The 285097-nt window shown below is 43.1% G+C and overlaps 12 protein-coding genes and 57 non-coding genes across 69 annotated transcripts; 39 read left to right on the plus strand and 30 right to left on the minus strand.

The window, feature by feature from the left end:
* Positions 1-469: 469 nt before the first annotated feature.
* On the minus strand, positions 470-14173 carry LOC108646251. Its single transcript, XM_031898261.1, has 10 exons — positions 14131-14173; positions 12372-12806; positions 10452-10811; positions 6633-6992; positions 6162-6263; positions 5430-5457; positions 4246-4292; positions 3754-3791; positions 1623-1688; positions 470-1529 (listed from the first exon to the last, which is right to left on the minus strand). The coding sequence occupies exons 1-10, from the start codon at positions 14171-14173 to the stop codon at positions 1419-1421; spliced, it is 1590 nt and encodes a 529-aa protein (XP_031754121.1). The 3' UTR covers positions 470-1418.
* An 11135-nt stretch (positions 14174-25308) lies between these two features.
* On the minus strand, positions 25309-37120 carry LOC116409843. Its single transcript, XM_031899548.1, has 6 exons — positions 36679-37120; positions 31918-32286; positions 28734-29093; positions 26745-26846; positions 26440-26468; positions 25309-25435 (listed from the first exon to the last, which is right to left on the minus strand). The coding sequence occupies exons 2-6, from the start codon at positions 32273-32275 to the stop codon at positions 25427-25429; spliced, it is 858 nt and encodes a 285-aa protein (XP_031755408.1). The 5' UTR covers positions 32276-32286; positions 36679-37120; the 3' UTR covers positions 25309-25426.
* An 8354-nt stretch (positions 37121-45474) lies between these two features.
* On the minus strand, positions 45475-59618 carry LOC116409842. Its single transcript, XM_031899546.1, has 7 exons — positions 59552-59618; positions 58337-58714; positions 54966-55313; positions 53742-54101; positions 51336-51437; positions 49302-49383; positions 45475-45824 (listed from the first exon to the last, which is right to left on the minus strand). Exons 1-6 carry the CDS (start codon positions 59592-59594, stop codon positions 49346-49348), a joined length of 1269 nt encoding a protein of 422 aa, XP_031755406.1. The 5' UTR covers positions 59595-59618; the 3' UTR covers positions 45475-45824; positions 49302-49345.
* An 8410-nt stretch (positions 59619-68028) lies between these two features.
* LOC101734657 (extracellular calcium-sensing receptor) lies at positions 68029-76191 on the plus strand. The gene is made up of 6 exons (XM_031898262.1): positions 68029-68187; positions 68628-68919; positions 71457-72287; positions 73855-74082; positions 74500-74659; positions 74746-76191. Exons 1-6 carry the CDS (start codon positions 68051-68053, stop codon positions 75696-75698), a joined length of 2601 nt encoding a protein of 866 aa, XP_031754122.1. The 5' UTR covers positions 68029-68050; the 3' UTR covers positions 75699-76191.
* Positions 76192-78983: 2792 nt separating this feature from the next.
* On the plus strand, positions 78984-84199 carry LOC108646199 (extracellular calcium-sensing receptor). Its single transcript, XM_031898263.1, has 7 exons — positions 78984-79036; positions 79480-79771; positions 80548-80763; positions 80797-81378; positions 82045-82251; positions 82877-83000; positions 83087-84199. Exons 1-7 carry the CDS (start codon positions 78984-78986, stop codon positions 84037-84039), a joined length of 2427 nt encoding a protein of 808 aa, XP_031754123.1. The 3' UTR covers positions 84040-84199.
* Positions 84200-89976: 5777 nt separating this feature from the next.
* LOC116409573 (extracellular calcium-sensing receptor-like) lies at positions 89977-100386 on the plus strand. The gene is made up of 6 exons (XM_031898264.1): positions 89977-90095; positions 92225-92516; positions 93089-93919; positions 98449-98676; positions 99199-99322; positions 99476-100386. The coding sequence occupies exons 1-6, from the start codon at positions 89977-89979 to the stop codon at positions 100384-100386; spliced, it is 2505 nt and encodes an 834-aa protein (XP_031754124.1).
* Positions 100387-101500: 1114 nt separating this feature from the next.
* On the minus strand, positions 101501-101572 carry trnap-cgg. The gene has a single exon. It is a non-coding gene; the product is annotated as a tRNA-Pro (tRNA).
* Positions 101573-102889: 1317 nt separating this feature from the next.
* LOC100491800 (extracellular calcium-sensing receptor) lies at positions 102890-165973 on the plus strand. The gene is made up of 6 exons (XM_031898265.1): positions 102890-102933; positions 156440-156731; positions 160638-161468; positions 162772-162999; positions 163556-163679; positions 165048-165973. Exons 1-6 carry the CDS (start codon positions 102890-102892, stop codon positions 165971-165973), a joined length of 2445 nt encoding a protein of 814 aa, XP_031754125.1.
* On the minus strand, positions 104515-104588 carry trnat-agu. Its single transcript has one exon. It is a non-coding gene; the product is annotated as a tRNA-Thr (tRNA).
* On the minus strand, positions 105000-105081 carry trnas-gcu. The gene has a single exon. It is a non-coding gene; the product is annotated as a tRNA-Ser (tRNA).
* Positions 107679-107760, plus strand: trnas-gcu. The gene has a single exon. It is a non-coding gene; the product is annotated as a tRNA-Ser (tRNA).
* Positions 108367-108438, plus strand: trnap-cgg. The gene has a single exon. It is a non-coding gene; the product is annotated as a tRNA-Pro (tRNA).
* On the plus strand, positions 109075-109148 carry trnat-cgu. Its single transcript has one exon. It is a non-coding gene; the product is annotated as a tRNA-Thr (tRNA).
* On the minus strand, positions 109957-110030 carry trnat-agu. The gene has a single exon. It is a non-coding gene; the product is annotated as a tRNA-Thr (tRNA).
* Positions 110239-110321, plus strand: trnal-uaa. The gene has a single exon. It is a non-coding gene; the product is annotated as a tRNA-Leu (tRNA).
* trnap-cgg lies at positions 112335-112406 on the plus strand. The gene has a single exon. It is a non-coding gene; the product is annotated as a tRNA-Pro (tRNA).
* Positions 112889-112962, plus strand: trnat-cgu. The gene has a single exon. It is a non-coding gene; the product is annotated as a tRNA-Thr (tRNA).
* trnat-agu lies at positions 113871-113944 on the minus strand. The gene has a single exon. It is a non-coding gene; the product is annotated as a tRNA-Thr (tRNA).
* Positions 114609-114690, plus strand: trnas-gcu. Its single transcript has one exon. It is a non-coding gene; the product is annotated as a tRNA-Ser (tRNA).
* On the plus strand, positions 115602-115674 carry trnak-uuu. Its single transcript has one exon. It is a non-coding gene; the product is annotated as a tRNA-Lys (tRNA).
* Positions 116052-116123, plus strand: trnah-gug. Its single transcript has one exon. It is a non-coding gene; the product is annotated as a tRNA-His (tRNA).
* Positions 116366-116438, plus strand: trnar-ccu. The gene has a single exon. It is a non-coding gene; the product is annotated as a tRNA-Arg (tRNA).
* Positions 117292-117373, minus strand: trnas-gcu. The gene has a single exon. It is a non-coding gene; the product is annotated as a tRNA-Ser (tRNA).
* trnal-uaa lies at positions 119532-119614 on the plus strand. Its single transcript has one exon. It is a non-coding gene; the product is annotated as a tRNA-Leu (tRNA).
* trnas-gcu lies at positions 120120-120201 on the plus strand. The gene has a single exon. It is a non-coding gene; the product is annotated as a tRNA-Ser (tRNA).
* On the plus strand, positions 120989-121060 carry trnap-cgg. Its single transcript has one exon. It is a non-coding gene; the product is annotated as a tRNA-Pro (tRNA).
* trnas-uga lies at positions 121392-121473 on the minus strand. The gene has a single exon. It is a non-coding gene; the product is annotated as a tRNA-Ser (tRNA).
* On the plus strand, positions 121581-121654 carry trnat-cgu. The gene has a single exon. It is a non-coding gene; the product is annotated as a tRNA-Thr (tRNA).
* trnas-gcu lies at positions 123159-123240 on the minus strand. Its single transcript has one exon. It is a non-coding gene; the product is annotated as a tRNA-Ser (tRNA).
* Positions 123731-123812, minus strand: trnas-gcu. The gene has a single exon. It is a non-coding gene; the product is annotated as a tRNA-Ser (tRNA).
* trnat-ugu lies at positions 124225-124298 on the minus strand. Its single transcript has one exon. It is a non-coding gene; the product is annotated as a tRNA-Thr (tRNA).
* Positions 124405-124486, plus strand: trnas-cga. Its single transcript has one exon. It is a non-coding gene; the product is annotated as a tRNA-Ser (tRNA).
* On the minus strand, positions 126391-126462 carry trnap-cgg. The gene has a single exon. It is a non-coding gene; the product is annotated as a tRNA-Pro (tRNA).
* trnas-gcu lies at positions 126982-127063 on the minus strand. Its single transcript has one exon. It is a non-coding gene; the product is annotated as a tRNA-Ser (tRNA).
* trnal-uaa lies at positions 127438-127520 on the minus strand. The gene has a single exon. It is a non-coding gene; the product is annotated as a tRNA-Leu (tRNA).
* trnat-agu lies at positions 127734-127807 on the plus strand. Its single transcript has one exon. It is a non-coding gene; the product is annotated as a tRNA-Thr (tRNA).
* trnal-uaa lies at positions 129611-129693 on the minus strand. Its single transcript has one exon. It is a non-coding gene; the product is annotated as a tRNA-Leu (tRNA).
* Positions 129902-129975, plus strand: trnat-agu. The gene has a single exon. It is a non-coding gene; the product is annotated as a tRNA-Thr (tRNA).
* trnar-ccu lies at positions 131375-131447 on the minus strand. Its single transcript has one exon. It is a non-coding gene; the product is annotated as a tRNA-Arg (tRNA).
* Positions 131692-131763, minus strand: trnah-gug. Its single transcript has one exon. It is a non-coding gene; the product is annotated as a tRNA-His (tRNA).
* On the minus strand, positions 132141-132213 carry trnak-uuu. Its single transcript has one exon. It is a non-coding gene; the product is annotated as a tRNA-Lys (tRNA).
* On the plus strand, positions 134213-134286 carry trnat-agu. Its single transcript has one exon. It is a non-coding gene; the product is annotated as a tRNA-Thr (tRNA).
* trnar-ccu lies at positions 135592-135664 on the plus strand. The gene has a single exon. It is a non-coding gene; the product is annotated as a tRNA-Arg (tRNA).
* On the plus strand, positions 137469-137542 carry trnat-agu. Its single transcript has one exon. It is a non-coding gene; the product is annotated as a tRNA-Thr (tRNA).
* trnak-uuu lies at positions 138271-138343 on the minus strand. The gene has a single exon. It is a non-coding gene; the product is annotated as a tRNA-Lys (tRNA).
* On the minus strand, positions 138675-138756 carry trnas-gcu. Its single transcript has one exon. It is a non-coding gene; the product is annotated as a tRNA-Ser (tRNA).
* On the minus strand, positions 139309-139390 carry trnal-aag. Its single transcript has one exon. It is a non-coding gene; the product is annotated as a tRNA-Leu (tRNA).
* Positions 141062-141143, minus strand: trnas-gcu. The gene has a single exon. It is a non-coding gene; the product is annotated as a tRNA-Ser (tRNA).
* On the minus strand, positions 141541-141622 carry trnas-gcu. The gene has a single exon. It is a non-coding gene; the product is annotated as a tRNA-Ser (tRNA).
* Positions 141997-142070, minus strand: trnat-cgu. Its single transcript has one exon. It is a non-coding gene; the product is annotated as a tRNA-Thr (tRNA).
* trnal-aag lies at positions 143068-143149 on the plus strand. The gene has a single exon. It is a non-coding gene; the product is annotated as a tRNA-Leu (tRNA).
* On the plus strand, positions 143674-143745 carry trnap-agg. The gene has a single exon. It is a non-coding gene; the product is annotated as a tRNA-Pro (tRNA).
* On the plus strand, positions 144077-144158 carry trnas-gcu. The gene has a single exon. It is a non-coding gene; the product is annotated as a tRNA-Ser (tRNA).
* Positions 144684-144755, plus strand: trnap-cgg. Its single transcript has one exon. It is a non-coding gene; the product is annotated as a tRNA-Pro (tRNA).
* trnat-agu lies at positions 145372-145445 on the plus strand. Its single transcript has one exon. It is a non-coding gene; the product is annotated as a tRNA-Thr (tRNA).
* Positions 148200-148271, minus strand: trnap-cgg. The gene has a single exon. It is a non-coding gene; the product is annotated as a tRNA-Pro (tRNA).
* trnas-gcu lies at positions 148783-148864 on the minus strand. Its single transcript has one exon. It is a non-coding gene; the product is annotated as a tRNA-Ser (tRNA).
* Positions 149695-149768, minus strand: trnat-cgu. The gene has a single exon. It is a non-coding gene; the product is annotated as a tRNA-Thr (tRNA).
* trnap-cgg lies at positions 150451-150522 on the plus strand. The gene has a single exon. It is a non-coding gene; the product is annotated as a tRNA-Pro (tRNA).
* On the minus strand, positions 151307-151388 carry trnas-cga. The gene has a single exon. It is a non-coding gene; the product is annotated as a tRNA-Ser (tRNA).
* On the plus strand, positions 151496-151569 carry trnat-cgu. The gene has a single exon. It is a non-coding gene; the product is annotated as a tRNA-Thr (tRNA).
* Positions 151949-152030, plus strand: trnas-gcu. The gene has a single exon. It is a non-coding gene; the product is annotated as a tRNA-Ser (tRNA).
* trnap-cgg lies at positions 153124-153195 on the plus strand. The gene has a single exon. It is a non-coding gene; the product is annotated as a tRNA-Pro (tRNA).
* trnat-cgu lies at positions 153626-153699 on the plus strand. Its single transcript has one exon. It is a non-coding gene; the product is annotated as a tRNA-Thr (tRNA).
* A 4506-nt stretch (positions 165974-170479) lies between the features above and the next one.
* On the plus strand, positions 170480-175483 carry LOC116409574 (extracellular calcium-sensing receptor-like). Its single transcript, XM_031898266.1, has 4 exons — positions 170480-170544; positions 173176-173467; positions 174316-175146; positions 175418-175483. Exons 1-4 carry the CDS (start codon positions 170480-170482, stop codon positions 175481-175483), a joined length of 1254 nt encoding a protein of 417 aa, XP_031754126.1.
* A 292-nt stretch (positions 175484-175775) lies between these two features.
* LOC100491973 (vomeronasal type-2 receptor 26) lies at positions 175776-181463 on the plus strand. The gene is made up of 3 exons (XM_031898267.1): positions 175776-175988; positions 178565-178688; positions 180535-181463. Exons 1-3 carry the CDS (start codon positions 175776-175778, stop codon positions 181461-181463), a joined length of 1266 nt encoding a protein of 421 aa, XP_031754127.1.
* Positions 181464-183919: 2456 nt separating this feature from the next.
* LOC100492137 (extracellular calcium-sensing receptor) lies at positions 183920-194659 on the plus strand. Its single transcript, XM_012960273.1, has 6 exons — positions 183920-183963; positions 185394-185682; positions 187650-188480; positions 188969-189196; positions 192258-192381; positions 193761-194659. Exons 1-6 carry the CDS (start codon positions 183920-183922, stop codon positions 194657-194659), a joined length of 2415 nt encoding a protein of 804 aa, XP_012815727.1.
* Positions 194660-253688: 59029 nt separating this feature from the next.
* LOC105946953 (extracellular calcium-sensing receptor) lies at positions 253689-263159 on the plus strand. The gene is made up of 7 exons (XM_031898268.1): positions 253689-253699; positions 254819-255040; positions 256998-257289; positions 258297-259127; positions 260073-260300; positions 261957-262080; positions 262163-263159. Exons 1-7 carry the CDS (start codon positions 253689-253691, stop codon positions 263065-263067), a joined length of 2613 nt encoding a protein of 870 aa, XP_031754128.1. The 3' UTR covers positions 263068-263159.
* Positions 263160-270591: 7432 nt separating this feature from the next.
* LOC100492627 (extracellular calcium-sensing receptor) lies at positions 270592-276522 on the plus strand. The gene is made up of 5 exons (XM_031898269.1): positions 270592-270876; positions 273270-274100; positions 275018-275245; positions 275409-275532; positions 275618-276522. Exons 1-5 carry the CDS (start codon positions 270619-270621, stop codon positions 276520-276522), a joined length of 2346 nt encoding a protein of 781 aa, XP_031754129.1. The 5' UTR covers positions 270592-270618.
* The last annotated feature ends 8575 nt before the right edge of the window (positions 276523-285097 follow it).

Raw genomic sequence — 285097 nt, forward strand, 5'->3', positions numbered from 1 at the left:
AATGGACGCGAAAAAAACACGTGATTCGCTATAGTATTATCGAATGCGTTAAGTCGCATATCGTGTGCGTTAAATTTCACGCTACCGCATGCGTTAATTAGCGCACAGAAATAACACTAACGCATGATTCACAAACCCATAGACGCGCTAAATATCGCATTAGCGAAAAATAACCCCTACTTGGGGCAGGCGGTAATTATAGAAAAGTACAGTTAATGAGCTTTTGGCAACACAATAAGGACTTTGCAGTGGGATTTATACAAGTCTGTGTTGGCCCCAGAGTGATGCAGCTGCCAGTTTGCAGGGAAATGGGCATTTTCAGTACAGTAGTTTTACGAAAGTAATGGCATGTAGGGCTAATATGGTGTGCTTTTTTTCGCACGTGGCGACTATTTGTGCGCGATGTGTTGATTAGTGCACGTTCCGTCAAATACCACACAAAGATAGTCTTTGCGACTTAAATAACGCAAGCAGGATGGCTATAAATAGCGCTCGTTTTAACGCACTTTAGTGAATCGGCCCTAAGGTCTCCTAAAGAGAGATGGTTCATGGAAAACAGCAAGGCACCAAGTAAAGAACCCTGAGGCACTTCCACATTAAGCTGAACTGGGAAAGAGGAGTGGTTAGACAGGTTGGAAGAGAACCAGAATGCAGCTTGATCCCAGATACCAAGTGAATACAGAATTTACTTTAAAACAGAATGGTCAGCCGTATCCAATGCACAGGATAGGGGTCCAAGAGTATGAGAATAAATAAGTGTCCTTTGGCCTTATCAGTCTGGAGATCATTTGCAACTCTACACAAGGTTGTCTCAATGGGTTGTGGAGGACAAAAGCCAAACTGCATAGGGCCCAGCAGAAAGTTAGTAACACAAGAAAAGACTAGAATTTCCAGGAGTTTAGATGCTAGGGGTAAGAGAGAGCCAGGGCAATAGTTAGATAGACAGGCTGGTTCTAGTGTAGCCTTTTTAAGAACGGATATCCTCAAATAAAGGTAAAAGTCCTGATGTAGCTTCCAGTATTTTCAGTAGGTACTCATCAACAGGTAACAGAGATGAAGAAGTGAGTCGAATATAAAAGCCCAAGTGTGGGTTGAACTGAATTATTATTTATAAGTGTACTATAGTCATCTCACTTAGCCTGGGCAAGGGCAGCATTGAGGCATCATTTATATAAATGCTTAGCAATAGAAAGCTGGTCCATGTCCAAAACTCATAATCCAGACATCATGACCCTTGACTGACATGGGGGGTACATGAGGGACATGAGGCTGTAACATTTCATTTGGAACCTTGTGGCAGAAGATGAATCCAGCACCACCATCACACTTCTTTTTCACCTAATTCCTTCATTTTAATAGGAATAAATAACTTCCCATGAGCTTTCTGGCCCAACGCAATTCATGGGATGGTTTGACTCTCAATACCTTTTCACGTCTGCATAAAATACTTCCTGCCCAGAGACAGGAGAACATTTGTGGTTTGATGAAGAACGTGAATGGTCCAGGGTAGAATAAAGCAAGTGTCCCCCCTTCAAAAACAGAAAAATAGAATAAGGATTACACGGCGACCCAAACAGGCAGAATATTTACAGTTGGTACTTGAGGTATGTGATTATACTCACGCTGTTTGATGGATCAGAGGAAGCCCTGGGCGTCTCGCCAACACTTTCATAGTAATTTATATCAGTCTGCCAGGGGAAGAGAAGGCCAATAGGCCCAGTGTACAGATTATTTTGAATCACAGAACAGCATTTCTTTTACCCCGAGGCTGAAACCACACACAATCACACGTTGGGACTTAACACGGGACCCCTGTGACTTACAGCTTCTGGATTCTCCAAATCAAAGTTGGCTACAGATTCAGCCCTACATCGCTCCTGGTTTCTCCTTAGTTAAATGCATTTTGGCAACTAAAGGACTGACTTCTCAGACCGCAGCAATGAGGTAGCTGTTGGGTTTTTCACATTCAAGGCAGCTGTCCAGGTCAACTTTATTTGTACTATAAAAATAATATAAATCTTGTTCCCATCAGTCTTGGAATTACACAACTTCACAGCAGGCAGGCGCCATTTTGTGGGCACTGTTATTAAGGCAAAGCTTTGTATCACTCCAAAATCTTGTGTATGTGCCAGAATGGGGGACCTGATACCCTTGCACTGCCTACACAATTAGAGTGTGAGGAGAGAGGGGGGGAAGTGAGTGCTGAATGGAAAGTGAAAGTGATTGTTGGCCCCACCTCTACGTGTAAGGCTAAGACAGCTGGGATTTTTAAATGCCTTTATAATGGGTCTGGATGTGTTAATAAAAAAATGATTTGGGGTTTATGTTTCATTTGAAAAGGACTTTTGTTATACAGCTTTTGACGTCTGTTCCTCACACAGACAGACAGCCCCCCAGCCCCTCTGGGAGTTCCTCACACAGACAGGCAGCCCCCCAGCCCCTCTGGGAGTTCCTCACACAGACAGGCAGCCCCCCAGCCCCTCTGGGAGTTCCTCACACAGACAGGCAGCCCCCCAGCCCCTCTGGGAGTTCCTCACACAGACAGGCAGCCCCCCAGCCCCTCTGGGAGTTCCTCACACAGACAGGCAGCCCCCCAGCCCCTCTGGGAGTTCCTCACACACACAGGCAGCCCCCAGCCCCTCTGGGAGTTCCTCACACAGACAGGCAGCCCCCCAGCCCCTCTGGGAGTTCCTCACACAGGCAGGCAGCACCCCCAGCCCTTCTGGGAGTTCCTCACACAGACAGGCAGCACCCCCAGCCCCTCTGGGAGTTCCTCACACAGGCAGGCAGCCCCCCAGCCCCTCTGGGAGTTCCTCACACAGACAGGCAGCCCCCCAGCCCCTCTGGGAGTTCCTCACACAGACAGGCAGCCCCCCAGCCCCTCTGGGAGTTCCTCACACAGACAGGCAGCACCCCCAGCCCCTCTGGGAGTTCCTCACACAGACAGACAGCCCCCCAGCCCCTCTGGGAGTTCCTCACACAGACAGACAGCCCCCCAGCCCCTCTGGGAGTTCCTCACACAGACAGACAGCCCCCCGGCCCCTCTGGGAGTTCCTCACACAGACAGACAGCCCCCCGGCCCCTCTGGGAGTTCTTCACACAGACAGGCAGCCCCCCCAGCCCCTCTGGGAGTTCCTCACACAGACAGGCAGCCCCCCAGCCCCTCTGGGAGTTCCTCACACAGACAGGCAGCCCCCCCAGCCCCTCTGGGAGTTCCTCACACAGACAGGCAGCCCCCCCCCAGCCCCTCTGGGAGTTCCTCACACACACAGGCAGCCCCCCAGCCCCTCTGGGAGTTCCTCACACAGACAGGCAGCCCCCCAGCCCCTCTGGGAGTTCCTCACACAGACAGGCAGCCCCCCAGCCCCTCTGGGAGTTCCTCACACAGACAGGCAGCACCCCAGCTCCTCTGGGAGTTCCTCACACAGACAGGCAGCCCCCCCAGCCCCTCTGGGAGTTTCACTCCATGACTCACCTCTCGCAATACATATACCAGGGGGCATATACCACTATATATTCTATACTGTCACACTAGCCCATATATATATATATACACATATATATATATATATATATATATATATACCAGGGGCCATATACACTGTCTCACTAGCCCATATATACATATACCAGGGGCCATATACACTGTCACACTAGCCCATACATACATACATATACCAGGGGCCATATACACTGTCACACTAGCCCATACATACATATACCAGGGAGATATACAGATAAGTTGTACATTACCTTCTGCTCTCTCCCAACCAGTTCTAAATCGTCATATTCTAAAATAAATAATTTTACATATTACAAAAAGAAAAAAAATCAGAATGCTGGGTGTAAAATTGGTGACATAGCACTGTAACCTGCAGCACTATTATCCTCCTTTTTGTGTCTGTAAGTCACCCTCCCAATTAGATTGCAAGCTCTACAGGGCAGGCACTTTTATCCTGTACTTTGTATTTACTTGTATTTATGATCATAGTTTGTATTTTTTATTGCAATAACCCCCTATTAGTGTATTAATTGTGTACATAAGCCGCGCTTTATAAAAAAAAAAAAAATACATACATATATATTTCACGGTATGCAAAAATTATTTTTTGTATTATTTTCCTTTTTTTCTGTTCTGTAACCTTATCTTTTTTTAAAAAAAACAAATAAAATAAAGAATTGAAAAAATATCTTTATCAGCAGAAAATCAAGCAAAATAAAGAAATCTTAATATATTACTCTTACCTGTTGTCACCGTCTTGCCATTCCCCCCATGTACTGGATCCTTTTGTCTGTACAACATAAAGTTTAGAATTTCAAGGGGGTTATGTAATAAAAGGCACTAAGTTTGCCCAAGAGCAGTAACCCATAGCGACCAATCAGCAGGTAGCATTTACTGGTCAGCTGTTTAAAAGCAAATATCTGGTTGGACTTTAATTACATGTGGCCAAATCAATATTAGTTTATCAGACAAAGGGGAATGACCACCCTAAACTCATATTTTTATATAAAGAGAAAATCTGCACCAAACCAATTCAACAGGCAACCCAGCCACAATGCTGCTGGGTGCAGGCAAAGTAGCAGACTGGGGCCACTATAGGGGCTACATTTTTCAGCAGGTGGAGAAACAACCCTGTATGGCATCTTGCTCCCTTCCCATTGTTCTGCTGATCGGCTGCTGGGGGTGAGGGGGGGATATCACTCCAACTTGCAACGCAGCAGTAAAGTGTGCCTGAGTCTGAGCTTTCAGAAGGAGCCAGCGCTACACATTAAACCTGCTTTCAGCTAACCTATTGTTTCTCCTACTCCCATGTAACTGGAGGAGTCCCAAGCCGGACTTGGATTTCTTACTATTGAGTGCTATTCTGATACCTACTGGGAGCTGCTATCTTGCTCCCTTCCCATTGTTCTGCTGATCGGCTGCTGGGGGTGAGGGGGGGGATATCACTCCAACTTGCAGCGCAGCAGTAAAGTGTGAGTGAAGTTTATCAGAGCACAGGTCACATGGCTGTGGCACCCTGGGAAATGAAGAATATGGCTAGCCCCATGGGAAAACAGATAACAATGCAGGATTCTGCTGGAGAAGCTCTATTAACTGATGGGTTTTTGTAACAAACAGGTTTTCCCATGGCAGTATTGCTTTAATATATCTTACATGCTACCTCCTGCCCACCCCTCGTGATTACAGTACTGTTGGGGACACAGCCTGCTTTCTATTCATAGGGGGAATACAGGTCTGTACACTCAGTGCTGAAGTGCAAAGACATGCAGCAATTTATCTACCATGTAGGGCAGAATGAAAAATGCACAAAGATGGTGGATTGGGTCCTTTTTTGGACTAGTCACCAAGCCTTAAAGCAGCAAATGACCCCTAATATATGTCAAGTTTTCAGCCAGTGTAGGTTAATACAGAGGGGTATCTGACTTACTCAGATTGCTGCAACTGTTTCCTTGTCCCTGGAAGAAAAAAATATAAGTCATTAATGAAACTGATATTATATGACTGTTACTAGGGCGTGTCCCTTATGAGTATCATGCTCTTAAGGGAAGAACTCAGTAACAATTTCAAGCCAAGAGCATCGAGTACCAAAATTAGGGATGCACCGAACCCGGTATTTTGGGTTCGGCTAATTAGGATCCGGAAGGGGGGGAAAACATTTCCCCCCTAACATTTAACCCTTCCAAATCCTAATTAGCATATGCTAATTTATGCTAATTAGGATTTGGATTCCGTTCGGCTAGGACCGTAGATTTGGCCGAATCTGAACCCTGCTGAGAAGGGCCAAATACAGAACCAAATCCTGGATCTGGTGCATCCCTAACCAAAAGTGAAGCTACCACAGAGAAGAATCTCTCTTGGAGAGAGGAGGTGACACTCAAAAAGCAATTATGGCACCTAAGCTGATTTATTAATTTATAAATGTACCTCCCTATAGTTGCACTATGTGCTATTGATTTTGCTGTGCCTTCTCTGCTGAAAATGACCCAGTCCCCACTCTGAAACCATTTGGCCACCCCATGCATCCAGTTTTCTACAATATGTAGGTGCCATTGTGTTTATTTTGACTCACTGTATAAAATTGCATATGAAATAGCCACATAGGGACAAATAGCCACATAGGGACAAATAGCCAGATGGGACAAATGCTGAAACCACCAACCTTTTCGTTTAATGAGAAAAAGTATAATCAATATTAGGAGAATAAGAACAATTACTGATCCAACCGAGGCCGCTATGATCTTGGTCTGGTCACTTTGATCAGCTGCAATTTAAAAAACATGGGTTTAATAGAAATAACTGTATGTATAAAGTTATGTATATAGCTCTGTGCAAAGGCAAGTCATGGGCCACATTTTATAAGTATTGTGCCATGGGGCTACTGTATTGGTGCTCATTCTAGCAGCCCTAAAGGTATAGCAACCCATTCAATGGCTTATTAGCCATGGCTATTTCACTGCTAAACCTGGGAAGTGCAGAGGGGTAGGACTGTGAGCTGATTACCCGGGCCTAAGGGAGGGGCAGTGCATATGCACTTTTTGCTGTTTGACTATGATGTACAGACACATAAGCACCCACCAGCAAACAGCTTACCTAAAATATAACATTTGTAGAAGCCATGTTCTCTACCTACCATTCAGCCTTAGAAGTGTCCCTGTTCCTTCCCCCAGTAAAGTTTCTACAGTGTTTAACAAAGTAGAGTTACACAGGCGCATTGCCACGCGGCAGTAGAAGGAGGAGTTATCCATTCCATTCACCTCTTCCAGATACAGGTCTGACTGACCCACCAGTCTGGTTTTGCCCCGGTACCGGGGGTGTATTAATTCTGGGTCAGGGTGGTAGGCAAAGCCCTCACGTGGGTCCCCAAACATCCAGTAGATCCCGACCCACAAGGGATCTTCATTCTCCGGTAATGTATAGTTACAGCTGATAGTAGGGGAGTCTGGGAATGTGACCTCCTTTGGCTGCTCGATCTTCGTTTTATTGGTTTTGCCTAAAACAAGGGAAATAATGTGAGTAGATGGAAGGGGCAGGGGGGGCATTCAGACACCATAATAAGTAACATAATTTGTCAAATGCCCTTAAACCAAAAATATGAAAGAGTTGTTTAAAATGAAAAGTAGGCAGAATGTATTTGATTGCTGTCCGTTCTCTCAATGAGTCATAAAACTGCTAATTGCGGAACACAGCAGCCCTTTCCTGAAATGATGATCAAACAAACACATATAGTAACAAAGTTTAGACATTTATACCATGTGACACATACACACAGAATGATGGGTAAGTGGGAGGGGCCTGTAACAAGTAGTTTATATGAGGGGTTCCCCATATCTAGGTGGGTTTCACCTCACAGATACACTTATACCATGTGACACACACACACACAGAATGATGGGTAAGTGGGAGGGGCCTGTAACAAGTAGTTTATATGAGGGGTTCCCCATATCTAGGTGGGTTTCACCTCACAGATACACTTATACCATGTGACACACACACACAGAATGATGGGTAAGTGGGAGGGGCCTGTAACAAGTAGTTTATATGAGGGGTTCCCCATATCTAGGTGGGTTTCACCTCACAGATACACTTATACCATGTGACACACACACACAGAATGATGGGTAAGTGGGAGGGGCCTGTAACAAGTAGTTTATATGAGGGGTTCCCCATATCTAGGTGGGTTTCACCTCACAGATACACTTATACCATGTGACACACACACACACAGAATGATGGGTAAGTGGGAGGGGCCTGTAACAAGTAGTTTATATGAGGGGTTCCCCATATCTAGGTGGGTTTCACCTCACAGATACACTTATACCATGTGACACATACACACAGAATGATGGGTAAGTGGGAGGGGCCTGTAACAAGTAGTTTATATGAGAGGTTCCCCATATCTAGGTGGGTTTCACCTCACAGATACACTTATACCATGTGACACATACACACAGAATGATGGGTAAGTGGGAGGGGCCTGTAACAAGTAGTTTATATGAGGGGTTCCCCATATCTAGGTGGGTTTCACCTCACAGATACACTTATACCATGTGACACATACACACAGAATGATGGGTAAGTGGGAGGGGCCTGTAACAAGTAGTTTATATGAGGGGTTCCCCATATCTAGGTGGGTTTCACCCCACAGATACACTTATACCATGTGACACATACACACAGAATGATGGGTAAGAAGGAGGGGCATATACAGGGTTGCCAGATGTATTTTTGCAAACTAGCCAAAGTCAGTTCTAAAACCAGCCCAAAACTAGCCAAAAGCCACTTTGAAAGTAGCCCAATATGCGCAATGAAAAAAAATTCTAAAAAACAAAAGCGTATATGGGAAAACTTGCCTTTTTAAAGTGTATAATCACTACCCAAGCCCTGTGCCCCCTCTCCAGTTACTGGGATGGCTGATAATTCCCTCTGTGCCCAGTCCCGCTGGGAAGTCACTACAGAAATAGATTCCGAATGTTGCATTAACCCCAAACATGATATACATATGGGTGCGTTGAACTATAACTCTCAACAGCCCCAAGATATCCTCAGAGTTATAGCCAAAGGACCAAGCCCCCACATCCCAGTAGAAAGTAACAGTACAATCACATACCCTATAGAGCAGGGGGTAGAACTGCCCCACATCCCAGTAGAAAGTAACAGTACAATCACATACCCTATAGAGCAGGGAGCAGGGGGTAGAACTGCCCCACATCCCAGTAGAAAGTAACGGTACAATCACATACCCTATAGAGCAGGGAGCAGGGGGTAGAACTGCCCCACATCCCAGTAGAAAGTAACGGTACAATCACATACCCTATAGAGCAGGGAGCAGGGGGTAGAACTGCCCCACATCCCAGTAGAAAGTAACAGTACAATCACATACCCTATAGAGCAGGGGGTAGAACTGCCCCACATCCCAGTAGAAAGTAACAGTACAATCACATACCCTATAGAGCAGGGAGTAGAACTGCCCCACATCCCAGTAGAAAGTAAGAGTACAATCACATACCCTATAGAGCAGGGGGTAGAACTGCCCCACATCCCAGTAGAAAGTAACAGTACAATCACATACCCTATAGAGCAGGGAGCAGGGGGTAGAACTGCCCCACATCCCAGTAGAAAGTAACAGTACAATCACATACCCTATAGAGCAGGGGGTAGAACTGCCCCACATCCCAGTAGAAAGTAACAGTACAATCACATACCCTATAGAGCAGGGAGCAGGGGGTAGAACTGCCCCACATCCCAGTAGAAAGTAACAGTACAATCACATACCCTATAGAGCAGGGGGTAGAACTGCCCCACATCCCAGTAGAAAGTAACAGTACAATCACATACCCTATAGAGCAGGGAGTAGAACTGCCCCACATCCCAGTAGAAAGTAAGAGTACAATCACATACCCTATAGAGCAGGGGGTAGAACTGCCCCACATCCCAGTAGAAAGTAACAGTACAATCACATACCCTATAGAGCAGGGGGTAGAACTGCCCCACATCCCAGTAGAAAGTAACAGTACAATCACATACCCTATAGAGCAGGGGGTAGAACTGCCCCACATCCCAGTAGAAAGTAACAGTACAATCACATACCCTATAGAGCAGGGGGTAGAACAAAGGAATACAAAATGGAGCCTCTGTCTATACTGCCCAATTGCATGCTGGGTATTGTAGTTTTATATTAATCCTAGCTGTAGGCTAATTGTTAGATACAAACTACATTACCCAGCATGCAGTGGAACAGCCACACTAAGGGGAAAAAACTTTGACTAGTTTCCAACAAACTACAAACCCGCCAAGGCTCTAAAAAATAGCCAAAAACTGTACCTTTGCGGGTTTGTACTTTGGAGACCAGTCAGGGCTTTAAATTAGTAGCCCAATTTGGTGGGAAAACTGCCAACCTGGCAACCCTAGATATATAACAAGTAGTTTAGTGACATATACACACAGAATGATGGGTAAGTAGGAGGGGCCTGTAACAAGTAGTTTATATGAGGGGTTCCCCATATCTGGGTGGGTTTTACCTCACAGATACACTTATACTATGTGACACATACACACAATGATTGGTGTGGATGATGGATGTGTATTTCGTGCTACAACAATGCTTAGTCATAAACAATATTCCTCACCCAGTACAATATTGCCTGCGTATTTATAGGGGTGTCTGAATGTAACAGTGATAACGGCCATGGGCCCCTTCAGCTCCTTGCACAAGCAACCCCCAGGCAGGTTGAGTGACATTGGGGGTGAAGCTGATAATGTCAGGGGTGTGGCCGATGCCTTTGGGGAGGGGCAATGACATTCGAAGGGCTGGGAATATTCAGTCCGTTAAGCAGTGGTTTGTCTGAATTCAGATCTCTGAAACCCCAGACAGGTTGTTTTGAACCAAACGGCTCCTATAAAAACCATGCACATTTCACCCTTAGTTAAGTTAGACTCCAGTGACAGTTACCTGTAATGATCAGTTTTGTTCCTCTCATCCTCTCAGTTCTATAAACTTGTCCATCTCCAGTCACTTGTGCCCCACAGCAGTACCAGCCGCTGTCACTGAGCCCCACGTGTTTGATTTGTATGGCTGCGCCGTCTTCCCCAGCCAGAGACATCCGCTCACTTCCTACTGCCCCCATGGCACTGTTATATATATCTGTGTCACAGCCTGGGTACTGAGTACTAAAGCGCCACTGAACACTGGATAGAGACATGTTCTGGATTTTCTTCTTGGCGCTGATGGAGAAATGACAGGGAATTGTCACCGTGTCACCAACCAGAGCAGGAATGAACGGAGGCTGATGCATAGTTATGTCATTCTCTCCTACAGAACAGAATATTGTAACAGAGACAGAACTTAGTTATAATATACCTTGTACATGTATCGGACCCCTTACCAAGAAACCATTATCCAGAAAGTTCTGATTTACAGAAATGCCATTTCCCATAGACTCCATTATAAGTCTATAATTCCAATTTTTAAAAATTATTCCCTTTTCTCTGTAATAATAAAACAGTACCTGTACTTGATCCCAATATAATTACCCCTTATTGGGGGCAGAACAGCCCTATTTGGTTTAATTACAGTTTACATCATTTTTTTTTCTTAGCAGAGTTAAGGTTGCAGATCCAAATTACAGAAAGACCCCTTGTCCAGAAAACCCCAGGTCCCAAGCATTCTGGTCCCATACCTGTACTCATGTAACAGCTAAGCTACTAATCCCCAGTATATACAGAGAGAGGGGAGGCCCGGCTATCTATCCCCTGTATATACAGAGAGAGGGAAGGCCCGGCTATCTATCCCCTGTATATACAGAGAGAGGGGAGGCCCGGCTATCTATCCCCTGTATATACAGAGAGAGGGGGGCCCGGCTATCTATCCCCCGTATATACAGAGAGAGGGGAGGCCCGGCTATCTATCCCCTGTATATACAGAGAGAGGGGAGGCCCGGCTATCCCCTGTATATACAGAGAGAGGGGAGGCCCGGCTATCCCCTGTATATACAGAGAGAGGGGAGGCCCGGCTATCTATCCCCTGTATATACAGAGAGAGGGAAGGCCCGGCTATCTATCCCCTGTATATACAGAGAGAGGGGAGGCCCGGCTATCTATCCCCTGTATATACAGAGAGAGGGGAGGCCCGGCTATCTATCCCCTGTATATACAGAGAGAGGGGAGGCCCGGCTATCTATCCCCTGTATATACAGAGAGAGGGGAGGCCCGGCTATCTATCCCCTGTATATACAGAGAGAGGGAAGGCCCGGCTATCTATCCCCTGTATATACAGAGAGAGGGGAGGCCCGGCTATCTATCCCCTGTATATACAGAGAGGGGGGGGGCCCGGCTATCTATCCCCTGTATATACAGAGAGAGGGGGGGCCCGGCTATCTATCCCCTGTATATACAGAGAGAGGGGAGGCCCGGCTATCTATCCCCTGTATATACAGAGAGAGGGGAGGCCCGGCTATCTATCCCCTGTATATACAGAGAGAGGGGAGGCCCGGCTATCTATCCCCTGTATATACAGAGAGAGGGGAGGCCCGGCTATCTATCTAGCGTATATTTCCAAATAATTAATATATAGTATATCTGTATATTTCCAAATATAGCAACGTCATACAAAGAAGCATACGGAAGCCTATGGGCAGGGGCCATATAAACACTGTTGGAGCACAACATCTGGCCTTGTGGTCTCTAACTGGACAGTCACATTTTAGGAGGTCCCCAAGCAGACCCAGTGTCAGACGTTGTTGTCCTCTATGGCAAGGTATTCAAACTAACCAATATCATTTTGTTTCATTGTGAAATGGAGTTATAGAAATGAAGAACAATGATTCCTACACTATCATTTGTGAGTGCTATAGGGATATGTTAGAGTACTTACCCCTGACAGTTAGCCAAGTGCCTCTTCCATTCTGCCACTGCTCAGTCCCCTTGTTTGTAATTAGAAGTTGGACACGGCAGCAGTAGGACTTTATATCCCTTGCTCTTACATTGGTCAGGGTGATGGTCCCATTCCGAGTCCATGGATCTCCCACCAGTGAGACCCTTCCCTGGTATCCCTGAGTTGTGTTGCCGTACCCGCTGTTATATATACGAGCCCCACAATAATTCCCTTCACCAGCTTGAAAGATAATGGTCACATTAGTAATTCCTGTGACATTTCTGGGGAACACAAAACTGCATGGGAAGGTCACTGAGTCTCCAGCAAATGCTTCCAAGCCTGAAGGTTGGTCTGCGCAGAATTGTCCTGGGGCCCCACATACGGCACCTTCAATAGAAAATGACTTGGACGTTAAGTAGTTTATTATGACTGAGGCTTATGTAAGATATGGCATTTAAAGGGGAACTCACCTCTAAAACATTTTTTGCATAATGAAAAGTATTTGTAGGCAACTTCCCAATATACATCACACACATATTAATATAATTACTTCTGAAAGCAGCATTTGTCTGTTTATTGTATATTCTCTGCATGGCTGATACAATATCTGCCTCCTGAGACAATAAGGCAGAAGCCAGCTCATTCACAGACTTTATGGAGAATTGACTTCTGCTTTACTGCTACAAGAGTCAGAAGCCAAGAGCAGAAAGGGATAAACCGACATTGTGTAACAATCTGTACTTGGCAAGTTGCTTAGAAATATATAAAAATGTTGGTGTGGAGTTCCCTTTTAAACAAGGACTATTGCTGAATAATATAAATGGATAAATGGTAAAATGCATACTGGGCTGGGGTCATACGGACATGACTGGGAAGAGTCACTGAAACACTCTCTGCAAGTTAAAGAAATAGTTCATCTTTAAATTAACTTTTAGTATGATTTAGACATTTCTATCTGGTTGCTATCATCTTATATACCCTAACAACCAAGCAGTGGTTTAAACAAGCGATAGGGATAAGAAGAGTAGAGGCTCTCTATTAGAATATAAGTATTAAAAGTAACCGTCATAGAATTGTAGCCTTTAAAGAGCAATCATTTTTGGCTGCTGGGGTCAGTGACCCCCATATGAAAGATAGAATGAGTGGAAGAGAGTAAAGCAAATAATTCAAAACTATAAATAATGATATAGTTACTATAGGGCATTTTATAACTTACTAATAGTGATGAGCAAATCTGTCCCTTTTTGCGAAACAGCGAAAAATTTGCGAAACGCATTTGTCATATGATTTTTTTTTTCCGCCCGCATGTATTTTTTGTCTCCCCCGGGCTTTTTTGATGCGACTGCGACTAATTTTGATGCAACCGTGCCCAATTTTCTGCAGCGAATTTTCATGGAAGTTTTGTGAAACAATTCACCAGTGGTGAAATGCGGAAATTCGTTGCGAATCCATGCCTGGCGAAAAAATTTGCTCATCGCTACTTACTAAGTACTTTTAATTCCTATGGGGTATATTTATTAATGGGTGAAATATAGAGTTCACCATTTGCTTCTAAATAACCCATAGGAATGAATAGAGGGTGGGGGGTTTATATATTAAGCCCTAAACTCACATTTTGATAAATCTGCCCCTAAAAGTTAAAGGGACACTGCCATGAGGGAGGGAATGGATGCACTTACCCCAAAGAGATAACACGAGGGAGGGAATGGGTGTACTTACCCCAAAGAGATAACATGAGGGAGGGAATGGATGTACTTACCCCAAAGAGACAGCACAGAGCAGAGAAGGAGAAGACCAGACATGCTGAGGAGCTTGTCTAACCCTTTGAGACTTTGGTACAACTAATCAGGAACTTGATTGTTTTCAACACTTATTTTTAAACTTCCTTTTTTCAATTCTCAGTAAGGACAAATAAGGAAATTAAATAATGAAAAGAACAATAACCGCAAATATGGTTTGTTCATATCCTGCCATACTATTAAACCATGATGAGAATACTTATTCTCCTGTAATAGGAAGCCCATAGGCATTGCAAAGAGATAGTATAATTATAGCATCATAGGGATTCCCCTGTACTAAACACAATTCAGCAGGAACAGCCCCCTAAGTTTGCTCATAGCCTGTACAGAGAGATACCATAAAACTATGGCACATAGGGATTCCCCTGTACTAAGCACAATTCAGCAGGAACAGCCCCCTAAGTTTGCTCATAGCCTGTACAGAGAGATACCATAAAACTATGGCACATAGGGATTCCCCTGTACTAAGCACAATTCAGCTGGAACAGCCCCCTAAGTTTGCTCATAGCCTGTACAGAGAGATACCATAAAACTATGGCACATAGGGATTCCCCTGTACTAAGCACAATTCAGCAGGAACAGCCCCCTAAGTTTGCTCATAGCCTGTACAGAGAGATACCATAAAACTATGGCACATAGGGATTCCCCTGTACTAAGCACAATTCAGCAGGAACAGCCCCCTAAGTTTGCTCATAATTTTTGTATTAATTCATAATTCGTTGTTATTCTAAGCAATGTTCTAATGTACATTACTGCTATGAAAGCAGTGTTTTCTTATCTTTCTGTTTCTTTCTCTCTGACTAAGATAAGATAAGACAAGGAGTCTGACAGGAGTCAGATCTCCCCCAGGTCTGTTAGCTTTAATCATGTGACTGTTAGTACTGCTTCAGGAGTCAGAAGTGCTGAGAATGTGAACAGAAACGGCTTTCAATAGATTTGACAACTCTAAAGCTAAAATGCTAAAGAGTGTATAATGAAAAGTTGCTTTGAATTACATTTTTTGTCATTGTGCAAAACATCTGTGGGCAGAGTTCCCCTTTATAGAGTTCCAGTGAGTCCACTCATGGTTAGCCAGCTATTGGCTAATAGTTTGTATACAGAAGCCCTTGGTTTCTATAGGACAATACAAAACTCTCTCAGTAGAAATTAGGTATAATTTGTATCTCATTCCTGCTTTTCAGTGAGCCCTTTAGACACCCTAAAGGAAACGTTCAGGTACAAATGAAACTGGGTAAATAGACAAAGTGGGTAAAATAAAAATGTTTTCAATATAGTTAGTCACAAATGTCATCTATAAGGCTAATGCCAGATTATGCGTAGGGGGGATATTATCGGCAAGTGGAAAAAACGATTGCCAAAAATTCTGCCCTACACCTCCTACATGTGCCTGTACCCAAATGAATAGATTACGCTCGGGTGCAGGCACATATAGTGGAAATACACATAAAAATGTGAGAATATGAAAGTTTTTATGCATATTTTGGCTTCATCTGCCTGCACCCGAGGGTATTCCATTCATTCGGGTGCAGGCACAGGTAGGGATTTTATTGAAAGTAAAAACATTACAAGTAAAATATAAACATTTCAGAAACAGAAATGCAAACAAAAATGCATCACATTATTACTCAATGAAATTCAGAAGCAAAGAAGAATCACAAATGAAAATGTACATTTACCCAGAGTGCAACATTCTCTGCCTTTCGCTCAGTCTCTCTGGATTTAATGAAAGCAAGTTCCCTTACAATTGCCCCTGTGACTTGCCCCACTGCTTCTCTCTTCTGACTGAGGGTTAACTTGCAGCGGCAGGCACATGTAGGAGGCGTAGGGCGGTATTTTCAGCAATCACTTTTCCACTTGCCAAAAATAACCCCCCTACGCCTCGTCTGGCATCAGCCTTAAGGCTGGAGTGGGCGGGTGTCTAACATAATAGCCAATAACTGACTAATCATGAGAGGATTCAGTGGAACTCCATAAGGGGGAACTCTACTCACAATGGGAAATATGTAATTCAAAGCAACTTTCCATTATATGGGGGAGCAGCTCGGCAGTATAGCAAGTTTAAGTATACAGTAAGAGTTAAGCAGAGTTAACTAGCAACTATTAATATCGACTTTATCTGGCTTTACCATCAGGAAACTGCACCTCCAGCCACAGACTCCTAACCCTGGCTTTGCTTTCTCTTACCAAGTATGTTTCCTGCCATCCGCTTTTTTGATTTTATACCCTGATACACTGCTGTACATTTAAATTATTATTTTTATTATTAACATTTATTTATAAAGCGCCAACATATTCCGCAGCGCTGTACAATAAGTATATGTATCCTGCCATCCGCTTTCTTGATTTTGCACCTTTATACACTGCTGCTGCTTTAAATGTAAGTTTCCTATATCTATATTTACTGCTTGGCTTTCATTAGCGACATTCATTATCATCCCCCCATCTAATCACATTTCCTGGCTCTGTGTGATCTGATAACAGGCACAAGGTGTGAATTTGTGTGTATTTAATGTCCAACCTATTGGTCCCTCCTCCTAGAACCATGTTATTCTCTTGAACTATTTCCTTGGGATCATTCTGGGGAGCAGCGTGGCTGGGGGGGTTACAGCTCAGCAGTATAGCAACTTAGAGTATAGCAAGTGGGAGTATACTGTAAGAGTTAGATACAGTCAGTATAGCAAGTGGGAGTATACTGTAAGAGTTAGATACAGTCAGTACAGCAAGTGGGAGTATACTGTAAGAGTTAGATACAGTCAGTATAGCAAGTGGGAGTATACTGTAAGAGTTAGATACAGTCAGTACAGCAAGTGGGAGTATACTGTAAGAGTTAGATACAGTCAGTACAGCAAGTGGGAGTATACTGTAAGAGTTAGATACAGTCAGTATAGCAAGTGGGAGTATACTGTAAGAGTTAGATACAGTCAGTACAGCAAGTGGGAGTATACTGTAAGAGTCAGATACAGTCAGTATAGCAAGTGGGAGTATACTGTAAGAGTTAGATACAGTCAGTATAGCAAGTGGGGGAGTATACTGTAAGAGTTAGATACAGTCAGTATAGCAAGTGGGAGTATACTGTAAGAGTTAGATACAGTCAGTACAGCAAGTGGGAGTATACTGTAAGAGTTAGATACAGTCAGTACAGCAAGTGGGAGTATACTGTAAGAGTTAGATACAGTCAGTACAGCAAGTGGGAGTATACTGTAAGAGTTAGATACAGTCAGTACAGCAAGTGGGAGTATACTGTAAGAGTTAGATACAGTCAGTATAGCAAGTGGGAGTATACTGTAAGAGTTAGATACAGTCAGTACAGCAAGTGGGAGTATACTGTAAGAGTTAGATACAGTCAGTACAGCAAGTGGGAGTATACTGTAAGAGTTAGATACAGTCAGTACAGCAAGTGGGAGTATACTGTAAGAGTTAGATACAGTCAGTATAGCAAGTGGGAGTATACTGTAAGAGTTAGATACAGTCAGTATAGCAAGTGGGAGTATACTGTAAGAGTTAGATACAGTCAGTATAGCAAGTGGGAGTATACTGTAAGAGTCAGACAGCAGTTGGAACAGCAATGAACATGCTCCATGTGGGACGTTACACCCCCAGCCGCTATGGATCTCTATGTAAAGTGCACAAAGAAAGTTCCTACAGCCTAAATGTACAATTACTATCTTGTATGTTTAGTTCATTCAGAGAACCTTATTTGTAAACATCCTGCATATACCAAACATCCTTTATATTTCTACTTGGTACTCAGACCTTTATGCTTCTCATAGCTTCTGAACCCCACTGAGAAAGCCTCACACCTACCCCCTATTGCTTTAACCCTCTGCCCTCCAGTGCACCTTCAACATGCTCAGTTTATTACCTTTTTTCTTCTTCTCAGGGCTAAACAGGTTTAAGGCCCCCATATACACGATGTCGCCAAGCGATAGTTTGGTCCTGGGGCCAAATGATCGAATTATAACGACGGGTATAGGAAAAGTCAGTCTGGGGACCCTGTCACACAACTGTAGGGACCCATAGGGTTAAATGGTCCCTATGGCTTTAAATCCCTACAGGTTCAGTTCCCTTAGTTGCTGGGCAGAGGGGAATGTATCTAAGTGAGTCCATTAACATGTGTGTGCTATTGGTTAGAAGGTATGGTGACCACTTCCTGTCGCAATTTGGTATAGTGTTGGGAGAGGAGTGGCACCTTCCTGTTGTTTGCTTCCACCTTAGGGACAGGGTGGGTGTGTGCTGAGAGCCCAGGGCATGGGCCCAGGCCCAGTGAAGTCGGGGAACAGGGCCCCGTGAATGAGGCATTAGATAGTGGCAGGTGTAGCTCCCTTTATAGTACCACTCTAGGAGTGTAAGGCAGTTAGGGCTGAGATAGAATGAGCAGCATGAGCTCCTGCATAGGATTTGCAGTTTTTCTGGAGATAGCTCTCCCAGGCCACATTGCCTGTAGTGTAGGGATCCAAGTGAATAGGGAATCAGGATAGAGAATTCCCTGAGGGATCCACTACAGGGTGTGTCGCAGAGGTGAAGGGAGATTCCTGCCAGTCTGCCCGCAGGAGAGTGTGAGTCTGAATATACACTCGGTATGTGTTGCATGTATCAATGGCCTCTGAAGCTGTATTGTAAGTAAACCCTGTGGATGTTCAATAAACACTTATCATTTTGTTATTTGCAAGAACCTCTGGCGCCCTCTGGTTTCATTTTTCTGCATAGCAGCAAGAGAGGTGTAGTTGCACAACACCCTCACCTTCCTCTTCCACTTAGCGAAGGCCCATTCTGGGTGAGAGAGTACTGTGTAACCCATGTTCTACTGGTACTAGTCCGGGAAAGCAGCTATTGAGCTGAAATAGGTGTTACACAACGTATAACGTATGAGCCGCTAGCACAATCAGGGAAATCAGGGAAATACCACACGTGCCATAGGGGTTGTTTCACAGAGGTTTATTACAACCAAACGTAGATAAACAAGGAAAGGGCAATACGCATGGAAGGTCCACAAGTCCCAATCACATCAAATCCTCCTTCAGGGTCTTCAGGGCACCCCCCCTCTGCACAGTCTCCAGGGAACAAAGGCAGAGTCTCCCAGCCCAACCCCCAATACACAAAGGTTTCCCACCCAGACAGCCACAATTACCTGGGTAGCCTCCCCAGGCAGTTCCAATGGGAATAAACAAAGTTCCTTTTTGGGGAGTTTCACAGAAAATGCACTACCTTGGTTCCAGGGCAAACAGTCCTTCCGCAGGGGTTAGGGTAATCCAGTTGGAGGGAATCTTCCTGCCGGAGCTAGGGTGGATCCCAAGGAACCACAGGGGAGGGTGTCCTGCCGTAGCGAGGTTACACCCAGACGAACAAAAAGCTCCTTCTACACCCACAACCTCTGGTTTTTCTATCCTGCTGCTGGTACCTCCCCTCTTTTCCACACCCCGTAGGATTGATTTGTTAAGAGGCTGACCCTGCTTCTGCTTAACCCAACCCTAGCAGCTCCAATTGGCAGGGTCCCCTGCAGCATCATTAGGGGAGGGGTTTAACCTAGGAGGGACTTGCCCAGCTCCTCTGGAGGGGACTTCTGGGAGCTTCTTTGTTTAAAACCCTTTCGGCGGGAAAACAGAACAATGGGCTGCCACCATCTTGGCTAGATCATGCACTGGCTAGACATGGGGCCAGTATAAGGGTTTTTGGTCACAGACCCCATCAACGAGCCGATGCAGTCCCTGATCCGACTAGATTTTCTAACCTGCCCGATTGAGATCTGCCCGATTTCAGGCCAGATATTGGTTGGGCAGGCCCGTCAGTATGGCCCATACACGGGTCGATTAGCTGCTGAATCTGTCTAAGGGACCAATATCGGCAGCTAGAATCGGCCCATATATATGGGGACCTTTACTCCTCCCATTGCCCCTGACACTGTTCAGATTGCACCTTCACTTCTTCCCTCCCCCTCACTATTTTGGATTTTGCTCCTTCAGATCACCGGGAGCAACAAATCCCTATGGATGTAAATAGTTTTGATTTTCCACCGTCCTCTTCCGGAAATCCACTGCAAAAGCATAGACTCTTCCTGGGACTGAGACTGCTTTTGTCCATTTGTCAAGTTCTTCATCAGGATATTTGGCCAGTGGACTGGGGGGGGGGGTGAATTTTGGTTGTAATATTTGTCCAGCATGTCGGTCTGAGTTATGTTAATTCTTTCTTGTTTAATAAAACCCATAAAAACCCTCTGCTCTCACTGCTGAGATCTCTCACCCCTGCACCCCACACTCCCAGACTCAAGCCCAGAGCATTCAAATCCCACTCACATCTCCCTTACACTTCTCCATTGATATCTCTCCAAATCCAGGCCGTGGGGCATGGGGGATTTTTCCACAAAGAAAATTCTTGTCTTGATGTAAAAATCAGAGGTTTATTTTATTTCACACGACCTCCATAAAAAAAAACAACAAATAATCAAGGCTCTTATTTACACATATATCAGAGACTTATAAAGCAAAGCAGACTTTGTTACAAAAAAGAAAAATAAAACCCTGCTATTCAAAATTCCCATTAATACTTTACAATGACTTGGTACCTGCAGAGCCCTCCAGACATTTATAGGAGTCAGAGCTCCCACAATGCACTGCAATATTCCCTTTAAAATCCAGGAAGTGCTGCTGGCCCGCCTCTTAGAGGTGCAAGCCCCCACCCCCGGCTGGATCAGAGGTATGGGAATACTTTTAAGTTTAAAGCTGCACTTGTAATTAAGTATTTTAAATGCCTTGATAGCAATACATCTAACAAATGCATTATTTTTCCAATACATGCATATCTTGCACATTTAAACACAGAAATACACGTCAGGCTTTTAACACAAACTAGCTAGTTCCATGCAGGGCTCACAGGTGCTGACAGATTCAGAGTAAAGACAGGAAAGTGCATTAGGGGCCAGCCTAATGGAGAGAAGGAAAAATAGAAGACCGGAAATTTACCATTCACCCAAAAGAGATCTCTCAGTCCATGTGAACACTTGCATTAAAACCAATGTAGCAGACTTTAGCCCACATTACAGACAGATTATAGTTTTAATACAGTTTTATTCCTGTAAGTGTGACAACCAAATTCCCTTACAGACATGAGCTGCTTCCATAGAGGGAAATTGCCATTCTACCTATTCTCAAGGTACTATTCACAAAGTTACGTCAAAAAGGGATTCTGGGACCACCTTTAGGCTCTTAGAAAAGTCCCATTTACATGGGTTTATCTTTATCTGGGTTTATTCCTAAAGGAATTTGTTCCCAGAATCCCTTTTTGACTTATTTGCATATGTATGAGGCGGTCTCCTCAACCCTTTTAGCTTGTTCGTGAATCCCCACTCCCGGCTCTCCCTAAGCTGATCAGAAACCCCTACACTATACTGATGAGCCTCAAGAAGGGCGAAACTGGTCTGTAGTTGGGAATCTGATCAGCTATTATCCCGGCTTCTGCTTTAAAACCCAGTGAGTGAGCTTTAGCCTATAGGATAAACCCATGTAAATGGGACTTTTCTAAGAGCCTTAAGGAATTTGTTCCCAGAATCCCTTTTTGACTTATTTGCATACGTATGAGGCGGTCTCCTCAACCCTTTTAGCTTGTTCGTGAATATTCACAAAGTTACAACAGAGTAGTCCATTTGGAGATCTATATTCCCTTAAAGGAAAACTATACCCCTGATCAATGTAGATCTCTATAAAAATGTTAAACAGCTCATATGTAAAACCCTGCTTCATCTAAATAAAAAATTTTCATATAAATATACTTATTTAGTAGTGTGTGCCATTGGGTAATCCTAAATAGGAAACTGCCATTTTAAGTACTAAGGGCCGCCCCTTGGGATCATAGGATTCACAGTGCACACAAACAAGCCAAGGCACACATACATGCTAGGCCCCATCAGCCAATGAATGGGCAGAGTTCTGCCTTTTGCTCCCACACTACTTCCTGTTACAGTTAGAGCTGCATCACTTCCTGTCAGCTGATCTCTGAGGAAGCACACAGCCCATCACTAAATGGCGGCTCAAGGGAAAGGATGTAAAAGGGCAATATTTACTGATATATATTCCAGTTTGGGGAGATTCTTTAATAGGCCACGTAACATAATATAAACTATCTGTTGGTTACGTATTCATTCTGGGGGGATAGTTTCCCTTTAATAACATCCTTTATATCACACAAAAAATTCTAATTCTTGAGTAAATTGAAGGGTAAATCTCAGTTTGGGGTTAACAAGTCTTGGATTTGGGGCCAGAAGATTCTACTTTTGGGGCAAAACCACAGAATCAGGAATTAGAGTTTGCTTTATTACATTTTAGAAAAGGAACTGATGTTTTTGAAACTTCCACATCTGACCCCGCCCCCGCAGGTCCAAGATTTAAAGCTCATTCAAGGAAAGCCCTGGAGCTATAAGCGTAGTGGCTGCATGACAAGGGATCTGAATGATTACACTGGGTTATGTTTAGAGACTGGCAGAACCAGGTGCGACTGAGATTAGGTGAGAAGGAAAGCGTTAAAGGAGACATTTTATAAAATGTTCTTCTTCAGTTATAATATTCATCCTCCGTCAAAATGTGAAAGAAAGAAAGATGTTTTGAAACCATTTTACCTCCTAAAACTGTCATTATATGAGAGCTGCATGCACAACCTCTCAAGTCAGAAGCCAGAGCGAAATGAAAGGTGGGAGTGTCACTTCAGTCTCCCACAGGAAGTGGTCACAGCACTGACTCACAGACTTTACTCAACAGCAGCAGGGAAACCCCTCCCTCCTTCTGTGTCTCTCTGCTCCCTGGCTGTATAGCTCCCTGGCTCTGTTACTGAAAAGCAATTATGGACATGTTCGGATCCAAAGGAATTAAAATAAAAGCAAATACATCTATTTTACATTATTATATATGGTTTAGTGCATTGCAAAAATGAATGGTATATCCTTAAAGAATCATTTGCCTTTCTTCTTCCAGAAAGGATGAGGAATATTTGAAATGTTGAAGTACAGGTATAGGACCCGTTATCCAGAATGCTCAGGGCCAAGGGCATTCCAGATAAGGAGTCTTTCTGTAATTTGGATCTCCATACCTTAAGTCTACTAAAAAATCAATAAAACATTAATTAAACCCAATAGGGCTATTCTGCCCCCAATAAGGGGTAATTATATCTTAGTTGGGATCAAGTACAGGTACTGTTTTATTATTACAGAGAAAAGGGAATCATTTAACCATGAAATAAACCCAATAGGGCTGTTCTGCCCCAATAAGGGGTAATTATATCTTAGTTGGGATCAAGTACAGGTACTGTTTTATTATTACAGAGAAAAGGGAATCATTTAACCATTAAAGGAACAGTAACACCAAAAAATGAAAGTGTATAAAAGTAACTAAAATATAATGTGCTGCTGCCCTGCACTGGTAAAAGTTGTGTGTTTACTTCAGAAAGTCTACTATAATTTATATAATAAGCTGCTGTGTAGCCATGGGGGCAGCCATTCAAGCTGGAAAAAAGGAGAAAAGGCACAGGTTACATAGCAGATAACAGACAAGTTCTGTAGAATACAATAGTGTTTTATCTGTTATCTGCTATGTGCCTGTGCCTTTTCTCCTTTGAATGGCTGCCTCCATGGCTACATAGCAGCTTATTTATATAAATTATAGTAGACTTTCTGAAGTAAACACACAACTTTTACCAGTGCAGGGCAGCAGCACATTATATTTTAGTTACTTTTATACACTTTCATTTTTTGGTGTTACTGTTCCTTTAAATAAACCCAATAGGGCTGTTCTGCCCCCAATAAGGGGTAATTATATCTTAGTTGGGATCAAGTACAGGTACTGTTTTATTATTACAGAGAAAAGGGAATCATTTAACCATTAAATAAACCCAATAGGGCTGTTCTGCCCCAATAAGGGGTAATTATATCTTAGTTGGGATCAAGTACAGGTACTGTTTTATTATTACAGAGAAAAGGGAATCATTTAACCATTAAATAAACCCAATAGGGCTGTTCTGCCCCAATAAGGGGTAATTATATCTTAGTTGGGATCAAGTACAGGTACTGTTTTATTATTACAGAGAAAAGGGAATCATTTAACCATGAAATAAACCCAATAGGGCTGTTCTGCCCCCAATAAGGGGTAATTATATCTTAGTTGGGATCAAGTACAGGTACTGTTTTATTATTACAGAGAAAAGGGAATCATTTAACCATTAAATAAACCCAATAGGGCTGTTCTGCCCCAATAAGGGGTAATTATATCTTAGTTGGGATCAAGTACAGGTACTGTTTTATTATTACAGAGAAAAGGGAATCATTTAACCATTAAATAAACCCAATAGGGCTGTTCTGCCCCCAATAAGGGGTAATTATATCTTAGTTGGGATCAAGTACAGGTACTGTTTTATTATTACAGAGAAAAGGGAATCATTTAACCATTAAATAAACCCAATAGGGCTGTTCTGCCCCAATAAGGGGTAATTATATCTTAGTTGGGATCAAGTACAGGTACTGTTTTATTATTACAGAGAAAAGGGAATCATTTAACCATGAAATAAACCCAATAGGGCTGTTCTGCCCCAATAAGGGGTAATTATATCTTAGTTGGGATCAAGTACAGGTACTGTTTTATTATTACAGAGAAAAGGGAATCATTTAACCATGAAATAAACCCAATAGGGCTGTTCTGCCCCCAATAAGGGGTAATTATATCTTAGTTGGGATCAAGTACAGGTACTGTTTTATTATTACAGAGAAAAGGGAATCAGTTTTAAAATTCTAAATTATTTGATTAAAATGGAGTCTATGGGAGACGGGCTTTCCGTAATTTGGAGCTTTCTGGATAAGGGATCCCATTACTCTATAAAGGGATGAAGGGAGTGATTTGATAGTTGGAAGATGGAATAACATCAGTATCCCTTTAAAAAAGAGTGGCTTCAATTCCACTTGGTCCTTCCAAAGGCACATTTCATTTTATACCAGAGTATGAACCACTATAATTAAATCAAATATTTCTTTCATTGTTCTTTGGGATCTGCCAAGAAACATAAATCAACTTATAGATCAGTACTTAAAGCAATACTGTCATGGGAAAACTTTTTTTTTTATAAAAAAACCCATCAGTTAATAGAGCTTCTCCAGCAGAATCCTGCATTGTAATCTGTTTTCCCCATGGGGCTAGCCATATTCTTCATTTCCCAGGGTGCCACAGGCATGTGACCTGTGCTCAAGAAAGAACAGGGTAGAGCGAGGCAAATTATCTTCTACTGGGGTCACTGGGTCTAGAAAAGGAAAAAGTAGAAATTATTTTTGAAAAAAAACTGGACAAAGGCAGGAGTGAGAGAAAGCTGTGGGTCTCAGGCAGTGGCAGATTTGGAGATTAGTTGCCCTTGATAAATCTTCTCTGTACTTAGAACTTTAGCATCGGAGCGAGTCCAGAGGGGGCCACATCGCTAGTGCCGGGAGTGCTATTGTGCTTCTGCACTAGGAGAGCTGAATTTTTTGCTTTAACAAACAAAAGTTTGGCTCTTAAAGTTGCCAGAGGTGAATTTTTGCCTTCCGTGGTAACTGGCTACTCACTGCCGCCTCAGGTGAGGTTCTCACCTTGCTTCATGGCAGGAGCGGCCATGTTCTCTACTGCAGGCGACTAATAATTTCTAGTAATGGGAAAATTGTTTTGCCAGGCATGGATTCACAGCAAAATTCCACATTTTGCCAATTTGGCGAGGCAAAAACGTTGCAGAGACAAAAAAAGTCAGACAAATAAAAAAAAAACACCAACTGACTTTAATGCATTTGGAAGCAAGAAAAAAAGCCCAGTGTAAAAAATGTCACCTGTGTAAAAAAAAGTTGCCTATTGACTTCAATGCATTTCACGACATGGGACAGGTTCGCTCATCACTAATAATTTCCCTCAAATGCTTTCCCGCCGGCATTAATATAAATCGCTGATGGGAAAACATACATGTCGCTGTGGCTTTGCTGAGTAACCTGACATTGCCTCTTGAGCAGACCAGACTATCCTGCAAAACGTTTGTTTTCCCACTGGTGATTTACATTATTGCTGGTGGGAAAGCGTTTAAAGGAGATTAGTCGCCCACGGTAGGAGATTTATTGAGGGGAATAATCTCCATGTCTGTCACTGCCCTTAGGCCAAAGTCACATGGGGCAGATTGTCAGTCTGTGGATCAGCGCAGGCCAATAATCTGCCCCATGTGACCTTGCCCTTATACAGAGTGAGGGACAGAGTGAGAGCTGAGTATTTTATAGAGAGTAAATGACTTACTTGAATCTGGTAAATAGAATAAATATCTCCTGTGGAAAAAAGAAAAACAAATCTTCCGTGAGGTACAGTCTGACACTTGTATTGCAGGTATTATTATTACAAATGTTGCAAAGTATATACCATGTCTAGTAATGCATAGCAACCAATAGTGAAATTCACTGGTTACCTGTTGCTATGGGTTAGTAGACAATACCAAGGGTTGGGGGGCTAAGTTTTAAACCCAAAGGGAACTGATTCAGGGATGCTCTGAATAAGTAAGTGGTAGAAAGCCAAGTCCCCTCATCGGGGTACAAATCTATACTTACCCTTTATTTTAATATAGCCCAGAATTCCAGATGGAATCAAAATGCAGATCAGCACACATTTGACAATTAGAAGAATGTAGAGAGCAGAAGTTGGTTCAGGGACTGGGAAAGCAAATAATTGGGAAAAGGTGTTAAAGTAATGAAGGTGGGGCAGTTAAATAATAGTAAGAAAAGCTAGCTTCTCATTTATTAGTGATTTTATTTGCACCTTCAGCCTTGTGTACAATAAATGGATGCAATAATACATGAGGATATCACTATAAATGAGGCCAGAGAGAAATCATTTTAATACCCAATATCTGTAACGTTAAATAAAGATGGAACCCTTGTGCCAGAACAAATGTAGAAGCTCTTGTATATAAGTTTACATATAGGGGACTGGTATAATGAGTACCCCTTTCCCCTGGCAGTACCCTAGTGATTTAGACAGCTAAGGGGGTCCTTGATTAGAAAGGAAGTAAGTCCCTTTTCTGTGTCAAAATATAACCTTTGCAGTTCTCTAGTTTGGCCACTAGATGGCATTTAGCTAAAGTACAGTATATAGTAGAGCACCCATGTATTATGGAGCCATTCTAGGAGAACGAGTGGAATCTAGAAAAACTTAAGGAGGCCATACACTGTAAGATCTGCTCAATTGACAAGGTCTCCAAGCGAGGGGATCTTCTTCCAATATGCCCGCCTATGGGTGGGTGATATTGGGCTAATTCAATTGTTTGGCCCTAGAGTCAAATGATCAAATTAGAACGGCGGGCATAGGCATCATCGGCTTGGGGACCACATCAATGAGCCAATACGGTCCCCCATCCGACGGAAAAATCAAACATACCCAATCGAAATCTGCCCAATTTCAGGCCAGATGTTCATTAGGGAGGCCCATCACAGGCAGAGAAGCTGCAGAACTGGTCTAAAGGGCCGTGTATAGTTACCCTTATGGCCGATGTATTACCACCTTTAGTCTTAGTGAGCATCAGGATATACACCATTTCACAGCTCACACTAGGAGTGATATAAAGTTTAGAGCTAGCTATCTGAGCAGCTTATAGCTCCAACTAGGAGATTTAGTGGGATTAGTATCCTGTTGCACTACTGCCCAGAGTAAAGACCTAGGGATAAAGAGAGTTTACTTGGTTCCCACTTGAAGGAAGATCCTGTGTTATTCTGGGGCTGTACAGAGTTATTTTTGATTTTTTTTTTTAAAAAAAAAAAGGCATTTATTCTTTAAAGCGGCCATACAGAGAACGATAAAAGCTGCCAACAGTCGGAGTCAGCAGTTTATCAGCCCATGTATGGGGCCCTTAGATGGGCCTACCCGACCAATATGTGGCTGGATATCAGCTAGATGTCAGGTTTACAAATGCCAATGGGACAGGAGCGCAGCGGTGCATTGATGCAATTATTGTCCCAACAGTCTGTATCCCGTCAATGTGTCAGTCCGATATCTCCCACCCCAAGGCGGACATATTGGGAAAAGATCCGCTCATTCGATGACCTTGCCAAACAAGTGGATCTTTCAATGTATGGGCAGCTTTAGTCATAATCACGGGCAATAAACTTTTTCAGGTATCATCAAGAATCATCAAAAGTCCCTACAGTTTTCCCCCAGTCAGTTGCACAGAAGACTGCAACTCTGGTAAGCGCAGCACATTTGGACTTTTGGATAAAAACCCCCTACTCTAAATGATAAGGATATTAGAAGTCACTGAGGGGTTCTGTGACTACATAAAGACATGAGGCCACAGGCTGAGTGCATTTGCCAAGGTCATTTAACTTTTGAAGTTAGTTCTATTATCCTTATATTTTACAATAGAGTGTACATATGATGTCATGACATCACAAATTACTAAATACTAATTGATGACATCACTAAGCATAGTCTAATGATTTAATTTACACAATAGTCTTGTCTCTTGGGTAATATACACACACGTACACACTGATTTGATGTCTTGTAATCAATAATTTTATTGCCATAGAATATTCTCTACCTACCATTCACCCTTAGAAGTGTCCCTTTTCCTTCCCCCAGTAAAGTTTCTATGGTGTTTGCCTCAGTAGAGTTACACAGGCGCATTGCCACGCGGCAGTAGAAGGAGGAGTTATCCATTCCATTCACCTCTTCCAGATACAGGTCTGACTGACCCACCAGTCTGGTTTTGCCCCGGTACCGGGGGTGTATTAATTCTGGGTCAGGGTGGTAGGCAAAGCCCTCACGTGGGTCCCCAAACATCCAGTAGATCCCGACCCACAAGGGATCTTCATTCTCCGGTAATGTATAGTTACAGCTGATAGTAGGGGAGTCTGGGAATGTGACCTCCTTTGGCTGCTCGATCTGCATTCTATTGGTTTTGCCTAAAACAAGGGAAATAATGTGAGTAGATGGAAGGGGTAAGGGGGGGCATTCAGACACTGAATTAAACAAAAATTGTCATCAACCCAAAAAATATGAAATAATTGGGAAAAATTGGGAAAACACTAGGCAGAGAATAAGCATTTGATTGGTGGCTGTACCCTAAGAGTCATAGGCCTGCTGGTTGTGGGAAACAGCACCGAAACCTAATGCTGCAGTGATATAGTGAATAAAGTGCCCCCTATTGTAACATATAGGGATATTATAAGTCCCCGAGGAGTTCCTTATAATATATAGTGAATAAAGTGCCCCCTATTGTAACATATAGGGATATTATAAGCCCCAGAGGAGTTCCTTATAATATATAGTGAATAAAGTGCCCCCTATTGTAACATATAGGGATATTATAAGCCCCCGAGGAGTTCCTTATAATATATAGTGAATAAAGTACCCCCTATTGTAACATATAGGGATATTATAAGTCACAGAGGAGTTCCTTATAATATATAGTGAATAAAGTACCCCCTATTGTAACATATAGGGATATTATAAGCCCCCGAGGAGTTCCTTATAATATATAGTGAATAAAGTGCCCCCTATTGTAACATATAGGGATATTATAAGCCCCTGAGGAGTTCCTTATAATATATAGTGAATAAAGTGCCCCCTATTGTAACATATAGGGATATTATAAGCCCCCGAGGAGTTCCTTATAATATATAGTGAATAAAGTGCCCCCTATTGTAACATATAGGGATATTATAAGTCACAGAGGAGTTCCTTATAATATATAGTGAATAAAGTACCCCCTATTGTAACATATAGGGATATTATAAGCCCCCGAGGAGTTCCTTATAATATATAGTGAATAAAGTACCCCCTATTGTAACATATAGGGATATTATAAGCCCCCGAGGAGTTCCTTATAATATATAGTGAATAAAGTGCCCCCTATTGTAACATATAGGGATATTCTAAGTCACAGAGGAGTTCCTTATAATATATAGTGAATAAAGTACCCCCTATTGTAACATATAGGGATATTATAAGCCCCCGAGGAGTTCCTTATAATATATAGTGAATAAAGTGCCCCCTATTGTAACATATAGGGATATTATAAGCCCCCGAGGAGTTCCTTATAATATATAGTGAATAAAGTGCCCCCTATTGTAACATATAGGGATATTATAAGCCCCCGAGGAGTTCCTTATAATATATAGTGAATAAAGTACCCCCTATTGTAACATATAGGGATATTATAAGCCCCCGAGGAGTTCCTTATAATATATAGTGAATAAAGTGCCCCCTATTGTAACATATAGGGATATTATAAGCCCCCGAGGAGTTCCTTATAATATATAGTGAATAAAGTGCCCCCTATTGTAACATATAGGGATATTATAAGCCCCCGAGGAGTTCCTTATAATATATAGTGAATAAAGTGCCCCCTATTGTAACATATAGGGATATTATAAGCCCCCGAGGAGTTCCTTATAATATATAGTGAATAAAGTGCCCCCTATTGTAACATATAGGGATATTATAAGCCCCCGAGGAGTTCCTTATAATATATAGTGAATAAAGTGCCCCCTATTGTAACATATAGGGATATTATAAGCCCCCGAGGAGTTCCTTATAATATATAGTGAATAAAGTGCCCCCTATTGTAACATATAGGGATATTATAAGCCCCCGAGGAGTTCCTTATAATATATAGGGAATAAAGTGCCCCCTATTGTAACATATAGGGATATTATAAGTCACAGAGGAGTTCCTTATAATATATAGTGAATAAAGTACCCCCTATTGTAACATATAGGGATATTATAAGCCCCCGAGGAGTTCCTTATAATATATAGTGAATAAAGTGCCCCCTATTGTAACATATAGGGATATTATAAGCCCCCGAGGAGTTCCTTATAATATATAGTGAATAAAGTGCCCCCTATTGTAACATATAGGGATATTATAAGTCCCAGAGGGATTCCTTATAATATATAGTAAATAAAGTGCCCCCTATTGTAACATATAGGGATATTATAAGTCCCCGAGGAGTTCCTTATAATATATAGTGAATAAAGTACCCCCTATTGTAACATATAGGGATATTATAAGCCCCCGAGGAGTTCCTTATAATATATAGTGAATAAAGTACCCCCTATTGTAACATATAGGGATATTATAAGCCCCCGAGGGGTTCCTTATAATAAATAGTGAAAAAAGTGCCCCCTATTGTAACATATAGGGATATTATAAGCCCCCGAGGAGTTCCTTATAATATATAGTGAATAAAGTGCCCCCTATTGTAACATATAGGGATATTATAAGCCCCCGAGGAGTTCCTTATAATATATAGTGAATAAAGTGCCCCCTATTGTAACATATAGGGATATTATAAGCCCCCGAGGAGTTCCTTATAATATATAGTGAATAAAGTGCCACCGACAGATCAGATTTCACCATACCTGATGCACTTTTACCTTCCAGTTTGTGCCTGTATGTTACCCAACCACTTATATTGTAAGCTCTACGGGGCAGGGACCTCCTTCCTACTGTGTCTCATACCTCATGGCACTTACTCCGTTTGTATTTATACTTATTTATTTATTTATTTATTGTATCACTTGTGCTCCCTGTGTGTGACTGTAAGGCGCTGCGTACCCTTGTGGCACTTTATAAATAAAGTTATACATACATACATACATTCAGTGACTTCATGTTTTTTAAACCAACATAAATATTGTTCTCAAACCTCCCTTTCTAGTTATACCTGTTGGTGTAACTGAGGTTCCTTCATTAGTCATATAAATATTTAGTGACAGTTACCTGTAATGATCAGGTTGGTTCCGCTCTCTCTCTCAGTTCTATAAACTTGTCCATCTCCAGTCACTTGTGCCCCACAGCAGTACCAGCCGCTGTCACTGAGCCCCACGTGTTTGATTTGTATGGCTGCGCCGCCTTCCCCAGCCAGAGACATCCGCCCTTTGTCCTCACTGCGTACTGTCCCCGTGGCACTGTTATATATATCTGGCCCATAGTCTATATACTGAGAACTAAAGCTCCACTGAACACTGGATAGAGACATGTTCTGGATTTTCTTCTTGGCGCTGATGGAGAAATGACAGGGAATTGTCACCGTGTCACCAACCAGAGCAGGAATGAACGGAGGCTGATGCATAGTCATGTCATTCTCTCCTACAGAACGGGATATTGTAACAGAGACAGTTATTATTAGTTATAATATACCTTGTACTCATGTAACAGCTGAACTACTAATCCCCTGTATATACAGAGAGGGGGGGCACGGCTATCTATCCCCTGTATATACAGAGAGAGGGGAGGCCCGGCTATCTATCCCCTGTATATACAGAGAGAGGGGGGGCCCGGCTATCTATCCCCTGTATATACAGAGAGAGGGGGGCCCGGCTATCTATCCCCTGTATATACAGAGAGAGGGGAGGCCCGGCTATCTATCCCCTGTATATACAGAGAGAGGGGAGGCCTGGCTATCTATCCCCTGTATATACAGAGAGAGGGGAGGCCCGGCTATCTATCCCCCGTATATACAGAGAGAGGGGAGGCCCGGCTATCTATCCCCCGTATATACAGAGAGAGGGGAGGCCCGGCTATCTATCCCCTGTATATACAGAGAGAGGGGGGGCCCGGCTATCTATCCCCTGTATATACAGAGAGAGGTAAGGCCCGGCTATCTATCCCCTGTATATACAGAGAGAGGGGAGGCCCGGCTATCTATCCCCTGTATATACAGAGAGAGGGGAGGCCCGGCTATCTATCCCCTGTATATACAAAGAGAGGGGAGGCCCGGCTATCTATCCCCCGTATATACAGAGAGAGGGGAGGCCCGGCTATCTATCCCCTGTATATACAGAGAGAGGGGAGGCCCGGCTATCTATCCCCTGTATATACAGAGAGAGGGGGGGCCCGGCTATCTATCCCCTGTATATACAGAGAGAGGGAAGGCCCGGCTATCTATCCCCTGTATATACAGAGAGAGGGGAGGCCCGGCTATCTATCCCCTGTATATACAGAGAGAGGGGAGGCCCGGCTATCTATCCCCTGTATATACAGAGAGAGGGGAGGCCCGGCTATCTATCCCCTGTATATACAGAGAGAGGGGAGGCCCGGCTATCTATCCCCTGTATATACAGAGAGAGGGGAGGCCCGGCTATCTATCCCCCGTATATACAGAGAGAGGGGAGGCCCGGCTATCTATCCCCTGTATATACAGAGAGAGGGAAGGCCCGGCTATCTATCCCCTGTATATACAGAGAGAGGGGAGGCCCGGCTATCTATCCCCCGTATATACAGAGAGAGGGGAGGCCCGGCTATCTATCCCCTGTATATACAGAGAGAGGGGAGGCCCGGCTATCTATCCCCTGTATATACAGAGAGAGGGAAGGCCCGGCTATCTATCCCCTGTATATACAGAGAGAGGGGAGGCCCGGCTATCTATCCCCTGTATATACAGAGAGAGGGAAGGCCCGGCTATCTATCCCCTGTATATACAGAGAGAGGGAAGGCCCGGCTATCTATCCCCTGTATATACAGAGAGAGGGGAGGCCCGGCTATCTATCCCCTGTATATACAGAGAGAGGGGAGGCCCGGCTATCTATCCCCTGTATATACAGAGAGAGGGGAGGCCCGGCTATCTATCCCCTGTATATACAGAGAGAGGGGAGGCCCGGCTATCTATCCCCTGTATATACAGAGAGAGGGGGGGCCCGGCTATCTATCCCCTGTATATACAGAGAGAGGGGGGCCCGGCTATCTATCCCCTGTATATACAGAGAGAGGGGAGGCCCGGCTATCTATCCCCTGTATATACAGAGTGAGGGAAGGTCCCGCTATCTATCCCCTGTATATACAGAGAGAGGGGAGGCCCGGCTATCTATCCCCTGTATATACAGAGAGAGGGGAGGCCCGGCTATCTATCCCCTGTATATACAGAGAGAGGGAAGGCCCGGCTATCTATCCCCTGTATATACAGAGAGAGGGGAGGCCCGGCTATCTATCCCCTGTATATACAGAGAGAGGGGAGGCCCGGCTATCTATCCCCTGTATATACAGAGAGAGGGGAGGTCCGGCTATCTATCCCCCGTATATACAGAGAGAGGGAAGGCCCGGCTATCTATCCCCTGTATATACAGAGAGAGGGGAGGCCCGGCTATCTATCCCCTGTATATACAGAGAGAGGGGAGGCACGGCTATCTATCCCCTGTATATACAGAGAGAGGGGAGGCCCGGCTATCTATCCCCTGTATATACAGAGAGAGGGGAGGCCCGGCTATCTATCCCCTGTATATACAGAGAGAGGGGAGGCCCGGCTATCTATCCCCTGTATATACAGAGAGAGGGGAGGCCCGGCTATCTATCCCCTGTATATACAGAGAGAGGGGAGGCCCGGCTATCTATCCCCTGTATATACAGAGAGAGGGGAGGCCCGGCTATCTATCCCCTGTATATACAGAGAGAGGGGGGGCCCGGCTATCTATCCCCTGTATATACAGAGAGAGGGGAGGCCCGGCTATCTATCCCCTGTATATACAGAGAGAGGGGAGGCCCGGCTATCTATCCCCTGTATATACAGAGAGAGGGGAGGCCCGGCTATCTATCCCCTGTATATACAGAGAGAGGGGAGGCCCGGCTATCTATCCCCTGTATATACAGAGAGAGGGGAGGCCCGGCTATCTATCCCCTGTATATACAGAGAGAGGGGAGGCCCGGCTATCTATCCCCTGTATATACAGAGAGAGGGAGGCCCGGCTATCTATCCCCTGTATATACAGAGAGAGGGGAGGCCCGGCTATCTATCCCCTGTATATACAGAGAGAGGGGGGGCCCGGCTATCTATCCCCTGTATATACAGAGAGAGGGGAGGCCCGGCTATCTATCCCCTGTATATACAGAGAGAGGGGGGGCCCGGCTATCTATCCCCTGTATATACAGAGAGAGGGGAGGCCCGGCTATCTATCCCCTGTATATACAGAGAGAGGGAAGGCCCGGCTATCTATCCCCTGTATATACAGAGAGAGGGGAGGCCCGGCTATCTATCCCCTGTATATACAGAGAGAGGGGAGGCCCGGCTATCTATCCCCTGTATATACAGAGAGAGGGGAGGCCCGGCTATCTATCCCCTGTATATACAGAGAGAGGGGAGGCCCGGCTATCTATCCCCTGTATATACAGAGAGAGGGGAGGCCCGGCTATCTATCCCCTGTATATACAGAGAGAGGGGAGGCCCGGCTATCTATCCCCTGTATATACAGAGAGAGGGGAGGTCCGGCTATCTATCCCCTGTATATACAGAGAGAGGGAAGGCCCGGCTATCTATCCCCTGTATATACAGAGAGAGGGAAGGCCCGGCTATCTATCCCCTGTATATACAGAGAGAGGGGAGGCCCGGCTATCTATCCCCTGTATATACAGAGAGAGGGGAGGCCCGGCTATCTATCCCCTGTATATACAGAGAGAGGGGAGGCCCGGCTATCTATCCCCTGTATATACAGAGAGAGGGGAGGCCCGGCTATCTATCCCCTGTATATACAGAGAGAGGGGGGGCCCGGCTATCTATCCCCTGTATATACAGAGAGAGGGGAGGCCCGGCTATCTATCCCCTGTATATACAGAGAGAGGGAAGGCTGAACTTTCCTTATAATATCCAACAGGACTAGGGCCCATAAGTATATGGGCAGTATAAACTGCCTGTGAGCTTTGCTGGACTAGCCCTGTGGGATACCCAACAGGGCCAATCCAGCAAAGCCCACAGGCAGTTTATAAACACTGAAGGGTTTGTCTTAGGCCCAGATGATTTTTCTACCTGACAATGTATTTGCTGGCGCTTTCATTAATATAACACTGTGACAAGAAAATATGTCATTCTAGGAGAATCGGCTGCTTTCTTCCACAGGTTTTTATAGACACAGAGGAAAGCAGGATCTGCTTAGTGTGCAAGTGGGTAAACAGTTAAAACTGACCATACTGCCTCCCAATAATTTAGGATGGCTTTGGGCCTGTCTCTGCCAGCTAAAATATACCATGGAGAAGCTGCCCCATGTGCCACAAGCCTGAATTAGCTTGTACAGTAAAGGGGATAGATATACATACACACACACACACACACACAATATGCACTAGTAAATAACAGCACATTGACTTCTACAAACAATAACTCCAGATCCTAAATACATTATACATTGAGGGGCAGAAGTAGTGCCACCCAAAAAACTTTAAAGGAAAACTATCCCCCCAGAATGAATACGTAACCAACAGACAGTTTATATTATGTTAAGTGGCCTATTAAAGAATCTCCCCAAACTGGAATAAATATATCAGTAAATATTGCCCTTTTACATCCTTTCCCTTGAGCCGCCATTTAGTGATGCTGTGTGTTCCCTCAGAGATCAGCTGACAGGAAGTGATGCAGCTCTAACTGTAACAGGAAGTAGTGTGGGAGCAAAAGGTTAGTTAGGCCCTATTTATATAGTATGTCGTTTTGTTTCACATTCTAGGGGTTTTTAGAAATCCCCCATAGAAACAAATTCTATAAGGAAGAGTCTGGGTACTTACCCCTGACAGTTAGCCAAGTGCCTCTTCCGTTCTGCCACTGCTCAGTCTCCTTGTTTGGAATTAGAAGTCGGACACGGCAGCAGTAGGACTTTATATCACTTGTGGTTACATTGGTCAGGGTGATGGTCCCATTCCGAGTCCATGGATCTCCCACCAGTGACACCCTTCCCTGGTATCCCTGAGTTGTGTTGCCGTACCCGCTGTTATATATACGAGCCCCACAATAATTCCCTCCACCAGCATGAAGGATAATGGCCACATTAGTAATTCCTGTGACAGTTCTGGGGAACACAAAACTGCATGGGAAGGTCACTGAGTCTCCAGCAAATGCTTCCAAGCCTGAAGGTTGGTCTACACAGTATTGTCCTGGTCTCCCACACACGGCACCTTCAATAGAGAATGACTTGGATGTTCAACTCAGTGTAACTGGGACATAGCTAAGATATGGAAATTCAGATTGAGACAGTCATAAAAAGGCATTTGATGAGCGGAAAAATATAAAAAAAAGCCTTTAACTAGATGTAGAATACAAGTGGCTCATCCCACGTTGGGTGTCAGACACAGACATGCCTGGGAGGAGTAATATCAATCAAATGCAGGGAATTGTTCTGTAAAATCACTTGATAGTTGCAGCATTAATATCCACAGTACCTTCCCCCTTCCCATACCCCCCACCTACGGTGATATTAGTCAACTCTGAGGTGGGAAACAGCAGTAGTAGTGGGGGGGAACCAAGCGGTTGCTCTGAGAGTCGGCCAGGAACGTATGGAGACACAAGGGAAGAGATGGAGTGAGGGGCAGAGGGATGGGGGCTTTGAAGGTTGTGAGAAGGAGTTTGAAAGTTACTCTCTGTTTAATGGGAAGCCATGATAAGGACTCAGCAGGGGAGGGGCCTCTCTTGGATGAGAGGAGGAGAATTCTGGCAGCAGTGTTTAATACAAACTTAAGGGGCTGAGATGAGAGTTAGGGAGGCCAGTTAGTAGCAGGTTACAGTAGACTAGTTGGGATAGCATGAGAGTGGGCATGAGAATCTTAGCTGTTGCAATAGAAAGAAAGGGACCAGTTTTTTTTCTTATGCAATATTGTGTAAGAAAAAGTGACCAAAATGTTAAAAGGTGAGTTTCCCCTTTAGGTTCTCCATACTAGGAGATGAAAGTCCAGTCGGGGGGTTATTACACAGGCAATGTTGTCTCTGTTTAAAGAATTTTGCTTTGAGGTCCTGGACCCTGGAGTATTCTGGAAGGACCAATCAGTAAAGACAATCCTTCCCATTGGTTGGACACACATTGGGGCTCATAGGAAGGCTGCACAAGGTATTTAATTGTAGTGAGAATGTTAGGGAGGTCTCTCTGAGCAGGACAGGGGGCAGGAAGGCTGCCATCAGGGTCGGACTGGGGGGGTGAAGGGCCCACCGGGGCTACCGCCCCGGGGGCCCTGCACCCCCCAAGGTACCTCCATCGACGCATCCCCTGCAGGGGCCCCCACCGCACACCCCTAATTCACCCCCTCCATAGGCAGAGGGTGAATTTTTTGTTTGGGGAGGCTAAAAGAGGCCATACATAGGGGAACATAAACCCCCAAAAAATTAACAGATGTAAACTTTCTCAGAGTGGTCCTCTGACCGCTTTTGGAAGTTACATCCATTTTCTGTTTGTATTTGTCCTTAAAATTTTTTGCAGTTTTATACAGTTTAACTTCTAACAACAGGCTTCAGCTTAACAGTTCTATATTAGACTCTTTTATAGTGAAGACACACAGAGCTACTAGTAGCAGCTACTTGTCGTGGCTACTAAAACAGAAGACAATGCTGATCATTTACTGATAACTGTCTCTACATGTGTTTTAGCAGAGGCAATTCTTAGTATTGTCTGTTTACTGGAGTTTAGTAGCTGTGAAAAAGTAGTTGTTAGTAGTGTGTCTTCAGCAACTATTACCAGTCTAAAAATGAAAATATCTATAAAAATACAAAGATTGTTTAATGCAAAAATGCACAGAAAAGCACATTGGTATGTTTATTCTTTAATATCTACCTAACTAAATAGTTAATTACTGTGTAAATTGGTCATTCACATAACATGGATGATTTAAGGGGAACTTTACTAAAGTTAGTATTAGTAAGATTTTTTTTAAGCATCTTTCATTTGATCTACAGTTAATATTCTGGCTTTTTGTAGCCTGCAAGCAAAAATGCATTGTAGGGAATTTGATAAAAAATAAAATAAAAAACCCAACCAAATTGTGGCTGCTAGGTCAGTTGCTTACTTTTCCATCACATGCAATTGGTTTCACTTAAGTTTAAGTTTTAAGCATAAAAAAGTGGGAATAGCTTAATACCTGTCCCCTACTGTGTTACTGCCACCTTTCTTGCACTCGATCCTGCCCCAGCAGTTAGTGCACCAAAACCTGTAATACTTGTAGAAAGTGACACCTACTGCTGTCAGACCATTTTGCAAGTAGGATAAGGGCAAAGATCAGCTCAGCAGCCCACAGATATTCCTTCCTGTGAACTCCAAAGGGAGCCTAGCCCGTTTAAGAATGTCTGCATTCAAAGGAGAGCGGAGATTTGTGACGTCACCTCTTTACCCGGCTTTTAAACGTTACGCGTCTTCGGCCTGCCTCACTTTCCCTTCTAATTACGGAAGCTTTCATTTATGAGGCAAGCAGGCAGGGGGACAGACAACCTCTTTGTATTTCTTTTTTGATGTAACAGAGACGTCCTTCCCTGAATGCGCATATGTAAACTGCATCGGGGAGGACATCACTGGCCAGGGGCAGCAGCAACAGGGTCGGGTCAGGGCCGCTGGGGCCCACCGGGTATTTTCCCGGTGTCCCGGCGGCCCAGTCCGACCCTGGCTGCCATTGTGTGTAAATAACTCCCAGAGGGGCTAGGGGTACTGCCTGCCATGGCAAGGAGCAGAGGGGCAACTGCCTGAGTGACTGCGGGTCTGAGAAACTGAGAGAAGAGAGGACACTAAGCAATACCCTCAAGTATCAAGTCTTGGGGTGACCCCAAACAATTGTGTGTGTATTTTTATAGGTAGTCCTCCAAGGGGCCAGTGTAGTGAGGGAACCCATCAATTGTGTGAGGCACCCAATGGGCAGGATTGGTTTTTATGGTAAGTGTTTTATATGCCCAGACAGGCACCCATGGGTACCAATCAACTGCCAAAGTGCCAGCTGGGAATCCTGCAAGCTTGCAATTGATTAGGTGCCACTTAACAGAAAAAAAGGGGGGGAACTAATAAAATATAACCTAATGAAGGATACAAATATCATAAAATTGTCTCTAGTGTGTGAGTAAGTGATAGGGAATTAGATTGTAAGCTCCATGGTACAGGGATTGATGGGAATTGTGTATAATCCCTGGAAAGGAAGGGAATGGGTATACTTACCCCAAAGAGATAACATGAGGGAGGGAATGGATGTACTTACCCCAAAGAGATAACACAAGGGAGGGAATGGATGTACTTACCCCAAAGAGATAACATGAGGGAGGGAATGGATGTACTTACCCCAAAGAGATAACACGAGGGAGGGAATGGATGTACTTACCCCAAAGAGATAACATGAGGGAGGGAATGGATGTACTTACCCCAAAGAGATAACATGAGGGAGGGAATGGATGTACTTACCCCAAAGAGATAACATGAGGGTGGGAATGGATGTACTTACCCCAAAGAGATAACACGAGGGAGGGAATGGGTGTACTTACCCCAAAGAGATAACATGAGGGAGGGAATGGATGTACTTACCCCAAAGAGATAACACGAGGGAGGGATTGGATGTACTTACCCCAAAGAGATAACAGGAGGGAGGGAATGGATGTACTTACCCCAAAGAGATAACACGAGGGAGGGAATGGATGTACTTACCCCAAAGAGATAACAAGAGGGAGGGAATGGATGTACTTACCCCAAAGAGATAACACGAGGGAGGGAATGGGTGTACTTACCCCAAAGAGATAACACGAGGGAGGGAATGGGTGTACTTACCCCAAAGAGATAACACGAGGGAGGGAATGGGTGTACTTACCCCAAAGAGATAACACGAGGGAGGGAATGGGTGTACTTACCCCAAAGAGATAACACGAGGGAGGGAATGGATGTACTTACCCCAAAGAGATAACACGAGGGAGGGAATGGATGTACTTACCCCAAAGAGATCACACGAGGGAGGGAATGGGTGTACTTACCCCAAAGAGATAATACGAGGGAGGGAATGGGTGTACTTACCCCAAAGAGATAACATGAGGGAGGGAATGGATGTACTTACCCCAAAGAGATAACACGAGGGAGGGATTGGATGTACTTACCCCAAAGAGATAACAGGAGGGAGGGAATGGATGTACTTACCCCAAAGAGATAACACGAGGGAGGGAATGGATGTACTTACCCCAAAGAGATAACACGAGGGAGGGAATGGATGTACTTACCCCAAAGAGATAACACGAGGGAGGGAATGGGTGTACTTACCCCAAAGAGATAACACGAGGGAGGGAATGGGTGTACTTACCCCAAAGAGATAACACGAGGGAGGGAATGGATGTACTTACCCCAAAGAGATAACACGAGGGAGGGAATGGGTGTACTTACCCCAAAGAGATAACACGAGGGAGGGAATGGATGTACTTACCCCAAAGAGATAACACGAGGGAGGGATTGGATGTACTTACCCCAAAGAGATAACACGAGGGAGGGAATGGATGTACTTACCCCAAAGAGATAACACGAGGGAGGGAATGGATGTACTTACCCCAAAGAGATAACACGAGGGAGGGAATGGATGTACTTACCCCAAAGAGATAACACGAGGGAGGGAATGGGTGTACTTACCCCAAAGAGATAACACGAGGGAGGGAATGGATGTACTTACCCCAAAGAGATAACATGAGGGAGGGAATGGGTGTACTTACCCCAAAGAGATAACACGAGGGAGGGAATGGGTGTACTTACCCCAAAGAGATAACACGAGGGAGGGATTGGATGTACTTACCCCAAAGAGATAACACGAGGGAGGGAATGGATGTACTTACCCCAAAGAGATAACACGAGGGAGGGAATGGGTGTACTTACCCCAAAGAGATAACATGAGGGAGGGATTGGATGTACTTACCCCAAAGAGATAACACGAGGGAGGGAATGGGTGTACTTACCCCAAAGAGATAGCATGAGGGAGGGAATGGATGTACTTACCCCAAAGAGATAACACGAGGGAGGGAATGGATGTACTTACCCCAAAGAGATAACACGAGGGAGGGAATGGATGTACTTACCCCAAAGAGATAACACGAGGGAGGGAATGGGTGTACTTACCCCAAAGAGATAACACGAGGGAGGGAATGGATGTACTTACCCCAAAGAGATAACACGAGGGAGGGAATGGATGTACTTACCCCAAAGAGATAACACGAGGGAGGGATTGGATGTACTTACCCCAAAGAGATAACACGAGGGAGGGAATGGATGTACTTACCCCAAAGAGATAGCATGAGGGAGGGAATGGATGTACTTACCCCAAAGAGATAACATGAGGGAGGGAATGGGTGTACTTACCCCAAAGAGATAACACGAGGGAGGGAATGGATGTACTTACCCCAGAGAGACAGCACAGAGCAGAGAATGAGAAGACCAGACATGCTGAGGAGCTTGAATAACACAGTTACTCTGGTGCCACAAAATATATATAAAACTTCCTTTTTTCAGTTCCAAGTAAAGCCAAATACGGTAACTCAGTGATGAAACAAAAATAAGTGGAACAGCCTTGGTTCCCACATGTCTCTCTCAGTATGTGTGTAATGTAAAGGGACCAGGGACATGTCTATATCAGCCAGTGGGGCTGAACTGATTGCAGCAGTGCCGCCATCAGAAATCACGGGGCCCCTCACAACAAAATTTTCTGGGCCCCCCTCACACCAGTACAAAGGACTCACAGACTTGAGACATTGGTAGCCACCAGGGCCCCCCTAATACATGGTAGCCAGCAGGGCCCCCTAATGCATTGGTAGCCAGCAGTGCTCCCCCAGTTCATTGGTAGCCAGCAGTGCCCCCCTAGTTCATTGGTAGCCAGCAGTGCCCCCCTAATGCATTGGTAGCCAGCTGGGCCCCCCTAGTACACTGGTAGCCAGCAGTGCTCACCCTAGTTCATTGGTAGCCAGCAGTGCCCCCCTAGTACACTGGTAGCCAGCTGGGCCCCCCTAATGCATTGGTAGCCAGCAGGGCCCCCCTAGTACATTGGTAGCCAGCAGTGCCCCCCTAGTTCATTGGTAGCCAACAGTGCCCCCCCCTAGTTCATTGGTAGCCAGCTAGGTCCCCTAATGCATTGGTGGCCAGCAGGGCCCCCCCAGTACATTGGTAGCCAGCAGTGTCCCCCTAGTACATTGGTAGCCAGCTGTGCCCCCCTAGTACATTGGTAGCCAGCTGTGCCCCCCCTAGTGCATTGGTTGCCAACAGGGCCCCCCCTAGTACACTGGTAGCCAGCTGGGCCCCCCTAATGCATTGGTAGCCAGCAGGGCCCCCCTAGTACATTGGTAGCCAGCAGTGCCCCCCCTAGTTCATTGGTAGCCAACAGTGCCCCCCCTAGTTCATTGGTAGCCAGCTAGGCCCCCTAATGCATTGGTGGCCAGCAGGGCCCCCCCAGTACATTGGTAGCCAGCAGTGCCCCCCTAGTTCATTGGTAGCCAGCAGTGTCCCCCTAGTACATTGGTAGCCAGCTGTGCCCCCCCTAGTGCATTGGTAGCCAGCAGGGCCCCCTCTAGTAGCCAGCAGGGCCCCCTCTAGTAGCCAGCTGTGCCCCCCCTAGTGCATTGGTAGCCAACAGGGCCCCCCTAATGCATTGGTAGTCAGCAGGGCCCCCTCTAGTAGCCAGGAGGGCCCCCTCTAGTAGCCAGCAGTGCCCCCTCTAGTAGCCAGCAGGGCCCCCTCTAGTAGCTAGCAGTGCCCCCTCTAGTAGCCAGTTGTACCCCCCCCAGTACATTGGTAGCCAGCACAGCACAGGTCCTCCGGCGTCTTCTTTCTTCAGCGGCAGTGGCGGCGTCTTCTGCGGCGGTGGATTCGGACTCCCCCGGCGAGGCCCTTCCTGTACAACACCTCTGCACTTCTCAGCGCCGAACTAAGACAGGCCCTTTTATAAGGTTGCGCCCCTGTGCGTACTGACATGCATGTACGCACGGGGTGCGACCAATAGGATCACCCGCTGACCACCAATGACAGGGCCCGGAACTGATTAAAGGGGGCCCGAGCTACTGAGAAAACTTTGGCATGGCCGGGCCCCCTTTTAAAGTTAAAATTGTCCGGGCCCGGGACGACTGTACTCCCTGTGCCCCCCTGATGGCAGCCCTGGATTTCAGTACTGTATATGCAGTCAGTACTGCCCTGTACTATGTATTTATTAGACACGTCCCTGAATTTTCAAGCTATCTGGTCTCCCTACATTACACACATACAAAGAGAGACGTGTGGGGGTTCCCAGACTTGCTGTTAATGGGAGTATTTAGGGGTCAGTGTATTGTTACTTATCATTGTGGTCCCTTAGATTTAGTGAAGGTGTTCATGGGTTACTGTACATATTCAGAGGAACATGAGTGGGTTACCTGTCCCCAAGTTTCCTCCCTTTAGCTTTCTATTGTGTTATAGACCCTGCCAAGAACAAAGCAAAGGGTGTTGCACGGTACTATTAGAGCAGTGATCCCCAACCAGTGGCTCAGGGGCAACATGTTGCTCCCCAACCCCTTGGATGTTGCTCCCCATGGCCTCAAAGCAGGTGCTCATTTTTGAATTTCTGGTAAACAGGCAAGTCTTGGTTGCATAAAAACCAAGGATAATGCCAAACAGAACCTACTGTAGGCTGCCAGTCCATGTAGGGGCTATTAAGTAGCCAATTATAGCTCTTATTGGCACCCCCAGGAACCTTTTTCATGCTTGTGTTCCTCCCCAACACTTTTTCCACTTAAATGTGGCTCACGGGTATAAAAGGTTGGGGATCCCTGTATTAGAGACAGGAACAGCCCCCTAAGTTTGCTCATAGCCTGTCCAGAGAGATACCATAAAACTATGGCACATAGGGATTCCCCTGTACTAAGCACAATTCAGCAGGAACAGCCCCCTATGTTTGCTCATAGCCTGTACAGAGAGATACCATAAAACTATGGCAGCATAGGGATTCCCCTGTACTAAGCACAATTCAGCAGGAACAGCCCCCTAAGTTTGCTCATAGCCTGTACAGAGAGATACCATAAAACTATGGCACATAGGGATTCCCCTGTACTAAGCACAATTCAGCAGGAACAGCCCCCTATGTTTGCTCATAGCCTGTACAGAGAGATACCATAAAACTATGGCAGCATAGGGATTCCCCTGTACTAAGCACAATTCAGCAGGAACAGCCCCCTAAGTTTGCTCATAGCCTGTACAGAGAGATACCATAAAACTATGGCACATAGGGATTCCCTGTACTAAGCACAATTCAGCAGGAACAGCCTCCTAAGTTTGCTCATAGCCTGTACGGAGAGATACCATAAAACTATGGCACACAGGGATTCCCCAGTACTAAGCACAATTCAGCAGGAACAGCCCCCTAAGTTTGCTCATAGCCTGTACAGAGAGATACCATAAAACTATGGCGCATAGGGATTCCCCTGTACTAAGCACAATTCAGCAGGAACAGCCCCCTAAGTTTGCTCATAGCCTGTACAGAGAGATACCATAAAACTATGGCAGCATAGGGAGTCCCCTGTACTAAGTACAATTCAGCAGGAACAGCCCAATAATAATAACAATAAGAATAACAGTAACAAGAACCACAGGTAGAAAGGGATTTTATTAAAAAAAAATATTTTATAAAAAACAAATGTAATATAGTAATATAAAAACATCAACATGCCTAAGAATATCTCATACCTAAGATTAAGATTTTTTGAGAAAGGCAGAGCGTGTAATGTAGTATAATGAACTATAACGCTACAAATACTATAAACTACGATGACCAAAAACATTTCAGCTAAAACTCATAACAATTATCCAACAACATTTGGAAAACATCTGCCCTTTATTCTTCACTACGTCCCAGTAAAGTATTACAGAACCTGGAATTCATCATTTATGGTCCCGCCTCTGATCCAAGGGCTTCAAACACTTCTGAGGATTCTACAGCTAAAAAAGAAGAACACAAGAATACAAGATCTGGGAATTGTGAAATACTGCACTTTCATACTCATACTAATAAATATATGTAGGGGATCAGAGAACCCTGTCCCTTGTTTCTCTGTCTGTGATCTCATCCAGCCTAGCTACAGCCTGGGGAGGGATCCGATTGGCTGGCTGGCCCAGTGCACCTCTGGGAGAGGTGTGCCTAAGTTTTGGAGCCAAAAATCTAGGGGCAGGCCCAGCAGTTTATAAAGGGAGCCCCTTCTGTTGTTTGCCAGTACAGAGGGAGAGACCCAGAGTGAGCAGTCAGCACAACCTGTGTAAGTTCAGACTTGAAAGGATAAAAGTCTGCTGGACTGCCAGGGAATATAAAGTCCTCTGTGGAACTCTCAGATTGAGTCCCCTGAGTGAACAGGTATTGCCCGGTTACCTGCTATGTGGGAGCAGCCAACCTTTTCAATGGGGAAGGTACTCTGGGGCAGGTAGCGCTACCTGGGGGGACTAAAGAGCTCTTGGGGAAGGTACTCTGGGGCAGGTAGCGCTACCTGGGGGGACTAAAGAGCTCTTGGGGAAGGTACTCTGGGGCAGGTAGCGCTACCTGGGGGGAATTAAGAGCTCTTGGGGAAGGGACTGAACTTATTAAAGTGTTGGGGGTCTATCCGGATCCAAGTTGGGGGCTGGGCAAGTACAGAGACTGTGCCAGCCGTGGATAGCCCACACAAGTTCCTCAGGACAGGATTATCAGTCCTCCCTAAAGCTGTTCTACTTTCTATTTCAAAGTTATATAAAGTTTGATATTGCTGCAAACCGTGTGTGATTATTTCCAAGTGGAAATCCCCTAGAGGTGTGTTCCTCAGTGTCCACTAGGTGGAGGCACTGCGCTGTTCCCAGTTCCCAGTATCAATATTACTCTGAGAACACATATCTCCTGTATATACAGCCCAATATAAAGTGAATGTGCCAAGAAAGGGTTACAGATATATTATGAATAAGGTAAAGAGAAATAAAATTAGATGGCATTCTATTTGTCCTCCTCCTGGCTCTTTGGGGTCATTATTATGCAGTGAAAGGTATAAAGAGAAGAAGAATTACGGACCAAGTGAAGTATTTTGTTATTCCCTATTAGTGCTGGGCGGTATACCGATATAAACCGAACACCGTTTTTTAAAAAAAAAAATGATATCAATTTTAAACATACCCCCATAACGGTGTGCGCGCCTCCTGCAATTTTTTCGAAGTATTTCCGGGTTGCGCACGTGACGTCAGCGCGCACGCTCTACAAAAGCGCCATCGCTAGGACGCATCACTCGGACATCACTGAACACCAATGTTTGGGGTGGCCAGCAATTTCTATTTATGTGGAGGGAGGGGGGATATTTTATGGGGGTGCCTGCCTGGCCAGCAATTTCTATTTATGTGAAGGGGGTGGGGGGGGTGGGGTGGGGGCGTGTTTGGGGTGGCCAGCAATTTCTATTTATGTGAAGGGGGGGTGGGGGGGTGTTTGGGGTGGCCAGCAATTTCTATTTATGTGGAGGGAGGGGGGATATTTTATGGGGGTGCCTGCCTGGCCAGCAATTTCTATTTATGTGAAGGGGGTGGGGGGGTGTTTGGGGTGGCCAGCAATTTCTATTTATGTGAAGGGGGTGGGGGGGGTGGGGTGGGGGCGTGTTTGGGGTGGCCAGCAATTTCTATTTATGTGAAGGGGGGGTGGGGGGGTGTTTGGGGTGGCCAGCAATTTCTATTTATGTGAAGGGGGTGGGGGTGGGGGGGTGGGGGGTGTTTGGGGTGGCCAGCAATTTCTATTTATGTGAAGGGGGGGTGGGGGGGTGTTTGGGGTGGCCAGCAATTTCTATTTATGTGAAGGGGGTGGGGGGGTGGGGGGTGTTTGGGGTGGCCAGCAATTTCTATTTATGTGAAGGGGGGGTGGGGGCGGGTGGGGGGATGTTTGGGGTGGCCAGCAATTTCTATTTATGTGGAGGGATGGGGGATGGGTGGCCAGCAATTTCTATTTATGTGGAGGGATGGGGGATGGGTGGCCAGCAATTTCTATTTATGTGGAGGGAGGGAGGGGGGATAGGTGGCCAGCAATTTCTATTTATGTGAAGGGGGTGGGGGGGTGTTTGGGGTGGCCAGCAATTTCTATTTATGTGAAGGGGGTGGGGGGGGTGGGGTGGGGGCGTGTTTGGGGTGGCCAGCAATTTCTATTTATGTGAAGGGGGGGTGGGGGGGTGTTTGGGGTGGCCAGCAATTTCTATTTATGTGAAGGGGGTGGGGGTGGGGGGGTGGGGGGTGTTTGGGGTGGCCAGCAATTTCTATTTATGTGAAGGGGGGGTGGGGGCGGGTGGGGGGATGTTTGGGGTGGCCAGCAATTTCTATTTATGTGGAGGGATGGGGGATGGGTGGCCAGCAATTTCTATTTATGTGGAGGGATGGGGGATGGGTGGCCAGCAATTTCTATTTATGTGGAGGGATGGGGGATGGGTGGCCAGCAATTTCTATTTATGTGGAGGGAGGGAGGGGGGATAGGTGGCCAGCAATTTCTATTTATGTGGAGGGGTGGAGGGAGGGAGGGAGGGGGGATGGGTGGCCACCAATTTTTATGTATATGGGGGGGGGTGCCTGCAAACTATTTAGGGGCCCTGGCCCCTGGCCACCAATTTTTATGTATATGGGGGGGGGGTGCCTGCAAACTGGGGTTAACACCTAATCATGCATGGGGAAAAAAAAATACCGTCAAATACCGTGATACCGATATAATTTGAAAAACACCGTGATATACATTTTTGGTCATACCGCCCAGCACTATTCCCTATGGAGACTGGTGAATATAAGATATTAAACAAGACAGGATACCTATCCCAAGAACTCAGTACAATAAACAGTAAGTAATTGCACCATATTGACTGTTGTGTTTTGAAGTGGTACATGCTGGTGCTTTCAGGTGATGGGCATTCAAGTGAATGGAGAAGACACATTCAAATATTTGATCCCCTGCCCATGGACACAATATTAGGCAGCTGCTTGGCAGTTACAGTAGCTTACATGGGACATGTGCAGTAGTGTATACAGCTACAGCAGGGTAGCCTACTATTTGATACTGCTGGTATCTTCTTTTTTAGGGTTACCTTACTTATATCTTTTCTGTAGGGTGGAATTTTCTGTAGCTTTGCACTAAAAACCAACATCTAATATGGTTTAAATATGGTTCTATAGTTCTACAGGTCATCCTATCTAGCATAAAAATATTAAAGTTCATCAATAGTGATGGGCGAAATAATTCGCCAGGCATGGATTCGCGGCAAAACGGGTGTCAAAATTCACCGGCGTCCAATTTTTTTTGATGCACGACATTCTCGCTGTTGCGCGAATCTTTTCAAAAATGTGCACACCTTGCTCCATACAAAGGGAATACAGTAAAGCAGAGTACTGGGAGAAATGAAGAATATATACACATGATAATACCCCAATGACTTATGTACTCACTCATTATAAGGCCCCAGTAACAGCTCAATAAGGCAACTGGGCTGTTACTTCCTTTGCTTGTTAGAAGTTTTATGGATCAGTCCTGAAAAGATCAACAAAACCAATTCAATCAGATGGGACTGCGATGCTTTTGACCCAGGAAACATCATCAAACTCATTAGAAAGCACAGAAATAAGAACAATTTGTATTCCATAATTAATTTCAGTTATTAAAGGAGACATATTCTATAAAAATTAACAATGTACCAGGGAATTATACTCCTCTAGATATAAAAGGATTATGCTAAAAAAGTTGTGTTTTGGACTGATTTATTGAGAAATTCGCCCCAAACCCCACTAGCCCCGCCCATCTGTGCCACTTCCTGCTGGCTGAATTCTCTGGATGAGCTGGGGAGCCAGTGGCCCTCTGTACACTGCACTGTAGGATAGGAACCAATCAGCAGCTAGGCTGACCTGATAGGGAACTGAAGCCTGTCTGTGTGACTGCAGGGTTGTGATTGGCTCTCCCCCTCCTACTGTGCTTCTGGAAGGGACCGTTAGGACACGCCCACCCCTTGAAACCCAGACAGGGACCTGAGAGGATCTATAGGGAGCTCCAATAAAGGGGCCATTGTTACAGATAGGGTTAATGTTTAGCCCAAAGGGAAACCAGCACCGGATATTATTCATAATTGCCTACAGGGTTAGGGTTTTTCCCATTTATCCAATATGTCTCCTTTAACCTTTATAAGTAAGTGAATTTTAAGGTATTGAAAATTGTTGAAGAAAAATTGGAGTTTGAAATCGAAAAATTCGGAAAAATATGGGAAATTTTCATCGTTGTATGAACCAAATTTCTAGTTTCCACTGAAAATAACTTGGGTCCAAAATGTGAGCTGAATTTTTACTTTTTAAAGACAAATGATGACCTAGGCAAACCTATAGGGCAAATTTAGCAGCAGCTACTTTTGAGTTTTTACATAATTTGGGTTTTCCTCAAATTTTCCCCAAAAAGCATGGTCTTGACTATTTGCAAATTCAAGTTTTCTAAACCCTAATATTAGGGTTATTAGGCAAGAAAATAAAAAAAACAGCAGCTAAAAGCTGGTAAGTTTCTGTAGACATCAGAGGGGGTGGTAATTTTTTAAAAAAATAGATTTTTCTAAAATAGTAACAATTTTGCAGACTTGTTGAATATAAAGTGGCATTTTATATTGTAATCAAGTTGTTTTACATGGTTTTAAGCAACTGATTTATTTTATTTTATTTTTCATGAATAAGTGCTCAGTTGAGATTTTCAACTTCTTTTCCAAGTTTTTTTTACTCAAATTCAACTTTTGGTAAATCTGTGAAATGAAATATTTTCATTTTGATTGTAAAAATGCTGATTTTAAAACTGTGAAATTTGACTTTTGATCTTGAAATCTTGATTTTCAAATTCAAAATTCTGACTTTAAAATATTTCATTATAAATTTGACATTTTGACTTTTTAAAGTCAGAATTTCAAGATCGACTGTTAAAATTTGGAAATCAAAAGTTATTTTACTTTATAAAAATTAAATTTCAATTTTAAGGGGCTGATTCACTAATGTACGAATCTGAATCACGGAATCCGATCATTTCTGATGATCGCAAATGTCATGAAAATTCTTTTAGTTTGAATCCGAAAATGTTGTACTTACAATCCGAAAGTTCGGAAATTTTCATATTGAAATGATCGTTTGCGAATGGCGATCTGATACTCACGAAATTTTCATATCCGAACGATCGTAAATGACGCAAAAACCTTTCTGACTTTGAACCTTCCGTGCATGGTTTTGGAAGCCTCCCATAGGGCTCAATGGCAATTCCAAAGGAAAGTCACGATACCGAAGCTTGAATGTATTCCAAAACTTTTGTACTCGTTGCGACAAATGCGATTTTGTCGCACAAATTGTTGCAAAGTACGAAAAAGTCACAGAAATTAACAAAAAAAATCGCAAAAAATACACAGTTCTAAAACTTACAAAAAAAAATTGGATTTTTTTTGTATTGAATAATCCATTTTCACATACCTCTTAATTTTACATATCCCAGAATCCCACAGGGGATGAGAATGCAGATTGCCACACACCGTAGTGTTATGATGACATAGAGAATCCAATTTGAAGATATATCTGGATAAAAAGCAATAGGCAGGGGGGGAATTTAAGTTAATGCCCACCTTTTGTAAGGATTTCACAATCCTGTGGTCCTATAGATAAATAATAGTGATGAGTGAATTTTTTTCACCAGGCAGTGAATTTCTACATTTTGCCATTGGCGAATTGTTTTGCAAAACTTCTGAGAAAATTTGCAGCGGAAAAATTTGTTGCACATACAAAAAAGTTGCGGTTGCGTACAAAAAGTTGCGGGTGGCAAAAAAGTCATGTGACAAATGTGTTTTCGTGAATTTTTCTCCGTTTCACAAACAAATTTACTCATCACTAATAAATAATAAATACAGGAACAAAGAGGAGAAGTAGAAGGAAAAATGATAGTATGGAAAGAAAAGAGGGTAGGGGAACAAAGAGGAGGAAAATAATTTGGAGAACGTGTCCTTGGGTTGTTGGTGGGTCACTCATAACCAAGTAAGATGCTGGTTTACAGATGTCACCAAGCAACGAGATATTAGGGATGTTCCATATATAGCAAAAAGTTTCCAGTGCTACATTTATTAACATTCCCATTTCTGCTTTGAATAACCTCAAAAACTTTAAAAACACAAATGTTACTTTATTTATTAAAGAAAAGGAATTTAAAAAAAAAATGCAATAAAATAAAACCATAAAAAATACCTCAAATTTAAGATTTTTGTGTCCCAAAAAATGAAAAACTCAAATTGACTAAACAGTTTCAATTTTGCCTACGACGGCTCCTATTGACTTCTACATGGCCTCACAAGCTTCCAGATGCCAAAGTTTTTTGTCATTTTTTCCCATCTTATTAGATATCAGAAATTCACATTTTTTAAGCCATAATTCTAATTTATGGCTATTAGAGCAGAAAAAAAAACAGAATTGCGAAAAAATGAATCTTGATAAATAACCTCCATAGGGTGAGCCAAGATACATGTTGGGGTTCACACAATTATATCAAATAGAACAAGTCCATCTGCATCTTATTTATGAAGTCTCTGAAATATAGAATTGGTAATAGGGTGCTATGATGTAGGAAATGACATTCTAAGAAAAATAATGGGCTTATTTATCAATTTTCGAGTTTTTGAATTCAAGTTTGTTTTCCTAAATTGCATAAACTTGTTCACTGAATGGACACGTATTTATTAATAAGGAAAAGTCATTCGAATACAAAACTTGAATATGTCTAATTTTCCGTGCCTACGAGCTCTGAGAATTCCAACTCCCATTGGCTTCTATAAAAACTCGCCAGCTTTTAGATGGCAAATTTTTACATTCTAATTTGCGGGGTTTTTGCATTTAATAACTACCAGACATTCAAGTTTTCGAACCATGGCTCAAATGTGAGTTTTTTTAAGTTAAAAAAAACTTGAATTGAGAAAAAAAATCAAACCCAACCATTGATTAGTGATGGCTGAAAAAATTCACTAAGCCTGGATTTGCGTTGAATTTCCGCATTTAGCCATTGGTGAATTTTTTCGCAAAATAGGCGACAAAATTTGCCTCAGAAAAATTTCCTGTGCATCCAAAAATTGTCGCCCCGTCAAAATAGTTGTCGTGAGCGTCAAAAGAATTGTTTTGTGTCAAACGTATTGTTGCACGTCAAAAGAATTGTCTCTCTCATCATAAGAATTGTCTCTTGCTTCAAAAAGAATTGTCTCTTGCATCAAAAATTTATTATTTCTTTTCAAAAGAATTGTAAATTTTTGACAATTGACACATTTTCTCTGTTCTCTGCCATTTTGTGAATGTTTCAGCAGTTTTGGAAATTTTTCAGTGAAGCAAAATGGGACAGACTGGTCATGAGCAAATTTTTTCGCCAGGCATGGATTCGCGGCGAATTTCTGCATTTCGCCATTGGCGAATTGTTTTGCGAAACTTTCGTGAAAATTTGCCACGGAAAAATTCGGCGAGCGGAATTTGTTTTGCTGCACATCAAAAAAAGGCGTGGTCATGTAAAAAAATAGACGCGGGTGACAAAAAAAAATGCACGACAAATGCGTTTCACAAATTTTCGCCGTTTCGTGAATTTTCTTGCCGTTTCGTGAATTTTATGGCGAAACGGGACAGATTCGCTCATCACTAATGCTGGCTTTTGTACAACAATTTTCATTTGTGCTTTTTCAGTTTAGATCTTTTGATAAATGACTGATATTCATGAAAATAAGTTTAGTCAAAGTTTCAAAAAACTATAAAACAACGAAAATCCAAATGTTAATAAATTCCCCCCTGAATCTAATTTTTTTAATGTAGATTATTTAATTTTACAGCTAGTGATTATTTTATATAGCGTTTCATTACCATTTACTCGTAGTAATGTCCCAGCTCCTTCCTCTATTAAAATGTCGACTCTGTAGGGATCGGTGGCTTTGCACAGGCGCATTGCCACGCGGCAGTAGAAGGAGGAGTTATCCATCCCATCGACCCCTTCCAGATACAGGTCTGACTGACCCACCAGTCTGGTTTTGCCTTTGTAAATTGGATGAATAAATTCTGGGTCAGGGTGATAGGCAAAGCCCTCATTTGGGTTCCCAAACATCCAGTAGACTTTGAGCCACAAGGGATCATTGCCTGGGGGGAGGCTGAAGCTGCAGCTGATGGTGGCAGAGCTGGAGAATGTTACTTCATTTGGCTGCCTGATATTTAATTCACTGGTTCTGTCTGGGAATAAAAACATGGAGAAATGGTAATGTGAGTACAAGTACAGCTCCATTCTGTAGGCACAAGGCTGCAGGGATAATGTACCCCCTACTGTAAATGATAAGGATATTAGCAGTCACTGAGGGGCTCTGTGCCCCCCATATAAAGGCACAAGGCTGCAGGCTGAGTTATACAGGGAACTCTGAGTATCACTCATGTATTATAAGGGATAATGTACCCCCTACTGTAAATGATAAGGATATTAGCAGTCACTGAGGGGTTCTGTGCCCCCCATATAAAGGCACAAGGCTGCAGGCTGAGTTATACAGGGAACTCTGAGTATCACTCATGTATTATAAGGGATAATGTACCCCCTACTGTAAATGATAAGGATATTAGCAGTCACTGAGGGGTTCTGTGCCCATATAAATGCACAAGGCTGCAGGCTGAGTTATACAGGGAACTCTGAGTATCACTCATGTATTATAAGGGATACTGTACCCCCTACTGTAAATGATAAGGATATTAGCAGTCACTGAGGGGTTCTGTGCCCATATAAAGGCACAAGGCTGCAGGCTGAGTTATACAGGGAACTCTGAGTATCACTCATGTATTATAAGGGATAATGTACCCCCTACTGTAAATGATAAGGATATTAGCAGTCACTGAGGGGTTCTGTGCCCCCCATATAAAGGCACAAGGCTGCAGGCTGAGTTATACAGGGAACTCTGAGTATCACTCATGTATTATAAGGGATACTGTACCCCCTACTGTAAATGATAAGGATATTAGCAGTCACTGAGGGGTTCTGCTTCCTGCAGTAGTTGGGAAATACATTTTACATTTCTATAAATTTATTACATTGTAACTATAGAGTCAAAATACCTTTAACAAAAAGATATGTCCCGATATTCCGTTCCCTTGAATAGGACTTTCCATCTCCGGTGACGCGCAGCTTGCAGCAGTACCAGCCGCTGTCGGACCGTTTCACTTGGTGGATCTGAATGGAAGCCAGGCCTGCCCCTAACTGAGTGCTTTGCCCTTCTAGATTATTTCCATGGAGACCAGTGGTACCATAAGTAGCTGTTGCACAAGCTGAATAACTACCATAGCCCCACTGTACGTCGGCTACAGACACCTTGTCATTGGTGTAGAAATGGCAGGGAATGGTCACCGTATCCCCAGCCAGGGCCGGGATGAGTGGGGGCTGATGGACAGTCATTTCCGAGGGACCTGTGGAGCCAAAGAGAACAAATGGATTAATGAATAATTTCACTTTTATACCATTCACTCCCCACTCATGGACAATCTCAAGGATTTCGGTATTTGCTTATGTGTTTCTGAGACATCAATTAAGTGTTTAGTTATTCTCTACTTTTATTTTTCATAGATACATTTTATTAGGGAGGTCACAAAAACAAGGAACATACAAGGAATTTCTACCCCGTGGCAAATTAGAGAGGCTTCAGATATGGTTTTCGCCTTCCTCAGGATCAACTGGCAGTTAGGCAGGTTATATATAGGCATTATGGTTGAACGTGATGGGCGTGTGTCTTTTTTCAACCTAACTTACTATGTTACTATGTAAGTATGTAAGTATGTAACAATAGAATAAAGTAAAAGATAAGTCATAAGAAGGAAAAAACTAAATTCTCTGTGTATAGTTCGATGCAACTAGATAATAACAACGTGTGTTAATAGGGTGGATTACCAGTTACATACACTTACCCATTATTAGAGTTTATTCACAGTAAGTAACACACATATTGTATATCGGTATTGTTTGTATATTGTCCCTCAGTTGTGGGTGTGTCTTAAATATTATTACAGACCATACCGGCCTCCCACCAAACGCTCTGTAACCCCTGTTTGGCTTTAAGTCAGTCTAACCCAGGCTATTGATAGAGCATGGGGTACATTATGACTTTCTTACCCAGGATGGGCCTTCGCTATGTGGAAGGAACTGTTGGAAGGTGTTGTTCAAACTACACCTCCCACTGCCACTGTGTAGTGTAATTGCTTAAATCAAATGATAAGATGGAGGCCAGGAGCTCTTGCAGTTGAACAGTAGAGATCATTTATTGTCCAAGACAATTAAAGATGCAGGGTTAGATCAAATACTCACATACAGATGTTATATGATAGTAGTACTCTGAGGACAGCACAGAGAGGATGCACACCGGTTTATCCCACCTCCTTTAGAGTCTGGGCAGGGTAAATGCACCGGGACAGCTTGGCACCCCTATGGAAGCAGTCAGGATAGATACCTCAGCCCTCAGGTTGATAACCCCTAGCTTGAGTGTCCTACAGCCGACTATGGAACAGGGTTGAGATACTACCAGTCTCCTATGTCTTAACCGTGGCCCTATGCTGACACAACACTGCCTGTATGAGAGGTACTTCCAGCTACTTTCCTTGGTGGAGCCCAAACTGCTCTTGCTTCCTTCCCTCTTTATCTCACTTTCCTAGAAAGTGCTCTTACAAGAGTAACTATCTAACTGGTCCTCGTTCACGGGGTCCCTGTCCCCAACTTCACTAGAGTAGATGATGACTCCTGGGTAAATTATGGCTTTACTGGGGTCTTGTGCTGATCCCAGGCTCAGTGGGCCTTCACCTGAGACACAGAGGAAGCCAAAGCGGAAGCCCCACCCTCCTGCTAAACACTATATTGGAGTGCAAGAGGTGTGGTCAACCCAAATAACCAATAAGGCATAAGGCAACTCTAAACTGATACAAAGGGGTCTTGGCCCAGTAACATCAGAATGAAGTAGTAGGGTTTAAAGCCATAGGGGCAGATTAACCCTATGGGTCCCTACAGCTCTATAATTTGTTGAATCATTGGGGCGTTCCCCTGGCTATCATAATTAATTTGATTAGTGGTAAGCTTTGATTAAATAGGGATATCTAATGTATTTGCGGGCAATTATGTCCCATTCATGTTTTGGCAATAAGTTTCCTAGAAGAGAAGGGTCCTGGATTGTTACTGGCTCACCAGGATACCAAGAAAACTCCCAGTGGGCCCTCCTGCTCCAAACCATTTGCCTACTTCATAGTCATCCTCTATTTATAATGGGAACAAAGAGGAGAAATAGATGGAAGGATAGACGCTAGCATGGAAATAAAAGAGACTTGGAGAATAGAAAAGTGGTTGGGCAAGGAAAGGATTAAAAATAGGTTGGAGAGTGGGTCCATGGTCTAAGGTTTCCTGGGGGGCCCCGGGGGGCCCAGTCCGACACTGTTTGCAGAAGCATCTTACCTTTTCTATACCTTTTGTTAAGGTGTCATTGGCTTATTGGTCATCTAATAACATCTACAAGAAAACAAATAATACCCGACCAGACCAGATGGGAAGCTGCACCTTGCTAGGGCTAGCTAGAGAGAAGGAGATTGTTATAAGCTTGTTTTACAAGTGAGAAATTGGTGGGAAGAGCCCCCAGGCAATGGTGCACCAGTTAGAGAACTGGATTGTGTAGCAGGTTAGTGAGAACTTGGTGAAGCAGTAGTGAGATGGCTGCGAGAAGCTCATACACTGTATATGGACCCACCAGAGAAGAGAAAGGAGTAAACAAAAGGAGATGAAGGCCTCTTAATGGTTAACAACACTCTGCTAGTATATTTCCATATTACATAGGTATTGGAGGCTTCTGGATGGAGAGAGAACATGATGTGCGTGAAGAAAAGAGAGGATCTTCCACATTGTGAATCTATCGCAACTGATGGTTCCTGCTGGTTCTTACTGAGTAAAGTAGGCCATACACGGGCCGATTGTAGCTACCGATATCAGTCCCTTGGACCGATTCACCAGCTTATCGGCCCGTGTAGGGGAGGAACGAGGGGCCTGCCTGACCGATATCTGGCCTGAAATTGTCCAGATATCGATCGGGCAGGTTAAAAGATTTAGTCGGATTGGGGACCTCATAGGCTCGTTGATGCGGTCCCTGAACCGATTGCCCCATTGCCGCAGATGCCAAACCATCGAATTAGCCTACATTTTCCCCCGATATCGCCTACCTGTAGGTGGGGATATTGGGAGAAGATCCGCTTGCTTGGTGACCTCACGTGCATGGCCACCTTTAGTCTTGAGACTAATGGGGGAATCCACAATGAAGTCACATTTCTAATATTGCTTCTAATAGTTGAAGCAATGAGTGTTGACAATGATCATTGAAGACCTTGGGGAAAACAGTGGAAAAGTGCTGCTTTGTAGACACGCCTTGGTTAGGCATTGATGAAACATCATGAACTATAACACTCACCCCGTATGGTCAGCTTGGTGCCACTGGCGCTTTGCCACTGTCTCGTCGTTCCATCTGGAAGTCTGAGTAGGATCCGGCAGCAGTAGTTGACCCCATCTGCCGCTGTCACATTCATTAGAGTAAGGGCCACATTACCAGTCCGAGGATCCCCCATTACAGACAATCTGCCCTGGTACCTTGGTGCTGTATAATTTCTGCTTTTGTTATTTATTTCATTTCCACAGTAATGGTGCGGCCCAGCTTTCCAGGCAATTTCCACATCTGAAACAAGACCGATGGATTTGGTATAGACAAACCTGCACGGGATCCCGACGGAATCTCCTGGGAAGGACTCAATGTTCAGTATCTGCTCTGTGCAGTACGTGGCAGCCGTGGCCCCTTAAATGAAGGTTTTTAGGAAAGAAATTTCATTTTCATTTCAAAAAGCAGTACAGGTATAGGACCCATTATCCAGAATGCTCAGCACCAAGGGTATTCCAGATAAAGGATTTTCATACCTTAAGTCTACTAAAAAAACAATGAAACAGTAATTAAACCCAATAGGGCTGTTCTGCCTCCAATAAGGGGTAATTATATCTTAGTTGGGATCAAGTACAGGTACTGTTTTATTATTACAGAGAAAAGGGAATCATTTAACCATTAAATAAACCCAATAGGTCTGTTCTGCCCCAATAAGGGGTAATTATATCTTAGTTGGGATCAAGTACAGGTACTGTTTTATTATTACAGAGAAAAGGGAATCATTTAACCATTAAATAAACCCAATAGGGCTGTTCTGCCCCCAATAAGGGGTAATTATATCTTAGTTGGGATCAAGTACAGGTACTGTTTTATTATTACAGAGAAAAGGGAATCATTTAACCATGAAATAAACCCAATAGGGCTGTTCTGCCCCAATAAGGGGTAATTATATCTTAGTTGGGATCAAGTACAGGTACTGTTTTATTATTACAGAGAAAAGGGAATCATTTAACCATGAAATAAACCCAATAGGGCTGTTCTGCCCCCAATAAGGGGTAATTATATCTTAGTTGGGATCAAGTACAGGTACTGTTTTATTATTACAGAGAAAAGGGAATCATTTAACCATGAAATAAACCCAATAGGGCTGTTCTGCCCCAATAAGGGGTAATTATATCTTAGTTGGGATCAAGTACAGGTACTATTTTATTATTACAGAGAAAAGGGTACATGGGGCAGAATGCATGTACTTACCCCACACAACCATGGCAGAGCAGATGACAAACAGACCAGACATGGTGAAGACTATCCGCTTTCGTTGAAAATGTAACTCAGTTTGGGAACTTTCTTAACTGTATGATGTTTCTCAATACACATGTATAAAAAAAATATCTCTTTCAACACAGTTAGATGGGGAAGTGCGTTAGAGAAAGGAAGGAACAGATTGGGAAACTCGAAACATTCTACACATTGCTCGTTACCTTTATGAATCATGGCCTTTAGCTTTCATGCAGTCTCGACCTTCTTGTATGGAACACACCAAAACCATTGTAGGGGACCCGACTCTTGAGGTTAACCTCCCTCTGCTGCTTATGAAGTTCTGGTAACTAGTGATGAGCAAATTTTTTCACCAGGCATGGATTAGCAGCGAATTTCAGCATTTCGCCACTGGCGAATTATTTCGCTAAACTTATGTGAAAATTTGCCGTGGGAAAATTCGTTGCTCAGATTTTTTTGTCGCATGTCAAATTGGGTGCAGTCGCGCCAAAAAGGGCGTGGCCGTGTAAAAAATGTGCGCGGATGCATAAAAAAAGTGCAACAAAAAAGGGGGCGGTGCGTCAAAAAAGGGTGTGTCCGTAGCAAAATATGGCGTGGTCACCTAAAAAAAAGGGCGTGGTCATGTGGAAAGGGAAAAATGGGCACAGCTGCATAAAAAAGGGTACGGGCGCATAAAAAAGCGGTGCAGTTGTGTCAAAAAAGAGCAGGCAAAAAAAAAATTGGCCGCAGTGACTAAAACACAGTGCGGCAAATACGTTTTGTGAAATTTTTGCCGTTTTGCTGATTTTCTTGCCGTTTCGTGAATTTTATGGCAAAGCGAAACGGGACAGATTCACTCATTACTACTGGTAAGAAACCTGTTTCCTGAAGGGGAGGGAAACATGTACTTGCTCTTTTTCGGATTCCATCAAAGCAGTAGGAGGTAGGACTCCACCTACCTCAGAGCATCAGAGGAGAAGAGGTCAGACCCTAACCCAGGGATCCCCAACTTTTTTTAATCATGAGCCACACTCAGATGTAAAAAGTGTTGGGGAGCCACACAAGCATGAAAAGTTCTTTGGGGAGCTAAATAAGGGCTGTGATTGGCTATTTGGTAGCCCCATGGGGACTGCTGGCCTGCAGGGGGGCTATGCTTGGAGTAAAACTGTGTCTCTGGTCTTCCAAAAAAAATTTTTGACTTGCGTGTAAAAAATGTTTTCGTTGCGCCCCAAATTTTCTAGCGCCAAATTTTTCCATTTCGCAAAATAATCCACCAATGGTGAAACTCGGAATTTTGCCTCGAATCCATGCCTGTTGAAGTAATTAGCGAAACGGCGTAACTGTGGCACAATATTTTTTTGACATGCGCATCAAAAAATGCACGCGCGGAATATTTTTTGACGCAGAATTTTTTTTATGCAGGCGACAATTTTTCGCTGCATGACAAATTTTCTAGCGGCAAATTTTTCTGTGCGTTTCACAAAATAATCCGCCAATGGTGAAACGTGGAAATTCATGGCGAATCCATGCCTGTCAAATTAATTAGCGAAATTGCGTAAATGTTGCACAATATTTTTTGACCTACGCGCAGACATGACATTTTTTACGTGGGCGGCAATTTTTTTTTGATACGCCCGACAATTTTTCGTTGCGCAATGGATTTTCCCGCTGCAAATTTTTCCACCCGTTTAATCCGCCAATGGCGAAACATCGAAATTTGCTGCAAATCCATGCCTGCTGAATTATTTCGCCCATCCCTATTCATAAAGTGCTTTAGAAATGACATTTTATCACACGTGAAAGAAATACCCCAACCATAAAAAATACAAATGCGCAAAATCATTACATGGGTTGTTCCCCTTTGAGTTACCATTTAGTAGGATGTAGACAATGATATTCTGAGACAATTTGCAGTTGGTCTTCATTTTTTTTATCATTTGTAGTTTTTTTAGTTATTTCATTTTCAGTTCAGGAGCTCTCCAGTCTGGAGTTTCAGCAGCCATTTGGTTGCTGGGGTCCAAGTTACCTTAGCAACCAGGCAGTGGTTTGGATGAGAGACCATTATATGAATAGGGGAGGGGCTGAATAGAAAAGAATGAACTAAAATGAAGTAAAACTGCAGAATTAAATTCAATGAGCTTATTTTCCAGAACATACATTATATTATATATATATATATATATATATATATATATATATATTTGAACAAACGGGAAACTTCTTACAGGTCTTATGTGAAACAACGTGGTTTATTTGGAAATATAACAAAGCCTACATATATACTGTATATATTATCCAACATTATATTAAAATGACGTGGCCCCTTTAATCAGAGAAGTGGTGCTGTGTATGGAGAATTCATTATCCCAAGGCATACACATCCCATTAAGTAATTAAGGATTAATGAGCGTAAGACAAACAGCGGAACAGCAATGCATTATGGTACCTGCTGGAGTTGTACTCTAGTCCCCTATGGGGCGATTCTTCCATCTCTGACAGATATAATTGATGCTATAAATCCCATAGAAGCGCATTCTCTCACTATATAAATGCAGGGCGGCAGTAGGAGCAGCGCCGGGCAGCAGGGCAGGGAGGTGAGTTATTCTGTGTATATACTGACTGTAGCCTCTTACATAGAGCTGCTATGGTAGCAGGATAGGCTCTTCCATAACATTATTATCTAATAGTCACCTCTTCCATCTCACATATACATCAATACACAACTACCACCAAAACTTGCACCTTCAATTACCGACATAACCCCGTTGCCCAAAGCTTGTCCAGCATAATTATCCAGTGACTGATGTCCCCCCCCAGGATTAAAAGTGCTCCATTACGCTTTGATAAAAAGATATATATAATGTATGTAATACATAACGCAGAGTTTGGTCCATGCCATAGCAGACAATAGCATTCATTGGTCATCTGCTTGAAAGCAAATATTGTATTGGTTGCTATGAGTTACTAGACCTGGTACAGTACTCATTTTTGGAAGAGTTTGGGAAGATAACCTCAGAGTGAGAGATAAAAACAAAATATGATTTGATAGGCCCATTGATGATGACTGAGGTGCCAGTATGATGACTATACCCCCAAACAATGTAGGTCTCTATAAAAATATATTGCATAAACAGCTCATGTGTAAAACCCGGCTTCATCTAAATAAACCATTTTCATATAAATATACTTTTTTATTAGTATGTGCCATTGGGGAATCCTAAATAGGAAACTGCCATTTTAAGTACTAAGCCCCGCCCCCTGGGATCATAGGAGTCACAGTGCACACAAACAAGCCAAGGCACTCATAAATGCTAGGCCCCATCAGCCAATGAATGGGCAGAGTTCTGCCTTTTGCTTCCACACTACTTCCTGTTACAGTCAGAGCTGCATCACTTCCTGTCAGCTGATCTATGAGGGAGCACACAGCCCATCACAAAATGGCGGCTCAAGGGAAAGCATGTAAAAGGGCAATATTTACTGATATATATATTCCAGTTTGGGGAGATTCTTTAATAGGCCACTTAACATAATATAAACTGCCTGTTGGTTACGTATTCATTCTGGGGGGATAGTTTCCCTTTAAGCTGGCCATACCCACACCGATATTATTGTACAAAATTAGGTTTTGTACAATATTTGGTGTATGTATGGTGGATTGACAACAGCGTCGGACTGGGCAGAGACCCAAACCCCCTGGGCGCTCCAGTGATCCTTCAGTCGCTCCCCCGACATACCGCAGGTAAGTTTCATTTAGGCACACACGGGGGAGGGGGTCGGAGGCTGTTGGGGGCCCCTGCAGGGGAGGGTGAAGGTGGCGGGGGGGCCATTGAGGCAGAAGCCCTGGTGGGCCCTGTATCCCCTTTCCAACCCTGATTGACGAGGTAACTGATATCGCAAAAGCCTTGGATATTGGTCAACCTGTCAATCGGTGGGACAGAAAATTTTGATTGGGCGACGTTGAAGGCGACCAAGCAAAGGCAAGCGTTTAGGGCTGAATCAATAGATAGGGGTAGAATTCCTATTGTTTCTACCTCAATATCTGACGATTCAGCTCTAAACGTCAGTGAAGGGTACGAGTGATCGTAAAGATAGTAATTGTAATGTGTATGGCCACCATTACCAGTTGTAGCCCAGATGGGGGTCTTTAAATCAAATTGACTGGTTGGGAGTAAAGAGTGAGGAGTTTGGGAACCAATCGCATGGCCGAGTGTTAAACGACAAAGGTTTTTGAATTATAACAGTCGCAACATACACAAAGCAGATGGAAAGTGTAGTTTCTGAACTGTAACAAGAGAAGGATTCATAAATTAATTGGTGCAGAGAAACGTTATTTGCCTGTGCGTTTGGAACTCCCCTCAGTAGTGATGGGTGAAATGTTTCGCCAGGCATGGATTCGCAGCAAATTTCTGCGTTTCAACATTGGCAGATTGTTTCGCGAAACGGATGAAAAAATTTGCCGCACGTCCAAAAATTGTCGCTGGCATCAAAAAAGAATAGTCGCGGGCGACAAAATAATAGCCGCGCGCGACGAAATAATAGCTGCGCGACAAAATAATAGCCGCGGGCGACAAAATAATAACTGCGCGACAAAACAATAGCCGCGGGCGACGAAATAATAACCGCGCGACAAAATAATAGCCGCGGGCGATGAAATAATAGCTGCGCAACAAAATAATAGCCACGGGCGACGAAATAATAACCGCGCGACAAAATATTAGCCGCGGGCGATGAAATAATAGCTGCGCGACAAAATAATAGCCGCGGGCGACGAAATAATAACCGCGCGACAAAATAATAGCCGCGGGCAACAAAATAATAACCGTGCGACAAAATAATAGCCGTGGGCGACGAAATAATAGCTGCGTGACGAAATAATAGCCGCGGGCGACGAAATAATAGCCGCGCAACAAAATAATAGCCGCGGGCGGCGAAACAATAGCCGCGCGACAAAATAATAGCCGCGGGCGACTAAATAATAGGCGCGGGCGACAAAACAATAGCTGCGCAACAAAAGAATAGTTGCGGGCAACAATTTTTTTTGTCACTCGACATTTTCGCCGTTTCAAGAATTTTCTGCCGTTTTTTTTTCGGCGAAGCGAAACGGAACAGATTCGCTCATCACTACCCCTCAGTTGTCTTTAATGGTGCAATGAAATAGTAATTGATGAATTGATAAGTGTAAATATATTTACAAAATGGTTTCTAATATGGGGAATGAACTGGTGAATTTATCAAACTGAATTAAAATGCATTTTGCTTTTTGAGCTGGGTGTGGGCGGCAGGTGATTGGCCTAGGTGGCAGTTAATTCTAATTGTGGGTACAAAGGCAGAATGCTAGCTAAGAGCCCCTTTTAAGACAACTTTTTATGGACCTGGTGCAAAATTATTAATTTGTATTACATTAATCCCTTAGGGAAAACAAATATGTATGTTTTGTGAGCTTCTATGTATTTGCTAGTATCCATCTGCCTTCATTCAAAAATACTGTGCACTGAGGATCAGACTAAATGCCTCACAAGCTCAATCAATTGCCCTTTATATGAAAGACTTTCAAACTTTCTAAGCTACTGCCTGGGGTTGGGGTTATTTTGAACATGAAAGAGATTGGAACAAATCTATGGAACATTTAATAGAAATGAAGGCAATACCACAAGTTCATTGAGTACCAGCATTCTAATGGGCACAGCATGGTCTATATCAGTGGTTCTCAACCTTCCCAATGCCGCGACCCTTTAATACAGTTCCTCATGTTGTGGTGATGACCCCCAACCATAAAATTATTCCTAAGACCATCGGAATTATGTGTTTTCCCATGGTCTTAGGCGACCCCCAAAGGGGTCCCGACCCACAGGTTGAGAACCGCTGGTCTACATAATTGCATTCTACTTGTGCTTAGTTCCAAAACAAACAACCACCCCTGATGTATTCATGTTGGGCTGCTTTCGAGGGCTTCCCTAAGGCCATCACCCTAGTACCAAACTCTGGGAGTTACCAGCCAGTTCATATTAGAACCCAAAGTGCAAGAATGGGGAAAGCATACACTGGGGCTTCTTGAAGGACCAACTGTATAGACAATGGGGGGCTTAACTGATGCTCAATTATTATGAAAATATATGGTCTTTTTGGGGGGCTATAAAGATTTTTTTCTCAGGGTAAAGGCGGCCATACACTGTAAGATCTGCTCATTTGGCGGTTCTTCTCCCGATATGTCCACCTACGGATGGGCGATATTGGGCTAATTTGATCATTTGGCCATAGGGCCAAACTAACAAATCAAAATGGTGGGCATAGGCGCCTTCATTTCAGGGACAGCATCAACAAGCCAATGAGGTCCCTGATCCAATGGAATTTTTTTTTGCCAGGGATGGACTAGTTGCAAAAAATTTTTATGAAACATCTGCAAAAATTCACTGCAAAAAAATTGCCACAAAAAAATTTTGCCAAGTGGGGAAAAAGTTGCGTGTTGTCAAATTGTCAAAGAAATGTGGTTGCGTCAAATTGTCAAAAAAGTTGCAGTCATGTCAAAAAAGTCAACAGTTTCGCAAATTTTTTAGTGGAGCAAAATGGGACAGATTCGCTCGCCACTATTAATTGGGGATGCACCAAACTCAGATTTTTGGGTTCAGCCGAACCCCCGAATCGATCCCAAGGGATTCGGCCGAATACCGAAACCGAATCCTAATTAGGACCCGGAAGGGTTAATAACAATTTTTCACTTCCGTGTCCTCGTGGACCTTTAACCCTTCCAAATCCTAATTAGCATATGCTAATTAGGATTCGGTTTTGGTTCGGCCAGGACCGTGGATTCGGTTAAATCCAAACCCTGCTGAAAAAGGCTGAATAACGAACCAAATTCTGGATTCGGTGCATCCCTACTATTAATTACTCTCATACTTACCATTGCGGAACTCCAGCTGTCACTTGCCTCTCCCAGTACTTTGGGATAAGATCTAGAATATTATTGGGTCTATTATTAATGGGTTATACAGTCAGGAAAAGGGGTGCTAAGGACATGGATCTAAAGGGCAAATTTTAGGCTACAGTATTATTGGCAAATGGTATTTGTACTTTACTGGATTTGTAGCTGAAGTTGTCCAGACCAATAACTGGCACTCTGTGACCTAAAAACCTCAAATGCCCCTGAATGTTAAATAATCATATCATTTACAGTAAGGCTGTAGCCAATGACAAATTACACACAAATACTTCACTACCTCCTATTGGTTGTACATGTAGTGGCTGTAGAACACACAAGTGCACTTTGTCAAAGAAGACTACAAGCATTGCCCTATAGAACTTTATAGCATGCAGTTTGGTAATTACCCTACGGGACTAAACTGTAATTTATATCCTTATAAACGGTGCTCAGTTATGTCATCAGTTATAATCAGAGCTTAGTGATGTCATTTCTGTCACATGACTCACTAAAATGTCCATGTTATAATAAATAAAGTACCCCCTGTTGTACAATATGAGGATATTAGAAGTCACCTTAGAGTTCCATGACCTGTATAAAAGCATGAGTTCTTCGCCCTTGTACCTTTATATGGTCATGGAACTCCTCGGGGACTTATAATATCCCTATATTTTACAACAGGGGGCACTTTATTCACTATATATTATAAGGAACTCCTCGGGGGCTTATAATATCCCTATATGTTACAATAGGGGGTACTTTATTCATTATATATTATAAGGAACTCCTCTGTGACTTATAATATCCCTATATGTTACAATAGGGGGCACTTTATTCATTATATATTATAAGGAACCCCTCTGTGACTTATAATATCCCTATATGTTACAATAGGGGGTACTTTATTCATTATATATTATAAGGAACTCCTCTGTGACTTATAATATCCCTATATGTTACAATAGGGGGCACTTTATTCATTATATATTATAAGGAACTCCTCGGGGGCTTATAATATCCCTATATGTTACAATAGGGGGCACTTTATTCACTATATATTATAAGGAACCCCTCGGGGGCTTATAATATCCCTATATGTTACAATAGGGGGCACTTTATTCACTATATATTATAAGGAACTCCTCTGTGACTTATAATATCCCTATATGTTACAATAGGGGGCACTTTATTCACTATATATTATAAGGAACTCCTCTGTGACTTATAATATCCCTATATGTTACAATAGGGGGCACTTTATTCACTATATATTATAAGGAACTCCTCGGGGGCTTATAATATCCCTATATTTTACAACAGGGGGTACTTTATTCATTATATATAAACTTGAATGACCTCTTCTTAACTCATCACCAGTCCCAGTTTTTCATGTAATTAGGTAACCTTACCATGAAAAATAAATAAAATTGTCATTGTCAACTTCCCACAGGGCTGGTTTATAACAGGTGAGCAGGTTTGAAGGGGAGTTTGAGACCCCCCCCAGCATGATATATAACACAATGTGGCATCTTATCCTGTTCTGTGCAATCCAGATCTCTTACTGTAACGAGAAGGGCTGCATGATAGGTATGAAGGAGCTCCGAGGGATGTCACAGCCAGGGGATATTGTGATTGGAGCAGTGGTACCAGTACATGTGGACAAAATGTACCCTGCAACTATCTTCACTGAGACCCCCTCTTCAGCCATCTGCAAAACGTAAGATTTCTTTCATTCCAATCCAATTCAGTCCAAGAAGTGAGATGTTTCATGGGGTTGAACAGGTCAGAAACACAAAGCTCAGCACAACTCAATATAGACACCGTTCTAGACTTCTGGGTTCTGGGTTCTCCAACACTGCAGAGAAACATGATGAAGTGGACCCTTTATTGGTGGTTTCTTACAATCTCTTTTGGTTACAGAGAACCATTTCCATGTGTCCCACTTGATTTTGATGTATCTGCTATGTGGTCAGGCAAATGTAGAAATCTGTTGACCTAATGGCAGGGACTTAGATAATGAATAAAAGGGAACATGTATAAGAAACTTTAATTGGCTAAAGTATATTTTCCATGTAGGGATATATCCAACATCAGTTAAGGTGTTTCCATGGGGGTTGAATCCATACGTAATAAGTTCGAGATTTCTTATTGCCACAGGTTTCGGTTTGAGAACTACCAGCGCATCCAGGCTTTGAGATTTGCAGTGGAGGAGATTAACAAGGACCCAGATCTTCTACCCAACATCACCATTGGATACCAGATCTTGGATTCTTGTACAGTTTTGCAAAGGGCTCTCTCTGGGACACTGCAGCTCCTGACTGGCCACAAAGAGCCTGTGCCTAATTACCGGTGCCAACAAGCTATGCCTTTAGCCGCTATCATTGGCCATTCCATATCTACATATTCCATGATGTTAGCCCATATCTTAGGGCTTTACCGATACCCACAGGTAAGATTCTTTTCTGCTCAGACCAACGTGTGAGAGCTTGTGAAATTAATATTACTTGGCAGATTCATTCACAGTTGGCAACTGATGTTCATAGTATCCATTTGTAGACTAAAGGTAGATTTCTCTGAATCGTTCTTTTTTTTCTAATTTGTCCTACAAGGAATCTTGAGGAACCTCAATAACAGGTTTTTCAAGTTTTTGCCAATCTTGTGTATTTAAAAATCTAAAGTCCATGATCAAACTGTCACCTATGCGCTCCCCCAGATGTTTAGGTAAGAAAACTGATTACTCCTAATCTGGTGTATGGACGGCGAATTTCTCCATTTGTTTTATACATTTTTACACTGTTTTTTGGGGAATTTCACTTTACACCGCATAATATATAGGCCCCTTAGTATGATGTAGACAGTGATATTCTGACACAGTATGCTATTGGTCTTTCAGTTATTTTGATTTTTGAAAGCAGCTCTCTAAGTTGTTGTTTTTTGGTTGCTAGGGTGTTATTTTGCATAGCAACCAAGCATTAGTTTGAATAACAGACTGGAATAAGAATAGGATGGAGACTGAATAGGAAGAAAAGTAATAAAAAGCAACAATAACATTTCATTCTCATGGAGCAATAGTTTTTTACCTGCTGGGGTCAGTGACCCCATTGGAAAGCTGAAAAGAGGTAGAAGAGAAGGCCAAATAACTCAAAAACTGTAAAGAATAAATTATGATCACCAATTTAGTGCCTAAAAATAGGACCTTCTATAACACTAAGGGGCTGATTTACTAAAATTCATTTTTTTCCTGGCCTTCGAAAAGTCATATATGAAAGTCATATAAACTCAACATGGTATAAGTTTGAATTAAACTTGATCATTGTTGTATTTATAAAATCTCATGATAATGCTGTTATTGGTCGTACAAAAATTTTGAGTTTACATTTGAAAATCTGAATTTTTGGGCGGTTTAAGTTTCACTTAAGAAACTGGGTGAAATAGAAAACAATGATGGGAGTAATTTCCCCTTGAAAATGTGTGAAATAGAAACCAATGAGAGGATTAACTTCCCCTTGAAACTGGGTAAACCAGAAACAATGAGGAGATTAATTTGCCCTTGATACTGGGTAAGTGAAACTTGAAAATGTGTCAAGGACAGATTGTCACTGACTATTCTATTCATCTAATATTCTAAGCTTACCTAGGACTCAATGGTATTTGGTAGATCAAAACTGCCACATTTTTTATTTTTTTTTTACAAAAGAAGTTAACTAAAAATTATTAAATCACAAATTATGGGAGTTATTTTTGAAAAACTCAAATTTTTCGAGAAACAAAATCAGAAAAATCGAGTACTGGCAAAAATCCATTCATAAATCTCAAAAGTATTTAGAAGTAAAAAATAATCAATCTTTTCTCGAAATTGATTAGCAAATGTGCCCCTAAAAGTAAACTTTAACCCTTTCCCTGCCAACAATGTAGGTACTACGTTGTTTTAAAAAAAGCAGTTATCTGCCAACAACGTAGTACCTACGTTAGTGGTTCTAATGCAATTCTCTACTTTCCAAAAATATATGACTTTCTGGGGTGAATGTACTTTTTACTAGCGTTATCCCATATATAATGATGTAAATGTTGATTTTGCAGAAGCTGAAATGACAGAAATGAGAGAAATGATAGATCATATGGGGGTATGTTCACATTGGGGCCCCTACATGCCACATACTTAAGTAAACCTATACATATTGGGCATCAAACTGTTCAGTGGACCCCTGGCGTTCAAATTCAGGGTGTTTTATTTGGTTAAGTTATGACCTTGAGGAGATAAGATACTATAGACTGGAAGCTTTGAAGTGATTTTTAAAAAAATTCACAAATTTTGATAAAAACCAATAATTTTAGGAAAGCATTGCAACTTGGTAGTTTGGAGTAGACAGACAGTTGTGCTTATTCTGGATTCCCCAGAATCTGTTCTTTCTAAAAATGGATAATTTTCTGGGATAAACCTTCTGTTAGTGGAATTTTTGGCCTTGAAATCTAAAGTATGCAGCTTTCTGGAGCAGTGCTTTGGAAATTTGGTAGGGTACTGCTGGGAGTTTTTGACCTATACAAGTGAGAAATCTCCATAAAACTATATATATTTGGTATTGGCACGTTCAGGAGACATGGGACTTTCCAAATCAGTTGTATTTTCATGCATAAAATAATTTTTGTTTCTGGTGTTTGTGTTTATATTATGGAAAATATTTTTTTTTAATTTTTTAGACATTTGGAAGCCTATATCTTGTTAAAGAATTGGAATTACACAAAAATTCTACCATATTTTAAAAGCTTAGGTTGTCCTGAAAAAAACGATATATTGTTTTCCAGAAATTTCAGTTTGGAAAACTCAGATTCCAAGAAATGTTTAAGAATTTTTTGGCACTGCAATTTTGACAAACCATGAGAAAGCACAATCTTTAATTTTAGCAGATTATTATATAATAATGTATAATCAATTTAGATGATAATATAAAGTTATGGAAATCAAGAGGTTCTTTCGTTCTGCCACAGATAAGCCACTTTTCCACCAGCTCCCTCTTAAGCGACAGAACCCAGTTCCACTCCTTCTTCAGGACTGTTCCCAGTGATGCTTTTCAGTGTCAAGGGTTAGCCCAGTTGGTGTTACATTTTGGATGGACCTGGGTGGGACTAGTAGCTTTAGACAATGACTATGGACAACAAGGCATCCAGATGATTAAGAGAGATTTACTAAATGCTGGAGCTTGCGTGGCCTTCACTGAGAATATTATATTAAATCAGCAAAATCGTAATGCCCCACAGATTGCTCGTGTCATAAAGGAATCGGCAGCCAAGGTCGTGGTTTTCTTCTCCACTGATATAGACTTATTGTTTGTCCTGGATGAAATGCTAAGGCAGAACATATCTGAGAAGATACTGGTTGCCAGCGAAGCTTGGGCTACGTCTGCTTTTCTAGCAGAAGACAAATATTCAAAGATTCTCTCTGGTACCATCGGATTTGCGCTCCACAGTGGAACAATACCTGGATTTAAAGACTTTCTCAACAGTATTCATTTTTCTTTATCCCTTGATGATGAATTGCTAAAGATATTTTGGGAACAAGCCTTTGGTTGCCAATTTCAGGATCAGGCTAACGCCACAGTCACTTCAGAGTATTCAGTAAAAATCTGCACTGGATCTGAAGATTTGGGAAATATCCAAAATAGTTACAATGATGTGTCTAGTCTAAGAGTCACCTACAACGTCTACACAGCTGTCCGTGTCGTAGCTAAAGCTCTGCATGATTTGAGCAGATGTAATGATGGGGAAGGGCCATTTTGTAAAGGAACATGTGCTTACATTGGAAGATTTGAGCCATGGCAGGTATAGACATAAGAATTCCATTATAATGATAAATATAACATGTACTGTATCTGTATTTGTATGATTACCACAAAACCAGAGAAGCGAAACATGGTCCTATGTTATGTGATTGGGGTTGGGATGACACCTGGACCAGATCATGCACACAGAAGAAAAAAATAGATTTTCATTTGCACAATCCCACAGGTACCGGTGAATAAGGCTGGTTGAAATTCAACTGGTGGTTACTAAGATCTTGGGTGTGGTTATGTGCCCTTCTCTGACTTTTGTGGTCAGACCCATGGAACTCAAAGCAAAAGTTGTGGTGGGGAGAATTTAAACAAAGGGTGTGGCCATTTATACCCCTGATAACGTACACTCCCAAGGTGTCACTTATTAAAGAAAAACTATACCCCCAAACAACGTAGGTCTCCATGAAAATCTGTACCTGCCCATGTTTATTCAAGGATAACAAAAGCACAGCAGAAATAATTTTCCTGGAAGCCATCTCTTGTCACTTCAGGTCCTCTTCATTGATATAAAACAGCATAATGCCTACAGTAATCCTTACCTCCTCAGGAGATGAGGAGGTAAAGGAAAACTATACCCCCAAACAATGTAGGTCTTCATGAAATCTGTACCTGCCCATGTTTATTCAAGGATAACAAAAGCACAGCAGAAATAATTTTCCTGGAAGCCATCTCTTGTCACTTCAGGTCCTCTTCATTGATATAAAACAGCATAATGCCTACAGTAATCCTTACCTCCTCAGGAGATGAGGAGGTAAAGGAAAACTATACCCCCAAACAATGTAGGTCTTCATGAAATCTGTACCTGCCCATGCTTATTCAAAGAGAACAAAAGTACATCAGAAATAGTTTTCCTGGCTGAAAAATGTAGAGTACTGCGGCAGGGTTGGCAGCCATCTCTTGTCCCTTCAGGTCCTCAGCATATTGGCAACAGTAATCCTCACCTCCTCAGGAGATGATGTAGCAACACAACTACACTTACAACCTCTCAGAGGCAGTCATCCTATCCTGAGCTTAGGTAGTATGTCTAAATACTGTGCAACCTGGGAATTTGGTGCAGAAGTTCTCTCTTACTCCAAAACTTGTACTTGTCTATCCCATATTGACCAGTTTGAAATATGGAAAATGGCTCCCAATTTGGGTTCTCATAGTACCAGGGACTCTTGCTTTCCACTCTACCTTTCTTCTATCCTACTTAACGTTTGCTTCCCTTAGTTAGTCAGCTCTGTTCAGTTATATCCCCCTCCTGAGCCTGCTTTTATGAGCTGCACTACATCTACCCATTTCTCCCACGCCATATACAATAGTAGTTATCTGAAGAGCTAAAAGGTAACATAAAGGTATAGTTACATAAAGTGGTGGTGGTGGTACATTCAGTAATGGATTTTGTAGGAAGCTTTTTCACAGAAATGTTTCTGAAGCACTAGGGCAACACTTCAGACATCTTAGGAGCAGTAACAATATATTAGGCATACATTTAGGGTTTGTATGTAGAGCTTATTTAATTTGAATTTTTGGAACCAAACAAGCTATTTAGATATTGATCTTCTCTCTAACAGCTGTTGCATTATATGAAGCAGGTACGCCTGAAAACAGGCAGTGGAACAGAGTTCGCTTTCCATGAAAATGGCGACCCCACCGCCGTATATGATATCATTAACTGGCAGTTCAGCCCACTGGGAAAGATCCAGCAGGTTAAAGTGGGAAGCTATGACACGGGAGCCACGGCCGGTGATATTTTCACTGTTAATATCAGTGCCCTACACTGGAGCACGGGGCAGAAAGAGGTGAGAAGTGATTCAAGAGTAGAACCGTATTCATACAGATTGTCAGAATGTTTCTAGAGCGAGTCATTTGGGACAATAACATGGAAAAATATTACCACACCAAGACCTAGATATGGGAGGAGCTTTTTAATGGAGAAGGGAGCCATAGGATGACCGACTGTAAAAAAAGAGCACAGAATGATGAAATAGTTATTACAGGTATGGGACCTGTTATCCAAAATGCTCGGGACCTGGGGTTTTCCAGATAAGGGGTCGTTCCATAATTTGGATCCTTATAACTTAAGTCTGCTAAAAATCATTTAAATATTAAATTAACCCAATAGGACTCTTTTACCTCCAATAAGGATTAATTATATCTTAGTACAACGTTCTGAACATTTTTGTATGTAATTTAATTTTTCTCATTTTTAATATTAGCAAGGGCTATTCCTCATTGTAAACTCTGCTTTACAGGTTCCTCGGTCCATCTGCAGTCAGAGTTGCCCACCAGGTTACAGTAAAGCAGTTCTCCCTGGGAAGCCTGTTTGTTGCTTTGAGTGTTTCCCTTGTCCCCACGGTGAAATTTCCAACAAAACAGGTAAGAAAATTCAGCTACAAAATAGACTCAAACATAGAATGAAATGTAAATAACGTGGGTATATTTTTATATTTTTTATAATACAGATTCACCATATTGCTTCAAATGCCCCTGGGACATGTGGCCAAATATTAAGAGAGATAGCTGCCTCCCAAAGCCCAGAGAATTCCTCTCCTATGAAGATTCCTTGGGGGAAACCTTGGCAACAACAAGTATTTCCTCCTCGTTGGTCCCTTTTGCCATACTGGTGCTTTTCGTTCACTACAAAATCACACCCATTGTTCGAGCCAATAATTATCTACTAAGTTGTCTTCTTCTGGTGTCCCTGTCTCTCTGCTTTCTATGTTCATTGTTTTTCATTGGCTTCCCTCACCCGGAGATGTGCCGTCTGCGCCAGGTGACCTTTGGCATGGTCTTTGCCCTCTGCATCTCCTGCATCTTGGCCAAAACTTTTATGGTGGTCGTAGCTTTTAAGGCCACTAAACCAAACAGTAGCTTGAAAAAATGGACTCGTCCTCGAATATCTTATTTGATTGTTGTTCTGTGCATTCTCATTCAGACTTGTCTTTGCACGATGTGGCTGCTCTTATCCCCTCCGTTCTTTGAGGAGAACATTAGAACTAAAGTTGGAGTAGTCATTGTTGAGTGTAATGATGGTTCCTCAGTAGCATTCTGGTGCATGCTGGGATACCTTGGACTATTAGCATCCGTTAGTTTCTTTGTTGCCTTCCTGGCCAGGAGACTCCCTGACAGCTTCAACGAAGCTAAATTTATCACATTCAGCATGGGGACTTTTCTCAGTGTTTGGATCTCCTTTATCCCTGCCACAATGAGTGCCCGTGGTAAATACATCGTGGCCATGGAGATTTTTGCCATTCTTTCATCCACATGGGCACTGGTGGTTTGTATGTTTGTTCCAAAATGTTTCATTATCTTGTTCAGACCGAACATGAACTCCAGAGAACATCTGATGGGAAAGGAAAAAAGGGGATCTGAGAAACAAGCATGTAAACAAAATAATACAACTGGAAGACACTAAACATCCAAGCAGCCTTATTAATTCCACAGTGTGCCTTCAAACTCTTTCCAACCTTGCCTATTGGGATCAGAGATATTATCAGGCATCTGTATCTTATGGTAGGACTGGCCAAGCATAAATTGTTGGCTGCTAGTTGCCCTTTGTCTTTATTTCCAGCCATAGTCCCAATTGGTTGATTTTGCACACGATCTTCTTCCCTGATCCACTGTATGAAAAATGGACTCTTTCAAGACTCCTTTAATAAGTAACTATTGGTGTGGAAATCATTTTAGAATCCATACATTTGTCATTATTAGACCCTTGGAAAAACGTTATTTTATATTCCTAGAAAATGTTACAGCAAAAAGGGTTTACATTGTATTTGCCTCCCTTTGGGTCATGATATGCAGTCACAATAAATAAAAAAGAGAAAACAATATGAATATATGTAATCATGTAATGTAAATGCATGTAAACTGTGAACAACTATAGCGTGTAATAAAATATACAAAAGATTTGTTGAAAAAATCAGCCTGAATCGGCCATGTTTTTTGCACTTTGCACACTGTTTTCCATGTTTTATAACTTGCCCCAGGTCTCTGCCCTCTGCCGGACGGAGATGAGCGATGAGTCTATAGGAATCTATACCGCATCGGCTCGTTGATGTGGTCCCTGAACCGACTGACGTCTATACCCGTCATTATAATTTGGTCGTTTTGCCCCAGGGGCCGTATTAGCCCGATATCGCCCACCCATATGTAGGGATATCGGCAGAAGATCTGCTTACTTGGTGACCTCGCCAAGCAATCGGATCTTAGCATGTATGGCCACCTTTAGTCAGGCACTCTTTGGTCTATAACATCAAGAAATAATTCCAAATTGTTTTCTACTGTATTTGTCAAGTAAAATAATCCCCACTTACACTATAGAAATGATTTGAATCTTATTTTCTTCAGCCTTGGAATTCACAATCACAGGAAGCAGGCAGCCGCCATTTTGTGGGCACTGTTATTAAGGCAAGGTTTGTATCACCCCAAAATCTTGTTTCTGTGCCAGAATGGGGGGCCTGGTGCCCATGCACTGGTTACACAATTAGATGATGAGGAGGGAGGGGGAATGTAAGGAGGGCAGCAACATCTAAGAAGTTCTAAATTGAAAGTGAAAGTAATTGTTTGCCCCGCCTCTATGCATAGAGGCGGAGCAGGCAATATATGATTGACAGCTGGGATTTTAAAATGCCTTTATAATGGGTATGAATGTGTTAATAAAAAATGAGTTTGGGTTTCATGTTTAATTGGAAATCATTCAGCTTTTCATGTCTGGGTGACAGGTTCCCCTTCAAGATATAAATCTCTCCCCTGTTCAGCCAGTGAATAGAATGTTCATAAGATGCTTTAGAAATGACATTTTATCACACGGAAATGAAAGAATCATTACAAAAATGTACAAAATCATTGACCGATGTCTCATTTCTCTCCCAAACAGAAATTAAATCAAAACTATAATACAATAAAATTCAATTAAATTCTTCTTTTTTTTCAAACTATTTTTCAGAACATAAATCAACATTATATTAAAATATCATGGCCCCTTCATGTGTATGGAGAATTCATTATCCCAAGGCATACACATCCCATTAAGTAATTAAGGATTAATGAGAGTAAGACAAATAGCGGAACAGCAATGCATTATGGTACCTGCTGGAGTTGTACTCTAGTCCCCTATGGGGCGATTCTTCCATCTCTGACAGATATAATTGATGCTATAAATCCCATAGAAGCGCATTCTCTCACTATATAAATGCAGGGCGGCAGTAGGAGCAGCGCCGGGCAGCAGGGCAGGGAGGTGAGTTATTCTGTGTATATACTGACTGTAGCCTCTTACATAGAGCTGCTATGGGAGCAGGATAGGCTCTTCCATAACATTATTATCTAATAGTCACCTCTTCCATCTCACATATACATCAATACACAACTACCAACAAAACTTGCACCTTCAAACTGTCTTCTCCTCAATTACACTGAGGATCAGACTAAATGCCTCACAAGCCTGATCAATTGCCCTTTATATGAAAGACTTTCACATTTACTAAACTACAGCCGGGGGGGGGGGGGGATTTGGAACAAAGCAGAACAAATCTATGGAACATTTAATAGAAATGAAGGCAATACCACAAGTTCATTGAGTACTAGCATTCTAATGGGCACAGCATGGTCTATATAATTGCATTCTATTTGTACTTAGTTCCAAAACAAACAGCAATCCCTGAAACATATTTATGTTTGGAGGCTTCCCTAGGGCCATCATTGAAGGCATTTTTGCATTTTATTGACAATAGATTAACCACATTAGTGCCACCTAGAACGTTATATTTATTCTGCAGAAAGCTTTACCATACCTGAGTAACAGCCATAGAAGCTCCCTGTGTTTGTTGAAGATAGCAGCTGCCATTTTAGCTTGGGCTCAGTGGGTTCCTGCTGCAGCTCTTGCTGCTGGTAGCTCAGATTACACAGAGATGGGAAAGGGAGCAAATTCTCATGGGAGAGGAGAAGGCGAAGGGAGGGGGAGAGAGGAACAAACTGAGCAGACTCGTGCCCGTGCCCTGAAGAATTTTTCTGAAAGAAGGAAGTCTGACACAGAAGATCATGTGTAGAGAAGAGAAGAAAATAAATCCTGTGTTACTTTTGATAGAGGACTCAGTGCAGCGTTTCTGTGTATTTACAAAGACCTTTCTGATAAAGCTTACTTAGTTTTCCCCTTTCCTTCTCCTTTAAAGGATAGAAGGATTTCCACTCTGTGACCTATGAACTTCAAAGGCACATAAATGTCAAATAATCATATAATTTACATTAAGGCTTTACCCAATGACATATTGCGCACAAATCCTTCACTACCTCCTATTGGTGGTAAACTGGGTGGCTGTAGAACACACAAGTAGATGTTGTCAAAGAAGACCATCATTGCCCTATAGATCTTTATAAACTTGTATGATCTCTTCTTAACTCATCACGAGCGCCAGTTTTTCATGTAATCAGGTAGCCTTACCAGGAAAAATAAATAAATTAATAAAATTGTCATTGTTAACTTCCCACAGGGCTGGTTTATAACAGGTGAGCAGGTTTGAAAGGGAGTTTGAGGACCCCCCCCAGCATGATACATTACACAATATGGCATCTTATCCTGATCCAGATACAGATCTCTTACTGTAACGAGAAGGGCTGCATGATAGGTACGAAAGTGCTCCAAGGGATGTCACAGCCAGGGGATATCGTGATTGGAGCAGTGGTACCTGTACATGTGGACAAAATGTACCCTGCAACTAGCTTCACTGAGACCCCCTCTTCAGCCATCTGCAAGATGTAAGATTTCTTTCATTCCAATTCAATTCAGTCCAATAAGTGAGATGTTTTATGGGTTTAAACAGTTCAGAAACACAAAGCTCAGCACAACTCAATATAGACACTGTTCTACACTTCCAGATTCCATTCTAGGTTCTCCAACACTGCAGGGAAACACGATGAAGTGAACCCTTTATTGGTGCTTTGTTACAATCTGTTTTGGTTACATTTCCATGTGTTCCAGTCGATTTTGATGTATCTGCTATGCGGCCAGGCAAATGTAGAAACCTGGTGACCTAATTGCAGTGACTTAGATAATGAATAAAAGGAAAAGTCTTGTTTAGGAACATGTAGAAGAAACTTTTAGTATATTTTCCATGTAGGGATATATCCAACATCTGTTAAGGTGTTTCCATGTGGGTTGAATCCATACGTAATAAGTTTGAGATTTCTTCTTGCCACAGGTTTCGGTTTGAGAACTACCAGCGCATCCAGGCTTTGAGATTTGCAGTGAAGGAGATTAACAATGACCCAGATCTTCTACCCAACATCACCATTGGATTCCAGATCTTGGATTCTTGCGCAGTTTTGCAAAGGGCTCTCTCTGGGACACTGCAGCTCCTGACTGGCCACAAAGAGCCTGTGCCTAATTACCGGTGCCAACAAGCTGTGCCTTTAGCCGCTATCATTGGTCATTCCATGTCTACATATTCCATGATGTTAGCCTATATCTTAGGGCTTTACCAATACCCACAGGTAAGATTCTTTTCTGCTCATACTGCTTAAATGACCAGCATGCAATAGCTTGTGAAATGTAATATTATTTAGCAGATTCATTCACAGTTTTCAACTGATGTTCATAGTATCCATTTTTAGACTAAAGGGTAGGTTTCTTGGAATCTTTCTTGTTTTTTCTAACTTGTCTTTGCAAGGAATCTTGAGGAATCTCAAGTATAAGTTTTTACTCATATCTCATATATTGAAAAGTTGCCACATCCATTCCAAGTCCATTTGTCAATGATTTTATAAAAGAAAAGGCTGGTGTGCTCATTGGATAAAACCGCTCTTGTCACCTTTGAGCTTGCCAGATGTTTAGGTAAGAAAATTGATAATTCCTAGCAAAATCTCACTTTTCTTTTACAGGGAAACCCCGGCTTCCAAACCAAGATTTGTTAAAGAGCCCCACACAACCTCTAGTTTTTGCTTTCTTGAATTGTATGGTCACAACCTAATTTCATCCTACCACAAATCTAAAGACGCAGTTGACATCCAGGCACACTGCCCTTTCCCACAAGCTTTTACAGTCTACAATAATCAATTTCAAAATTCAAAATTCTAGTCTATTTTTATAGACTTTTATAGGACGTAAGCTGAATCTTCACTGATCAATAAATAGGCTTGTTACTTGATTTTCACAAATCACGAGAAAACACAATCTTGAATTTTAGCAGATAACTATATAATAATGTATAATCAATTTAGATGATAATATAAAGTTGTATTAAACAGGAGGTGCTTTCATTTTACCACAGATAAGCCACTATTCCACCAGCTCCCTCTTAAGCGACAGAACCCAGTTCCACTCCTTCTTCAGGACTGTTCCCAGTGATGCTTTTCAGTCTCAAGGTTTAGCCCAGTTGGTGTTGCATTTTGGATGGACCTGGGTGGGACTAGTAGCTTTAGACAATGACTATGGACAACAAGGCATCCAGATGATTAAGAGAGATTTACTAAATGCTGGAGCTTGCGTGGCCTTCACTGAGAATATTATATTAAGTCAGCAAAATCGTAATGCCCCACAGATTGCTCGTGTCATAAAGGAATCAACGGCCAAGGTGGTGGTTTTCTTCTCCACTGATTGGGGCTTATTGTTTGTCCTGGATGAAATGCTAAGGCAGAACATATCTGAGAAGATACTGGTTGCCAGTGAAGCTTGGGCTACGTCTGTTTTTCTAGCAGATGACAAATATTCCGAGATTCTCTCTGGTACCATCGGATTTGCACTCCACAGTGGAACAATACCTGGATTTAAAGACTTTCTCAACAGTATTCATTTTTCTTTATCACTTGATGATGAATTGCTAAAGATATTTTGGGAACAAGCCTTTGGTTGCCAATTTCAGGATCAGGCTAACACCACAGTCACTTCAGAGTATTCAGTAAAAATTTGCACTGGATCTGAAGATTTGAGAAATATCCAAAATAGTTACAATGATGTGTCTAGTCTAAGAGTCACCTACAACATCTACACAGCTGTCCGTGTCGTGGCTAAAGCTCTGCATGATTTGAGCAGATGCAATGAAGGGGAAGGGCCATTTTCTAAAGGAACATGTGCTTACATTCGAAGATTTGAACCATGGCAGGTATAGACATGAGAATTCCATTAGAATGATAGATATAACATGTACTTATCCAGGGTCGGACTGGGGGTTGCAGGGCCCACTAGTCATGTTTTCCTGAGCTTAGGTAGTATGTCTAAATACTGTGCCACCTGGGAATTTGGTGCAGAAGTTCACTCTTACTCCAAAACTTGTACTTCTCCTTCTATGTGGTGGAGTTGTCTATCCCATATTGACCAGTTTGAAATAAGGAAAATGGCTCCTGGTTTGGGTTCTCATAGTACCAGGGACTCTTGCTTTTCACTCTACCTTTCTTCTATCCTACTTAATGTTTGCTTCCCTTAGTTAGTCAGCTCTGATCAGTTATATCACCCTCCTGAGCCTCCATTTATGAGCTGCACTACATCTAACTGTTTCTCCCACTCCATATACAATAGTAGTATAGTATATATAATATAGTTACAGAAAGTGGTTGGTGGTACATTCAGTAATGGATTTTGTGGGGAGCTTTTTCACAGAAATGTTTTTGTGCACTAGGGCAACACTTCAGACATCTTAGGAGCAGTAACAATATATTAGGCATACACTTAGGGTTTGTATGTAGAGTTTATTTAATCTGAAGTTTTGGAACCAAACAAGCTATTTAGATTTAAATCTTCTCTCTAACAGCTGTTGCATTATATGAAGCAGGTACGCCTGAAAACAGGCAGTGGAACAGAGTTCGCATTTCATGAAAATGGCGACCCCACCGCCGTATATGATATCATTAACTGGCAGTTTAGCCCACTGGGAAAGATCCAGCAGGTTAAAGTGGGAAGCTATGACACGGGAGCCACGGCCGGTGATATTTTCACTGTTAATATCAGTGCCCTACACTGGAGCACGGGGCAGAAAGAGGTGAGAAGGGATTCAAGAGTAGAACCGTATTCATACAGATTGTCAGAATGTTTCTAGTGCGAGTCATTTGGGACAATAACATGGAAAAATATCACTACACCAAGACCTAGATATGCGAGGAGCTATTAAATGGGGAAGGGAGCCATAGGATGACCAACTGTAAAAAAAGAGCACAGAATGATGAAATAGTTATTACTTTGCCACTGAAGTGTGACATCAATGCAAAACTAGAAGTTAGAAAGTCCTAATCTCAGACATTACGTTTACCTCTCTTGGATCCTTTGAAATTTAAATGACATTGTATGGGTAATTAAACTCCACCTTCCACCTTATTCAAAGTATTTCAAAGGTATTTAAAGGTACAATCTCAATATTTCAGTGGTTACCTGTACAGTATGGCAGTTCTTAATGTGGTCATAATTCACAGGAAATATCAAACAAACAACATTAGTCATGAGCAAATCTGTCCCACTGCGCTTCACTGAAACACTTGTTGCGGCAAATTGTTTGAGCAGTTTCGTGAAAAAAACGACAATGCCGAAAAGTTGAATTTTGTAGAGAATTTCATTTTTCTCATATTTAATATTAGCAAGGGCTATTCCTCATTGTAAACTCTGCTTTAAAGGTTCCTGGGTCCATCTGCAGTCAGAGTTGCCCACCAGGTTACAGTAAAGCAGTTCTTCCTGGGAAGCCTGTTTGTTGCTTTGAGTGTTTCCCTTGTCCCCACAGTGAAATTTCCAATAAAACAGGTAAGAAAATCCAACTACAAAATAGACTGAAACATAGAATGAAATGTAAATAACGTGGGTATATTTTTATATTTTTTATAATACAGATTCACCATATTGCTTCAAATGCCCCTGGGACATGTGGCCAAATATTAAGAGAGATAGCTGCCTCCCAAAGCCCAGAGAATTCTTCTCCTATGAAGATTCCTTGGGGGAAACCTTGGCAACAACAAGTATTTCCTCCTCGTTGGTCCCTTTTGCCATACTGGTGCTTTTCGTTCACTACAAAATGACACCCATTGTTCGAGCCAATAATTATCTACTAAGTTGTCTTCTTCTGGTGTCCCTGTCTCTCTGCTTTCTATGTTCATTGTTTTTCATTGGCTACCCTCACCCGGAGATGTGCCGTCTGCGCCAGGTGACCTTTGGCATGGTCTTTGCCCTCTGCATCTCCTGCATCTTGGCCAAAACTTTTATGGTGGTCGTAGCTTTTAAGGCCACTAAACCAAACAGTAGCTTGAAAAAATGGACTCGTCCTCGAATATCTTATTTGATTGTTGTTCTGTGCATTCTCATTCAGACTTGTCTTTGCACGATGTGGCTGCTCTTATCCCCTCCGTTCTTTGAGGAGAACATTAGAACTAAAGTTGGAGTAGTCATTGTTGAGTGTAATGATGGTTCCTCAGTAGCATTCTGGTGCATGCTGGGATACCTTGGACTATTAGCATCCGTTAGTTTCTTTGTTGCCTTCCTGGCCAGGAGACTCCCTGACAGCTTCAACGAAGCTAAATTTATCACATTCAGCATGGGGACTTTTCTCAGTGTTTGGATCTCCTTTATCCCTGCCACAATGAGTGCCCGTGGTAAATACACCGTGGCCATGGAGATTTTTGCCATCCTTTCATCCACATGGGCACTGGTGGTTTGTATGTTTCTTCCAAAATGTTTCATTATCTTGTTCAGACCGAACATGAACTCCAGAGAACATCTGATGGGAAAGGAAAAAAGGAGATCTGAGAAACAAGCATGTAAACAAAATAATACATCTGGAAGACACTAAACATCCAAGCAGCCTTAGTAATGCCACAGTGTGCCCTCAAACTCTTTCCAACCTTGCCTATTGGGATCAGTGATATTATCAGGCATCTGTATCTTATGGTAGGACTGGCCAAGCATAAATTGTTGGCTGCTAGTTACCCTTTGTCTTTATTTCCAGCTATAATCCCAATTGGTTGATTTTACACATAGTTACATAGTTACATAGGGTTGAAAGAAGACCAGAGTCCATCAAGCCCTTCCACTACCCTCACCGTAAAAAAAAACCCTACGCTGCTTCAAATGGAAGCACCATTCCTCTATTCTAAAGGGGTGACCTCTGGTGCGTTGATCGTTTTTATGAGAAAAAAGAACACCCCCCAACTGCCTATAATCCCCTCTAATGTACTTGTACAGAGTAATCATGTCCCCTCGCAAGCGCCTCTTTTCCAGAGAAAACAACCCCAACCTCGACAGTCTAACTTCATAGTTTAACCCTACCATCCCCTTTACCAGTTTAGTTGCAGTCTCTGCACTCTCTCCAGCTCATTAATATCCTTCTTAAGGACTGGAGCCCAAAACTGCCCCCATACTCAAGGTGAGGCCTTACCAGGGACCTATAAAGGGGCAAAATTATGTTTTCATCCCTTGAGTCAATGCCCTTTTTATACAAGACAGCACTTTATTTGCTTTAGTAGCCACAGAATGACACTGCCTGGAATTAGACAACTTGTTATCTACAAAAACCCCCAGATCCTTCTCCATTAAGGATACCCCCAACACACTCCCATTCAGTAGATAGCTCGCGTTTACATTATTTCTACGAAAGGGCATAACTTTGCACTTGTCAACACTGAACCTCATTTGCAAGATGCATCATAACACTCCAACAAGTACTGGAAAAATCTAATTTAAATGATTTAGGGTCACTCCAGGCCTGATCCACTGTATGAAAAATGGACTTCCTTCAGTACTCCTTTAATAAGTAAATATTGGTGTGGAAATTATGTTGTTCATTTTATAATCAATACATTTATCATTATTAGACAAATAAAGACCCTTGGAGAAACGTTACTATATAGACATGCAAATACTGACTAATGGTTTCAACCATAACAACCTGCTAAGATCACTCTTAGTAGGCAACTTCCATGTCCAACCACAGTGAAGTTTCTGTCAAAAAAAATTTGTCGAAATAACAATAAAAATGAACCCACCTATAAATTGGATTTTTCAAAAGAAATTATGAAAAGTTCATGTGTAATTCACTTTTTCTATGTAATTATTAAACTGTACCTTGTTCTCGATGGTATCCAAGTATCCATAGTACCCAAGGCTATTGTGATACTAATATCTACAGTTAGTATTGATGGTTGTATATATGGTTTATGTATGTGAGTGTATAGATAGGTCAGTGTGGGTCTGTATGTGAGTGGATAGGTCAGTATGGGTCTGTATGTGAGGGGATAGATAGGTCAGTGTGGGTCTGTATGTGAGTGGATAGATAGGTCAGTATGGGTCTGTATGTGAGTGGATAGATAGGTCAGTATGGGTCTGTATGTGAGTGGATAGATAGGTCAGTATGGGTCTGTATGTGAGTGGATAGGTCAGTATGGGTCTGTATGTGAGTGGATAGATGGGTCAGTATGGGTCTGTATGTGAGGGGATAGATAGGTCAGTGTGGGTCTGTATGTGAGTGGATAGATAGGTCAGTATGGGTCTGTATGTGAGTGGATAGATAGGTCAGTATGGGTCTGTATGTGAGTGGATAGGTCAGTATGGGTCTGTATGTGAGTGGATAGGTCAGTATGGGTCTGTATGTGAGTGGATAGATGGGTCAGTATGGGTCTGTATGTGAGTGGATAGATGGGTCAGTATGGGTCTGTATGTGAGTGGATAGATAGGTCAGTGTGGGTCTGTATGTGAGTGGATAGATGGGTCAGTATGGGTCTGTATGTGAGTGGATAGGTCAGTGTGGGTCTGTATGTGAGTGGATAGATGGGTCAGTATGGGTCTGTATGTGAGTGGATAGATAGGTCAGTGTGGGACTGTATGTGAGTGGATAGATAGGTCAGTATGGGTCTGTATGTGAGTGGATAGGTCAGTGTGGGTCTGTATGTGAGTGGATAGATGGGTCAGTATGGGTCTGTATGTGAGTGGATAGATAGGTCAGTGTGGGACTGTATGTGAGTGGATAGATAGGTCAGTGTGGGACTGTATGTGAGTGGATAGATAGGTCAGTGTGGGACTGTATGTGAGTGGATAGGTCAGTATGGGTCTGTATGTGAGTGGATAGGTCAGTGTGGGTCTGTATGTGAGGGGATAGATAGGTCAGTATGGGTTTGTATGTGAGTGGATAGATAGGTCAGTATGGGTTTGTATGTGAGTGGATAGATAGGTCAGTATGGGTCTGTATGTGAGTGTATGGATAGGTCAGTATGGGTCTGTATGTGAGTGGATAGATAGGTCAGTGTGGGTCTGTATGTGAGGGGATAGATAGGTCAGTATGGGTCTGTATGTGAGTGGATAGATAGGTCAGTGTGGGTCTGTATGTGAGTGGATAGATAGGTCAGTGTGGGTCTGTATGTGAGTGGATAGATAGGTCAGTATGGGTCTGTATGTGAGTGTATAGATAGGTCAGTATGGGTCTGTATGTGAGTGGATAGATAGGTCAGTGTGGGTCTGTATGTGAGTGGATAGATAGGTCAGTATGGGTCTGTATGTGAGTGGATAGGTCAGTGTGGGTCTGTATGTGAGTGGATAGATAGGTCAGTGTGGGTCTGTATGTGAGTGGATAGATAGGTCAGTGTGGGTCTGTATGTGAGTGGATAGATAGGTCAGTATGGGTCTGTATGTGAGTGTATAGATAGGTCAGTATGGGTCTGTATGTGAGTGGATAGATAGGTCAGTGTGGGTCTGTATGTGAGTGGATAGATAGGTCAGTGTGGGTCTGTATGTGAGTGGATAGGTCAGTATGGGTCTGTATGTGAGTGGATAGATAGGTCAGTATGGGTCTGTATGTGAGTGGATAGATAGGTCAGTGTGGGTCTGTATGTGAGTGGATAGATAGGTCAGTGTGGGTCTGTATGTGAGTGTATAGATAGGTCAGTATGGGTCTGTATGTGAGTGGATAGGTCAGTGTGGGTCTGTATGTGAGTGGATAGATAGGTCAGTGTGGGTCTGTATGTGAGTGGATAGATAGGTCAGTGTGGGTCTGTATGTGAGTGTATAGATAGGTCAGTGTGGGTCTGTATGTGAGTGGATAGGTCAGTGTGGGTCTGTATGTGAGTGGATAGATAGGTCAGTGTGGGTCTGTATGTGAGTGGATAGATAGGTCAGTGTGGGTCTGTATGTGAGTGTATAGATAGGTCAGTGTGGGTCTGTATGTGAGTGTATAGATAGGTCAGTGTGGATCTGTATGTGAGTGGATAGGTCAGTGTGGGTCTGTATGTGAGTGGATAGATAGGTCAGTGTGGGTCTGTATGTGAGTGGATAGATAGGTCAGTGTGGGTCTGTATGTGAGTGTATAGATAGGTCAGTGTGGGTCTGTATGTGAGTGGATAGGTCAGTGTGGGTCTGTATGTGAGTGGATAGATAGGTCAGTGTGGGTCTGTATGTGAGTGGATAGATAGGTCAGTGTGGGTCTGTATGTGAGTGGATAGGTCAGTATGGGTCTGTATGTGAGTGGATAGGTCAGTGTGGGTCTGTATGTGAGTGGATAGATAGGTCAGTGTGGGTCTGTATGTGAGTGGATAGATAGGTCAGTGTGGGTCTGTATGTGAGTGGATAGGTCAGTATGGGTCTGTATGTGAGTGGATAGATAGGTCAGTATGGGTCTGTATGTGAGTGGATAGATAGGTCAGTATGGGTCTGTATGTGAGTGGATAGGTCAGTATGGGTCTGTATGTGAGTGGATAGATAGGTCAGTATGGGTCTGTATGTGAGTGGATAGATAGGTCAGTATGGGTCTGTATGTGAGTGGATAGGTCAGTGTGGGTCTGTATGTGAGTGGATAGATAGGTCAGTGTGGGTCTGTATGTGAGTGGATAGATAGGTCAGTGTGGGTCTGTATGTGAGTGGATAGATAGGTCAGTATGGGTCTGTATGTGAGTGGATAGATAGGTCAGTGTGGGTCTGTATGTGAGTGGATAGATAGATCAGTATGAGTTTATGTGGGTGCTGGGTTCACTTGGAAGGGTTAAACGTAATGGACTTTGGTCTTTTTTCAAGCCTATGTAACTATGTAACCCATGGGTAGAATCATGATTTGTAAATCGATGTGCCAGAGAGAGAGAGAGATCAATATTAAGATTCTAGTGCACAATGGGTTAATGTGCAGATTATGAAATATTAGACAAGCACATCTGGGTAATTGATGCCTATAAATGTAAATTGCCCTGGGGTAAGGAGCCTGTGCATAATTCCTTCTTATTCCATGGAGAATCTCCTCATTTCGATCCCATTCAGTGCCACATAAATACTCTGCAAAACTGCTCCGAGGAACAGAAATGGTTGGTGCTTAGGCAGCGCCCTGATACAGACGATCTCAATAAGGAGGGTGCCGAGGTGCTTCTAGGGCAGAATGAGATACAGTGAGTCCCATTTCTATTGCTTACTCACCCAGCTTTGCCCCTGCCCCTCGGTTATACACCTACCCCCGCTATTGCTCTCCAAAATGATATTCCCATTACCCCGGCATTCATTTTCTTTGTGCTAAAGGATCTGGCAGTTTCCTAAAATATCTGCCCCTAAATTTTCCCTATCACCCCTGCCCTCCATATATTCCTACCCTGCTATTGCTGCCCAACTACAACATACACTTCATTTCTACCTGATCAGCTATTATCCCAACTTTTTCTTTAAAACCCAGTGGGGGAGATTTAGCCTATAGGATAAACCCATGTCAATGGGATTTTTCTAAGAGCCTTAAGGAATTTGTTCCCAGAATCCCTTTTGACTATCTGCATACGTATGAGGCGGTCTCCTCAACCCTTTTGACTTGTTTGTGAATCCCCACTCGTGGCTCTCCCTATGCTGATCAGAAAACCCTGCACTACACTGATGAGCCCCAAGAAGGGCAAAACCGGTCTGTAGTTGGGAATCTGATCAGCTATTATCCCGGCTTTTGCTTTAAAACCCAGTGGGTGAGCTTTAGCCTATAGGATAAACCCATGTCAATGGGATTTTTCTAAGAGCCTTAAGGAATTTGTTCCCAGAATCCCTTTTGACTTATATGCATATGTATAAGGTGGTCTCCTCAACCCTGTTGACCTGTTCGTGAATCCCCACTCGTGGCTCTCCCTAAGCTGATCAGAAAACCCTGCCCTACACTGATGAGCCCCAAGAAGGGCAAAACCGGTCTGTAGTTGGGAATCCGATCAGCTATTATCCCGGCTTTTGCTTTAAAACCCAGTGGGTGGGCTTTAGCCTATAGGATAAACCCATGTAAATGGGATTTTTTGAAGAGCCTTAAGGAATTTGTTCCCAGAATCCCTTTTGACTATCTGCATACGTATAAGGTGGTCTCCTCAACCCTGTTGACCTGTTTGTGAATCCCCACTCGTGGCTCTCCCTAAGCTGATCAGAAAACCCTGCACTACACTGATGAGCCCCAAGAAGGGCAAAACCGGTCTGTAGTTGGGAATCTGATCAGCTATTATCCCGGCTTTTGCTTTAAAACCCAGTGGCTGAGCTTTAGCCTATAGGATAAACCCATGTAAATGGGATTTTTCTAAGAGAATTTGTTCCCAGAATCCCTTTTGACTTATCTATTTGCTTAAACCCTACTCGTATTCTCCCATTCCTAAGGCTAAGGACCCATCTATGTGCTCTGTTTGTAGGGCTTATCCCGGCTGGTAATATTATTATGGACGTTTCATATACAGTGATTTGGCATCTCATTCTGTCCGGCCTTATTTTGGCTTTTTACAATGACCAATCCTGCCGGCTCCATGGCTCGGAGATGGAGGGGATGTTTCAGCCCGGGGATATACTTCTAGGAGTTGTTTTACCTCTTCATCTGGACAAAGAATATCACCCAGTGTCCTTCAGTGAGAGACCTCCGCGTATCAACTGTACAACGTAAGAGGGGAGTGGGCTGCGTGATATTGATATATAATCAACTATATCAACTTTGCTGTGGCCCTAAATAATGTCCAGGGGTGTTGCAACTGGTTCCCACCATCTCATTGTCCAAGGTTGCCCAAGCATAAATATCAGGGGCAACCTTGCAGAGATCCAGAGATCCTGCTGAATTGTGCTTAGTACAGGGGAATCCCTATGTGCCATAGTTTAATGGTATCTCTCTGTACAGGCTATGAGCAAACTTAGGGGGCTGTTCCTGCTGAATTGTGCTTAGTACAGGGGAATCCCTATGTGCCATAGTTTTATGGTATCTCTCTGTACAGGCTATGAGCAAACTTAGGGGGCTGTTCCTGCTGAATTGTGCTTAGTACAGGGGAATCCCTATGTGCCATAGTTGTATGGGATCTCTCTGTACAGGCTATGAGGAAACTTAGGGGGCTGTTCTTGCTGAATTGTGCTTAGTACAGGGGAATCCCTATGTGCCATAGTTTTATGGTATCTCTCCGTACAGGCTATGAGGAAACTTAGGGGGCTGTTCTTGCTGAATTGTGCTTAGTACAGGGGAATCCCTATGTGCCATAGTTTTATGGTATATCTCTGTACAGGCTATGAGGAAACTTAGGGGGCTGTTCCTGCTGAATTGTGCTTAGTACAGGGGAATCCCTATGTGCCATAGTTTTATGGTATATCTCTGTACAGGCTATGAGGAAACTTACGGGGCTGTTCCTGCTGAATTGTGCTTAGTACAGAGGAATCCCTATGTGCCATAGTTTTATGGTATCTCTCTGTACAGGCTATGAGCAAACTTAGGGGGCTGTTCCTGCTGAATTGTGCTTAGTACAGGGGAATCCCTATGTGCCATAGTTTTATGGTATCTCTCTGTACAGGCTATGAGCAAACTTAGGGGGCTGTTCCTGCTGAATTGTGCTTAGTACAGGGGAATCCCTATGTGCCATAGTTGTATGGGATCTCTCTGTACAGGCTATGACCAACTTAGGGGGCTGTTCCTGCTGAATTGTGCTTAGTACAGGGGAATCCCTATGTGCCATAGTTTTATGGTATCTCTCTGTACAGGCTATGAGCAAACATAGGGGGCTGTTCCTGCTGAATTGTGCTTAGTACAGGGGAATCCCTATGTGCCATAGTTTTATGGTATCTCTCTGTACAGGCTATGAGCAAACATAGGGGGCTGTTCCTGCTGAATTGTGCTTAGTACAGGGGAATCCCTATGTGCCATAGTTTTATGGTATCTCTCTGTACAGGCTATGAGCAAACTTAGGGGGCTGTTCCTGCTGAATTGTGCTTAGTACAGGGAATCCCTATGTGCCATAGTTTTATGGTATCTCTCTGGACAGGCTATGAGCAAACTTAGGGGGCTGTTCCTGCTGAATTGTGCTTAGTACAGGGGAATCCCTATGTGCCATAGTTTTATGGTATCTCTCTGTACAGGCTATGAGCAAACTTAGAGGGCTGTTCCTGCTGAATTGTGCTTAGTACAGGGGAATCCCTATGTGCCATAGTTTTATGGTATCTCTCTGTACAGGCTATGGGCAAACTTAGGGGGCTGTTCCTGCTGAATTGTGCTTAGTACAGGGGAACATATATGGAGAAGGGCCCTCTTTACATTGTGTATCTATAAATTTTTATGTGTATGTTTAATGTTTACACCCATCTACTCTTCAGCAGAGTGGAATATGTTGCCACATTCTGATTGGGTAGTGCTTGATCTAGGCCAAGTCTACTTTCTCTAGTTATGTGGACATCTCATTACTTTAGTGAGTGACTGTTATAATGTTCTTGTTGGTTACCTGCTGGTCCACCTATAACAAGCTTAACAGAAGTTCTAACCCTGTTAATGTTCTAATCCTTCTGCTCCAGCTGGCTACAAGGTGGTTCTAGCTCTAGGAAGGTTATAATGCCCTAAATGTTCTGATTAGTTACTTACTCTACACTTGGGAACATTTTACTCCCATCCAGCTATGGGTTTGCTGTAGTCCGTACACCTGAAAGATGGATGAAAAGACAATCGGGCATAGTCCCTTAGTGAATAGCAAACATTTATATGACCCCCCAAGAAGAACTTCTTCATTGATTCACAACATTCCTTTCTATCTTTCTTTTATAAGATTTCACTTGGAGAATTTCCAGCAGCTCCAGGCCATGATGTTTGCCGTGAAGGAGATCAACACAAACCCCAATATTCTCCCTAATATCAGCCTGGGGTTTCAAGCCTATGATTCCTGCGATGTCTTGCAGCAGGACTTGGAAGGGACATTACAGGTGCTGTCAGGACGTAATGGAGCCATACCCAACTACAGGTGTATTGAAAATATGCCCCTCTCTGGTGTTATTGGGGCTTCTATTTCCACTCACTCAATTCTACTGGCTCACATTCTGGGGCTGTATCGATACCCCCAGGTAAAGTATACTGGAGAAAAATCCTTATGTAATGTAACATTTCACTTCTGTCTTTGCTATATACATTGTCTTTCATTCCATTCTATATGCAAGTGGTTTTTCCAACTGCCCATACATATAAAAGCTGATAGAACTTGTGGTTATCACGTCTTTTATGCTGCTTAGGTGAAAACTATCCCCCCCAGAATGAATACTTAACCAACAGACGTTTCTGTGGTCTTTTATAAGCAGTGAACAGGTAAGATAATCCAGAATGTTTTGCAGTTTGAGGTAGAAATCATCAAAAATACATAGAGGTCCAAGTGCTCGAGCCCCTGATCTTCAGCTTATGGGAGGTGATAGACACAATGGATTCCATCTGTTTCAAGAGTCAAGTTTTTTTGTGCCAGCCTGAAATGTTGGAATCCATTTTCAAGCAGAGCAACTTAAGAAGATGTTCTTCTTCTTCTTTTATAATTTTCTCCCACCAGGCTGGTCAAAGAAACTGTTGGTTGAATTTCATTGTATTAGCAGTGCAAGCTACAATCTTACTACATAATAGCTGAATATTGCACTTTTTTTCTCCACTACAGGTCAGCCATTATTCTACCAGCCCTATCCTCAGCAACCAAAAAATGTTCCCCTCGTTCTTTAGGACTGTTCCCAGCGATGCCTTTCAGTCACAAGGCCTTGCAAAATTAGTTCTTCATTTTGGATGGACCTGGGTGGGACTATTGGCTGTAGACAATGATTATGGTCAGCAAGGAATTCAGCTGGTAAAGCAAGAAATAATCAAGGCTGGAGCTTGTGTGGCCTTCACAGAGTCCATCCTTACAAGTCAACCTGATCGGAATGCTCGGAACATTGTTAAAGTTATGAAAGAGTCGACGGCCACAGCTATAGTTGTCTTCTCCCCTGCTATTGATTTAGTTCATGTTTTAGCCGAGATGCTGGCTCAAAATGTTACAGAGAAAATTCTGGTGGCCAGTGAAGCATGGTCAACTTCTACTCTATTCTCTGATGGAAAGTTCTCAGAGATTCTTTCTGGCACCATCGGCTTAGCTCTTCACAGTGGGAAGATCCCAGGGTTTAGAGAGTTCCTCAACAAAGTCCATCCCTCCACATCTCTAGGAAAATATTGGGTCAAGCTACTTTGGGAAGAATCTTTCCAATGCAAATTCCTGGGTGAGAAGAACCCCACGGCTACATCGGAAGATTTAAGAAGAGAGTGCACAGGTGAAGAGACTCTTGCAAGCATTGAGAATAACTACAATGATGTTTCCAGTTTGAGAGCCACCTACAATGTGTACACTGCCGTGCATGTTATGGCCAAGGCTTTGGAAGATTTGACAAACTGCAATAAAGGAAGAAGTAGATTATCAAATCAGACGTGCCCAGATATTTTGAATTTTAAGCCATGGCAGGTAATCAAGTACAGATACTGTTTTATTATTACAGAGAAAAGGGAATCATTTAACCATTAAATAAACCCAATAGGGCTGTTCTGCCCCAATAAGGGGTAATTATATCTTAGTTGGGATCAAGTACAGATACTGTTTTATTATTACAGAGAAAAGGGAATCATTTAACCATTAAATAAACCCAATAGGACTGTTCTGCCCCAATAAGGGGTAATTATATCTTAGTTGGGATCAAGTACAGGTACTGTTTTATTATTACAGAGAAAAGGGAATCATTTAACCATTAAATAAACCCAATAGGGCTGTTCTGCCCCAATAAGGGGTAATTATATCTTAGTTGGGATCAAGTACAGGTACTGTTTTATTATTACAGAGAAAAGGGAATCATTTAACCATTAAATAAACCCAATAGGACTGTTCTGCCCCCAATAAGGGATAATTATATCTTAGTTGGGATCAAGTACAGGTACTGTTTTATTATTACAGAGAAAAGGGAATCATTTAACCATGAAATAAACCCAATAGGGCTGTTCTGCCCCCAATAAGGGGTAATTATATCTTAGTTGGGATCAAGTACAGGTACTGTTTTATTATTGCAGAGAAAAGGGAATCATTTAACCATTAAATAAACCCAATAGGGCTGTTCTGCCCCAATAAGGGGTAATTATATCTTAGTTGGGATCAAGTACAGGTACTGTTTTATTATTACAGAGAAAAGGGAATCATTTAACCATGAAATAAACTCAATAGGGCTGTTCTGCCCCAATAAGGGGTAATTATATCTTAGTTGGGATCAAGTACAGGTACTGTTTTATTATTACAGAGAAAAGGGAATCATTTAACCATGAAATAAACCCAATAGGGCTGTTCTGCCCCCAATAAGGGGTAATTATATCTTAGTTGGGATCAAGTACAGGTACTGTTTTATTATTGCAGAGAAAAGGGAATCATTTAACCATTAAATAAACCCAATAGGGCTGTTCTGCCCCAATAAGGGGTAATTATATCTTAGTTGGGATCAAGTACAGGTACTGTTTTATTATTACAGAGAAAAGGGAATCATTTAACCATGAAATAAACCCAATAGGGCTGTTCTGCCCCAATAAGGGGTAATTATATCTTAGTTGGGATCAAGTACAGGTACTGTTTTATTATTACAGAGAAAAGGGAATCATTTAACCATTAAATAAACCCAATAGGGCTGTTCTGCCCCAATAAGGGGTAATTATATCTTAGTTGGGATCAAGTACAGGTACTGTTTTATTATTACAGAGAAAAGGGAATCATTTAACCATTAAATAAACCCAATAGGGCTGTTCTGCCCCAATAAGGGGTAATTATATCTTAGTTGGGATCAAGTTCAGGTACTTTTTTATTATTACAGAGAAAAGGGAATCATTTAACCATGAAATAAACCCAATAGGGCTGTTCTGCCCCCAATAAGGGGTAATTATATCTTAGTTGGGATCAAGTACAGGTACTGTTTTATTATTACAGAGAAAAGGGAATCATTTAACCATGAAATAAACCCAATAGGGCTGTTCTGCTCCCAGTAAGGGGTAATTATATCTTAGTTGGGATCAAGTACAGGTACTGTTTTATTATTACAGAGAAAAAGGAAATCATTTTATAAAATTAAAATTATTTGCTTATAATGGTGTCTATGGGAGATGGCCTTTCCGTAATTCAGATTTTTCTGGATAACGGGTTTCCTGATTAGGGATCCCTTACCTGTACCAGCAAGTTATGTAGCACTTACCATTAATTTAGAATGAACCTCAGAACACTCTACTTTCAAGTGCTTAATATTGAAAGGGTAAGTGAATAGACACATGTGCCTGTGGAAAATAGCTTTATCTCTTACAGTAAACTGACTTCCAAAAAAATCAATGTATATTGAATATGCTTCTCTAACATGATGTTTGTTTAGGGAGGGGTTGAAAGTTTAGAGAGAAAGAGAGACAATGCTAAGTCATGACAGAAAATTTCAAAGAAATCTTGAAAACTGTCTTAAATCTGTATAACGTGGGGAGAGGACAGGGGAGGTGTAGGTCAAAAGCAGAGCTGAGTTATAGGAGGGGTAAGAGCCTTGAGAATGAGTGTAAGTATTTTGAGTGTAAGGAGTAAGTTGCAGTAGTCAAGGTGGGACTGCATAAGAGTTTTGGTATGTGAAAGTCACAGGATTTAGCTAGGGGTCGACTGCAGACATAGACATAGTAGTCTCAGACATAGGAATCAAAATAACTCATAGGCAATCTTTACTATTGCAGTCTTATCTGTCTACCCTAACATTACTTTCTTTGCTCCATCTCAACCTCATTCCATCTCTCTGTTGGAGTTCTTTATGACTATGTCTTGGGCCCCCTACTTCTCTAGGAAAACTGATGCCATCTGTCTTCTCCAGATCCAGATATCTTCTCCTGGAAGGCACAGTGCTACCTCAAACTCAGCCTCTCTAATCTGAATTCAGTATATTTCTGCCATATTCCCTTGTTCCTCAGATGTCACTCAAAGTCAGTGTTGTTGAGTGAAAGGTGACTTTGTGTGACATCTGAGGAACAAGGGAATATGGCAGAAATATACTGAATTCAGATCAGAGAGGCTGAGAATGAGGTAGCACTGTTCCTTCCATCAGAAGATATCTGGATCTGGGGAGAAGACAGATGGCATCAGTTTTCCTAGAGAAGTAGGGGGCCCAAGACATAGTCATAAATAACTCCAACAGAGAGATGGAATGAGGTTGAGATGGAGCAAAGAAAGTAATGTTAGGGTAGACAGATAAGACTGCAATAGTAAAGATTGCCTATGAGTTATTTTGATTCCTATGTCTGAGACTACTATGTCTATGTCTGCAGTCGACCCCTAGCTAAATCCCGTGACTTTCACATACCAAAACTCTTATGCAGTCCTAAATGAGGTTGCACTGTGCCTTCCAGGAGAAGATATCAGAAAGGACAGAAGGAGAGGGGTCTGGAGAATACAGATGGCATCAGTTTTCCTAGAGAAGTAGGGGGTCCAAGACATACTGTAGTCATAAAGAACTCCAACAGAGAGATGGAACAAGGTTGAGATGGAGCAAAAAAGTAATTTTAGGGGAGACAGATAAGACTGCAATCGTAAAGAGCTCAACAATAGAGTACAAAACCTCAATGAGTAGTCAGTAGTCAACAGTGTAAAAGGTAATTGGTGAGTGCAGCTTTGCTGAGTGTATTGGGTGGAAGCCAGATTGCCGAGTTGTGAATGAGAGGCTGGGCGAGGTTGTTGCAAACAAGTGGGTAAGTGCGAGGCTAAGTCTATCAGAAAATGGGCGAAAGAGGCGAGAAGGTTTGGTGTCAAAGGAGCAGGTTGTGGGTTTGGGGTAGACAAGAAGATTTCTAACTTCCTCTACTGTTTCAGGGGGAAAAGGATGTAAGATAGATCTAACGGTGCTGCTAAGTTTAGATTGTTGTAGAATGGAGGGCGAAGTTTGGGATGGGTCCCAGGGATGGGTGGAGAAGGTGCAGCTCACGTCTAGACAGTTGCTGTTTTATTCTGCTGTTTGTATTCGGGATTTTGGTTCCTAGGCTCTGACTCCCTAGAACCAGATCTAATTTTTTATAATAAATTCAAAAACATACAAAATTAAAAATGTAGACCAATGGAAATATTTCTTAGTATTAGTGATAAGCAAATTTTTCACCAGGCATGGATTGGCAGCAAAATTCTGGATTTCCCCATAGGCTAATTTATGGCCATATGGTGGCAAAAATTTACCGATAAAAAAAATTTGCTGAGATAAAAAAGTCACCAAGATAAAATGTTGCAGAGACTAAAAAGTTGCCACAAAAAACACCTATATACTTAATGCATTTAGATTTAGAAAAAAGTCGCCTATTGACTTCAATGTGTTTTGTAAATTTTTTGCAATTTCGTGAATTTTTCAGCAGTTTTGCGAATTTTTTGCCAAAACAAAACAGTACAGATTCGCTCATCACTACTTAGGGGCTGATTTACTAACCCACGAATTCGAATCCGAATTGGAAAAATTCCGATTGGAAAAGAACATTTTGCGACTTTTTCGTATTTTTTGCGATTTTTTCGGCGCCTTTACGACTTTTCGGAAATTATCGCGACTTTTTCGTTACCAATACGATTTGCGCGAAAAAACACGAGTTTTTCGTAGCCATTCCGAAAGTTTTCGTAGCGTTAAAACTTGCGTGAAAAGTTGCGCTTTTTTCGTAGCGTTAAAACTTAAAAGGCACGACGTTTTGCGCAACTTTTAACACTACGAAAAAAATCGCAACTTTTTGCGCAAGTTTTAACGCTACGAAAAAATCGCAACTTTCGGAATGGCTACGAAAAACTCGCGTTTTTCCGCAAAAATCGTATTGGTAACGAAAAAGTCGCGATAATTTTCAGAAAAAATCGCAAAATACCGATCATTACGAAAAAAAACGCAATCGGACGCATTCGGCCCGTTCGTGAGTAAGTAAATGGGCCCCTTAGTGTTGGTCCATCTATAATATTCTTAAAGTATGGGGTTTTTCATACAGCTGTTACATTACGTGAAAAAGGTCCGAGTTACGCTGAGCAGCGGTAGGGAACTGTTTTTCGATAAAAATGGGGACCCACCGGCTGTGTATGACATTGTCAATTGGAAGGGGACCCCAAATGGCACAATTAAACAAGTCAACGTGGGAAGTTACGATACCGCAGCTTCTTTTGGTCAAGTCTTCACTCTTAACAAAAGCGCCATCTCCTGGCCTGCTGGAAAGCTACAGGTACGTTCCTCAATGAATGGAAATTAAGAAACGTATGTATTATAAGGGATAATGTACCCCCTACTGTAAATGATAAGGATATTAGCAGTCACTGAGGGGTTCTGTGCCCCCCATATAAAGGCACAAGGCTGCAGGCTGAGTTATACAGGGAACTCTGAGTATCACTCATGTATTATAAGGGATAATGTACCCCCTACTGTAAATGATAAGGATATTAGCAGTCACTGAGGGGTTCTGTGCCCCCCATATAAAGGCACAAGGCTGCAGGCTGAGTTATACAGGGAACTCTGAGTATCACTCATGTATTATAAGGGATAATGTACCCCCTACTGTAAATGATAAGGATATTAGCAGTCACTGAGGGGTTCTGTGCCCCCCATATAAAGGCATAAGGCTGCAGGCTGAGTTATACAGGGAACTCTGAGTATCACTCATGTATTATAAGGGATAATGTACCCCCTACTGTAAATGATAAGGATATTAGAGTCACAGGGAGGCTCCTTACTGTGAAATTTCTCCTAGGTCCCCCTGTCAGTCTGCAGCCAGAGTTGCCCCCTGGGTTTCAGGAAAACTTCTGAAAGAGGAAAGCCGGCCTGTTGCTTCCAGTGTATCCCATGTCCCCAAGGGGAGATCTCCAATATTACAGGCAAGTGGTGGCATCTTGCCCAATGCTCTCTCCATGATAATATAGTTATGATTTTATGAAGTTCTACTAGTAGCACGTAATCAAGTCATTTCCCAACAGACCCTAGAACTTGATGTTTTCATTAGTCATTTATTTTATTCATTTCCTTTACAGACTCTATTGATTGCTTCAAGTGCTTGTGGGATGAATGGCCAAACGGACACAAGACTAGATGCATGCAGAAGAACATAGAATTCCTCTCCTATGAAGATCCCTTGGGGGCAGGTCTGGCAGCTACGGGCATCACATCATCTTTGGTTCCTGTCGTTATACTGAAACTTTTTATGAAATATAAAACAACCCCTATAGTGAAAGCCAACAATTATTCTTTAAGTTGTATTCTTCTGTCATGTCTGCCCCTCTGCTTTCTCTGCTCTTTGGCCTTCATTGGTTACCCTCAGCAGGAGAAGTGTCTTCTTCGCCAGGCTGCCTTTGGCTTGGTGTTTGCCCTCTGTGTATCTTGTATACTGGCCAAAACCGTAATGGTTGTTTTTGCCTTCATGGCCACCAAACCAGGCAGCAGACTAAGGAAATGGACCAGTCCTATTGTATCTTACATGATCATTGCTATTTGTTTTGCCTTGCAATGTATCTTATGTATATCATGGCTGCTACAGGCACCTCCATTCCCACAGTATGACATTCAAACCAAACCTGGAGTCATTATCATTGAATGTAACAATGGCTCTGCTACAGCCTTCTGGTGTATGTTGGGATATCTTGGCTTCCTGGCTGCCATAAGTTTTTCTGTTGCTTTCCTGGCCAGGAGGCTTCCTGACAACTTTAATGAGGCCAAATTCATCACCTTTAGCATGTTGGCCTTCCTCAGTGTCTGGGTATCCTTCATCCCAGCATCTCTCAGTGCCCAAGGCAAATATACAGAGGCAATGGAGATCTTTGCCATTCTGTCTTCTAGCTGGGCCTTGGTGGTCTGCATGTTCTTTCCAAAATGCTATATCATAAAATTCAAGCCCAATATGAATTCCAAAAAACAACTCATGAAGAAGGCTGGCAGCCAAATATAGTATCCCATGCAAGGTGAAGAAGATTCCAATATTATTTCAAGATCATTGGTTAGTGATAAGCGAATCTGTCCCGTTTCGCTTCGCCATAAAATTCGCGAAACGGCAAGAAAATTCGAGAAACAGCGAAAAATTTGCAAAACACATTTGTCTCGTGTTTTTTTGTCACCCATGGCTATTTTTTTGTCACCTACATCTATTTTTTGTCGCCCGCAGCTATTTTTTTGTCACCTGAATCTATTTTTTGTCGCCACGGCTAATTTTTTGTCACCTGCATCTATTTTTTGTCAACCACGGCTATTTTTTGTCACCTGTATCTATTTTTTGTCGCCACGGCTATTTTTTTTGTCACCTGCATCTATTTTTTGTCGCCACGGCTAATTTTTTATCACCTGCAACTATTTTTTGTCACCCACGGCTATTTTTTTGTTGCCCGCATCTATTTTTTTCGCTGAGTCCATTTTGCCGTGACCATGGCCCAATTTTGACATGACTATGCCCGTTTTAATGCAACCACGCCCATTTTGCCTCGCCCGTGCCCAAAAAAAAATTCCGCGCGCAGAATTTATTTGCGGCAAATTTTTATGGAAGTTTGCAAAACAATTCGCTAATGGCGAAATGCGGAAATTCGCTGGGAATCTATGCCTGGCAAAAAAACTTGCTCATCGCTATCATTGGTACAATGTGCCCTTTAACATGAATTCCTATTGGTATTGTAATTACTGTAATGCATTCTTATTAGTGATGAGTGATAATTATTTTTTGCCGCGCATCAATTTTTACATTCACCGAATTTTTGACCATTCCATGAATTTTTTCAAAGTTTTGCTAATTTTTTGGCGAAACGGGACAGATTCGCTCATCACTAATTCTTATATTATGTTCAGAGCCATAATACTTTAGGCAGACAGGAGGATAGACCTACAGTCTGAATGCTCTATATCTACAGAAAATTAGGCATGAGTTTTTATGTATTAAGCTCTAAATTCATAATGTGATAAATCTGCCCCACAAGCACCTTCTGTTGTTAGGGGCCATGGGAGTGTTTTTTGGACTTGCACCTGCATGAATCCTTGCGGAACTTCAGTGAGATGTTGTGGTATCCTTAAAATGCCTAGGGCTTGTCCGGGATTTGAACCCGGGACCTCTCGCACCCGAAGCGAGAATCATACCCCTAGACCAACGAGCCAGACGTTGCACTTTTGGGGATGAACCAGCCCTGAGATGCACGGCCCAGCAACATGATTGAAATCACAAGACTGCACCATGTACCCCTCACTGAATATGCCTGTTGTAAACCAGAGTCTTGTCTTCTTTCCACATTGCATCTTTTATGCCTTTCATCCACCAGAATGGTACTTCTGCATGTTACCCTGGTGATGGATGCATCTGCTCCTTGAGGAAAATTTTTTTTTATATTTTATATTTTTTTCTCATAAAGACCTTTGTATCTGTGAAATAACTTCTTTGTAGTAGTCCTTTAGTAGGAGTTAGTCCTCTCGCGAGAACTCGCGACGGCCAAAGCGCTTCTTTGGGTGCACAGACCGTGCCATCTTTGTGCCAGTCTTGCTGATAGAAGACGGGTATGCATCGTCACTTAGATTTTCCATGCTATGCCATCCAACGTGGCTTTGAGAAAGCTTGCTTAAAGGAAAAGTAACACTAAAAATTTTTAACTAAAAAATCTATTCTATCCTCCCCCAATAATTGCCCTATCCTGAAAATACCTGTAAAAAACTTGGCTTCCTGTCATTTGAACAAAGGTGATACGGCATGCCGGGGAAAGTATCAGGAGATACTTGGATGTTTGACTCAGATAAGGTTACCAGGCCCATTAGACTTTGGCCGCCACGTATGAAAAACTTTCCACTCTCATGCTTGTACTTTCCTCTTCTTTTCCAGCGGTAAAAACAGGGCCAGATTTATAAGCCGGGCGCCCCGAAGTCTAATGGACCTGGTAACCTTATCTGAGACAAACATCCAAGCCTACCGGGCACGTAACCAATAGAAGACGAGGTGGCCGAGTGGTTAAGGTGATGGACAGCTAATCGATTGTGCTCTGCACGTGTGTGTTCGAATCCCATCCTCGTCGACTGCTTTATAACCCCTTGGATTTGACCAACCTGTGCTCTTATTGCTAAAACAGGGAATGATACTTAAGCAAGCTTTCTCAAAGCCACGTTTGATGGCATAGCATGGAAAATCTAAGTGACGATGCATACCAGTCTTCTATCAGCAAGACTGGCACAAAGATGGCACGGTCTGTGCACCCAAAGAAGCGCTTTGGCCGTCGCGAGTTCTCGCGAGAGGACTAACTCCTACTAAAGGACTACTACAAAGAAGTCATTTCACAGATAAAAAGGTCTTTATGAGAAAGAAATATAGGGGAAATGTTTTCCTGCAAAAGGAAGGTTGTAAAACTTTTTTCCTCAAGGAGCAGATGCATCCATCACCAGGGTAACATGCAGAAGTACCATTCTGGTGGATGAAAGGCATAAAAGATGCAATGTGGAAAGAAGACAAGACTCTGGTTTACAACAGGCATATTCAGTGAGGGGTACATGGTGCAGTCTTGTGATTTCAATCATGTTGCTGGGCCGTGCATCTCAGGGCTGGTTCATCCCCAAAAGTGCAACGTCTGGCTCGTTGGTCTAGGGCAGTGCTGTCCAACTTCAGCGGTGCCGAGGGCCGGAATTTCTCTCGCATACATGGTGGAGGGCCGCTAATGGAAGCCAGTTTTGGCCACTCCCCAATTTTTAACCACACCCACTTCAAACCACACCCATTTTATCACAACGGTCGCCGCAGGGATATCAACCATCATTCATATGTTAAAGAATTATATTATGTCATATTAAGACATACCCTTAAATCCATATGCCTCCTCCCCTGTGGATAGCACAGTAACCCCCAGCATGTCCTATGCAGTATGTGTGTTACATACCCTCCCTGCCCTATACTGCCTATGTACCATACTATGCCTACCCTATGCTGCCTGAGTGTGCCATACCCTCCCTGCCCTATGCTGCCTATGTGCCATACTCTGCCTACCCTATGCTGCCTATACACAGGCAGCATAGGCCAGGCAGTACATACACTGTCTGAGGTGTGAAGAGGTGAACAATATGGGGGATTACAGCCTGAGTCTGAGGTATGAACACTGCAGGGGTTGAACAATGCAGAGATTAAAAGGTGTGAACAACACAGGGGATTACATTTTTAAACAATACAGGGGGATTACAGCCTGAATCTGAGGTGAGAACCATGCAGGGGGGGCAGTTATTCTCATACCTCATACTGATACCATTTAAAGATAACACAAAGTTAAGCCATCAAAGCAGCCAGACAGGTGGGGGGCCACACAGAGGGGGGTCAAGGGCCGCATGCGGCCTGCAGGCTGCCAGTTGGACAGCCCTGCTCTAGGGGTATGATTCTCGCTTCGGGTGCGAGAGGTCCCGGGTTCAAATCCCGGACGAGCCCTAGGCGTTTTAAGGATAACACAACATCTCACTGAAGTTCTGCAAGGATTCATGCAGGTGCAAGTCCAAAAAAATGCTCCCATGACCCCTAACAACAGAAGGTGCTTGGAATTCAAATAACAATGTTGGCACTTTGGACTGACCCACCGTCATCCAAAAGGAACACTCAAGGGTCTGTTGAAATGCACCTACTCTGTCCCATATGTTCCCAAGTGGTCGGGCAATACCTACAATGTAGATTAAACTGTACAACCCAATCTGGGAAAACTCAAATCCAGCACCACTGGAATACAGTGAGGTTTTATTGTAGGCATGTACGTGGTTACGTCTTGAGACGAGCTTTCACCTTTTTTGAAGACAATGACAACATTTTAAAACAATAATCTTCCATTTGCTACTTACCGGCTTACTTGCTGTTTGTGTAACAGCAGGTTTGCAAAGACCTTGAGATGCCTTACTAACAGGATGGCAACTAATCAATCCTCCATACTACTCCTGGAGCACTAGAACATTATCTGGCCCAGTCCCGGCACTTAAGGGCCAATGTCCAAACCTTTGTGAACTTTTGCTCAGCGCAGAATATGCCAGTAGGGCTTCATAAACAGAGCAGCACAGGGTGGGGCATTTGTAACTGAAACAATCTAATAAAGGCAGGCACTGCTGAGAGTCGAACTCAGGATCTCCTGTTTACTAGACAGGCGCTTTAACCAACTAAGCCACAGCGCCAACTGCAGGAAGCTAAGGAGAGGAACTTTTATGCCTTTCATCCACCAGAATGGTACTTCTGCATGTTACCCTGGTGATGGATGCATCTGCTCCTTGAGGAAAAAAGTTTTACAACCTTCCTTTTGCAGGAAAACATTTCCCCTATATTTTTTTCTCATAAAGACCTTTGTATCTGTGAAATAACTTCTTTGTAGTAGTCCTTTAGTAGGAGTTAGTCCTCTCGCGAGAACTCGCGACGGGCAAAGCGCTTCTTTGGGTGGACAGACCGTGCCATCTTTGTGCCAGTCTTGCTGATAAAAGACTGGTATGCATCGTCACTTAGATTTTCCATGCTATGCCATCAAACAAGGCTTATTGCTGTTTTAGCAATAAGAGGACAGGCTGGTCAAATTCATTGGGTTATAAAGCAGTCGACGAGGATGGGATTTGAACCCACGCGTGCAGAGCACAATGGATTAGCAGTCCATCGCCTTAACCACTCGGCCACCTCGTCCTCGGTCAACTTTGCTTGCCGGCCACCTTGTCTTTGCTTAAACATTCGGGGAGTGATCTCTCTCCCTTGGCAGGAGGCCCTCAAACTAATGCAGAAGACACCTCTACTGCTCAGGGGATACAGGGTGCCGGTCAAAAATGCATTTGTTACTATTACCTATTTCGTCTAGATGTTGATGGATGTGCACAAAGCTTTGTCATCAAATATTTATATATGCCAAAAAAGGTTATTCAGAGGGTGGCTGTCAAAATCCTCACCTAACTCCATTACCCAAACACCATCAAGAATTCCTGGAAAATGTCAGTGAGATGTTGTGGTTCCACTAAAGAGCCACGGGCTCGTCCGGGATTTGTACCCGGGACCTATCGCATCCTAAGCGAGAATCATACCCCTAGACCAGTGCTATCCAACTTCTGCGGTGCCGAGGGCCGGAATTTCTCTTGCATACATGGTGGAGGGCCGCTAATGGAAGCCAGTTTTGGCTACTCCCCCATTTTAAACCACACCCACTTCAAACCACACCCATTTAATGGTCGCTGCAGGGATATCAACCATCATTAATATGTTAAAGAATTATATTATGTCATATTAAGACACACCCTTAAATCCATATGCCTCCTCCTCCCCTCTGGATAGCACAGCAACCCCCAGTATATAATTACACACCTTAGGGACCATTTAATGGTTATTTCCAACTGCTAACAAACTCCCAGAACAAACCCCTGCCAGGTTCACCTCCCACAGGCAGCATAGGGTAGGCAGAGAATGGCACACACAGGCAGCACTCTGCCTGCCCTATGCTGCCTGTGTGTGCCATACTCTGCCTGCCCTACCCTGTCTGTGTGTGTCATACTCTGCCTGTCCTATGCTGCCTGTGTGTGCCATACTCTGCCTGCCCTACCCTGTCTGTGTGTGCCATACTCTGCCTGTCCTATGCTGCCTGTGGGTGCCATACCCTCCCTGCCCTATGCTGCCTATGTGCCATACTCTGCCTACCCTATGCTGCCTATACACAGGCAGAATAGGCCAGGCAATGCATACAATGTTTGAGGTGTGAAGAGGTGAACAATGTGGATGATTACAGCCTGAGTCTGAGGTGTGAACACTGCAGGGGGTGAACAATGCAGAAACTAAAAGGTGTGAAAAACACAGGGTATTACATGTTTAAACAATACAGGGGGATTACAGCCTGAATCTGAGGTGAGAACCATGCAGGGGGGGCAGTTAATCTCAGTACTGATACCATTTAAAGCTTACACAAAGGTAAGCCATCAAAGCAGCCAGACAGGTGGGGGGCCACACAGAGGGGGGTCGAGGGCTGAATGCGGCCCGCGGGCCGTCAGTTGGACAGCCCTGCCCTAGACCAACGAGCCAAATGTCAAACACCAGTTGGAAGCCATCAATGCTATATGTAAGCTACAAATTGAGCCTACACAGCTTGGAAAGACAACAGTCTTGTCCATTTTCACAAAATTTGGAGGGCTTCTAACCCGTGCCTCCATAGAGACTGGAGCCTAACTACAGCTCCTTAATGTGGCCAACAAGCGGATCTTCTCCCGATATGCCCACCTAGTCATTCTAGTTACAGTGCTGTAGCCCTATTTAAAATATGGTATCAAGGAAACAGTTGTAAGGTGAATGCTAATGGGCACGGTAATAAGGAATTCAGCCCTTTGTCTGAATATATATGCACCCCAAATAACAGCCGATAACCTCTTTGTGCCAGGCTGAAAGTAGACAAGTAGTAGCAATTTATTCTGTGTGCTATACAAGCAAGTGCTACTGCCTTTGGCTGTGCTTGTCTTCTTTCCTTCTTCTCAGGCAGTTTTAGCTCCTCCCCATCAGGCTGATGAAGGCTCCCCCACAGATGATTTTGTTCCCCGGTGCCACGCTTCAGATGATAGAAGCATTTTGGACTGCTTTTGGACAAATGGAAAGTTGGTTGGTAAGTAGGAAAGACCTGTGAGTGCGGAATCTCTCTACAGCTACTCCATCTATTATTTTGGGACTGCACCCAGGCGCCCTTGGACCTACTTATACGTGAGTGCCTGTCTACTTGCAACATACTGTCCCCAAGAAGGATATGCATATGAGGGATAGGAGAATTTCATTTTTACATTTGATCTTAAAACCCGTGTAAATTTCAAGGAACGAGATAATAGAAAGCATATAATTTTTTTCCAAATCTTTCCTTAGTGACTTTTTTTTTTAGCAAAAAGAGGGGGGAGGTACAGAGAAAGTAGGGTAAAGTGAATTCAAAATGAGGGAAATGAATACAAATTCACAGCTTACAAACATTCAAATACAACTTTATATCCAACTCTCAGCCCAGAGAGTACAGGCCCCACCCCTGCTGCTCCTCAGTTCCATCCCATACAAACAAGAAGTCATCGATGTAGCGACGATAAACCACCACATGTTCAATACCAGGTGCATCACCCCCCAAGGACATGGGTGATGTGAAAGATGTGTAATAAAAAGTAACAATGACAATAAAATTGTAGCCTCACAGAGCAATAGTTTTGTGCCTTTGTTTAAGTGACTGGCCCTACATCCTCCACCAGGCTGGGAGATCGCTTCCCAGATGCTCAAGCCAAGACGAGGTGGCCGAGTGGTTAAGGCGATGAACTGCTAATCCATTGTGCTCTGCACGCGTGGGTTCGAATCCCATCCTCGTCGCTAACATTATAACACCATGTATTTATTCAGCCTTTGCCCTTGCCGCTAAAAGAGTGCTCAAGCAATCTGTCTCAAAAGTTGCCTTTGCTCGCACAGCATGTAGCATAAAATGGACAAAGCAAGCAAGTCTACTAGCCGTAAGAGTGGCACAAAGAGGGCAAGCTCCTTGCGCTTTCTTGGATCTGAGAAAGCCTTTTGTTCATCATTTCTTCTCACGAGTCGACTGACTCCAGCAAAGGAACTACTAGAAATAACTGTTTTCACAGACTGGTACAAAAAGATCTTTATCTCAAAAAAAGAGAAAAGATATCCCTCCAAAGGGAGGGTTAAAAAGTTTTTCCTCAATGAGCGGATGCATCCATCACAGGGCTAGCATGCAGAAGTACCTTTCCAGTGGATGAAGGGGGTATCACTTAAAGGTTCAATGGATAGATAAAAGGTAACAGGTATTTTCTTCTAAAGCATTCAATATTCAATATAACAAATGGTTTTCAGGATAGGGCAATTATTGGTGGGGGGTAGAATTTTTCCTTTAAAATGTGTTTATTCCATTTGTTGCTGGGCCGTGCATCTCAGGGCTGGTTCATCCCCAAAAGCTCAACATCTGGCTCGTTGGTCTAGGGGTATGATTCTCGCTTCGGGTGCGAGAGGTCCCGGGTTCAAATCCCGGACGAGCCCTAGGCATTTTAAGGATACCACAACATCTCACTGAAGTTCTGCAAGGATTCATGAAGGTGCAAGTCCAAAAAACACTCCCATGGCCCCTAACAACAGAAGGTGCTGGGATTGGCAGATTAATTCAGCACTTTGGACTGACCCACCACGATCCAAAAGGAACACTCAAGGGATTGTCTCCTTTTTTCCAGCTTGAATGGCTGCCCCCGGGGCTACACAGCAGCTTATTATATAAATTATAGTAGTGTTACTGTTACAAACACACCAGTTTTACCAGTGCAGGGTAACAGTGCATTGTATATTTATTACATAGTAACATAGTAGCATAGTAACATAGTAAGTTGGGTTGAAAAAAGACATACGTCCATCACGTTCAACCATAATGCCTATATATAACCTGCCTAACTACTAGTTGATCCCGAGGAAGGCAAAAAACCCCATCTGAAGCCTCTCTAATTTGCCGCAGAGGGGAAAAAATTCCTTCCTGACTCCAAGACTTTAAAGCTCTTTCATTTTTTAGTGTTACTGTTCCTTTAACCACTCGGCCATCACAGCAATTCATAATGTGGCCCATATAGCATATTACATGCACCAATTTTCCCCATCCTCCAAAACACGTACCTTTGCAGTTACTGTAGGGGCGCTGTGGCTTAGCTGGTTAAAGCACCTGTCTCGTAAACAGGAGATCCTGAGTTCAAATCTCAGCAGTGCCTTTGTTTAAGTGACTGGCCCTACATCCTCCACCAGGTATGAGACAGCCCCCCAAAAACCCCAGTGCCCTTCCCATGCAAATTTCATCCTCAGGCTGGAAAAGCAGGTCCCTCCCATACAAAAGGCGGGCGTACATCGACCCCTTCCCCCACCTGGTTCAAGTAGTCTAATAAACTAGTCGTAGGAAGTATAAGTATGAAAGCAAGTCCCGCTATTTCTGGGCACTGTATGTCAACATAAACAAGGGAGGGAACTCTCTTTCATGAGGCTCAAGCACAAGATGAGGTGGCCGAGTGGTTAAGGCAATGGGCTGCTAATCTGTTGTGCTCTGCACGCGTGGGTTCGAATTCCAACCTCGTTGCTATCTTTATAACTCCATGTATTGGTTCAGCTCTTAGTTATCTTATTAATTAGCTTGCATATTTTAACCCAGTACGGTACAATTGCAGGGCACGTCAACCAAATATGTTTAATGGATCCCAAATCAGAATTGCTTCTCCAACATCTCTCAGAAGTGGCTGGGAGGAATTTGTGCAGTTTCTCAGGTACGTAGCACCACCTAGTGGTTATTTCATATAACATCTCTTTTACCCCAGAGCAGTGATCCCCAACCAGTGGCTCAGGGGCAACATGTTGCTCCCCAACCCATTGGATATTGCTCTCAGTGGCCTCAAAATTGGTGCTTATTTTTGAATTTCTGGTAAGGAGGCCACATAGGGGCTATTAAGTAGCCAATTAAAACAGACCTCCATACTACTCCTGGAGCACTAGAACATTATCTGGCCCAGTCTGAAACAGTATAATAAAGGCAGGCACTGCTGAGAGTCGAACTCAGGATCTCCTGTTTACTAGACAGGCGCTTTAACCAACTAAGCCACAGCGCCCTTTGCTGCTGTCATAGATGATATGCAATGTTTTATTAATATCTTACAAAGATTTTAGTTTTTACATTTGATCTTAAAACTCGTGTAAATTTCAAGGACGGGATAGTTGAAAGCATTGATTTATTTTTTAAATGTTACTCACTTTGGAAGATTTAACACTAAATATTCACATTAGGGCTTGGTATACAGTGACAGCTAAACACAGACAACCAGGATGGCCGAGTGGTTAAGGCGTTGGGCTTAAGATCCAATGGATGTATAGCTGCGTGGGTTCCAACCCCACTCCTGGTAACATTTTAAAATCCCATATATAAGGCTCCCCACTTGGGCAATTGTGCATAATCACCTGCTTCAGTGCAAATGCTTTCAAGTGGGATTTCCCAAACAAGCAGAGCTCCCCATGCTAGATACTGCCCAACGTTACAGCACTTTCTATAATACACTGCAAGCGCATCAGCCACAAGTGGGAAATATGAGTTGAGAAATCATTTCGGAATAATATGGGCAATTTCCTAAATGTTTTGCAGGTGTTGATTGGCTGAATATTAATTACTGAGACAAGTCAGTGTATCTTGAAACTCTTGTGACCATTGTTGCTCTCCCTGTACGCTCTGTCTATGGGAGATCTCATCCACTCATTTGGCTGTAAATACCATCTGTATGCTGATTATATCCAAATGTACTTTTTAATGCCTTAATTAACTTGAAACTGAGACTAGGGTCACTGCTGCCAGACTCCTCCTCCTCTCATCTAAAAGAGTACAGGCCCCTCCCCTGCTGAAGGCCTTATCATGGCTTCCCATTAAACAGAGAGTAACTTACAAACTCCTTCTCACAACCATTAAAGCCCCCCATCCCTCTGCCCCTCACTCCATTTCTTCCCTTGTGTCTCCATACGTTCCTGGCCGACTCTCAGAGCAACCGCTTGGTTCCCCCCACTACTACTGCTGTTTCCCACCCCAAACCTTGCTGCCTTGCTGCTCATTATATTGGGAACCCCCTCCCTGAATTCCCCCAGAGAGAATCCTCCCTCAGACTCTTTAGAACTAAACCCAAAGGCTGCACTGAGATTCATTCCTAGTTTCCCTTGCAGTATGGGTAGTTACTGTCAGTAACATATTAATGGGGATTCTCAGCCTGTTGGCAGCTCAAAAGCCTCTGTTTCAGTCTGACCCTGATTCCGGGCGCGGGCCTTTGGCGGCAGCCACTGCATGCAATATATCATATTACGAGCCCCAGTGCCCTTCCCATGCAAATTTCATCCTCAGGCCGGAAAAGCAGGCCCCTCCCATACAAAAGGCGGGCGTACATCGACCCCTTCCCCCACCTGGTTCAAGTAGTCTAATAAACTAGTCGTAGGAAGTATAAGTATGAAAGCAAGGACCGCTATTTCTGGGCACTTTATGTCAACATAGGCCCTGGGATGTACCCATTAATGAAGAAGAAATAGGGTGGGCAACATAACAAATGCAATGGCTGGCACCCTGTCTCTCCCCTGAGCAGAAGAGGCGTCCTCTGCATGAGTTTGAGAGATCGCTTCCCGGATGCTCAAGCCAAGACAAGGTGACCGGCAGCACAGCAGGAACGATGATCGAGCAACTGGGTGTTGCCCGGAGAGGGTTTATATAGGTTGGTGATTACTAACACAGCAACACATGTGACAAACAGGATTGGTTGAGACTGAAGGATAATGGGTAGCAATGGCAAAAGCACATAAGGGCAACAGACCCCACGTAGCTCAAAGGGCCTCCTGTGGCTCATTAAGCTAGTGCACCAGAAGTCCAGGGTTCCATTCTGTGCAGTTCCTGACAGTAACGCTAAAAATTATTAATTGCCCTATCCTGAAAACCATTTGTTATTTTGAATGCTTTAGTAGAAAATACCTGTAAAAAACTTGGCTTCCTGTCATGTGAACAAAGGCGATACGGCATGCCGGGGAAAGTATCAGGAGATGCATCAACTATCCGGTGATCGATTAATCGAGCCTAGCCTGACTTCTGTATAGGAAAGAGTCAGGCGAGGCTCGATCAATCGATCACCACATAGTTGATGCATCTCCTGATACTTTCCCCGGCATGCCGCATCGCCTTTGTTCACATGACAGGAAGCCAAGTTTAACAGGTATTTTCTTCTAAAGCATTCAATATAACAAATGGTTTTCAGGATAGGGCAATTATTGGGGGAGGGTAGAATAGATTTTTTAGTTAAAAATTTTTAGTGTTACTTTTCCTTCTAAATGTGTTTATTCCATTTGTTGCTGGGCCGTGCATCTCAGGGCTGGTTCATCCCCAAAGCGCAACATCTGGCTCGTTGGTCTAGGGGTATGATTCTCGCTTCGGGTGCGAGAGGTCCCGGGTTCTAATCCCGGACGAGCCCTAGGCATTTTAAGGATACCACAACATCTCACTGAAGTTCTGCAAGGATTCATGCAGGTGCAAGTCCAAAAAAATCCTCCCGCGACCCCTAACAACAGAAGGTGCTGGAATTCAAAGAACAGTTGCTGAAAATGGCAATGCATTGGCAGATTAATTCAGCACTTTGGACTGACCCACCACGATCCAAAAGGAACGCTCAAGGGATTGTCTTCTTTTTTCCAGCTTGAATGGCTGCCCCCGGGGCTACTCAGCAGCTTATTTATATAAATTATAGTAGTGTTACTGTTACAAACACACCAGGTTTACCAGTGCAGGGCAACAGTGCATTATATATTTATTACTTTAAAGCTCTTTCATTTTTTAGTGTTACTGTTCCTTTAACCACTCGGCCATCACAGCTATTCATAATGTGGCCCATATAGCATATTACGAGCACCAATTTTCCCCATCCTCCAAAACACGTACCTTTGCAGTTCCTGTAGGGGCGCTGTGGCTTAGCTGGTTAAAGCGCCTGTCTCGTAAACAGGAGATCCTGAGTTCAAATCTCAGCAGTGCCTTTGTTTAAGTGACTGGCCCTACATCCTCCACCAGGTATGAGACAGCCCCCTAAAAACCCCAGTGCCCTTCCCATGCAAATTTCATCCTCAGGCTGGAAAAGCAGGTCCCTCCCATACAAAAGGCGGGCGTACATCGACCCCTTCCCCCACCTGGTTCAAGTAGTCTAATAAACTAGTCGTAGGAAGTATAAGTATGAAAGCAAGTCCCGCTATTTCTGGGCACTGTATGTCAAAATAAACAAGGGAGGGAGCTCTCTTTCATGAGGCTCAAGCACAAGATGAGGAGTGATTAAGGCAATGGGCTGCTAATCTGTTGTGCTCTGCACGCGTGGGTTCGAATTCCAACCTCGTTGCTATCTTTATAACTCCATGTATTGGTTCAGCTCTTAGTTATCTTATTAATTAGCTTGTATATTTTAACCCAGTACGGTACAATTGCAGGGCACGTCAACCAAATATGTTTAATGGATCCCACATCAGAATTGCTTCTCCAACATCTCTCAGAAGTGGCTGGGAAGGATTTGTGCAGTTTTTCAGGTATGTAGCACCACCTAATGGTTATTTCATATAACATCTCTTTTACCCCAGAGCAGTGATCCCCAACCAGTGGCTCAGGGGCAACATGTTGCTCCCCAACCCATTGGATGTTGCTCTCAGTGGCCTCAAAATTGGTGCTTATTTTTGAATTTCTGGTAAGGAGGCCACATAGGGGCTATTAAGTAGCCAATTAAAACAGACCTCCATACTACTCCTGGAGCACTAGAACATTATCTGGCCCAGTCCTGGCACGTAAGGGCCAATGGCCAAACCTTTGCGCACTTTTGCTCAGCCCAGAATATGCCAGTAGGGCTTTATAAACAGAGCAGCACAGGGTGGGGCATTTGTAACTGAAACAATCTAATAAAGGAAGGCACTGCTGAGAGTCGAACTCAGGATCTCCTGTTTACTAGACAGGCGCTTTAACCAACTAAGCCACAGCGCCTCCTGCTGCTATCCCAGATGATATGCAATGTTTTATTAAGATCTTACTGAGAATTCTGTTTTTACATTTGATCTTAAAACTCGTGTAAATCTAAAGGACGGGATAGTTGAAAGCATCGATTTATTTACAAATGTTACTCACTTTGGAAGATTCCGCTCAACACTAAGTATTCACATTAGGGCTTGGTATACAGTGGGTGGTTAACAACAGACATCCAGGATGGCCGAGTGGTTAAGGCGTTGGGCTTAAGATCCAATGGATGTATATCCGTGTGGGTTCCGACCCCACTCCTGGTAACATTTTAAAATCCCATATATAAGGCTCCCCACTTGGGCAATTGTGCATAATCACCTGCTTCAGTGCAAATGCTTTCAAGTGGGATTTCCCAACAATTGTTTGGGTAATGGAGTTAGGTGAGGATTTTGACAGCCACCCTATGAATAACATTTTTTGTCATATATATATATTTGTTGACAAAGCTTTGTGTACATCCATCAAGACGAAATAGGAAATAGTAACAAATGCATTTTTGACCGGCACCCTGTATCCCCTGAGCAGAAGAGGTGTCTTCTGCATTAGTTTAAGGGCCTCCTGCCAAGGGAGAGAGATCACTCCCCGAATGTTTAAGCAAAGACAAGGTGGCCGGCAAGCAAAGAAAACCGAGGACGAGTTGGCCGAGTGGTTAAGGCGATGGACTGCTAATCCATTGTGCTCTGCACGCGTGGGTTCGAATCCCATCCTCGTCGACCGCTTTATAACCCAATGAATTTGACCAGCCTGTGCTCTTATTGCTAAAACAGTTAATGATACTTTAGCAAGCTTTCTCAAACCCACATTCGATGCATACCAGTCTTCTATCAGCAAGACTGGCACAAAGAGGGCATGGTCTGTGCACCCAAAGAAGCGCTTTGGCCGTCGCGAGTTCTCGCGAGAGGACTTACTCCTACTAAAGGACTACTACAAAGAAGTTATTTCACAGATAAAAAGGTCTTTATGAGAAAAAAATATAGGGGAAATGTTTTCCTGCAAAAGGAAGGTTGTAAAACTTTTTTCCTCAAGGAGCAGATGCATCCATCACCAGGGTAACATGCAGAAGTACCATTCTGGTGGATGAAAGGCATAAAAGATGCAATGTGGAAAGAAGACAAGACTCTGGTTTACAACAGGCATATTCAGTGAGGGGTACATGGTGCAGTCTAGCCATTTAGATTGTTTCATTTACAAATGCCCCACCCTGTGCTGCTAATGTGCCCATACACAGGGCAACCTGGCAGCCCTAATGGTTGGGATTTTATTTGTTTATAAAGCCCGACTTGTATATGCCATACTGTACAACGTTACAATGTTGAAAAGAACACACAGGGAGGATGAGCATTGTAATAAATAATAAATATACAGATATTGAGTGCCAGGTAGTAAGAGACACAGTAGGAAGGAGCTCCCTGCCCTGTAGAAATAAATAATGGAAAGGTCTTGCTGCCTCCTGCGGGGTGTAAAGAATTTTCCTGTTGGGCATCATTTCTAAATGCATTGCTGCATTTTGTAAATAAGAATTTGTAAATAAGGTACCCCTTGGGGTCAGTGTTGCTTTGTGTTGTCTGTTGCAAAGAAAGTCGGAGTCGGGCCAAAAATGTTCAAGAAACGTGCAGCGCACGGAGCCCGGATAGCTCAGTCGGTAGAGCATCAGACTTTTAATCTGAGGGTCCAGGGTTCAAGTCCCTGTTCGGGCGCTGCACTTTTCAGAGAGGTGTTTGTAGAAATGGACAAGTCCTTCCATTCAATCTGAGGTTGTTGGTAAGGAGGAGGAGCTCAGGAACAGGAAATGGTTCCTAGCTAAATGTGCTATAAAGTCCAAAGTCATGGGAGCCAAGGGATGAAAGCCTGAAAGGTATGGAATTGTGCACAGGGCAACGTGACGTTGATTGCACAGTCGGGTTACCCTGGAAGCGCCAGATGAGCCGCGGAGCCTACCGCCCCACTTTAACGGCAGAAATCTGCTAAAAACATTTAAATGGGTTGAAAAAGAAAATTCATGCAAACAACAACCGTGCCGAGAGAAAAATACAAACAACCTGCACGAGAGCTGGCAGCCCCAAGCGTACGGCTTGCCGTGATCGTATAGTGGTTAGTACTCTGCGTTGTGGCCGCAGCAACCCCGGTTCGAATCCGGGTCACGGCAGCTTTTTCCCCTTGATACCATTTTACTAACATTAACATGTAAAACGGCCCTTTACCCTTCATCCTTAATTGGCGTACGTACTTCAAAAAATTGCAAGAGGGGCAGACAAAGACTTTTGACTGTTTTTTTCAGCATCGTTTTCCACAAATGTTGTTTATGATGCTCTTTTTTTTTTGCTAAAATTTTTGCAAATTTTTTGAGTACCTGACAGAGAACAATAAGCCACAAGCTCAGCTAAGGGCGCCCCAGTGGCCTAATGGATAAGGCACTGGCCTCCTAAGCCAGGGATTGTGGGTTCGAGTCCCATCTGGGGTACTCACGGTGCATCCTTTATGTAAAGTGGATTGGAGGAGACGGCGGCATTCTCCATTCAAGTTTCTAGTCCAGGTAAAACTTAAGCCTTGCAGGAAAAAGCACGGCAAGGGTTTATTAGCTTTCGTCAGGTCTGGAAACCGTGCTCCGCCATAGACACATCAGGTGACTCTTCTAACAATAAACGGCACAACATCAGGAAACCTTTCTCGCCGCAAACATCATTTTCATCCTGAACTGTGGACAACTGTCAGCCAAAATGGTCAGTGAGGATGGTGGGTCAGTGTCCCGCCTGGGGTACTTGTGGCGGGGTATGTTTTTTTCCCATGTTAGATAGATTGAAACAGCGAGAAAAGAAAAACAAACATTAGCCTACTTGCCAGGCATTTTCTTTGCCTGGCCATCTTCCTTGACCACATGAAGGGAAAAAAACAAAACAGACTGATGGCTATTTCCCCACCCCCAAACCACCTGGACAGAAGAAACAGGGTTACAACTGCTAGCCAATAAATAAAGGAACATTTAAATTGCAGAATATTTAGGACAGAAAATCAACAAACTAACAATCTTTTGTGACCATCCTACACCAACACACATTTTATTAAATAGCATAAAGTGGGAGTAACACAGTTTTGCCAATGTAACTCCATCTGTCTGAATCTCATGCTATAAACACAAACACAACTGAGTGAAATTATTTTTAAAATTGTCTCAATAGTTCCAGCCATAATCATAGGATCTGGCATTGAAACCAAATTACACAGCAGCAACTTGCACCAAGTAGTACAGGTAACAGCAGGTTTGCAAGGAGCCAAGATGCCTTACTAACAGGCAACTACTAAACCCACAACATTAACGACGAGGATGGGATTGGAACCCATGCGTGCAGAGCACAATGGATTAGCAGTCCATCGCCTTAACCACTCGGCAACCTCGTCTTCTGCTGGGCACCTGCCCAGTAGGCTTGGGTTAAAACTTTTTAACTGCTGAACAAAGAGATCAAGTTAGCAGGAGAGAATGTGTCAGAAGCTTCTATGGATGCACTAGGGCTGCATTTTTACCACTTGGTTAATCTTTCTTTATTGACCTTCTTATAACAAAAAGAGGGGGGTACAGAAAAAATAGGGTAAAGCAAATTCAGTTTGTTACAAAATGTGCATATTACAGGGGTAACAACAAGTCATTGCTATACAGGAATTGTAAGGTATATAAAGTATCATCTTAGTTGAATTAGTAACCAGAGGGATGTGTTGGTGTAGGGCTCAGCCTGAAGGGTTTCTATCCATGGTTCCCAAATGGATCTATATTGGGGAATATTATTGTGGAGCAAACGGGTAATTTCCTCTAGTTTTGTAGTCCCTTCGACTAGATTAATCCATTCAATCTCTGTAGGGGGGTCACTGTCTTCCACCTTTTAGGGATCATGGCTTTAGCTGTATGCAGAAGATAAAGTGTAAGCTTATCTGTCAACATGGAATTGCTGCTAGTGTCATAATGAAATAATAGTAAAGGCAGATTTGTGTAGTGAATTTTGTTCTTAGTTATCTTATTAATTAACTTGCATATCTTAACCCAGTACGGTACAATTGCAGGGCACGTGAACCAAATATGTTTAATGGATCCCACATCAGAATTGCATCTTCAACATCCCTCAGAAGTGGCTGGGAAGGATTTGTGCAGTTTCTCAGGTACGTAGCACCACCTAGTGGCTATTCTGTATAACATCTCTCTTACCCTAGTGATCCCCAACCAGTGGCTCAGGGGTAATATGTTGCTCCCCAACCCCTTGGATGTTGCTCCCAGTGGCCTCAAAATTGGTGCTTATTTTTGAATTTTTGGTAAGGAGGCAAATTGTGTTTGGATAAAAACCAAGTATAATGCCAAACAGAGCCTTCTGTAGGCTGCCAGTCCCCATAGGGGCTATTAAGTAGCCAATTAAAACAGACCTCATGGTCTTCCCACCCAAACTTTCTCCTGAATTCTATCCCTGAATTAAGTTGAAGTAACACAGTTTTGCCAATGTAACTCCATCTGTCTGGATCTCATGCTATGAACACAATCACAACTGAGTGACATTGTTTTATAATATTGGCTCAATAGTTCCAGCCATAACCAAACACTGACCCCAAACTACTTGCACCAAGTAGTACAGGTAACAGCAGGTTTGCAAGGAGCTTGAGATGCCTTACTAACAGGATGGGAACTAATCAACCCTCCATACTACTCCTGGAGCACTAGAACATTATCTGGCCCAGTCCCGGCACTTAAGGGCCAATGCCCAAACCTTTGTGCACTTTTGCTCAGCGCAGAATATGCCAGTAGGGCTTTATAAACAGAGCAGCACAGGGTGGGGCATTTGTAACTGAAACAATCTAATAAAGGCAGGCACTGCTGAGAGTCAAACTCAGGATCTCCTGTTTACTAGACAGGCGCTTTAACCAACTAAGCCACAGCGCCCCTTGCTGTTACAAAATGAAAGGTATGCAATATATTCTAAAGATCTTGTTTTTACATTTGATCTTAAAGGAACAGTAACATTAAAAAATGAAAGTGTATAAAAATAATTAATATATTATGTACTATTGCCCTGCACTGGTAAAAGTTGTGTGTTTGCTTCTTAAACACTACTACAGTTATATAAATACCCTGCTGTGTAACCATGGGGGCAGCCATTTAAATTGAAAAAAGGAGAAAAGGCACAGGTTACTAAGCAGATAACAGATAAGTAGCAGATTCCCATTGTATTCTACACAGTTATCTGTTATCTTCTTATGTAACCTGTGCCTTTTCTCCTTTTTTCAATTTAAATGGCTGCCCCCATGGCTACACAACCGCTATTTCTATTAACTACAGTAGTCTTTCTGAAGCAAACATACAACTTTTACCAGTGCAGGGCAACAGTACATTATATATTAATTATTTTTATACACTTTCATTTTTTGGTGTTACTGTTCCTTTAAAACTCATGTAAATCTCAAGGGCAGGATATTTGAAAGTGTCAATTTATTTACAAATGTTACTCACTTTGGAAGATTCCGCTCAACACTAAGTATTCACATTAGGGCTTGGTATACAGTGGGTGATTAACAACAGACAACCAGGATGGCCGAGTGGTTAAGGCGTTGGGCTTAAGATCCAATGGATGTATATCCGCGTGGGTTCCGACCCCACTCCTGGTAACATTACAAAATCCCATATATAATGCTCCCCACTTGGGCAATTGTGCATAATCACCTGCTTCAGTGCAAATGCTTTCAAGTGGGATTTCCCAAACAAGCAGAGCTCCCCATGCTAGATACTGCCCAACGTTACAGCACTTTCTATAATACACTGCAAGCGCATCAGCCCCAAGTGAGAAATCATTATGGAATAATATGGGCAATTTCCAAAATGTTTTGCAGGTGTTAATTGGCTGAACGGTTTAAAAACCGTTTTAGAGTCACGTGAGAACACCATGAGTAGAGCGGATACACTTCAGTCTCTGAAAGAGATCAAGTTAGCAGGAGAGAATATGTCAGAAGCTTCTATGGATGCACTAGGGCTGCATTTTTACCACTGGAAAAGACGAGGAAAGTACAAGCTTGAGAGCTGAAAGTTTTTCATACGTGGCGGCCAAAGTCTTATGGGCCTGGTAACCTTATCTGAGTCAAACATCCAAGCCTACCTGGCAGGTGCCCAGCAGTAGATGAGGTGGCCGAGTGGTTAAGGCGATGCACTGCTAATCCATTGTGCTCTGCATGCGTGGGTTCGAGTCCCATCATCATCGACCCCTTTATAACCCAATGAATTTGACCAACCTGTGCTCTTATTGCTAAAACAGTGAATGATACGTAAGCAAGCTTTCTCAAAGCCACGTTTGATGGCATAGCATGGAAAATCTAAGTGACGATGCATACCAGTCTTCTATCAGCAAGACTGGCACAAAGATGGCACGGTCTGTGCACCCAAAGAAGCGCTTTGGCCGTCGCGAGTTCTCGCGAGAGGACTAACTCCTACTAAAGGACTACTACAAAGAAGTCATTTCACAGATAAAAAGGTCTTTATGTGAAAATATATAGGGGAAATGTTTTCCTGCAAAAGGAAGGTTATAAAACTAGTGATGAGCAAATATTTTCGTCATGGATTTGGCGTGGAAAAATTGGCTGTGTGGAATTTTTTTTCAGCGCTCGTCTAATTTAGGTGTGGCCATGCCAAAAAAGGGTGTTGTCGTGTCAAGAAAATAGATGCGGGGGACAAAAGAAAATGCAAGCGACAAAAAAAAGGAGCAATAAATGCATTTCGCAAATTTTATGGTGAAGCAAAACAGGATAGAGTCGCTCATCACTATCTAAAACTTTTTCCCTCAAGGAGCAGATGCATCCATCACCAGGGTAACATGCAGAAGTACCATTCTGGTGGATGAAAGGCATAAAAGATGCAATGTGGAAAGAAGACAAGACTCTGGTTTACAACAGGCATATTCAGTGAGGGGTACATGGTGCAGTCTTGTGATTTCAATCATGTTGCTGGGCCGTGCATCTCAGGGCTGGTTCATCCCCAAAAGTGCAACGTCTGGCTCGTTGGTCTAGGGGTATGATTCTCGCCTCGGGTGCGAGAGGTCCCGGGTTCAAATCCCGGACGAGCCCTAGGCATATTAAGGGTACCCCAACATCTCACTGAAGTTCTGCAAGGATTCATGCAGGTGCAAGTCCAAAAAATGTTCCCGCGACCCCTAACAACAGAAGGTGCTTGGAATTCAAAGAACATTTGCTGAAAATGGCAATGCATTGGCAGATTAATTCAGCACCTTGGACTGTAGGCAATACCTGCAACATGGTTGAAATTGCACAACCCAACCCGGGAAAAATCAAATCCACCAGCAGTGGAATACAGTGTGGTTTTTTGTAGGCATGTACGTGGTTACATAGCATGTACAATTGGCTCGTTATCTAAACAGTCGGGCTTTGTAAAACTCCACACTGGGAACAGGATTCGAACCTGTGCAGGGTAACCCCATTGGATTTCAAATCCAACGCCTTAACCACTCGGCCATCACAGCCATTCCGGGCGCGGGCCTTTGTCGGCGGCTACTGCACGCAATACATCATATTACGAGCACCAATTTTCCCCCTCCGTCCAAAACACGTAAAAACGCAGCATCCCGAGGGCACTGTGGCTTAGTTGGTTAAAGCGCCTGTCTCGTAAACAGGAGATCCTGAGTTTAAATCTCAGCAGTGCCTTTGTTTAAGTGACTGGCCCTACACCCTCCACCAGGTATGAGACAGCCCCCTAAAAACCCCAGTGCCCTTCCCATGCAAATTTCATCCTCAGGCTGGAAAAGCAGGCCCCTCCCATACAAAAGGATGAAAACAGCATCCTCTTTTTCTGGGCAATTATGTCATAGACACAGGGATGCTGAGACAGATTGCTCTAGAATCATGCACTCTTTTAGCGCCAAGGGCACAGGCTGAACATATATACTGAATTATAATGTTAGTGACAAGGATAGGATTTAAATGACAGGTGCAGAGCACAATGGATTAGCAATCTATCACCTTAACCACATCACTATCCACCATATTTTTTCTAAATTAATGGGTACATCCCAGTGTCTATGGGAGGGAATTTCTTTTTTGGCCTCAGCATGCCTTCAGTAGTGATGGTGAAAGGAGGAGGAGGGCCAGGTTTGGGGGGAAGACCATGAGCTCAGGTTTACCTAGGGTAAGTTTGAGGTGGCATTAATGGGTACATCCCAGGGTCTATGTTGACATACAGTGCCCAGAAATAGCGGGACTTGCTTTCATACTTATACTTCCTACGACTAGTTTATTAGACTACTTGAACCAGGTGGGGGAAGGGGTCGATGTACGCCCGCCTTTTGTATGGGAGGGGCCTGCTTTTCCAGCCTGAGGATGAAATTTGCATGGGAAGGGCACTGGGGTTTTTAGGGGGCTGTCTCATACCTGGTGGAGGATGTAGGGCCAGTCACTTAAACAAAGGCACTGCTGAGATTTGAACTCAGGATCTCCTGTTTACAAGACAGGCGCTTTAAGGGAGACATATTGGATAAATGGGAACATTTTGTAGGCAGTTATGAATAATATACGGTGCTGATTTTCCTTTGGGCTAAACATTAATCGTATCTGTAACAATGGCCCCTTTATTGGGGCTCCCTATAGATCCACTCAGGTCCCTGTCTGTGTTTCAAATGAGGGGTGGGCGTGTCCTAACGGTCCCTGCCAGAAGCACAGTAGGAGGGGGATAGCCAATCACATTCCTGCACTCACACAAGCACAGACAGGCTTCAGTTCCCTATCAGGTCAGTCTAGTTGCTGATTGGTTCCTATCCTACAGTGTCTTACAGAGAGCTGACTCCCCCCCTGCACATCCAGAGAATTCAGCCAGCAGGAAGTGGAACAGATGGGAGGGGCTACTGGGGTTTTGGTGGAATTTCTCAATAAATCAGTCTGAAATACAACTTTTTTAAGCATAATCCTTCTATATCTAGAGGAGTTTAATTCACTGGTACATTCTTAATTTTTATAGGATACGTATCCTTTAACCAGCTAAGCCACAGCTCCCCTACGTGTTTAGGATGGATGGGAAAAAATAATGTATGCATTGTCCTTTAGATTTTCCATGCTATGCCATCGAACGTGGCTTTGAGAAAGCTTTCTTAAGTATCATTCACTGTTTTAGCAATAAGAGCACAGGCTGGTCAAATGCATTGGGTTATAAAGCAGTCGATGAGGATGGGATTCGAACCCACGCGTGCAGAGCACAATGGATTAGCAGTCCATCGCCTTAACCACTCGGCCACCTCGTCTTTTGCTGGGCACTTGCCTGGTAGGCTTGGGTTAAAACTTTTGAACCCTTCCTTTGGAGGGATATCTTTTCTCTTTTTTTGACTTAATGATTATTTTGTACCAGTCTGTGAAAACAGTTATTTCTAGTAGTTCCTTTGCTGGAGTCAGTCGACTCGTGAGAAGAAATGATGAACAAAAGGCTTTCTCAGATCCAAGAAATAGGGTGGGCAACATAACAAATGCAATGGCTGGCACCCTGTCTCTCCCCTGAGCAGAAGAGGCATCCTCTGCATGAGTTTGAGAGATCGCTTCCCGGATGCTCAAGCCAAGACGGCCGAGTGGTTAATGCCAAGCCTCTTCGTGCCGCTCTTACGGCTAGTAGACTTGCTTGCTTTGTCCATTTTATGCTACATGCTGTGCGAGCAAAGGCATCTTTTGAGACAGATTGCTTGAGCACTCTTTCAGCAGCAAGGGCAAAGGCTGAATAAATACATGGTGTTATGATGTTAGCGACGAGGATGGGATTCGAACCCATGCGTGCAGAGCACAATGGATTAGCAGTCCATCGCCTTAACCACTCGGCCACCTCGTCCTTGGGCGGGCTATGCTGCCGGCCACCTCGCCTTGGCTTGAGCATCCGGGAAGCGATCTCTCAAACTCATGCAGAGGACGCCTCTTCTGCTCAGGGGAGAGACAGGGTGCCAGCCATTGCATTTGTTATGTTGCCCACCCTATTTCTTCTTCATTAATGGGTACATCCCAGGGTCTATGTTGACATACAGTGCCCAGAAATAGCGGACCTTGCTTTCATACTTATACTTCCTACGACTAGTTTATTAGACTACTTGAACCAGGTGGGGGAAGGGGTCGATGTACGCCCGCCTTTTGTATGGGAGGGACCTGCTTTTCCAGCCTGAGGATGAAATTTGCATGGGAAGGGCACTGGGGTTTTTAGGGGGCTGTCTCATACCTGGTGGAGGATGTAGGGCCAGTCACTTAAACAAAGGCACTGCTGAGATTTGAACTCAGGATCTCCTGTTTACAAGACAGGCGCTTTAACCAGCTAAGCCACAGCCCCATGGGATGCTGCGCTTTTACGTGTTTTGGACGGAGGGGGAAAATTGGTGCTCGTAATATGATGTATTGCGTGCAGTGGCCGCCGACAAAGGCCCGCGCCCGGAATGGCTGTGATGGCCGAGTGGTTAAGGCGTTGGATTCGAAATCCAATGGGGTTACCCTGCACAGGTTCGAATCCTGTTCACAGCGTGGAGTTTTACAAAGCCCGACTGTTTAGATAACGAGCCAATTGTACATGCCTGCTACTAAGGTGTCCCAGCTGGTTTTGGCATGCAAGGCAAATTGAGGGGAGGTGCTAGCCATGGATGTTTGTTTAATTGATGCGCAAAGCTTTGCAAAATAAAATATTTAGATATGTTAAGCAAGGTTATTTATTAGGTGGCTGACAAAATCCCACCCATAATGCCATTAACCAAACACCTGTCACAAGCGAGCTGGGTCCCGACAACTTTCTTTGAAAAATGCTGTTGGGCCCTTACTAATTTCCTGCCGGTATGGCGACCTTTTCCCCCTCTATGAAAAAAATCTGAGCTCTTCTCCTTCAGGCTGTGTTTTTTCCCCCAGTGGGGAGGAGTGCTTCAGGTGGGTGGGAGCATTTTTGGACCACTTGTGGACAAACAGCAAGTAAGCTGGTAAGTAGCAAATGGAATATTATTTGTTTATAAAATGTTGCCATTGTCGTCTTGCGGGGCTCGGGCTCAAAAACAGCGGCAACTTGTCCCAAGACCCCTTCTAATTTCTATGCTACGTAACCACGTACATGCCTACAATAAAACCATGCTGTATTCCAGTGGTGCTGGATTTGATTTTTCCCAGATTGTGCAGTTTAACCAATATTGTAGTTATTGCACAACCTCTTGGGCATCTATAGCAGTGCTGTCCAACTTCTACGGTGCCGAGGGCCGGAATTTCTCTAGCATACATGGTGGAGGGCCGCTAATGGAAGCCAGTTTTGACCACTCCCCTTTTTGAAACCACACCCACTTCAAACCACACCTATTTTATCACAATGGTGGTAGCACAGCAAAATCCCAAATGCTTGGTCCTTACTGTGGGGATATCAACCATCATTCATATGTGAAAGAATTATGTCATATTAAGATATACCCTTAAATTCCATATGCCTCCTCCTCCCCTGTGGATAGCAGAGCAACCACCAGTACATAATTACACACCTTTGGGACCATTTAATGGCTATTTCCAACTGCTAACAAACTCCCACAACAAACCCCTGCCAGGTTCACCTTCCACAAGCAGCATAGGGCAAGCAGAGTATGGCACACACAGGCAGCACTCTACCTGTCCTATGCTGCCTGTGTGTGCCATACTCTGCCTGTCCTATGCTGCCTGTGTGTGCCATACTCTGCCTTCCCTATGCTGCCTGTGTGTGCCATACTCTGCCTGTCCTACCCTGCCTGTGTGTGCCATACTCTGCCTTCCCTATGCTGCCTGTGTGTGCCATACTCTGCCTGTCCTACCCTGCCTCTGTGTGCCATACTCTGCCTGCCCTACCCTGCCTGTGTGTGCCATACTCTGCCTGTCCTATGCTGCCTGTGTGTGCCATACTCTGCCTGCCCTACCCTGCCTGTGTGTGCCATACTCTTCCTGTCCTATGCTGCCTGTGTGTGCCATACTCTACCTGCCCTATGCTGGCTGTATGTGCCATACTCTGCCTACAGTACCTATGTCTGAGGTGTGAAGAAGTGAACAATGGGAGTGATTACAGTCTGAGCCTGAGGTGTGAACACTGCAGGGGGTGAAAAATGCAGGTTTTAAAAGGTGTGAAAAACACAGGGGATTACATGTTTAACAATACAGGGGGATTACAGCCCGAATCTGAGGTAAGAACCATGCAGGGGGCCAGTTAATCTCAGTACTGATACCATTTAATGCTTACTCAAAGGTAAGCCATCAAAGCAGCCAGACAGGTGGGGGGCCACACAGAGCAGGGCCGCGGGCCGCCAGTTGGATGGCACTGATCTATAGGATAGCTGGGGTGCCCTTTACACAGACCCTCTGTTGTTAGGGGCCTTACACCTGCATGAATCCTTGCAAAACTTCAGTGAGATGTTGTGGTATCCTTAAAATGCCTAGGGCTCGTCCGGGATTTGAACCCGGGACCTCTCGCACCCGAAGTGAGAATCATACCCCTAGACCAACGAGCCAGACGTTGCACTTTTGGGGATGAACCAGCCCTGAGATGCACGGCCCAGCAACATGATTGAAATCACAAGACTGCACCATGTACCCCTCACTGAATATGCCTGTTGTAAACCAGAGTCTTGTCTTCTTTCCACATTGCATCTTTTATGCCTTTCATCCACCAGAATGGTACTTCTGCATGTTACCCTGGTGATGGATGCATCTGCTCCTTGAGGAAAAAAGTTTTACAACCTTCCTTTTGCAGGAAAACATTTCCCCTATATTTTTTTCTCATAAAGACCTTTTTATCAGTTAAATAACTTCTTTGTAGTAGTCCTTTAGTAGGAGTTAGTCCTCTCGCGAGAACTCGCGACGGCCAAGGAGCTTCTTTGGGTGCACAGACCGTGCCCTCTTTGTGCTAGTCTTGCTGATAGAAGACGGGTATGCATCGAATGTGGGTTTGAGAAAGCTTGCTTAACTATCATTAACTGTTTTAGCAATAAGAGCACAGGCTGGTCAAATTCATTGGGTTATAAAGCGGTCGACGAGGATGGGATTCGAACCCACGCGTGCAGAGCACAATGGATTAGCAGTCCATCGCCTTAACCACTCGGCCACCTCGTCCTCGGTTTTCTTTGCTTGCCGGCCACCTTGTCTTTGCTTAAACATTCGGGGAGTGATCTCTCTCCCTTGGCAGGAGGCCCTCAAACTAATGCAGAAGACACCTCTTCTGCTCAGGGGATACAGGGTGCCGGTCAAAAATGCATTTGTTACTATTTCCTATTTCGTCTTGATGTTGATGGATGTGCACAAAGCTTTGTCATCAAATATTCATATATGACAAAAAAGGTTATTCAGAGGGTGGCTGTCAAAATCCTCACCTAACTCCATTACCCAAACAATTGTTGGGAAATCCCACTTGAAAGCATTTGCACTGAAGCAGGTGATTATGCACAATTGCCCAAGTGGGGAGCCTTATATATGGGATTTTAAAGCTTTACCAGGAGGGGGGTTTGAACCCACGCGGATATACATCCATTGGATCTTAAGTCCAACGCCTTAACCACTCGGCCATCCTGGTCGTCTGTTGTTAACCACCCACTGTATACCAAGCCCTAATGTGAATACTTAGTGTTGAGCAGAATCTTCCAAACTGAGTAACATTTGTAAATAAAGCGATGCTTTTAACTATCCCGTCCTTTAGATTTACACGAGTTTTAAGATCAAATGTAAAAACTGAATTCTCAGTAAGATATTAATAAAACATTGCATATCATCTGGGATAGCAGCAGGTGGCGCTGTGGCTTAGTTGGTTAAAGCGCCTGTCTAGTAAACAGGAGATCCTGAGTTCGACTCTCAGCAGTGCCTGCCTTTATTAGATTGTTTCAGTTACAAATGCCCCACCCTGTACTGCTCTGTTTATAAAACCCTACTGGCATATTCTGCGCTGAGCAAAAGTGCACAAAGGTTTGGGCATTGGCCCTTAAGTGCCGGGACTGGGCCAGATAATGTTCTAGTGCTCCAGGAGTAGTATGGAGGTCTGTTTTAATTGGCTACTTAATAGCCCCTATGTGGCCTCCTTACCAGAAATTCAAAAATAAGCACCAATTTTGAGGCCACTGAGAGCAACATCCAATGGGTTGGGGAGTGACATGTTGCCCCTGAGCCACTGGTTGGGGATCACTGCTCTGGGGTAAAAGAGATGTTATATGAAATAACCACTAGGTGGTGCTACGTACCTGAGAAACTGCACAAATTCCTCCCAGCCACTTCTGAGAGATGTTGGAGAAGCAATTCTGATGTGGGATCCATTAAACATATTTGGTTGACGTGCCCTGCAATTGTACCGTACTGGGTTAAAATATATAAGCTAATTAATAAGATAACTAAGAGCTGAACCAATACATGGAGTTATAAAAATAGCAACGAGGTTGGAATTCGAACACACGCGTGCAGAGCACAACAGATTAGCAGCCCATTGCCTTAACCACTCGGCCACCTCATCTTGTGCTTGAGCCTCATGAAATAGAGCTCCCTCCCTTGTTTATGTTGACATACAGTGCCCAGAAATAGCGGACCTTGCTTTCATACTTATACTTCCTACGACTAGTTTATTAGACTACTTGAACCAGGTGGGGGAAGGGGTCGATGTACGCCCGCCTTTTGTATGGGAGGGACCTGCTTTTCCGGCCTGAGGATGAAATTTGCATGGGAAGGGCACTGGGGCCCCTAATATGATATATTGCGTGCAGTGGCCTCCGCCAAAGGCCCGCGCCTGGAATCAGGGTCAGACTGAAACAGAGGCTTTTGAGCTGCCAACAGGCTGAGAATCCCCATTAATATGTTACTGACAGTAACTACCCATACTGCAAGGGAAACTAGGAATGAATCTCAGTGCAGCCTTTGGGTTTAGTTCTGAAGAGACTGAGGGAGGATTCTCTCTGGGGGAATTCAGGGAGGGGGTTCCCAATATAATGAGCAGCAAGGCAGCAAGGTTTGGGGTGGGAAACAGCAGTAGTAGTGGGGGGAACCAAGCGATTGCTCTGAGAGTCGGCCAGGAACGTATGGAGACACAAGGGAAGAGATGGAGTGAGGGGCAGAGGGATGGGTGGGGCTTTAATGGTTGTGAGAAGGAGTTTGTAAGTTACTCTCTGTTTAATGGGAAGCCATGATAAGGCCTTCAGCAGGGGAGGGGTCTGTACTCTTTTAGATGAGGGGAGGAGGAGTCTGGCAGCAGTGACCCTAGTCTCAGTTTCAAGTTAATTAAGGGGTTAAAAAGTACATTTGGATATAATCAGCATACAGATGGTATTTACAGCCAAATGAGCGGATGAGATCTCCCATAGACAGAGCGTACAGGGAGAGCAACAATGGTCACAAGAGTTTCAAGATACTCTGACTTGTCTCAGTAATTAATATTCAGCCAATCAACACCTGCAAAACATTTTGGAAATTGCCCATATTATTCCGAAATGATTTCTCAACTCATATTTCCCACTTGGGGCTGATGCGCTTGCAGTGTATTATAGAAAGTGCTGTAACGTTGGGCAGTATCTAGCATGGGGAGCTTTGCTTGTTTGGGAAATCCCACTTGAAAGCATTTGCACTGAAGCAGGTGATTATGCACAATTGCCCAAGTGGGGAGCCTTATATATGGGATTTTAAAACTGTTACCAGGAGTGGGGTTGGAACCCACGCGGATATACATCCATTGGATCTTAAGTCCAACGCCTTAACCACTCGGCCATCCTGGTTGTCTGTGTTTAGCTGTCACTGTATACCAAGCCCTAATGTGAATATTTAGTGTTAAATCTTCCAAAGTGAGTAACATTTAAAAAATAAATAGATGCTTTCAACTATCTCGTCCTTGAATTTTACACGAGTTTTAAGATCAAATGTAAAAACTGAATTCTTTGTAAGATATTAAAAAAACATTGCATATCATCTATGACAGCAGCAGGAGGCGCTGTGGCTTAGTTGGTTAAAGCGCCTGTCTAGTAAACAGGAGATCCTGAGTTCGACTCTCAGCAGTGCCTGCCTTTATTAGATTGTTTCAGTTACAAATGCCCCACCCTGTGCTGCTCTGTTTATAAAACCCTACTGGCATATTCTGGGCTGAGCAAAAGTGCACAAAGGTTTGGGCATTGGCCCTTAAGTGCCGGGACTGGGCCAGATAATGTTCTAGTGCTCCGGGAGTAGTATGGGGGGATTCAGGGATGAGCGGGGTTAATGCTCATGCCCATTGGTAATGTAAAAGCAGGAGGAGCAAGTTTGGGTGGGAAGCCCATGAGGGCTGGTTAATAAGGCATCTTGTAAGCTATGTTGGTACCTGTACTACTTGGTGCAAGTTGCTGCTGGGTAGTGTGGGCTCTATGTATCCCAGATCCTACTCATCTATTGCTGCAACTATTGAGCCAATATTCAAAAGCAAATGTCACTCAGTTGTGTTTGTGTTTATAGCATCAGATTCCGACAGATGGAGTTACATTGGCAAAACTGTGTTACAGTCTTTATACCATATTTTACTTCATTTTAATGCCCTTTTTGTGAACCCACCCCCTGTCGTTATTCAGGGTTAGACTGATACAGAGCATTTTGGGCGCCATAATAACACTGCCGTGTAAGTGCCAGTTCCCAGTTCAGGGGCTGTGCGAGGGCCCAAGTGTGAGTCTTTGGGTTTAGTTCTGAAGAGACTGAGGGAGGATTCTTTACAGAGGGATTCAGGGAGGGGGTTCCTGATATAAGGAGCATCAATGCAGAGAGGTTTGGGTTGGGAAACAGGAGTAGTAGTGGGGGTAGTAAGAGTCAGGAACGTATGGAGACACAAGGGAAGAGATGGAGGGAGGGGAAGAGGGATGGGGGGCTTTAATGGTTGTGGGAAGGATGTTACGTATTTGCAAAGCTGTGTTATGTTTTATAAAGTTATATGATTTTGAATAATGTTAAAATGTTGCAGCCTTGGGAAATAGTGGGAGGAGCCTGGGAAGCGATTCTCTGTGTGTAAGAAATAAAGATGGTGGACTGGTAACAACCTGCCTGCCAGTATAGAAAATGTCTGGCAAGTAGGCTAATGTTTGTTTTTCTTTTCTCGCTGTTTCAATCTATCTAACATGGGAAAAAAACATACCCCGCCACAAGTACCCCAGGCGGGACACTGACCCACCATCCCTGCTGACCATTTTGGCTGACAGTTGTCCACAGTTCAGGATGAAAATGATGTTTGCGGCGAGAAAGGTTTCCTGATGTTGTGCCGTTTATTGTTAGAAGAGTCACCTGATGTGTCTATGGCGGAGCACGGTTTCCAGACCTGACGAAAGCTAATAAACCCTTGCCGTGCTTTTTCCTGCAAGGCTTAAGTTTTACCTGGACTAGAAACTTGAATGGAGAATGCCGCCGTCTCCTCCAATCCACTTTACATAAAGGATGCACCGTGAGTACCCCAGATGGGACTCGAACCCACAATCCCTGGCTTAGGAGGCCAGTGCCTTATCCATTAGGCCACTGGGGCGCCCTTAGCTGAGCTTGTGGCTTATTGTTCTCTGTCAGGTACTCAAAAAATTTTCAAAAATTTTAGGAAATAAAAAAAGAGCATCATAGACAACATTTGTGGAAAACGATGCTGGAAAAAAACAGTCAAAAGTCTTTGTCTGCCACTCTTGCAATTTTTTGAAGTACGTACGCCAATTAAGGATGAAGGGTAAAGGGCCGTTTTACATGTTAATGTTAGTAAAATGGTATCAAGGGGAAAAAGCTGCAGTGACCCGGATTCGAACCGGGGTTGCTGCGGCCACAACGCAGAGTACTAACCACTATACGATCACGGCAAGCCGTACGCTTGGGGCTGCCAGCTCTCGTGCAGGTTGTTTGTATTTTTCTCTCAGCACGGTTGTTGTTTGCATGAATTTTCTTTTTCAACCCATTTAAATGTTTTTAGCAGATTTCTGCCGTTAAAGTGGGGCGTTGGGCTCCGCGGCTCATCTGGCGCTTCCAGGGTAACCCGACTGTGCAATCAACGTCACGTTGCCCTGTGCGCAATTCCATACCTTTCAGGCTTTCATCCCTTGGCTCCCATGACTTTGGACTTTATAGCACATTTAGCTAGGAACCATTTCCTGTTCCTGAGCTCCTCCTCCTTACCAACAACCTCAGATTGAATGGAAGGACTTGTCCATTTCTACAAACACCTCTCTGAAAAGTGCAGCGCCCGAACAGGGACTTGAACCCTGGACCCTCAGATTAAAAGTCTGATGCTCTACCGACTGAGCTATCCGGGCTCCGTGCGCTGCACGTTTCTTGAAAGTTTTTGGCCCGACTCCGACTTTCTTTGCAACAGACAACACAAAGCAACACTGACCCCAAGGGGTACCTTATTTACAAATTCTTATTTACAAAATGCAGCAATGCATTTAGAAATGATGCCCAACAGGAAAATTCTTTACACCCCGCAGGAGGCAGCAAGACCTTTCCATTATTTATTTCTACAGGGCAGGGAGCTCCTTCCTACAATGTCTCTTACCACCTGGCGCTCAATATCTGTATATTTATTACAATGCTCATCCTCCCTGTGTGTTCTTTTCAACATTGTAACGTTGTACCGTATGGCATATACAAATAGGGCTTTATAAACAAATAAAATCCCAACCATTAGGACTGCCAGGTTGGCCTGTGTATGGGCACATTAGCAGCACAGGGGGGGGGCATTTGTAAATGAAACAATCTAAATGGCTAGACTGCACCATGTACCCCTCACTGAATATGCCTGTTGTAAACCAGAGTCTTGTCTTCTTTCCACATTGCATCTTTTATGCCTTTCATCCACCAGAATGGTACTTCTGCATGTTACCCTGGTGATGGATGCATCTGCTCCTTGAGGAAAAAAGTTTTAGAACCTTCCATTTGGAGGATTTCGAATCCAACGCCTTAACCACTCGGCGGCCACTGCATGCAATATATCATATTACGAGCACCAATTTTCTTCCTCCATCCAAAACACATAACTGAATGGTATCCCAGGGGCGCTGTGGCTTAGCTGGTTAAAGCGCCTGTCTTGTAAACAGGAGATCCTGAGTTCAAATCTCCTTTGTTTATAGGAGAAGGAAAGGCTACACAAGAGTTAATCTCTAAGAGCAGGCTTACCATCTGTGGTCTCAACGCTGCCCTTAAGTCTCCCCATATCCGGATCATTTAGGTGCACTAAATCCAAAGCGCTGCAAAAACCACTGAGTTGTGTCAGGAATGCTCCCATGATGCATCGCGCTTCTGAAGACTTCACAACTTCTAATCCAGGCAGCACATGTGCAGTCTGCAGAAGTCGTGGACGCGCCTCTAGGAGCGCGCACCATAAGCGCATGCGCAGAAAAGGACGCGCGCCTAGGCTGGGGGAAGGAAGGAAGCTTGCGCATGCGCAGTACAGACGCCGAAGGAACGGAAGAGGGCGAACAACTTCAAAGATGGCCACGCCATTCTTTAGATAGAGCAAAACGTTTAAAGTAAGATTTTATAAGTTTTTCTTAATATAATTGGCCCCAAAGTGTAGCGTTTTTGTTTATCAATACTAGCACTATGTAATGGTAGTATTTATAAATTTTGCCTTTCCATTTCCTTTAAGTGGCTGGCCCTACATCCTCCACCAGGTATGAGACAGCCCCCTAAAAACCCCAGTGTCTCATCCTCAGGCTGAAATAGCAGGTCCCTCCCATAGACACTGGGATGTACCCATTAATGAAGAAAAAACATGGTGGATAGTGATGTGGTTAAGGTGATAGATTGCTAATTCATTGTTCTCTGCACCTGTCATTTAAATCCAAATCCTTGTCACTAGCATTATAATTCAGTATATATGTTCAGCCTGTGCCCTTGGCGCTAAAAGAGTGCATGATTCTAAGCAAACTTTTTCAGCATCCCAGTGTCTATGACATAATTGCCCAGAAATAGAGGATGCTTCATTAATGGGTACATCCCAGGGTCTATGTTGACATACAGTGCCCAGAAATAGCGGACCTTGCTTTCATACTTATACTTCCTATGACTAGTTTATTAGACTACTTGAACCAGGTGGGGGAAGGGGTCGATATATATATATAAATACATATACTATATTTTAATATATTTACATGAGTTTTAAGAGCAAATGTAACTCTGTAATATAAATACTTAATATTTTGTAACAAATTGAATATGCTTTACCCTATTTTCTCTGTACCTCCCCCCTCTTTTTGTAAAAAAAATTCTCATATCCATCATATGCATATCCTTATGGGGAATATAGCAGCTGGCGCTGTGGCTTAGTTGGTTAAAGCGCCTGTCTAGTAAACAGGAGATCCTGAGTTCAAATCTCAGCAGTGCCTGCCTTTATTAGATTGTTTCAGTTACAAATGCCCCACCCTGTGCTGCTCTGTTTATAAAGCCCTACTGGCATATTCTGCACTGAGTAAAAGTGCACAAAGGTTTGGGCATTGGCCCTTAAGTGCCGGGACTGGGCCAGATAATGTTCTAGTGCTCCAGGAGTAGTATGGAGGATTGATTAGTTCCCATCCTGTTAGTAAGGCATCTCAAGCTCCTTGCAAACCTGCTGTTACCTGTACTACTTGGTGCAAGTCGCTGCTGAGTAGTTTGGGGTCAGTGTTTGGTTATGGCTGGAACTGTTGAGCCAATATTATAAAGCAATTTCACTCAGTTGTGTTTGTGTTCACATTGTCAGATTTAGGGATGTAGCGAACATCGCCAAAAATGTTAGCGGACTTTCGGCAACCACTCGGCCATCACAGCCATTCCGATGGTGATCCTTTCACAGTTCCGATGAGAACTAAACAACTACACTTAAGTATGCAGGATGAATATCATAACTTTCTGTGACAGCTCTGATGTGAGACTCACCCAACCTCCTCCCAGTCTCAATACCAGGGGAGACAAATGAACAAACACACTCTGGGCACTAAAGGGAATGGCCCATATATATCAGATAGCTTGTCCTACTGGTAACTGTTCCGACATCTTCTCAGCCAAACGCTATCCAGCAGAGTGCAAAGTGCCCTCATACTTACAGTTTGGTACAAACACCGGCTTATTGCGCATATCCCCAAAGCTTTGCGACTGACTGCGATGGTAGGCACAATTTGGCCCTGGTTCATACTGAACCCTCACAGGCTGGTACTAGGGGTGAGCTCAAGTGACAGAAAGCCTGAAAGGTATGGAATTGCACACAGGGCAACGTGACGTTGATTGCACAGTCGGGTTACCCTGGAAGCGCCAGATGAGCCGCGGAGCCTACCGCCCCACTTTAACGGCAGAAATCTGCTAAAAGCATTTAAATGGGTTGAAAAAGAAAAATACAAACAACCTGCACGAGAGCTGGCAGCCCCAAGCGTACGGCTTGCCGTGATCGTATAGTGGTTAGTACTCTGCGTTGTGGCCGCAGCAACCCCGGGTCACGGCAGCTTTTTCCCCTTGATACCATTTTACTAACATTAACATGTAAAACGGCCCTTTACCCTTCATCCTTAATTGGCGTACGTACTTCAAAAAATTCCAAGAGGGGCAGACAAAGACTTTTTTTCAGCATCTATGATGCTCTTTTTTTTAATTCCCTAAAATTTTTGCAAATTTTTTGAGTACCTGACAGAGAACAATAAGCCACAAGCTCAGCTAAGGGCGCCCCAGTGGCCTAATGGATAAGGCACTGGCCTCCTAAGCCAGGGATTGTGGGTTCGAGTCCCATCTGGGGTACTCACGGTGCATCCTTTATGTAAAGTGGATTGGAGGAGACGGCGGCATTCTCCATTCAAGTTTCTAGTCCAGGTAAAACTTAAGCCTTGCAGGAAAAAGCACGGCAAGGGTTTATTAGCTTTCGTCAGGTCTGGAAACTGTGCTCCGCCATAGACACATCAGGTGACTCTTCTAACAATAAACGGCACAACATCAGGAAACCTTTCTCGCCGCAAACATCATTTTCATCCTGAACTGTGGACAACTGTCAGCCAAAATGGTCAGCAGGGATGGTGGGTCAGTGTCCCGCCTGGGGTACTTGTGGCGGGGTATGTTTTAAGCACCAGATGGTGCAAGTTGCTGCTGTGTAATTTGGTTTCAATGCCAGATCCTATGATTATGGCTGGAACAATTGAGCCAATTTTAAAAATAATTTCACTCAGTTGTGTTTGTGTTCATAACATGAGATTCAGACAGATGGAATTACATTGGCAAAACTGTGTTACTCCAACTTTATGCTATTTAATAAAATGTGTGTTGGTGTAGGAGAGTCACAAAAGATTGTCAATTTGTTGATTTTCTGTCCTAAATATTCTGCAATTTAAATTTTCCTTAATTTTAACCCCCTTTATGTGAACCCAGCCCCTATTGTTATTCAGGGTCAGACTGAAACGGAGGCTTTTGAGCTGCCAACAGGCTGAGAATCCCCATTAATATGTTACTGACAGTAACTACCCATACTGCAAGGGAAACTAGGAATGAATCTCAGTGCAGCCTTTGGGTTTAGTTCTGAAGAGACTGAGGGAGGATTCTCTCTGGGGGAATTCAGGGAGGGGGTTCCCAATATAATGAGCAGCAAGGCAGCAAGGTTTGGGGTAGGAAACAACAGTAGTAGTGGGGGGGAACCAAGCGGTTGCTCTGAGAGTTGCCCAGGAACGTATGGAGACACAAGGGAAGAGATGGAGTGAGGGGCAGAGGGATGGGGGGCTTTAATGGTTGTGAGAAGGAGTTTGTAAGTTACTCTCTGTTTAATGGGAAGCCATGATAAGGCCTTCAGCAGGGGAGGGGCCTGTACTCTTTTAGATGAGAGGAGGAGGAGTCTGGCAGCAGTGACCCTAGTCTCAGTTTCAAGTTAATTAAGGGGTTGAAAAGTACATTTGGATATAATCAGCATACAGATGGTATTTAAAGCCAAATGAGTGGATGAGATCTCCCATAGACAGAGCGTACAGGGAGAGCAACAATGGTCACAAGAGTTTCAAGATACTCTGACTTGTCTCAGTAATTAATATTCAGCCAATCAACACCTGCAAAACATTTTGGAAATTGCCCGTATTATTCCATAATAATTTCTCACTTGTGGCTGATGCACTTGCAGTGTATTATAGAAAGTGCTGTAACGTTGGGCAGTATCTAGCATGGGGAGCTTTGCTTGTTTGGGAAATCCCACTTGAAAGCATTTGCACTGAAGCAGGTGATTATGCACAATTGCCCAAGTGGGGAGCCTTATATATGGGATTTTGTAATGTTACCAGGAGTGGGGTCGGAACCCACGCGGATATACATCCATCGGATCTTAAGCCCAACGCCTTAACCACTCGGCCATCCTGGTTTCCTATTATGAGCCACACACTGTATACCAAGCCCTAATATGAATACTTAGTGTTGAGCAGAATCTTCAAAAGTGAGTAACATTTGTAAATAAATAGATGCTTTCAACTATCCTGTCCTTGAGATTTACACGAGTTTTAAGATCAAATGTAAAAACTGAATTCTCAATAAAATATTAATAAAACATTGCATATCATCAGCAACAGCAGCAATGGGCGCTGTGGCTTAGTTGGTTAAAGCGCCTGTCTAGTAAACAGGAGATCCTGAGTTCAACTCTCAGCAGTGCCTGCCTTTATTATACTGTTTCAGTTACAAATGCCCCACCCTGTGCTGCTCTGTTTATAAAGCCCTACTGGCATATTCTGGATTGGGGCTTCTCTACACTCAGTAGCTCCCTGTAAACAGAAAGCAGCACATAAGGCTGAAAGGGAAATTGTTGAAAAAGGAAATATCAGATGATACCTGTCACAGGGAGCTGCACCCAAGCACAAGGCGAGGTGGCCGAGGGGTTAAGGCGATGGGCTGTTAATCCATTGTGCTCTGCACGTATGGGTTCTGATCCCATCCTCATCGCTAGTGTTATTGGGGATGTGAATAGTTGTCGTCCTGTTAGTAAGGCATCATGTAAGCTATGTTGTTACCTGTACTACTGCAAGTTGCTGCTGTGTAGTGTAGCCACCCGGTGGGACAAAATTGGACAAATTTGACTGTTTGTTACCCACTGCCATGCGAAGGAACAGGAAATGAGAAAATAAAATCCAACTTACCGAGATTTTCTTTTCCTGGACTGTAGCATGGCAGTGGGCATGCTTCCCGACCCTATTGGGGATATTTACCCTATATGAAGGATAAAGGTCTGTTTTACATGTTAATGTTAGTAAAATGGTATCAAGGGGAAAATGCTGCCATTTAGCTAGGAACCATTTCCTGTTCCTGAGCTCCTCCTCCTTACCAACAACCTCAGATTGAATGGAAGGACTTGTCCATTTCTACAAACACCTCTCTGAAAAGTGCAGCGCCCGAACAGGGACTTGAACCCTGGACCCTCAGATTAAAAGTCTGATGCTCTACCGACTGAGCTATCCGGGCTCAATATGCTATGCGTTTCTTTCAAATTTTTGGCCCTACTCCGACTTTCTTTGCAACAGACAACACAAAGCAACACTGACCCCAAGGGGTACCTTATTCACAGTTTCTGATGGTGCTGTGTGAAAAAGAAAGCTCTCCGAGGCAGGCAGGAGGCGAGAACGAAAGCGCTTCTTTGGGTGCACAGACCGTGCCATCTTTTTGCCAGTCTTGCTGATAGAAGACTGGTATGCATTGTCACTTAGATTTTCCATGCTATGCCATCAAACAAGGCTTATTGCTGTTTTAGCAATAAGAGCACAGGCTGGTCAAATTCATTGGGTTATAAAGCAGTCGACGAGGATGGGATTCGAACCCACGCGTGCAGAGCACAATGGATTAGCAGTCCATCGCCTTAACCACTCGGCCACCTCGTCCTCGGTCAACTTTGCTTGCCGGCCACCTTGTCTTTGCTTAAACATTCGGGGAGTGATCTCTCTCCCTTGGCAGGAGGCCCTCAAACTAATGCAGAAGACACCTCTTCTGCTCAGGGGATACAGGGTGCCGGTCAAAAATGCATTTGTTACTATTACCTATTTCGTCTTGATGTTGATGGATGTGCACAAAGCTTTGTCCATTGGGCTCATAAAAGTAGTGACATGTTCCTAGACTGGTTCTAATTATTCTCACTTTGACTTCATGGCCATGTACATGCCTAATATTATTCTCTATGTATCCGTGAATAGTGATGAGCGAAATGTTTCGCCAGGATTCGCTGCAAAAAAAAGCCTTATAGCTTCTAATGGATGAAAAAATGTTGCACGGTTAAAAATAAATGTTTCCCAAGAAAATGCCAATTGACTTTAACACATTTTGTGAATTTTTGAGCAAAGTGAAATGGGCCAGATTCGCTCATCCTGAATCATGAAACACTGGATTTTAGTTTGATTCATTCCTCAGTTAGGTTGTTTTAAATTTTTGTTAAAGATTGGCAGCGGTGGGACTTGAACCCACGCCCCCGAAGAGACTGGAGCCTTAATCCAGCGCCTTAGACCGCTCGGCCATGCTACCAGCTGGTTTGCTCCCTTTATAGTACATGTAGGCATATTTGCTCTTTAAATCAGACCAGATCAGTTAGCGCATGAGGCTCCACACTTTTTTTTCTTCCTGGGCACCCATTCTCTTTCTGACTGCGATGACTTCAAATACAGATGAAGCGGAGGCTATCCCAAAACTTAACCAGTTACAAATTAGCCAACCTGTGTTATCTCGAGTTATCTCTCTGCAGTCACCAGGAAAAAAATCCTCCTTTGCTTGCAATATTGCTTTTGGACAGCAGGTGGCGCCTGCAGGAATGTGAACTTGCACAGCAGGGGATTCAGCATTTCTTTGATGGCTTCTCCTGCCTTATCTTTGGAATGTAGAAAGTGCTAAATTTCGTTAGAGCCTGATAAGAACAGGACATAAATTACTGCTCCTTGTATACTCTGTAGATCTGGTGTGAAATTTGAGAGAGAAGAGGGGGAAGGCTTGGGGGTTGTGGGCTAAAGGAGTTTGTGCCTGACCCATACTATGGCTAATAAGGTACAAAGACATCCTATTTGCAGCTTTGAAGTTTTTCTGACCTACAGAACTTGTGAACTGTGCAAGAGGAGTGTTCTGGCAGGACACAGTTTTTTCCTGATATAGGGATATTTTTATTTGCACAGATGCTACATTTTCATATCACCATATTATCCAGTCCTGGCACTAAAGTTCCAATGGCCAAACCTTTTGCCTTCAGATTTATTCCTGTACATTATCCACCCACTTAGTCAGTAAGCGCTACAGGGCAGGGAGCTCCTTCCTACTGTGTCTCTTACCACCTGGCGCTCAATATCTGTATATTTATTACAATGCTCATCCTCCCTGTGTGTTCTTTTCAACATTGTAAACTTGCACAGTATGGCATATACAAATAGGGCTTTATAAACATATAAGTTATCAACCATTGGGGCTGCCAGGATGGCCGGTGTATGGGCACATTAGCAGCACAGGGTGGGGCATTTGTAACTGAAACAGTCTAATAAAGGCAGGCACTGCTGAGAGTCGAACTCAGAATCTCCTGTTTACTAGACAGGCGCTTTAACCAACTAAGCCACAGCACCCCTTGCTGTAAGCCCAAGGAGGGGATGCAATATTTTCTAAAGGTCTTGTTGATACTTCAGTTTTTGCATTTGATCTTAAAAGATAGTTGAAAGCGCCTTTTTTCCCCAAATCTTTCTTTATTGACTTTCTTATAACAAAGAGGGTAAAACAAATTCAGTTTGTTACAAAATGTTAAGTATTCATGTTACAGGGGTAACAACAAGTCATTGCTATACAGGAATTGTAAGGTATATAAAGTGTAATCTTAGTTGAATTAGTAACCAGTGGGATGTGTTTCTTGTAGGGCTTAGCCTGAAGGGTTTCTATCCATGGTTTCCAAATGGATCTATATTGGGGAATATTATTGTGGAGCAAATGGGTAATTTCCTCTAGTTTTCTAGTCTTTTCGACTCCTACGATACGTCTCCTTTAACCAGCTAAGCCACAGCTCCCCTATGTGTTTAGGATGGATGGGAAAAAATAGGGTATGCATCGTCCCTTAGATTTTCCATGCTATGCCATCGAACGTGGCTTTGAGAAAGCTTGCTTAAGTATTATTCACTGTTTTAGCAATAAGAGCACAGGCTGGTCAAATGCATTGGGTTATAAAGCAGTCGACGAGGATGGGATTGGAACCCACGCGTGCAGAGCACAATGGATTAGCAGTCCATCGCCTTAACCCCTCGGCCACCTCGTCCTTAGTTGAGTTGGCTTGCAGGCCACGTTGTCTTCTTCTGAGCACCTGCCCGGTAGGCTTGGGTTAAAACTTTTTAACCCTCCCTTTGGAGGGATATCTTTTCTCTTTTTTTGAGTTAAAGATCTTTTTGTACCAGTCTGTGAAAACAGTTATTTCTAGTAGTTCCTTTGCTGGAGTCAGTCGACTTGTGAGAAGAAATGATGAACAAAAGGCTTTCTCAGATCCAAGAAAGCGCAAGGAGCTTGCCCTCTTTGTGCCACTCTTACGGCTAGTAGACTTGCTTGCTTTGTCCATTTTCATGCTGTGCGAGCAAAGGCGACTTTTGAGACAGATTGCTTGAGCACTCCTTTAGCGGCAAGGGAACTGGCTGAATAAATACATGGTGTCATAATGTTAGCGACGAGGATGGGATTCGAACCCACGCGTGCAGAGCACAATGGATTAGCAGCCCATCGCCTTAACCACTCGGCCACCTCGCCTTGGTTTGAGCATCTGGGAAGCGATCTCTCAAACTCATGCAGAGGAGCCTCTTCAGCTCAGGGGAGAGACATGGTGCCAGCCATTGCATTTGTTATTTTGCCCAACCTATTTTTTCTTCATTAATGGGTACATCTCAGGGTCTATGTTGACATACAGTGCCCAGAAATAGCGGACCTTGCTTTCATACTTATACTTCCTACGACTAGTTTATTAGACTACTTGAACCAGGAGCGGGAAGGGGTCGATGTACGCCCGCCTTTTGTATGGGAGGGACCTGCTTTTCCAGCCTGAGGATAAAATTGGGAAGGGCACTGGGGTTTTTAGGGGGCTGTCTCATACCTGGTGGAGGATGTAGGGCCAGTCACTTAAACAAAGGCACTGCTGAGATTTGAACTCAGGATCTCCTGTTTACGAAACAGGCGCTTTAACCAGCTAAGCCACAGCGCCCCTGGGATGCTGCGCTTTTATGTGTTTTAGACGGAGGAGGAAAATTGGTGCTCGTAATATGATATATTGTGTGCAGTGGCCGCTGACAAAGGCCCGCGCCCGGAATGGCTGTGATGGCCGAGTGGTTAAGTCGTTGGATTCGTTTATTACTTATCTTTCTACTTAGGCCCTTCTCTTTTCATATTCCTGTCTCACTGCCTGGTTGGACCCTAACAACCAGACAGGTACTGGAAACCCAAACTGGTGAGATGCTGAACAAAAAGCTAAATAAAAAGAAAATTGTCTCAGAATAGCACTCTCTACATTATACATTCATTTAACTAGCCCTTTAATTGCCCAGTGGATAGAAGACGAGACTCAGGTTTCAAACAGGCATATTCAGAGGCTGGTACACAGTGCAGGCTAGCGATTTCTTTCATTTTGCTGACCCTGGCATCTCAGGGCTGGTTTCAAAAACTGTTTAAAAGTCACGTGAGAACATCATGAGTAGAGCGGATACGCTTCAGTCTCTGAAAGAGATCAAGTTAGCAGGAGAGAATATTTCAGAAGCTTGAGAGTTGAAAGTTTTTCATACGTGGCAGCCAAAGTCTAATGGACCTGGTAAACATCCAAGCCTACCACCAATCTACCCAAAGGAAGACAAGGTGGCCAAGTGGTTAAGGCGACGGACTGCTAATCTATTGTCCTCTGCACGCGTGGGTCCCATCCTCGTCACCAACTCTATAATCCCACAAATTTGGCCATGAAGCTCTGCCCCCTTTCCTTCCCTTTTCTCTCCAACGATGAAGACCTCAAATAGGTGCCTCCTGGGCATGCTCACTGCCTCCGATAAAAATCAACAAGGCATGCCAAGTGGGCACCTATTTGAAGTCATCGCAGTCAGAAATAGAAGGGGTGCCCAGGAAGAAAAAAAGTGTGGAGCCTCATGCGCTAACTGATCTGGTCTGATTTAAAGAGCAAATATGCCTACATGTACTATAAACGGAGCAAACCAGCTGGTAGCGTGGCCGAGCGGTCTAAGGCGCTGGATTAAGGCTCCAGTCTCTTCGGGGGCGTGGGTTCGAATCCCACCGCTGCCAATCTTTAACAAAAATTTCAAACAAAATCATCTGTGGGGGAGCCTTCATCAGCCTGATGGGGAGGAGCTAAAACTGCTTGAGAAGAAGGAAAGAAGACAAGCACAGCCAAAGGCAGTAGCACTTGCTTGTATAGCACACAGAATAAATTGCTACTACTTGTCTACTTTCAGCCTGGCACAAAGAGGTTATCGGCTGTTATTTGGGGTGCATATATATTCAGACAAAGGGCTGAATTCCTTATTACCGTGCCCATTAGCATTCACCTTACAACTGTTTCCTTGATACCATATTTTAAATAGGGCTACAGCACTGTAACTAGAATGACTAGGTGGGCATATCGGGAGAAGATCCGCTTGTTGGCCACATTAAGGAGCTGTAGTTAGGCTCCAGTCTCTATGGAGGCACGGGTTAGAAGCCCTCCAAATTTTGTGAAAATGGACAAGACTGTTGTCTTTCCAAGCTGTGTAGGCTCAATTTGTAGCTTACATATAGCATTGATGGCTTCCAACAGGTGCTCAACATCTGGCTCGTTGGTCTAGGGGTATGATTCTCGCTTAGGGTGCGAGAGGTCCCGGGTTCAAATCCCAGACGAGCCCGTGGCTTTTTAGTGGAACCACAACATCTCACTGACGTTCTCCAGGAATTCTTGATGGTGTTTGGGTAATGGAGTTAGGTGAGGATTTTGACAGCCACCCTCTGAATAACCTTTTTTGGCATATATAAATATTTGATGACAAAGCTTTGTGCACATCCATCAACATCAAGACGAAATAGGTAATAGTAACAAATGCATTTTTGACCGGCACCCTGTATCCCCTGAGCAGAAGAGGTGTCTTCTGCATTAGTTTGAGGGCCTCCTGCCAAGGGAGAGAGATCACTCTCACTTTAAGCAAAGACAAGGTGGCCGGCAAGCAAAAGTTGACCGAGGACGAGGTGGCCGAGTGGTTAAGGCGATGGACTGCTAATCCATTGTGCTCTGCACGCGTGGGTTCGAATCCCATCCTCGTCGACTGCTTTATAACCCAATGAATTTGACCAGCCTGTCCTCTTATTGCTAAAACAGCAATAAGCCTTGTTTGATGGCATAGCATGGAAAATCTAAGTGACGATGCATACCCGTCTTCTATCAGCAAGACTGGCACAAAGATGGCACGGTCTGTGCACCCAAAGAAGCGCTTTGGCCGTCGCGAGTTCTCGCGAGAGGACTAACTCCTACTAAAGGACTACTACAAAGAAGTTATTTCACAGATACAAAGGTCTTTATGAGAAAAAAATATAGGGGAAATGTTTTCCTGCAAAAGGAAGGTTGTAAAACTTTTTTCCTCAAGGAGCAGATGCATCCATCACCAGGGTAACATGCAGAAGTACCATTCTGGTGGATGAAAGGCATAAAAGATGCAATGTGGAAAGAAGACAAGACTCTGGTTTACAACAGGCATATTCAGTGAGGGGTACATGGTGCAGTCTTGTGATTTCAATCATGTTGCTGGGCCGTGCATCTCAGGGCTGGTTCATCCCCAAAAGCGCAACGTCTGGCTCGTTGGTCTAGGGGTATGATTCTCGCTTCGGGTGTGAGAGGTCCCGGGTTCAAATCCCGGACGAGCCCGAGGCATTTTAAGGATACCACAACATCTCACTGAAGTTCTGCAAGGATTCATGCAGGTGCAAGTCCAAAAAAATGCTCCCGCGACCCCTAACAACAGCAGGTGCTTGGAATTCAAAGAACAGTTGCTGAAAATGGCAATGCATTGGCGCTAAAAGAGTGCATGATTCTAAGCAAACTTTTTCAGCATCCCAGTGTCTATGACATAATTGCCCAGAAATAGAGGATGCTTCATTAATGGGTACATCCCAGGGTCTATGACATAATTGCCCAGAAATAGAGGATGCTTCATTAATGGGTACATCCCAGGGTCTATGTTGACATACAGTGCCCAGAAATAGCGGACCTTGCGTTCATACTTATACTTCCTACGACTAGTTTATTAGACTACTTGAACCAGGTGGGGGAAGGGGTCGATATATATATATAAATACATATACTATATTTTAATATATTTACATGAGTTTTAAGAGCAAATGTAACTCTGTAATATAAATACTTAATATTTTGTAACAAATTGAATATGCTTTACCCTATTTTCTCTGTACCTCCCCCCTCTTTTTGTAAAAAAAATTCTCATATCCATCATATGCATATCCTTATGGGGAATATAGCAGTTGGCGCTGTGGCTTAGTTGGTTAAAGCGCCTGTCTAGTAAACAGGAGATCCTGAGTTCGACTCTCAGCAGTGCCTGCCTTTATTAGATTGTTTCAAGTTACAAATGCCCCACCCTGTGCTGCTCTGTTTATAAAGCCCTACTGGCATATTCTGCGCTGAGCAAAAGTGCACAAAGGTTTGGGCATTGGCCCTTAAGTGCCGGGACTGGGCCAGATAATGTTCTAGTGCTCCAGGAGTAGTATGGAGGATTGATTAGTTCCCATCCTGTTAGTAAGGCATCTCAAACTCCTTGCAAACCTGCCGTTACCTGTACTACTTGGTGCAAGTTGCTGCTGTGTAGTTTGGGGTCAGTGTATGGTTATGGCTGGAACTGTTGAGCCAATATTATAAAGCAATTTCACTCAGTTGTGTTTGTGTTCACATTGTCAGATTTAGGGATGTAGAGAACATCGCCAAAAATGTTAGCGGACTTTCGGCAAAACTCGCGAATATTCGCGAACTTTGCGAACCCCATAGACTTCAATGGGAAGGCGAACTTTAAAACCTAGAAAAGCCATTTCTGGCCAGAAAACTGATTTTAAAGTTGTTTAAAGGGTGCCACGACCTGGACAGTGGCATGCAGGAGGGGGATCAAGCAAAAATTTATCTGAAAAATACTTTGTAAAAAAAAAACGCAAAAAAATAACGCAAAAAAAAAAAACCCGCCAAAAAATAACGCCAAATAAAAAACGCAAGCTATTCCTATGTATACGCAAAGGCGAAAAAACGCGGCGGAAAAACCCGAGGCGAAAAAACGCGGCGCAAAAAAAGAAAAGGCGAACCCAAAATGGCGAACATCGCCAAAAGTTCGCGAATTTCCGCATTCGCGAACACCCGATGTTCGCGCGAATTAGTTTGCCGGTGAACAGTTCGCTACATCTCTAGTCAGATTCAGACAAATGGAGTTACATTGGCAAAACTGTGTTACTCCAACTTAATTCAGGGATAGAATTTGGGTAGGAATTAATTAATTGGCTACTTAATAGCCCCTATGGGGACTGGCAGCCTACAGAAGGCTCATGTTTGGCATTATACTTGGTTTTTATACAAACACAATTTGCCTCCTTACCAGAAATTCAAAAATAAGCACCAATTTTGAGGCCACTGGGAGCAACATCCAAGGGGTTGGGGAGCAACATGTTGCCCCTGAGCCACTGGTTGGGGATCACTGCTCTGGGGTAAGAGAGATGTTATACAGAATAGCCACTAGGTGGTGCTACGTACCTGAGAAACTGCACAAATCCTTCCCAGCCCCTTCTGAGAGATGTTGGAGATGCAATTCTGATGTGGGATCCATTAAACATATTTGGTTGACGTGCCCTGCAATTGTACCGTACTGGGTTAAGATATGCAAGTTAATTCATAAAATAACTAAGAGCTTTACAAATACATGGAGTTTCACACAAAAAAAGGAGAGCACCTTCACACAGATGAACTGCTTCAGCCTTTATTCAAACCACAGCACACAACATGCTTCGGGCTGTATCAAGCCCTTTCTCAAGTGTAACTAGTTAACAACAGAGGGAACATTTGAACCCATAGCCCCACCTCCTAAGCATTAATTGGTGCTTGAAAATATCCAGCCAATTTACTTTAGATCACCATATATTTCCTTTTACAAAATATTTATAGAAAAGTCCATAATTAGAGAAAAGTCCATAGGTAGAAAAAGGAACTAAAATGTTCTGAAAGCTTGCTATGGTTATCTTAGTTAGCCAATAAAGGTATCACCCACTTTTGTTATTTTTTATTTCAAAGGGGTTACCCTGTAAACATTTTTGACTGGCTAACACGGTACATCACCTTTTCCTCCATAGGTAGAAAAATCTATATAACAATATTTTCTTAGATGATCCATCTCCCCCCTTGCTTTTTTTGGGGGGAGGTCGGGCTGCAGATGCGGGGGGCCTTCTACTGTGTGAGAGGGTGCATGAATACCGTGCAATTTTAGGTGCGGGGGTGTCTCGCCCTAGGGACAAGTGAGGCTTTATTATAAGTGGATGGTGGGGCGACTTACTAATGCTGGGGCGGTTGGGCAACATACTGGGACGTTCTACATATATTGTGGTTGGCGTTGGGTGGCTGTTTTGTAAAAGGAGCGCTGTAGTAAAAGCACTCTAAAACTTCCTTTCTCTACAAAAAACAGCAAGCGCTAAACTCTTCCACGTATATACTGAGAAGTGGCTATAAATGTTGCCACTGTGATAAGGGACTTTCCCTATCACTTCTTAGCTGTAATTTGAAGTGGTGGTAACTCGATACAATTTATTTTGCTTTACTGACTCGCAACATTGTTTTCAGCAGCCTCAGCAGATCCACGGTGTGTAATTGAGGTTCCCTGGGAAATATTTGGATCATTTTTATACCCCCCTGCTATTTTTAAGTGGGTTTTCTTTTGATTTGATCACTAATGTGAGTTTTTATTTTGTACTATTAAAGGTTATATTTTAACTTGTAATTGGCTAATACTCTTGATAACGGTGCATGTATTGAAGTCTATTGGAGAACACCTGCTTGGGAGTTTCTTATGTTTTTTTCTGTATATTGTAGGTATTGCCCGACCACTTGGGAAGGTATGGGACAGCGTGGGTGCATTTTAACAGAACCTCGAGCGTTCCTTTTAGATGACGGTGGGTCAGTCCAAAGTGCCGACATTGCCATTTTAAGCAACTGTTTTTTGAATTCCAGCACCTTCTGTTGTTAGGGGCCATGGGAGTGTTTTTTGGACTTGCACCTGCATGAATCCTTGCGGAACTTCAGTGAGATGTTGTGGTATCCTTAAAATGCCTAGGGCTCGTCCGGGATTTGAACCCGGGACCTCTCGCACCCGAAGCGAGAATCATACCCCTAGACCAACGAGCCAGACGTTGTGCTTTTGGGGATGAACCAGCCCTGAGATGCACGGCCCAGCAACATGATTGAAATCACAAGACTGCACCATGTACCCCTCACTGAATATGCCTGTTGTAAACCAGAGTCTTGTCTTCTTTCCACATTGCATCTTTTATGCCTTTCATCCACCAGAATGGTACTTCTGCATGTTACCCTGGTGATGGATGCATCTGCTCCTTGAGGGAAAAAGTTTTACAACCTTCCTTTTGCAGGAAAACATTTCCCCTATATTTTTTTCTCATAAAGACCTTTGTATCTGTGAAATGTCTTCTTGTCTTCCTTTAGTAGGAGTAAGTCCTCTTGCGAGAACGAAAGCGCTTCTTTGGGTGCACAGACCGTACCATCTTTGTGCCAGTCTTGCCGATAGAAGACTGGTATGCATCGTCACTTAGATTTTCCATGCTATGCCATCAAACAAGGCTTATTGCTGTTTTAGCAATAAGAGGACAGGCTGGTCAAATTCATTGGGTTATAAAGCAGTCGACGAGGATGGGATTCGAACCCACGCGTGCAGAGCACAATGGATTAGCAGTCCATCGCCTTAACCACTCGGCCACCTCGTCCTCGGTCAACTTTGCTTGCCGGCCACCTTGTCTTTGCTTAAACATTCGGGGAGTGATCTCTCTCCCTTGGCAGGAGGCCCTCAAACTAATGCAGAAGACACCTCTTCTGCTCAGGGGATACAGGGTGCCGGTCAAAAATGCATTTGTTACTATTACTATTATGAGAAAAAAATATAGGGGAAATGTTTTCCTGCAAAAGGAAGGTTGTAAAACTTTTTCCCTCAAGGAGCAGATGCATCCATCACCAGGGTAACATGCAGAAGTACCATTCTGGTGGATGAAAGGCATAAAAGATGCAATGTGGAAAGAAGACAAGACTCTGGTTTACAACAGGCATATTCAGTGAGGGGTACATGGTGCAGTCTTGTGATTTCAATCATGTTGCTGGGCCGTGCATCTCAGGGCTGGTTCATCCCCAAAAGTGCAACGTCTGGCTCGTTGGTCTAGGGGTATGATTCTCGCTTCGGGTGGCCAAACCTTTTGCCCTCAGATTTATTCCTGTACATTATCCACCCACTTAGTCAGTAAGCGCTACAGGGCAGGGAGCTCCTTCCTACTGTGTCTCTTACCACCTGGCGCTCAATATCTGTATATTTATTACAATGCTCATCCTCCCTGTGTGTTCTTTTCAACATTGTAAACTTGCACAGTATGGCATATACAAATAGGGCTTTATAAATATATAAATTATCAACCATTGGGGCTGCCAGGTTGCCCTGTGTATGGGCACATTAGCAGCACAGCCTGAGGATAAAATTGGGAAGGGCACTGGGGTTTTTAGGGGGCTGTCTCATACCTGGTGGAGGATGTAGGGCCAGTCACTTAAACAAAGTCACTGCTGAGATTTGAACTCAGGATCTCCTGTTTACGAGACAGGCGCTTTAACCAGCTAAGCCACAGCGCCCATGGGATGCTGCGCTTTTATGTGTTTTGGATGGAGGAGGAAAATTGGTGCTCGTAATATGATATATTGTGTGCAGTGGCCGCTGACAAAGGCCCGCGCCTGGAATGGCTGTGATGGCCGAGTGGTTAAGGCGTTGGATTCGTTTATTACTTATCTTTCTTCTTAGGCCCTTCTCTTTTCATATTCCTGTCTCACTGCCTGGTTGGACCCTAACAACCAGACAGGTACTGGAAACCCAAACTGGTGAGATGCTGAACAAAAAGCTAAATAAAAAGAAAATTGTCTCAGAATAGCACTCTCCACATTATACATTCATTTAACTAGCCCTTTAATTGCCCAGTGGATAGAAGATGAGACTGAGGTTTCAGGCATATTCAGAGGCTGGTACACAGTGCAGGCTAGCGATTTCTTTCATTTTGCTGACCCTGGCATCTCAGGGCTGGTTTCAAAAACTGTTTAAAAGTCATGTGAGAACATCATGAGTAGAGCGGATACACTTCAGTCTCTGAAAGAGATCACCATTGCGTGGATGAAAGGCATAAAAGATGCAATAGAAAGAAGACAAGACTCGGGTTTACAACAGGCATATTCAGTGAGGGGTACATGGTGCAGTCTTGTGATTTCAATCATGTTGCTGGGCCGTGCATCTCAGGGCTGGTTCATCCCCAAAAGTGCAACGTCTGGCTCGTTGGTCTAGGGGTATGATTCTCGCTTCGGGTGCGAGAGGTCCTGGGTTCAAATCCCGGACGAGCCCTAGGCATATTAAGGATACCACAACATCTCACTGAAGTTCTGCAAGGATTCATGCAGGTGCAAGTCCAAAAAACTCTCCCACGACCCCTAAATACAGAGGGTCTGTCAAAAAGGCACACCAGCTGTCCCATTGGTGCCCAAGAGGTCATACAATATTGGTTAAACTGCACAATCTGGGAAAAATCAAATCCAGCATGGTTTTATTGTAGGCATGTACGTGGTTACGTAGCATAGAAATTAGAAGGGGTCTTGGGACAAGTCGCCGCTTTTTTTGAGCCCAAGCGCCGCAAGACGACAATGGCAACATTTTATAAACAAATAATCTTCCATTTGCTACTTACCAGCTTACTTGCTGTTTGTCCGCAAGTGGTCCAAAAATGCTCCCATCCACCTGAAGCACTCCTCCCCACTGGAGGAAAAAAACACAGCCTGAAGGAGAAGAGCTCAGATTTTTTTCATAGAGGGGGAAAAGGTCGCCATACCGGCAGGAAATTAGTAAGGGCCCAACAGCATTTTTCAAAGAAAGTTGTCGGGACCCAGCTCGCTTGTGACAGGTGTTTGGTTAATGGCATTATGGGTGGGATTTTGTCAGCCACCTAATAAATAACCTTGCTTAACATATCTAAATATTTTATTTTGCAAAGCTTTGCGCATCAATTAAACAAACATCCATGGCTAGCACCTCCCCTCAATTTGCCTTGCATGCCAAAACCAGCTGGGACACCTTAGTAGCAGGCATGTACAATTGGCTAGTTATCTAAACAGTCGGGCTTTGTAAAACTCCACGCTGTGAACAGGATTCGAACCTGTGCAGGGTAACCCCATTGGATTTCGAATCCAATGCCTTAACCACTCGGCCATCACAGCCATTCCGGGCGCGGGCCTTTGTCGGCGGCCACTGCACGCAATATATCATATTACGAGCCCCAATTTTCCCCCTCCGTCCAAAACACGTAAAAGCGCAGCATCCCGTGGGCGCTGTGGCTTAGCTGGTTAAAGCGCCTGTCTCGTAAACAGGAGATCCTGAGTTCAAATCTCAGCAGTGCCTTTGTTTAAGTGACTGGCCCTACATCCTCCACCAGGTATGAGACAGCCCCCTAAAAACCCCAGTGCCCTTCCCATGCAAATTTCATCCTCAGGCTGGAAAAGCAGGTCCCTCCCATACAAAAGGCGGGCGTACATCGACCCCTTCCCCCACCTGGTTCAAGTAGTCTAATAAACTAGTCGTAGGAAGTATAAGTATGAAAGCAAGGTCCGCTATTTCTGGGCACTGTATGTCAACATAGACCCTGGGATGTACCCATTAATGAAGAAGAAATAGGGTGGGCAACATAACAAATGCAATGGCTGGCACCCTGTCTCTCCCCTGAGCAGAAGAGGCTCCTCTGCATGAGTTCGAGAGATCGCTTCCCGGATGCCCAAGCCAAGGCGAGGTGGCCGAGTGGTTAAGGCGATGGACTGCTAATCCATTGTGCTCTGCACGCGTGGGTTCGAATCCCATCCTCGTCGACTGCTTTATCACCCAATGAATTTGACCAGCCTGTGCTCTTATTGCTAAAACAGTGAATGATACCTAAGAAGCTTTCTCAAAGCCACGTTCGATGGCATAGCATGGAAAATCTATGCATACCAGTCTTCTATCACAAAGAGGGCACGGACTGTGCACCCAAAGAAGCGCATTGGCCATTTCGAGTTCTCGCGAGAGGACTAACTCCTACTAAAGGGCTACTACAAAGAAGTTATTTCACAGATAAAAAGGTCTTTATTAAAGATGACCAAATTTTTTCATCAGGCATGGATTCACAGTGAAATGCTGCATGTTACTATTGGCAAATGGTTTTCTGGAACTTTTGCAAAATTTTCCTGGGAAAAATTTGCGGTTGCATCAAAACAAGAGCAGTTGCATTAAAAAAAATGCACGGGCAAGTCAAAAAAGTAGCGTGCAGCAAAAAAATTTCACCATTTCACAAATTTTTCCGCAGTTTCACGTACTTTTCGTCAAAGCGAAGCGGGACAGATTTGCTCATCAGTAGTCTTTATGTAAAAAAAATATATGTAATATATTAAATATATTGTAACTGTATCCCTGCAAAAGGAAGGTTCTAAAACTTTTTTCCTCAAGGAGCAGATGCATCCATCACCAGGGTAACATGCAGAAGTACCATTCTGGTGGATGAAAGGCATAAAAGATGCAATGGAAAGAAGACAAGTAGTTATGAACAAATTTTTTCACCAGGCATAGATTTGCAGCGAATTTTCCGCATTTCACCATTGGCGAATTGTTTTGCGGAAGTTGTGAGAAAATTTGCAGCCGAAAAATTAGTTGCGTGTCAAAATAAGTTGTGGCAAAATAGGTGCAGATGCGTAAAAAAAGGGCACGGGCGCCAAAAAAAATCGAGCAATAAACATGTTTCTCGAATTTTTTGCTGTTTCTTGAATTTTGCTGTCGTTTCACAAAGACAGATTCGCTCATCACTAAAGACAAGATTTAGGTTTACAACAGGCATATTCAGTGAGGGGTACATGGTGCAGTCTTGTGATTTCAATCATGTTGCTGGGCCGTGCATCTCAGGGCTGGTTCATCCCCAAAAGTGCAACGTCTGGCTCGTTGGTCTAGGGGTATGATTCTTGCTTCGGGTGCGAGAGGTCCCGGGTTCAAATCTCGGACGAGCCCTAGGCATTTTTAACATCTCACTGAAGTGCAAGTCCAAAAAAACTCTCCCAATTAAAGGTCTGTCAAAAATGCACCCACACTGTCCCATACATTCCCAAGTAGTCGGCAATACCTATAATATGGTTGAAAGTGCACAACCCAATCTGGGAAGAGATCCACAGCCATTTACAAACACATACTGCCCTCTATGCACCTTTTCCCCCTCTATGAAAAAAATCTGAGCTCTTCTCCTTCAGACTGTGTTTTTGGCTGAAATTGCACAACCCAATCTGGGAAAAATCAAATCCAGCACCACTGGGCCTTAACCACTCGGCCATCACAGCCATTCCGGACGCAGGCCTTTGTCGGCGGCCACTGCACGCAATACATCATATTACGAGCACCAATTTTCCCCCTCCATCCAAAACACGTAAAAGCGCAGCATCCCAGGGGCGCTGTGGCTTAGCTGGTTAAAGCGCCTGTCTCGTAAACAGGAGATCCTGAGTTCAAATCTCAGCAGTGCCTTTGTTTAAGTGACTGGCCCTACATCCTCCACCAGGTATGAGACAGCCCCCTAAAAACCCCAGTGCCCTTCCCATGCAAATTTCATCCTCAGGCTGGAAAAGCAGGTCCCTCCCATACAAAAGCATGAAAACAGCATCTTCTATTTCTTGGCAATTATGTCATAGACACAGGGATGCTGAGAAAGATTGCTCTAGAATCATGCACTCTTTTAATGACAAGGGTGCAGGCTGAACATATATACTGAATTTTACACATGCAAAACATATTGAATTAGCAGTCCATCATCTTAACCACTCAGCCACCATTTCCTTAGATGAGCTGGACCACTGACCACCTCATCTTTGCTTGAGCAGATGGCGAGAGATTGTTCTTCGTTAGCAGAAGACCTTCAGAGTAATACAGAGGTGCAAGAGGTGCCAGAAAATGCATTTGTTATCATTATCCACCATATTTTTTCTTCATTAATGGGTACATCCTAGTGTCTATGGGAGGGACTTTCTTTTCTGGCATGAACATGGAATGGACAACAGGGCTGCCTGACACTTGGTGGAGGATGTAGATCCAATCACTTGAACAAAGGCACTGCTGTAATTTGAATTCATGATCTCCTGTTTACAAGACAGGCGCTTTAACCAACTAAGCCACAGCGCCACCTGTACAGTATTGATGATAGCTATGTCCAATTTTAGTAAACATGCCCGTAAATTACTTATAAGACAGGTGACCAGGGAAAGTACATTGATCAACCTCCCTTCTTTTATATGTTTGTAGCTAATCTAGCCAGATAAGTAGCATTTCCATTGTATTTGTATTTTTCTTGGAGTTCTTCCTTGGAGTGAACCCCTTTTGGGTATTTCTGTAAGAAAAAAAAATTCTAAGATCGAATCTATTATAATTTGCATCTAAGCCACAGAGGATCCCCTTCCCTGTTAGCTCTTTAATGGAGTTCTCTAGATAATCACATATAAATATTCCCCAAAGGAAATGGTTAATGCTAAAGCCTTACCATCAGAACCTTTTTATATAAAAGGAAAACCAACTCAGTGGCATTTGAATGGAAAAATGACATACCATTAAGTGAGTATCATTTATATCAAATAGTACTCAGCTCTTCAACCCAACTGTATATCTCTGTTATTAATCCATCTCTTCTACTCCTCTTCCATCCCCATATTCACATAGATCCTAACGTTGCTTATACACCTAGACCAGCTACTCTTCTTATAGCTCCTAGAACTCAACCCCCACCTACACAAAATGATTGGTTCACTAACTCTTTGAAATGGAAGACTTTCTATAGAACCTATAAAAACCTCAAGATGTTTAGACCATTATTAATGGAGCACCACAGATAATCTAATCCACAGCTTGGTGTTTTAGGCAGATATGCATTTACTTCCTATCTCCTTTGGATATAAAAATCTGTGTAAATTTTGCTTACAGGTCTCATCCTGACTGAGGACACAATGGACACTTCTTATTGTCTAATTTTGCACCTTCTCCTGCCATGTCTCATTGTGACTTTGCAACCCAACCAACATTCCTGCAGGCTTCATGTCTCAGCGACAGAGGGGATTTTCCAACCAGGAGATGTTATGTTAGGGGGATTGTTTCCTGTTCGTATTGACAAAGAGTATCAGCCTGTGTCCTTCCGCGAAAGACCACCTGGTATCAACTGTACAACGTAAGAGGGTCCTGAGATAAACTCTTGCGTGTTGTTGACTGTGCAATTCTTTAATTATTTACGAATTCTACTATTTTTGAAACCCACTCCACACCAAATATTCCCAATGTCATCCGCTTAGCATTGCATAGACGTTCACTTAATATCTAATTACGCACTGTAATGAAACATTTCCAAAATTTCAAAGTCTGGTCAACCCATTTTATGTGGTACTGTATATTACATCTACTAAGAGGAATGGCCAGCATAAATTTCTATAGAAATAAGAAAGCAAGAAGGACATCTGATTTTGCCCTCCCCAGCTTCCATTTTGGAGAAACGTTAACCTACCTTATCTGTAAGACTTGCAAGATTTTTTCTACTGACCTCATCTAGGAATTAGATACATTCAAGACCTCCTGATTGACCACTAATTCCATACAAATTGAATACCTTCAACAACCAATGAAATAAAAAGTATCCAATGCTCTAGATGCTAAACCTGATAGATAGACATGCATTTATGGCAAAGTTCTCCTCACTGGAGATTAAATATGGCACTAAAGGATTTAAAGAGGTCCTCTTGGGGGAAAGTGGTGGCACAGCTCTGGGGTTTTCTTTATCAGGGTGAGATTAAATTGTTTAAATTGGCCAGATGAAGGCAACTAGTGTGGAGGCAACATTTTTCAAAAATGTTTGGAAAATCCTTACAGGTAAGTTCAGTAGGTTAGAAAATAATACCTTGTTCTATGACTTGCCAAATAAATTAATATATAATGCTTTTCTTCAATTTCAGAAATAGGATATTCCATCAACAATTTGAACAAATTTGGATCTATTGCAATCAGACACTCAAATTGCCAGATGAGGGATTTACTGGGTGATTTTCTTGGGAATAGTATAAAATTCCAAATAATGGAGATTTATCCAAAAGGTTATAGATTTTAAGATTATATGCTCAGTAAGGAAGGGTTTGTAGTGTTTTGGCCTCCAAATGAAAGTTAAATCTGTGGGTATCAACAAAATGGAGTGAAACGTGTGATATAATGTTTAGTAATTTTTAAATCTTTTTTCAAGATTTCACTTGGAGAATTTCCAGCAGCTCCAGGCCATGATATTTGCCGTGAACGAGATCAACACAAACCCCAATATTCTCCCCAATATCACCTTGGGATTTCAGGTTTATGATTCCTGTGATGTATTACAGCAGGACTTGGAAGGAACATTGCAGGTTTTAACAGGACACACTGGGGCTATTTCCAATTACAGGTGTTTGAAAAATACCCCTCTTGCTGCTGTCATTGGGGCTTCTAGTTCAACACACTCCATTTTAATGGCTCATGTGCTGGGCTTGTATAGATATCCTCAGGTAAGGATGTAAAGTATTGCTACTGTTTCATACAAATATATTTCTACTCTGTTCATAGAGGACAACCAGGGTCAGACTGGGGGGTCCAGGGCCCACCATGGCTACCGCCCCAGGGGCCCCACACCCCCCTCTGGCCGCGTACCCTGCTGCGCACCCCTAAATCCCCCATAGGGGCCCCCACCTGACATTCTCCCCTGAATGTGCGTATGTGAAACGTGTTAGGGGAGGACATTGGCTGCCAGGGGAAGTAGCAATAGGGTCAGGTCTGGGCCATTGGGGCCCACCGGCTATTTTCCCAGTGTCCCAGTGGCCCAGTCTGACCCTGAGGTCAACTAAACAAAGTCTAGCAGATCAAGGCAGATGTTTGGATGCAAAACCAATACAATACAATATTATTTGAAAAGTAATGAATGATATCTAACTTCTTCTGGCTAGGAGATTTACAGTTGTTTCAAAAACACAAGAGGGTCTATTTAACCTCATACGTATGCAAATAAGTCAAAGGGATTCTGGGAACAAATTCCTTAAGGCTGGCTTTTGCTTTAAAAACCCAGTGGGTGAGCTTTAGCCTATAGGATAAACCCATGTAAATGGGATTTTTCTAAGAGCCTTAAGGAATTTGTTCCCAAAAACCCTTTTGACTTATTTGCATACGTATGAGGCGGTCTCCTCAACCCATTTAGCTTGTTTGTGAATGCCCACTCCCGGCTCTCCCCAGGGCCGGATTTCTCTCCGGTGCGCCCCGAGGCCGCCCCTGTGGGAGTCCCCCATGCGCATGCGCGAACTCGCACCCCGGTGCGCATGCGCAAACGCGCCCCCAATGCGCATGCGCAAAGCGCCAGCTCCCCATTGCGCATGCGCGAACGCTCTTTTTAACTCCCATACGGAGCAGTGGGGAGAGGTCCCGACTGCTCCGTATGGGAGTAAAATTAAAAAATGTTCTTGCGGCGGGGCGGCATGCCGCCCCTAAACTTCTGCCGCCCTAGGCCCGGGCCTTTGTGGCCTCTCCACAAATCCGGGCCTGGCTCTCCCTAAGCTGATCAGAAAACCCTGCACTACACTGATGAGCCCCAAGAAGGGTGAAACTGGTCTGTAGTTGGGAATCTGATCAGCTATTATCCTGGTTTTTGAGCCTTAAGGAGCCTTAAGGAATTTGTTCCCAGAATTCCTTTGACTTATTTGCATACGTATGAGGTTGTCTCCTCAACCCTTTTAGCTTGTTCATGAATCCCCACTCCTGGCTCTACCTAAACTTATCAGAAAACCATGCACTACACTGATGATCCCCATAAGTCCCAGAATCCCTTTGACTTATTAGGGTGTATTTAGAGATGTCTAGAAAGAGTAAAAACAACAAAAAAAAACCCCCACAAAATCAAGCTGCCATGGTTTTTACACATTGCACCCTGCCCCCACCATGTGCACCCACAAACACAGGTCCTTGCTCTCCAGAATGGAGCAAAATGGCCTGGGCATTCCAGTGGAATACAGTAGAAGAAACCCCAAGTATATTTACTGGGGGCTGCCAATAAGTTAGGCACACCCTCCACTAGTGATGGGTGAAATTATTCGGGAAACAGCAAATTTCCACGTTTCACCATTGGCAGATTGTTTCGCGAAACAGGTGACAAAATTCACAGCAAAACAATTTGAGAAAATTCATGCCTGCATCAACATTTTCGGCGTTTTGCAAATTTTTTGCCATTTTGCAAATCTTTTGAAAGATTTATGACAGATTCGCTCATAACTACCCCCCCACATTCATTATTTTCCTTGTTCTTTCCTTGATCCAGGCTAGGCAAAATCTAACCTTTCCTTGGTTTTCCTTTGTAGCTGGGGGAGTCCAAAAATCACACACATTTTTCCCACAAAAATTACATTATTCCATTTATCTTGAAAAATTCTACTTTTCTAAAACATAAGTTATAAAATTGCTTGAGTGTTCAAAACACACCCCTCATTGGCTTCAATCGCCAGGTTTTGGTTGCCAAATTTTTTCAGCAGAATTATTTAGATTTCTTCATTAATACAATTTGAAAATTGGCATTCCAAAAACTCAAATTGAAAATATTTGAAAAAAAATAAATAAATAAAATTTGAATGCAATTTTTAATTAATTTGGTAGGCATGCCAATGAAAAGTGGGGGAAAGATGGGGGTACTTTATAGCAAGCACATTTCTTTAAATAGCCTTATCATAACTTGGCATTTATTCAGAATTACCTCAATATGGGGAGTTAATTACATGCAGTAAACAACAATTATTCATCTGAATCTAAATGAATATAACATTTCTTTGGCTATGGGATTCGTTATCCAGAAAGCTCCGAATTACAGACTCCATATTAATCAAATAATTTAGATTTTTAAAATTGATTTCCTTATTATTATTATTATTATTATTATTATTATTATTATTATTATTATTATTATTATTATTATTAATAATAATAATAATAATAATAACAACAACAACAACAACAACAATAATAATAATAAAACAGTACCTGTACTTGATCACAAATAAGATATAATTACCCCTTATTGGGGCAGAACAGCCCTATTGGGTTTATTTAATGGTTAAATGATTCCCTTTTCTCTGTAATAATAAAACAGTACCTGTACTTGATCCCAACTAAGATATAATTACCCCTTATTGGGGCAGAACAGCCCTATTGGGTTTATTTAATGGTTAAATGATTCCCTTTTCTCTGTAATAATAAAACAGTACCTGTACTTGATCCCAACTAAGATATAATTACCCCTTATTGGGGGCAGAACAGCCCTATTGGGTTTATTTAATGGTTAAATGATTCCCTTTTCTCTGTAATAATAAAACAGTACCTGTACTTGATCCCAACTAAGATATAATTACCCCTTATTGGGGGCAGAACAGCCCTATTGGGTTTATTTACTGGTTAAATGATTCCCTTTTCTCTGTAATAATAAAACAGTACCTGTACTTGATCCCAACTAAGATATAATTACCCCTTATTCGGGCAGAACAGCCCTATTGGGTTTATTTAATGGTTAAATGATTTCCTTTTCTCTGTAATAATAAAACAGTACCTGTACTTGATCCCAACTAAGATATAATTACCCCTTATTGGGGGCAGAACAGCCCTATTGGGTTTATTTAATGGTTAAATGATTTCCTTTTCTCTGTAATAATAAAACAGTACCTGTACTTGATCCCAACTAAGATATAATTACCCCTTATTGGGGGCAGAACAGTCCTATTGGGTTTATTTCATGGTTACATGATTCCCTTTTCTCTGTAATAATAAAACAGTACCTGTACTTGATCCCAACTAAGATATAATTACCCCTTATTGGGGGCAGAACAGCCCTATTGGGTTTATTTCATGGTTAAATGATTCCCTTTTCTCTGTAATAATAAAACAGTACCTGTACTTGATCCCAACTAAGATATAATTACCCCTTATTGGGGGCAGAACAGCCCTATTGGGTTTATTTCATGGTTAAATGATTCCCTTTTCTCTGTAATAATAAAACAGTACCTGTACTTGATCCCAACTAAGATATAATTACCCCTTATTGGGGCAGAACAGCCCTATTGGGTTTATTTAATGGTTAAATGATATCCTTGGTCCCAAACATTCTGGATAATGGGTCCTATACCTGTACCACATAATACCAGAGAAAGGATTTAACACATTATATGCATAAGGGGTAACTGGATTAAGAAGAATCATGATGTACTGGACTGTTTTGGGATGAATATCCTCAAAGAGTTCAACTTATTTTGAATCATCATATTAACATCTTTTAAAATTTCCACATATACCTGTGATTTTTTTAGCAAACTATTTGGTTACAGTGGATTGATATTGCAATTCTGGATGATCAAACTAAATAAGTGCTAGTTATTTTATTTGTGTTACAGGTCAGCTATTTCTCTACAAGCCCTCTCCTCAGCAACCATAAAATGTTCCCCTCCTTCTTCAGGACTGTCCCCAGCGATGCCTTTCAATCTCAAGGGCTGGCAAAGTTGGTGCTGCACTTTGGATGGACCTGGGTGGGATTATTGGCAGCAGACAATGACTATGGTCAGCAAGGAATTCAGCTAGTAAAACAAGAAATAATCAAGGCTGGAGCTTGTGTGGCCTTCACAGAGTCCATCCTTACAAGTCAACCTGATCGAAATGCTCAGCATATTGTTAAAGTTATGAAAGAGTCAACGGCCACAGCTATAGTTATCTTCTCTCCTACTATTTATTTGGTTCCTATTTTAGAACAAATGTTCATACAAAATGTTACCAAGAAAATATTGGTTGCTAGTGAAGCATGGTCCACTTCCACCCTGTTTTCTAATGGAAAGTTTTCAGAGGTTCTTTCAGGAACTATAGGTTTGGCCCTGCATAGTGGAGGCATTCCAGGGTTTGGAGACTTCCTTAATAAAATCCACCCTTCTGTGTCTTTAGGGCAATATTGGGTGAGGCTTCTTTGGGAGAAATCTTTCAACTGCAAATTCCAGAATGAAAGCCACCTCACAAGTGCATCAGCAGATGCCATGCAAAAGTGCACTGGGGAAGAGCGTTTAGGAAATATTGCAAATAGCTTCAATGACGTTTCTAGTTTAAGAGTCACTTACAATGTTTACACTGCCGTGCATGCTGTGGCCAATGCCTTAGAAGCCTTAACAAACTGTATTTCAGAAAGAAGTAAATTCTCCAATCAGAAGTGCCCCAGTATTTCCAATTTTACATCATGGCAGGTAATATGTAACATCAATTATGACCAGGCTAAATATTACATGGCATATGCTCTTATTTTATTCTTATAATTTCCAAGACCATAGGTAATGTAAAGACAAGTAGTCTTTTCTTATTATACCCAATGACCTACCCTACACCCCAAAAATAAACCCAGGACAAAAACAAGTTACGAGAGAGTCAGTATCTAGTAGAATTGAGTCTAAAACAAGAGTTTTTCTTGAAAATGTTTCACCACATCTGTTGGTTTCAGCCAACACCTAAGTGAATAAGTTCAATGGAACCATTGTGATTGGATGTCTGTGACTGTACTACCCTCAAGGGTTTAAACGTGGGGGAATTCCCTACCAGTCATTTGGACTGAAGAAGCCACTCGGATGAGTGGTGAAACATTTTCAAGAAAAACTCAGAAAAGTCCAGTTGTTTTAGACTTAATTCTACTAAATTCTGTATATCATGGCCTGGATGAATGAGAATCTTCATAGACAATAGTCCATCAAGAAAAACTCAGAAAAGTCCAGTTGTTTTAGACTTAATTCTGCTAGATACTGTATATCGTGGCCTGGATGAATGAGAATCTTCATAGACAATAGTCCATCAAGAAAAACTCAGAAAAGTCCAGTTGATTTAGACTTAATTCTACTAGATACTGTATATCATGGCCTGGATGAATGAGAGTCTTCATAGACAATAGTCCATTTAAGAAAAACTCAGAAAAGTCCAGTTGTGTTAGACATAATTCTACTAGATACTGTATATTATGTCCTGGATGAATGAGAATCTTCAGAGACAATAGTCCATCAAGAAAAACCCAGAAAAGTCCAGTTGTTTGAGACTTAATTCTACTAGATACTGTATATAATGGCCTGCATGAATGAGAATTTTCAAAGACATACTTACCAGAGAGTCAAGCATGGATAGGAAAGGCCACAGCTTTATTTGCACAATAATAACAATAAATTATAAAGCTATAGATATAAGTAATGATTATCTTTGAAAGGCTTGCCAACAAACGGCAAACAGCCATGCCAGCCACTGAGCTCAGCCATGCTCCAATGGGCTAGTGAAGGATAAACTTCAGTTCTCACCTTTACCTTCTGAGATGAATGACCAAGGATATACCAAACTGAATTAACCAGGGACACACAAGCCCCTTACCACTTTGCAAACATTCCCCCTGCCACATGTTTGACAAGAAAATGGAAAATCCATTGATTACTACTCCCACCAAAACATTACAAGGTGGGCAAGATTCTGTCTTGCATGTCATAAAGAAGATTTGCTTCTGTCTTCTCTACCTTACAGCTCTTACAGTATATGAAGAAGGTTAAAATTCCCCTGAGCAGTGGAAGAATGCTTATATTTGATGAAAATGGCGACCCACCAGCGGTCTATGATATAGTGAACTGGAAGTTGAGGCCTGATGGCTCTATGAAACAAGTCAATGTAGGCAGCTATGACATCACTGCAGCATTTGGTCATGTATTCTCAGTCAACATGAGTGCCATCTCCTGGGCTACTGGACACCAGCAGGTACAGTAGTTCCATTACTGGGTGAAGTTTTAGATGGAATCCTGAGATGGGGGCCTCCATGTAAAGAATAAATATTACTCTTTCTCTGTACAGAATAACTTTATGCTCCATATCATTATTTTTGACTATAAGATCTACTTCAACATATTGCTACCTTACTCATGAACCTATTTTGTACCATTGTGACAAAAGTTGAGCATCCAACAGTGATTTTTATAGCTAACCCCAGGCTGGTGCTCCTGTTAGCAGAATACTACACTGGCCCGGGTTACTCCTGTATGACCACCATATCACAATCTTCCTTACATTCCAGGTTCACATACACAGTAGAGTGAAAAGCCAAATCTGAGTGAAAGCCAATCCAACCAACAATGCTCAAATTCCAATACCTAGTGGGAAACTTTCCTTAAGAGTAGCAGCTGTTATAATAGGGAGCAACTCCACATTCATATCCTAGGGATGCACTGAATCCACTAGTTTGGCATTCAGCCGAAGTCTGAATCCTTTGTGAAAGATTTGGCCGAATTTTTCAATAAAGACATGACATTTCTTCCAGGTTCCTCTCTCTGTCTGTAGCCAGAGTTGTCCCCCAGGTTTCAGGAAGGCAACAGTAAGAGAAAAGCCAGCCTGCTGCTTTCAGTGTATCCCATGTCCCCAAGGAGAGATCTCCAACCATACAGGCAAGTACAGATATCTATAATATTATTCTAAAAAATAAAGTTTATAGAGTACAAAGGACCAGGGTGGGGGGTCACAGTGATCCTTCCAGCCATTAAGGCCCAACTGCCCTTACTGGGTTAGAAGACTGGATGAAGGGTATCCAAAGGGTTAAAAGAGCTCAAGGTGCTCTTGGGTGTGCCTAAATTGCTGTTCTGACCTGATCTTCTGTTTTTCTGACTTCCTGCTTTGATTCTGACTATGATTGATTGCTGCCCACCTTGACTTTTGCCTAAATACAGCTATTTAGGCAAAAGTCAAGGTGGGCAGCAATTAATCAAAGTCAGAATCAAAGCAGGGAGTCAGGAAAACAGGAGATCAAGTCAAAACAGCAATTTAGACGGACCCAGGAGCTTCAAGCAGAAAGACCTATACTCGGACATTGAAACCGGGTCCTCAGCATCTATTTATTTTACATTTTTGTGCCAGATGTAGTGACGTCACACAGCGGTGCATCAGTATGTAGGGATGTTGTGACATTGCAGCCTTAGGCGCCACCATCTCTAGCCCATCTCTAGTCTAACCGGAGCGCTCCTGTCAGAGCGAGAGCGATCAATGCACATTCTCTGGTCCCTTGTAATCTGAAAAAGAGCATGTATTTTTAAAACAGGTAATTTTAGTTACAAAGGTATAATCATAAAATTGTCAAGCCACCATAACAGTTAGGTCCTCCTAAGGTCCCTTCTTGGTTGCATTTCGCAGGCTTGACCTCCCCCCCCACTATCTTTTATAGGAGAGATCCATCACAACCAAAACATTGCTCTCATGGGCTTATTTACCCTCTACTTGTGGCTTTTATAGGTGAAAGAATGCCAAAACCACCATATGGGGCATTACCTTGATGCGGTATGGTGGCTTGACAATTTTATTACAAGAACTTTGTAACTAAAACACCTTTTTTTGAAGATATATATATGCACTAGCGACAAGGAAATGTGTGTTGATCAATGCCCTCTTTCAGCACTTTGGATCAAAGATGACCCTGGCTATAAGGTCTTTTATCACAATAACTTACTAATTTAGCTCTATTATGCCATACTCTCTTCAGTACTGTTCATGTTCACCTTGGACAATAAAGCACACAAAAAAATGGGTGCCATATTGTCATATTTAGTAAAAAAAAAAAATTGCTTATACATTATATCAATATATTTAGGTGTTGGTATAGGATCTATTATCTGGGGTGCCTACCTGTACTTCTGAGCTTTCCAGATGAGGTTTCTCATACATAATTTGGAGTCCCAAAATGAACTTTGTCGGTAGAAAAAGACTTTGGTGCTTACAAAATGCAAATTTGTCAGACAAAATGTCAATATTATATTCTTTTTCAGATTCTATTAATTGCTACAAGTGTTCATGGGATGAATGGCCAAACTTACAGAAATCTAAATGCCTCCAAAAGAACATAGAATATCTATCTTATGAAGACCCTTTGGGGGCAGGTCTTGCAGCCACAGGCATTGCATCATTTTGGGTTCCTGTACTTGTTTTAAACGTTTTTATCAAATATAAATCAACCCCTATAGTGAAAGCCAACAATTATTGTCTAAGTTGCCTTCTTCTGCTGTGCCTGCCCCTCTGCTTCCTCTGCTCTTTGGCTTTTATTGGTTACCCTCAGCCTGAGAAATGTCTTCTGCGCCAGGCTGCATTTGGCTTGGTCTTTACTCTCTGCATCTCTTGTATTCTGGCCAAAACCTTTATGGTGGTTTTTGCCTTTATGGCCACCAAACCAGGCAGCAGAATAAAGAAATGGACGAGTCCTTCTGTGTCCTACATGATCATTTTTATTTGTTTTGGCTTACAATTTATCTTATGTATATCATGGTTATTAGAGGCACCTCCTTTCCCACAGTATGACATTCAAACCAAACCTGGAGTTATTATCATTGAATGTAACAATGGCTCTGCTACAGCCTTCTGGTGTATGTTAGGATATCTTGGCTTCCTGGCTGCCATAAGTTTTGCTGTTGCTTTCCTGGCCAGGAGGCTTCCCGACAACTTTAATGAGGCCAAATTCATCACCTTTAGCATGTTGGCCTTCCTCAGTGTCTGGGTGTCCTTCATCCCAGCATCTCTCAGTGCCCAAGGCAAATATACAGAGGCAATGGAGATCTTTGCCATTCTATCTTCAACTTGGTCCTTAGTCGTGTGTCTTTTCCTTCCTAAATGTTTTATCATAGTGTTCAGACCCAACATGAATTCCAAGAAGGAACTCATGAAGAAAACCAGTGCCCACCTCCAAATCTCAATGTACTGAGCAACAGGGAATAGGTGTGTTACATGGAATTATATGGTAGACATTGTATTTGCTCAAAAAACTCTTGGTTCTTTTTAAAGAAGAAGAAAAGGCTACATCACTGTGGGGTGTCAAAATGCTTCTGCTCTGGGATTCTGAAGAAAGAAGACAGAAGGAAGAGGAAGGCTCGCTCACAAATACTCTGGGCCGGTGCAGTTTTGTCCTAACAGGAACACCAGCCAGGGGTATAAAATAAATAATTACAGGTATGGGACCTGTTATCCAGAATGCTCGGGACCTGGGGTTTTCTGGATAAGGAGCCTTTCCATAATTTGGATCTCCTACCTTTAGTCTACTAAAAAAAATAATTAAACAGTAATTAAAACCCAATGTGATTGTTTTGGCTCCAATAAGGATTAATTATATCTTAGTTGGGATCAAGTACAGGTACTGTTTTATTATTACAGAGAAAAGGGAATCATTTAACCATTAAATAAACCCAATAGGGCTGTTCTGCCCCAATAAGGGGTAATTATATCTTAGTTGGGATCAAGTACAGGTACTGTTTTATTATTACAGAGAAAAGGGAATCATTTAACCATTAAATAAACCCAATAGGGCTGTTCTGCCCCCAATAAGGGGTAATTATATCTTAGTTGGGATCAAGTACAGGTACTGTTTTATTATTACAGAGAAAAGGGAATCATTTAACCATGAAATAAACCCAATAGGGCTGTTCTGCCCCCAATAAGGGGTAATTATATCTTAGTTGGGATCAATTACAGGTACTGTTTTATTATTACGGAGAAAAGGGAATCATTTAACCATTAAATAAAGCCAATAGGGCTGTTCTGCCCCAATAAGGGGTAATTATATCTTAGTTGGGATCAAGTACAGGTACTGTTTTATTATTACAGAGAAAAGGGAATCATTTAACCATTAAATAAACCCAATAGGGCTGTTCTGCCCCAATAAGGGGTAATTATATCTTAGTTACATAGTTACATAGTTACATAGTTACATAGGGTTGAAAAAAGACCTGTGTCCATCAAGTTCAACCCATCCAAGTAAACCCAGCACACCTAACCCACACCTACCAATCTATACACTCACATACATAAACTATAAATACAACCACTAGTACTAACTGTAGATATTAGTATCACAATAGCCTTGGATATTCTGATTGATCAAGAACTCATCCAGGCCCCTCTTAAAGGCATTAACAGAATCTGCCATTACCACATCACTAGGAAGGGCATTCCATAACCTCACTGCCCTCACCGTGAAAAACCACCTACGCTGCTTCAAATGGAAGCTCCGTTCCTCTAATCTAAAGGGGTGACCTCTGGTGCGTTGATTGTTTTTATGGGAAAAAAGAACATCCCCCAACTGCCTATAATCCCCTCTAATGTACTTGTACAGAGTAATCATGTCCCCTCGCAAGCGCCTCTTTTCCAGAGAAAACAACCCCAACCTCGACAGTCTAACCTCATAGTTTAAATCTTCCATCCCTTTAACCAGTTTAGTTGCAGTCTCTGCACTCTCTCCAGCTCATTAATATCCTTCTTAAGGACTGGAGCCCAAAACTGCACTGCATACTCAAGGTGAGGCCTTACCAGGGACCTATAAAGGGGCAAAATTATGTTCTCATCCCTTGAGTCAATGCCCTTTTTTATACAAGACAGCACTTTATTTGCTTTAGTAGCCACAGAATGACACTGCCTGGAATTAGACAACTTGTTATCAACAAAAACCCCTAGATCCTTCTCCATTAAGGATCCCCCCAACTCACTACCATTCAGTAGATAGTTTGCGTTTATATTATTCCTACCAAAATGCATAACTTTGCACTTATCAACATTGAACCTCATTTCCCAGTTTGCTGCCCAGTTATCTAATTTTGTCAAATCGCTCTGCAAAGCGGCACATCCTGCATGGAACTTATAGTTTTGCACAATTTAGTGTCATCAGCAAAAATAGAAACAGTACTGTCTATGCCCACCTCCAGGTCATTAATAAACAAGTTAAACAGCAAAGGCCCAAGGACTGACCCCTGCGGTACTCCACTAACCACACTGGTCCAATTAGAAAATGTTCCATTTACAACCACTCTTTGTACTCTATCCTTCAGCCAGTTTTCTATCCAATTACAAATATTATGTTCTAGGCCAATATTCCTTAATTTGATCATTAACCTTCTGTGAGGTACTGTATCAAACGCTTTAGCAAAGTCCAAGTAGATGACATCAACTGCCCTTCCAGCATCAAGGTTCCTACTCACCTCCTCATAAAAGGCAACTAAATTAGTCTGGCAAGATCTGTTACCCATAAAACCATGCTGGCACAAACTAATAGTATTGTGAACTGCAATGTATTCAAGTACCCTATCCCTTATTACCCCTTCCAAAAGTTTTCCTACTACTGATGTCAGACTAACAGGCCTATAGTTTTCAGGCTGAGAACGGGATCCCTTTTTAAATAACGGCACCACATTAGCAATCCGCCAGTCTCTTGGCACCATGCCAAGTACAGGTACTGTTTTATTATTACAGAGAAAAGGGAATCATTTAACCATGAAATAAACCCAATAGGGCTGTTCTGCCCCAATAAGGGGTAATTATATCTTAGTTGGGATCAAGTACAGGTACTGTTTTATTATTACAGAGAAAAGGGAATCATTTAACCATTAAATAAACCCAATAGGGCTGTTCTGCCCCAATAAGGGGTAATTATATCTTAGTTGGGATGAAGTACAGGTACTGTTTTATTATTACAGAGAAAAAGGAAATAATTTTTAAAAATCTGAATTATTTAATTAAAATGGAGTCTATGGCAGATGACCTTCCCGTAATTGGGAACTTTCTGGATAATGGGTTTCCAGAAAAGGGGTCCGATACCTGTACAATCACTGGATGGGGCATAACATTTCACACCCCCAGTGATTAAAGCCTTTCCTTCTCCTTAAGAAATCAACAAAATCAGACTGCTAGTTATTTTTTTATCCTTATTATAACAAACATACAATGTTTGGCAATGGAGCCAATGCCAGTGTGGTACAATATGGTGAGTGCCCAGAGAAGCTTGGATATATGTTTTGAATATGTCGGTTGACTGTTGGTGGGACAGGTTTGGTATCTTAGCAGTTCCCTATGGCATATCCTATCCCAAACAAAAACAAATAGAGTGGGGGTATAGCCTACTAAGGTATGGTTGAAGTACAATTGAAGTTCTGTGTATATCGGGGATCTCCCAGTGCTATCTACTTCTGTCTTATGGGAGGCTCAGTAAATAAATCGCTCCTCTGCGACAAATTGTGTTAAATTGCATTAGGCCCATTTTTGCAATTTACATTTTTATTTGTCATGGTCATGACTGTGTGGCTCACCATTAGTGATGAGCGAATCTGTTCCGTTTCGCTTCGCCGAAAAATTCGCGAATCTTTAAAAAGATCCGCGAAACGGCGAAAAATTCGCGAAACGGCGAAAATGTCATGCGACAAAAAAAATTTGTCGCCCGCGGCTATTATTTTGTCGCACGGCTATTGTTTCGTCGCCCGCAGCTATTATTTTGTCGCGCGGCTATTGTTTCGTCGCCCGCGGCTATTATTTTGTCACGCGGCTATTGTTTCGTCGCCCGCGGCTATTATTTTGTCACGCGGCTATTATTTTGTCGCGCGGCTATTGTTTCGTCGCACGCGGCTATTATTTCGTCGCGCGGCTATTCTTTTGACGCCTGCGACAATTCTTTTTTGACGCCGACGACAATTTTTGGACGTGCGGCGAATTTTTTCATCCGTTTCGCGAAACAATCCGCCAATGGCGAAACGCGTAAATTCGCCGCGAATCCATGCCTGGCGAAACATTTCGCCCATCACTACTCACCATCACTTTTTACATCTTTTACATCACAAATAATATAGGTTGGGGATTCCTGGTCTAAGTTATGACCTATTTGTCTTCATGTCAAATAGGTAATCAAAAACAACATCTATTTATCCAATTCATCCCCAAGTGCGATGCTTCTATAAACTGGTCAATAGATTTTCTATATGTAAAAACTTCCACTTTTTGTAAAAAAGACTATATCTAGCGATGAGCGAATTTTTTCGCCAGGCATGGATTTGCAGCGAATTTCTGCATTTCGCCATTGGCGAATTGTTTCGCAAAACTTCAGTGAAAATTTGCAGCGTGTTAAATTTCGGCGGGCATCAAATTGGACGTGGACGTGTCAAAAAAGGCGCAGTCCTGTCAAAAAAGGGCGCGGTCGCATCAAGTTGGGCACGGTCGTGTCAAATTGGGCGCGAGCGACAAAAAAAAGACGCGGGTGACAAAAAAGATGTGGGCGACAAAAAAAAAAAAACGTGCCACAAATGCGTTTCGTGAATTTTTTGCCGCTTCGCGAATTTTCTTGCCGTTTCGCGAATTTTATGGTGAAGCGAAATGGGACAGATTCGCTCATCACTAACTATATCTGTTTTGCCCACACTGTCACACCTTTCCAGCTATTTCTATATCCAGTCTAGTCATGACTTTCTCCAAGATAATCAAAGTCACCACTTGGGCCACCTACACTCTGGAAGGGAGGATGGCGTAACAGGGCAACCATTGGAGTAATTCATAGTGACCAATAAACATTTAGCTCTACTGTAGATAGAATAATGAAACCAAATCTGTCATTGGCTGCTATTGGTTATAGCACAAATGTGCCAACTGTTAGCAAATGAACTCCAATGTGTTGTTGACAATCTCAAGAACAATGTGTAGAGCACATGTGGTATTTAATTTGAAATTAAATTTAGTATATAATTTAGTATATAACTGAAATTCCATAGCAGGACTAGTTCTATATGCCTAGTCCAACGGCAGCACCTCAGCTTAGGAACCTAGTCATCGTTCTTGCTGTTCCTCATTTATGTAGACCCCACTCCATCTTCAATGAGACAATGGTAACACAATGTCTCCAAGAATGGTGGAGGACCAAAGACGCTCCTATAAATGTAAGTTTATAAAGTTAGTTGGTGTATCGTAGCTTATTGCTAAACCTCCTTGGCAAAACATTCCCATGGTTAAGCAATTAGTTCTTCTTCTTATCTTTAGAAGACAACGGAGGTAACAAAAACTTCCACTTTTTTGCCCCTTATTAAATTTTTTGGGTCAGTGTTCTACTATTAACATGCCCATTTTAAGAAAGTGCTTTCATTTATATAGATATATTACAGCCAATCATAAATGATTAAACTCATCTTATAGTTAGGTCACTGGATAGTGATGAGCGAATTTTTTCGCCAGGCATGGATTCGCCGCAAATTTCCGCATTTCGCCATTGGTGAATTGTTTTGCAAAACTTCTGTGAAAATGTCCCGTGGAAAAATTCGTCACGCAGAATTTTTTTTTGTCGTGCGTCAAATTGGGTGCAGTTGCGTCAAAAGGGCGCAGTCACGTAGAAAAAGGCGCGGTTGTGTCAAAATTGGGCATGGTCGCGTAAAAAACCCATAGGTGCGGGCGACAAAAAAGAAGCGGGCAACAAAAAAATTTGAGAAAAATGCATTTTCTAATTTTTCGCCGTTTTACATATTTTCTTGCCGTTTCGTGAATTTTATGGTGAAGCGAAAAGGGACAGATTGGCTCATCACTATCACTGGATAAGGCGCAGTCATGTCAAAATTGGGCGTGGTCACGTCAACATTGGGCGTGGCCGTGTCAACATTGGGCGTGGTCGCGCAAAAAAGAAGCGGGCAACAAAAAAATTTGAGAAAAATGCGTTTTCTAATTTTTCGCTGTTTTGCGAATTTTCTTGCCATTTCGCGAATTTTATGGCGAAGCGAAAAGGGACAGCTTGGCTCATCACTATCACTGGATAAGGCGCAGTCGTGTCAAAATTGGGCGTGGTCATGGCAAAATTGGGCGTGTCAACATTGGGCGTGGTCGCGTAAAAAAAACGTGGGCAACAAAAAAATAGGTGCGGGCGACAAAAAAGACGTGGGCAACAAAAAAAATGTGAGAAAAATGCATTTTTTAATTTTTCGGCGTTTTACAAATTTTCTTGTCGTTTCGTGAATTTTATGGTGAAGCGAAAAGGGACAGATTGGCTCATCACTATCACTGGATAAGGCGCAGTCGTGTCAAAATTGGGCGTGGTCGTGTCAACATTGGGTGTGGTCGCGTAAAAAAAACGTGGTTGACAAAAAAATAGGTGCGGGCGTAAAAAAAGACGCGGGCAACAAAAAAAAATTCGGAGAAAAATGCGTTTTCTAATTTTTCGCTGTTTTGCGAATTTTCTTGCCGTTTCGCTAATTTTATGGTGAAGGGACAGATTCACTCATCACTATTACTGGATAAGAAATTGAAATGTAACATCCCTGGAATCAACAGGATTAAATCAGTGTAAATTTAAACAAAAAAAAAAAAGAAGGCAATGTATCATGTTGGGTGTAGGGGGACGTAAGATTTGTGCATTATTGAGGTTAATTTGCCCAAGAGTCCCCAACGAGTCCCAAGAACCTTTGTGCCCCTTGAGCAGCGCAGGCTAATTAACCACCATTTAAATGCTCTTCGTTCTTTACAGCAGAACTGAGCTGCTATTAGTTTAACCTTCTCTTAGAAACCTTCTCTATAAAAGTAACAGCTTAAGTGATGTATAACGAGGACAAATGGGTTACAGTGAGTATTATTTATCTCATTACTGGGCGCTACTATTGCATTTATATAAATTTGTCACTTGAGCAAACGCTTTACTGTATTTAATTGCCCTCACAGGTATTTTCCTGGCAGAACACAAGATGACTGGCAGTGTATATACAGCATTTTTGCATTTTATTCTGTCCTATCCCATCTTGGCTTTGTACAGAAGGGACCAAGCCTGTAGGTTCCAAGTACCAGAGATGGAGGGTATTTTCCAGGCTGGGGATATAATGTTGGGGGCTTTGCTACCTCTTCATATTGACAAAGAGTATCATCCAGTGTCCTTCAGAGAAAGACCTCCCAATATCAACTGTACAACGTAAGCGCTTGAGGTGCTGTATGCTATTGTGATTGATACAAGTCATACAAGTCATACAAGTCTACGGAGCTTATCTAGTTCCCATGCTGTTTTCATAATTAGACTCCTATTTCTTAGTATTAATCTACTTTCCTGATGCATTGGTGGTTGGGTCATGAAAAACCCCTTGCTTTTCTGACTGATGGATTCAACCTGATTTTGTTGTGTTTGCTTTATTTAAGATTCAACCTTGAGAATTTTCAACAACTCCAGGCTCTGATATTTGCTGTGGAGGAAATCAACGCCAACCCCAATATTCTCCCCAATATCACCTTGGGATTCCAAGCCTACGACTCCTGCAATGTGCTACAGAAGGATCTGGAAGGAATGTTCCAGATTTTGACAGGATACAGCGGAGCCATTCCCAATTATCGATGTTTAAAAAATATTCCTGTTGCTGCTGTTATTGGACCATATGTTTCCACGCATGCAATTCTGCTGGCAAATATTCTTGGGGTATATAGATATCCTCAGGTAAGGGATGGCCTGGAAATGTCTATGTGAATTTGACTGACTTCAACTGAAACAAAAAAGGTTTTTGTATATTGCGGTTTTAGTTTTGCTTTTAGTTTAGCTTTCCCAGTAAGCCTCCACGTTAGCCTTTTGGCACACAGGAGATTTATTAGGGCAGTTATCTAGTGTAATCTCTAGACCTTCTTGACTTCCAGGTCAATGGGAACGCCCCTTCATAGACATTCACTGTAATCACACAATGTGCCATTGCCCTAAAGCAGTGGTCCCCAACCAGTAGCTTGGAAGCAACATGTTGCTCAACAACCCCTTGGATGTTGTTCTCAGTGGCCTCAACCAAGGTGCTTATTTTTGAATTTCTGGCTTAAGGGCAAGTTTTAGTTGCATAAAAACCAGGGGTACTGCCAAACAGAGCCTCTAGTAAGTTGCCAGTCCACATAGGGCCACAATGTGCCATTGCCCTAAAGCAGTGGTCACCAACCAGGAGCTTGGAAGCAAAATGTTGCTCACCAACCCCTTGGATGTTGTTCTCAGTGGCCTCACGAAGGTGCTTATTTTTTAATTTCTGGCTTTGGGGCAAGACAGAGCCTCTAGTAAGCTGCCAGTCCATGTATGGGCTACCAAATAAGACAGCCCTTATTTGGTACCCCCAGGTACATTTTTCATGATTGTTTTGCTCCACAACACTTACATTTGATTGTGGCTGACAAGTAAAATAGGCTGGGAACCCCTGCCCTAAAGGTTCAAGCATAAATGATTTAGTCACTAGTTCCCAACACTCAAAAAATTATCAATGGGCACGTTGTAGATATATAATTGTCACATAATCACTTGTGCTATTTTTTAACCAGATCAGCCATTTCGCAACCAGCCGTCTTCTGAGCAACCACATGATGTTTCCTTCTTTCTTCAGGACAGTCCCCAGTGATGCCTTCCAGTCACAAGGACTAGCAAAGTTGGTACTGTTTTTCGGTTGGACTTGGGTGGGGTTATTGGCCGTAGACAATGACTATGGTCAGCAAGGAATCCAAGTGGTCAAACAAGAAATAGAAAAGGCTGGAGCATGTGTGGCCTTTAGTGAGACAATCCTTATGAGTCTACCAGACCGCAATGCAAAGCACATTGTCAAAGTTATTAAAGACTCAACTGCAACTGCTATTGTCGTCTTTTCTCTTCCAGCTGATTTTCTTCCTGTTCTGGAAGAGATGTTGGTACAAAACATCACCAAGAAAATGTTAGTAGCAAGTGAAGGGTGGTCTACATCTACTTTATTTATTGATCATAAATTTACAGATATTCTCTATGGCACTATAGGCTTAGGACTTCAAAGTGGGCTTATTCCAGGATTTAGAAGGTTTCTCAACAAAGCCCACCCATCAAGAGGTCTAGGGAAGTATTGGCTGAAGCTACTTTGGGAGGAGATCTTCACATGCAAATTCCTAGAAGAGAAAAACCTTACGGCTCCAACAGAGAAACCGGCAAACATCTGTACAGGAATGGAAAGTCTCGAGAGCATCAGCAATAATTACAATGACATTTCAAGTTTGAGAACTACTTACAATGTATACACTGCCGTGCATGTTGTGGCTAAAGCTTTGGAAGACCTTAAAAACTGCTGTGATGCAGGAGATTTATGCCCTCATCGTAGGTGCCCAGATATTTGGAATTTTACACCATGGCAGGTAATTTGTCATGAATGTTGACTACACTGAATTATTAGAAAGTTTATTTTTGAGATTTTGAGATTTCAATTCAATTCAATATGGGCCTGAAAATCCATCCTAATGCAAACTCATGGACGAGATTCAATTCAAGAAAAGCTTTTCTCCTAATTCAATTCCAGTTTTTTCCCATAGGCTTTAATATAGTTTTCAAGTGATAAACTGTGATATAGGTTCTTCTGAACTTAATTGGATCTCAAAATTGAATCCATGTGTTTTCCGATGGTCTTAGGCGACCCCTGTGAAAGGCTCGTTGGACCTCCAAAGGGGTCCCGACCCACAGGTTGAGAACCGCTAGTCCATGGGCTCCATCCATGAGTTAAATCCATGAGTTTTCATGTGATAAACCCTTTTCTCACTATAAATGAATCTGGCCCATTGTTTTATATCTTGACAACTCTTCATCGCATCAGTTATGGTGAAAGCTCATAAATTCCCTAGAATTTGCATCTCTGCTCCATTGAAGCAGAACATAGAACTATATCTAACATGTAGATCCCTCTGAATGAATAAGAACATTTTAGCCTTCCTTTAGTTAAAGTAGGTAATGACCCCTCCTTATCATCTCTACTGAACAGCTCTTATACTTCATGAGAAAGGTGAGGATCAAGTTGAGCAGTGGTAGAGATCTATTTTTTGATCAAAACGGGGACCCACCAGCAGTCTATGACATTGTGAACTGGAAGCTGAGCCCAGAGGGCACCATAAAGCAAGTCAAGGTGGGCAGTTATGACACTGCTGCTTCTTTCGGTCAAGTCTTTACTGTCAACACAAGTGCCATTGTGTGGGCTACTGGAGACCAGGTATGTTGCCCTTTTAGATGTATAATTGTATATGAACTAGAAGATGCTGAAATGCCACAGTCTCATAGAACCATGAGAAACTGAGTTTAGAAACTCTACTCTAAAATACTGTATATCTTTCTATGCTAAACAGTCAATAAAGCAGTCGTTGTGCGACAAATTGGGCACGGTCATGTCAAAAAAGGGTGTGGTCATGTACAAAAAAGGCTGCGGTCTCATCAAAAAAGGTGTGGTTGCGTCAAAATTGGGTGGGGTCGCGGGAAAAAAAGCGTGGGGGATAAAAATAGAGAGGGCAACATAAAAAATAGACGAAGGCAACAAAAAAAGAAGCAGATGACCCAAAAAATTGTACAACAAATGCGTTTTGTGAATTTTTTCGCCATTTCGCGAATTTTATTTCTGTTTCGCGAGTTTTATGGCAAAGCGAAATGGGACAGATTCGCTCATCACTACTTGCAATTTGAAGCTAAAATGTGTAAAACGAAACATCTTGACTTCAGTGAAAACCATCATTTGCAATAAAACTGCAAGACACCTTTTCTCTATGACTGAACTAATTAATTGCCCTCATTCATGATTTGTGTTTTTTGAATTTTTAGTGAATCAACGATTTCCGTTTTCGTATTTGATTTTGTTGTATTTTGAAAAGAGTTCAAAGAAATTAATTTTGCATTCAGATGAGGTTTATTCATTATTCTTTAACAATGGCTATAAATGCCCCACCAGGTACATAAAATACCCCCATTATACGTTCTTCATTACATCTCCTTGATTCATTTTATATCACTAAGGACCATTGAACAAAGGGCACAGTTTTTCTCATCGGTTGTTCAACGTCCAACCGATTGACTAGTAAAACTGGTTCTGGTGGACTGGAATCTCTTGGGAATCCTAAGTTCTGTGCTCCAAGGAGAGACCCTATTAGTACAGTTGTGAGCTATATACAAACTTTTTCCATTCAAAATGGACCAGGGAATGTTCATTGATCTATTTTTTTTCTTTTGTATGTTTGTAGCTAATTTGGCCAGATCAGTTGCACCGCCATTGGACTTATATATATGGTATATATTTACTTAGCCTTAGGGGCACATTTACTAACCCACGAACGGGCCGAATGCATCCGATTGCGTTTTTTTCGTAATGATCGGTATTTTGCGATTTTTCGTAGCGACTTTTTCGTAGCGCTACGACTTGTGCGAATTGTCGCGACTTTTTCGCAGCTTTCGCGCCGAGTACAAAAGTTTCGGATTCATTCAAGCATCAGTATGGTGACTTTTCTTGGGCCAGGTTGGAGCTGCAGAGTGCCATTGAGCCCTATGGGAGACTTTCCTTGGGCCGGGTTGGAGCTGCAGAGTGCCATTGAGCCCTATGGGAGACTTTCCTTGGGTCGGGTTGGAGCTGCAGAGTGCCATTGAGCCCTATGGGAGACTTTCCTTGGGACAGGTTGGAGCTGCAGAGTGCCATTGAGTCCTATGGGAGACTTTCCTTGGGCCGGGTTGGAGCTGCAGAGTGCCATTGAGCCCTATGGGAGACTTTCCTTGGGCCGGGTTGGAGCTGCAGAGTGCCATTGAGCCCTATGGGAGGCTTTCCTTGGGACAGGTTGGAGCTGCAGAGTGCCATTGAGCCCTATGGGAGACTTTCCTTGGGCCGGGTTGGAGCTGCAGAGTGCCATTGAGCCCTATGGGAGACTTTCCTTGGGTCGGGTTGGAGCTGCAGAGTGCCATTGAGCCCTATGGGAGACTTTCCTTGGGACAGGTTGGAGCTGCAGAGTGCCATTGAGCCCTATGGGAGACTTTCCTTGGGCCGGGTTGGAGCTGCAGAGTGCCATTGAGCCCTATGGGAGACTTTCCTTGGGCCGGGTTGGAGCTGCAGAGTGCCATTGAGCCCTATGGGAGACTTTCCTTGGGCCGGGTTGGAGCTGCAGAGTGCCATTGAGCCCTATGGGAGACTTTCCTTGGGCCGGGTTGGAGCTGCAGAGTGCCATTGAGCCCTATGGGAGGCTTTCCTTGGGCCGGGTTGGAGCTGCAGATCTGTGAAACGCATTTGTCACGCAACTTTTTTGTCGACTGTGTCTTATCTTTGTTGCCTGTGTCTTTTTTGATGCAACCGTCTCTATTTTGACGTGACCACGCCCAATTTTTTATGCGACTCCGCCCATTTTTTTTCCACATCCGTGGCCAATTTGACTTTTTTTTGACGCAAGGCTATTTCTTCTGCAACGAATTTTCTCAAAACTTTTGCGAAACAATTCGCCAATGGCAAAATGTGGAAATTCATGCCTGACGAAAAACATTTGCTCATCACTATTAAAGAGAACCTCTTGTGACGAAACATTTCTAACTTTCGTGTTTATGTGACAAAAAGTCACATGATTAAGGATTTGGATTGGTCAGAGCCATGGATTCAGCCTAAAGGATTCTGCTAAAAAAAGGCGAATCTTGGGCGAATCCTGAACCAAATACTGGATTTGGTGCATCCTCAATATTTGCTCACAAACTCATCCACTATATATTCAGTGTGTTCATGTTGTATTCTTTTAAAGATCAATGAGGGCCTTTGTATTGTATCCCCCTTAGGTTCCTGTCTCAGTCTGTAGCCAGAGCTGCCCCCCAGGATTTAGGAAGGCCCCTATAAGTGGGAAACCAGCCTGCTGCTTCAAGTGTATCCCGTGTCCCCAAGGAGAGATCTCCAACCATACAGGCAAGTGAACAATTGGATATGTAGGCTAGAATATGTTGCTCCCAGTGGCCTGAAAACTTCCTGACTTGGGGGCAAGTTTTGGTTGCATAAAAACCAGGTGTACTGCCCAACGGAGCTTCCTGTAGGCTACCATCCACAGAGGGGCTACCAAATAACCAATGTCTGCTCTTATTTTGCACCCCCAGGATCTTTTTTATGCTTGTGTTGCTCCCAAACTCTTTTTACATTTGAATGTGGCTCACCGGTAAAAAAAAGTAATGGAGTAAACCTAAGGTAACATCCAGTTGACTACCACTTTCTTGCAGCTTCAACCATTATGTCTTTAAAATATTGTTACACCTTATGTTTTGGGCTTCTGTACCAACCTGAGGCCACCAAAGCCCTTTAGCAGTAGTGATCAGTGCCTCCAAAAATGCCCCCAGTAGCGGCCTGTCTTTTCTTCTGCTAATTTACACCGCATACTCTGGGCTTCCAGCAATAGGAAGAAAACCACTGCATTTCCATTTTGGAAGTGGATTCTAATATGCTGTACCCTAATGTAGGGTTTGTAAGTACCCATTTGTACCATTTCTCTGGGGTATTTTCTCTTTGGCTCAGCACTTTGCCTAGTTATGATTAGTGATAAGCGAATCTGTCCCGTTTAGCCGAAAAATTTGTGAATCTTTCAAAAGATTCGCAAAACGGCTAAATGTTGTGTGTCAAAAAAAATTTTCGCCCACGACTATTCTTTTGTTGCACAGCTATTCTTTTGTTGCACGGCTATTCTTTTGTCACCCGCGGCTATTCTATTGTCGCACGGCTATTCTTTTGTCGCACGGCTATTATTTTGTCGCACGCGACTATTCTTTTGTCGCACGGCTATTCTTTTGTCACCCGTAGCTATTCTTTTGTTGCACTGCTTATTCTATTGTCACCCGCTGCTATTCTTTTGTTGCCCACAGCTATTCTTTTGTCGCACGGCTATTCTTTTGTCACCGCGGCTATTCTTTTGTCGCCTGCAGCTATTCTTTTGTCGCGCCACTATTGTTTTGTCACACGACTACTCTTTCAAATTTTTTCATCCGTTTCGCGAAACAATCCTCCAATGGCGAAACACGGAAATTCGCCACGAATCCATGTCTGGTGAATCATTTCGCCCATCACTAGTTATGATTTTTTCTCCTTTTTATTGGAGATAATGGTACTTAGTACTGTAAACCCCTTCTTTTTTCTACTGATACATATGGTGTGTGATCAATACAGAAATATATATTTCTTTTGCTCTGTTGCAGCTTTAAAGCATTGGGATTTATTTTCTTTTGTTTACTTATATGGAGGATTTTTGGGGAGATCCTGTATTCTGGCAAAAAGAGAGAAGGCATTTTTAAGCTTATATTTTAGACTTTTATCATGATATAAAGCAGGGGTCCCCAACGCTTTTAACCTGATGCCACATTCAAATGTAAATAGAGTTGGAGATCACAAGCATAAAAAAGTTCCTAGGGTGCCAAATGAGGGCTATTATTGACTATGTAATAGGCCCTATATTAACTGGAAGCCTACAGAAGGCTCTTTTGGGCATTATACTGGGTTTTTATGCAACCAAAAGTTGCCTCCTTACCAGAAATTCAAAATGAAGCACCTGCTTTGAGGCCACTGGGAGCAACATCCAAGGGGTTGGTGAGCAATATGGTCACTGATATACAGTATACATGCAATATGAAAGTGACAATACAAGGCCGATTAGTAATGAATTCCTATTCACATTCTTTGGCAGCACCAAACACCTATACAAATGAATTCTGCATATGACCTATTGAAACACTGTAATAAAGGGCATATATTGCTGTAATTATATTTTCTTCAGACTCCATTGATTGCTTCAAGTGTTCTTGGGAAGAATGGCCGAACCTCCAAAACTCCAAATGCATCCAAAAGGGCATAGAATATCTGTCCTATGAAGATCCTTTGGGAGCCACCCTGGCAGCTATAAGCATCTTGTCATCCTTGGTTCCTGTATTTATCTTGAGACTGTTTATCAAACATAGAACAACTCCCATAGTGAAAGCCAACAATTATTCTCTAAGTTGCCTTCTGCTGCTCTGCCTGCCCCTCTGTTTCCTTTGCTCTTTGGCTTTCGTTGGCTTCCCTCAGCCTGAGAAATGCCTTTTGTGCCAAGCTGCATTTGGGCTGGTGTTTGCCCTCTGCGTCTCTTGTATTTTAGCCAAAACTATTATGGTGGTTCTTGCCTTTATGGCCACCAAACCAGTTAGCAAATTGAGAAGATGGGCAAGTCCTTTAGTGTCTTACATGATAATTTCTCTATGTTTTCTTCTACAATTCCTCTTATGCACGGTATGGCTGCTAAAGGCACCTCCTTACACAGAATATGACACACAAACAAAACCCGGACTCATCATTGTGCAATGTAACAATGGATCTACTGCTGCTTTCTGGAGCATGCTTGGATATCTTGGTCTCCTGGCCACCATCAGTTTTATTGTTGCTTTCTTGTCCAGGGGACTTCCTGACACCTTCAATGAGGCCAAATACATCACCTTTAGCATGCTGGCCTTCCTTAGTGTCTGGGCGTCCTATACACTGGCATCTTTCAGCGCACAAGGAAAATATACAGTGGCTACAGAGATCTTTGCCATCTTGTCTTCCAGTTGGGCCTTGGTAGTTTGCATGTTTGCCTCCAAATGCTACATCATACTCTTCAGGCCCCTCCTGAACTCAAAGAAAAGTCTCATGAAGAACGATAGTAGAAATATAAAGTCCAAATATAAAACCTGAGACACCTTTGAATGTAAAATTCCTTGTTGACTGGAGAAGGACAAGGTTCAAAATAGGGAACTGGACTGATTGAAATGAAATTGTTGAGGGGAAGAGATGGTTGGAAGGCAGGACAGGGACTCCATATTGGCTGACTTTTGATACTGTAGTAGGGTAGTGGGTGATTGGTTCATTGGAAGTTAGCTAAACAGTAGGTATCTCATTTGGAGCTCCTTGGTGGTGATAGCCAATTATCACTGGTACAGAGTTTGTTGTGTGGCGGGGTTGGGTCTGGGAACCAAGTGAAACAAGACTTTTTATGGAAGGGCTAAGAGTGAGGAGGACAAATCAGGACAAATAACGACAGCAGGTTGACCGAGGTTGATACAACTTTTTAAGCATCTACCTAAGGTTACAAAAAAGTTACATATGTTTAAATCCTTACTGTATTAAAGCACTGGATTTGGGTTTGCACTTTATTGATATTTACCTTTATTCATTTGATGTTCTTGTATAGAGAATGATGCAATAAACAAACTGTGAGCTTTTCCAGCCAAAATCAAGCTGTAGGTCTGTTATTTTAAAGTAGGAACAAGTGGCCCATCAAGTGGCACTGCCCATGTCAAGTATATCTCTCTGGTGTCAGGGGGTGAGTTTTTAAGTCAAAGCCCATTACTAATCTTCTCTAAAAGATTTTCAGGCTGCACTGGTTTTTTACCTAGTTATTAAATTCACATATGTAGCCTGAGTATAACCTATAACCTGTAGAAAATACATCTAGTAGCTGGAGGTACAAGATACATAAAGGTTCATACATGTACAGCACATGTGTTCCTTGATAAACATGGTTGTTTTCAACCCCTAGCTTTTTTCCAGTTGCACGATTAAGGTAAGGGTGGACTTACAGTATGGCTGTCTAGTAAGAAAAAGACCACATGCCCTGAGATATACTTAATTTTTAGAGGGTTTATCTCCTTCTATAATCATGGAAACCATGCAACCAAAAAATGCACCAAAGGCTCTTCACTAATTACATTTTGGGGGGTTTACATGTCCTTTAATAGCCTAATGAAGGTGCCGTTCTGGACCAAGGTTCCTCTCTAGTGGGAGTGAGTGGAAGCAATCTTCAGGACGATCTCTATGGCAGTGGTTCTCAACCTGTGGGTTGGGATCCCTTTGGGGGTCGAACAACCCTTTCACAGGGGTCACCTAAGACCATTGGGAAAACACATATTTCCGATGGTCTTAGGAATAACTTTATGGTTGGGGGTCACCACAACATGAGGAACTGTATTAAAGGGTCGCGGCATTAGGATGGTTGTTCAATGGGATCGCTATGGTTAAGGGTCCAGTTTTGAGGCATGGGGCCTGTGCTTCTTACCTAAATCTAGTGCAAATCCATGTCTGCAGAATTATTTCACCCATTACTAGTTTTGTTCTACAGGCTGGAATTGTATCAAGTAATATTATAAACTATTACAAAACTCCATCCCACCTTTGGCATTCAAAGGATTGGTATACAGGTATTGGACCCATTATCCAGAAAGCTCGGGACCTGGGACAGATAAGGGGTCTTTCTGTAATTCGGATCTCCTAAAAAGACCTAAAGTCTGCTAAAAACATTATTTAAACAGTAATTAAACTAGGACTGGGGTCCTTATATCTTATATCTTAGTTGGGATCAAGTACAGGTACTGTTTTATTATTACAGAGAAAAGGGAATCATTTAACCATTAAATAAACCCAATAGGGCTGTTCTGCCCCAATAAGGGGTAATTATATCTTAGTTGGGATCAAGTACAGGTACTGTTTTATTATTACAGAGAAAAGGGAATAATTTAACCATTAAATAAACCCAATAGGGCTGTTCTGCCCCAATAAGGGGTAATTATATCTTAGTTGGGATCAAGTACAGGTACTGTTTTATTATTACAGAGAAAAGGGAATCATTTTTAAAAATGTGAATTATTTGATTAAAATGGAGTCTATGGCAGATGACCTTTCTTTAATTCTGAACTTTCTGGATAATGGGTGTCCAGATAAGGGGTCTGACACCTGTACTATGTTTCATACCGTTCTAACAGAGCATGAGATGTACAGTATAGGGGGAGAACAGGCCCCGACTGGCAATCTGTGGGTTCAGCCAAATGCCAGAGGGGCTGCTGTAAGGTGCCACAGACACTCACTGTTTATTGGGCTGGGGGAGGCTGTTTGGGCCTCTGTATACTGGAAATGCCAGGGCCTATTGGGAATCCCAGTCCAGGCCTGCAGGACAATCCCTTTGGTGTATTAATGAGTGCAGAGTAATTTGCCTTTAGAAAGGAGTCCCCTGAATGATGAGAAAATGGGAATATTCCGCAGAGAATCATTGTTGGTAACCTTTAAACGGAATTGTCTCTCATTAATTTCATATAAATACTCAGCTGTAGAACAGAACCTTAACCTTAAAGGCAAATCATTTCACTCGTTGCGTACTGATGCATTCCCTGAGAAAGGAGACCCGTACATTGCAAGACCTTGAGTAAGTAGGTTGTACATTTAACATTATACACATTATGCACAGTGTAGTGGCCTCTTATGTTATACACCTACCTAAAGTCTCTTTCTTCTTGACAGATAATTTCTCTCTCTCTCTCTCTCTCTCTATATATATATATATATATATTGGCACCATAGATAGAATCCATGAAAAGAGAGCTACAGAGAAAGAGAGATGAGTCTATTTCAGATATAACATGCGTTCTATCAAAGGGACTTCTGGACTGAATATAGATGTGTCGTGGACAGGAGAAATGGTTGCTCTCATAGACCTTCTGCCACCCAGGGTCTCTCTAGACTGAGGACTATCACCATGCCTTAGATTTATTTTTCCTTACCCTCTATTCCTGTTTCCCAATGGCATTGACCCGTATGAAACCAAGTGTGAATGGAAAACGGTTTATTGATAATTATGTATTTTAAAAGAATTTATATTACTGTTCATTGAGTTGGGCAGTAATCCCCAACCAGTGGCTCGGGGGCAACATGTTGCTCCCCAACCCCTTGGATGTTGCTCTCAGTGCCCCCAAACCAGGGAGTTATTTTTGAATAGTAGTAGTTTTGGTTGAATAAAAGCAAGATTTCCTACCAAATAAAGCCCCTGTAAGCTGATAGGGTGCATAGAGGCTGCCTAATAGCCAATCTTAGCCTTTATATGGCACCTCCATGAACTTTTATAGTGCTTGTGTTGCTCTCCAACCATTTTACATTTGACTGTGGTCCACGAGTAAGAAAGGTTGGGGACCTCTGGAGTTGGGGTTATTATTAGTCTGTAACTTATTAGTTTTGCTTACAGGTATTTCCCTGACAGATAGTATGATGAGGATTCTGTACAAAGTGCTTTGGCTTTTCATCCTGTGCCATCCAATCCTGGCTTTCCAAGACCAAGTTTGTAGGCTCCATGTCTCAGAAATGGACGGGATTTTCCAGCCTGGGGAAATCATTGTGGGTGCTTTGCTACCTCTTCATATTGAAAGAGTATATTATCCCATTTCCTTCAGAGAGAGACCTCCTCGGATCAACTGTACAACGTATGTGAAGCTTATGGTTCTTTATCCTCCATGGCACTAAATATGTGTTTATCTACCTCTTTTCTTTGGTGACAACCTTATATTTTTAATATAAATGTGTTTTCTTTGATGATCTGTGCTCAGGCTGAAAGCTGTCTGTAACTGGAGCCAGACTGACTCTTTGAACAATAGTCCACAGTACCTAGTACATTTATTGACCTCTATAGAGGCCAATATGTTTCAAACATTTAGCAAATCTTAACTGATTTAGTCTGTCGGATTTGAATTAGTGAATCAGATCAGGTACAGTAGGTGTATTTTGTGGCTATTGATGATTACAATGTACTTCATGTTTAGTAACTGATCCAAAATGATGTAATGAGATTGATATTTTCCTCCAAAGATTCCACTCTGAGAACTTTCAGCAGCTCCAGGCCCTCATATTTGCTGTGGAGGAGATTAACAAGAACCCCAGTATTCTCCCCAATATTACTCTGGGGTTTCAAGTGTTTGATTCATGTAACGTGTTACAGAAAGACTTGGAAGGAACATTACAAGCTTTAACGGGATACAGTTGGCCCATCCCCAATTACCGGTGTCTAGATAGTACTCTAGCTGCAGTCATTGGGCCCTATGTTTCTACACCATCAATAATGTTGGCTCATATTTTGGGGCTGTTAAGATACCCTCAGGTAAGGGATATTAATAACAATGCAAAGATTTTTTTAAACCCATATAACTAAATAAAGAGCAAAGTCTTTGTACATGCATTCATTTAATTAGGATTTACACATGTTACCAACTACAATTAATTCAACAGTTTAGGATGTACTAACAACAATCCAACACATCTTAGTTGTGTAATGTATATCTCGCAAATTAGTCTTAAGGCTCTTTCTATTATTCGCCATCATACATGACTAGGGATGACTAAGGATGACTAAGGATGACAAGGGATGACTAGGGATGATTAGGGATGACTAGGGATGACAAGGGATGACTAGGGATGGCAAGGGATGACTAGGAATGATTAGGGATGACTAGGGATGACAAGGGATGACAAGGGATGACAAGGGATGACTAGGGATGACAAGGGATGACTAGGGATGACAAGGGATGACTAGGAATGACTAGGGATGACAAGGGATGACTAGGGATGACTAGGGATGACAAGGGATGACAAGGGATGACTAGGGATGATTAGGGATGACTAGGGATGACAAGGGATGACTAGGGATGGCAAGGGATGACTAGGGATGATTAGGGATGACTAGGGATGACAAGGGATGACAAGGGATGACAAGGGATGACTAGGGATGACAAGGGATGACAAGGGATGACTAGGGATGACAAGGGATGACTAGGGATGATTAGGGATGACAAGGGATGACTAGGGATGACAAGGGATGACTAGGGATTACTAGGGATGACAAGGGATGAGTAGGGATGACAAGGGATGACTAGGGATGCAATCCAGAATTTAGTTTTGGATTCGGCCAAATCCCAGCACTTTTTGAAAGTTATGGGGTGGGGAAATGGATGTGGGGGTCAGGGAAATGGGCAGGCTAGGCAGAGAAAGTAGAGTATGGGGTGGGGAAATGGGTGTGGGGGCAGGAAAATGGGCAGGCTAGGCAGAGAAAGGGGAGTATGGGGTGGAGCAATGGGTGTGGGGGGCAGGGAAATGGGCAGGCTAGGCAGAGAAAGGTGAGTATGGGGTGGGGAAATGGGTGTGTGGGGAAGGGAAACAGGTGGGGAAGATGTCGCTATTTAAAAGGGACTAATTGACCATGGAGAGAGTCATGGAAGGGGGGGATTTATAGATAGGGTTCCCAGCCTTACAAATTTACCAGCAGGTATATTGTGGGTAAATTTGTAATACCAGCACTGGCCGGTCAAATACTGACTGGGTGGCAACCCTACCTCCTTATATAGTAACAGGGTTCTTAGAGTTATATAGTTATGAAACAACTTTGCAAGATGTAGGGAAAATCAATGGGAGTTGAGTGTATTAAAACTACATTTTCAGCACAGAATACATTGGGGCATTTTGCGATGGTTTCACGAAAATATTCACCGATGGCAAAATGGGGCATTTCACCACAAATCCATAACTGGAAAAAGATTTCACTCATCACTAGTTACTATGACTCATTCTATGACCAGTAATCCATACTAACTAGTACCTGTATTTAGCAGGCAGTTTGTTCCATGCCCTCAGTTAATAGAATTAATGAATCAGCTCTAGTGATGAGCGCATTTTTTCGACAGACATGGATTCGCAACGGATTTCCGCGTTTCGCCATCGGCTAAATTGTTTTTCAAAAATTAGCAAAAATTTGCTGCGAAAGAATTTGTTGCACGTCAAAAAAGTTGTGGTCGCACAAAATAGTCATGGTCACATCAAAATAGGCATGGTCGTGGCAAACTGGGAGCAGTTGCGTCATTATGGACATGGGCGTGTCAAAAAAGTCATAGGCACGTAAAAAAAAAGAGTCGTGCGACACCCGTGGTTCATAAAATTTTCCCCGTTTCGCTAATTTTCTGGTAGTTTCGTGGATTTTGTGGTGACGCAAAATGGGACCGATTGTATCTAATGCCAGTATCATTATACAGCTACTTTTTAATTAAAAAAATAATAATTGTAATGTTTCTCTAACAGGTCAGCCACTCCTCAACCACTTCTCTCCTGAGCAACAGGAAAACTTTCCCCTCTTTTTTCAGGACTGTTCCAAGTGATGCTTTTCAGTCGAAAGGAATAGGAAAGCTGGTGCTGCTCTTTGGTTGGACCTGGGTGGGTCTATTGGCTTTAGACAACGATTATGGTCAGATAGGAATTCAGTTGGTCAAACAGGAAATTATCAAAGCTGGAGCATGTGTGGCCTTCAGTGAAACCATCATCATGAGTCAGCCAGACCGTAATGCTAAACACATAGTTAAGGTCATTAAGGAATCGACAGCCACTACCATAATTATCTTCTCCCTTCCTGCTGATTTGGCTCCTATTCTGGAAGAAATGTTGAGACAGAACATCTACAATAAAATGTTGGTTGGTTGCCATGGATGGTCCGCTTCCAGTTTATTTTCTGATGGCAAATATTCAAAGATTGTCTCTGGCACTATTGGTTTGGCCTTTAGCAGTGGGACAATTCCAGGGTTTAGAGAGTTCCTTAACAAAGCCCATCCTTTCAGAGGGATAGCAAAACCCTGGCTGAAGCTACTTTGGGAGGACACATTCTCCTGCCAGTTCCTAGATAAAACAAACTCTACAGGCCCAAAGGAAGTGCCTACAAAAGAGTGCACAGGAGAAGAAAGCCTAGAAAGTATCAATAATAACTACAATGATGTCTCAAGTTTAAGGAGAACGTACAATATATATACTGCAACACATATAGTGGCCAAAGCTTTGGAAGACCTGAAAAACTGCAACAACGGATACGATATGATCCCAGACAAAACGTGTTTGGATATTTTGCATTTTCAGCCATGGCAGGTAAAAGTTTTGACTTTGACAGTCTTTTAGAGAATTGAATTAACAAGGTGATATCAGTCCCAAAGGAATTTTTCCTTGAGATGCCACCACCTTAACCCCATTCAAGTCTACATGGTGACCCAATGCCCACAATCCCACCGCAACCTATCAGAATAAAATAATTCAATAAAAAGCCAAGGCCTGAAAGCACTTGCTGAAACTTAAAGTACCATCCCCCATTATACAATATAAAGTTAGCAAAAGTCACCTCAGAGTTCCATGACCTGTATAAAAGCACTTGGCCCTCAGCTTGTGCATTTATATGGTCATGAAGCTCCTCGATTACTTATAATATCCTTATATTTTCCAATAGGGGGTACATTATTCCCTATAGCTCCCTATAGCTCTTCAACTATTCAACTCTAAATGAACATCTTAAAAATGTACAAATTCAACAGGAATATATATTTGTTAAATTGACATAGTTTTGTCCACCCCTAACCTTTTAGCTTTTAAAGTACATAAAGAAGGTGAGGATCATGTTGAACAGCGGTAGGGAGCTTTTTTTTGACAAAAATGGAGATATCCCTGCAATCTATGATGTTGTGAATCGGAAGCTGAGCCCAGATGGCACCACAAAGCAAGTTAAGGTCGGCAGTTATGACTCTACAGCATTTTTTGGTCAAGTCCTCACTATCAACACAAGCGCCATCTCGTGGGGCACAGAAGACCAACAGGTAAATGGATGCAGTGGTTTCTGAGTACAAAATTCAGCCAAAGTCGGTTTCTTAGCAACAACTATAATTGTATAACGTAATTAAGCAACATGGCTCTTTGTAAATTGAATAAATGGTATGAGAAAAATGTGCCAACCCCTTCTAAAACTCTTAGGAAGCCCTAAAGAATAGGGCTCATGTATAGTGATGAGGGAATCTGCCACTACCATGTGACCGCAACCTTTTCGACACAACTGCGATGTATTTGACACAACAGCAACTTTTTTGATGCAACCGTGACTTTTTCCTCACTTGGTGAAATTTTTTTGGTGGCAAATTTTTGCGCCCATTTCATGAAAATGTATTCATGTATCACTTGTATGTATGTATGTATGTATGTATAACTTTATTTATAAAGCGCCACAAGGGTACGCAGCGCTGTACAGTCTTACAGAATACACAATTACACACAGGGAGGACAAGTGATATAATAAATAAATACAATAAATACATATATATATATATATATATATAAGTGCCATGTGGTATGAGACACAGTAGGAAGGAGGTCCCTGCCCCGTAGAGCTTACAATCTGAGTGGTTGGGTAACATACAGACACAAACTGGAAGGTAAGAGTGCATCAGGTATGGGCATTTGCCCTTAAGCACAGGACTGGGCAAAATAATGTCTTAGTGCCCCAGAAGGTAACAGCTGAGTTTTTTCGTAAAGAGAGTGGGTGAGTGTTCCCTACGGAGGGATTCAGGGATAGAGTTCCAGAGGTAAGGAGCAGCGAGATAGAATGGTTAAGACGAGAGAGCGCAGTGGGTGTGGATGGGGTAAAGAGACGGAGGCTCTGAGAGGAGCGGAGGAGACGACCAGGAACATGTAGGGAGACCAGTGAAGAAATGTAGTGAGGAGCAGGGAGACCAGTGAAGAAATGTAGTGAGGAGCAGAGGAGTGAAGGGTTTTGAATGTCAGCAGAAGGATTTTGTAAGCTCCTTTGCTTGACAGGCAGCCATGCTAGTGAGATTAATTGAGGCTGAGCAGGATCCCTCTTAGGAGAGAGCAGGAGGATCCTGGCAGCAGAGTTTAGGATTGATTGCAGGGGAGAGAGGTGGGAGTCTGGGAGGCCGGTTAGTAGGAGATTGCAGTAATCTAAGCGGGAAAGGATAAGGGCATGGATTAGTGTTTTAGCTGTTGCTTGTGAAAGAAAGGGGCGTAACTTGGCAATATTGCGGAGGAAAAAGCGGCAGGTTTTGGCAGTGTTATTAATATGGTTAGAGAAGGAGAGAGACTGGTCAAAGATAACCCCAAGGCAGCGTGCAGAATTTACAGGGTTGATGGTCATGCCATCAATAGTAATGGTGAAAGGAGGAGGAGGGCCAGGTTTGGGCAGGAAGACCATGAGCTCTGTTTTAGCTAGGTTAAGTTTGAGCTGGCGTCGGTTCATCCAGGAGGAGATAGCCAGGAGGCAGTTACCAATCTGGGTTTGGACATCAGCAGTTAGTGCAGGGGTGTCTAACTATATCTGGGTGTCATCTGCATATAGGTGGTATTTAAGACCAAAAGAAGAAATAAGGTCTCCCAAAGAGAGAGTGTACAGGGAGAACAGCAGGGGACCAAGCACAGAGCCCTGAGGCACCCCCACACTAAGCGGAACCGGGGTAGAGGATTTGTTAGCGAGAGCGACAGGGAAGGAGCGGTTAGAGAGATAGGAAGAGAACCAGGATGCAGCTTGATCCCGGATACCCAGAGAATAGAGAATTTGCATAAGAATAGAATGGTCGACAGTATCAAAAGCAGAGGAAAGGTCTAGGAGAATGAGAACTGAGTAGCGTCCTTTGGCCTTGGCAGTCTGGAGATCATTTGCCGCTCTACATAAGGCCGTCTCAGTGGAGTGCGCAGAAAACCAGACTGCATAGGGTCCAGCAGATTATGGGTGCAGAGGAAGTTAGTTACACGAGAAAAGACAAGACATTCCAGGAGTTTAGAGGCTGGGGGGCAGGAGAGAGACGGGACGGTAGTTGCACGCTGAAGCCTGAAATGACTGGAATTATGTTAGGCACATCTCCCTCCGGTGACCACAGTGACACTGGAATCTGACACTAACGCAGTTAGTGCGTAATCCAATAGATATGCCACAAGTCTCTGCACCCCGAAAAGGAGTAGCAGGTGTGCAGCTACTTATACAATGTACCAGGCAGTGTGGAAAATCGGCTGATTGCAGCCTTTTTCACCCATTACAAACTGTGAGGTGCATTGTAAATGAGGCCTAATAAGTCAAGGGTTTTTATATCCAAATTTCCCAAGCTTATACATTGAAACCCAAGGTCAACCAATGACCATGGTCCCTTGCTACTATAAGACATATCAGCCCAGTACTGCTGGCCAGGAAGGCTAATCAAACCCTAATTACTAGTGATTTCGGCAGGCATGGATTCGTTGCAAATTTTCGCGTTTCGTGGAAAGATTTCGTGAAAAATTTGTCGTGCATCCAAAAATTGTAGCCCGGGTCAAAAGAATAGTCGCGGGTGTCTAAAGAATAGTTGCAAGTGAAAATAAATAGTCGCGAGCATCAAAAGAATTTTTTGGGTAAGCGAAACAGGACAGATTCACTCATCACTACTATTTACCCATGCTATAAATGGCTGCCATGCCATGTCCATCTGGGACCTTAATATTGACCTCCAGCTGAAACATTACGGGTCTGATTTATTAAATTCATTTTTTTCTGGCCATATAAACTCAACAAGGTATAAATTCGAATTAAACTATATCTATATGGTCATATACATTACCGAACTGAACAGAAAACACCAATTAGTGCTGTTATATATAGCTAACACTAGAAAAGAAAAGATCGGGTTGCTATGGGTAACTGCACTTCTAAGTTAATGCAATTTCCGATATGATGAAAGTGTTCCATGTTAGTGGGTGAGCTTATGTACAGGCCATACACATTGGTGTTGTTTCAGTGCCCTCTGTTATTACTAATTTTCCATTAAAACTCAGCCTCATAACAAGAATGCATGACGAGCTGGTAGCAACGTTGGAATGATAACCTATTCAATTTCACCCCAGATCCCTGTCTCAGTCTGTAGCCAGAGCTGCCCCCCAGGTTTCAGGAAGGCGCCCCTAAGTGGGAAACCAGCCTGCTGCTTCCAGTGTATCCCGTGTCCCCACGGAGAGATCTCCAATACTACAGGCAAGTGGTGGGTTCATCTTTTGCTTACATGTAGTGATGGGCGAAATGTTTCACCAGGCATGGATTCGTGGCGAATTTCCACGTTTAGTCATTGGCAGATTGTTTTGCGAAACGGCTGAAAAAATTTGCGCGTCAAAATAAATAGTCGCGGGTGTCAAAAGAATAGTTGTGCGTCAAAATAAACAGTCGCAGGCGTCAAAAGAATAGTTGTGCGTCAAAATAAACAGTCGCGGGCGTCAAAAGAATAGTTGTGCGTCAAAATAAACAGTCGCGGGCGTCAAAAGAATAGTTGTGCGTCAAAATAAACAGTCGCGGGCATCAAAAGAATAGTTGTGCGTCAAAATAAACAGTCGCGGGCGTCAAAAGAATAGTTGTGCGTCAAAATAAACAGTCGCGGGCGTCAAAAGAATAGTTGTGCGTCAAAATAAACAGTCGCGGGCGTTAAAAGAATAGTCGTGCGTCAAACTAAATAGTCGCGGGTGTCAAAATAATAGTCGCGCGTCAAAATAAACAGTCGCAGGCATCAAAAGAATAGTCGCGCGTCAAACTAAATAGTCGCGGGCGTCAAAAGAATAGTCGCGCGTCAAACTAAATAGTTGCGGGTTTCAAAATAATAGTCGCGTGTCAAAATAAACAGTCGCAGGCATCAAAAGAATAGTCGCGCGTCAAACTAGTCGCGGGTGTCAAAAGAATAGTCGCGCGTCAAACTAAATAGTCGCGGGTGTCAAAATAATAGTCGCGCGTCAAAATAAACAGTCGCAGGCATCAAAAGAATAGTCGCGCGTCAAACTAAATAGTCGCGGGCGTCAAAAGAATAGTCCCGCGTCAAACTAAATAGTCACGGGTGTCAAAAGAATAGTCGCGCATCAAAATAAACAGTCGCAGGCATCAAAAGAATAGTCGCACGTCAAACTAGTCGCGGGTGTCAAAAGAATAGTCGTGCGTCAAACTAAATAGTCGCGGGTGTCAAAAGAATAGTCGCGCATCAAAAGAATAGTCGTGCGTCAAACTAAATAGTCGCGGGTGTCAAAAGAATAGTCGCGGCGTCAAAATAAATAGTCGCGGCATAAAAAAAATAGTCGCCCGACAAAAGAATAGTCGTGGGAGACAAATTTTTTTTATGCACAACATTTTCGTTGTGTTGCAAATTTTTCACCGTTTCGCGAATCTTTTGAAAGATTCGCAAATTTTTCGGCGAAGCAAAATGGGACAGATTCACTCATCAGTACTTACATGTCCTTGTAAGTAAACTTCCTTCAAATGAAACCATTATATGCTGCAGTTGACTGAGCAAGTATTGTACTTAAAGTATTTACTGGAAGTGTAGAGAAGAGGGTACAAACAGTATATCCATTACTTCTCATTATGTTCTCTTGTAGACTCTGTTGACTGTATGAAATGTTCATGGGATGAATGGCCGAACCTGAGGAAATCTAAATGCATCGAAAAGAACATAGAGTACCTCTCCTATGATGATCCTTTGGGGGCAGCCTTGACAACTACAGGCATTGTGTCCACCTTGGTTCCAGTTTTAATCTTAAGACTTTTCATTACTTATAAAGAAACTCCAATCATGAAAGCCAATAACTATTCTTTAAGTTGTCTTCTTCTGGTCTGTCTGTCCCTCTGCTTCCTCTGCTCTTTGGCTTTTATTGGTTACCCTCAACATGAAAAATGCCTTCTCCGCCAAGCTGCATTTGGTTTGGTGTTTACCCTCTGCATCTCTTGCATTTTGGCCAAAACTATTTTGGTGGTTCTTGCCTTTATGGCCACAAAACCTGGCAGCAAACTGAGAAAATGGACCAGTCGCTCAGTGTCCTACATGTTCATTTCCATTTGTTTCTTTGTACAGTTTCTCTTATGCTTGGTATGGCTGCTCAGAGCACATCCTTTTACAGAATACAACATTCAACTTAGACCAGACCTCATCATTGTTGAATGTAACAATGGTTCTCCTACAGCTTTCTGGAGTGTACTAGGGTATCTTGGTCTTCTGGCCACCATCAGTTTTATTGTTGCATTTTTTGCCAGAAGGCTCCCTGGGAACTTTAATGAGGCCAAATTCATCACCTTTAGCATGCTGGCCTTCCTCAGTGTATGGGTGTCCTTTATTCCAGCCTATCTCAGTGCACATGGGAAATATACAGAGGCAATGGAGATCTTTGCTATCCTGTCTTCTAGTTGGGCCTTAATTGGGTGCATGTTTATCCCTAAATGCTACATCTTACTCTTCAGACCCAACATGAACTCCAAGATACAGCTCATAAAAAGACCGTAGCAAAATGAAGGTTAATAATTTATGTTGAATATGCCGATAGATTCACCACATTAGTGCCACCTAGAACACTAAATTTATTCTGCAGAAAGCTTTACCATACCTGAGTAAAGAGCCGTAGAAGCTCCCCCCTCTGTTTGTTTAAGACAGCAGCTGCCATTTTAAGTAGCTTTCTGCTACAGCTCTAGCGGTTGGTAGCTCAGATCACACACACAAAGAGAAGATCAACACACCAGAGGCCAACCTTTAAACTATAGGAACAGAACTTTGGTTTTAAACAGCATAGGTTCCTCACAGTGAGGGCAGTGAGGTTGGGGAATGCCCTGCCGGGGATGTTGGGTAGGGGGTTCCTCACGGTGAGGGCTGTGAGGTTGGAGAATGACCTGCCGGGGGATGTTGGGTAGGGGGTTCCTCACGGTGAGGGCAGTGGGGTTGGGGAATGCCCTGCCGGGTTATGTTGGGTAGGGGGTTCCTCACAGTGAGGGCAGTGAGGTTGGGGAATGCCCTGCCGGGGGATGTTGGGTAGGGGGTTCCTCACGGTGAGGGCAGTGAGGGGGTTGGGGAATGCCCTGCCGGGGGATGTTGGGTAGGGGGGTCCTCATGGTGAGGGCAGTGAGGAAGTTGGGGAATGCCCTCCCGGGGGATGTTGGGTAGGAGGTTCCTCACGGTGAGGGCAGTGAGGAGGTTGGGGAATGCCCTGCCGGGGGTGTTGGGTAGGGGGTTCCTCATGGTGAGGGCAGTGAGGGGGTTGGGGAATGCCCTGCCGGAGGATGTTGGGTAGGGGGTTCCTCACGGTGAGGGCAGTGAGGTTGGGGAATGCCCTGCTGGGGGATGTTGGGTAGGGGGTTCCTCACAGTGAGGGCACTGAGGAGGTTGGGGAATGCCCTGCCGGAGGATGTTGGGTAGGGGGTTCCTCACGGTGAGGGCAGTGAGGGGGTTGGGGAATGCCCTGCCAGGGGATGTTGGGTAGGGGGTTCCTCACGGTGAGGGCAGTGAGGGGGTTGGGGAATGCCCTGCCGGGGGATGTTGGGTAGGGGGTTCCTCACGGTGAGGGCAGTGAGGGGGTTGGGGAATGCCCTGCCGGGGGATGTTGGGTAGGGGGTTCCTCACGGTGAGGGCAGTGAGGGGGTTGGGGAATGCCCTGCCGGGGGATGTTGGGTAGGGGGTTCCTCACGGTGAGGGCAGTGAGGTTGGGGAATGCCCTGCCGGGGGATGTTGGGTAGGGGGTTCCTCACGGTGAGGGCAGTGAGGGGGTTGGGGAATGCCCTGCCGGGGGATGTTGGGTAGGGGGTTCCTCACAGTTAAGGCAGTGAGGAGGTTGGGGAATGCCCTGCCGGGGGATGTTGGGTAGGGGGTTCCTCACGGTGAGGGCAGTGAGGGGGTTGGGGAATGCCCTGCCGGGGGATGTTGGGTAGGGGGTTCCTCACGGTTAAGGCAGTGAGGGGGTTGTGGAATGCCCTGCCGGAGGATGTTGGGTAGGGGGTTCCTCACGGTGAGGGCAGTGAGGGGGTTGGGGAATGCCCTGCCGGGGGATGTTGGGTAGGGGGTTCCTCATGGTGAGGGCAGTGAGGGGGTTGGGGAATGCCGTGCCGGAGGATGTTGGGTAGGGGGTTCCTCACGGTGAGGGCAGTGAGGGTGTTGGGGAATGCCCTGCCGGAGGATGTTGGGTAGGGGGTTCCTCACGGTGAGGGCAGTGAGGTTGGGGAATGCCCTGCCGAGGGATTATAGGCATTAATCACTAGGAAGAGCATTATATATGTGTGTATATGTACACTTTGGACTTAGTTCAACCTAACTTAACTATGTTACTATGTAATGTAATATGCAAAAACATAACACAAAGAAATTAAATGAAATTAAGTTTCATGTGATCTCAGTTATGAAGTTACAGTACATGGATCCTGCATAAGGTAAAACGTTAATCGACAACTATACCATTATATTTACTTTACCTTTATACTTGTTTATAAATGTTTGCTAGTTACAGGTATGGGACCCATTATCCAGAATGCTCAGGACCAAGGGTATTCCAGATAAGGGATCTTTCCATAATTTGGATCTCCATACCTTAAGTCTACTAAGAAATCAATAAAACATTAATCAAACCCAATAGGATTGTTTTACATCCAGTAAGAATTAATTATATCTTAGTTGGGATGGAATAAAAGTTAAGTCAATTTTAAAAATCTGAGTTATTTGATTACAATGGAATCTATGGGAGACAGGCTTTCTGTAATTCAGAGCTTTCTGGATATCGGATAATGGATCCCATAGCTATAGTACTTTTTCCAGATCTTCTCAAGGGAATAGCTACATGTAGCCTCATAGCTGGACCCCCGTAGAAGTACTGGAGAAAGGGTCTCCAGGCTGAATTCTCAAACTTGCACTTTCACAAAGGAACGTGGGAGCCGCTGGCTCAAGAATAGTACATTTTAAGACATGACAAAATAGAACTTTTTTTTACCAAATATCCACGACACAGTATCACATCATACACCAGATTCTTGGGGGTAATTACACCAAAGGTGCCCCCTGTATAGCAGAATCTAGCACTGTGCTCCAAGGGATTATACTATGACTACCTTGCCCACCTCAATACCTGCTCACCTGGGTACCTGCCCACCTGAGTGCCTGCTCACCTGGGTACCTGCCCACCTGGGTACCTGCCCACCTCAATACCTGCTCACCTTGGTACCTGCCCACCTGAGTGCCTGCTCACCTGGGTACCTGCCCATCTGAGTGCCTGCTCACCTGGGTACCTGCCCAACTAAATACCTGCTCATCTGGCTATCTGCCCACCTCAATATCTGCTCACCTGAGTACCTGCTCACCTTGGTACCTGCCCACCTGAGTGCCTGCTCACCTGGGTACCTGCCCATCTGAGTGCCTGCTCACCTGGGTACCTGCCCAACTAAATACCTGCTCATCTGGCTATCTGCCCACCTCAATATCTGCTCACCTGAGTACCTGCTCACCTGGGTACCTGCCCACCCGAGTACCTGCTCACCTGGGTACCTGCCCACCTCAATACCTGCTCACCTGGGTACCTGCCCATGTGAGTACCTCCTCACCTGGGTACCTGGTTTTTAACCACAAAAATGAGAATATTGATCAACGTTCCTCAGGCTTTCCTTCCTTAAATTAACCCTGTTATATCTCTGCAGACTAGTTCTGACTCAGGAACACAACAAACATATTAGCTAGACCATCACAAAACTCCATCCCATCCGTGGCACATAAAGGGTTACATTATTATGGGTTTCTGTGCAGTGCCAAATACCGATTAAAGCTGAACAGGCGACGCAGCAGGAGAATCCCTTTGGCCCAATGATGAGTATAAAGTAATTTGCCCTTGAATTAAAAATAGGTCCCAGGAACACGGGGACATGGGAATATTCTGCAGAGAATCCCTGTTGGTAACCTTTGAGCAGATTCATTCCATATAAATACAGAAATGCTTGAACCTAAAGGCAAATTTGGTGCTCATTGATACCTTCCCTGAGCCAGGAGAGCTGCACAGACCCTGAGTAAGTAGGTTGTACATTACACTTTCCATAATTTGGATCTCCATACCTTAAGTCGTATTTTGTTTTCATTTTTTTTTTCATGGAAAACAAATGATTTTTTTGCAATTTATTACGTGTCAAAACTGCAACAAATCTGAAAGTAAAATCTGCCGAGGTCCATGTAAATTCAACGGGCGGCTGTCCTGTTTCCAACTGGAAGATCTTCTTTTGCTTCGTGGTATTGGAGGTTCTCAGATTATTTGGATGCTCCATTCATTGAAAAATACAAAAATAATTGTGGTTCTTGTGTTTTTCTCCATTCATGGTTTTAATAAATCTTTTAGTTTAGAGAAAATGTGTCTTTTTTGTGTTTTTTAACCGCAAAAATGAGAATGCTGATCAACGTTCCTCCTTGGTTTAATGTTTTTGATTTTTGTGCCGATACATGTTAGAGAAGATATCAAATGTTTATTATAATAACTATATTCTCTGTTATTTAATTATCTGATTATTTCAGTGCCAAAAGCATCACTTTTGGTGGAAAGAGTGAAAATAAGATTTTTTTCTTAAGGGTAAAACCATAGAGTATGAGCCACCTCCCACAAACCAAGACATGATTAAGTGGGATTCAGTTTTACCCCAACCTCTCTCAGACCAGGCCTGGATTACAATCTGGGAAAACACAAAGCGGATGGTAACTTGCTCGAGACAAAAGGAGCATATCTACAAAATACTCATGTTCTGGTACCATACTCCCGCTAAGCTGCATAAATTATTTCCAAATCATCCTCTTCTTTGTTGGAGAAACTGCAGAGAAATTGGTACCTTGTCTCATATCTTCTGGACTTGTCCAATCATAACCCCACTATGGTCTGAGGCAGGGATCCCCAACCTTTCTTACTCGTGAGCCACAGTCAAATGTAAACAGACTTGGAGAGCAACACAAGCATCATAAAATTTCATGGAGGTGCCAAATAAGGGCTGTGATTGGCTGTTAGGGGCCTCTATGCACCCTATCAGCTTACAGGGGGCTTTATTTGGTAGGAAATCTTGTTTTTATTCAACCAAAACTTGCCCCCAAGTCAGGAATTCAAAAATAACTCCCTGGTTTGGGGGCACTGAGAGCAACATCCAAGGGGTTGGGGAGCAACATGTTGCCCCCGAGCCACTGGTTGGGGATCACTGGTCTGAGGTGTCAGATCTACTAAACAATATATTCCATACCTCAATACCAGTTGATCTAAGTACCTTCCTCTTAGGCCAACCAATTCCACGGACCCATAGGTCCACCCAAACTTTGATCAATCATATTCTCAAAGCCACCCATCTCTCCATGGCAGAAAAGTGGAAAACTTCCACCCCACCTACCTTGGTTGAAATCAAATACAGGGTGGAAAGTAATAAGCTATTTGAATCAAGTATTGCCCGTCTGCAAAACAAGACCCCAAATTTTCTCCAAATTTGGTCCCCCTGGGAATTAATAGCCTTAAGGTGCCCATACAGCGAGCGGATCTTTTCCCAATATCCCCACCTACGGGTAGGCGATATCGGGAAAATGTAGGCTAATTCGATCGTTTGGCCCTGGGGCCAAACAATCGAATTATAATGGGAGCAATGGGCGCAGTCGGTTCGGGGACCACATCAACGACCCGATACAGTCCCCAATGCGACTAAACCTTTTAACCTGCCCTATATTTGGCCAATTTCAGCACAGATATCGGTCGGGCATGCCCCTCGTTCCTGTCCCTACACAGGCCGATAAGCTGCCAAACCATTGAAATATCTTTTTAATAAAAATTCAAGTTACAAAAAAAAGCAAAAACCATACAGTATCGATATAAAACACAATAGATGAGATCTATACCAATTTATCATGTGAATAATACTTTATATGGCACCAAAGTGCCAGAGTTTCTACTGTCTGGGTTTCTTTTTGATCTGTGCCACAAGCCTTATTTACTGGCAATACTTGGCATGGACTGCAACATGAATACTGTTTATAATGGATAATTTAGAGTTCTAATTATTTATATATCTTTGTTATATTTTGCAGGCAAGGAAGAGACTTGGGAGCTTGACACAACGCGTTTTTACTTTACTGAATAGAATAGAAAAGTCCCAGATTTGATATTTGACTCCTTCCTGATGGTTGGTCAATTGTACATTGAATTACCCAGGATTTCTAATTCTATAGGAATGCATTGTTGGGAGTGGGTAGGTTGGCCCTGCTCTAGTTGTGAGGCTGGGCAGTTCAAGCATCGCTACCATACTATACTGAATATATATTAATCCATGCACTTGTGTACAGGACCCCGCACGTTTCAGGTGTGTAATAATCGTGTTAATATTATAATAGATTTCTTTCCTTTTCTAAGAGTTGGGTTTAGGGTAATCTGTAATGGATAAACTTTGTTCACAGGTATTTCCCTGACAGATACAACTATGAGAATTTTGTATACTGCACTTTGCCATTTCGTCCTGTTTCCAATTCTGGCTGTGTGCTCCAACGAGGAAGCTTGTAGGCTCCTTGTCTCAGAAATGGACGGGATTATCCAACTGGGAGATATCATGCTGGGAGCTGTGTTACCTCTTCATATTGATAAAGTATATTACCCAGTGTCCTTCAGACAGAGACCTCCTCAGATCAACTGCACACAGTAAGAGGGACCCTTCACTTTCTTGAAGGCTTTTAAGAAAAAATTGGGGGGTGAAATGTGACATGTATGTAGACCCAAGTGACTAAACCTCTATAGATGACATCTAGGGGCCCATTTACTAAAGTTTTCAGAGAAAAGTTCAACTTTTATTTTACGTTTAGTTTTTTTTTTTTTTTTGGCAGTATACAATTGTTTCATTTTTCTCTAAAAAATTTGAATTTTTAAAAAAAAACCAAAAACACAAACCTTTGAAATTTAGAAAAAATGATGTGACTTTTTTTAGACAGACAAAAAGCTGCCGAGGACCACTGAGCCCTATGGCTTAGAATAGTCAGTGGGGGTCATTTATCAACACTGGGCAAATTTGCCCAGTTGCAACCAATGAAATTGTTGCATTCAGTGTTCTACATGCAGCTGGCAAAAAAAAGCCAACTGCTGATTGGTTGCTATGGGTTACTGCCAAGGGGCAAATTTGCCTAGTGTTGATAAATGAGCCCCAGTGACAGCCTGCCCTTGACACATTTTCAAGGGGAAAATAATTCCATCATTGTTTTCTATTTCACTCAGTTTCAAGTGGAAATTAATCCAGTCATTGTTTTCTATTTCACACGGTTTCAAGGGGAAGTTAATCCCTTCATTGTTTTCTATTTCACCCAGTTTCAAGTGGAAGTTAATCCCATCATTATTTTCTATTTCACTCAGTTTTAAGTGGAAGTTAATCCCATCATTGTTTTCTATTTCACTCAGTTTCAAGTGGAAGTTATTCCCATCATTAGTTTCTATTTCACTCAGTTTAAAGTGGAAATTAATCCCATCATTGTTTTCTATTTCACTCAGTTTCAAGTGGAAGTTAATCCCATCATTGTTTTCTATTTCACTCAGTTTCAAGTGGAAGTTAATCCCATCATTGTTTTCTATTTCACCCAGTTTCAAGGGGAAGTTAATCCCATCATTGTCTTCTATTTCACTCAGTTTCAAGGGGAAGTTAATCCCATCATTAGTTTTTATTCCACTCAGTTTAAAGTGGAAGTTAATCCCATCATTGCTTTCTATTTCACTCAGTTTCAAGGGGAAGTTAATCCCATCATTAGTTTCTATTTCACTCAGTTTCAAGGGGAAGTTAATCCCATCATTAGTTTCTATTTCACTCAGTTTCAAGGGGAAGTTAATCCCATCATTAGTTTCTATTTCACTCAGTTTCAAGGGGAAGTTAATCCCACCATTGTTTTTTATTTCAACCAGTTTCAAGGGGAAGTTAATCCCATCACAACATTATGTGATTGTTTTTCAAGAATCAGCGCCAATGCTCCTAAAATAGCAGCTGGAGCGCTTCCTGTTTGGGAACAATAAAGAGGATTCATTGAAATTAATGGGCATTTAAATTTCATGAATGTCTTGAATTTTTTGTCTCGAAAAAATCATGATTTTTGGACAATAAACTCAATGTTTTCATTTGACCCCTCCAACATTATTTAATAAATGCAAGAAAAGAGTTTCAAGGTCAAAAAATTCTAGTTTTTGTAAATTTGCCCCTTAGTTTTTATCAGTAGTGATGAGCGAATTTTTTCGCCAGGCATGGATCCGCAGTGAATTTCCGCATTTCGCCATTGGCAAATTGTTTAGCGAAACTTTCATGAACATTCACCATGAAAAAATGGGACGACACAAAAAAGGGCACGGCCGCGTCAAAAGAGGGCGCGGTCACGTCACAATTGGGCTCGGTCATGTCAAAAAGCGCGGTTGACAAAAAAGGATGTGGGTGACAAAAAAAAATTGCGCGACATATGCTTTTCATTAAATTTTCACCGTTTTGCACATTTTCTTGCCGTTTTGCGAATTTTATGGTGAAGCGAAGCAGGACAGATTCGCTCATCACTACTTAGCAGTATCTTGAGCCAGACTGACTATTTAATCAATTGTCCTCACTAGCCCCTATATAGATAGCCCAGAAACCCTCACTTAGATACAGTAAATCAGATCAGATAGGCAAATGCACTTTTTTCTGTAATTTGTGGCTGTTATTTGATTTAATTATAACTTTTGATTTCCCTCAAAGATTTCACTTGGAGAACTTTCAGCAGTTCCAGGCCCTGGTATTTGCAGTAGATGAGATCAACAGAAACCCTGACATTCTCCCAAATATCACCCTTGGATTTCAAGTGTTTGACTCATGTAATGTGTTGAGGAAAGATTTAGAAGGCACTTTACAAATCTTGACGGGGTACAATAAGGTTATGCCCAATTATCTCTGTCTCCCAAGTACCCCTCTAATTGCTGTCATCGGATCCTATGTTTCTACACCATCGATTATGTTGGCTCATATTTTGGGGCTGTATAGATACCCTCAGGTGAGGCAAAATAGGATAAAATATTATTGCCTTTTAAAAACTCTTGGACTTCTTTTTTTGGCCCAAACAGTTCAGACCCCAATACCATTTCACCCTTTACGTTCTAGAAATGTATATATTTATAGTTACTATGTATTTAGGAAAACCAAATGTAATGTTTTCCAACAGGTCAGCCACTCCTCAACCAGTCCTCTCCTGAGCAACAGGAAAACATTCCCTTCTTTTTTCAGGACCGTTCCAACCGATGCTTTTCAGTCGAAAGGAATGGCAAAGCTGGTGCTGCATTTCGGCTGGACCTGGGTGGGTCTATTGGCTTTAGACAACGATTATGGTCAGATAGGAATTCAGTTGGTCAAACAGGAAATTATCAAAGCTGGAGCATGTGTGGCCTTCAGTGAAACCATCATCATGAGTCAGCCAGACCGTAATGCTAAACATATAGTTAACGTCATAAAGGAGTCAACAGCCACTACCATAATTGTCTTCTCCCTTCCTATTGATTTGGTTCCTATTCTGGAAGAGATGTTGAGAGAGAATATAACTGACAAAATGCTTGTTGCCTGTCAAGCATGGTCCACTTCCAGTTTATTTTCTGATGGCAAATATTCAAAGATTGTCTCTGGCACTATTGGTTTGGCCCTCCACAGTGGGAGCATTCCAGGGTTTAGAGAGTTCCTTAACAAAGCCCATCCTTTCAAGGGAATAGCAAAACACTGGCTGAAGCTACTTTGGGAGAACATGTTCTCCTGTCAATTCTTGGATAAAACAAACTCTACAGGCCCACAGGAAGTGCCTACAAAAGAGTGCACAGGAGAAGAAACCCTAGAGAGTATCAATAATAACTACAATGATGTCTCAAGTTTAAGAAGAACATACAACATATATACTGCAACACATATTGTGGCCAAAGCTTTGGAAGACCTGAAAAGCTGCAAAAATGGAGATGACATGTTCTCAGACCAGACGTGCACAGATATTAGGCATTTTAATCCATGGCAGGTAAAAAAATAAATAAAAATGTAACATTCCTCAAAGAAAACTCTTTTACTAAACATTTTGGAAAGCTGATATGAAACCTGAGATAATTCATAGATCCCCTTACCCAGCTCTTCTCAGGCCAATCCTAAATCCTATCTAGTTCAATTATATGGTCAAATGTATGTGGACACTTGACTGTCCAACGTTTTATTTAAAAAACAAGGTCAGAAATATAAAGTTGGACCTCTCTTTGCTTCTACACTATCTTTACCTTTACTCATCTGGGAAGGTTTGCGCTAGATGTTGGAACATTATTGGTAGGATTTTTTTCTCTCCATAGATAAGAAGTTGGGGACTGATGTTGGGGAGCAAGCCTAGTTGACAGTCAGCATTCCATTTCATACCACGGGTGACCAATTGAGGTTGATATCTGAGCTCTGCATGGGTCAGCCAAGTTGTTCCACCCCCATCACTGCCAACCAGACCTCGTGCAAGGGGTCATTTCCTGCTGAAACAGGAAAGAGCCCTATCAAAACTGCTGCCATTAGGAAGCACATATTGTCTAGAATCTTGATGTATTTGTACCTGTGTTGGCAATCAGTGTTCACATACTGGGCTATGTAGTGTAAATATAAATATCACTGGACAGATCCCAATAAGAATAATAGTCCCATGTTTCAGAAGTAGACCATACATGATGCTCTGCAAATGGTGCTGGGGCCTTTAGGTCAAAAACTCTTCTCCAACTGCTATGTAGAAATAAATTGCATGTATTACACGCAAATATATAAATCTTTCTTATATTAACTTTTGTCCATCATTTTAGCTTTTAAGGTATTTGAAGAAGGTGAAGATCATGTTGAACAGCGGTAGGGAGCTTTTCTTTGATGAAAATGGAGATATTCCTGCGATCTATGACATTGTTAATTGGAAGGTGGGTCCAGGTGGCACCATAAAGCAAGTTAAGGTCGGCAGCTATGACACTACAGCATTTTTTGGTCAAGTCTTCACTATCAACACAAGCGCCATCTTGTGGGCCACAGAAGACCAACAGGTAAACAACTGTTATTCATGAAAAGTACACTGTCCCAGAGTAGTTTTCAGCAGGGCAGACTACTGTCATCTTCTTTTACCTACTCAGGCATTTCCTGCCTTTTTAAAGGTCTGACAGTCAGGGGATACCTGGGTAAGAAGTGGAAGATGGAGGCTGCCCATCCTGTTTTTTATAGAACATGAGCACAGGTCTAGATAAGAGGAATGCAATTATATTCCAACAATTTGTTACCCCCATAGCAAATGACAAGAAGAGCACCACTAGACAGATTAATGCTCAGTGAATTTACTGCAGACTTGTACAGCACAACATGTTTCAGGCCCCTATATGCCTTTAATGTCCTCCATAGTTATTTACAAAATGGTGGATAAAAATGGATATTTATAGTAAATTAAGGTGAATTTTTCCTCAGATCCCTGTCTCAGTCTGTAGCCAGAGCTGCCCCCCAGGTTTCAGGAAGGTGCCCATAAGCGAGAAACCAGCCTGCTGCTTCCAGTGTATCCCGTGTCCCCAAGGAGAGATCTCCAACCATACAGGCAAGTGAAAGATTCATTTTGTGCCCCAATATTTAGCCTCAGCCTAGACCAGGGGTGGTCAATTCGTTGATTGCAGTCCACCAGTCGATCCACCGTTGATTTCTGGTGGACCGCGATGAAGCCCAGGATGCGGAAGTGCGGCGTGAATGAGTACATACACTGCGTTGCGTACGTACGCATTCCCCAGTCATCGGTCAATCGCGACCCCTGGCCTAGAGGAGTTGGTCATTTTCACATAATTATATGTTTTATGGATTTATATTTACATGACACAAATAACTTTCGTAATGGTTGGGTAATGGTGGGTAATATTTAATAACAGAGGTACAGATTTGCAGTAACAAATAGTAACGGATATGCTATGAATTTAAGAGTTTATGAGTAGAAATTGGAGTTATTTATCTATCGATTTATCATCTATCACAACACAGAGGTGCAAATAGCAGCCTGGGTGCAAGAAAAACAAAAATGTTTTGAACTCATGGATCTCTAGTAGTGATGAGAAAAAAATTTCGCCCGGCATGGATTTGCGGCAAATGTCCGCATTTCGCCATTGGCAAAATTGTTTTGCGGAACTTCAGTGAAAATTAACAGCAGAAAAATTAATTGTGCATCAAAAAAGTCATAGGTACATCAAAATAGGCACAGCCATGTAAAAATAGACACGGGCGCATCAGAATAGGCGTGTTTGCATCAAACTGGGCGTAGCCATGGGGAAATTGGCGTGGATGGGTCAAATTGGGCACGGTCATTTAAAAATAGGCATGGATGTATAAAAATAGGTGTGGTCATGTAAATAAAGCTGCACGCAACTTAAAAAGTAGTACGACAAACGCATTTACTAGTGATGGGCGAAAAGTTTCGCCAGGCATGGATCCGCGGCGAATTTCCGCGTTTCGCCATTGGCGGATTGTTTCGCGAAACGGATGAAAAATTTCGCCGCGGAAAAATTCGCCGCACCTCCAAAAATTGTCGCCGGCGTCAAAAAAGAATAGTCGCGGGCGACAAAATAATAGCTGCGGGCGACGAAACAATAGCGCGCGACAAAATAATAGCCGCGCGCGACGAAACAAGAGCCGCGCGACGAAACAAGAGCCGCGGGCGACGAAACAAGAGCCGCGGGCGACAAAACAAGAGCCGCGCGCGACGAAATAATAGCCGCGCGACAAAACAATAGCCGCGGGCGACGAAACAAGAGCCGCGGGAGACGAAACAATAGCCGCGCAACAAAATAATAGCCGCAGGCGACAATTTTTTTTGTCACACGACATTTTCGCCGTTTCGCGGATCTTTTCAAAGATTCGCGAATTTTTCGGCGAAGCGAAACGGAACAGATTCGCTCATCACTAGCATTAACCAAATTTTTCGCTCTTTCTCAAATTTTTTGGACGTTTCACAAATCTTTTGGTGAAGCACACTGGGACAGATTCATTCATCACTAGGCTTTGGCAAATAAATAAAAACCATGAATTTAATGATATATTTACAGTAGTAACCAACTTTCTAGGAACCTACTGCTATTGCCTCCTACATAAAGACAATAAGGGGCCCGTTTACTAACGTTCGTTTTTTTCCGTTTTCACAAATAATATTTTTAGGGATTTTACTTATTACACAAAAACTAAAAAAAATTGTGATTTATTAAATAAAAAATCCACAAAAATGTTTGCCATGAAAAACCAGGCTCGGTCATGTAGAAGTCAGTAGGAGATGTCCTTTCCTTTTCAGAAGCTTTCATTTGTACAGAAATTCTTACGCAAAAGGATTTTCATTTCAATTTTTTCATTCATGCTTTTTCAGTTTGGATCTTTTAATACATTTCTTGGCATTTGTGATTTTTGAGAAAATTCATTTTTTTTTGTCCTTTTCAAAACCTCTAATATAAAAATATTCAGAAATGGCCCTGGAAATGTATTATGTAAAAAAAAAAAAAGAAAAGAAAAATCCGGTTGACTAGGATCCCCAGGGCACCTCCCAGGGAGTGCTTTGCTTTGGAGCCAAATCCACAAGTTGGACCAGCAGGTTTTAAAGGATCCCCTGCTGGAGATCCAGTCAGAACCAGGAGATCAGACAAGTTTCCACTTAATCCTGTGTGGAGCTTGGCCAGGAGATGAGTCCTAGAGCCCCAACTGTTCAGAGAGAGCCCATCCCCAAAAACATTTCTACAACAGTTACAGTCAGGTTGTTGGGCGTTCATGGAAAATAGTGCTTCATGGCACTTATTTAAGCAGATGCATATGGTGGAAATATTACATTTCTTCTTATATTTTACTAAAATAACCTAAAGAGAGCAATTAGTTCAGTTATTCCTTGTGTATTCTATTTTAGACTCTGTTGATTGTGCTGCATGTTCATGGGATGAATGGCCTAACCTGCAGAGATCTAGTTGCATCCCGAAGACCATAGAGTACCTCTCCTATGAAGATCCTTTGGGAGCAGCATTGGCATATACTGGCAGCTTATCCTCCTTGGTTCCAGTTTTAATCTTAAGACTTTTTATTACTTATAGAACAACTCCTATAGTAAAAGCCAACAACTACTCATTAAGTTGTCTTCTTCTGCTCTGTCTGTCGCTCTGCTTCCTTTGTTCTTTGGCTTTCATTGGTTACCCTCAACCTGTAAAATGCCTTCTCCGCCAAGTTGCCTTTGTGTTGGTTTTTACTCTCTGCGTCGCTTGCATTTTGGCCAAAACTATACTGGTTGTTCTTGCTTTTATGGCCACAAAACCTGGTAGCAAACTGAAGAAATGGACCAGTCCTTACATGCCCTACGTGATAATTTCATTTGGCTTTTTTGTACAGTGTATCTTATGTATGGTATGGCTGCTAATGTCACCACCTTTTAAGGAATATAACATTCAACTTAAACCTGGACACATTATTGTTGATTGTAACAATGGCTCTCCCACAGCATTCTGGAGTGTTCTAGCATATCTTGGCCTCCTGGCCACTATAAGTTTTATTGTTGCCTTCTTAGCAAGGAGGCTCCCTGGGAACTTTAATGAGGCCAAGTTTATCACTTTCAGCATGCTGGCCTTCCTCAGTGTCTGGGTGTCCTTCATCCCGGCATCTCTCAGTGCCCAAGGCAAATATACAGAAGCAATGGAGATCTTTGCCATCCTGTCTTCTAGTTGGGCCTTACTTGGGTGCATGTTTATCCCTAAATGCTTCATCTTACTCTTCAGACCCAACATGAACTCCAAGACACAGCTTATAAAGAAAGACAGTAGCAAAATGAAGGCCAATCATTTTACCTGAAGGACCCTTTGGTGCCAAACATTTTTACAGCTCTCAGATTCAAGAATATCTAGATCTACAATTATTAAGACTATTCATTATTTGCGTTAAACCCTCACTAGATCCTACAGGTCAATGATTTATTGACTATTGTATGTTGAAATGTTTTTGCAAAAACAAAATGTATGAAATATGTAAATCTGAAATGACATAGTTGCATTTATATGATTTCAATGATTCCTTTGTATTAAGTGGATTCATCATGGGGGCAAATACAAATTGTAAGGGCAACTATATCTTTGGTTTTGTAATATATTTCTATTTTTGTACAAAACATTAAGACACAACTATTAAGTGCCTGCTTTAATTCTAGTGCCTATTTCTCAAACCCAGTGGCCACCTATATATCATACTGACTCTTCATTTTGTTCAATAGCATGTACAGAGAATAAACAAAGGTACAAAGGTATTGTGTTATAAGAAGTCCAGGCCCCTTAGTTTTCTCATAGCCAGTACAAAGAGAAATTATATGTAGAGGATCAGGTGACCCTTCGCCCTGTTCTGCCTGTGACATCATTCAACCCGATTAGAGGAATAGGAACAATCTGATTGGCTGGGAGCCCCAGTGCAACTCTAGGAAAAGAGGAGGACCCAGGGAGTGCTTTGCTTTGGAGCCAAATCCACAGGTTGGACCAGCAGGTTATAAAGGACACCCTGCTGAAGATCAAGCCAGAACCAACATAAAAGAGACTGTCCTGGAGATGAGACAGGTTTCCTCTTCATCCTGTGTGGAGCTTGGCCAGGAGATGAGGCCTAGAGCCTGAACTGTTCAGAGAGAGCCCATCTTGTTCCCTGCAAGGCTGCTAGAGATCCAGGAGGTACCTGGGGCCACTGTGGAGAGTCTGTGCTGCAGAACTGCCTGTGAACTACAGTGTGTCTGCCTCCGAGAGCCCCCTGGTGAGTGAGCCACCAAAGGGAAGTGTGTGGCCTGCTACGTGGGAGCGGCTACTAAATCCAAGTGGTGGTACTTTGGGAAGGCAGCACTACCTGGGGTATAAGAGCTTTTGGAAAGGGACAGTTTGCATTGAACTGATCTGTGCATTATTACTGCCATCTGGGTGAAGTGTGGGACTGTGGTATTAAAAGGACTGTGCTAGTTAGTCAGTTTGCATTATCAGCTAGTCAGACAGTTAAGTACCCGCGTGTCCCCAGTGCAGGAATGTTTTTGTATTAGTTGCCCTTTCTTTATTTCTACATAAAGTCAATCTTTGTTACTGCAAAAAGTGTGTGTAAGTCCCAGTTCCCAGTAGCTTTTATACAAAGGGGGCAAGGTCTGCTGGAGTCCAAATACCGGTAAACAGCGCGACCCGATTCTACAGGATCGTGGCAAGAAAAGGGTTACAGATATATCACAATAAGTATTTCCATTCTGAGGGCTGAACCTTACCTGGTAGGTTTAAGAAGTGAATTTCCACGTGCACTAAATTGATGAATAAAGTCTTTCTAATTGGTTTCAGTGATGAGTCAAATTTTTTGCCATACGCGGATTCACTGCGAAATTCCGCATTTCGCCATTGGCAAATTTTTCCACCGAACGGGTGAACAAAATTTGCAGAGTAAGGAAAAAGTAAGGACCACGCCCTTTTTACATGACCGCGCCCTTTTTGACGCGACCACACCCAATTTGACGCGTGACAAAAAAAATCTGCGCGGCGAATGTTTCCATGGCGAATTTTCTTGGAAGTTGCACAAACAATTTGCCAATGGCAAAATGGGGAAATTCACTCAAATCCATGCCTGGCGAAAAAAATTTGCTTATCACTATTCCTCACATTTACAGAGGTATATCGTACATGTGCAACCTGGGGCAGCACTAAAACGTAGGAGTAGGGTTGCACATGGCCCAGACCTTCAGCCAAGAAGAGACACTACTCAGTAGGAAACACAGGCTGCCATTAAACTGGAGCCCAACAAGTAGAAAAAATTCTATTTGCATCTACTTTCATCTATTAAAGGGGTTGTTCACCTCATGATGTAGAGCAGTGATCCCCAACCAGTGACTTGGGGGAACCTTGTTGCTTCCCAACTCCTTGGCTGTTGCTCCCAGTGGCCTCAAAGCAGGTGTCTATTTTTGAATTCCTGGCTTTTGGGCAAGTTTTGGTTGCATAAAAACCAGTTGTACTGCCAAACAGAGCCTTCTGTAGGCTGCCAGTCCATACAGGAGCTACCAAATAGCCAATCACAGCCCTTATTTGGCACCCTCATGAATATTTTTCATGCTTGTGTTGCTCTCCAACTCATGGGCTCATGGGTAAAAAAGGTTGGGGAACCCTGAAGTAGAGAGTTATATTCTGAGACAATTTGCAATTGGTCTTTATTTTTTATTCTTTATAGTTGTTTTAGTTATTTTATTTTCAGGCCAGGAGCTCTCCGGTCTGGAGTTTCAGCAGCTATTTGGTTGCTAGGGCCCAAGTTACCTTAGCACCCAGGGAGTGGTTTGGATGAGAGACTGGGATATGAATAGGAGAGGGGCTGAATAGAAAAGACAGTTACAAAGTAACAATAACAATAACACTGGAGCCTCACAGAGCAATCGTTTTTGTCTGCCGGAGAGTTGGAAGAAGAAGCCAAATAATTCAAAAATTATAACAAATAAATAATGAAGACCTACTGAAAAGATGTCACTTTTTTCCCTTTATTTTTTGTTGGTGATGAGTGTATTATTTCCTAGAACTAGTGATGAGTAGTGATGAGCGAATTTTTTCACCAGGCATGGATTCGCAGCGAATTTCCGCATTTCGCCATTGGCGAATTGTTTTGAGAAAATTCTGTGAAAATACGGCGCAAAAAAATTTATTGCATGGAATTTTTTTAGTTGAGCGCCAAACTGGGCGTGGCTGCATCAGATTGGGTGTGGTTGCATCAAAAAAATGGGCGACAAAAAAATAGACACCGGCAACAAAAAAATAGACGCGGGCGACCAAAAAATTGTGTGACAAATGCATTTGGTAAATTTTTCGCTGTTTAGTGAATTTTCTTGCTGTTTTGTGAATTTTATGGTAAAGAGAAAAGGGACAGATTCGAACATCATTAGTGATGAGTGACTTTCTTCGCAGGCACGGATTTGCAGCGAATTTCCGCATTTTGCCACTGACGAACTGTTTCGCAAAATTTCTGAAAATTTGCCACGGAAAAATTCATCATGTGTTAAAAGTAAGTTGCTGTTGCATCAAATTAGGCGTGGGCGTGTCAAAATGGGCGACAAAAATAAGATGAGGGCGACAAAATAAGACACAGGCGACAAAAAAGTCGCGTGACAAATGCATTTCGCAAATTTTTCGCCGTTTCACAATTTTTCTTGTCGTTTTGCGAATTTTATGGCGAAGTGAAGCGGGACAGATTCGCTTATCACTAAATAGAACATTTTGGGCCTGATTCACTAAAGTGCGATAAAAATTATTGCGCGCTTTTTTACGTTAAATAAGTCGCGATAATTAGCGCGCGATTCACCATAGTATTATCGCGTGCGATAAGTCGCCATTTTCGCATGCGGTATTTTTCGCGCTAGTTTTAGCACATGCCTTAATTTCCGCGCTGAAAAGAATACGATCACATGATTCACTATAACTTTTGCTCGCTAAATATCGCATTCGGCTATGGGAAAATTAACACCTACTACAGGCAGGCGAAAAATTATAGAAAAGTACAGTAAATGAGTTTTTGGCAATAAAATATGGACTTACAGTGTTATTTATTCAAGTCTGTGTCTTTTTACTCAATTTTACTAAAGTCTTGGCATGTATGGAATTTCGCTAATAATATACAGTACTATAGCGGTGAATATTTTGTTGCGATAATATACAGTACTGTAGCGGTGAATATTTTGTCGCGCAAAATACATTACTATGTATATTTTGGCGATTTTTTTTATCGGGATTTTGTAATCTCGCAACTTGCGGACATTTTGTGGCGATTTTGTAATCTCGTGACATGTGCGACTTGGGGCCATTTTGTGTCATTGAGCCTGCAGCCACCAAACTGAGAGGACATGCCTGGGGTTTCTGATCTGCTACCAGGGGAGAGGCGCTACATTATCAGCATGCTCCTGCGTGCAGGATATGATGACCCTCCGCTGGGGGACTTAGGGGTCCACGAGAGGAAGAGGGCAATCCTGGCCGAGCTAAGAGAGGGTTTGCTCGCCGGGTTTGCCCTTGATGTGGTCCCCCGCCAGCTCCAGCGTCTGTGGTCCGACCTGAAGCGCAGGAGCCCAGAACTGGTCGCTGAAATTGCGGAAGGTAATTATTGTACTTTATTATGCTGTTACAGTATACGTTCAGTAAAAGATTTAGCAAGTAATTTGAACTAAAGGTACAAATGTAAGAAATGTCAGGGATGATGAAAGTAACATAGTAACATAGTAAGTTGGGTTGAAAAAAGACATACGTCCATCACGTTCAACCATAATGCCAGTGAGGAACTGAAACGTTGGTCACAATAAACCTCTGAATATTATTTCCCATCTTTGTGACTCCTTGTGAAAATCCTGTGTGTCACCCCATGCCTGTCTAGATTTTGTTTTGCCCCAGGCACCCGGGTATTATTGTTCCTTATGGTGTGCAGCTTCCCAGCACTTCCTATTGTATATATATATATATATATATATATATATATATATATATATATATATATATATATATATATATATATATATATATATATATATATATATATATATATATATATATATATATATATATATATATATATATATATATATATATATATATATATATATATATATATATATATATATATATATATATATATACAGGCTCCTCCGGCCCCCGAGGCCCGACCTCCACCGGCCCCCGCAGCCCAACCTGCGGCCCCTGCGGCCCCCGAGGCCCATCCACCGGCCCCCGAGGCCCAACAGTTGGCCCCTAAGGCCGGACAATTGGCCCCAGAGGCCCCAGGACCATCGGTCCAAGAGGCTGAAGAGGCCCCCGAGGCCGAATATGCCCCCGAGGCCCCAGACACCCCCCCCTTGATTCCTCCCCCAGTTTCCACCCAGTTTCACCCCAGGCCCTTGAGTTCTCCCCCTAGGCCCCGGACTCCCCCCAGGCCAAGCGCTGGGCGCCAGGTTCTCCTGCGCACGAGGGACCATCCGTGCAGGAGGACCTGGCCAACATGAAGGCCGAGCTGGCCCAGCTCCGGGGGGAGGTGGATCAACTCCAGAGGGATATGCGAGAACTCAAGGGCAGCAAGCCCTAAGTTTTTTCCCCCCCTTTTTTCTTCTTCTAGTAAAATTTAAGATTTTTCTACTTTTGAACTGAGTAATGTCTCATTATTTATCCTTCCTTGATATGGTATTCTATACTTCCATGTAGTTTCCCCTACACTCTTTCATTTATCAGTAACACATCAATATGCTATATGGGTTAAATGTTTGCAAATATTCTGCCAACAATTTTGCCTTTAGCCCATTTTGCTGAATAGTAAAACTTGCGCTAATTAGTACGTAGCGTATTTTCTGGCGAGTGGGATAACTGCCAATCCAATGTTTTGTTGCCAGAATAATTGCAATATTATATTTGTCCCCATTTAATAAAGTGCCCATAACATATTTGCCATTTATTCTGTGTCTAAAATCTCCCACTTAATTTAAGCCACTTTAGCAAACGGACCCCTAAGTATTTGGCTAAATATTCTTAAATGCCCCCCCCCCCCCCCATTTTATTATCTCTAGCACTTCTTTTTTTTTCTTACTTAGATTTTTATCGTTTTCTGGGGGTTTTTTTGCAAATAAACATTTATACAGCACCTCGCTAGCACTCTGTGCTCTCCCAGGGCAAAATGTCGCCAGTTTTATGCTGCCGATTGTCGTGTGCGTAATGTCGCGACAATTAGCGCATGCGATAAATAGCGTGCATGCGGAAAATACCGCGCACGCTATTTATCGCGACAAGAATATCGCATGAAATACCGCGCGTAAAATAGCGCAAGTGTACTAATAGTGAATCGTGCGAAAAGTCGCCAAAATTAAGATGCGATACAATTTTTAACACACGCTAAAAATAGCGCACGTTAAATCGCACTTTAGTGAATCAGGCCCATTGAGTGTTTCCCAATGAGAGTAAAGGTCCCCATACACTATAAGATCCGCTCGCTTGGCAATATCGCCAAGTGAGCGGATCTTCACCCGATATCCCCACCTACTGGTGGGCGATATTGGGTAGCAAGTAGCTTAAAAAAAAATAATCCGAAAATAATCGAATTACATTCGCGGCCATGGGGCAGTCAGTTCGGGGACCACATCAACGAGCCGATGCGGTCCCCGATCCGACTGGATTTTCTAACCTGGCCGATCGAGATCTGGCCAATTTCAGGCCAGATATTGGTCAGCCAGGCTGTTCGGTTCTGCCCATACATGGGCCGATTAGCTGCCAAATCGGTCCAAGGGATCCATATCGGCAGCTATAATCGGCCCGTGTATGGGGACCTTTACTGTATATTCTTTCCCAGCCCCAATCATGTTCCCTTTTGCTTATTGCTATTTCCTGCAAACCAGCTCCATGAATATCCCCTTTTTGGGACTTCTCCAACCCCTATTCTTTCCCATCGGCCTGCTTGGTGGGAATTATAGTCGGCTGCACCGCTATTATAAAATAAACCTTATTTCAACACACCTGGAGTTTAATGAAATCCCACTGGCAAAACCTATTGACATATATCATTTGTCCCCGAGTTAGAACTTGGCCCCAAGGATCATCATTATGAGATAATAATCCGTAGAGAATTCCTTGTTGTTGCTTGTTGGAACGGAGGAGGTGGCAGTTAGTGCCATATAAAGGCTCCGCCGCAGCCATACACGAGACCTGGAATGGTTTATGCTCATTTGAATTTGGATTCTCATATAAAACCCAATGTTCAACAAAAGGAGGAAACCAAAACAAATCCAATCAATGAAAGAGCAGAACAATGAGATACAGTGAGTATTAAATAATACTTTATAATATGTATAATGTTTTATCATCTTGACCTCCCCAAACATCTAACATTTCTGTCCAACTCCATTATATTTATTTACTACATTCTAGCTCCAATCGTATGAACTGCGTTGGGCTCGATAAAGTTGAAATGTTGCCCTTTGTTTTTTTAGATGGGATTAATAAATTACATTTTTGACGCAGTTCAAACTATTGGTGTGCCTCTGGATTCTTATCCATTGATGTATTGAGCCCATGCAATGGTTAAGGAAAAACTATAGCTCCCAAACAATGTAGGTCACTATATAAATATATTGCATAAACAGCTCATATGTAAAACCCTGCTTCATCTAAATAAACCATTTTCATATAAATATACTTTTTAGCAGTATGTGCCATTGGGTAATCCTAAATAGGAAACTACCATTTTAGGTACTAAGCCCCGCCCCCTGGGATCATAGGCATCACAGTGCACACAAACAAGCCAAGGCACACATATATGCTAGGCCCCATCAGCCAATGAATGGGCAGAGTTCTGCCTTTTACTCCCACACTGCTTCCTTTAACAGTAAGAGCTGCATCACTTCCTGTCAGCTGATCTCTGAGGGAACACACAGCTCATCACAAAATGGCGGCTCAAGGGAAAGGATGTAAAAGGGCAATATTTACTGATATATATATTCCAGTTTGGGGAGATTCTTTAATAGGCCACTTAACCTAATATAAACTGTCTGTTGGTTATGTATTCATTCTGGGGGGATAGTTTCCCTTTAAACACCCAACACAAGTGTCCATTAGGTCACTGATGAATCTTCTTTGCTTTCAAACAGCCACCCATTGAATGTTGGGTTTGTATTCATAAATCCAAGCTGTAGGCATATAAATGCCTTAGGTATGTGTTCTTACACCGGTAGAATTGTGTGTTAAATGTCTGTGCATTTTCCTGTGCCTGGATAAACTATTAACTGTACATATTACACTCACAGGTGTTTTCCTGGTGGAAACCAAGATGGCTGGCAGTCTATATACAACATTTTGGTATTTCATCTTGTCCTACCCCATGCCAGCTTTGTACAGCAGGGACCAAGCCTGTAGGCTCCAGGTACCAGAGCTGGAGGGGATATTCCAGGCTGGGGATATAATGTTGGGGGCTTTGTTGCCTCTTCATATTGACAAAGAGTATCATCCCGTTACTTTCAGAGAAAGACCTCCCAATATCAATTGTACAACGTAAGTGGGGTTTTATTTTCTGTGATGCTGTGGGGAGAAGTGGGATAATTCAATGGACCCACATATCTTTTCTGCAGTAGGGAGGGCACTGTTCCTTAAGTGTCTTTTTAATGTATAAGTACAGTACAGTTCTGGGTTCCAGCACTCAGTAAGAACATTATACATTGGGCTAGCCAAGGCAAGGGCTTGGCAAGGTTGTGATCACAATGTAAGGTTCCCATCTGTCCCCGTTTTATGGGGATCAGCCCCGTTTCAGGACCTTGGTCCCGGGGAAAAGTGTCCCCGTGAAGCGTCCTCGGCTGCAAGCAGGGGTCCCATCAAATCCCCGTACTGTTATGTGTCTCATTCTAAAAACTGTGCCTGGAAAAGTGTCCCCGTGAAGCGTCCCCGGCTGCAAGCAGGGGTCCCATCAAATCCCCGTACTGTTATGTGTCTCATTCTAAAAACTGTGCCTGGAAAAGTGTCCCCGTGAAGCATCCCCGGCTGCAAGCAGGGGTCCCATCAAATCCCCGTAATGGACCCACATATCTTTTCTGCAGTAGGGAGGGCACTGTTCCTTAAGTGTCTTTTTAATGTAAAAGTACAGTACAGTTCTGGGTTCCAGCACTCAGTAAGAACATTATACATTGGGCTAGCCATGGCAAGGTTGTGATCACAATGTAAGGTTCCCATCTGTCCCCATTTTATGGGGATCAGCCCCGTTTCAGGACCTTGGTCCCGGCGAAAAGTGTCCCCGTGAAGCGTCCCCGGCTGCAAGCAGGGGTCCCATCAAATCCCCGTACTGTTATGTGTCTCATTCTAAATCAGCCCCGTTTCAGGACCTTGGTCCCGGGGAAAAGTGTCCCCGTGAAGCGTCCCCAGCTGCAAGTAGGGGTCCCATCAAATCCCCGTACTGTTATGTGTCTCATTCTAAAAACTGTGCCTGGAAAAGTTTCCCCGTGAAGCGTCCCCAGCTGCAAGCAGGGGTCCCATCAAATCCCCGTACTGTTATGTGTCTCATTCTAAAAACTGTGCCTGGAAAAGTGTCCCCGTGAAGCGTCCCGGGCTGAAAGCAGGGGTCCCATCAAATCCCCGTACTGTTATGTGTCTCATTCTAAAAACTGTGCCTAGAAAAGTGTCCCCGTGAAGCGTCCCCGGCTGCAAGCAGGGGTCCCACCCATCAAATCCCTGTACTGTTATGTGTCTCATTCTAAAAACTGTGCCTAGAAAAGTGTCCCCGGGAAGCGTACCCGGCTGAAAGCAGGGGTCCCATCAAATCCCTGTACTGTTATGTGTCTCATTCTAAAAACTGTGCCTAGAAAAGTGTCCCCGTGAAGCGTCCCCGGCTGCAAGCAGGGGTCCCATCAAATCCCCGTACTGTTATGTGTCTCATTCTAAAAACTGTGCCTGGAAAAGTGTCCCCGTGAAGCGTCCCCGGCTGCAAGCAGGGGTCCCATCAAATCCCCGTAATGGACCCACATATCTTTTCTGCAGTAGGGAGGGCACTGTTCCTTAAGTGTCTTTTTAATGTAAAAGTACAGTACAGTTCTGGGTTCCAGCACTCAGTAAGAACATTATACATTGGGCTAGCCATGGCAAGGGCTTGGCAAGGTTGTGATCACAATGTAAGGTTCCCATCTGTCCCCATTTTATGGGGATCAGCCCCGTTTCAGGACCTTGGTCCCGGCGAAAAGTGTCCCCGTGAAGCGTCCCCGGCTGCAAGCAGGGGTCCCATCAAATCCCCGTACTGTTATGTGTCTCATTCTAAAAACTGTGCCTGGAAAAGTGTCCCCGTGAAGCGTCCCCAGCTGCAAGCAGGGGTCCCATCAAATCCCTGTACTGTTATGTGTCTAATTCTAAAAAATGTGCCTGGAAAAGTGTCCCCGTGAAGCGTCCCCAGCTGCAAGCAGGGGTCCCATCAAATCCCCGTACTGTTATGGGTCTCATTCTAAAAACTGTGCCTGGAAAAGTGTCCCCGCGAAATGTCCCCGGCTGCAAGCAGGGGTCCCATCAAATCCCTGTACTGTTATGTGTCTCATTCTAAAAACTGTGCCTGAAAAAAGTGTCCCCGCGAAGTGTCCCCGGCTGCAAGCAGGGGTCCCATCAAATCTCCGTACTGTTATGTGTCTCATTCTAAAAACTGTACCTGGAAAAGTGTCCCCGTGAAGCGTCCCCGGCTGCAAACAGGGGTCTCATCAAATCTCCGTACTGTTATGTGTCTCATTCTAAAAACTGTGCCTGGCACTACACTACCCAACATAAGTGATGAGCAAATTTTTTCGGGCGGCATGGATTGCAGCAAAATTCCACATTTCGCCATCGGTATCAGCCGCAAAATTTTGCAGTTCAAAATTTACGGTAGGCGCTACCGTAAATTTTCCATTGCGAAATTTTGTGGCGCTACCATAAATTTTTCCATTGCAAAATTTTGCGGCTGATACCATGCTGCAATCCATGCCGGCCGAAAAAATTTGCTCATCACTTATGTTGAGTAGTGTAGTTCCAGGCACAGTTTTTAGAATGAGACACGTAACAGTACAGGGATTTGATGGGACCCCTGCTTGCAGCTGGGGATGTCTCACGGGGACACTTTTCCCCAGGACCAAGGTCCTGAAATGGGGCTGATCCCCATGAAATGGGGACGGATGGCACAGGGGACACTGGAACAGTCTCGTCAAATCGGGCGTGGTTGCGTCAAAAAATTTTTGTATTTCTCGAATTTTTCACCGTTTCGCAATAAAGTTTAGCAAATTTTTTGGAGAAACGGAACAGATTCACTCATCACTACCCAACGTTCCATGGCAATGCATAAATACTATAAATATATATAGGAGATCATACAACAAATTCGGTAATGCTTTAGTGAAGAGTTGACCATTACTCTTTCTTAGAATGAAAAAAAGCTATTAAGAAAAGTTTTTAGGATGTAAGATTTTGAAATTCTTTTCTAAAAGCAGCTGTACTGGCAGAAACAGTAATACATAAGATATCTTTGTGCATTCCCGATTCTTTAGTACATAACTAATCTGTTCTCTTTTTTTTTAAGATTTAACGTTGAGAATTTCCAGCAGCTCCAGGCCCTAATATTTGCTGTGGAGGAGATCAACAATAACCCCAATATTCTTCCAAATATCACCCTTGGATTTCAAGCCTATGACTCCTGCAATGTGCTACAGAAAGATCTGGAAGGGACCTTACAGGTGTTGACAGGATATAACGGGATTATCCCTAATTACAGATGTCTGGAAAATATTCCCATTGCTGCCATTATAGGACCCTACACTTCCACCCACTCTATTCTTCTAGCTCATATCCTTGGTCTATATAGATACCCCCAGGTAAAGTATGACTGTGTGTATGAGGGAAACCTCACCATATGAAATGGAGACCATTCTTCCAAAGCCACGTCATTTACAAATTTAGGGTTGTTAGTCCAAATATCTCTGTTGTATTTCAACAGGTCAGCCATTTTTCAACCAGCCCCGTCCTGAGCGACAAAAGAATGTTCCCTTCTTTCTTTAGGACTGTCCCTAGTGACATGTTTCAATCCCAAGGATTGGCAAAGCTGGTGCTCCATTTTGGTTGGACTTGGATTGGGCTGTTAGCCCTTGATAATGACTATGGTCAGCAAGGAATTCAGTTGGTAAAACAAGAGTTAATAAAGGCTGGAGCATGCATCGCCTTCTCTGAGAATATCCTTATGAGTCAACCAGACCGCAATGCTCGTCATATAGTCAATGTCATTAAGAAGTCAGCAGCTACAGTTATAATTGTCTTCTCCCTACCTGTTGATTTGGTGCCCATCCTGGATGAGATGTTGACCCAGAACATCACCAAGAAGGTCTTTGTTGCCAGTGAAGCATGGTCCACTTCAACTCTATTTTCCGATGGCAAATTTTCTGACATACTAACTGGCACCATTGGTTTAGCTCTCCACAGTGAGATGATTCCAGGGTTTGGAGACTTCCTCAACAAGTCTCTCCATTCCATGACCTGGTTGAAATTACTTTGGGAGGAATTTTTTGTTTGCAAATTCGCAGGTGAAAGAAACCTCACCGTTACTTTAGACGCTCCAATAAAAATGTGCACAGGAATGGAAGCTCTACAAATCAATGATGTCTCCAGCCTAAGAGCCACCTACAATGTGTACACTGCAGTGCGTGTTGTGGCCAAGGCTTTTGAAAATATGAAAAACATTGAGGCACCGAAGGTGTTCTCTTGTGGAAAATGTGAATATTTTAAACCATGGAAGGTAATATCTCACAAGCTGTTTTAGATATCGGTTAGATTCCATAAAGATGGAGAAATCATTCTTTCTCCTGTTCTATCTTCTCAATAGCTCTTAGAGTATATGAGAAAGGTGAAGGTTGTGCTGAGCAGTGGACGGGAGATTTTCTTTGATGAAAACGGGGACCCACCAGCCGTCTATGACATTGTGAACTGGAAGTTGAGCCCAGAAGGCACCATAAAGCAAGTCAAAGTGGGCAGTTATGATATAGCAGCTTTATCTGGACGTGTCTTCAGCGTCAACACAAGCTCCATCTTTTGGGCTACTGGGAATGAACAGGTATGTTCATCATTGTTAGAGGGCATATTCTATACTTTGCAATACCTTGAGTTGTTAAACCAAGCAAGCCAAGTCATTGATAATAACGTCTTCCAGGTCCCTGTATCGGTCTGCAGCCAGAGCTGTCCCCCTGGTTTCAGGAAAGTGGCCATAAATGGGAAACCAGCCTGCTGCTTCCAGTGTATCCCTTGTCCCCAAGGAGAGATCTCCAACCATACAGGCAAGTGATGAACTTGATGTCTAGATCAAAAAATCTGTAGCATAGGCCATTTTCTAATGATTTCGTTGAAAATATGATGGACAAGGCAGACACTGGGGCACTTGGGGTTGGTCTTTGTTCTGATGGAAGTCAAGACATTTATATAATATACATTAAGGAGGATTCATGTTTAGTCTAGGCAACAAAGGGTTATGTGTTACAATAAATCACAAGATGTCTGCTCATCCGAGAGCGATAAAATGCAATCACTTAGAATGCCCAATACCTTGGGGTATGCCTTCTTCTCAGGAAACCTCTATGTTCTCTTGCAGATGCTGTTGATTGTGTCACCTGTACTTGGGATGAATGGCCAAATCTACAGAAAACGAAATGCCTCCAAAAGAACATAGAATATCTGTCCTATGAAGATCCTTTGGGGGCAAGTCTGGCAGTTACTGGCATCATATCATCTTTAGTCCCTGTTGTTATTCTGAGGCTTTTTATTAAATATAAAAGCACACCTATTGTGAAAGCCAACAATTATTCCCTTAGCTGTCTTCTTCTGCTGTGCCTGCCCCTCTGCTTCCTCTGCTCTCTGACATTTATTGGTTACCCTCAACCTGAGAAGTGTCTTCTGCGCCAAGCTGCCTTTGGGTTGGTCTTTACCCTCTGCATCTCTTGTATTTTGGCCAAAACGATTATGGTAGTTTTTGCCTTTATGGCCCACCAACCTGGTAGCAAACTGAGGATACTGGTGAGACCTTTTGTGTCCTACTTAATTATTTCTATTTGTTTTCTCTTACAATTGATTTTGTGCCTGGTATCACTGGTAAAACTTCCATCGTTCACTGAATATGACACTCAAACAAAACCTGGAATCATAATTGTTCAGTGTAACAATGGCTTTTCTTTAGCCTTCTGGAGTATGCTTGCCTATCTTGGTCTACTGGCCACCATAAGCTTTATTGTTGCTTTCTTAGCCAGAAGGCTCCCTGACAGCTTCAATGAGGCCAAGTTCATCACATTCAGCATGCTGGCCTTCCTCAGTGTCTGGGTGTCCTTCATTCTGGCATCTCTCAACGCACAAGGAAAATATACCGAAGCTGTGGAGGTCTTTGCTATCCTTTCTTCCAGCTGGGCCTTGGTAGCCTGCATGTTTCTCCCTAAATGCTTTATCATGTTGTTCAGACCTGCCTTGAACTCCAAGAAGCGACTTATCAAGGATAATAGTCATTTATAACTCAGCACCATCGATTTTTGGACTGCCACAGACCACTCTAAACATCTAAACTGGATCCTTGCATCTACTTACAGTTTACAAACTTGAAACAAAACAAATATACAGATATATTTTTGGAAGGGTTAGGTGTACTTGCTCTCAAAACTGAAAGTATTATTTCCTGATACGGTGCAAATGAATTTACTGATTTACAATGGATTACTTCTGAAAACGCTATGCTTTTCTTTCATGTTGTTCTGGTTAAATACATTTCCTGATAAGAGTGCAAATGTCTCAACGTTCTTTCTTCCACTCAACATTGTAATTTAGGTTGACTTTCAACCCTTTGGTCTAAATGAAAACTGTGTAACTGCTAGTTCCTTCTGAATCCATCGGAAAAGGTGACCCCATGACTGAGGAAAGGATCTAGTAAATAGAGCATAAGAGAGATTCGAATACATGGCTCCCTTATACAGGTATAGGACCCATTATCTAGAATGCTCTGGACCAAGGGTATTCTGGATAAGGGGTCTTTCCATAATTTGGATCTCCATACATTAAGTCTACTAAGAAATCAATAAAATATTAATTAACCCCAATAGGATTTTTTGGCATCCAATAAGGATTTTTTATATCTTAGTTGTAAGGTATTGTTTTATTATTACAGAGAAAAGGGAATCATTTAACCATTAAATAAACCCAACAGGGCTGTTCTGCCCCAATAAGGGGTAATTATATCTTAGTTGGGATCAAGTACAGGTACTGTTTTATTATTACAGAGAAAAGGGAATCATTTAACCATTAAATAAACCCAATAGGGCTGTTCTGCCCCCAATAAGGGGTAATTATATCTTAGTTGGGATCAAGTACAGGTACTGTTTTATTATTACAGAGAAAAGGGAATCATTTAACCATGAAATAAACCCAATAGGGCTGTTCTGCCCCAATAAGGGGTAATTATATCTTAGTTGGGATCAAGTACAGGTACTGTTTTATTATTACAGAGAAAAGGGAATCATTTAACCATGAAATAAACCCAATAGGGCTGTTCTGCCCCCAATAAGGGGTAATTATATCTTAGTTGGGATCAAGTACAGGTACTGTTTTATTATTACAGAGAAAAGGGAATCATTTAACCATGAAATAAACCCAATAGGGCTGTTCTGCCCCAATAAGGGGTAATTATATCTTAGTTGGGATCAAGTACAGGTACTGTTTTATTATTACAGAGAAAAGGGAATCATTTAACCATTAAATAAACCCAATAGGACTGTTCTGCCCCCAATAAGGGGTAATTATATCTTAGTTGGGATCAAGTACAGGTACTGTTTTATTATCACAGAGAAAAAGGAAATCAGTTTTAAAATTCTGAATTATTTGATTAAAATGGAGTCTATGGGAGACGGGCTTTTTGAAATGTGGAGCTTTCTGGATAACGGGTTTCCGGATAAGGGATCCTATACCTGTATACTGGAAGGGGGGTTAAGGTTTTGCCAACCTTTATTTCATGTAGTCCCCAAGGTAGGCAATGAACAACTAAGAGCAGGTCCTGATTAATAGTTTGGAGGTGAGATGCTTCCAATTCCCAGGTATTCTCAGGAATTGTCATTGCAGTTCAGCAACTGGCCAAGGGGTGTCAGGGTTCCCTAGTTTATAGAAGGGGAAGGAACCACATCCTGTATCCTCACTCATGTGTTACCCTGAGAATGAAGTCTGTAGAATTTTACTGGATCATTAGAGCAAGAGGTGAAACTGAAAGAAATGGAATAAAATGTACAAGGTGCAAAAGTGCAAAAAAACTATATATCATCCAAACATGTAAATGCATAAGAATATAACTGGAACATGAAACACATATGCTGGCACACATTAGGGAAAAAGCAATATCTCTCCCACAATGTACTGTCATGGGTCACATGCTAGAAGTATGGTGGTTACAAAGGGTCAAAACTTACACCAAATGGGTTTTATACAGATACACTAAATGGCCAGCAGAGGGAGTTTACCGTAAGTGAGTAATGCAAAATGACAAGAGGAAGGAAGCTTATGCTGGAGACACCACGTGTTCTTTCTTTGTATCCTCATTTGCTGGAGGAGGTGGAGTTCTGAAGGGCCTTGGTGGAGGTAGGCACAGTTAGTAGAGCAGTCAGAGGATAAGCACTCACCCCAAATCCCCCCCTAACTGGCCTTCAGGCTGGGCCCCCTTAGCCCATAACAAGGTTACAGATATATAGAAACATTGAGGTAACAGTCACCCCGCTATAGTTCCAGGGGTACCCAGGGCACAAATAAGCACTCACCCCAAATCCCCCCTAACTGGCCTTCAGGCTGGGCCCCCTTAGCCCATAACAAGGTTACAGACAGATATATAGAAACATTGGGGTAACAGTCACCCTGCTATAGTTCCAGGGGTACCCAGGGCACAAATAAGCACTCACCCCAAATCCCCCCCTAACTGGCCTTCAGGCTGGGCCCCCTTAGCCCATAACAAGGTTACAGATATATAGAAACATTGGGGTAACAGTCACCCCGCTATAGTTCCAGGGGTACCCAGGGCACAAATAAGCACTCACCCCAAATCCCCCCTAACTGGCCTTCAGGCTGGGCCCCCTTAGCCCATAACAAGGTTACAGATATATAGAAACATTGGGGTAACAGTCACCCTACTATAGTTCCAGGGGTACCCAGGGCACAAATAAGCACTCACCCCAAATCCCCCCTAACTGGCCTTCAGGCTGGGCCCCCTTAGCCCATAACAAGGTTACAGATATATAGAAACATTGGGGTAACAGTCACCCTGCTATAGTTCCAGGGGCACCCAGGGCACAAATAAGCACTCACCCCAAATCCCCCCCTAACTGGCCTTCAGGCTGGGCCCCCTTAGCCCATAACAAGGTTACAGATATATAGAAACATTGGGGTAACAGTCACCCCGCTATAGTTCCAGGGGTACCCAGGGCACAAATAAGCACTCACCCCAAATCCCCCCCTAACTGGCCTTCAGGCTGGGCCCCCTTAGCCCATAACAAGGTTACAGATATATAGAAACATTGGGGTAACAGTCACCCTGCTATAGTTCCAGGGGTACCCAGGGCACAAATAAGCACTCACCCCAAATCCCCCCTAACTGGCCTTCAGGCTGGGCCCCCTTAGCCCATAACAAGGTTACAGATATATAGAAACATTGGGGTAACAGTCACCCCGCTATAGTTCCAGGGGTACCCAGGGCACAAATAAGCACTCACCCCAAATCCCCCCTAACTGGCCTTCAGGCTGGGCCCCCTTAGCCCATAACAAGGTTACAGATATATAGAAACATTGGGGTAACAGTCACCCTGCTATAGTTCCAGGGGCACCCAGGGCACAAATAAGCACTCACCCCAAATCCCCCCCTAACTGGCCTTCAGGCTGGGCCCCCTTAGCCCATAACAAGGTTACAGATATATAGAAACATTGGGGTAACAGTCCCCCTGCTATAGTTCCAGGGGTACCCAGGGCACAAATAAGCACTCACCCCAAATCCCCCCCTAACTGGCCTTCAGGCTGGGCCCCCTTAGCCCATAACAAGGTTACAGATATATAGAAACATTGGGGTAACAGTCACCCCGCTATAGTCCCAGGGGTACCCAGGGCACAAATAAGCACTCACCCCAAATCCCCCCCTAACTGGCCTTCAGGCTGGGCCCCCTTAGCCCATAACAAGGTTACAGATATATAGAAACATTGGGGTAACAGTCACCCCGCTATAGTTCCAGGGGTACCCAGGGCACAAATAAGCACTCACCCCAAATCCCCCCTAACTGGCCTTCAGGCTGGGCCCCCTTAGCCCATAACAAGGTTACAGATATATAGAAACATTGGGGTAACAGTCACCCCGCTATAGTTCCAGGGGTACCCAGGGCACAAATAAGCACTCACCCCAAATCCCCCCTAACTGGCCTTCAGGCTGGGCCCCCTTAGCCCATAACAAGGTTACAGATATATAGAAACATTGGGGTAACAGTCACCCCGCTATAGTTCCAGGGGTACCCAGGGCACAAATAAGCACTCACCCCAAATCCCCCCCTAACTGGCCTTCAGGCTGGGCCCCCTTAGCCCATAACAAGGTTACAGATATATAGAAACATTGGGGTAACAGTCACCCCGCTATAGTTCCAGGGGTACCCAGGGCACAAATAAGGACTTACCCCAAATCCCCCCTAACTGGCCTTCAGGCTGGGCCCCCTTAGCCCATAACAAGGTTACAGATATATAGAAACATTGGGGTAACAGTCACCCCGCTATAGTTCCAGGGGTACCCAGGGCACAAATAAGGACTTACCCCAAATCCCCCCTAACTGGCCTTCAGGCTGGGCCCCCTTAGCCCATAACAAGGTTACAGATATATAGAAACATTGGGGTAACAGTCACCCTGCTATAGTTCCAGGGGCACCCAGGGCACAAATAAGCACTCACCCCAAATCCCCCCCTAACTGGCCTTCAGGCTGGGCCCCCTTAGCCCATAACAAGGTTACAGATATATAGAAACATTGGGGTAACAGTCACCCCGCTATAGTTCCAGGGGTACCCAGGGCACAAATAAGCACTCACCCCAAATCCCCCCTAACTGGCCTTCAGGCTGGGCCCCCTTAGCCCATAACAAGGTTACAGATATATAGAAACATTGGGGTAACAGTCACCCTGCTATAGTTCCAGGGGTACCCAGGGCACAAATAAGCACTCACCCCCAAATCCCCCCTAACTGGCCTTCAGGCTGGGCCCCCTTAGCCCATAACAAGGTTACAGATATATAGAAACATTGGGGTAACAGTCACCCCGCTATAGTTCCAGGGGTACCCAGGGCACAAATAAGCACTCACCCCAAATCCCCCCTAACTGGCCTTCAGGCTGGGCCCCCTTAGCCCATAACAAGGTTACAGATATATAGAAACATTGGGGTAACAGTCACCCTGCTATAGTTCCAGGGGCACCCAGGGCACAAATAAGCACTCACCCCAAATCCCCCCTAACTGGCCTTCAGGCTGGGCCCCCTTAGCCCATAACAAGGTTACAGATATATAGAAACATTGGGGTAACAGTCCCCCTGCTATAGTTCCAGGGGTACCCAGGGCACAAATAAGCACTCACCCCAAATCCCCCCTAACTGGCCTTCAGGCTGGGCCCCCTTAGCCCATAACAAGGTTACAGATATATAGAAACATTGGGGTAACAGTCACCCCGCTATAGTCCCAGGGGTACCCAGGGCACAAATAAGCACTCACCCCAAATCCCCCCCTAACTGGCCTTCAGGCTGGGCCCCCTTAGCCCATAACAAGGTTACAGATATATAGAAACATTGGGGTAACAGTCACCCCGCTATAGTTCCAGGGGTACCCAGGGCACAAATAAGCACTCACCCCAAATCCCCCCTAACTGGCCTTCAGGCTGGGCCCCCTTAGCCCATAACAAGGTTACAGATATATAGAAACATTGGGGTAACAGTCACCCCGCTATAGTTCCAGGGGTACCCAGGGCACAAATAAGCACTCACCCCAAATCCCCCCTAACTGGCCTTCAGGCTGGGCCCCCTTAACCCATAACAAGGTTACAGACATATAGAAACATTGGGGTAACAGTCACCCCGCTATAGTTCCAGGGGTACCCAGGGCACAAATAAGCACTCACCCCAAATCTCCCCCTAACTGGCCTTCAGGCTGGGCCCCCTTAGCCCATAACAAGGTTACAGATATATAGAAACATTGGGGTAACAGTCACCCCGCTATAGTTCCAGGGGTACCCAGGGCACAAATAAGCACTCACCCCAAATCCCCCCTAACTGGCCTTCAGGCTGGGCCCCCTTAGCCCATAACAAGGTTACAGATATATAGAAACATTGGGGTAACAGTCACCCCGCTATAGTTCCAGGGGTACCCAGGGCACAAATAAGGACTTACCCCAAATCCCCCCTAACTGGCCTTCAGGCTGGGCCCCCTTAGCCCATAACAAGGTTACAGATATATAGAAACATTGGGGTAACAGTCACCCCGCTATAGTATATACATTTATATTAGAGAAACAAAATAAATCTGCATGCAGGGAGAAAGGCATGTTATTCTGGGGACTGTAGAATAATTTTAGAAATAATTTTTTATTTTTAAATCCCCTAAATTTACCCTAAACAGTCCCCAGAATAATTTACAGAATCATTTTGTCCTTTAGGACTTACACACTTTTTACTCACAACCTAGAATGTAAAGGTGTCAATTGACCATTTTCAATGTTGCGGCTGAAGGGGATTTTACTGATGTCAGAGACTGGAAAGTCCAAAAAGTTCAAGAAGGTGCATAGAGTCCATACCTGTGTGTGTGTGTGTTAAGCCTTTCTCTTTGTTGTGTGAAATAAAATTCCCAATAAATTCCCATTAAATTTCCCAGTATTTGTCTGAAATTCTCTCTTATTTGAGTAGATAGTTTTCATATCCCCTCTCTAGCGAAATCCAGTCTAAGGCAACTTTTGTCTCTTGTATATAGTGATGAGTGAATTGGTTCCATTTTGCTTTGCCAATAAATTCACAAAACTGCTGAAAAATTTGCGAAACGGGGAAGAATTCGTGAAATGTATTGGTCAATATGTGTTTTGAATTTTTTTTATTAAGACTAATGGCTAAAGCAGTGGCTCAGGGGCAACATGTTGCTCCCCAACCCCTTGGATGTTGCTCTCAGTGCCCCCAAACCAGGGAGTTATTTTTGAATTCCTGACTTGGGAGCAAGTTTTGGTTGAATAAAAACAAGATTTCCTACCAAATAAAGCCCCTGTAAGCTGATAGGGTGCATAGAGGCCCCTAATAGCCAATCACAGCCCTTATTTGGCTCCTCCATGAACTTTTATGGTGCTTATGTTGCTCCCCAAGTCTTTTTACATGGGACTGTGGCTAATGAGTAATAAAGGTTGGGGGGCTAAAGTCTGAATTGGCATAAAATGAAAAAAAAAAGCCTTGGGATCCTGCTGGGGCAGAAGGGGACATGACTGGGAAGAACAGAAGAGAAGGCATTAGGTGTGACATTGACAAAGGAAGTGTCCTCTTCCAGCTCTTGTCAGCAGGCCTATTCTTCTCCCCTGTACAAAAAGGTAGGGTTAGTTTTTGATATGCGGGGTTTTTAGAACTTTAAGGCGCACCAAGTAAGTATTTGTAAAATGTTATCAACCTAGACAGTTATAATTATAGTGGTCTACTGTTTTTGAGTATATTGTCTGTTAATAAACATGCCATGCCCATGATTGTCCAGTCTTAGGGTTGTGTTATGTTCTTATTAAGGGAATTTCGGGGTGGTTTGTACGGTTACAGCTGGGGCTGGTAGCAATAAATGTAAGCCAGGAGTTGTCCTATCTGTTCTTCCTCAGTCATAATGTAAAACTCTTAAGAATCTTAATATGGACGACAAAACATGTCACAAGGAAAGGCTCAGTTCATCCTTGAGAATATATGTGGGTGTGTAGACCATTTTTAAAAAGTTCATGGCGTATATCTGTGAGGGCCGTGATACCATCAAGACCAGGTAGTGAGGACTAAGTAGCAAGCAGGGCACTGGGGACTTGGGAATACAGTTCAATAACCTCAGTACCAGAAGGTCCAGGCAAGAGTGTAAGCCAGAGATGAGGCTTAGGTCAAGGTTCAAGATCAAGAGCAGTCAGGAACATGCCACAGTCTCACCCAAGTACTACAGAAAGGTACTATGATTGGTCAGGGAATCACAGGCAAACTGGGCTTTATATTGTAGTAGAGCACTGGGATCATGAAGTGATGATATAATGGCATGGGGATAATCAGCATTGGACTGGGCCAGTAGGACACCTGGAAAAAAATAAGTGGGCCCTGCCAACCCAGTAGCTCTCCCAGGGCAGCCATTGGTGGGTTTTTGGGTGTTAGAGGGCCTGGTTGTGTTGCACGTACTTAATTAGCCACCCCCCTGGAGTCAGTGAGCTGCAAAATTCAGAAGGAAGGGTGGGAGCTGGAGTTCCTGCATCTTCTCTCCTCTAAGTCCCAGTAAAGCCACATGGGCATTGGATGGACTGGAGGGGAAGTTCAAACTTCATCCATCCAATCCCTGTGCGGCTCTACCGAGACTTAAACTAAAGTGACAACTGAGCATCGAGACAGTTTGGAGTAGAAAGAACATGCAGGCACTCAAGCTCCCGCCCCTCTTTCCAAAAGCTCCCGCCCCCTTCCCAAGTCTGTGGCTCACTAACAGCAGGGGGTACCAGCTAATCAGGTTGCAGGGAAGGTTTGTGATTGGGATGGAGGGTCCCTAAGGTGACAGCCCCGGTGTGGCCCAGGCACCCCAGTCCAACACTAACTTATGACCCACCACCAATACCTTCTGGGCCTCACAATCTCATTTTTTTTGGCCCAATTGTCATTTGTGTATTTGCCAATGTATGTCAAAGCTATGGGTTTCAAAGAAGCCCAATGAGTTTTACTACATTTTATCTTCCTTTTGTAAAATATAGTGAACTCTAGTCTTAGCCCTGGATAATAATGCCTCCAAAAGTAGCCTTGTATCTTCTCAGGAGCCTTTCTAATTCAGTCACTGACCAGTCGGAAGAGCAAAATTCTGCTGGAAAGTCACATGATCTAATGCCAAGATGTAAAGAAACCATGCAAATGATCTAGTTTTGGATTATTACTGATATTGTATAAAGGCCCGACAATCCCAACCAGTGTCCATGTTCTACTGATATGGGCTGGTTTGGCAATTGGGCAGTTTTGAAAATTCCACCTGCTGATGCCCCATGTTGGCCAGCGCCCGTTGGATGGGTAGATGAGGGAGTGAAGTTCAGCTCCTCTCTGCTTCTTACTTTTTTGGTTGTCCATACTTTTTGCAAAATAATGGAAACAAAAGAAATGGCCGTACTGTATGTTGGTGTAAGGGCCTGCTCAGCTCCTAATGGGTTAGTGGTCCGGACCAAGGAGGAACCTTGTGTTTAGACAAGCAAACAATTTGAAAACGCAGCATCAGAAAGGTTTATCAATCTCGTAGTCATATTCAGGGTACAGGTCGGTCAGGCAGCAAATAGAATGGTCACAAACAGGCAGAAGGGTAAAACACAGTCCAAAAGGGCAATTTAGAACACACCCAGGAGCTTACTAGAGAAGTCCTATACTTGGTCATTGAACCCTGGTCTTCAGCGCATATTTATATTGAAGTTAATGCCACGCGCAATGACATCACAGGCAAGCAGTTCATTGTGTCATGGGTGCCGCCATCTTAAATTTTCTTACAAGTTGCCCCTCATTCACTCTCTGTCCATTCCACCCACAGGCCAATTAGTGGAAGACTGGACCAGACCAGCCAATATACAGTTGCCTTAGGGCCTTCTGTATCAGTATTTTTATTTGGTCAGTTGTTCCATGTTCTCCACTTGCATCATTGCACCAATGTTTTGGTACTCCGCAACCCCTGTGAGCCCCTCTACATCTACACCTACATGCAGGAACTACATAACCCACAATGCATTGCACTGGGATGTTCCTTTCCTTATTGACATCACGTGTGCAGCAGGGGATTGTGGGATTGCGAGGATGCAGGCTGAAAGCAGGCTGAGGACAGGCGACTACTGTTGAGTGTCAAAGTAGTCCCTAAGCCCCGCCAGATCAGCAGGGGGCGGGGCTTAGGGAACTGTTCCAACCCATATTACATTAAACATCATGAAAAGGCTGAATTATAATTTTAAATTGATGTATGTTGCAAAGTTGCTTGAAATTATCTTCACTTTTTAAAAAGCTCCTGTTGTGTGTTTGGGTGGAGTTCCCCTTTAATATAGGCTAGCCTGGACTGGAATTGTCAGGTATTACTTTGGTACCAGGTAACAGCTACATCAGCGGGGGACAGGTATCATCATCATCAATAATGCAATCTAAGATAGATAGACTGATAGAATGATGATAGATGATAGATAGATAGATAGATAGATAGATAGATAGATGGATAGATTGGTTAATAGATAGATAGATAGATAGATAGATAGATATATAGATTAATAAATAGATAGATAGATAGATAGATAGATAGATAGATAGATATATAGATTAATAAATAGATAGATAGATAGATAGATAGATAGATAGATAGATAGATTGACTGATTAATAAATAGATAGATAGATTGATTAATAGATAGATATATAGATAGATAGATAGATAGATAGATAGATTCATAGATAGATAGATAATAGATAGAGAGATTAATAGATTAAAAGATAGATTAATAGATTAAAAGATTTATTAATACATAGATAGATAATAGATTGATTGATTGATTAATAGATAGACCAATAGATAGATAGATTGAATAATAGATAATAGATACAGTAGATAGATAGATAGATAGATAATAGACAGATTGATTAACAGATAGATAGATAGATAGATAGATAGATAGATTGATTGATTGATTGATTAAAAGATAGATTTCTTAATACATAGATAGGTAATAGATAGATTGATTGATTAATAGATAATAGATACAGTAGATAGATAGATAGATTAATTAACAGATAGATAGATAGATAGATAATAGATAGATTAATAGATAGATTGATTAAAAGATAGATTTATTAATAAATAGATAGATAATAGATAGATAGATTGATTAATAGATAACAGATACATTAGATAGATAGATAGATAGATTGATTGATTGATTGATTGATTAAAAGATAGATTTATTAATAAATATATAGATAGATAATAGATAGATTGATTGATTAATAGATAGATCAATAGATAGATTGATTAATAGATACAGTTGATAGATAGATGGATAGATAAATAGATTGAATAACAGATAGATAGATAGATAGATAGATAGATAGATTGATTAAAAGATAGATTTATTAATAAATAGATAGATCGATTGATTGATTAATAGATAATAGATACAGTAGATAGATAGATAGATTAATTAACAGATAGATAGATAGATAGATAATAGATAGATTAATAGATAGATTGATTAAAAGATAGATTTATTAATAAATAGATAGATAATAGATAGATAGATTGATTAATAGATAACAGATACATTAGATAGATAGATAGATAGATTGATTGATTGATTGATTGATTAAAAGATAGATTTATTAATAAATATATAGATAGATAATAGATAGATTGATTGATTAATAGATAGATCAATAGATAGATTGATTAATAGATACAGTTGATAGATAGATGGATAGATAAATAGATTGAATAACAGATAGATAGATAGATAGATAGATAGATTGATTAAAAGATAGATTTATTAATAAATAGATAGATCGATTGATTGATTAATAGATATTAGATACAGTAGATAGACAAATAGCACTGTCTGAGTAGTGAGTGACATAATGTAACCGCTCGCTCCTCCAGGACTTTGTAATTGATTTGTCATTTTCTCTCACACGCTCCTGAATGCCCCGGGCTATTAGCCGCCGCTCTGCAGGGTCGGAGCTCCCACAGGCCCCCGAGGAGCAGATGGGAGGAGTAATTATCTATCATTACATCATTAGCAACTGAGCCTTCTCCTTCCTGGGGGAGACACAGAGATAACTCGCTGTTAATTACCGGATAATCATCTTAATTCTCTGAGATGCTTCCTATTGGCCCCTGGGCTTTCCCAGCTCTTTTAATTAATTGCTATTGTTTGTTCTACCTAGCGTCCCTGGCTTTATTTCTACCAGTAAATGATTTTAGTTATCATATTAAATATAGGAAATGTTTGTATTTATTATATTGAAATAACGTGACAAATATGAAGAATAAAAAATGAAAAAAATTCAGAAAGACGTTCCTATATTGTTATTAGGAAGAAAAGAACTTTATTTCATTTAAAGATAAAGCTGCACTTTGCCCCGGGCTGTATGGGAAATAGTATTATTGGAAGTTTTTCCCTTGCTTCTATCTGCTGTGTAACACAATGAAACTAGGGATCCAGGATCCGGTTCCGGATTCGGGCAAAATTTGGGCTTTTTCAGCAGGATTCAGATTTGGCCGAATCCACCGAATCTGAATCACATGACTTTTTCTCACATAAACATGGTTGGAAGTGGAAATTTTTCTCTTTTTCTTTAGGATTCCGATTCGGTTTGGTGTTCGCCCAAATTCTGGGTTCGGCCGAATCCCAAAATGGTGGATTCGGTGCATCCCTAATTGAAATGAGCTTAAAGAAGAAGGAAAGAGTAAATTATTTGGGGGTGCCAATGGTTGGGCACCCTAGGCTGGTGTCAGGGCTGGAACTAGGGGTTGGCAAAAGAGGCCTGTGCCTAGGGGGCAATAGTAAGGGGGGCACTAGGAACATACCTCTTCTGTCTGCCTACTTGCCCTTCCACAGGTGGGCCAAGTCGGCCAGATGCCCTAGGCACTTTGCCCCAGGCTGTATGGGTAATAGCATTATTGGATGTTTTCCTTTTGCTTCTATCTGCTGTGTAACACAGGGAGACTAGGGATCCAGGATCCGGTTCCGGATTCGGGCAAAATTTGGGCTTTTTCAGCAGGATTCAGATTTGGCCGAATCCACCGAATCTGAATCACATGACTTTTTCTCGCATAAACATGGTTGGAAGTGGAAATTTTTCTCTCTGGCCGTTCCTTATCCTAATCTGCATATGCAAATTAGGGTTCCGATTCGGTTCAGGATTCGCCCAAATTCTGGGTTCGGCCAAATCTCAAAATGGTGGATTCGGTGCGTCTCTAATTGAAATGAGCTTAAAGAGGAAGGAAAGAGTAAATTATTTGGGGGTGCCAATGGTTGGCTGGTGTCAGGGTTGGAACTAGGGGTTGGCGAAAGAGGCCTGTGCCTAGGGGGCAATGGTAAGGGGGGCACTAGGAACATACCTCTTCTGCCTGCCTACTGGCCCTTCCAGAGGTGGGCCAAGTCGGCCAGATGCCCTAGGCACAGCAGGGAAATACACTGTGTGGGTAAGAGATCCCGGACTAGAAGTTGGCAACAACGGTACCTACCTAGCGCCCCCTAGGGAGTTGCCTCTTCTGTCTGCCCCTAGTTCCAGCCCTGGGCCCTTTTATAGCTCCTCAAACTCCTCACCAGTGCAGCTCTTCAATGCTGGTCAAGCTCCTCCCCCAACACGCTCATCATTACTCCCGCCCCCTGAGCCGCTTGCCACTACTCCCGCCCACCTCACTCGTTGTGCTTTGTTGGTATAAATTTATTGCACAGTGGGAGGATCCAGAGGGAGGGGTCATGAGTAGAGTGTCCTGCCTAGAACGTAGTAAGAATTTGGCCCCGCACTGGTCAGTGCTTTAGTCTTAAGAAAACTGCCCCAGCTCAGGGTTCTTTTTAACGAGCACTACAGAGTGATCCTCCTCTTCCACTTCTTCTTTGTCCAATGCCCACGTCCGACTAACTCACAGTCAAAAAGTCAGCTTCTATGTTAAAGTTTGGCTCTACTGCACCTACGCACAGAAAGGAGGGGCACAAAGAGGGTCCCTCAGTGGTACTTGCTGAGAAAAGCCCCTGGCTGGGGCAAAGGTGGGGGCGGTTCACCTACAAGCTATTTAGTATGTTAGAGAATGGCCAATTCTTAGCAACTTTTCAACTGGTCTTCATTCTGTATTTGTAATTGTTTTTGAATTTTTTGCTTTTCTCTTCTGGCTCCTTCCAGCTTTCAAATGGGGGTCACTGACCCCGGCAGCCAAAAACTATTATTTTTTTTTTATATTGTTACCTTTTATTACTTATCTTTTTATTCAGACCCACTCCCATTCATCTTTCAGTTTCTCATTCGAACTAGGGATGCACCGAATCCACTATTTTTGTATTTAGTTAAACCCTGAATCCTTTGTGAGAGAGTCGGCCAAATACCGAACTGAATCCGAACCCTACGGAAGGTTTTAAACGTCCAAAAAATTTAAAATTCCGTATTAACGTGACATAGGTCACGTAATTTTTTGGATCTGGCCGAATCTGAATCCTGCCGGTTGAATCTTGAAAGGTTGAATCTTGGCCAAATTCCGAACCGAATCCTGGATTTGGTGCATCCCTAATTCAAACTACTGCCTGGTTGCTAGGGTAATTTGGGACCCTAGCAACCATATAGAATTCCAAACTGGAGAGTTGCTGAATATAACGCTAAATAATTCAAAAAACACAAATAATAAAAATTGAAGACCAATTGCAAATGGATCCCGCCGAAAAAGGCCGTATCTTGGCCAAATTCCAAACCAAATCCTGGATTCGGTGCATCCCTAATTCAAACTACTGCCTGGTTGCTAGGGTAATTTGGACCACAGCAACCATATAGCTGCTAGATTTCCAAACTGGAGAGATGCTGAATATAAAGCTAAATAATTTAAAAAGCACAAATAATAAAAATGGAAGACCAATTGCAAATGGCTCCAGAATAGCATTTTCTACAACATACTAAATTTAAAGGTGAACAACCCCCATAAAATCAGTTGGCAAATTGTCCCATCTCTCTAATGGCACTAGGTGGCGCTATGAAATCCATTAATAGCTTAATATCCTCCTTACGCCCTGAAACCCTGAAGAACACTCCTCCCCCGATTTTTGGAAGGGCTGTCCGGGTCAAAACTGCCTGCCCGGTTTCCCCAATTTAGACTGGCCAATGGTGATCGCCACATCATAGCCCCACCCCTGCAACATCATAGCCACGCAATGTCACTGCCCCGCCCCTCTGGCCGGGGTCAGTCATGGCAATGCTCTTATAACTCCCCTGTATAAGTCTGGAGCAGAAGATTTAAGATGTTTTTGATTTGTTTTTAGTTCCTTTTCGCTGTCCAATAGTGATGAGCAAATCTGTCCCGTTTCCCATAAAATTCGCAAAATGGCAAGAAAATTCGCTAAATGGAGAAAAATTCACAAAACGCATTTGTCGAGTGATTTTTTTTTTGTCACCCGCATTTTTTTTTCCGCCCGCATCTTTTTTGGTTGCCCGCATCTTTTTTTTTTTTGTCGCCCGCGTTTTTTTTTTTACATGACTGCGCCCTTTATTGATGAGGCTACGCCCATTCTTGACGTGACCACTGGCAATTTGATGCGCGACAACATTTTTTGACGTGCCCCGAATTTTTCCGCGGTGAATTTTCGCGGAAATTTCGCCAATGGCGAAATGCGGAAATTCGCTGCGAATCCATGCCTGATGAAAAAATTCGCTCATCGCTACTGTTCAACATTTTGCCCTGTTCCCCCAAATGTAGGAAAGTATGGTAATACCAGTTACCCAGTGACAGGGCTATTACAATCCTAAGGGGGGAATTAACTAATCATCTGATTTTTTTTTTCCCATTCAGATTTGTAGCTCAAAAAGTAGCAAAAAAAAAAGTTGCGCAAAAAATTTGAATCCGACAATTCTCCAGCTGAAACTCGCTGAGATCATGTAGAAGTCAGATGTCCCTTCCCTTGGAGACCCTTCTTTTGTCAGATATTTTATGCTGCTGCAAAAATTCAAAAAAGTCACACTATTGAGGGTGTGGCCCCATTGAGTTATAATAACAATATGGTTACAGCGGATACAGAAAAGGCAGATGTGCTTAACCAGTTCTTTTCTTCTGTGTATCCAGTAGGGGGAGCCAGAGGGACAAGTCCCACCCAATAGCTTCACTGTTGCCTCACCTCCCAATACACAGTGGTTGGCGCAGGATATGGTGCTTAAAGGGTTACACACGATAAATGTAAACAAGGCACCCGGGCCAGATGGAATACACCCTCGGGTACTGAGAGAGCTAGGGGCAGAATTGCAGTGGCCCTTGTTTCTGATATTCTCAGACTCGCTCTCATCAGGTATGGTACCTAGTGATTGGAAGAAGGCGAATGTCATTCCCATATTTAAAAAGGGAGTAAGATCTCAGCCTGGCAATTATAGGCCTGTAAGTTTGACATCCGTGGTGGGCAAGTTATTTGAAGGCTTGTTAAGGGGTCACATACAAAATTATGTAGTGGAGAATGGCATTATGAGCAGTAATCAGCATGGCTTTATGAAGGACAGGTCATGTCAGACCAATTTAATTGCTTTTTATGATGAGGTAAGTAAGAAGCTGGACAGTGGGGATGCAGTAAATATCATCTATTTGGATTTTGCCAAAGCATTTGATACCGTTCCCCACAAACGACTGCTTTCTAAACTAAGGTCTATTGGTCTTAGTGAAGCCGTTTGCACATGGATAGAAAACTGGCTACAGGATCGGGTACAGAGGGTGGTTGTTAATGGTACATTCTCTACTTGGAATAAGGTTCTCAGTGGGGTCCCTCAGGGTTCTGTACTGGGTCCACTTTTGTTTAATTTGTTCATAAATGACTTAGGGGAGGGTATTATGGGTAATGTATCAGTGTTTGCAGATGACACAAAACTCTGCAGACCAGTCAATTCTATCCAGGATGTGACATCCCTGCAGCAGGATCTTGACCAACTGGCAATCTGGGCAGCTAAGTGGCAGATGAGATTTAATGTGGATAAATGTAAGGTCATGCACCTGGGATGTAAAAATATGCAAGCCCCGTATACCCTTAATGGGACTGCACTAGGCAAATCCCTAATGGAGAAGGACCTTGGAGTCCTTGTAGATAATAAACTTGGCTGTAGCAAGCAATGCCAGGCAGCAGCTGCAAGGGCAAACAAGGTTTTGAGCTGTATTAAAAGGGGTATAGATTCACGGGAGGAGGGGGTTATTCTTCCCCTTTACAGAGCACTGGTAAGGCCCCATCTAGAATATGCTGTTCAGTTTTGGTCTCCAGTGCTCAAACGGGACATTACTGAGTTAGAGAGGGTCCAGAGAAGGGCAACTAAGCTGGTAAAGGGTATGGAAAGTCTCAGTTATGGGGAAAGACTGGCCAAGTTGGGTCTGTTTACACTGGAGAAGAGGCGCTTAAGAGGTGACATGATAACTATGTATAAATATATAAGGGGATCATATAATAACCTCTCTAATGTTTTATTTACCAGTAGGTCCTTCCAACGGACACGAGGGCACCCACTCCGTTTAGAAGAAGGGAGGTTCCATTTAAACATTCGGAAAGGATTTTTTACAGTGAGAGCTGTGAGGTTGTGGGATTCCCTCCCCGAATCAGTCGTGCTGGCTGATACATTATATAACTTTATATAGGGGCTGGATGGATTCTTAGCAAGTGAGGGAATACAGGGGTAGGGGGGATAGCTCTCAGTACAAGTGAGGGAATACAGGGGTGGAGGGGTAGCTCTCAGTACAAGTGAGGGAATACAGGGGTATGGGGGATAGCTCTCAGTACAAGTGAGGGAATACAGGGGTAGGGGGGATAGCTCTCAGTACAAGTGAGGAAATACAGGGGTAGGGGAGATAGCTCTCAGTACAAGTGAGGGAATACAGGGGGATGGGAGATAGCTCTCAGTACAAGTGAGGGAATACAGGGGTAGGGGGGATAGCTCTCAGTACAAGTGAGGGAATACAGGGGGATGGGAGATAGCTCTCAGTACAAGTGAGGGAATACAGGGGTAGGGGGGATAGCTCTCAGTACAAGTGAGGGAATACAGGGATAGGGGAGATAGCTCTCAGTACAAGTGAGGGAATACAGGGGTAGGGGGGATAGCTCTCAGTACAAGTGAGGGAATACAGGGGTATGGGAGATAGCTCTCAGTACAAGTGAGGGAATACAGGGGTAGGGGGGATAGCTCTCAGTACAAGTGAGGGAATACAGGGGTATGGGAGATAGCTCTCAGTACAAGTGAGGGAATACAGGGGTAGGGGGAATAGCTCTCAGTACAAGTGAGGGAATACAGGGGTAGGGGAGATAGCTCTCAGTACAAGTGAGGGAATACAGGGGTAGGGGGTATAGCTCTCAGTACAAGTGAGGGAATACAGCGGTAGGGGAGATAGCTCTCAGTACAAGTGAGGGAATACAGGGGTATGGGAGATAGCTCTCAGTACAAGTGAGGGAATACAGGGGTAGGGGAGATAGCTCTCAGTACAAGTGAGGGAATACAGGGGTAGGGGAGATAGCTCTCAGTACAAGTGAGGGAATACAGGGGTAGGGGGGATAGCTCTCAGTACAAGTGAGGGAATACAGGGGTAGGGGAGATAGCTCTCAGTACAAGTGAGGGAATACAGGGGTATGGGGAGATAGCTCTCAGTACAAGTGAGGGAATACAGGGGTAGGGGGGATAGCTCTCAGTACAAGTGAGGGAATACAGGGGTAGGGGAGATAGCTCTCAGTACAAGTGAGGGAATACAGGGGTAGGGGGGATAGCTCTCAGTACAAGTGAGGGAATACAGGGGTATGGGAGATAGCTCTCAGTACAAGTGAGGGAATACAGGGGTAGGGGGGATAGCTCTCAGTACAAGTGAGGGAATACAGGGGTATGGGAGATAGCTCTCAGTACAAGTGAGGGAATACAGGGGTAGGGGGGATAGCTCTCAGTACAAGTGAGGGAATACAGGGGTAGGGGAGATAGCTCTCAGTACAAGTGAGGGAATACAGGGGTAGGGGGTATAGCTCTCAGTACAAGTGAGGGAATACAGGGGTAGGGGAGATAGTTCTCAGTACAAGTGAGGGAATACAGGGGTAGGGGGGATAGCTCTCAGTACAAGTGAGGGAATACAGGGGTAGGGGAGATAGCTCTCAGTACAAGTGAGGGAATACAGGGGTAGGGGAGATAGCTCTCAGTACAAGTGAGGGAATACAGGGGTAGGGGGGATAGCTCTCAGTACAAGTGAGGGAATACAGGGGTAGGGGAGATAGCTCTCAGTACAAGTGAGGGAATACAGGGGTATGGGGAGATAGCTCTCAGTACAAGTGAGGGAATACAGGGGTAGGGGGGATAGCTCTCAGTACAAGTGAGGGAATACAGGGGTAGGGGAGATAGCTCTCAGTACAAGTGAGGGAATACAGGGGTAGGGGGGATAGCTCTCAGTACAAGTGAGGGAATACAGGGGTATGGGAGATAGCTCTCAGTACAAGTGAGGGAATACAGGGGTAGGGGGGATAGCTCTCAGTACAAGTGAGGGAATACAGGGGTATGGGAGATAGCTCTCAGTACAAGTGAGGGAATACAGGGGTAGGGGGATAGCTCTCAGTACAAGTGAGGGAATACAGGGGTAGGGGAGATAGCTCTCAGTACAAGTGAGGGAATACAGGGGTAGGGGGTATAGCTCTCAGTACAAGTGAGGGAATACAGGGGTAGGGGAGATAGTTCTCAGTACAAGTGAGGGAATACAGGGGTATGGGAGATAGCTCTCAGTACAAGTGAGGGAATAAAGGGGTAGGGGAGATAGCTCTCAGTACAAGTGAGGGAATACAGGGGTAGGGGAGATAGCTCTCAGTACAAGTGAGGGAATACAGGGGTAGGGGAGATAGCTCTCAGTACAAGTGAGGGAATACAGGGGTAGGGGGGATAGCTCTCAGTACAAGTGAGGGAATACAGGGGTAGGGGGGATAGCTCTCAGTACAAGTGAGGGAATACAGGGGTAGGGAGATAGCTCTCAGTACAAGTGAGGGAATACAGGGGTAGGGGAGATAGCTCTCAGTACAAGTGAGGGAATACAGGGGTATGGGGGATAGCTCTCAGTACAAGTGAGGGAATACAGGGGTAGGGGAGATAGCTCTCAGTACAAGTGAGGGAATACAGGGGTATGGGAGATAGCTCTCAGTACAAGTGAGGGAATACAGGGGTAGGGGGGATAGCTCTCAGTACAAGTGAGGGAATACAGGGTTATGGGGGATAGCTCTCAGTACAAGTGAGGGAATACAGGGGTATGGGAGATAGCTCTCAGTACAAGTGAGGGAATACAGGGGTAGGGGGGATAGCTCTCAGTACAAGTGAGGGAATACAGGGGTAGGGGGAATAGCTCTCAGTACAAGTGAGGGAATACAGGGGTAGGGGAGATAGCTCTCAGTACAAGTGAGGGAATACAGGAGTAGGGGAGATAGCTCTCAGTACAAGTGAGGGAATACAGGGGTATGGGAGATAGCGCTCAGTACAAGTGAGGGAATACAGGGGTAGGGGGGATAGCTCTCAGTACAAGTGAGGGAATACAGGGGTAGGGGGGATAGCTCTCAGTACAAGTGAGGGAATACAGGGGTAGGGGGGATAGCTCTCAGTACAAGTGAGGGAATACAGGGGTAGGGGGGATAGCTCTCAGTACAAGTGAGGGAATACAGGGGTAGGGGAGATAGCTCTCAGTACAAGTGAGGGAATACAGGGGTAGGGGAGATAGCTCTCAGTACAAGTGAGGGAATACAGGGGTAGGGGAGATAGCTCTCAGTACAAGTGAGGGAATACAGGGGTAGGGGGGATAGCTCTCAGTACAAGTGAGGGAATACAGGTGTAGGGGAGATAGCTCTCAGTACAAGTGAGGGAATACAGGGGTAGGGGAGATAGCTCTCAGTACAAGTGAGGGAATACAGGGGTAGGGGGGATAGCTCTCAGTACAAGTGAGGGAATACAGGGGTGGAGGGGTAGCTCTCAGTACAAGTGAGGGAATACAGGGGTATGGGGGATAGCTCTCAGTACAAGTGAGGGAATACAGGGGTAGGGGGGATAGCTCTCAGTACAAGTGAGGGAATACAGGGGTAGGGGGGATAGCTCTCAGTACAAGTGAGGAAATACAGGGGTAGGGGAGATAGCTCTCAGTACAAGTGAGGGAATACAGGGGGATGGGAGATAGCTCTCAGTACAAGTGAGGGAATACAGGGGTAGGGGGGATAGCTCTCAGTACAAGTGAGGGAATACAGGGGGATGGGAGATAGCTCTCAGTACAAGTGAGGGAATACAGGGGTAGGGGGGATAGCTCTCAGTACAAGTGAGGGAATACAGGGGTAGGGGAGATAGCTCTCAGTACAAGTGAGGGAATACAGGGGTAGGGGGGATAGCTCTCAGTACAAGTGAGGGAATACAGGGGTATGGGAGATAGCTCTCAGTACAAGTGAGGGAATACAGGGGTAGGGGGGATAGCTCTCAGTACAAGTGAGGGAATACAGGGGTATGGGAGATAGCTCTCAGTACAAGTGAGGGAATACAGGGGTAGGGGGAATAGCTCTCAGTACAAGTGAGGGAATACAGGGGTAGGGGAGATAGCTCTCAGTACAAGTGAGGGAATACAGGGGTAGGGGGTATAGCTCTCAGTACAAGTGAGGGAATACAGGGGTAGGGGAGATAGCTCTCAGTACAAGTGAGGGAATACAGGGGTATGGGAGATAGCTCTCAGTACAAGTGAGGGAATACAGGGGTAGGGGAGATAGCTCTCAGTACAAGTGAGGGAATACAGGGGTAGGGGAGATAGCTCTCAGTACAAGTGAGGGAATACAGGGGTAGGGGGGATAGCTCTCAGTACAAGTGAGGGAATACAGGGGTAGGGGAGATAGCTCTCAGTACAAGTGAGGGAATACAGGGGTATGGGGAGATAGCTCTCAGTACAAGTGAGGGAATACAGGGGTAGGGGGGATAGCTCTCAGTACAAGTGAGGGAATACAGGGGTAGGGGGGATAGCTCTCAGTACAAGTGAGGGAATACAGGGGTAGGGGAGATAGCTCTCAGTACAAGTGAGGGAATACAGGGGTAGGGGGGATAGCTCTCAGTACAAGTGAGGGAATACAGGGGTAGGGGGGATAGCTCTCAGTACAAGTGAGGGAATACAGGGGTAGGGGGGATAGCTCTCAGTACAAGTGAGGGAATACAGGGGTATGGGAGATAGCTCTCAGTACAAGTGAGGGAATACAGGGGTATGGGAGATAGCTCTCAGTACAAGTGAGGGAATACAGGGGTATGGGAGATAGCTCTCAGTACAAGTGAGGGAATACAGGGGTAGGGGGGATAGCTCTCAGTACAAGTGAGGGAATACAGGGGTAGGGGAGATAGCTCTCAGTACAAGTGAGGGAATACAGGGGTAGGGGGTATAGCTCTCAGTACAAGTGAGGGAATACAGGGGTAGGGGAGATAGTTCTCAGTACAAGTGAGGGAATACAGGGGTATGGGAGATAGCTCTCAGTACAAGTGAGGGAATAAAGGGGTAGGGGAGATAGCTCTCAGTACAAGTGAGGGAATACAGGGGTAGGGGAGATAGCTCTCAGTACAAGTGAGGGAATACAGGGGTAGGGGAGATAGCTCTCAGTACAAGTGAGGGAATACAGGGGTAGGGGGGGATAGCTCTCAGTACAAGTGAGGGAATACAGGGGTAGGGGGGATAGCTCTCAGTACAAGTGAGGGAATACAGGGGTAGGGAGATAGCTCTCAGTACAAGTGAGGGAATACAGGGGTAGGGGAGATAGCTCTCAGTACAAGTGAGGGAATACAGGGGTATGGGGGATAGCTCTCAGTACAAGTGAGGGAATACAGGGGTAGGGGAGATAGCTCTCAGTACAAGTGAGGGAATACAGGGGTATGGGAGATAGCTCTCAGTACAAGTGAGGGAATACAGGGGTAGGGGGGATAGCTCTCAGTACAAGTGAGGGAATACAGGGTTATGGGGGATAGCTCTCAGTACAAGTGAGGGAATACAGGGGTATGGGAGATAGCTCTCAGTACAAGTGAGGGAATACAGGGGTAGGGGAGATAGCGCTCAGTACAAGTGAGGGAATACAGGGGTAGGGGGGATAGCTCTCAGTACAAGTGAGGGAATACAGGGGTAGGGGGGATAGCTCTCAGTACAAGTGAGGGAATACAGGGGTAGGGGGGATAGCTCTCAGTACAAGTGAGGGAATACAGGGGTAGGGGGGATAGCTCTCAGTACAAGTGAGGGAATACAGGGGTAGGGGGATAGCTCTCAGTACAAGTGAGGGAATACAGGGGTATGGGGGATAGCTCTCAGTACAAGTGAGGGAATACAGGGGTAGGGGGGATAGCTCTCAGTACAAGTGAGGGAATACAGGGGTAGGGGAGATAGCTCTCAGTACAAGTGAGGGAATACAGGGGTAGGGGAGATAGCTCTCAGTACAAGTGAGGGAATACAGGGGTAGGGGAGATAGCTCTCAGTACAAGTGAGGGAATACAGGGGTAGGGGGATAGCTCTCAGTACAAGTGAGGGAATACAGGTGTAGGGGAGATAGCTCTCAGTACAAGTGAGGGAATACAGGGGTAGGGGAGATAGCTCTCAGTACAAGTGAGGGAATACAGGGGTAGGGGAGATAGCTCTCAGTACAAGTGAGGGAATACAGGGGTAGGGGGGATAGCTCTCAGTACAAGTGAGGGAATACAGGGGTATGGGAGATAGCTCTCAGTACAAGTGAGGGAATACAGGGGTAGGGAGATAGCTCTCAGTACAAGTGAGGGAATACAGGGGTAGGGGGGATAGCTCTCAGTACAAGTGAGGGAATACAGGGGTATGGGGGATAGCTCTCAGTACAAGTGAGGGAATACAGGGGTAGGGGGGATAGCTCTTAGTACAAATTGCCCCAGGGACTGGTCCGATTGCCATCTTGGAGTCAGGAAGGAATTTTTTCCCCTCTGTGGCAAATTAGAGAGGCTTCAGATGGGGTTTTTTGCCTTCCTCTGGATCAACTAGTAGTTAGGCAGGTTATATATAGGCATTATGGTTGAACTTGATGGACGTATGTCTTTTTTCAACCCAACTTACTATGTTACTATGTTACTATGTATTGCGACTTTTCTCACACAGAATTTTTTAGGTCAGACTTTTAAGTAGATGTCAGACATTTATGGAAAAGAGTTTATTTGAATGAAGTGTTTATTGTGTTGGGTTGAAGAACCCCAACAGACTGTTCTTCAACTTTGGCTTCTTCTTCCAATTCTTCTTCTTCCGATTCTTCTTCTTATTCTTAGCGCTCCCCATTTTCAAATGTTACTCCTCCTACAGTTTTAGGGGTACAACACCCAAAATCCCCACACTTCTTCACCCTATAGCGGAGCAGGTTGCTTGTGCTTTTCTAAGTGATCCCGCCCCCCTGTCTTTTTGTGGCGCCGCTCCGAACCCCCCAATTTTCCCATTGACTTTGACAGGGAAGATTTTCAAACTGCTCCTGCAGCTTTGAAGCTACACCCCCCAAACTTGAATAACATAATCATGGGGTCACCCCGAATGAAACAGCGACATTTGTTGGATGGCCCAAAGTGGGAGGGGCCAACAACAGCCAACCAAATTTCACCCATTGACTTGGGGATGGGTAAATCGAATGGGGAAATTGAACCTGCTGCCAATCTTACAGCTTTGAGGCTACACTTTCCAAACTTGAATCACATGGGCTCAGCCTGAATGAAAAAATGATGATTACTGGATGCCCAAAAGTGGGCGGAGCTGTGAACAGCCAATCAGATTTTACCTATTGATTTGGCGGAAATTCAACCTGCTGCCATTCTCACAGTATTAACACCGGGGTCCCCAAACTTTTTACAGTTGGTCACTAGGGGACTGCAGTTTTAGTTTTGAAAAGTGGGCGGAGCCACCAACAGCCAATCAAATTTCACCTATTGATTTTTATTGTTTTGATGCAAGAGTTTCCAAACCTTGCACAGTCAGTCACTGGGTGACTACATGGGAGGGGCCAACAACAGCCAATCAAATTTTACCCATTGACTTTTATGGGGACTTAAACTGCTGCCGCATTTACAGCTTTGAGGCTACACTCCCCAAACTTGAATCACACAGTCATGGGCTCAGCCTGAATGAAAATAGGATGATTGTTGGATGCCCAAAAGTGGGTGGAACTGTGAACAGCCAATCAGATTTCACCTATTGACTTGGCGGAAATCCAACCTGCTGCCAGTCTCACAGTAATAACGCTGGGGCCCCAAACTTTGCAGAGTTAGGCACCAGGTAACTGTGGTTCAAGGTTAGAAAAAGTGGGCGGAGCCACGAACAGCCGATCAGATTTTACCTATTGACTTTCAATGGGGAAATCCAACCTGCTGCCAGTCTCACAGTAATAACACCAGGGTCCCCAAACTTTTCACAGTTGGTCACTAGGGGACTGCAGTTTTAGTTTTGAAAAAGTGGGTGGAGCCACCAACAGCCAATCATATTTCACTTATTGAATTTTATTGGTTTGATGCCAGGGTTCCTAAACTTTGCAGTCACTGGGTGACTTCGTACTCAAGGTTGGAAAAAGTGGGCGGGGCTGCTAAAAGCCAATCACATTTCTTTCATTGTTTTCAGTGGGGAAATTTTAGCTGCTACCATTCTCACATATTTAATGTCAGGGTCCCCAAACTTTGCACAGTTTGTCACTGGGTGACTATGTTCCAAGTTTAGAAGACCAACAACAGCCAATCAGATCTCACCTATAGACTTCATAAGTTTAAATTTAAACTGCTGCCATTCTTTAACTATTAATACTAAGGTCCCCAAACTTTGCAGAGCTAGTCACCAGGTAACTGCGGTTCAACGTTAGAAAAAGTGGGTGGAGCCACCAACAGCCAATCAGATTTTAACTATTGATTTTCAATGGGGAAATTCAACCTGCTGCCATTCTCACAGTATTAACACCAGGATCACTAGGGGACTGTTTTAAAGAGTGGGAGGAGCCACCAACAGCCAATCAGACTTCACCTATTGAATTTTTTTAGTTTAATTTAAAATGCTGCCTTTCTCACACTATTTCTGTCAGGATTAGCAAACTTTGCACAGTCAGTCACTGGCTGACTGCATATTCAGGGTTAGAACAAGTGGGTGGAGCCACCAACAGTCAATCCATTTCCACCCATTAAATTTCATTGGTTTATATTTAAACTGATGCCATTATTTAAATATTAATTCCAGGGTTGTTAAAGTTTCCAGAGTTAGTCACTGGGTATTTGCCATTCAAAGTTAGAAAAAGTGGGCGGAGTCACCAACAGCCAATCACATTTCACCTATTTACTTTCAATGGTGAAGTGTAAAATGCTGTCAGTTCCACAATTTTTATGCCTGAGTCCCCAATCTTTGCAAAGTTGGTCACTGGGGGACTGCAGCTCAAAAATAGCAAAGAAGAAAGTGGGTTGGGCCACTAACAGCCAATCAGATTTCATCCATTGAATTTCATTGGTTTAAATTTAAAATGCTGCCATTCTCACACTATTTATGCCAGGGTGCCCACTGTTTGTCACTAGGTGACTTCGACTCAAGGTTAGAAAAAGTGGGCACACCCACCAACCACCAATCACAATTTACCTATTGACTTTTATTGGTTTAAATTTAAACTGCTGAAATTCTTTAACTATTAATCCCAGGGTCCCTAAACTTAGTTAGTCACTGGGTAACTGCAGTTCCAGGTTAGAAAAAGTGGGCGGAGCCACAAGCCACCAATCAGATGTCATTTGTTGGCTTTCAGTGGGGAAATTGAAATTGCTGCCATTCAGACACTATTAAAACCAGGTCTAGAACAACTGGACTTTTCTGAGTTTTTCTTGAAAACGTTTCACTACTCATCCGAGGGGCTTCTTCAGTTCAAATGACTGGTAGGGAATTCCCCGGTATTTAAACCCTTGAGGGTAGTACAGTCACAGACATCCAATCACAATGGTTCCATTGAACTTACTGAGTTAGCTGTTGGCTGAAAGTGACAGGTGTAAGAAGGTATGATCCAATCACAATGGTACCATGATTCTCATTGATGCAGGTGTTAATCCTTCAAAGTACATGCCTGGAAGTGTGAACTGTTGTGAAACTGCTGGGGTAAGGATGTCAAAGCGGCATTGTATGTTGGTGACAAGCGGTGTCGCAGGTCCCCTTCTCTGATGGTTTTTCCAGGCTGGCATAAATGGCCTCTTTCACACCTCTTTCAAACCATCTGTCCTCTCGGTCCAAAATATGCACGTTACTGTCCTCAAAAGAGTGACGTTTTTCTTTGAGGTGTAGATAGACTGCTGAGTCTTGTCCTGAGGAGTTTGCCCTCCTATGTTGGGCCATTCTCTTACAGAGAGGTTGTTTTGTCTCCCCAATGTATAAGTCAGAGCACTCTTCACTACACTGGACAGCATAGACCACATTACTTTCCGTGTGCTTGGGTGTTGGGTCTTTAGGGTGCACCAGCTTTTGTCTCAGAGTGTTGCTGGGTTTGAAAAACACAGGAAAGCGATGTTTTGAAAATTCTTCTCAAACATCTTTTCTGATGTTCTAGCAACATATGGGATGACTATGTTGCTTTGCCTGCTGTGTTCCTCCCTTCTGTTTGTTGGGCTGGTCTTTCTGCTGGTCTTTGATTTGGTTTTGATAAAGGCCCAGTCTGGGTACCCACAAGTTTTCAGAGCTCCTTTTAGATGTTTATATTCCTTCTCCTTAGCCTCTGCATTGGATGCCACAGTTTCAGCCCGATGATGTATAGTCCTAATGACACCCAGTTTATGTTCCAGAGGGTGGCGGGACTCAAACAGCAAGTACTGGTCTGTGTGGGTGGGTTTCCTGTATACTTCAATATCCAACCCCCCCTTTGATAACTATAGCACAGTCCAAAAAAGCCAGTTTTCCGTCTTTCACATCTTCCCTTGTGAACGCGATGTTTCTGTCCACCGAGTTTATGTGTTCGGTGAAGGCTGGAACCTCGCGTGCTTTAATTTTGACCCAGGTGTCATCCCCATATCTGAACCAATGACTTGGTGTTGTTCCCTTGATGGTGTCCAGGGCTTTATTTTCCACTTCTTCCATGTAAAGGTTCGCTACAATTGGAGACACAGGCAAACCCATGGCACAGCCATGTTTTTGTCTATAGAAAACTTCCTTGTGCTTGAAGTAAGTGGTATTGAGACATAGGTCCAGTCAGGAACAAACTTGTTCTGGGGTCAGCTTTGTTCTGCTGCTGAGGGTGGTGTCTTGTTCAGCCGTTTCCTCACAGTTTCAATTGCCTCGGTAGTGGGTATGCATGTGAACAGAGATGTTACGTCATAGGACATCATTGTATCATCAATCTCCAGCTTTAACTCCTGCACTTTTTTGGCAATGTCCATGGAGTTCTGAATGTGGTGTACTGTGTTTCCAGCTAAGATGTTGGCCACATATTTAGCAATGTTATAAGCTCCAGAGTTAATGCTGCTGACAAATGGCTTCAAAGGGGCTCCTTCTTTGTGTATTTTTGGGAGTCCATATAGGCATGGAGTGGCTTCACCTGGGTGAAGCTGGACTGATGACCTTTTCCTTCTAAAGGTGTTGCAAGCAGTCTATAACCTTCTTCTTGTAGCTGCTTGTTGGATCTCTCTTAAGTTGTTCATATGTGTCTGAATCATTGAGCAGTGTGGACACTGTACACCTCCGCTGGCAGGATAGTGATACTTGAGTCCTTGCCAAGTGATGTCAGAGCCCTCCTCTCTAGGTTGGAAGGGGGAGCTTTAGCATTAGCTAGGGCTGCTGATACTTTCAACAGGATGTTTTCCGCCTCATCCACTGGTATCTTATTGTTGTGGATGGATGATTCTGTGTCTGTGATGAAGTCAACCACTGGGACATCCCATGGGGCCACCGCAACATTCAGTCCCTTGGCTAAGACATCCTTCTCTGGTTCTGAGATAAATTCTTTACCCACAGATCCTTAATGTTCTGGCATGTCTTGTTCTCATCCTCCTTCCTCCCTGTTGATTTGTAGGGATGTAGCGAAACTCAAAAAAAAAGTTCCGCCGAAAATTGCGAATATTCGCGAACTTTGCGAACCCCATAGACTTCAATGGGAAGGCGAACTTTAAAACCTAGAAAACCCATTTCTGCCCAGAAAAGTGATTTTAAAGTTGTTTAAAGGGTGCCACGACCTGGACAGTGGCATGCAGGAGGGGGATCAAGGGCAAAAACCTCTGAAAAATTGACAAATGCCGTTTTTCGAAATTATCGGTAATTTTGCGACTTTTTCGTATTTTCCGGCGCTTTCGTAAAGTTATCGCAAGTTTTGCGACTTTTTCGGAGCTTTCGTACCGTTATCGTAAGTTTTGCGACTTTTTCGGATCTTTCGTAACGTTATCGTAAGTTTTGCGACTTTTTCGGAGCATTCGTACCGTTATTGTAAGTTTTGCGACTTTTTCGGAGCATTCGTACCGTTATCGTAAGTTTTGCGACTTTTCGGAGCTTTCGTAACGTTATCGTAAGTTTTGCGACTTTTTCGGAGCTTTCGTAACGTTATCGTAAGTTTTGCGACTTTTTCGGAGCATTCGTACCGTTATCGTAAGTTTTGCGACTTTTTCGGAGCATTCGTACCGTTATCGTAAGTTTTGCAATTTTTTCGGTGCCGGCGAACCCAAATTGCGAACATCACGAAAAGTTCGCGAATTTGCGGACTTGCGAACACCCGATGTTCGCGCGAATTAGTTCGCCGGCGAACAGTTCGCTACATCTCTATTGATTTGTCTGTTCGCTGGGTGTTGTTGGTATGTGACAATAAACTGGTCAATTTGTTTATTTGCCTCTCCTTGCCCTTGGCATGTTGTGCAAGTTGGGCCCACTCTGTGAATTCAACCACTCTTTGCAAAGTCGGCACCGGTAGTTGTGCTGTCAGTCTCTGTTTCACATTATCAAATTTATGAACCAGGACCTCAATTTAGAAGATTTAATTCTACTAGATACTGCATATCATGACCTGGATGAATGAGGATCCTCATAGACATTATTTATGGTTAGTGATGAGCGAATCTGTCCCGTTTAGCTTTGCCGAAAAATTCGGGAATCTTTCAAAAGATTTGCAAAACGGCGAAAATGTTGCGCTTCAAAAAAATTGTCTCACGCAGCTATTCTTTTGTCGCCCGCGGCTATTCTTTTGACGTGTGGCTATTCTATTGTTGCCCATGGCTATTCTTTTGACGCGTGGCTATTCTATTGTTGCCCACGGCTATTCTTTTGTCGCACGGCTATTCTTTTGTCGCCCACGGGTATTCTTTTGTCGCCCACGGGTATTCTTTTGTCGCCCGCGGCTATTCTTTTGTCGTCTGCGGCTATTCTTTTGTCGCGTGGCTATTCTTTTGTTGCCCGCGGCTATTCTTTTGTCGTCCGCGGCTATTCTTTTGACGCGTGGCTATTCTATTGTTGCCCACGGCTATTCTTTTGTCGCACGGCTATTCTTTTGTCGCCCACGGGTATTCTTTTGTCGCCCAGGGGTATTCTTTTTTCGCGTAGCTATTCTTTTGTCGCCCGCGGCTATTCTTTTGTCGTCCGAGGCTATTCTTTTGTCACACGGCTATTCTTTTGTTGCCCGCGGCTATTCTTTTGTCACGCGGCTATTCTTTTGTTGCCCGCAGCTATTCTTTTGTGCCCACGGCTATTTTTTTGTTGCGCGACTATTCTTTTGACGCATCAACTTTTCAACGTGTGGTGAATTTTTCCACGGCAAATTTTTTTATCCATTTCGTGAAACAATGGCAACATTCGCCGTGAATCCATGCCTGGCGAAACATTTCGCCTATCACTATTTATGGTATGTCTCTCCATAGAGTCATCAGCTATTTGACTATTAATAGTCCAAGAATTTCTTCCGTGTAACTTTAATTATTCCTTACAGAATAGCCTGCATGAAGATCATTATTGGTTCATATGAGGAGTTAATGTATATCTCATCTCTAGGGCATTCCTGAGAATCTCTCCCTCTCTCTCTGTATCTCTGTGCCTGTCTCTACATACAGTATATAAGGCAGAGACAGCTGGAAAGAGGGTTTTCAGACAGAGAAAGGAACGGCATGAGAATGAGGTAAGGAACTGCCAAGAACTTATGATGTGAGATTGAAGGACTCCTCCACCCCTATGTATTGGAAGAAAGTTTGAAAATATGGGAATATAATTGCAGTTGAAGCAGTATTTATTTATCTTTTTTGTGGATCAAGTACAGGTACTTTTTTATTATTACAGAGAAAAGGGGACTGTTCTGCCCCCAATAAGGGGTAATTATATCTTAGTTGGGATCAAGTACAGGTACTGTTTTATTATTACAGAGAAAAGGGAATCATTTAACCATGAAATAAACCCAATAGGGCTGTTCTGCCCCCAATAAGGGGTAATTATATCTTAGTTGGGATCAAGTACAGGTACTGTTTTATTATTACAGAGAAAAGGGAATCATTTAACCATTAAATAAACCCAATAGGGCTGTTCTGCCCCAATAAGGGGTAATTATATCTTAGTTGGGATCAAGTACAGGTACTGTTTTATTATTACAGAGAAAAGGGAATCATTTAACCATTAAATAAACCCAATAGGGCTGTTCTGCCCCCAATAAGGGGTAATTATATCTTAGTTGGGATCAAGTACAGGTACTGTTTTATTATTACAGAGAAAAGGGAATCATTTAACCATGAAATAAACCCAATAGGGCTGTTCTGCCCCCAATAAGGGGTAATTATATCTTAGTTGGGATCAAGTACAGGTACTGTTTTATTATTACAGAGAAAAGGGAATCATTTAACCATTAAATAAACCCAATAGGGCTGTTCTGCCCCAATAAGGGGTAATTATATCTTAGTTGGGATCAAGTACAAGGTACTGTTTTATTATTACAGAGAAAAGGGAATCATTTAACCATTAAATAAACCCAATAGGGCTGTTCTGCCCCAATAAGGGGTAATTATATCTTAGTTGGGATCAAGTACAGGTACTGTTTTATTATTACAGAGAAAAAGGAAACCATTTTTTAAAAATGTGAATTATTTGATTAAAATGGAGCCTATGGGAGATGGGCTGATTTCGCCAACCCCCTACATATTTCATTCAACAGATGACAGTTCCCATTGAATGAGCCTTCAAAGGGGCTCATTCGGACTCCGTAGACACAGAGATAAATTGATATATATTTACTGCTCCTATCTCTTTGCAGGTTGAAGGCTCGCTTGTACTGGTGTATATGGCACCTTGTTATCTTCTACTTCATCCCACCCTCTTATGGAAATGATATCCCGTGTAACCTGAGCCTATCAGAGCTCTCCGTCATACTTGAGCCAGGAGATATCCTAATAGGGGTCCTGCTACCATTTCATATTGATAAAACATTTCTGAAAATATCATTTACTGAGACACCTCCCACAGTCTCTTGTACACGGTAAGACTTACCCATTTATCTATGTGTTGTATGAAGAAAAACATAACACAGGACAGTAGGTTTCATCATTAGTGATGAGCGAATCTGTCCCATTTCGGTTCGACGAAAAATTAGCGAAATGGCGAAAAATTCACAAAACGCATTGAAGTCAATAGGTGACTTTTTTACGCGTGATAATTTTTATGCACAACACTTTTTTACGTGGGTGACATTTTTAACATGCAACTTTTTTCCTTACTCCAAATGCAAAAAAACTCAATGGGTCAGGGGTTTTTTTTTGCGACAACTTTTTTGTCTTGGCGACATTTTTTCTTTACTAGTGATGAGCGAATCTATCCTGTTTCGGCAAAAAAATTGCGAAACTGCAGGAAAATTTGAGAAACGATGAAAAATCCACAACTGCACCTATTTTGACACAACTTTTTTGTTGCGCGACAAATTTTCGCGGAAGTTTCAAAATGTCAAAATGCAGAAATTCGCTGTGAATCCATGCTTGGCCAAAAAATTCGCTCATCACTTTGCCAAAAATTTAGCAAAACTGCTGGAAAGTTCACGAAACAACCAAAAATGTGCAAAATGCATTGAAGTCGATTGGGATTTTTGTTTACGTGTGACATTTTTTATGCGTGACAAATTTTTACACAACTTTATTTCTTACTCCACAATTTATACACAACTTTATTTCTTACACCAAATGCATTAAAGTCTTTTGTTTCTTTAACATTTTCATCTTGGTGGCTTTTTTGTATTGTTTTTTATGGCTTTTTTGTTGGATATGCTCTTTGTCCTTTTAGATTCCCTTCTTACTTTGTGTCTAAACACTAGTTGTATTATGTTGCTTTAGTCTTTATTTTTGTCTCAGTGACATTTTCGTCTCAGTGACTAGTGATGAGTAGTGATGAGCAAATTTTTTCAGCAGGCATGGATTCGCAGCAAATTTCCACATTCCCATGAAGATTCGTCGCACTGAATTTTTTTTGTCACGTGTCAAATTGGGTGTGATTGCGTCAAAAAAAGGCACGGGTGACAAAAATTAGATGCAGGCGACAAAAAAGACGTGGGCGACAAAAAATAGACACTGGTGACAAAAATTAGATGCAGGTGACAAAAAAGACGCAGGGGACAAAAAAAAAAAACATGGGACAAATGCACAATGCACTAGTGATGAGCCAATCTGTCCCAATTTGTTTTGCTGAAAAATTTGTGAATCTTTGAAAAGATTTGCGAAACGGCGAAAAATCTGTGAAATGGCGAAAATGTAGTGCGGCAAAACAGTTTTTTGTCGCGTGGTGGATCGTAACATGGTGAATTTTGTCGCCCATTTTGCTAAATAATCCAGCAATGGGAAAACGGTAAATTCGCCGTTAATGCCTGCCAAATTATTTTGCCCATCACAATGGGTGACATTTTTGTCTCGGCGACAAACAGTAACAAATACCAACCTGCTGAGCTTCTTTATGGGCTTTTTTTCCTGAGCAGAACATTTCCAGCCATCCGGAAAAAAATCCTCCACTGGCGAAACGTGGAAATTCGCCATGAATCCATGCCTGGCAAAAAATTTTGCCCATCGCTAGTTGTAACTGTACCTAATGCCATACCGTTTATTTCCTATAGTTATATCTACCGTAGACTTATTTACTTATCAGTCCATCACTGACCACAGTAGTCATTTTTGGCCCAAATTCCAATGATACTCTCAATAAAATAACGCAATATAGAAGGAACATATGTCAAAAATAATCATTGAAAGGTCTCAATCCAGCCAGATTTTTGTTATATATGATCTTGACATTATTTGCTGTTTATTGTCTTTCTCGAGCTTCTATCCATTCATTTGTCCATCATTTTTACTATGTACAGCCCATTACTCTTTCATAAAAATGTTTCCAACCCCCTTCTATGACATATACAAAGGTTTTTCCTTTCATTTGTGAATCTTGACTGTATTTTTTTAAAGGTTTCTCCTAGAAACATACCAGCAGTTCCAAGCCATGAGGTTTGCATTGGATGAGATAAACAAAAGCCCAACTCTTCTTCCCAACGTTACTCTTGGCTTCTATGTCTACGACTCATGTGCAAACCTGAGGAAGGAACAGGAGGGAACACTATGGATGCTGACGGGTATGAATAAGACTGTACCCAATTATTGCTGCCAAGAATGGCCACGTTTGGCTGCTGTCCTTGGGCATTCGGTATCTACTTATTCTATTCTAATGGCCCATATTCTGGGGCTCTACAGGTACCCCCAGGTAAGACCTAAATATTAATATAAACTAAGGAGAACACTGTACTCCAAGTCAATGGGTCCTATACCTACATTGTAATAGTTATAGCACCCTTGGCATGAACAGAAAATGGCGCTACATAGTCAAGTGAAGAATAAGAGTTTTCTATGATTCAATAGAATTGCGAATGAATGTGAAACCCTATACATTCATCAGTACTTCTTCAACATAATAATAATTCTGTTAAGGAGATTGAGACTTAACAACTCTAGAACCAATCAACTGCTGTAGAAGTTGATAATTTGGCACAGAATAGATTGATAGGTCGATAAAATTCCCTCACTCTACCCAGTAATGTGCATCAGCAATGGCTTGGGAGTACCGCTTTCTGCTTCCATAGAACATTCTAGTCTGTATTTCCGTATATATTTGTTCTACACGTATTGGTGGGGAATTTATTTCCCTTGGACATCCCTTGTAGGATCATAACTCATGTGGTCAGAACATTTCTTTTCTATACTCTTGACATCATTCATAGGTTTAGGGCAGGGGTCCCCAACCTTTCTTACTCGGGAGCCACAGTCAAATATAAAAAGACTTGGGGAGCAACACAAGCACCATAAAAGTTCATGGAGGGGCCAAATAAGGGCTGTGATTGGCAATTAGGCAGCCTCTATGCACCCTATCAGCTTACAGGGGCTTTATTTGGTAGGAAATCTTGTTTTTATTCAACCAAAACTTGCCACCAAGTCAAGAATTCAAAAATAACTCCCTGGTTTGGGGGCACTGAGAGCAATATCCAAGGGGTTGGGGAGCAACATGTTGCCCCCAAGCCACTGGTTGGGGATTAATGGTTTAGGGCTTCCTTCCCACTGTACAGGATCAGAGTAAAGCTTATAATGTACAATGGAACATCCTTCTTGAAGTCATTTGATTTCATAATAAAGCTTCATATATCTGTCTTTTACATGAAATACTACATATGAATTAATGTCTCTCTTAAACTGTCTCACTGCCCCCTGGACTCTCAGATCAGTCACTACTCAACCAGCTCCTCCCTGAGTGACCGGTCACAGTTCCCTTCCTTCTTCAGGACAGTCCCCAGTGATGCTTTCCAGTCACGTGGACTTGCCCACCTCCTGCTGTATTTTGGATGGACATGGGTGGGTCTGGTTGGCATGGGAAGTGATTACGGAGAACAGGGAGTTTATCTGATCACACAGGAGCTTATTAAAGCTGGAGCTTGTGTAGCCTTTACTGGTTTCATCCTCTCTAATCGAGAAGATAAGAATGTGCCGTATCTAACCAGAATCATCAAAGAGTCAACAGCGAGGGTAATAGTGGTGTTTGCCCCTGACATCTATTTTGCTGCACTTTTGGATGAGTTACTGAAGCAGAACCTGACTGGGAAAATCTTTGTGGCCAGTGAAGCCTGGTCCATATCATCAATGTTATCAGCTGAAAAATATTCTTCAGCTCTCACTGGCGCAATTGGGTTTGCATTTTCTAGCTCACCATTACCAGGGCTTAGGGGCTTCCTTAACAAGGTCCGTCCCTCTAATACACCGGGACAAACCATAACTAAAATATTTTGGGAAAACATCTTTAAATGCAAATTTATGGACCAGGGAAATCTCACGGGAACATGGATAGATTCTACGAAGCTTTGCACAGGAAAGGAAGATCTAGAAATGGTTGAGAGCAGCTACAATGATGTGTCTAACCTAAGAAGCTCCTACAGTATATACACTTCTATCCAGATCCTAGCTCGGTCTTTGCACAATCTCTTCTCATGTTGGAATGGAAAAGAAACACTTTCTGGTGGAACCTGTGTGGATGCTAAAAACTTCAAACCATGGCAGGTAAGGAACTATGTTAGCAATGAAGCTATGCTATGCTTTTAGAATTTTAATTTAAAAATGTGTCATTGGCCTAGGTTAGTGATCCCCAACCATTGTTTCTACTACTCCCATGTAACTGGAGGAGTCCCAACCTACTGGGAGCTGCTATCTTGCTCCCTTCCCATTGTTCTGCTGATCGGCTGCGGGGGGGGGGAATATCACTCCAACTTGCAGCGCAGCAGTAAAGTGTGCCTGAGTCTGAGCTTTCAGCCAGCGCTACACATTAGAACTGCTTTCAGCTAACCTATTGTTTCTCCTACTCCCATGTAACTGGAGGAGTCCCAAGCCGGACTTGGATTTCTTACTATTGAGTGCTATTCTGATACCTACTGGGAGCTGCTATCTTGCTCCCTTCCCATTGTTCTGCTGATCAGCTGCTGGGGGTGAGGGGGGGGATATCACTCCAACTTGCAGCGCAGCAGTAAAGTGTGCCTGAGTCTGAGCTTTCAGCCAGCGCTACACATTAGAACTGCTTTCAGCTAACCTATTGTTTCTCCTACTCCCATGTAACTGGAGGAGTCCCAAGCCGGACTTGGATTTCTTACTATTGAGTGCTATTCTGATACCTACTGGGAGCTGCTATCTTGCTCCCTTCCCATTGTTCTGCTGATCGGCTGCTGGGGGTGAGGGGGGGGGGATATCACTCCAACTTGCAGCGCAGCAGTAAAGTGTGCCTGAGTCTGAGCTTTCAGCCACCGCTACACATTAGAACTGCTTTCAGCTAACCTATTGTTTCTCCTACTCCCATGTAACTGGAGGAGTCCCAAGCCGGACTTGGATTTCTTACTATTGAGTGCTATTCTGATACCTACTGGGAGCTGCTATCTTGCTCCCTTCCCACTAAAGTGGGGCAACTTGAGCATACGAATGTAAAACTTAATAATTACAGATGTTTTCTCTTTACAGCTGACACATTATATTCAGAACGCCCATGTGAAACTAAGCAATGGAAGAGAGGTGTCATTTGATATCAATGGAGATCTACCTGCAGTGTATGACATAGTAAATTGGCAGCTCCGTGCTGATGGGACCATGAAGCAGGTCAAGGTTGGGAGCTACGATACTGCAGATACCAATGGAAACATTTTCTCTATCAACATAAGTGCAGTGATGTGGGCTCCAGGGGACCACCAGGTATAACATGTACTGCCATTATGATAAATACTGTTAATACTAAATTTTTCTACCCAAAAGTATTGTTAAAACTTGAAAAATGTAAGTTTAAATGAATCCACTTTATTTTTCTTTATTTTTTAGGAGCACTGCCACTCATTCTTGTTTAAACTGCATTTGAAACTGGGTGAAATAGAAAACAGTTATATTTGATTGACTTCCCCTTGAAAATGGGTGAAATAGAAACAACGAGGGGATGTACTTCCCCTTGAAAGTGCGTGAAACCCCAAACAATAAGTGGGTTAACTTCCCCTTGAAACTGGGTGAAACCCAAAACAATGAGTGGGTTAACTTCCCCTTGAAACTGGGTGAAACCCAAAACAACGAGGGGGTTAACTTCCCATTGAAACTGGGTGAAACCCAAAACAATGAGGGATTTACTTCCCCTTGAAAGTGGGTGAAACCCAAAACAATAAGTGGGTTAACTTCCCCTTGAAACTGGGTGAAACCCAAAACAATGAGTGGGTTAACTTCCCCTTGAAACTGGGTGAAACCCAAAACAATGAGGGGTTAACTTCCCCTTGTAACTGGGTGAAACAAAAAACAACGGATGGATTAATGTCCCCTTTGAAACTGGGTGAAACAGAAAATAATGAGGGGATTAACTTTCCTTTGAAACTGGGTGAAACAGAAAACAATGAGGGGATTAACTTCTCCTTAAAAATGGATTAAACCCAAAACAATGAGTGGGTTAACTTCCCCTTGAAACCGCGTGAAACCCAAAACAATGAGTGTGTTAACTTCCCCTTGAAACTGGGTGAAACCCAAAACAATGAGGGGGTTAACTTCTTCTTGAAACTGGGTGAAACCCAAAACAATGAGGGGGTTAACTTCCCCTTAAAACTGGGTGAAGCCCAAAACAATGAGTGGGTTAACTTCCCCTTGAAATTGGCTGAAACCCAAATCAACGAGGGGGTTAACTTCCCCTTGAAACCGTGTGAAACCCAAAACAATGAGTGGGTTAACTTCCCCTTGAAACTGGGTAAAACCCAAAATAATGAGTGGGTTAACTTCCCCTTGAAACTGGGTAAAACCCAAAGTAATGAGTGGGTTAACTTCCCCTTGAAACTGGGTGAAACCCAAAACAATGGGGGGGGTTAACTTCCCCTTGAAACTGGGTGAAACCCAAAACAATGAGGGGGTTAATTTCTCCTTGAAACTGGGTGAAGGCCAAAACAATGAGTGGGTTAACTTCCCCTTGAAACTGAGTGAAACCCAAAACAATGAGGGAGTTAACTTTCCCTTGAAACTGGGTGAAACAGAAAACAATGAAGGGATTAACTTCTCCTTGAATATGTGTCAAGGACAGGCTGTCACTGACTATTCTATTCCCCTACTATTCTAAGCTTCCATGGTACTCGACAGATCAAACCTGACAATTTTTTTTTTGACAAAAAAAAGTTAACTAAACATTAATAAATCACCAATTATGGGAGTTATTTTCGAAAAACTCATTTTTCAGGGAAAAATTTAGAAAAACTCGAATTTTTGGAGAGAAAATATCAGAAAAATCAACAAAAACCCATTCATTAATCTCAAAACTATCTAGAAGTAAATAAAAAAATCAACTTTTTCTCAAAATCACTTAGTCAATGTGCCCCTATGTGTTTCCATTAGGTTCCTTCTTCTGTCTGCAGTAAGAGTTGCCCCCCAGGATTCAGGAGAGCAGTTATACGAGGGCAGCCCATCTGCTGCTTCCAATGTGTCCCTTGTCCATATGGAGAAATATCCAACAAGTCAGGTGATAACACTTTATTTCATTATTAGAATTGGACAAAGTAATGGACTGTCTATTGAACTAGCTTTCATATTGTCTCCTGAAGGCTCCAATGAGTGCTCCAAGTGCCCGTGGAATATGTGGCCTAATGTCGACAAGGACAGATGTGTTCCCAAGGCCACAGACTTTCTCTCCTTTGAAGAACCACTAGGTACGACTTTGACCGCTGCCACCATAACGTCCTCTCTGGTTCCACTTTCAGTCTTGGGACTCTATTACTGTTATAGGAGCACTCCTATTGTAAGAGCCAATAATTATTCCCTAAGCTGCACTCTACTGGTTTCCTTAACCCTTTGCTTTCTCTGTTCTCTGTCATTTATTGGTTGCCCCCAGCAGCTGAAATGTTTTCTACGCCAGGTTGCATTCGGCATGGTTTTCACGCTTTGTGTTTCTTGTATCTTGGCCAAAACGATCATGGTTGTTTTGGCATTTATGGCCACCAAACCAGGCAGTAGCCTAAAGAAATGGACCGGTCCAAGAGTATCTTATATCATTGTCTCCATATGCAACATTTTACAGCTTTGCTTGTGCATCTGTTGGTTGTCCCTCTTCCCACCATTCCCAGAATATAACACAGACACCCAGCCTGAGATTATCATCATTGTATGCAATGAAGGCTCAACTATTGCCTTCTGGTGCATGCTTGGCTACCTTGGACTCTTGGCCACCATAAGCTTCATTGTGGCCTTCCTGGCGAGACATCTTCCTGAAAGTTTCAATGAGGCCAGGTTTATCACATTCAGTATGTTGTCCTTCCTCACAGTCTGGATATCTTTTATCCCAGCCTCTCTCAGCACACGTGGCCAATATATTGTGGCCATGGAAGTGTTTGCCATCTTGTCTTCCAGTTGGGCACTGCTGGTCTGCATGTTTCTACCAAAATGCTTCATCATCGTTTTCAGACCCAACTTGAACTCTCGAGAGCACCTCATACGTAGAGCCAGGAATTAAGACTAATGAAGATAGCAACTAATAGATACAGAGTAAAAATGGAAGAACGTTGGAAGTTCAGTGAAGATCTTTTGGAGTCTGTAAAGGCTAGCAACACGTACAGTAGTCTCTTGTGCCTTGGAAAACTTACATAACCCCTAATATTTCCATTAACACTGCACATTTAATCATACCAAATGTTTATTACCTAATAAAGATGCTATAATTTTTGGAAAAAATATAGAGTTAGACCATTTTAATAGCAATATGTCTATGTGAAAGCTAATAAAAAATAAATATTGTTGATTCATTTATAGTGTGGGTGTAGAGCCAAGGGATTCTGGGAAACAAATTACTTAAGGATCTTAGAAAAATCCCATTTACATGGGTTTATCCTATAGGCCAGGGGTCCCCAAACTTCTAACCCAAGGGGCCGGATCAAGGGCCCCTCAGACTGTTGGGGGGCCAGACCACCATCACCAGTGGTGCCCACATCCTCTTCCATATCCCGCCCGCCTCCACCATCAAACCATCAAACCAGACTGTTTACAACTCCTCCCCCCCAGGCGTGTCCTACCTGTACCAGTTCCCCCGGTCAGTCCTTCATCTCAGCTCCCCTGTGCCGCTCCCCGCTCAGTCCTCTCTCTCCATTGCCAGGTGGGAGGACGCAGCGGGGGCCAGGTAAATTGTTCTAGGGGGACGGATCCGACCCACGGGCTGTAGTTTGGGGACTGCTGCTATAGGCTAAAGCTCACCCATTGGGTTTTTGAAGCAAAAGCCAGGATAATAGCTGATCAGACTCCCAACTACAGACCGGTTTCGCCCTTCTTGGGGCTCATCAGTGTAGTGCAGGGTTTCCTGATCAGCTTAGGTAGAGACAGGAGTGGGGATTCACGAACAAGTCAAAAGGGTTGAGGAGACTGCCTCATATGTATGCAAATAGCCCAAAGGGATTCTGGGAACAAATTTCTTACGGCTCTTAAAAATATCCCATTTACATGGGTTTATCCTATGGGCTAAAGCTCACCCACTGGGTTATTAAAGCAAAAGCCAGGATAATAGTTGATCAGATTTCCAACTTCAGACCGGTTTAGCCCTTCTTGGGGCTTATCAGTTGACTATGGGAAAAATGGAGGTCACCTTGTTTTATATCCGCCTTTAATACATATGTAATTTATTATTATAATAATTAATATTGTAATGCTATGAAGATGTGGTACCGCCACTTGATATTGCCTTCAGATGGGTGACCTCAGACTTGGCTGGACCAATGGCAACTCCCAATAGAACACTCTTTATCTCAGATAGCCTATAGCTGTATTGCTGGGGGAAGGACACTAATCTCAATGTCTAACACACAGAACTGGTCTCTCAAATAATGGGCGCCAGTTGTTCTTAAAGGGAAACTATACCCCCAAACAATGTAGGTCTTTATAAAAATATATTGCATAAACAGCTCATATGTAAAACCCTGCTTCATCTAAATAAACCATTTTCATATAAATATACTTTTTTAGCAGTATGTGCCATTGGGTAATCCTAAATAGGAAACTGCCATTTTATGTACTAAGCCCCGCCCCCTGGGATCATAGGAGTCACAGTGCACACAAACAAGCCAAGGCACACATACATGCTAGGCCCCATCAGCCAATGAATGGGCAGAGTTCTGCCTTTTGCTCCCACACTACTTCCTGTTACAGTTAGAGCTGCATCACTTCCTGCTAGCTGATCTCTGAGGGAGCACACAGCTCATCACAAAATGGCGGCTCAAGGGAAAGGGTGTAAAAGGGCAATATTTACTGATATATATATTCCAGTTTGGGGAGATTCTTTAATATAAACCGTCTGTTGGTTACGTATTCATTCTGGGGGGATAGTTTCTTATGTTCTTATGTTCCGCGTTTTAATTTGTGTATTCTTTTTTAGTTCTGAGCTTTTGATAAATGACTAGACATTCGTGGTTCAAGGGTAAATTATTTTTTCATGGTTTCAAGAAAACTCCAAAAACCACAAAAAAAAAAGAAACCACCTTAAATCTGAATGTTGATGTAACAAAAAGTGCCTTACCGGCATGGCAGGGACGCCCGCCGCGTCGTCCTCTTCATGCGCCGGCTTCCTCATAGTGGGCGCGCGTGCGCTCCCGCATTTAAAGGCGCGCAATGGCGCGAATTTCAAAGATATTTAAAGGGACGTTTGTTTACATTTTGTTGCCCGTGATAGGATTCGATTCCTGGTGCCTTCCTGAGCCTTGTGCATTCTTGTTCCTGTATTTCTGATAGTATTTCTCCTGTTTTGACCCGGCCTGCTCCTGACTTTCCTGAAATCCGTAACCTGACCCCGGCTTGTACTTTTGACTCCGATTTTGCCTAAACCCGCTGCTTGATTATCTGGTTGACCCTTGCCTGTCTGACGATCCCTGTTTTCCGCCTGCCTCGACCCAGCCTGCCTGACGACGAACTTGTTTAACCCTATCTGTACCGTGATCTTCGGCCTAACTGACTTTATCTACAGTCGTGCCCCTTTGCTTGCCAGAACTCCAGCCTTGTTCCTCTCGTTAAGTCCAGGTGGCATCTGAGTAGCTGAGGGCTCCTCCTGAAGCCAAAGGCAGTCACAATACTGGTGAAGCCGAGCCGAGACCAAGGAACTTGGCATTTGTTCTGGTTTAGGGTGCCGACCGTGACAGTTGATAAATAGGACTTTTAATGTTCACACAGTATCGGCAACACCCTGAAATAGTACTCGCTTATAGGTAATCTAGTGCCCCAAATATTTAAACAGAACCTCCCTTCTTCTAAACGGAGTGGGTGCCCTCGTGCCCGTTGGAAGGCCCTACTGGTAAATAAAACATTAGAGAGGTTATTATATGATCCCCTTATATATTTATACATAGTTATCATGTCACCTCTTAAGCGCCTCTTCTCCAGTGTAAACAGACCCAACTGGGCCAGCCTTTCCCCATAACTGAGACTTCCCATACCCTTTACCAGCTTAGTTGCCCTTCTCTGGACCCTCTCTAACTCAATAATGTCCCGTTTGAGCACTGGAGAACAGAACTGAACAGCATATTCTAGATGGGGCCTTACCAGCGCTCTGTAAAGGGGAAGAATAACCCCCTCCTCCCGTGAATCTATACCCCATATAATACAGCTCAGTACCCTGTTTGCCCTTGCAGCTGCTGCCTGGCATTGCTTGCTACAGCCAAGTTTATTATCTACAAGGACTCCAAGGTCCTTCTCCATTATGGATTTGCCTAGTGCAGTCCCATTAAGGGTATACGGGGCTTGCATATTTTTACATCCCAGGTGCATGGCCATACATTTATCCACATTAAATCCCATCTGCCACTTAGCCTCCCAGATTGCCAGTTGGTCAAGATCCTGCTGCAAGGTGCCACATCATGAATGGAAGGAATTGGGCTCAAGAGTTTTGTGCCATCTGCAAACACTGATACATTGCTTATAATACCCTCCCCTAAAGGTGCCCATACACCTTCAGATCCGCTCGCTTGGTGATGTCACCAAGCGAGCGGATCTTCTCCCAATATCCCCCACTTATGGGTGGGCGATATTGGGAGAATCCAGGCTAATTTGATTGTTTGGCCCTGGGGCCAAACGATCGAATTATATCGAAGGGTATAGGCAAAGTCGGTTCGGGTACTTCATCAATGAGCTGATCCAACTAGATTTTTTAACCTGCCTGATCGATATCTGGCCGATTTCAGGCCAGATATCGGTCGGGCAGGACCGTCGGTAGTGCCCATATACGGGCCGATTAGCTGCCGAATCGGTCTAAGGGACTGATATCAGCAGCTAGAATCGGCCCCTGTATGGGGACCTTAAGTCGTTACAACTTTATGGACTTTAGACATGGATAGACTTTGTTTTTCAACTGAAACTTGACGTTTTTGCAGTCATAAAAAGAACATCTACATTTCCCAAAAAAAGTATAGGAAATTTGTAAAAATAGGAAATGAATTATTGCTGTATTGGGTTCCCAGTAATTAATGTTTATCCAGTTGCCCATTAAAGTTCAATTTACTTTGAAAATCTATTCTGTGTTTTTTTTTTAAGACTGTAAAATAATTCTTACAATGTTGTCACTTTGGTGAGAAGCAGAATATGATGTGTTTTTGGTGAGTGAGTGCGATCATTTATGCACCTTGATTTATCAGCGTTATTAGTCCTATATTTCTCTCCCACTTGAGGGAATTACGTTAGCCCCACAGCTATGGGCCATTTAGCAATAACCAGTCCCCGTTCTCTACGTAAACTCAATTATTACTTCTAAAATAGCTACTGTACCTACCTCCCAATAAAGGACATTCTCCCTTTAGCTCTATATAAACAAGAGCAGAGCCAGGAGGACATCTTCAGCCAGAGAATGCAAAGGCATGAGAATGAGGTAGGGCATAGGGAGGCATCTGTAATTTATGGGCAGATAAGGGCAGTTTATGGGGAAAAAAAATTAATACAGGTATCGGGCCCCTTATCCGGAAACCCATTATCCAGAAAGTTCTGAATTATGGAAAGGCCATCTCCCATAGACTCAATTTTAATCAAATAATTCACATTTTTAAAAATTATTTCCTTTTTCTCTGTAATAATAAAACAGTACCTGTACTTGATCCCAACTAAGATATAATTACCCCTTATTGGGGCAGAACAGCCCTATTGGGTTTATTTAATGGTTAAATGATTCCCTTTTCTCTGTAATAATAAAACAGTACCTGTACTTGATCCCAACTAAGTTATAATTAATCCTTATTGGAGGAAAAACAATCGGGCATTGATACGAATTACGGAAAGACGCCTTTTCCTGAAAACCCCAGGTCCCGAGCATTCTGGATTATACCTGCATTAACATAGAACAGGGTTTGACTTATTTATCTGAATCCTGAAATAATATATAGATAGCCATTGTGTTGGAGTGGGTGGAGTGTCTACTATGGTGAGCTGTAGACTAAACAATATCAAACAGTACAAAAGATGGTGGCATATGGGTTTCAAAGTGGAAGCATGAAAATGGGTTATGTCCCCTTTAATAATACAGTAGATACAGAAAAGATAATGGAGAAAAAAAGAAGGAATGTGAAGGAAAGCCCTAGCCACCACACGTGGGTAATAAGTTACATGATAGCTAACATTGTAGGCCTAAATGTTGGGTACTAACACTGGAGGATAAGGAGTCTCAGATTATTTTTGACTAGAGGGGCAAAAAGGACAAAAATCAGGGGCAACAAGGGGCACCCTTGAGAATTCTCCCATGTTCTTGTCCATAGCTGAGTTTGAGCACAGGCCAAGCATTTGAAGCCAATCACTATACAAAAATTTGTATCAACATGGACAAGGTTGCAAGTTGTCCATTTAGTCCTTACATATTGATATGGCAGAGATGTCTTTGATGGTTAAGGTGTCTATTTATAGCTATATAGAATATATAGAAATATGGATATTTATAGCTAATATACTTCTTATATTACCTTTAACAAGGCTCAGACAAACTCTGCAACCATGTTATTTACTGCTTCTGTGTCTTTGCAGGCTGAATGCTCCATCCCATTGGTGTTTTTGGCACCTTGTTATCTTCTGCTTCATTCCAGACCCTCATTGCAGTGATGTACGATGTAGTTTGGGTAAATCAGAGGTCTCCATGATTCTAGAACCAGGAGATGTTCTAATAGGTGTGCTGCTCCCATTCCATGTTGGTAGAATACCTCTGAAGACAACATTTACTGAGACACCACCCCAGCTCCCCTGTGCACGGTGAGATCTATTAAATGTATCTGTTTTCGTGTATGGGGGAAAATAGTACACGGGACTGTCAGTGTATTTCCTTATAAATGAATAAATGCAATAAAAAAGGTCACAATTATAACCTCTTGAATCTGTAAATTCTACCATTCTCTTGTTGTGTTTGTGTGCCCAACTGCCTAGTTCACTATACATATATGTGCTGTAGAATGCTATGGTGTGATGATCAGTTGTGAAGACACTCATTAATGATGGGTAAGATCTCTGCTGGGGACACCTGCCCAATATTAGCCCATAATTTGTATTCCCTAATAAAGTTGACCCAATGGGTCAACTAAATTACAGCAAAAGGTTAAGAAGTGCCTTAGGGGAAATGTCAAAAGATCATGTTACACACGTATTGTTGGAAGGGGAAAAGCTGGGCAATGTGTGGCAGACTCACCCCCAATCACTTAGGGCAGTGGTTCTCAACCTTCCTAATGCTGTGACCCTTTAATACAGTTCCTCATGTTGTGGTGACCCCTAACCATAAAATTATTCCTAAGACCATTGGAAATATGTGTTTTCCGATGGTCTTAGGCGACCCCTGTGAAAGGGTCCCGACCCACAGGTTGAGAGCCGCTGACTTAGGGGCACATTTTTAAATATCCAAAAACCACTCCGATTCATGCCAATTGGGTTTTTTTTTATTTCCCAGAGCTTTTTATTTTTTGGTCGGGGAAAGTAAAACCCGATTGGCACAAATCGGGCTATTCGGATGATGAAACCACGCAAGAGTTTGGAAACTCCAGAGTGGGTTTTGGGTACGAATGCTCGAGCATTCATAAATGTGCCCCATAGTGTGCCAGTAAGCTACAGTTAAAGGGATATTTTACCTTTTATGGAAATAATTGCAAAGTAGTTGTACTTTTGGGTGTAAATGTCACATACATGTTGTCAATAAAAGATGCGGACCACCCTTGTGTTACCTGAATCACTCTTATATCACATATTGCAGCCATCCTTTGTGTGTTATTGAGACGGCTTCCACAAGACTCTTTGTTTTGTTTGTCTAACAAATTAATATCCTGTAGACCCTTGTCTCTGAGTCTTCTTCTACAACAAGGTTCAAGTTCAGGTACAAACTTACCAACAGGTCAACATGCTTTAGCTAATATGGTTTTGTGTCATATTTAGGGATGCACCGAATCCCGGATTCAGTTCGGGATTTGGCTGAATCTGGGATTTTTTTTAAGGATTCGGTTTCGGATCTGCAGTCCCGGCCAAACCAAATCCGAATGCGAATTAGCATAAATTAGCATATGCTAGGGTTAAATTGCCAGGCGATTTTAACCCCTTCCCATCCTAATTAACACATGTTAATTAGGTTTTGGATTCGATTCGGGATTTGGCCGAATCCTTCAGTGTGGGTTTGGGGGTTCAGCCGAACCCAAAAAAGTGGGTTCGGTGCATCCCTAGTCATATTTGTCTGTGGTCATTTTTGGAAGCATAAATGGTCTTTCCCCATAATTCCATTAAACAACACAAAATGAAAATGTGAATAATAAAATGCAGTTGTGTAAACCCAGTTATATATCATAGTCTATATCATCTTGAAATGATTTATTCCTTTTACTTGTGGTCTTGGTCGTGCTTTCATCCTTTGATTTGTACAGGGCTCAATTCTTACAAAGAGAACATTGTCTATGTTCCCACCATTTACCTAAGTCTTCATCTTCAATTTTCATCAGAGACTTCATCTTCAGTTCTTTAATTGGTCATCAGTTAATCTTGACTTCATGTTTAAAGGTTTCTCCTGGAAACATACCAGCAGTTCCAAGCCATGAGGTTTGCATTGGATGAGATAAACAAAAGCCCAACTCTTCTTCCCAACGTTACTCTTGGCTTCTATGTCTACGACTCATGTGCACATCTGAGGAAGGAACAGGAGGGAACGCTATGGATGCTGACGGGTATGAATAAGACTGTACCCAATTATTGTTGCCAAGAATGGCCACGTTTGGCTGCTGTCCTTGGGCATTCGGTATCTACTTATTCTATTCTAATGGCCCATGTTCTGGGGCTCTACAGGTACCCCCAGGTAAGATTTGTCATCAAATATGAATATATTCTAATTTATCGATACAAGGGGGTTAAGTACAAAAATGAGGTCAACCCCAACAGAGTTATGGAACTGGATACTGCCCATGAGAGTAAAGAGTAGTGATGGGCGAAATGTTTCGCCAGGCATGGATTTGCGGCGAATTTCCACGTTTTGCCATTGGCGGAATGTTTCGCGAAACGGATGAAAGAATTCACTGCACGTCCAAAAGAATATTCGCGTGACAAAAGAATAGCCGCGGACGACAAAAGAATAGCCCGTGATAAAAGAATAGCCGCGGATGACAAAAGAATAGCCGCGGGTGACAAAAGAATAGCCGCGGGCGACAAAAGAATAGCCGCGGGTGACAAAAGAATAGCCGCGGGCGACAAAAGAACAGCCGTGGCCGACAAAAGAAAAGCCTGTGACAAAAGAATAGCCGCGGGTGACAAAAGAATAGCCGCGGGCGACAAAAGAATAGCCGTGGCCGACAAAAGAAAAGCCTGTGACAAAAGAATAGCCGCGGGTGACAAAAGAATAGCCACGGGCGACAAAAGAATAGCCGTGGCCAACAAAAGAATAGCCGCGCGACAAAAGAATAGTCACGGGTGACTTTTTTTTTACATGCAACATTTTTGACATTTCGCAAATTTTTCGGTGTTTCGTGAATCTCTTGAAAGATAAATTTACATTTAGCAGTACCTGCTTGACCTAATGAGAGTTAGTTCATTATAGAGATTATTATTATGGAGAGTACAATTTTTATATTGTACTGACGACCTAACAATATGACCAAGTACTACTCAGAAGTAGAGACTAGTGATAATTGAATTTTTTCCCCAGGCATGGATTCGCAGCGAATTTCCGCATTTCGCCATTGGCAAATAGTTTTACGAAACTTAAAAATCCATGAAAATTCGCACGGAAAAATTTTGCGCACTGAATTTTATTTGTTTCGTGTCAAAAAACGTGCGTGACAAAAAATAGACGTGGACGACAAAAAAAGATGCAGGCGACGAAAAAAATCGCACGACAAATGCGTTTCACGAATTTTCTTGCCGTTTCACGAATTTTATGGTGAAGCGAAAAGGGACAGATTCACTCATCGCTAGTAGAGACTAGTGGTTCATGTCACTCGATTCTGTCCACTTAGACCAAGGATCCCCAACCTTTTTTCTTGCGAGCCACACTCAGATGTAAAAACTGTTAGAGAGCCACACTAGGATGAAAAAGGACTGTGATTGGTTATTTTTAGCTCCATGGGGACGGCTGGCCTGCAGGAGGCTCTGCTTGGAGCAAAACAGTGTCTCTGGGCTTCCAAAACTTGCCTCCAAGCCAGAAATGTTAAAAAAGGCACATACTTTGGGGCTACTGGAGGCAACATCAAAGGGGGTGGCGAGCAACATGTTGCTCCTGAGCCATTGGTTGGCGATCACTGACTTAGACAGTATACGTGAGAATATAACATCCTTCCTTTATGCATATGATTAACACTAGTGATGAACGAATCTGCCCCGTTTCGCTTCACCATAAAATTCGCGAAACGGCAAGAAAATTCGAAAAACGGCAAAAAATTTGCGAAACGCATTTGTCGCGTGTTTTTTTTTGTCGCCCGCGTCTTTTTTGTCTCCCGTGTCTATTTTTGCCTTTTTCTGGCATGGCCTTGCCCAATTTGACGTGACCGTGCACTTTTTTTACGCGACCACGCCCTTTTTTGCATGGCTGCGTCCAAATTGACGCGACCATGCCCGAATTGACATGACCACACGCTTTTTTGAAGCAACCGTGCCCGAATTGATGCAACCGCGCCCAAATTGGCGCAACCTTTTTTTAAGTGAAGTGGCGAAATGCGGAAATTCGCTGCAAATCCATGCCTGGCAAAAAAATTCGCTCATCACTAATTAACACCTGCCAAATGGTTTCCCTCAGACAGTAGGGACAGTTGTTGCAGAGATCCTCCCTACTCTGTATAATTGGTTTGGGTGGGACCTGCTTTCCCACATTGTGTGTAAAAAGCATATTTTACCTTTTATATTTTTAATTCTGCAGTAAAATACAACATAAAAATTAAATAGAATCAACATGAAAGGATGTGGATGTGAAACAGATAATAGTTTCCTCATTATATAGGGATGACCTACTGTATACCCAGGTGGAAGATTGGATTTCCCTATTGCTTCAAGAATATTATGAGATGTCCTGTCCCTAAGGGATTGCTATGTGCTAGGATCTTGGTGTTCTAGGTGGCTCATCTGTAGGTGATGAGCTGAGGTTCTCTTCTAGATTCACCCATTCTTGTAAAATGTAACATACTTATCCTTGATGCAATGCATCTATATAACCTTTTATGGTCTGAATTAAACATATTTCTTGTTCTGTCTCTATGAACTTAGATCAGTCATTACTCAACCAGCTCCTCCCTGAGTGACCGGTCACAGTTCCCTTCCTTCTTCAGGACAGTCCCCAGTGATGCTTTCCAGTCACGTGGACTCGCCCACCTCCTGCTGTATTTTGGATGGACATGGGTGGGTCTGGTTGGCATGGGAAGTGATTATGGACAACAGGGAGTTTATCTCATCACACAAGAGCTTATTAAAGCTGGAGCTTGTGTAGCCTTTACTGGTTTCATCCTTTCTGATCATGATGATAAGAATGTGCCGTATCTAACCAGAATCATCAAAGAGTCAACAGCGAGAGTAATAGTGGTGTTTGCCCCTGACATCTATGTTGCTGCACTTTTGGATGAGCTACTGAAGCAGAACCTGTCTGGGAAAACCTTTGTGGCGAGTGAAGCCTGGTCCATATCATCAATGTTATCAGCTGAAAAATATTCTCCAGTACTCACTGGCGTCATTGGGTTCACATTTTCTAGCTCACCATTACCAGGGCTTAGGGGCTTCCTTAACAAGGTCCATCCCTCTAATACACCGGGAGAAACCATAACTAAAATATTTTGGGAAAACATCTTTAAATGCAAATTTATGGACCAGGGAAATCTCACTGGAACATGGATAAATTCTACGAAGCTTTGCACAGGAAAGGAAGATCTAGAAACGGTTGAGAGCAGCTACAATGATGTGTCTAACCTAAGAAGCTCCTACAGTATATACACTTCTATCCAGATCCTAGCCCGGTCTTTGCACAATCTCTTCTCATGTTGGAATGGAAAAGAAACACTTTCTGATGGAACTTGTGTGGATGCTAAATATTTTAAACCATGGCAGGTAAGTAGTTATTGCAACTTCTTCTTGAGCTTGATCAAGTGGATTCAAAAATGGTACAGAATGCATGGAGCCTATTTATAACTATTTATTGTATCAGGAATAGTTACATATAGTTACATAGGGTTGAAAAAAGACCAGAGTCCATCAAGTTCAACCCATCCGAGTAAACCCAGCACACACAACCCACACCTACCAATCTATACACTCACATACATAAACTATATATACAACCAGTAATACTAACTGTAGGAATGACATAGAACATATAATGATTGTACTCATAAGAGTACTGCTTGACAAGCTTGTAAGCACTAAACTCATGGTAGATTGGGTAGCCACCTGGCCGGTAGTTCATCGACTTAGCTAGAAAAATACCAATTAGGGCCAGGGCTGGTATTACAAATTTACTGGCAATGTAGGCACCGGTAAATTTGCAATAATTTGTCCTCCAACCTTGGCCTGTCCCCCCACTTCACCCCCAATGCCTTCTCCCAGCTCCCTTTCTAGCCTTCCCCGCTCACTATTTCTTCTTAAATGTGGGCCACCAAAGTCATGTCCAGCCCCATTTATGTCACAGCTCTGCTCCTGATGTCATGGGCCTACCTCCTCATGGACCCGCCCCTGCTCTGGCCAGTGAAAAGATTAAGGAATGGTGGCAACCCTAATGGTAGAGTGTGCTATTTCTCCTAATAAACTAGTTTTTCCCTCTCTACTGATCTCAATGTGGGCACCACCAACTCCCTCAGATTCTTATATTAAAGCTTTGTTCACCCATTTTATCAATTTTGTTCTCGGTACATATCCTGTTAACCCTACCACTGTAGTACTCAACTCTTACTTTATAATTATTATAGTTCTTTGGGTTAATGGTAAAGTGGAGCAACATCATCATAATTTCAGATGTTTTCTCTCTACAGCTGACACATTATATTCAGAACGCCCATGTGAAACTAAGCAATGGAAGAGAGGTCTCATTTGACCTCAATGGAGATCTACCTGCAGTGTATGATATAGTAAACTGGCAGCTGGGTGTTGACGGGATCATGAAGCAGGTCAAGGTTGGGAGCTACGATACTGCAGCTGCTGATGGAAACATCTTCAATGTCAACATTAGTGCAGTGATATGGGCTCCAGGGGACCACCAGGTATACTGCTAAGATGTAAATGTGCTGTATATAAATACTGAGAGCTAAATACTGCATCTTATTTTACATAAACAAGTTTATCATGACTTAGATAACGAAGCGGTATGATTCACAAAAACAGTAAGAGGGTACATGCCCATTCATAACCATGTCTTTCTGTTAGATCCCTTCTTCTATCTGCAGTAAGAGTTGCCTACCAGGATTTAGGAGAGCAGTTATACGAGGGCAGCCCCTTTGCTGCTTCCAATGTATCCCCTGTCCACAGGGGGAAATATCCAACAAGACAGGTCAGAACATTTCATATCACTATGAGTTGCAGAAAGAAATGTTATCCTTTGTATTCTGAACTGGCTTTCATATTGTCTCCTGAAGGTTCAGATGACTGCACCAAGTGCTCGTGGAATATGTGGTCTAATGCTGACAAGGATAGATGCATTCCCAAAGCCATAGAATTCCTATCTTCTGAAGAACCATTGGGTGCAACTTTGACCATTACATCCATAATATCCTCTCTGGTCCCACTTTTAGTCTTGGGACTCTTTTACCATTATAAGAGCACTCCTATTGTAAGAGCCAATAATTATTCTCTAAGCTGCACTCTACTTGGTTCCTTGTCCCTTTGCTTTCTCTGTTCCTTGCCATTTATTGGTTGCCCCCAGCAGCTGAAATGTCTTCTAAGGCAGGTTGCATTTGGCATAGTTTTTTCACTTTGCATCTCTTGTATCTTGGCCAAAACTATCATGGTTGTTTTGGCATTTATGGTCACCAAACCAGGCAGTAGCCTAAAGAAATGGACCGGTCCAAGAGTATCTTATATCATTGTCTCCATATGCAACATTTTACAGCTTTGCTTGTGCATCTGTTGGTTGTCCCTCTTCCCACCATTCCCAGAATATAACACAGACACCCAGCCTGAGATTATCATTTTTATATGTAATGAAGGTTCGGCTATTGCTTTCTGGTGCATGCTGGGATACCTTGGACTCTTGGCCTCCATCAGTTTCATTGTTGCCTTCCTGGCCAGACGCCTCCCTGACAGTTTCAATGAAGCCAAATTGATCACATTCAGTATGTTGGCTTTCCTCAGTGTGTGGGTGTCCTTTATCCCAGCCTATCTCAGTGCCCGGGGCATGTATACTGTGGCAATGGAGGTCTTTGCCATCCTGTCTTCCAGTTGGGCTGTGGTGGGCTGTATCTTTGTACCAAAATGCTTCATCATAGTTTTCAGATCGAGCATGAACTCTCGAGAGCACCTCATGCGGAGAGCCAGGAATTGAAATCAATAGCAGTTGACTAAAGATATTTAAGATTATGGTGTCTTTAAAGGGCAACAACATAAATCCTTAAACCGGAGAGTTGCCCTTAAAAAACATTTGGAAAAATTCTATGCCAAACTTTTTTTCTAAAATAAATCTATGAATTTATGCAATCATTTTTTATGCAGTCATTATTTGCAATAAACTTATTTTCAACACATTTGTTATAAAAAAAAACGATGTACATAATTTAATTAAAGAAATGAAAAAATAATGAGTAGTAAATATTACTAATTAAATTCTTTGCTTATATACATTTACAATGCAAGTTACTGGAAGTGTATAGAGGAAAATAAAAAATAGACATACATAAATATATATATAATTAATGTACTTAATGATCTGCCCCTCTGCCCCCCTGTACCTACTGATCTGCCCACAGCCCTCTTTACTAACGATCTTCCCAACAGCCCCCCTGTACCTACTGATCTGCCCCACAGCCCTCTTTACTAACGATCTTCCCAACAGCCCCCCTGTACCTACTGATCTGCCCCACAGCCCTCTTTACCAATGATCTTCCCAACAGCCCCCCTGTACCTACTGATCTGCCCCACAGCCCTCTTTACCAATGATCTTCCCAACAGCCCCCCTGTACCTACTGATCTGCCCACAGCCCTCTTTACCAATGATCTTCCCAACAGCCCCCCTGTACCTACTGATCTTCCCCACAGCCCTCTTTACTAATGATTTTCCCAACAGCCCCCCTGTACCTACTGGTCTGCCCCACAGCCCTCTTTACTAATGATTTTCCCAACAGCCCCCCTGTACCTACTGATCTGCCCCACAGTCCTCTTTACTAATGATCTTCCCAACAGCCCCCTGTACCTACTGATCTGCCCCACAGCCCTCTTTACTAATGATCTTCCCAACAGCCCCCCTGTACCTACTGATCTGCCCCACAGCCCTCTTTACTAATGATCTTCCCAACAGCCCCCCTGTACCTTCTGATCTGCCCCACAGTCCTCTTTACTAATGATCTTCCCAACAGCCCCCCTGTACCTTCTGATCTTCCCCACAGCCCTCTTTACTAATGATCTTCCCAACAGCCCCCTGTACCTAATGATCTTCCCCACAGCCCCCCTTACCTACTGATCTTCCCAACAGCCCTCTTTACTAATGATCTTCCCAACAGCCCCCCTTACCTACTGATCTTCCCAACAGCCCTCTTTAGTAATGATCTTCCCAACAGCCCCCCTGTACCTACTGATCTGCCCCACAGCCCTCTTTACTAATGATCTTCCCAACAGCCCCCCTGTACCTACTGATCTGCCCCACAGCCCTCTTTACTAATAATCTTTCCAGCAGCCCCCTGTACCTACTGATCTGCCCCACAGCCCTCTTTACTAATGATCTTCCCAACAGTCCCCCAAAGAATAATGATGAGAAGGACTGAAACTATTGGTACTAATGTTAAGTTGATAATCTAATTTCTGCTACAGCCTCTACCCTTCTAAGGTGGCTTCAACTATAGGTTATCCATAAGTATTATTGAAGCAAAATAATCATACATGGCAGTTAGTGCCCCAAACAGTGTCGGACTGGCTCACCAGGATAGCAGGAAAACTCCAGGTGGGCCCAGGTGTCAGTGGGCCCTCCTCTTCACCCAACCATTTGCCTTGTAAGCCTATACCATGGCCACTACTCTATTCTATATGACAAGAAACAGAATAAATAGAGGAAAGGATAGATAATAGTAGTAAAAAGAAGTAATTAAGCAACTAAAGAAAGTGAGTGAACAGGAAAGGAAAGGTGGTCTGAAGAGTGGGTCTAAGGTCTCAGGTTTTCTGGTGGGCCCTTGGCACCCCAGTCCAACGCTGGTCCCAAGGTATTTTTGGGGGAGGTTATGTGAAGACCAATCAGTTTCTTTCATTTCTATCTCAGCAAACCAGTCTTTATATGAATGTGCATTGGGGCATTATTGTGCGGAAACAGGACCTTCCTCAAACTGTTCCCCAGAGCTGAGCCAAGTCAAGGGCATTCCCAGGCAAAGGGACCTCATGAACCCACCCTCCATGCATGTTTTTGGGTCAGCGCCCACTCACTTCTGCAGTGCCACAGGGGAGGGGAGGGAGGAGTGACATGTGGAGTTTGCTTTATGAAAATCCTCTCCAGGAGCTACAAACTTGGGGCAGCTAGGTAGAAGAGATATTTTTATTGGGTTTTACATTTTTGAGAAAAATACAGAAGAAAAAAAAGGACGAAAGATAAAAAAAAATTAAAAAGAGACGTTATGTAAGCAAAACATACATAGAGATGAGAATGATAAAACCAGGTGATCAAATGACCAAAAGTCCCACCATTCAAACATTTAGGTCAGGGATCCCCAACCTTTCTTTCTCGTGAGCCACATTCAAATGTAAAAAGACTTGGGGAGCAACACAAGCACCATAAAAGTTCATGAAGGAGCCAAATAAGGGCTGTGATTGGCTATTAGGCAGCCTCTATGCACCCTATCAGCTTACAGGGGCTTTATTTGGTAGGAAATCTTGTTTTTATTCAACCAAAACTTGCCCCCAAGTCAGGAATTCAAAAATAACTCCCTGGTTTGGGGCCACTGAGAGCAACATCCAAAGGCATAGGCAGAGGGTGATTTTTTTGTTTGGGTAGGCTAATGTCACGTGATCAATTTCTTAACCAGCCATATACACTGACCCATCACAGAGCATACAGGTGGATTTTTGCATTGGCTAACATAAGCGCTAACAACTGAGGGGCCCACGGGCTAATTGGCTAAGTACTGAGTATTTTTTTTCTAAATGACATGGACGAAGCCCAAACTATTTTGAAAACGATATGCATAGCAAACTTGTATTATATACATTTTATTTATAAGAGATCTTACATATAGTGTAGATAAATGTTGGCCTTCTTGCAAAAAGTAACACAGTATAATAATAGATGAGGTTAAAAAGGACATGCATCCAACCATCAATTCAAAGATTTGCCTAAGTGAATTTAGCTTCACTGCTCTGCCATTTGAACCAGAGGAAGGTGAAAAGCTGTAGCCTTAGGGCTCTGGCACATTGGGAGATTAGTCGCCCGCGACAAATCTCCCTTGTCACGGGCGACTAATCTCCCCGAACTACCATCCCACCAGCGAACATGTAAGTCGGCGGTGGGATGGTACACGCTGCGCAGGCGATTTCGGCAAATCGCCGAAGTTGCCTCGCGAGGCTTTTTCGTCGATTTCCCGAAATCGCGCCACCGCGTGTGCCATCCCACTGGTGACTTACATTTTCGCCGGTGGGATGGCAGGTGATGGCAACTCGGGGAGATTAGTCACCGGCGAACAGGGAGTTTTGTCGCGGGCGACTAATCTCCCCGTGTGCCAGAGCCCTTAGATGGGGGAAAAAAATCCTTCCTGACTCCAAGAGGGCTATCAGACCAGCCCCTGGATCAAAGTACAATAAAGCTGTTGTTGCATGGGCATGCTTAAGATGTTTTGAAGGAGCTGTAAACAGCTGAGTATTCACAAAATATGGAAGTCACATCACAAATGTATAGCCTTTGTCCATTACTGTTAGAATTAAATGTACTATGGAAAAAGGTTCATTGCAGCCATGGGTGCACACCCAGTCTCTGTCAGGGTGACAATACAGAACAAGGAAAATCAGCAGCATCAAAAGCCTTTATTTGGTAGGTAGCTAAGGACTTTAAACGTTATAGTCACCAAAAACCCAATCACACTGGCTCACATTGAACTATTCAGGTATGTGTTAGTTGAAACTCACTAGAGAACCATATTGACTGGATCACACTTTCACACCTCTATGAGTTTCTATTAACTCCTAACTGAATAAGTTTAATGAAACCATTAAGCATGGATTTTGGTGACTATATTTCTCTTAAGGGTTTTCCTTACCATTCCAGTTGAACTGAAGAATTTGTTTAGCTGTTAAATTTGTTAGCTGTGGAACATTTTGGAGAACTCAGAAAGTCCGATGAGTTCAGCTCATGTATGTAAATAACAATCTCCACATACCATGCAAGCAGATAGAGGATCAGCAGCTGCTTTGTCTCTTGCCCCCAGTACCCAGCACAAGCAGCCTGTGTAACCCTCTGTCACACCCACTCCCTCACAGTGCTCGGCACGCAGACCGGCTCTCAAACTTTCCTATCCAAATCTCGCGAGATTTCGTACTACAAATCTCAAGACTGAGACTCTGCTCAGGAAAGCTTGTTGGAGCTGTTGCTGAAATCACTGAGAGCTGGCAGGGGGGATCTTTTTCTACAGGTACTAATAAGCAACACTACCCCAACAAGCACAAGTAGGCAACTTAGACTTTTTTTTTTTTGGAGTGGGCTTTTTTTTGACAAACAGGTTTGGGGAGGCTTAGCCTACCCAAGCCTTAATGAAAATCCGCCCCTGTCCAAAGGGTTGGGGAGCAACATGTTACCCCGGAGCCACTGGTTGGGGATCACTGATTTAGGTGCTTGGGTCATCATTAGCCAATCATATGTCAGGAGTCAGTGCCGGCCTTAGGCCGATTGGACCAATTGGGCCACTCATCTCCTTCAGCCTTTTTTTTTGCTCATCGCTAGAAAAGAAGAAATAGGAGGAAGGGAAGAGAAAGAGGTGGAGAGGGCAAAGAAACATGGTGCTTCAGTGAAGGAAGATAGAGGAATGTCAGATATTATACAACATAAAATCATCCGGGAAGAAGAGCCATATGGGAAAAAGACAAGTAGAGGAGAGGGAAAAGAACACTGGAGAAAACGTGGAGACAAAGTGGTTGATGTTTAATAAAACTGAAATGTAGATATTTTTCAGTAGTGGGTAAAATCCTACAGGTAAAGACCATGCATTGGTGGCACTGGCAGATTGGGGGGAAAGTGGGGGAATAAAAACACAAAACATAAATATGAAAGTGAGAGAAAAAAGCAGAGAAAAAGAATGAAAGAGGGGCGGAGTGCAGGATCAAATGGGGGAAGGAGTGAATAGGTTGGGGAAAAAAATTAAAAAAACAAAACATACAAATGCTCTCTGCTATATTTTTGGCTTGTGATGGGCTGCCTGGGCCTCAGTATTTCTTGTGCTCATTATGTCTCAATATATCTATATCTACAGGGTCAGATTGGGGGTTTGGAGGACCCACCGGGGCTGCCACCCCAGGGGCCCCACATTCCCCACACCCCGTCCATCCCCCAAGCGAGCATAAATAGATGCGATTGGGGGAGGGAGGGCAGCTGGGATCAGGTCTAGGCCGGATGTCCCGTTGGCCCAGTACGACCTGGTATATCTATATAAAGATAGAGTGAGAGAGAGAGCAACATTTTGCAGTTGTGCATAATATATATATGTTTATGTATGTGACTGAGGGCCTGTGCTGAGTCTAGGGGGCCCACCAAAATGGTTCAAAAAGGCCCCCGCACTTTATAAGACTGGCCCTGTCAGCTCTAAAAATTCTAGCTCCGTAGGAGGGGTATTAGCTTTCCAGGCTTTGGCCATTGCTCCTCTTGTTGCTGTTAGAATATTATTTATTAGGCATTGGGTCCATTATACTGCCATCATTAAGCATTTAGACTGTTCATTCTCTTACCCTCTGCCAAAACCCGACCCCTCTGCCAAACTGCCAGATGGTAAATTCTGCATCCAACTATGGCGATGGTCATGGTGAAATTTGGTGTGTACAGGTACTTGCCCAATGAAACCCTACGCACTACTGGATAGGCTTTGACAGGGAAGGCATTTAATGAACTGACTTCTTGGAAAGGAAACACCATACCCTAGCGCCAAGTTGGAAGGTTCCATGATCTTTGGCATAATCCATTCTATTGCTGGAGCTCACATGACTGAGATTCATTATATAACTGTGTCAGCAATGGGTATGGCTGAAAGAACCAATTTCACTAATTAGAATGAACATCTGGATACTTCTGGCTATAGACTCTATGATCTGTACATCGTTTCCTGCTTGCAATGGTGGCCAAAAAGTCCATATACTACTGGCAAACAGTAGAAACCCCTTTTATTAAATCTAATAGCCTGAAACTCTTTGTTTTCTCTTTTACCTTAAATATTTATGCCAAGTTAGAGTCAACAGAGAAAAATAAAGACATAAGCAATATACTGTATGTTCCAGGCAGCAGAAGACACATTGACCTCCCCATGATATTTCTCCTTAACTAACAACATATAGTCATGGAATCATGCAACCAATCATTTGTAGAGATGATAGATAATAAGTCGTCTAGTTGGAGATTTTGGCAGCTGGTTGCAAGGGTTCAAATTAACCATAGAAACTAGGCAGGGTAGGTTTGCCGGTATTTGACCAGCCTAGCCAGTAATTACAAATAGTGATAAGCAAATCTGTCCCGTTCACCTAAAAACGCGACATTTTGACGCAACCATGTCCCTTTTTTTTACGTGACAGTTAGTATTACTGGTTGTATATATATAGTTTATGTATGTGAGTGTATAGATTGGTTAGTATAGGTTGTGTGCTGGGTTTACTCGGATGGGTTGAACTTGATGGACAATGGTCTTTTTTCAACCCTATGTAACTATGTAACTATATGTGACTGCGCCTTTTTTTACACGACCGCACCCATTTTGTACACGACCGCACCCATTTTGTACACGACCGCACCCATTTTGTACACGACCGCACCCATTTTGTACATGACCGCACCCATTTTGTACATGACCGCACCCATTTTGACGCTCCATGACTTTTTTTGACGGGCGATGACTTTTCCGGCGGCAAATTTTCTCGGAAGGTTTGCGAAACAATTCACCAATGTCCCTTTTTTTACGTGACTGCACCTTTTTTTGTCACGACCGCACCCATTTTGTACACGACCGCACCCATTTTGTACACGACCGCACCCATTTTGTACATGACCGCACCCATTTTGTACACGACCACACCTATTTTGACGTGCCATGACTTTTTTTTGACAGGCGACGACTTTTCCGGCGGCAAATTTTCTCGGAAGGTTTGCGAAACAATTCGCCAATGCCGAAATACGGAAATCACTAATCACTCATCACTAATTACATACTGACCTGCAATGTACGTGCCAGTTATTTTGTAATACCCTATAAAACCCCTCCCTTCCCCGACCCTTTATTACCAGGGATGCACCGAATCTGCTATTTTGGGATTTGGCCGAACCCAGAATCCTTTGTGAAAGATTTGTCCGAATCCGTATCTGAATTTGCATATGCAAATTAAGACAATATAAAGAGAAGCGAGCACTGCCCATACGACGAAAAACTCTCAACGTGTTTATGTGACAAAAAGTCACGTGATTTTACAGATTTGGATTTGGTTCGGTTAGAGGCAACGATTTAGCTGGATTTGGTGCATCCATATTTATAGCCATGGGTCACCCTCTGCTCCGCCTACAACCCCGCCTATTTCTTGGCTCCATCCACCTTTCCCCCGCCCACCTTTCCCCCGCCCCACTCTAAATTGACGTCACAACCCACCCCCAACCCGAAAGGCCGGTATTATTTACAGATAAAAGTGGCAACCCTATGGCAGGGGTTTAAAAGGAGAGATATAGGATAATTACCCCCCCCCAAAAAAAAAATTGTAGGCAATAATGAATAATATCTGGCACTGGTTTCACTGGTTTCACACAAATGATCATTATCTTCAAAAACTGACCCTTTATTGGAGCTCCCTATGTATCTGCTATGGTCACAGTCTGTGTTTCAAAGGAAGGGTGGGCGTGTCCTAATGGTCCCTCCCAGAAGCACAGTAGGAGGGGGATAGCCAATCACAGCTCTGCAGTCACACTAGCAAACACAGTCTTCAGTTCCCTATCAGGTCAGCCTAGCTGCTGATTGGTTCCTATCCTGCAGTGCCGCCGGCCCCCATGTACAGCCTGGGAAAGGAAGCAGCAGGAAGTGGAATGGATGGGCGGGGCTAATAGTAGGGTTTTTACAGAAATTTATAATAAATCAGCCCTAAACACAACTTTTTAGAAGGAATCTATGGTTAAAAGAGTAAAAATCACTGTTTCATTCTTGTTTTTCACACAATTTGACCCCCTTGGATGTCAGGCTAGACCATAAATAGGGGGGTTGAATAGAAAGATAAGTAATTAGTGATGAGGGAATCTGTCCCATTTCGCTTCGGTGAAACATTATCGAAACGACAGCCCATTTTGACGCGACCGCGGCTTTTTTTGACGCCGAATTTTATCGGAAGTTTTGCAAAACTATTCGCCAATGGCGAAATGTGGAAATTCCCTGCAAGGAATACTAATAAAATAAAATGCTAATAAAATTGTCACATCGCAGGGGAGTTGTTATTTGGTTGCCAGTGTCACCCCCCCTCAGCAACCCTGTAGCATTTGAAATACCCACTTTGACATTTAAATAATCGAGGCAGAAAAAGGAAGGCTAATAATTAAAAATTCTATAAAAAATAATGAAGAGCAGCTGAAAAACTGTATTCTGTGAGATTCCATTAGTTAAATGAAAGCTGAGCAGGCACAGCCAACCCAGAGGTAAAGCACATAATCACCCCCATATCTGTAGGGAGAACTAAAGCCCAGGGGTAATTAGTGGCTGACACCCCGG

The sequence above is a fragment of the Xenopus tropicalis genome, chromosome 3 (genome assembly GCF_000004195.4).
Source record: "Xenopus tropicalis strain Nigerian chromosome 3, UCB_Xtro_10.0, whole genome shotgun sequence".
NCBI classification, from domain to species: Eukaryota; Metazoa; Chordata; class Amphibia; order Anura; family Pipidae; genus Xenopus; species Xenopus tropicalis.

Bases quoted from the DNA above. Each gene is read 5' to 3' on its own strand.
- LOC108646251 (XM_031898261.1), bottom strand. From the start codon at position 14,173: ATGTCTGGTCTTCTCCTTCTCTGCTCTGTGCTGTCTCTTTGGG. The intron at 6,993-10,451 runs GTAACTGTCACT...CCCTTGTTTTAG, and splicing joins AACAAAACTGATCATTACAG to GCAAAACCAATAAAACGAAG. The intron at 1,689-3,753 runs GTAATGTACAAC...TTCCCCTGGCAG, and splicing joins TGGTTGGGAGAGAGCAGAAG to ACTGATATAAATTACTATGA.
- LOC108646199 (XM_031898263.1), top strand. From the start codon at position 78,984: ATGTACCCTGCAACTAGCTTCACTGAGACCCCCTCTTCAGCCATCTGC. The intron at 79,772-80,547 runs GTAAGATTCTTT...ATTTTACCACAG, and splicing joins GGCTTTACCAATACCCACAG to ATAAGCCACTATTCCACCAG. The intron at 83,001-83,086 runs GTAAGAAAATCC...TTTATAATACAG, and splicing joins TGAAATTTCCAATAAAACAG to ATTCACCATATTGCTTCAAA.
- LOC100491973 (XM_031898267.1), top strand. From the start codon at position 175,776: ATGAGAAAGGTGAGGATCAAGTTGAGCAGTGGTAGAGATCTATTTTTT. The intron at 175,989-178,564 runs GTATGTTGCCCT...TATCCCCCTTAG, and splicing joins TGTGGGCTACTGGAGACCAG to GTTCCTGTCTCAGTCTGTAG. The intron at 178,689-180,534 runs GCAAGTGAACAA...TATTTTCTTCAG, and splicing joins AGAGATCTCCAACCATACAG to ACTCCATTGATTGCTTCAAG.
- LOC101734657 (XM_031898262.1), top strand. From the start codon at position 68,051: ATGATAGGTATGAAGGAGCTCCGAGGGATGTCACAGCCAGGGGATATT. The intron at 68,188-68,627 runs GTAAGATTTCTT...TTATTGCCACAG, and splicing joins TCTTCAGCCATCTGCAAAAC to GTTTCGGTTTGAGAACTACC. The intron at 72,288-73,854 runs GTATAGACATAA...TCTCTCTAACAG, and splicing joins GAAGATTTGAGCCATGGCAG to CTGTTGCATTATATGAAGCA.
- LOC116409574 (XM_031898266.1), top strand. From the start codon at position 170,480: ATGACTTTCTCCAAGATAATCAAAGTCACCACTTGGGCCACCTACACT. The intron at 173,468-174,315 runs GTAAGGGATGGC...TTTTTTAACCAG, and splicing joins GGGTATATAGATATCCTCAG to ATCAGCCATTTCGCAACCAG. The intron at 175,147-175,417 runs GTAATTTGTCAT...CGATGGTCTTAG, and splicing joins GGAATTTTACACCATGGCAG to GCGACCCCTGTGAAAGGCTC.
- LOC100492137 (XM_012960273.1), top strand. From the start codon at position 183,920: ATGCATTCCCTGAGAAAGGAGACCCGTACATTGCAAGACCTTGA. The intron at 183,964-185,393 runs GTAAGTAGGTTG...TTTCCTCCAAAG, and splicing joins CGTACATTGCAAGACCTTGA to ATTCCACTCTGAGAACTTTC. The intron at 192,382-193,760 runs GCAAGTGGTGGG...GTTCTCTTGTAG, and splicing joins AGAGATCTCCAATACTACAG to ACTCTGTTGACTGTATGAAA.
- LOC116409573 (XM_031898264.1), top strand. From the start codon at position 89,977: ATGGAGGGGATGTTTCAGCCCGGGGATATACTTCTAGGAGTTGTTTTA. The intron at 93,920-98,448 runs GTAATCAAGTAC...TTTTTCATACAG, and splicing joins TGAATTTTAAGCCATGGCAG to CTGTTACATTACGTGAAAAA. The intron at 98,677-99,198 runs GTACGTTCCTCA...AATTTCTCCTAG, and splicing joins GGCCTGCTGGAAAGCTACAG to GTCCCCCTGTCAGTCTGCAG.
- LOC100491800 (XM_031898265.1), top strand. From the start codon at position 102,890: ATGTGGAAAGAAGACAAGACTCTGGTTTACAACAGGCATATTCA. The intron at 163,000-163,555 runs GTACAGTAGTTC...CATTTCTTCCAG, and splicing joins GGGCTACTGGACACCAGCAG to GTTCCTCTCTCTGTCTGTAG. The intron at 163,680-165,047 runs GCAAGTACAGAT...ATTCTTTTTCAG, and splicing joins AGAGATCTCCAACCATACAG to ATTCTATTAATTGCTACAAG.
- LOC116409842 (XM_031899546.1), bottom strand. From the start codon at position 59,594: ATGTCTGGTCTGTTTGTCATCTGCTCTGCCATGGTTGTGTGGG. The intron at 58,715-59,551 runs GTAAGTACATGC...CCTTCATTTAAG, and splicing joins CTCTGCCATGGTTGTGTGGG to GGGCCACGGCTGCCACGTAC. The intron at 51,438-53,741 runs GTAATGAAACGC...CTTTTTATCCAG, and splicing joins GACATTACTACGAGTAAATG to ATATATCTTCAAATTGGATT.
- LOC105946953 (XM_031898268.1), top strand. The intron at 259,128-260,072 runs GTAAGGAACTAT...TTCTCTTTACAG, and splicing joins AAAACTTCAAACCATGGCAG to CTGACACATTATATTCAGAA. The intron at 260,301-261,956 runs GTATAACATGTA...TGTTTCCATTAG, and splicing joins GGGCTCCAGGGGACCACCAG to GTTCCTTCTTCTGTCTGCAG.
- LOC116409843 (XM_031899548.1), bottom strand. From the start codon at position 32,275: ATGACTATGCATCAGCCTCCGTTCATTCCTGCTCTGGTTGGTGACACG. The intron at 29,094-31,917 runs GTAACTGTCACT...CCCTTGTTTTAG, and splicing joins AACCAACCTGATCATTACAG to GCAAAACCAATAGAATGCAG. The intron at 26,847-28,733 runs GTAGGTAGAGAA...TTGCTTTCCCAG, and splicing joins GACACTTCTAAGGGTGAATG to TCCCTGAACCAACTTCTGCT.
- LOC100492627 (XM_031898269.1), top strand. From the start codon at position 270,619: ATGAGGTTTGCATTGGATGAGATAAACAAAAGCCCAACTCTTCTTCCC. The intron at 275,246-275,408 runs GTATACTGCTAA...TCTTTCTGTTAG, and splicing joins GGGCTCCAGGGGACCACCAG to ATCCCTTCTTCTATCTGCAG. The intron at 275,533-275,617 runs GTCAGAACATTT...TGTCTCCTGAAG, and splicing joins GGAAATATCCAACAAGACAG to GTTCAGATGACTGCACCAAG.